This window comes from Acanthochromis polyacanthus, chromosome 8, assembly GCF_021347895.1.
Source record: "Acanthochromis polyacanthus isolate Apoly-LR-REF ecotype Palm Island chromosome 8, KAUST_Apoly_ChrSc, whole genome shotgun sequence".
Lineage (NCBI taxonomy): Eukaryota > Metazoa > Chordata > Actinopteri > Pomacentridae > Acanthochromis > Acanthochromis polyacanthus.
Window position 1 is genome coordinate 24,071,938 of NC_067120.1, and position 256,848 is coordinate 24,328,785.

The following is a 256,848-nucleotide window of genomic DNA, read 5'->3' on the forward strand; positions in this document are numbered from 1 at the left end:
ACTAATAAGATGTATAATGAGACAGAATCCACATTAAATCTGCACCTTTACCCCCCGAAATCCCAAATATAGTTTGTGCAGATTTTAATACATCCGGTGAGTCTTTGGGTAAAGGTGAGATCCTGTTGCTCTACCCAAATGACGCACAGGTGCAAAATATTTCTGACTCTCAAAGCATGACGTATTGTTATTTTACAGCCTTATACAAACCATCAATCAGTTGAACTAATAACTCAGGAATGATGGTTCAGAAAAAAAGGAGCAGAAAAGAAAAAAAAAATTATGCACCGGTTCTCCCAAAGCAGCACCTAAAGGTGATGTGTCCATTTCAATTGGATTATCTATTGCAGTCTTTTTGAAGTCTCTCGGGGAAATCTGTACCTCTGTCACACGGCATTTCCTCCATCTTTGATCTGCTCTGGGTGTATCTGGAGGTCCGGAGACCCTGACCAGATGAGATTAATGGGCAAATTGGATTTTTCTCATGATCCCCGTGGAAGAAACCATAAAACAACAAGGAGATTTAGAGCGCTCTCCCTGCTCTCCTCACTCCATTGAACACGACTTTGTTTTTGCAGCAGCAGTAGTTGTAATATGTCTATAATAGGAATCCAGTTTAATTGGAGTAATATGTTCTCTGCCTTGCCAAATCGCATTAAGGTCACCGTGTTTCACTACATGTATTATGAGAGAGAAGGTAATCTCTGATAATGTAATGTCACCAATGTAAATCAGACCATGGCCTGAAGAGACTGACTCTAATTTACCAGCAAACTGAAGTCAATGTCTGAGCTTAAGTTCACACAACGGTGTTTCTGAGTTTCTATTTTTGATTATTTGAACATTATTTTGACTCCATTCAAACATCTTGGCTGGTGGGTAATTGGCAAATTGACCTTTAAATTAATATCATGTAAAATACCATTGCAGGTCAACACTTTAGCAAATACACTCAGTTTCTTTCACAGAATAAGATGGAAAGATTGGTATCATGACTGGAAAAGTTTGCAGCAAGATTCAGGAGCTTAGCTTAGCATAATGACATCAAGCAGGAGAAACCAGCAGCCCAGGCCATAGTCCATAGTTCAGTTAGAGTTACTCCTCCACCAACCAGCAATGTTCCACTTTACATCTATATGGATCATTCTACTATTAGAGGGCATTTTACATCCCACCCATCAAATGTCAAATAATCCAAGTACTAGAGACTAAATCTAAACAAACTAGGAGAAAAGAGGAGGAAAAGGGATGAAGCCAGAGTACCCAAAGAAAACCCACACATGCAGAGGGAGAACATGCAAACTCCATGCAGAAAGACAACAGGAAGGCCGGGACGTGAACCAGGGATCTTCCTGCTGCACAGCAAAAGTGCTAACCACCAAGCCACTGTGCAGCCCTAACTGCTTCATTATCTAGATGTTTTATTTTGTAAACTAAAAGAAAAAAAAGAGAAAAGAAAATGCTCATTAAAAGAAACTTTAATTATCACTTGACTCTTTAAATGTAAAATAACTTAAAAATGATTAAGAACTTAACTAGATGACAAGTCCAAGCAAACTGGGAAACAAAACACTGCATAAAAAGTAAAACTGTCTTGTCAACCACTTGTAAAACAGAAACAGAAAACCTTTCATAAACCAACTTAATAGCTGCAGTGAGTTAACACAATAATGGTATCATTAATTCGCTAACTCTAAAGCTCACTAACTGATGGACACAACTGTAAGGTTATTAGAATACATTCCCGCACATCTGTAGGTAGACCTTGGCCGGGGCAGCTTTGTAGAGGAGCAGCAGGAAGGTGACACCGAGCGTGCTCAGGGCAACTCTGGTCCAGGACCACATCCTCCAGCTGTCGTGGGAAACAGGTTGAGGAAGCTGACTGCAATCACTGGCTTCATCCATCTGAGGAAGGAGCACAAACTAAGATTCACAAGAGAAACACACTTAATGACCACAACAAAGAGTAAAAGTGATGTGACTGCATGAAGGAAGTAGAAGGGTCACAGGTCATTTTAACTTAATCCAGTCTGGATTATGGCACTTGCATTGGTCAGATAGTTTCAGGCCATTTAAAGCTTGACTGGGTAAGAGATATCTGATCAGTCACTGGTGGGCGGAACTCTAACGGAGACCAACTCATTTTGAGGCTGAGGGCACGTCTGGTCCCATCACACCACCACAGCATGACTTGCAAACCTGAGTCACCAAAACTTCCTGTGCCAAATCCTCCAGGATTCGTCAGCCCCACGGAGAGTCGGATCTCTGGTCACGGTCAAGTCACAGAGGAATTATGCTGTTCCCAAACTCTCAAGTCACAGGGTGACACGGTTTCACACTGAATGCCGGTCATGTGAAAAAGTTGGAAGATACAAGCTGGAATTCTGTTTTCTTCCAGTAAATATGAGAACTTGTGGTTTGAACCCAGATTTCTAATAACTTCCTGAATTCTGACATCATTAAGAAGGAAATGTTTCTGGTCAGTGCCGGGAAGGTGTCATTCCCACAGGACTAAATGTAGCATTGGTGTCAAATGAAAAGATATATTAGTGTTTTTCTCACTATTCCCATCTTAGTTTTTTCCCCTAAATATCCCTCAATAATTCCTTAGATGTATGTACCACCGTTCAAGTTTGGGATCATCCAGGCAATTGTTTTCCAATGAAAACTCACACTTTCACACATGTGCTAACATAATTGCATAAGGGTTTTCTAATCATCAATTAGCCTTTCAACACCATTAGCTCACAAAATGCACCATTAGAACACAGGAGTGATGGTTGCTGGAAATGTGCCTCTGTACTCCTAATTAATGGATTAAAAATCAGCCGTTTCCAGCTAGAATAGTCATTTACCACATTAACAGTGTCTCGACTGCATTTCTGATTAATTTAATATCTTCATTGAAAAAAATGCTTTTCTTTCAAAAATAAGGACATTTCTAAGTGAGCCCAAACTTTTGAACAGTAGTGTTCATTAACGATAGCAGTATGCTAGTTGCAGTTGTAATTACCCCCAACAGAGGTAAATATACTACTTCCATGTCTCCGCATGAAATTTCTGAGAATTGCAAATTCAGTAATTCTGAGTAAGGCAGGGGAGTTTGCATGTCTCTGCTAGTCCATCTTTCTCTTCAGTTCCTTTATGTCTTAGGGTTGTTGTAGTATTTAAAATCATCCTTTTAAAAGATGTCAGTCATATGTTAGAATCAAGCACATTTTTTTTATTTTTACTTGGTGTTGTCCCAGTGCCAGACAAAGAAGAATCAGGATTATATTTCCAAATCAGTCAAGACCACAACTGTGGGACTATTGCTAAACGCTTGTGCACTGTCCTGTTGTGATTGGATGACACCACAACTGAATGCATACAGCTGCCCCACTTCACACACTCCAAAACAAGTGAACACAGAAGACAGAAGAGGAGGCTGTGGCTGTCTAATAGGAGAAAATCTACTGTAATAAGGTTTTGCTTCCTAAATCACAACGACTCATCTGAAAATGTGACCAAAAGAAAACACACAGTCGTATGTAAAATCTGTAATGCAATGCTTACTCAGACGGCTGGGACCACGTCAAATTTTTTGTTAACATAAAATATGTAAGCTTAATGTAAGAGCTGTAAGGACAGCTTGATTAACTACTTTTTTATATTGGGCCCCACTTTCAGCTGAACAATAGTGGCAATGGTTTGCATTTTATCTTAAGTGTGTCATGTAGTGGAGGAGATGCACTGGTCTGGTCCTGGTCTTGACTCAGTCTCACCCTGCCTCGGTCTGGACTTGGTTTCAGCCCCTCCAAGTCTTGGTCTCGTCTTAGTAAACGCCATTCTTGGTCATGACTTGGTTTCAGTTGAAATGGTCTTTGAGAAAACACTCGTATGTCTATCCTGCAATTAAGACAAACTTTTCAAAATTATAAGGAAAAATATTTTCTACTCATCCAATTATAACAAATTAAATGTATCAAATGTGAGTTGTGACTCGCTGAAGAAGATTAAAAAAATATGTAGAGTCCAGCGTCTCTGACAGCATACAAGATCAATAATGTCATGCTTTGATGTAAACTGCCCAGACAAGACCAGGACCATTTAGGTGCGTCTTAACCCACTAAATGACAATAACATCTCTGCCGTTGACACAACAAGTACCTCACAGCACTCTGTAATTTTGTGGAATTGGAGATTGCTGTTTCACATTGTGGGAGGTACAATAGCTCAGGGGTTTACAAACGATGTCAGCCAAGTCATATTGCAGCAGTGGAGTTGTGAACAAAACTCATTTAATCATTGTGGTCTAATAAGGCTCTTGAATGCATTTACTTCCTTATAAAACATTTAAAAAGCGGATTTTTGTAAAACATAAATTTTTCTTCCATTCCATCGCTTGCTGATCAGTGTGGCAAAGTGACACTATTGGATATCTGCCTGCATGAGTCCCTCACACATGTGCATGTCATGAAAAAAAAACTCCATAGGACTTCTAGTTCTTAAAAATCCCACAGGATAAGTTTTATGTCATTTAGTGGAGTTGGTAAAGTGCAGTTACCTGACATTTTTTGGCCTTTGTTGGGTAAGAAATAAAAATTACAACAAGCTACAAAAACATGAACAACACTCAACATTTAGGTCTACACAATAGTTTAATATGTACCTCTTAAGCTGCTAAATTCACACGAGTCACAAATCTTGTCGGTTTGCTGTTGCTGCTGGGTTCGCCAGCTTGTTTGATGAAAACTGTCACCTGCTGCTACCGAAAACAAGCACGATGAGAGTGCCGAGACTGAACCCTACATGGGTGCAGAGTAGATTGGTTCATCGCTTGGAGCCCTTTTACATTACACAAAGTATACTGATGTAGTGTTGTTATATTTACACATATAGGCAGGGTACACCCTGGATGGACAGACAGACAATCAAGCACACAATCTCACCAATGGACAATTCAGAATCACCAATTAACCTTTGCATGTTTTTGGACTGGGGGAGGAAGCCAGAGAACCCGGTGAAAACCCTCGCATGCACAGAGAGAAAATGCAAACTCCATGCAGAAAGACTTCAAGCCAGGAATGAAACCAGGGATCTTTGAGCTTCAAACTAAATTTAGTTCCAGTCACACTTTCCTTCCATCTCTGCGAGTTTCCAACTCCACCTTTCTTTTGGCAATACATTTAAATATTCATCGTTATGGTGTAAATTAATAAAATATGATAAACTTTGTTGACAAACATGGAATAGTCTGTTGATTACTGATAAAGTTTCTTTAAAGTCAATTAACTGTCTGTTTGTTTCTATATGCAGCCCTGTGGTAGACTGGTGACCTGCTCAGGGTGTCCCCTGCCTTCACTCTAAATCAGCTAGGACAGATTCCAGCCCACCTACGACCCTAATGAAGATTAAGTGGTGGATGGATGGATGGATGGATGGATGGATGGATGGATGGAAGGAACTGTCTCACTGCTGCTTTACGATTTGGTTTCATCTTTTCTTAGTAGTAGATCCAATATTAACACTAGATGGCAGTGACAAGTCCGATTCTCATTACTGGTTCAGGTTTCAGTGATTCCCCCCCAAAAAAAACAGCGTGGTTTATTTCCAGAGTAGTACCAAAAATGTGTCACAGCTTGTACACTGAGAGGTCTGGCAGATACAGTGACAGCATCGTTTACAAGAAAAGTTTTTTTATTGACATTTTTTGTGTGCATATTTGTAAGAGCATGTGTGAAAAGCCCCTCCTCCTGAGGGTGGAAGCCAGTGGGTCCAAATGGGCTCCGTTGGATTCCTTATCTGACACTACTGGACCTCCTCATGACTGCTCTTGAAAAACAAGCACCTCTATCTACTACTATTATACCGCCTTTCCTCACAAAATACCCCAACCTCTACCCATCAGCCCTTTTCTACCCTCTTAAACTCCCTCACCCCACCAACCTGAGTCCTCCCCTCGCTTCTCTCTGCCCCTCCCTCGCCTTCCCATCGGCCCCTCATCCCTCCACCTCATCGTCTGTGTGCTGACAGGTCGATGTCACAGCGGTGCTGACTTATGGGCTGTGAGGATTTTGCCCTGTCAGGAATGACTCTCTCTTCTTGGAATACAAATGCAAACACACATGCACATGCACACACACACAAGTCAGGTGCATACATGTAAGCACTCCTGCATGTATCTGTTGGAGCTCGCCAGAATTCATCTAACACACATATGCAGATACTATGTTTTGTTCACAGTCCTTTTAATCCCTCGTAGTAAGAGGAAAACTCTTAGGAGTAACAGTCAGCAGTATATGAAAGGAATCTAAATTGATTTGTATGAAGTGTGAATGTTCTCACTGATATTACGAGCAGGAAAAATACAACAGCTGATACAATCTTATCACACATATCAGTATCAACATCAAAAAACTGTTTAATAGCTTTGAAGCTATTATCTATATTCATATTTTTCCTATTTCAAGATACCGTTTTTGCATTCTTAGTTATTGATAGCTTGTTTCCACTGCTTTATAGTGTTTAATTACTCAGCCAAGGAATGCGGCAGAGTTACGTGATGATCACCGTACGTGTGTCCTTCCGTCTGTTAATCGGACTTTCTGTGCACAACATTACTCAAAAACAAATGGTTTGGATGGCATTTTCAGGGAAGGCCAAAAATGACACAAGGACCAAGTGATTAGATTTTGGCAGTCATGTGGCTTATGGTCTGGAATCTGGATCCACAGATTTGTTGAAGATTTCTGTACCACTGCCAGGCATCACTGTAACTATGACAACAAGTGAACACTACGTCAGCTGAATGTTGATGATCACATGATTGCGATCCTACTACAAATTCACCACTGCTGACTTAAGGGGACTTACCGTCAGAAATGATACAACTGATCAGCTTTGGCACAGTGCTGCGCTCTCTGGGTGCTTTTCTTGTTTTGTATTCGGTGTTGCCGTCATTATTGATGAAAAACATTATTGTTCAGCCTTAAAATACTCTACCTTAGTAGATACAGAGCATTTGTCACAATATTTCTATGAAAGTCACAAACCATGTCTCTGTGCATTAGAGGTCTGCAGTAAAGACTGAGGCATTGAGTGTGATGGGTTGTGTAAAAGTCACCTGTTGAATCTAAAAGGCAAAGAAAGTATGACGAAGTATGAAGAAATGCTGCAGAACCATGAGCTCTACAAAGTGTGTGTGTCGACCTGGCTTAGCAGATTGCGGAGGCAGATGATTTCTTTCTGGAGGTCTTTAGTCTGGAGCACTAGCTGGTTGCAGATAGCACGGGCCTCCTTCTTCGGGTCCAGTGAGAAGACCAACTATTTGGAGCAGCAGAGAGGCAGAGAAAGTTGTGTTTACAAATGAAGCTCAATGGCAGCAGACAGACAAAGCAAGTCAGCTGACAGGAATTCAGACTTACATGTTTTACCATCAGCAACAGTAAAATGACAGTAAAATGTCAAAACTAACACAGTTTAATTAATTTCACCCGTCAATGCCCCCCCAATTACACCTGTTGCCAAAATGTCAGCACATTAGCGTGATCTTGGATCCTGTGTGTTAACACCTAGTAGCCCCTAATCAAGTGCACCACTACAGACGATGTGTACCTGAGAGGGCTGACGGGGCAAACGGCTGATGGTGTCTTGAATCATTTCTGTCAGGTAGCAGCACTGCTGTCTCACACTTATGATGAAGTTTTGCAGCTCCTCACTCCTGCAGAGAAAATACCTAATTAAAACATCAGATAACCAATGAAATATCGTTTTTAAATATACATATTTTTAATAAATAGATTTTTAAATTCACGTTGTATACTTTACACGTGCATGTCAAACATTACTTATTCTGTTGGCTCGCCAACATACAATTAATCAGCCATTTATTACTCAATTACTAATTTTAGGTATTTATTTAAAAACAAAACAAAAAAAATCGGGCTTCTACTTCCAAGTGATCAGGCTTTGCTGAGCTTTAGGTTTTACATCACTGTAAGAGTGTCTCTGGGCTTAATGATGGTTTGGACAAAACAAATACTTCAAAAATGTCACGTTGAGGACAAAATTTTTGATAGGCATTTTTTATATCTAATACTAAACAACTGGTTGATTATTTGATGTTAAACTAGAGATAATCCTCAGATTAACTAATATAGATGCCATTAGTTACAATACAAATTTTATGCAAATACAAATGCATTTCAGTGATTACATTGTAGTGGTTACAATTATAACTGCAAAAAGACAGCTTGTCTTACAAGTCACACTGCGGTTTTGGGCATGTGAATAATGCTGTATAAGTTTTAAACTGAGGTCAGAAAGTTTCCTTCTTGAAAACTAAACCCTAAAGAGATGTCAACAAATACTCCAAAAAAACAAGGCATAGTCTGCTAAGGATGCTCAGCCATGACAGCACAGACAGATTGATAGTTTGGACCAAACTTTGTGTTAACATTCTCCATACATTTTCCTGGACACCACCACCTCAAACTCTACAGAAAACTGAGCAGGTGGCCAAGCCTTCCCCCCACCTCCTCATCATGCTAACCCATGCTGTCATACCTCCCTGAAAACATCCACCTCAAATGATTAGTTATTTATATTCATCAGCCTTTCCATCCCTCTCTTCCCATCCCCTGATCCTGTGGGATATTGATAGCTCTTATCTTAATGGTACATTTCCCTCTGTGAGGGGACTGAGCAGCCAGCCGTCCCGGCCCTCCTCACACTCTGTCAGAGTGGCGAGTAAACACTGTCAGTCAGCCTGTGCTGCACCCACACCTCCCTTCTTCCTGCTGTTAGTTTATCTAGAGAGAGTGATGACGGGCTTCATTGGGAAGCTCGTTGAAGACATAGTAGATGTTCTGTTTGAATGCTGATAGAGAATGCATGTATGCCTCTCAACGTTCGTCATCCAAGACAAATGGTCATACCTGTTTTTTAGTGCCTTGCTCAATGGCAGCAACCGAGGATAGATTAGATATATATATATATATTTAGACCCACTGCGCATTTTCTTTGGCAGATTCAGATCAGTGATAGTTCTGTCACACATCACTTGTCCAAATTCCACTGGAAGTGGTAGTGTGTGCTCAGTTTCCAGCCCTTGGTCAAGCATCTATCTTTTCACCCTAGCTATCCACTGTAGTAGTTTGCATAAACTAAGTTACATTTACACTTGAAGATTCAAAAAAATAACTATTTTGTGTATTGTTGAGGCTTTGTGGGTCCATTTATTTGATACTTATTATCCAGCACTGGGTCACAGCTGCAATGGGCAAAGCAGGATATCATCAAAACCTCCAGCTCTGCCAGGTGGCTCAAAGAGAGTTTCCAAGGCAGGTGTCAGGTAGGATATACACGCAAGAACATAAACAAATTACATGCTCAAAGTCACTATACAATGATGTCAATTAAACTACCGAGACAAAGCAATCTGTTTGGAAGTTTCTTAAAATGTTTTTAAAAAAAAAAAATCAGAGCATCTGTGACAAGGTAATATTTATCCAACTAAAAACACATAATTTAAAGGGTCCATATTGCGGTCCTTAAAATTTCTTTTTAAAGTCTCACATGTCTGCAGGAAGTGCCTTTCAGTTTTGAAGCTAAAAATACTACAAAGATGCGTCATTTTACTATGACTGTGTAACCCCTGGTTTTAGTCTTTTTCTAAATGAGCGGCTGACACAGATGTGAATATGTGTATTAGACCAGGACTTTCTATGGCTTCTAACTTTCTCTCTAAGCGGGTTCTTACTTGTTCTGTCATCTGACATCTGAAACTGAAACGTGAATGAAAAAAGCTTTTGTGGGAATTTAGCTGTATTAAAATGCAGTATATGAGAGTACGGAGAGGATGAGAGAAGCATACATATGTAAACACAGACTGAGTTTATGTTGCACTGCAGCACAGCAGGTGATATGACAACACAGTAACCCACTTATCCTAGTTGATTGGTTTCAAAATGCTCGAAAGTTTCTACCCTCTCTGAATGTCTCTCAGCTTTTACTGACCTGTGCAAATACAATCAAAGTTAATAATAACATTAACTACATAAACCTCAATGTGTAACACTAAGGATTTTGTCACTGTGATGACACTGTCATCAATAATAAACTAATCCACTGAGTCTTCACTTTTGCAACCAAAAGCAGAATGTTTGGTGGCTGTGTTCATCGTTGAGGCATTTTAGAGTTAGCATAAGCTGCTCTAGAAAGTAAATAAACCTGGTGGGCTGTGAGGCAGATGCTCTTTTTGAATGGGTCAGCTGGACGTAGCAGGCAGTAAGGAAGGAAAACTATAAAAGTTTGAGCTAGATGACTATTGGTTCGTGTTGGTACAAAACATTAGTTCAAAGTTGTAAAGCTGCAAGACTATCAAGAGTTGTCTGGGGACTTTAGGAGCAGCAGGTCTTCATATCTTACCAGCTTTGACTTCACACAACCAAGTTTATAACTACCACAAAAAACAATAAAAATGGATTTTCACCATATAGACCCTTTTAGCCCCTCTTAAGTCAGAATCTATCTGACCTGTCAGCTGGGCTATGGAGCATCCCATAACCTGTCTATCAATTCAAAAGTCCCCTTGAATAACCAAGCATGAAGCATAATTTGTCTTCAATTCTAGCTTCACCTGCATGATCTTGAGATTTCGTATTAATAGGAACTGCAAATATTCTTCCAAGCAGCTACCCATGGAAGCAGGCTTTGAACATGTCCCACCATAAAAACAAGTCCCCAACCTGCTCTAGGATTCAGGAGAAATGCAGCAGTCACATGCTAGTCCATTGGGCTGAGCCTGAACAGACTGCAATAGTACAGGGCCACCCATCAGGTGCTCTGCACAGCAGGTAAAATATCTTAAACAGATGCAAAGTAATGTTTAAACTATAAACAGAAAGATGGGCAAAAATAATTGCAGATCATATTTTTTCACATGTACCGTATTGGTCAAGAGAAACAGGAGACTCATTTCTTTATCAGTTCCATTTTATACAGTGTGAAGTAAAGTTCCTCAAGGAGCTCCCAAGATTTCCATCCCAGTCATTAAACCTTCCACTCTATTGGATAGTCTCTCATCCGGCAGGGGAAGCCGGATGGAGCTAACGGGTCCAGTTCGGCAGAGGATTCATGAGGTGATGGGGTGTGGTGCAATGGCTCTGTTTGGCCCTAGCCGTTGGCTCTTCTTTACTCATAGCAACCACCCATCACCTCTCACCTTACAAATCATTACAGCTCCGCTTAAACCATTAAGGCCTGGCTGAGGGCTAGGCTACGGAGATGGGGGGAAGGAGATACAGAGCGAGGACAGTGAGATGCTCATAGGGTTGATGGACGACTTCCAGTGGAGGAGGACAGATGGAGCATTACAAGGAGATAGAGGCGGGCTGGATGTGGGGGAGGGTTTAAGGTGTGTGGCTGACAAGTGTTTAAATTTTTGCTACTACCATCAACTTTGTTTCTGGCTTTGTGCAGAATGTTTGTGGAATACAGCTTATCAGACATTCCTAAAAGACTGAAGATTTTCAAATACTGTAAGCATTCTCAAACACCTTTTGACAAGTTTTTTTGAAACTACAACCTAGAATGATTTTTATGTTTGGACTGTATTGTAGATAGAAAGTGTAATGTCAAGAGAATTAAACATCTGATCAGACTATTTGTCATTCTAATCTTTTAGTAGTGCCTTTCTGAAAAATAAAGTTATGCTCAAATAGATCACAGTCTACACCATTCTCCTGTGCAATCCTTCTCAAGGTTTTTGTATCTTGATGTTCTGTGGAGGACACACGTATTGACAGCCTTCAGGATATTAAGACGTGGGAACCTACCCACTATCTGCAGCTTCCAGCAGGGTGAATGTGTCCACTTTGTCCAGGTGCATCTGCTGCACAGAATTCAACAACTTCTGCTGGTCCACTGGATCTGTGACGCCAATCTTACAAATGCCAGAGAAAAAAATAATCTTTTAAATAAAACTCTGCCTTTGTTGTGTTCTCATAAAAAAATATAATGCATGATTATATGACAAATACATTCATCAATTATTTGCTGAAGGAATTATCTTTATTTCTATCATGCATTTATTGAGTTCATGGTAAAATCCCTTCCCATGTTTCTCTTCTATGGTTGCCTGTAATTCACCATGAAGAATACAAGTCTCATGCCTGAAAACTCTGGTTTTAGAAGGAAAAAGTAGTTATGTACACATCATGTAAGTGCAGGACTATCTAAAAACTAGCTCACAGAAATAAAAAGAGCTTGCCCACACACATACTCCACTTCACAAAAGATTTTCATATGCACTCAGACCTGACGAGGATCCAAGGGGGACTGTCAACAAAAAAAAATTGCAGGATTTGAAACTTTTAAAATTTTCTTCTATTATTTATTACAAATGCAACATGTGTTTGTAATAATACCCATGTGGGTCAGGAAAAGGAAGCAATAATGCTTCATATATTTACCAATTATGGCAGATTTAACTTTTATATAAATATATTTTAAAAGATAGTCTTCTTAATCTCATCTTCATCTCTCCTCAAACTGCGGCATCAGCAGCTACTCCTGTCTTTTTCTGGGTCACCCTCAAACCTGGCAGTGAGCTACCAAGCTGACAGACACCCAGATGTTACAGCCATCCTCTACCTTCTCAAGGTCCTCCTTCTCCATGGTCAACAGGTAATTCCAGCTGATGTCATTTTCCTGTGCATGTGTGTGAGTGAAAAGTCAGACACAGAAAACAAGGCTCTGCATTCACCAAATCAAAACTTCTACAGCTGCTCCTGACTCCATGACCTGAACCAGATGCGCCTGCATAAGGCATTTCCATACAGTAACAACAAGCTACCTGCACCTGTCAAACCAAGTCCTGGTACATCAGATAGGACCTAAAACTTGAACTGACCCTTACTTTAATTCGGGTCCAAGCCAATCCAGCACACTGGATCCTTTATGAAGCACTACGAAAAATATGTAAACCACACATCTCGTGACACTTTCCCAAGCATGTGAATGTCATTTCGTCGATAATACAGCTGTGCATGATTCCACATTTGGGATCACTGTATTTCACCCATTACTCTAATACAGTAATGCACTAAGTGTGCTAGCATGGTATTGCTGCTCACTATATTGGCGTCACTAAGATAAGAGAACTGAAATCTGTCACATTAAGAAAAGGAAATTTTCTGGGAAAAAAATAATTTAAATCCTACTGCAGTGTGCAGTGGGGTACTTACAGTCATGATGTCCACAAGGTAGCCAAGATCGAGGCCATGAAGGAGAAGCTCCAGGTCAGCAAGCCTGGTTACACTGAGGGCAGAGGGTTTTTTTTATTAACTACTGATCTACTCTGAAGTACTAGTACTGCATGTTTGGAAGAATGCAAATTTGTCTGAAAGCTGAACAGCAGAATACTGAAAAGGGAGATCATAAGTGCTTGGTTTAAGGTCTCAGAGAAATATAAACCTTCTCTACCTAAGTTTCCTTGAGCAATGAACTCAAGTTCTTCCAGCTCAATTGTTCCTGAACTGAACCTTTCACCTCACTGTAGAAAGGATGAGGCAAAAGCAAAGACATATATTTTTTCTGCTTTTGGGGATAACTTTGGTTTAAGGAAAGTTTCATTGAGTGCAGATACATCGGCATAACTGCAGTGTACTCACAGTTCCAGTTTGACTGATGGCATGATGGGTTCTACAATGAAGCCTGTCTTCTCACAATGTTTAAAATATGTGAAATGTGTAATATATGAAATGTGGGAGTTTAACATCTTTGTAGCTGCCATGGGAGAAAGACTGCCAAAATGTTTACAGGCAGTAATTCCTAGTGCCAGACATGGTCAAATACAATGTTTTCGGCTGATGATAATTGCCCAGCAGTGCCTGAATGAACTGAACACTCACGCAAGAGGTTTATTATTGTTTATGTCTGGTTGGACAGTGGTTCAACAACACCTGCAGCACAGACACGAGTTCACTGAAAATCCAAAAGGGGGCCGTAAGCAAACAGGCTGCAGGGAAGACTTGAATGTTACTTTGACAATGGAAGAGAAGAGCAAAATTGTACAAACACAGTGATGTGTAACAATTTACACGGAAAATAATCTTCGCTAAACTGCTGACCATCAGTGTGATTTTTCTTTGTACAGTTCTGAGTGCATGCTGTCCTTAGCTGCTTTACACAAATTCAGACTTGAGAGCAGCCCAGTACAAGCCTAACTTCGCAGTGACAAAGTATTAGGTAGTTAATAAGTTATACACTAGATAAAAGAATCACAGCTGAAAAACACAGAGAAGAAGCAATCAAGGTAATAGAAAGAACACTATAATAAGGAGAAGAGGTGGGAATTACTATCCTTTCTTTACTAAATACAATCAGCATTTTAAACACTTGACATTTGCATAGTTTGCTTATGATCTATTGTGAGTGGCAGCCTGTCAAAACGGCAAAATACAGGTCTGTTTCTCTAGCCAAAGCGAAAAAGGGAAGCCAATTCAAATCTAACTCTGTCAAACAGCCCTGAAGACAGTGAATTCAAATTTCAGGTTGTCTTACCTGTCCTTAGAAGGTGGCACTTCAGAGTTAGTCTTGAAGAACTTAGAGAGGGTCTCCTTGGAACTGAAGGTTTCAAAAGTAGAAATGTCGGATGAAGAGGCCAGAATCCTGGCTATCTGTAAACAGACCAATCAAGAACACTATGTGATCTGGCAACATTTTAAAGATTTATAGGAAATACTTTTTCTAGTAAAGCAAAGCACAACACATGCAGCATAATTTCAGGAAACACAGTCTTGATGTTCACTTCTTTTATATGCTATAAGAACTTAACATCAACAACATTAGTCTTTATATTGCATTTCTAAAAATCATTTAACAAACCGTTTAAAAAAAAACAAAACAAAACAAAAAAAAACACGAAGCTGCTGATATATGGCATTTACATGCATCCAAGAAGCCTTTTAGGTACCTGTGTGTGTTTGAACATCTCAGCCAGGTCGGCAGGCCTCTTGCCAGTTTCTGTCTTTATGTTTTTGTCTGCTCCCAGCTGGAGGAGCTTTAGCACTGCCTCCTCTCTGCCATACTGCACAGCTACAGACAAAGCCTGAAAAAATATTTGCCATCAGTTCTACAAAAGTCTGTTTTTGTTTGGTGTAAATGTTACATAGACAAAATGATTCTATATTATATATGCATTGTGCCTTCTGAGCTACAGTGTGACCTGCACATCCCTACTTTGGGAGTCTTTTAAGACAAAAAAAATTGACACACTGTGTATCCTTGGTCATCCTGGGCGTTGATATTTGCTCTGTGGGACACCAGTATGTTGATGACCTTACTGTAGCCATTCCTGGCTGCCAGTGTCAAGCAAGTCATTTGAGACCTGAGAAAAAGAAGCAGAGGACAGAAAAAGTTAGCAGAGAAAAAGGAAAATGTTAAGAAAACAATTCAAAAGATTAGAAAATACTGACCAAAGGACAGGTAAGGATCTGAGTGAAGAGGGTGAAGGAATGACAAGTTGAAAGAGTACAGACATGGTGCCAAAATGAAAGGAGAAAAACAGAGTAACAAAAGGATTAATAATGATGAGATGACAACAGTGGGGGGAGGGGGTTGATCAAATAAAGAGGAGACAAGGAAAGTAGACAACTTAGTAATGAGTAACAAAACCAGCAGGGGGAAGCAGACACCATATTATAGTTTAGCGCTATGGTTGTCACCATGCCACTATTGAGTCAGGACCATTTAAACTGTGACTACAGTGAATTACACATTTAGCACAGGCAGGTTTTCACTCTGGTCCAAACCTACAGCCCTCAAAGCATAGTTAAAAAGTTGACAATGTGTCTTTGGAGTATATTAATGTCACCTAAGTGCTTGACATGTTGTAAAAGTGTTGCAGCTGTTAACATGGCTATTAACCTGGTATGACAAATCACACCAAGTTAACAGCTTTAATAGGTTAATACATTACACTTAAACAGATAATGTTTTGGTAATCCAGAATATTGATTTCTGTTGGTGATGCACAAAAACAATGGCACTTTGACAGTTAAGGTAAGGCAAACAATCATTTCATATTCTGTAACAGTGGAGCCCTTTCATTCTGTCACTCCCCCCAGGCTAGTTTGTGGCCGCCTGGGTCTCATCACCACTGTCCATACCCACAAAATTCCCTTGGTGTAGGCCGAGACCGGTGGGAACTGGTAGCTGCCTTGGCAAGATGGGTTTCACAGTCTAAAAACACCCTTGACCCTGACCCCCCTTCCCCCCTCTCCCCCAATTTAGAAATAACTATTACAACCAAATTAATTTTTCAACTACGCTGTCCACATCTAGTGTCCACTGTCTTCTGCAGAGGAGAAAACTACAACCATATAGAATTACGTGTCAACTCTACAGATAAACAATAACTGGATTTTCATCAGAGTTTTTTAAGGTACTTGCAGGATATATATTCTTCTGCAGTATTTACAGACAGAGGGTATGAAATGGTCACACATAAACACTTTTTTTCGTGCCCCTCAAAAACAAACAATGGGTAAACTGAAGACCTGGTTTTAACTACTTTAACCTTTCTTGCTTATAGTCATTCCTCTACTGGCTCCATGTGTTCAGTTCCACATGAACAAGGACTGTACATAAATAACAACTGTATCTTATCACCTCTGGCTCAAACACAGTGCGTGAGAAAAATGCATTACTCCAAACGGTGGGAAACTTTGGAGGCAATTCATCACTTCACCTCTTTCAGGTGTGTGTGTGTGTGTGTGTGTGTGTGTGTGTGTGTGTGTGTGTGTGTGTGTGTGTGTGTGTGTGTGTGTGTGTGTGTGTGTGTGTGTGTGTGTTACAGGGAAAGGAACTGCAAGAGGAAAAGGAGAGGCATTTACAGTAGATGGACAATCCATATTCCACACATAAATAGGCCAACAAAGCAGAGGATGTGAATCACATACATTGATTCTCAGGTCTGATATTTGGACAAACATCCTCACTAGGGTCACGGGGGGTGCTGGAGCCTATCCCAGCCGACTCGGGCGAAGGCAGGGGACACCCTGGACAGGTCGCCAGTCCATTGCAGGGCTACATATACAGACAAACAATCACATTCACACCTACGGGCAATTTAGAGTAATCAATTAACCTCAGCATATTTTTGGACTGTGGGAGGAAGCCGGAGTGCCCGGAGAAAACCCACGCATGCACAGGGAGAACATGGAAACTCCATGCGGAAAGATCCCGGCAAAGCCGGGACACGAACCAGGGATCTTCTTGCTGCAAGGCAAAAGTGCTAACCACTACCCCACTGTGCAGCCCTTGCTTGTACCAGGATTTCCAAAAAAAAAAAAAAAAAAAAAACACTTAAAAAAAACTTCTGTAACTATTATGATATAGACAATGTCGACTTTGGTAATGTAACTAAAAAAGTACAACTCAATTTGTCCAGAAACAGCAACCATTTCGGTCTATAGCACAAAAAACAAAACAAAAACAAAGCACAAAATTAAGAATGATTTTGTACATTTTTGTTAACCTATTATTGAAAGGTAGAGATACTATTTGCTTTTTTCAGTTTAAAGAGGATAATGTCTGTGGTAATCAAAGGAACTGAAATATGTTTTTATGTTTGGTCCGTTTAAATTGCTGGTACTGCAGCTCAAGGAACAAGTAAGAAAACTGATCAGTTTATTAGTATTCATTACAGAGAACATTCAATCAGAAACATTAGTTTCACTTTGATTTGGCCACAAATTAAAGTGTTTTCCTAGCCTAGCCGCGCTAGACAACCCACAGCAACGAATTTAATTCTCTGCCAGGGTGGGTCTAGTTACCCTCCATAAGGTTCGAGGCTGGATTCTCCTAAAACTGGCCAGACCAATCACCATGAAGTGTAGAGTCAGAAGGCGGGCGTAACTAAGTGACGACAGAGGCGCGACGATTCTGACAGAAACAACCAGCGCACAATAAACAGTTATCTTTCAACTCGGCTTTGGCCACAGCCCTTAAAGATTTGAAGCTAAAATTCAACTTGAAAGATAAACAAAGGACGGCACTGAAGTGTTTCATTGAGAAGAAAGACGTATTTGGACTTATGCTGACGGGATATGGCAAATCCTTAATATACCAGTTGGCTCCGCTGGTTGGGAAGCTAATGGGACTTAGCCACAATCCGCCGGCGCTCTAGGAACTCCGTCAGCCTATTCGTTGCGCTGATTGGTTGTATACCTACCCAATTGCTGCAGAGTAATTTGAAAGACAACCTTTTAGCCTGCCTCCCTCCCTGTCGAGCTTCCCTAGACCCTTGTGCCTTCAGAATTCAGAACATGGGTCTAGCGCGGCTAGGCTAGTGTTTTCCTTCATTATGAGACAATGCCAGACCTACATGCACTTCATTACAATGTCATGTTTGAATATATGAAGTTTTATAGTTTAATTGTGCAGCTGTCTGTTAGAAATATTCAGCTGCATTGATTGGTAAAATAAATACATTACACACATTTACATTTTCTACCAGAATTCCGTTCTTGCATAATTAAAATAATAATTACATAATTTCCTGTCGCAGCTTATAATTTATTAATTATAGCTCTGGGTCTGCATATGATGAAATCTGGTTCCGGAGTTTCACCATGGTCGACCAGTTAGTGATCTGGGGTCTGGATTAGACGAAGCCTCAATTCAGAGAACTTTGCCTCGAGGAATTTTAGTAATCAAATTACTCGAGGAATCGTTGCAGCCCTATTTCCCATCAGATAGCATTTCATTTGTGTAACAGACTGAACACATTCCTGCCAGGTCTGCGCTCTGCTGCATATGCACACAAAGATGTTTTCCACCTTCTTCAGTCAGCTAAACAGATAGAGCCGAGTTTAACAATCACTATTGCTTTTACCCAATTAGATTGTCAAACTCTGATGGTGAAAAATGTTGTTTGTTTAATCATTCGTTCGACTTTTATATTCACTAATATGTTGCTTTTTGAATTCTTTGTACAAGTTGGCAGCCGTATCGGCAAGATGCTTCACAAAGGTCGACACGTTCATACTTCTCGGTCTGCAAAACTTTAAAACATGTTTTACAGAAGGGCTTTGTGGCTTTTTGTGAGGTTTCCCTCCCTGTTGCTTACTTAAGTAAAATAATTCAATGTTTCACTTTGAGCGTTTGCCTTATACATAAGCTGTAGACAGTCGGCACAAGCGCTAGGATTTGCAGTTATTTTGGGGCACAGAAAGCTGTCAAAGAGGAAAGGCATTTGCCACTTTTCCTGCGGGCAAGTAGAGCTGCAAACACTCACTCCCCTGCTTTTACACACTTACAATATTGAACAGAAATGCTACTCTTAGCAAGACTGACGACCAGTTACAGAGTCGGTACTAAAAAAACAGGAATTAGTATATTTTTTATCAGCAAGTTATTGCAGTGCTTTTCTAGTAATGGCATATTATGCAACACTATATGTTGGCAGTATGAGTGGTGAGATTTGAACCAATAACTCATCTTGAACTGAAGGTGTGCCTATAGAGAGGTGATGTTTATCAAATAGGTGTGAATCAGATGTGCTGCGCCAACGAGTTAAATAGTAAACACACACATCTTCCTTTATGCAATTCCAAGTGAAAGTTAATGTTCTATGTAAACTCAAACAAATGCAACAATAGCTATGACGAGTATGACTATCTTTATTCACATGCCATGCCCACAAATCAGTCACTTCCTCTTTGACTCAGGAGAATGATGTAGGCGGGGGCCATTATATTTGTACTTTTATATCCTGTGCTAGAGTATTGTCTGAGGGTGGTTTTGCTATGGGACAGGCACCAAGGTCACTCATGCACTGTTTCTGTGTGTTTTATGTGTGCGCGTCCTTCAGACTCTGAGTTTCAGTCAGTTCCCAGTCACCTGATCGATATGCAGACAGCTCAGTGTAAATATCGTTCCTCCTGTAACAATGAGAAATCTCTGACTCACTGTGCCTCGGCCAACACACTACCTCTCAAAGAGAATGATGATTTTAAAGTTTTATAATGACCACATTTGCATAAAGGCTTGAAAAGATTACATCTTCACTGACAAAATTAGTGAATTATCATGGACAAATCATGCATAAATAGTATGTTATCTAATTTTATGCAAGCCCTAACTAATCTCATTTTTGTCTCGTTCAGCAGCACCTTTTCCACATCTTTCATTACCCAATGAAATCAATCTTTCAGGACTGATACCTAGTAATTAGGCTCCAATTCCTGTTTAAAAGCAGTATTGAAACAAAGGATATGTATAAATGTTGTATAAAGCACAAAATAAACTATCATGTAAATGTCTAACGAGTTCCATGGCCGGAAATGCATGTTTCGGCCTCAAAGTTAAAAATTATTGTACTCTTCTGTTTCTACCACCATTGTTTCAGGGGGATTCCAAGTCTAGTCTTGAAAATCTTTTCAGTGTTTGAATGCATCACTTCAGCCTACATGTAATTCAAGCCAGCCAAAAACCATGAGATAGCATGACTGACAAATTGACTGTTACTTTCACTGACAACTGATGAGGTCATTAGTTGCAATCTACTATAGGATTATTTTTTATATATGACTATTTGTTGCACCTATTGAAAACCACTTATAATTGAAATGCTCCCAGAAGCACTGTGGTCTCAGTACCCGTGAAATGGAGGAAGTTTGTAATCACTCCAACTCCTCATAGATTGGTCCCACCAGCTTTTGGCTTTTGGCAGGGACCTGACCAAAAACCTCCAACAGAGCTCCAGACATCCATCCTGGAATGAAATCCATAGGAAGGATGACCATCATAGCACTCCATCACTTTGGACTTTGTAGTACAGAATTTAGGCAGAAGCTACTCTTGACTAAAAAAAAAAAAAGACATAAAAGCCTGCTTAGAGTTTGCTAAATGGAATTTGAAGAACACACTGGGGCAGAAGGAAAGAGACGGTATAATGAGATGAAACCTGAACACACTAACGACACTGACAGACACTGTTCATTACGTGCTAACACCATCCCTACAGTAAAGTGTGGTGATGGCAGCATCATGCTATGAGGATGCTCTGCAGTGCAGGCACAGAAACCATGGTTAGAACTGAAGGGAAAGTGAATGCACCTAAACACAAAGAAGTCCTTGGAAAAAAAAAAAAAAGAAAGCAGTGAGCCTGGGGTGACGGTTCACTTTTCAGCAATGACCTGAAGCTTACTGCTTAAAAGAAAGCTGTAGTGGCTTCAGGACAAAGGTCTGTCAGCATTTATGTCTCGTTTTATACATATTCACTTATGTTCAGCTTGGAGAAGCAAGTTGCATCCTCAATGGAACCATGCTCAACACAGACCAGTACAGTGAAGGTGAAAAAAGGGAACATATGGAGGCAATGGACCCCACATCGTGCTCCTGCAGGACTTTGAGAGATGACAGAGAATGCTTGCTTACACTACGACAGAGGGACGAGCAGCTGGTGTTAATCATTGGTTTGATATTCAGACGTAAGAGAAGATGAGAAGAAGGAGGGGGTTTATCCTCTGCACCCACATGAACCTCATATTCTTCTTTTCCCCTGGCTGGTGGGGGCTGTTGGCCTCTCGTCTGCATCCTTCTGTCCCTTGTTATCTTGGTTTAAATATTTTGTCTGGGTAGGAACCAATCAATTTCCTAATGCTACACCATATCCATGAGTGCCATCAAGGGGTTTCAGGTGGTGTGTGTCGTGCATGTAATGACATGCTAGTAGTGACAAAGTGGCAGAGGATTAAGGAAAGCTAAACAACAAACCACTGGGGGCTGCATCCACACTTTGACGCAGCAAAATTCCACACATGGTAACAGTAAAAATGCCTCAAGAATGACCTGTCTTCATTCTTTTCCACAACACAAAATTTTTCAAGTTCCTAACTGAGACAGGAAACCAGATTTTGTATCCAATCATTGCAATGGCTGACAGATCCCAAATGCCACCAGTCACTTGTATTAATTTATATCATTTCCTGCATCAGAATATTAAAGACATTTTTAGACAATACTTCGTAGGCTCCAACACTTTCTGCTTCAATGTATTGAGGGGAATTCACACAATCAGTATTCTGGAAGTGTCTATGCAATGTTTTGTGACATTTGTGTCAGTCCACATGAAATATGATTAGAATCTGATGAATGTTTTAATCCACACAGAAAGAAATGTGTGTCAATCGGGGAGTAAAATATAAATATTTTGTGAGATATTTCTAACAACAATTAATCTGATGATGGAGTCACTGTAGACAGCACGTTTATGAGCAAAAAAAAAAAAAAAAAAAAAACTTTTTTTTGCTTAGGGTGAAATACAGCCATGGCCATAAGTTTGGACACAGCATGACTTACTATGTCTGTTTTGATGTCTATTACAGAACATAACTAATATTTTTGACAGCACCAGTTTATTTAGTCAATAAATCAACAAGGGATATAATATTATCAATAAATTCCAACAATTGGAACAACTTTGTTCCCAAAATATAATATTAGAAGAAAATAACAAAAAAATGCAGTACTTTCACAACCGAATTTGGTAAGAATAACAAAATGACACCAAACTCTTTTGATGTTTTTTTTAAATATGGAACTTAATATAGTTCTCAGGAGTTGTGTATTGTATTGTAAGTGACAATTTTGTGGTATTTTCTAAGATTCACAATCGTCATGGTACTTGTGTCCAAACTTATGGCCATGGCTGTAGACCATAGTATCTTGTCATCTTCTGAGAAAATGGGAGATGGTATGCTTTGTCAGGTGCGTACTTTTATTCTGGGTACCGATCGTCCACATCTTTGCATGATGTACTGTTTAAAATGATAGTTATTTATTCTATGCTGGACCTTCATTAAGCCCCTTAGTTCACCCTCCACAAGAGAAAGGCCATCCTAGTGTCCATCTTGTTATTGACCCCGCTCCAGTGACCCCTATCAACTCAGAAGCTGTTGTCTGCAGAACAAACAATAAAAGTGAGTTTTTACTTCTTTTTTTAATCAAGACATCAACTTCCTAAATACATATACAGGGTGTCCTTGGATTTACGACATCCTCGACCTACAGCGTTTCATTGTTTCTGGATATGGGCGGATCCTTGGTTTACGATGTACGGCATTTTTCCGTTACATCGGAAGTGGTTACATGGAACTAGTTGACCAGTGGAGTGGACAAACACTTCATCACAGTGAGCGGAGCGGATGAATACGTTGTCACACAGCGAACAGAGTCGATGAGTAAACCGCCACACGGTGCTATAAGATGGCTTTGTTTACATTCACTGGTTGAACACCACATTGGACTGTGCTACATTCGCTAACTTTTTGCCCTTCACTATGGCTCCTAAGCGGAAATCAGACTCTTCTGATGGCAGGGCTTCGAAGAAAAGTGAAGCCATGTCCATGGAAGTGAAATTGGATACAATAAAATGCTCAAATAGTAAAAACCGTGCAACATATTGTGTTATCTTCTTGTAAAATGAATCATACATGCATGAAAGTCATTGGTATTCATTACTTTTCCAAAGAACGAATTGATATCTTTGCTTTGCTATGTTTACATTTTTGCCATAACATAATGCACGTAACGGCTTTGTTTACATTTTCACCGGAATTCCGATTTACGCTGAAAATCGACTTGCGTCAATCCATAGGATTGGAACTCCAACGTAAGTCAAGGACCCCTGTATACATGTCTGAGCCTGAATCTGATCAAAAATATGCATACAACAATACAACAGCACACTGAACAAATATAGCAACAGCATCAACATGAAAGGCTATGGAACATTTGCTGTTTGTGTGATTGACTTTACATCAGTTTGATACATCCAGGGCAGGCTGGAAAAAAAAAGTTGAAAATTTTCCAGAAGACGATACTGAAACAGGGCAGGCCACGGGAGGTCACAGCTAAAAACATTGGCTGCTGGCAGAGTGCTGTCATGATGCATATGAGTGGAAAGTTGACCAGAAGGTAAAGTGTTGTAGGAAAAGGTGCACAAGCAACAGGGATGAGGACTGAGAGGACTGTCAAGAAAAGTCGATTAAGAAAACTTCAGACGGGCACCCAGATAGCTCAACTGGTTAAGCGGGCGACCTATGAACAGGGGCTATAGTCCCCGACACAGTGGAGAGTTCGATTCCAGCTCACAGCCGTTTATCGCAGGTCTTCCCCACTTTCTTCTCCCCTACTTTCCTGTTTGCTTCTCTACTGAACCTCTCAAATAAAGCTAAAAATAGGCAAAAAAAAAAATAAAATAAAAACTTGGGATATCGTCGCCAAGAGTAAACTGAGGCCGGTGTCAGTGCATGAAGAAGAACCAGGAACACACACGTCTTCAGGAAAGAGGCTATACTTGCTACATATCGAAAAATCTAGCCACTCCTGAACCGGAGATGACATCAGAACTTACTGGTTTTAACCTGGGTTGAGGAGAAAAACTGGACTGCAAACTCTGTATTCAAATGAAAGCAAATTTTGCATTTTCTTTGCAAATCAAGGTCCTCAAGTATGGAGGAAGAGTGGAGAGACACAGAATCTAAGCTGTTTGAAGTCTGGTGTGAAGTTTCTGCAGTGAAGACTTGGAAAGCCGTGTTCTCTGCAGGTGCTGGTCCACTGTGTCTTACTACGTAAGTTCATGATGAACGCAGTCGTCTACCTGGAGATTTCAGAGCACTTTATGCTTCCACCTGCTGACAAGCTTCATAAAGATGTCAATTTTCTTTTCCAGTCAGATTTGGCACCTGCCCACAGTGCCAAATCTACTACCAAATAGTTTTACTAACTATGATAATATTGTGCTTAATTGGCCAGCACAGTATGGTGTATTGACAAAAGGAAGAGGAAGATGAAAAACACCCAAATACAGACGAGCTTAAGGTCACTATCAAAGAAACCATGGCTTCAATAAGACCTCGGCAATGCCACAAAATGATTGCCTCCATACCAGACCGCACTGATGCAGTAATTTGTGGGAAAGGAGCCCCAAGTATTGAGTGCATAAATTACCATATTTTTCATTTCCATATCATAAATTGTTTTTCTGTATTTCAGATACTGAATTTCTGATATTAATGAGCCAAGTCATAATAATAAAAACTAAAACAAAAAAATGCTTGAAATATTTCAGATTCCAGAAATAGAATATATGAAGCTTACCTTTTCGAATTAAATTACAAAACTATAAACTTTTCCACAATATTGCAACTTTTCGGGCTGCACTTCTATGTATGTATAACATAACTTTATGATATCAACACAGTGTACAAATGATGGAGAAAATACAAACATCTTTGGTTTGTCTTTAAAGAATAGAGAAAGGTAACTATCAATCCATAGGTAACAATGGGCAAATGCACCAGAACAAGAGCTTACATGGCTTGGATTGCTAGTGGTTAGGCATAGACTTGCTAACCGACATATCAAGGGTTTGGACCATAAATTAGCAAATCCATGTTTACTGGGCTCAATCCAAATGAGTAAAAAAAAAAAAGTTTCTAAAATCCTCCTGCCCACTCTTTACACTCAGTGTTTGTTTGTCTGTCTGTCTGTCTGTCTGTCTGATACTCGTCTGTACATGCACATGCCATAACAGGACATTCCAAACAAAACACACAAATATACACACACTGTATGGAGCACAGTGGTGCATAATGCTACCACATGGCAGCTAAACATAACGAGAACCATCAAAGGAAATTTGATCCAGCACCTCTTGTTTTCCTCCCCTGTTCTAGTGAAGTCTGAAGTGTTTTTATTTGGCCTACATCAAAAGGGGTGTGACTGTGCGTACTGTGTTGAAAATCTCATAAATATTTTGACCTGAAACACATCTGTACCCCCCTCACCTGTCCACCATGTTGGGATCAGCATTTCTGGACAGCAGAAGCTCCACACAACGTGCAATTTTGTCTTCACTGGCAGACGCGGTGCAGCTGGCCATGAGCACTGTGAAGTGATCTGTGGGCAAGAACAACAACAATTTTATGAGTCAGTTTTATTGAAACAAACATTTAGTTTAGCGCAGATTATTAAAAATTGTAAAAAAAAAAAACAAACAAAAAAAAAACTGGTAACAAGAAACTTTTTAGCTCTTTTGGTTTGCAGTTTACCAGTGGGCAGCTCTTTTCTGTAGCTCACAATATTCCAGAGAAAGCCTCTAGAATAAAACAATGTGGGGTTAGAAGATGAGGTGTTTCTTAGAATGTACCCTGTATTTTACAAATGGCCAACACTGACAAATTTCTGAGTCTTGGACAGCTTCACAGTCAAGTTACTGAGATATCTAGGGCTACTTGGTTGCTTCAATTACAGGATTAGAAATAATCTCGCAATTGAAGTAATATAGACAGGTAGGTATGAGTGATGTTTTTAAGGAAGTTGCCACCTAACTGTATATTTTAAGGTTTGAGGTCAGTCTTGGTTACTTCGAAGTTCTAATAGGCAAAATTAAGCTAAAATTCTTTGTCACTGCATCTGTCAGACCTGGGTGCCGAGCATCCAGTAGATCAGACTGAGTGTGTCTCCAAGAATACAATATTCCTCAGTTTCACCTATGTTAAATTTGACATTAGAACCCCATTTTTAATTTTTTTAAAGTCATTTCTGACCACAAGTTACATGTGTTGCAGTAACACAGTAAGTGGGATTAAAGGCCCCTCTGTCCACTGTCACCTAGTAGCACATTCTCATGCATGTGATGCATTTCAGGGACATCTTTAAATTGTAGCTTTACTAAACAACCATGGTTATTCTTCTCCCCATTTAAACTGTGTAAGTCTCTGCACGCACATCAGTCCCACCGTTCCATGCACCAACACAAGTAAACTCTCAGCCTGGAAAAACTGTTACACATGTATTTTAAGAGTAGAGCTATGACTGTATGGCAATAATAACATCCCAACAACTGTAAAAGATGGATAGGTATAGTGCATTTGATGTTTAGCACTGATATTCTGAACCAACATCTTAAAAAAAACACTTATCCTGCACCATGAAAAGTGCATGGTGAGCAGAGCAGCCCCCGCATTGTTTCAGCGCCAGGTAGCAACAAACCAAAGCAGTGAGGAGTAAGAAATAGCAAAACAATTTAGTTCCGCTTATAACGAAAGCCAATGAAGTGCTACTTTTTACTAACTATAAGCCCCAGATCATCCTTGTGAAAAAGAACTGTATGAATGTGGTCGCCAAAACATTTATCTGCCACTTTATTCTTGTTTATAATCATGTATATAATGTGTTGAGAAACTGCCAATGTGTGTGGGACCTGACTAAAAAGTTATTCTTCTAAATCTATTCTCAGCACCAAAAGCAGTCTTGCTGCTGTGTTTTCATCAACTGTAAACAGACACATTAGGGCAAGTACCAAGATATTCCTTGAATACAGATGATGGTTCATTTGCTTAGATACAGTGATGTGCAAAAATGCAAACTTCCATGAGTCCTTAGAGCTCCAAACCTGTTGTCAAAACAGACAAGTGTTCCCTCTTTTATTTACTGTCAAATCTCATTGTTATATTTGATTAAAAAAATTATGTAGTTTGGTTACTGTAGTTACCTAATGTAAATAAATAGAAGGTATGAAATCCTTGTAATTCACAATTACACTACTATATACACTACTGTGCAAAACTGACGAGAGGAAAAAGAAATATCTTGTTTTTTCATCATAATGAAGTCATACATCATGCTGTAGTAAGGAGAGGAAAAAGGTCTGATGAGATGGATAGCTGTTTATCTGGCATCAGGAAGTGTGGCAGCCTTTATAGGACTGTAACTCCAAAGGAGTTGTGTCCTCATCTTGCCCTGATAAGAGCAGACTGAGACCCATGGCAATGTTCTCAATTCCTGGTTTCTTCTAGCAGTAACCGAGTCCCCAACCTGTGTGCATCTAATGTGTTTGTGTGTTTCCTTGTATGTGAGTGCACAAATACCTGGGTCTCTACATCTGTATGTGGGTTTCTGTGTCTTTGTGGCTGTGCATGTTTGGCTCTATATCAGTGTGTGAATGTGTGCATGTTTATATTATGTGTGTGTGGGTGTAAACCAGACTGCCTGGTTTGCGTCTCCGGAGGAATGGAGTAAATAAATCTGAGGCCTGAGAATTAGTGAGAGGGCATGAGAGCAGCACGGTGACCGTTATCAATCACTCATGCATTCCTCTGCTTAGCCTCGCTGCTTGGACAAACGCCATTGGGACGTGACCACACGTCATCCTCTTGTTTAATTGTTTCCTTCACCTGCCTCCAGCATCAGATGCCAAGAACATGTGAAATCAGTCACACACGCAGTTGAACTTGGCATTGTGGACTGAGAATTAATTGAGATCAGATATCAACAGCATGACTAGTGCTGTGGTTTCAAACTTCAGTGTGGGGACTTCAAGCAGACAAATGAGGGCTTCTAGTGGACACCCAGGAATAGTAAGTATGAAGTGATTTTTTAATATTTTATAGGAACTGCAGGGAAAAAAAACTGTTTTACTTTAACTGGCAATTAGGGCTGCAGCTAATTAAGCCTTGAGTAATCGTCTGAGCATGATACGTCATCAAAAGCGCAAGTGAGCGCGCAATGCAACAGAAATCACCGTCCGACCGGAGTGCGGAACACGGACGGACATCGACGCGGATGTCGGCGTTTAGATACAGCTGTATAGTAAATACTGACATCCGCGCTTACGATGGATCGCGGATGTCCGCGCTGCATCGTGCATACATAATATATGCACAATGCAGCGCCGATGTCCGTCCATGTTCCGCGCTCCGGTCGGACGGTGATTTCTGTTGCAATGCGCGCTCACTTCTGCTTTTGATGACGTATCGTGCTCAGACGATTACTCGAGGCTTTGTTAGCTGCAGCCCTACTGTCAATCAAACCCTCTTACACAATGCTGGTATGGGCTCCAACTAGGGCTGGGCGATTAATCGAATTAATTCGATTAATTCGCATTTTTAAAACCTGACGATTTGAAAATTTGCCAAATCGTAAAATCAAGGCAAGCTTAAATATATAACAATACAGATTCTTTCTGCCTTTCACGACTGGTGCACTGGCATTTGCTTCCGCCTCTCATCTCCTTCCACCAAAACACTCACATCGCCGTCATGGCGGACAAAACAGCAGATGAAGAGTTGGTCACGAGAAAAATGCCTCATGTTACATCGATTATATGGAAGTGGTTCGGCTTTGACAAGACTGGCACAGAGCAAACTACAGTCATGTGCAAAGTTTGCAAAAGTACTGTGAAAACGAAGAGTAGCGGCACAACTAACCTCTTTCAGCACCTCCGGCAGAGGCATGCTAAAGAATGGGAAAAGTGCCCGCAGCTACGGGAGTGCGGCATGGCTAGCACTAGCCATAGCAAACAGACCGCAAAGAAACAACAAAAACTGATTAAAATCGTAATTGTCCAAGATGACTTTCAAAAAAAATAATAAAAATTGAGATTTTATTTTTGGGCCATATTGCCCAGCCCTAGCTCCAACCACCTGAAACCCTCTACAGAATAAAGTGGGTATAGCTAATGCTTGGATTGGTGGATGTTTAACTGTAAGCAGCGTTATTAATAATGAGATTTTTACCCTTAAAGTAGCGGTGATCCAACATCATCAGCAAATAACTCTTAGCCTGTTGTGTGTGCTGTCCCTTGTGAATGTTGGTCATTACGAGAAAATGTGCATTTTTTTTTTAATACACCCTGTACGAAACCAGATCGAATATCAACACTTGAAAGGATACCTTCAAGTCAAAAAACATCACGCCACAATAGGAACATGGGTTAACAACATGACATTTGCTCAAAATTTTCTCATCACAGATTCACTGATGTAACTACTGCAGATGCTTTGCTGCTGCACAGTAGCAATAACTTCAAAAGCAGAAAATGCTTCAATTTATTTGCAATCTGTCAATTTACAGAAGTCAAACATCAGAATAGTCGTCATTCAATGCGATTTAGTGGAAGAAGGCCAAAACAACATTTTGACCAAAAATTTAATGTAATAACTCATCCATGTTCTGACTGAAGTTGGGTCAGCTGCTATACAGTTGACTCCACTCCTGTGCACAACTGAAATGAGTCTTATCTAACAACAAAGTGTTTAATGTTTCTCAACTGTCCTACAATGGCATTTTACAAAAGGACACATGATTTTTACATGTGTAAAACTGCAAACCTCAACATAGAGGAGTTCTGCTCCCATGCTAATTTTACCCAGACTGACCTTGATCCAACAGATGCCTTTAATTTTTCTTGCTTTGAGATGACAGTGCAGTGTCCAAGAACTAAAAACAACACCAAGGATCAGTGGTGTGTTTCCGTAAGAATTCCTCTTTGGCGTCATCACCATTAAGTAGTGGCAGATGAAGCATATTGATGCATAGTTATGATTGGTTCCCTGGTCTTTGGCTACAGCAGGTGAGGAAATTGAAAAAAGGTGCCACAGAAAAAGATAGCTCAACACCAGCTCAACAGGGACCATGAGGAGGATTAGGTATGGCTGTTTAATATTCAAGCCTGGAAGGCAAAACATTATGGTGTTGCCTAATCAGATCATCTACTCTGATTTTTTTTCTCCTGAAGAGTGGCGAGTGACAGAACACAAAGATCAACGAACATTAGAAGAGATCAAAAAACAGTTCAAAGTAGCCTTTTTCTTAGAGGAAGGAGGAGGAACATACTGTAGCACGTTTTCATGCACCGTACAAGCTCTATCATAAAAGACCGAACACGACTTTGTGCCCATTTGAGTTCCGAAAAAACTCTCTACTTCAACATTTTAGATATTAACTTGTTTCATTATGATAGCGTTTTAAAAAATGTAATGATTGGTAGTGTATTTGATCAATGCCTTCTTTTGCTTTCGTTGCAGGGTGATGCTGAACCTTAGACTGCTCCAATCAGGGCATGTTTGCACAGAATTGGACTTAACAAATCAATGAATAACAAACACTATGAAGTGTATTGTTCTGCTCTCAGGTTAGAAATCCTACATATGTGCACTGAATTTACCTTATATGTTGATATATGTGAGCCGAGTGTGTAAGTTTTACATCCAGCTAATAATAAGGCTTTCAGGTATTATTGGAAATCTTGTAATTTCCTAATTTCATTATTATTTTACACAGTTATTGTTCAGGTTTCAAGTGTACAAGTCACCAGTATTACATTTTACCAAGTATATTTATTTTCATTTGGTGATTACAGAACTATGTTATTGTCAGACATGTGACAACTGTGGTCAGAGTGGAAACACACTCACCTGCTCACTCATGCAGAGACACTGAAAAGAGGTCGGATGAAGTTCAAGATTAGGGGTGAGTATTGTTAGAATATTATCAACATCAGTAATACAGAACAGAGAGTACATTTATGTTGTGAGCAGGAAGAGGACTGAGCCAACACAGCCAGCCACATTGTGTTAATAGTTTTTAAGCTTTAACTGGAGTTGTAAGTTTCTAAAATTAATGTTAGTTTTTCATCTTCAGCTGGCACTACACTTGTGTAAATTCAAGAACTCTGAGATTCCATCTGATAATGACTGTTATCTTGACTTAGATCAACCAGTCACATTTATCTCTTGCTACCTCTAGCTTTCGAGAGTGGACTGGCTCCAGAATTGGACAAGCCACTTCACTGAAAATTCAAAACACAGCAAACACAATCCAGACCTTAAGTCTTTGAACCGTTATGTTTTTTGTTGTTCATTCTCTGTGCTTCAGCATATTCAGTTTTTAAAAAAAATATTAAAGGGCCGGCTTTAATGTGAGTAGGTTTATGCCAGTATTGTAAGAAGTGTGTCAGTGATGCAGCCCTTTCATCACAGAGTCCAATAGCAAAGGTTCACAAGTGACTGGACATTTTTTTAACTACACCCAGTGTCCAAGAGAGACCTATGTGTTGTTTCCACATTACTTGACAATAGGGCTGCAGCTATCGATTAATCGAGCAATCGTCTGTCTCTATCTCATGCACGTTATGGCATCAAAAGCGGAAGTGAGTGTGCTGTGCAACAGAAATAACCGTTCCAGTTGTTATTGCCCGGATAGTAATTCTGTTGCATAGCACAAGCCCTGCTTCACACGCAAAAGAGCTCACACATGGCTGACTGAGTGTTTGTGTTAAGACTGATGTGCAATTGTCTGTCAAAATGAAGAGTAATAAAGTGATCAAGGAAGTAATAAGAAAATAAAGCAAAAAATGTGAAAACAGATATCAAGAGCAGTTGTGTACATTATTTTAAAAATGCAGGAGTTCATAGGAAGGTAAACATGGCAAACCACCTTAAACTCAAAATATATTTGCACAAATAAGTTTGGACAACATCTCCTCAAATATATTGTTCTCTGACCTTTGCTGAAATTCGCACTGGCTCCTTTGTCCAGCAGTAGTTTGGCCAAGTCATAGTTAGCCACACTGACAGCAGCCATCAGAGGAGTCCATTCAAACCTAAGCCTGGTCTCCACATCCACACCTGTCCACAACAAAACAAACTGAATCAGTAACAAGAAAGAATGAAGCGTGTATACATGTAAATCAGAGTAAAACAAAAATCCAATGGAAACCTTACTGTCGACTGTTATTTTTTTGTAATACTGCAATATAACTATTATTTAACACTAACTACGAAGTTGTGTCAAACAGCAAATAAAATGAGTACTTGCCATCATCCAGCAGCTGCTCAACAGTTGCAACGTCTCCTTTACTGATGGCTTGTTTCAACTTTGACACATTATCTTCTGCATGTGGTACAGAAGCATCAAGTTCCTAAGAATACGGTAAAATCTTTATAAATGAATGTAAAATATTCTTACCCAAAATAAATGGAACATTTGGGAAATGTACCAAAGAAATGTCTCTGGATGTCATGTTGACATTAATCTCAAGAATTTAAGGGAAAACACTCCTGTGATGGATATATCAGAACATGCAGTGAAATTCAGCACAAGTAATTTCAGGTGTGTGCAGCAATTCTAAATATATTTTTGTCATCGGGTGTCAATGCGAAGATCAGGGTCTGTCATTTGTGCATGTTGAGTATATCACCTATGCCATGTCCCAGTTCCACTCAACAAACTGGTGCTACAGAGTATGGACTGAACACTAACTAGTTTTATAAGACATACACTGCACAAGTACCTAAACTCCTTACTTTAGGAAGCTGTACTCTCAGGAATTTCTAAATGTGGCTGCCAATAAAACATTAAGTCAAGAGTATGACAACAAATACGGAAAATAGGGCGAAAGAATGTGCTTTACCATTGTTTACCTAACCTGATGTAAGTCACTTTAAGAGGCCTGGAAACAAGTTAGGATCGTGAAGGGCTAAAAAGAGGCGCAAGAGCACAATTGTCACTACATTTAGTTCTAAACATCAACTAACAACACTGCTAAACATAACACTTTGCACCAGTTATCTTCTGTGCGCATTATTCCGCAAAGCGAGGTTTAGCTCGCTAACCACCACGATAAGACATCAACAGACTATAGGGCTAACTAAATTAAGTTGTGTCGCAGTAACTGCTAGCTAGTGCTATCAGTCCGTTTTAGTGACATCACCCCAAATAAGATAATAAGAACAATATTTTCTAAAATAACCTGGATGCAAGAAGATTTTTTATCTGGATAATGCCCGATGTCCCACTCCTCGTTGCTGGCGTCGCTTTCGTCTCCAGCTGGGTAGGCGTAGTCCATGAAGTCTGCCATGACTCCGCCGGGACGTTAACGAGCTGAGACACCTGGCTGAATGTGGACGGATACCAGTCTCAAGTGTGTCAAACTGCGCCTCGTTTCGGATCGACGGTGGGCGGAGTTTCACACTTTAAGGACCACACCTGTTGTTATGTAGCTATCTGGGAACATATAAAAAACATGGAGTCTTTTTCAAGCGTGCACTGTTTTGGTAAGTTTAGTTTCACTTGTGGCATAAATGACTTGTTTGCTGTGTTTCTTTTCCTCTCCTTTCCAGCCCTACTGCTACAGGAGGAGCTAAACACTAGCATTAGCTATCTTGTTAGCAAAAGTACGTTAACTTTAGCATGTAGCTAGACGTATCACAAAAACAGTCTATGTAGGAGTGTCAAACATGTGGCCCAGGGGCCAAAACCGGCCCTCAAAGTGTAAAAATTCCAGAGAGGACATTAATTACAGATTGTAAATTAGTTAAGCTGTAAATTTGAAATAATTTCTGGACCATGACAAGTTGTTTTGATCATGAAGTAAAATACTAGATTGTTCACTGATTTGTGTTATTTTGTGTCTCATGTTGTAATATTTTGTCATTTTTGTTGTTTTTTGTCTGTTTTTGTCTGACTTTTGTCATTTTGTTTCCTTTTTGTCTCGCTTGTGTTTTTGTCTTATTTTGTGTCATTTTATGTTTTGCCTGTTGTTTTGTGTATTGTTTTTCCCATTTTGTGTTTTTTTTGTTTCACTTGTCTTTGTCTACTTTCATTTTGTTTCTCGCTTTTGTCATTTTTTGTCTTGTTTGTGTCATTTGTATAATTTTTTTGTATATTTTTTGTTGTTTGTCCATTTTTTTGTTGCTTTGTAACTTTTTTGTTGAATTTGTAGTCTCTTTTTGTTTCAAGTGTTTGTCTCATTTTATGTATTTTTGTCTCTCATTTTTGTCTCTTTTTGTGTTTGGCTATGTTCGCTCTTTTCTGCATTGTTTTTGTCATTTTGTGGGGTTTTTTGTCTTGCTTGTGTCATTTGTTTATTTTTTGTCGCTTTGTAACTTTTTCTAATTTTTTCTCTCTTTTTTGTTTTGTTTTGAGTCGTTTGTCTCATATTTTGTCATTTTTTCCCTTGTTTTTGTCGTTTTGTGTGTCGTTTCTGTAATATTTTGTGTTTTTGGTGAGATTTAATTTTGTTGTTTTAATCACATAGTAAAACACTATATTGTTCAGTTCCAGATATCTGTGATAATTTGGAGTTGTGGTTATTTATAAGTTATTATGCTGTGAATTTACTGGTCATTTAGGAAATGGCAAGATGATAAGGCACTGTAAAGGTGATAAATTTGGACTGATTCTGTTTTACTTAAATTTTGAAAATACAATTTCTACAGCATTTGAAATGTTCCTGGTCTAGAGCAACCATGTAGAACTGATTTACTAGTTTTCTGGTCTGTTACTAGTCAATTGCAAGTCATGGCTATCACCTATCAGCTTAGTAAGAACCTCATGTTGTGCATTGTGACTGTTCACTGGAGGGGGAGAGGCTGTGAAACCATACATCCCTGTTTTCAAGTGCTAGTTGTCAAAGTACACAATCCAAAAGTACAAAAGGTTCCACACTGTGAAAAATCTCCAAGTGTTGGTAGGAAGCCAAACGTGATTGCAAGAATGGTAGTTTGAGAGGCAGAGAACAATGCAAGACAGTCCTAATGAATCTGAGCAATCCTGGTGCCAACATCTCAATCACACATGACAGCAGACACTGAACAAAGCTGGTTTCCATGAACACACACCAAGGAGGACTTCACTTCTACAACACGGCCACACAAGCTCACCTGGACAAAGCAGAGAGTTTTTGGTGAGAGGACACTGGAGCTGTGTGGACACAAACGTGATTTATGTTCGGCACAAGAAAGGAGACTTATTCAACCCCAAAAACCCTATCCCCATGATCAAGCACGGTGGTGTGAATGTAATGCTTTGTTCGTGTTTCTCACCCCATAAACTAGTAAACAACATCATGAGAAAAGAGGACTACATTAAGATTCTGAAGGAAAACATCAGGCAGTCTGCAGAAGAAACTTGTAGTCAGGAAATGAATACCAGAAAATACCATGAATGCGTTGGAACATCACAGCCAGAGTCCAGGCCTGAATCCTACCAAAAATCTGTGAATGAACTGAAGACCAGAGTGATGGCAAGGAGGACTTGGAGATCATAACCAAGAGGATTGGAGGGGGGGGATCCAGTGGAGAAATGCAGAATGACTGTTAGCAATTATAAAATATCACAGATTTTCCAGACATTACTTAAAAAAATGGTAGTAATAATTTTACATCATGACTTTTATACACTTTTTAAATTACAAATAAATAAATAAATAAATAACTCAACCATGTGTGAGATCCTAAATACTTTTGGCCTCAACCTTATACACAGTTGTAAATATAGTTATTGTTAGCCAGCTAATATTAGTGGTCAGCTAACTTACTACAGCCAAGGAATGAAAGCAAGCATTTGCACTTAAAGTGTAAATGTTTCTTTGTCATATTATGGCAGCTAGATTACCAGACATGTTATTTATTTTTTTGTTAACCTTGTCTAGCAGTAATGTTTTTGTTGTTTCTCCAATGGCTACTCTAGAAAGAGAGAAAGAGACCCCAGTGGCTTTATGTTACTTTTAATTTTAGGATTGTTAATATGGCAGGTGAGTGGTTGGGTGCTGCTTATTGTGTACATTTTATTTAGAATTATTTTTCTAGCAAAAATTTAAAAATATGCTACTTCATTTGCTCACTTTCATGCCGACGGAATTGCTTCAAAAATATGTAGTGAGCTGTGCAAGACCTTTTAAAACCTTCTGCACACCTACAAATCACCCACACAGGTATTTTCCGATATTTACTTATGTACACGTTCGTGTCACAGTGGGTATTTGCAAACTGTGCTTGACTGACATCTTGCTGATTTAAAGTTTAGTTTTGTTACACCAAGGTGGGACCTTATATCCTCAAATTATCATAAAATTTCAGAATGACTAAACTTTATTTCCTTCATTCAGGCAGGATTTATTGCAGAACTTTTGTATACCTACTAAACTGGCGACTGGATGTGTAAGTGACAGTCTGCTGAGATGTCTCACTTTGGCATAGTCTTATCCAGCAGGGGACAGTCAGTGTCCAGGAGAGGTCACTCTTTCCTCGAGGCAAGCCTTATAATAACTTTTCTGCATTAAGCAGCAAACAGTCCTTTAGTGTTCTCCTTCAGTTCCATTTAAAAAGTTCAGGTTTACCATTCTCCTTTCTCTCAGACTGAGGTAATTACCAGATCTAAATAACCTTTTAAGAAGCAGTGTATTAAATCAAAGTTATGTACTAAATACATGTACTGTCTCTTTGACACAGCCTCTGGTTAGTTTTGGGAAGGAACATGTCCTATTGAGTACTAGATCAGTTACTTTTCAAAGAGATGGCACCGTTAGGTTTAATTTGGTAACATGCAAACATTTTGTTCTGGTTGTTCCTTTCTAATGCATATTGGCTGCTAGCTGAAACCTGAAAGCTGAAATGAAACCTGTGCCCTTGAACACCACTGTGCCTCTGACTTTGAGCTACTAAAATACAGAAGGATAAAACTTGTGCAATTATAGTTTAACTATATCATACAAAATCGTTACTGGAACATTAGCTTAAGCGTGATTTTAATGTACATTTGTTGCCACAGCCTGTGGTTCACTCTTGTTGTAACTACAGCTGAAGTGCTGACTGAATATTAGACACGGTTTATATGTTAATATACTCAGCAAAGTCTCGCTGCTTTTTTTTTTTTTATCTCTGTTCCTTTTTGGAATTTCTGGAGGTTTTTGATCCTCCCTCTCCTGAAACTGTTTATAACCTGAAACTGATTAAAAAGTTTCAAGTTCACTTAGGTCTCCTGAAACTGCTTCTGCTGTTCTCTGATTTATATGAAGGATGATGAGTGGAGGTCAGCATTCAGAAGTACAGTGGGTACAGAAATTATTCAGACCCCTTGAAATTTTTCACTCTCTGTGTCATTGCAGCCATTTGCCAAAATCAAAAAAAGTTCATTTTATTTCTCATTAATGTACACTCAGCACCCCATCTTGACAGAATAAAACTGAAATGTAGAAATTTTGGCAAATTTATTAAAAAAGAAAAACTGAAATATCACATGGTCATAAGTATTCAGACCCTTTGCAGAGACATTCATATTTAACTCACATGCTGTCCATTTCTTCTGAGCCTCCTTGAGATGGTTCTGCTTCTTTATTGGAGTCCAGCTGTGTTTAATTAAACTGATTGGACTTGATTAGGAAAGACACACGCCTGTCTATATTAAGACCTTACAGCTCACAGTGCATGTCAGAGCAAATGACAATCATGAGGTCGAAGGAACTGCCCATGGAGCTCAGAGACACAATTGTGGCAAGGTACAGATCTGGCCAAGGTTACAAAAGAATTTCTGCAGCACTCAAGGTTCCTAAGAGCACAGTGGAATTCATAATCCTCAAATGGAATAAGTTTGGGATGACCACAACTCTTCCTAGACCTGGCCGTCCAGCCAAACTGAGCAATGGTGGGAGAAGAGCCTTGGTGAGAGAGGTAAAGAAGAACCCAAAGATCACTGTGGCTGAGCTCCAGAGATGCAGTCGGGAGATAGGAGAAAGTTCCACAAAGTCAACTATCACTGCAGCCCTCCACCAGTCGGGGCTTTATGGCAGAGTGGCCCGATGGAAGCCTCTTCTCAGTGCAAGACACAGACACAGAGTTTGCCAAAAAACACATGAAGGACTCCCAGACTATGAGAAATAAGATTCTCTGGTCTGATGAGACCAAGATTAAACTTTTTGGTGTTAATTCTAAGCGGTATGTGTGGAGAAAAGCAGGCACTGCTCATCACCTGCCCAATACAATCCCTACAGTGAAACATGGTGGTGGGAGCATCATGTTGTGGGGGTGTTTTTCAGCTGCAGGGACAGGACGACTGGTTGCAATTGAAGGAAGGATGAATGCGGCCAAGTACAGAGATATCCTGGAGGAAAACCTCTTCCAGAGTGCTCAGGACCTCAGACTGGGCCGAAGGTTCACCTTTCAACAGGACAATGACCCTAAGCACACAGCTAAAATACCAAAGGAGTGGCTTCAGAACAACTCTGTGACCGTTCTTGACTGGCCCAGCCAGAGCCCTGACCTAAACCCAATTGAGCATCTCTGGAGAGACCTCAAAATGGCTGTCCACCAACGTTCACCATCCAACCTGACAGAACTGGAGAGGATCTGCAAGGAAGAATGGCAGAGGATCCCCAAATCCAGTTGTGTAAAACTTGTTACGTCCTTCCCAAGAAGACTCATGGCTGTACTAGCTGAAAAGGGTGCTTCTACTCAATACTGAGCACAGGGTCTGAATACTTATGACCATGTGATATTTCAGTTTTTCTTTTTTAATAAATTTGTCAAGATTTCTACATTTCTGGTTTTTTTTCTGTCAAGATGGGGTGCTGAGTGTACATTAATGAGAAATAAAATGAACTGTTTTTTTTATTTTGGCAAATGACTGCAATGACACAGAGAGTGAAAAATTTCAAGGGGTCTGAATACTTTCTGTACTCACTGTATATCAGTAGACCAGCAGTGGCTGATGAAATAACTGTAACACCTGTAGGCTCTGTAACTTATTCATGTTATTTATGTTTCCAGAATAAGTATAATGCCATTTTCATTTTATGACAAATAAGATTTTTTTTGCTCTTTTTAATGCATATTGATGTTTAACTGTCTTATATTATTGAATTTAGAAAAAAAAATTAAACACTTTTTGCCTGTTTAAAATTTGTTTTGGGTACATGATTTTGATTTGAAGGTGTTGCATGCTTAAGTGTTAATGTAAGACAAATTTTTAAAACCCTTCTTTACACAAATCAGTTAGTCTTGAGCAATTCGTAGGATAGCTCCTGTGTAATTTACATACAAATGAACTTTGGAGGCAGTTGGGAGCATAACAAAAGGGCAAGAAGAAATCGAATGATTTAGTCTGAGTACAAATAAAGTTTAAAAAAAAATTCCAGCTTGATTTGTGGATCTGCCAATCTTTCCTGCATCTGTCTACTGAGGTGGCCTCAGTCCATCAGCTGCTTCTCCAACTTGTTGCCACAATATGCAACCTGAGGCTCGTCGGCGTGGAAATGACGTGTCTCCGCAAGTTTTTTGCGAGCCCATAAAGGATGGCCTGTCCTCTCCCTGTCACACCGAGAGAGAGAGAGAAACAGCGAGAGAGCAGAAGTGGACTGAGTGTGACCAGAGAGAAAGAGCAGGGAGACGCGCAGGGGCAGAGAGGCATTGTCAGCTTTGGGAGAGGAAGAATACTGAACAGTGACATCAGTTCTAACGCAGACACAAAGTGGAGGATAAAACAGTAGAGCATCCCCTCTGGGTCTGTGGGAACGGAGCTATCCGGGGGACACAAATGTAAGCGACGCGCAGGGACACTCAGCTGCAGAGAAACCAAACTGGCTTCGCTCTTAGGATGCAGAAGTCACCAGTGGAAGATGCGAACTTCCTCTCCAAATTTTTCTTCTGGTAAGACATGTTTCGTCTACATCCCGATGGCAAGGTGCACGCGCAGCTCCGCGATGGAGACCACATCATAATGAAAAGATTGCGCAAAAATCACATTTTTTTTGGGGGGGGGGGGGGGTTGAAGAAACTTTAGACAACCATGAGTTTTAGTAATTGAATAGAGCAGTATTGCCGCGGTGATATTTGGAGATGAATATTATGGACATAAATTGTTCAATAAATGCAACAGTTGCTTATTTGTCTGCTGCTACACAGTTCGAGGTTTGATCGTGATGCATGTAAAAAACGTTGAACAAGTAACAAAACGTGGGTGACTTGGGTTACTTTGTTAGAAAAATAAAATTTAAGAAATGAAGAAAATGATGTCCTGAAGCGTAAAACCCGCTAGGAAGTGCAGTCACACTGGCATGGACTATGGTACCTGTGTCACTGAGAGAGAAACTGTCTTTTACATCATGCCTATGTGAATAGTAATTGCAGCAGAAACCTCGCTTAATTCCGTGTGTAAATGCATGTGGCGTTTTAAAACTGCGCAAAATGTGGGTCGTGGTCCGTTGAGGTTTGTTCTGGAAGGTACTCTCAGGTGGAGGTGGACGCTCTTCAAGGTGTTAAGTCATCAGTGTTTGTAAAACCTGCTTAGAGTCATCGACATTAATTAGAGCCTCATTATTAACCTGGATGAGAGGAGTCAAGCGTTGGTCAAGTTAACAATCTTTCAGTTAAGTCATTATTTTACGATGGATATTAAACCTAGTACTATAAATTGCATGGTTAAATGTGTTTGTTTTTTCTTTGTGATATTTGCATATTACCTGCCAAAAAAATGTACATCAGTGTTGCTAATGCACCGATGCAGTGTGTCCCTCCTCCTTTCACCGATGAAGACTCTAAAATAAGATGCCCACTTAAAAAAAAAAAAAAAAAAAACCAGATGATATTATGTCACTTGGCTGGGAGAGCCTTTCTTTAAATGATTCAGTCACAGATCCTAGCAAACATCTGACTTTACTCCTCTGTCATTAGTCTGTCTGAGACCTCAAGGATTGTTAGATTAGCTGACAACTAACACAAGTTTACATTAAGGGTTTTAGACACTCTAACCCTGGCTTTTATGCCAAAGGCTTAGCCTCTTACCAAACACAACCAAGTGCATCTTACTGTCGTCTATCAAATGTCCTCAACAAATTCTAAAATGTTTATTATGTGTTTTTATTTACTATACTATATTTACACAGTGCCACCAAGATGCAAAGAACAAGATCATGTGTTCTTATGTTAAATACTGTCTATTATCTATTTTTCTCTTAGGCATCACAGCTTCAAACAACTGATGTTCAATAATCTTTTTAATGTGTGGTTTTCAAACAGGTGGACATCACCGCTGTTGAGGAAGGGCTTCAGAAAGAAGTTGGAGCTGACAGATGTGTACAAGGCTCCTTCGTTTGATTCAGCAGACAACCTCTCCGAAAGACTTGAAAGGTTTGTGCACCTCAGTACACTAACTCGGGACGGTTAGGCCATGGTCCAGGCTCATAAGGAGATCTGGTTTATGACAAAAGGTCACAATTAGTTTTCCTTTCATTCTGCCACCTGATTCAGTGACCTTTACAGCTTTTCAGAGTAAGCCATGACACACCAGGGATCATTCTGGTGTTGTTCCTCCAGGTCCCCAGTTTGATAAAGTAACAACTGATTAGTTTTCTTTTCACTTGACTGTTCAGTATGCCATAGGACGAAACATAGTTTGTAATAAATTAAAACGTCGTGTAGGCTCATCAAGGGGAAATGCAAGTAAAATGCAGCTATTTAAAGAAGCTTTGTTTTTATGGTTCACATGGGAGTTATCTGGCTTGTGTCAGTATTTAAAACAAAATATCAGCTGAATTGCATAAATGTTGTCTTTTTGTCCTTGAAGTATAAATGGTACATTGCTCAAACTGGGATGTCAAATGCCATCATTATGTAAGAGAGGTTGACACAAACATGAGACTTGCACCTGCTTGGTAGTTTGATCAAAAATCAAAATGAAGAGTTCGATTTAAAAATAAGACTTTCCATATGATGAAAACAAACACTTAGCTTAACCTTAAAGTTATTAATTAAGGTGATTTGCAAAAGGAAAAAAATTCATACTTTGCTATGTCAGCTCCTTCCTCTGTAAACAGCCTATTTTTTATCATCCCTGCAGACTTACCCACTGCACATCCATGCATTCAACTCCTGTTTAGCCATATCCCCGAAGTATTCTCAGATCTGGGAACTTCACTGAACTCACTACCATCATAGTGAAACCGGTTTGCAATAACTTTTGTTTTGTGGCATTGTCCTACAGGAAGTAGCAATTACAAAATGGTCAGCTGTGGCCATAAAGGGATGCGCATGGGCAGCAGCAATACTCATACAGGCTGTGGCATTTAAATCATATTTGATATTAAAGGAATGAAAACATTCCCACGTAATTACACCACTACTATTGACACAAGTTGGATTGGATTTATGCAGCTGAAATCAAATTTGTAGCCTACCACCTACTTGCTAGCTTTCATCTGTCTGGTTTTGATGAGCCTTCGGCCACTGCAGCCTCAAAATTCTGTTCTTTGCTGACAAGAGTAGAACCCGAGGTGGTGTTCTGTTGTTGTTCCCTTTCTATCATAAGTTTCAACAACCTTAGATGCTTTTCTGTTACCACAGTTGTAAAAAAAAATGGTTACCTGACCTACTGTAGCCTGTCAGCTTCAAACAGTTGGTCATCCATTTGACTTCTTCTAAGCAAGGCAAGAAGGGTTTTTTCATACCACTCTGAGTAAACTGTAGACATTGTTCAGTGTCAAAATCAAAGGATAGCAGCAATTTAGAAACCCACCTGCCTCCAACCAATAATGTCACATTCCAAGTCACAGAAATCACATTTGTTTCCCAGCTCTGGTGCTTGATATTAATATTAGCTGAAACTCCATCCCTGGATTCTCTAGATACTTGCCTGAATAATCAGGTATTAAGTAAGAAAGGCAAAAGTAATCCTTTTAGTGGGGCAAAGTAACGCTCGCAAACAAATCATCCATCTAAAATTTCAGCTGAGAACATCTGATTTTATTAGCATTTTTCAGCAAAATTCAGCAAACACAGAGACAGAAAAAACATTAGCAATTCAGCACACATTATTCCTTTATAGCTGCAGACATTTTGGTTTGTCATATTTGGAAAAGCACAGGTGCACCTATGAAAGTGAAAAATTACTCCTCATTTCAGTGGCCCATTAAAGAAGCACATATAAATAAAAATAAACGGAATGTGACTGTCATTACTGACGTTATTTACAGCATGAGCCTACTCTCATGGTTACATGTCTGAATGTTGTAAGCTTTACTCCATTCTAGAGAGCTGGTTGTGAGACATTTAGAGGAAATGCATTAGAATCACTAACTAAAGTGCATTCTCACTTTATACCATGCACAGAAAATGTCCAGATATGTAATCATTACCTATATGCACTATGTCATTCACATAATCTGATAGTATGTGCAGTACTGCTGGAGATCCAATATGTGCGTGTAACGTACATGAGGATTAAGTCCTTTTATTACAGGTAAATTTGTAGACAAGCTTCAACCTAGAAATTTATAGCCTTGATGTTTTTCACGTCACCTTTACACGTGTTTACAGTAGCAGGCCATGAGTCATCCTCTCTTCAGAGTCAACTTAAAATATGGGCCGGCATTTAAACTGAGCTAGACATAAACCAAACCTGTGTGTGCCAACAAACAGCCAGGCAACACATGATGGGCAAGGTTAACTTGTATTTTTCTACTTAAAAATCTGTCTTTCACTTTTAATTTAGTCTATTTTTTGTCTCATTATTTCCCTCTCCAAGCCACTGTTTCTTACTTACTCTCGACCTGCTACTCTATCTTATGTGTCTTTTTCTGTTTTTGCCACTGTAGCCACAAGCTGCCAGATGCTTCTATTCTCTTTTGCTATAATCACTTTACAGACCTGACAATTAATTGAAAATCTCGAAATTAGTTAAGTGATGACTTTAAACTGGTATTACCTGTAATGGTCAGCCATGGCAACACAAGCGCTATGTGAATTCTGCAAATACTGTCCTCCTCTGTTCTTTTTATGTCTTTTTCCTTTCTGACCCTCATCTTTTCTTTTCCTGTTTTTGTAGCAATAAGCAAATGTTGTGTCTTAGGCAAGTAGTATCTTCTTTTAAAGAAAGAAGTTTGATGTTATCCCAGAGATGAAATACTCGTGTTTCTTTCTCCTTTTTATTTTTTGCCTTGCTTAATGATCACAGCTGTGTCCTACATTGGCCTTGCCACTCTGGTCACCCAGGGGCCCACGTCACACTGAACAGTGCCAACAAGCCAGTTAATGTACATTGGTGTTAAAAAGTCAACCTTTAGAAAGGGCCCAGTGTCCACCAGGTGATAAATGAGCAGTGGTTGGCGATTTTGCTTTCATTATTCCGATCAGGCAAACAGTCTGTTCACATTCCCAGCCTTCTGGGAATGTGAACTTTATCTTCCATTAAAGCATGCTGCGTACCGTCAGCCTTTTCATCACCTTCAGTTCACCTTAAGTCACTGAGGTCTGCTGGCATGAAAAGGATAGAAAGAGATAGAATATACTACTTAAAATCTCCATTTTCAGTCAAATTTAAAGCATTGATAGTGCTGTTATCAAAAACCATGGTATATACCCTACAGTTCAAAAGTGTGGGGTCACTCACACTTTTATTCATGTGCAAGCATAATGGCACAAGGCTTTTCTAATCATCAATTAGCCTTTCAACCCCACTAGCTAACACAATGTACCATAAGAACACAGGAGTGATGGTTGCTGGAAATGTTCCTCTGTACCCCTATGTAGATATTCCATTAAAAATCTGTCGTTTTCAGCTAGAATAGTCATTTACCACATTAATAATGTCTAGAATGTATTTCTGATTAATTTAATGTTATCTTCATTGAAAAAATAACTATTCTTTCAAAAATAAGGGCATTTCTAAGTGATCCCAAACTTTTGAACGGTAATATATATTTTTATTTTCTGTGTTTTTTTTGTTTTTTTTGCTAGGTAAAATATCCATGATGTGGTGTTTGCTGGAGTCTAGAAGGCACATCACAAGTCAGTCCCTCCAGGAATTCGTGATGTTGCGATCGCGCGAATTCTCGCGAAATCAACTTATCTCTGCGAATTTTGCGCGTGCTTGCAATTTTGTCCAATCACCGCAACTTTCCCGCAATTTTGGCCCGCCTCCTGTGAGTTCCATTAATCATAGCAGCTCCCAGCGCAAACGTAATGCACGTACGTCACCAAATTCACTTCCTTGTTTATGGTTTGAAGATGCAGACATGTGCGATACTAATGTCTCTCTTTTACCAACAAAAATTACTGCTGAAGACCGTGATGAACAATTAATTCACTGATGTTTTTCACCAAAGCGGAGCTCAACTGTTTTACAACCATGCAATATTGTGGTGGAATACAAAAAAAGAAAAAAAAGTCATCGATTGATACACACTTTTTTTTAAACACAAAACATATTAGAACGGCTGAAATGCGGACAACAGACCAGACAAATCACCATGATGGAAACTGTTGCATCCAGATCCATTAGAGCACTGAAAGAATGAGGTCAATTAGATTAAATTATTCCACCAAAGAACACGGCGGAGTTATGTGATGATCAGCGTGTGTGAATCGTTCCTCTGTTACCAGCATCACTCAAAAACGGACTCGGGATTTAAATGAAGTTTTCAGGGTCGGTCAGAAATGACACCAAATGATTAGACTTCGGCAGTGATATGGCTTAAAGTTTGGATCCACAGATTTGTTAAGGATTCATAGCGGCACAGCGTCTGATAGCGGCACGGTAACCATGGCAACAAGTGAAAGCTACCTCAGCGGCCCGCTGACGACCACATGACTGTGATCCTACTACAAATCTACCTCTGTGGACGTATCGGAAATGACACAAAGAACAACTGATTAAATTGTTGGGATGTTTCTGAGTCCCACCAATTCCTGTCGCCTTCTGCATAGTTAGGTCACGTCATATTAAACCAGTATCTGGCTGCTGCTAATTTCCCACCATGGTGTGCCAGCTTTTGTGGAAATGGGTTGGAACGTTAAATAATTAATTTCGGAATAAATATTGTCAATTACAGTGTTGAAACATGTTCTACAAGCTGGAAAAAATGCAGCTTTTTAGCAATTGTCACTTATCTCCCGCAATTTTATCTCAACAAATAAGCTTAAAACATCGCAACTTTTATTGCAAGTTTTTAGAAAAGCTGACGCGAATTTAGGCATTTTCGGCCGCAACAATCACGAAAAATGCCTGCGAAATCCTGGAGGGACTGACAAGTGAAACAAGCTGTCAAAACCATGGCTGGTAGTTTCTATGTTGAAACTGAAATGTACTGATGATATTCTGAAACACTCAGATTCAGACTTTCAGGGTTCATCTGAAACAAACTCGGGACCAGCCCTTATTGTTGGTGTGCTGGTATGCTTGAGCTGCAGCGAGTGGGAGGGGTTGATGCAAAGAGAGGCAGGGACTTAATAGATGGATTGTCATTTTAGCAGATGGATAGATCATTTAATGGAGAAAACATTTAAATATGAAACTTTGATACATAGAGCTAGGATAGAAACTTAAGTGTCAGTGTAAGTTGTGATGCCTTGATGCAGTAAACAAGAACAGGCTAGCTGAGAAGCTTGCTACACTCTCTCTTTTTGAATTGTTCTGTTAGTGTGATCATCAAATTTTTCCATCTGCCTTGCTCTGTCATATTTTTTTCCCTTTATTTTCTGCTATCACCATAAACTCTGAAAGTCTTACCTCTGTTTGTATCCCCTTAATCGTTGCAAAAAGCAGTCACACAGATGTTCAGAATTTGACCCAGTAGTAATTTATATGTAAGAATCACAGTAATCAATGGCGTCAAAGCATAAAGACAATGCTACAGATGTACCGTTACCTAAATGTTCTCAAAGGGAAGGATACATTCATGTTATACTTACACATACTGTCCAAGGTTGCAGGCTTCACCTTGACTAAACCAGCATGACGTGAGCAAGAAGTGGGTAATTCATAACCAAATCATCAGTTTATTCCTTTTTCACCAAAGACCTTTTTTGAGGTCCCAGGTTTCACCTACAGAAACAGTAACTGTTTTCAATCATATGGGAACATCAGGCAATTCCCTGTAGAGTTTGTAACCTGGAAATGTTATGTCTTTGGGCCATATTTTGCTGCCTGTGCCAGAGATTCATGGATCCATTTTTTCTCCACTGATGCTTTGACTCACTACCTGCTGGCACAGATCACTAATCTAGGTTTGTATACTTCTCTGGCTTGTACTCATTAGAATCATTTACCATTGCAGCCATTTGCCAAAATCAAAAAAGTTCATTTTATTTCTCATTAATGTACACTCAGCACCCCATCTTGACAGAAAAAAACTAAAATGTAGAAATTTTGGCAAATTTATTAAAAAAGAAAAACTGAAATATCACATGGTCATAAGTATTCAGACCCTTTGCAGAGACATTCATATTTAACTCACATGCTGTCCATTTCTTCTGAGCCTCCTTGAGATGGTTCTGCTTCTTTATTGGAGTCCAGCTGTGTTTAATTAAACTGATTGGACTTGATTAGGAAAGGCACATGCCTGTCTATATAAGACCTTACAGCTCACAGTGCATCTCAGAGCAAATGAGAATCATGAGGTTGAAGGAACTGCCCAAGGAGCTCAGAGACACAATTGTGGCAAGGCACAGATCTGGCCAAGGTTACAAAAGAATTTATGCAGCACTCAAGGTTCCTAAGAGCACAGTGGCCTCCCTAATCCTCAAATGGAATAAGTTTGGGACGACCACAACTCTTCCTAGACCTGGCCGTCCAGCCAAACTGAGCAATGGTGGGAGAAGAGCCTTGGTGAGAGCGGTAAAGAAGAACCCAAAGATCACTGTGGCTGAGCTCCAGAGATGCAGTCGGGAGATAGGAGAAAGTTCCACAAAGTCAACTATCACTGCAGCCCTCCACCAGTCGGGGCTTTATGGCAGAGTAGCCCGACGGAAGCCTCTCCTCAGTGCAAGACACAGACACAGAGTTTGCCAAAAAACACATGAAGGACTCCCAGACTATGAGAAATAAGATTCTCTGGTCTGATGAGACCAAGATTAAACTTTTTGGTGTTAATTCTAAGCGGTATGTGTGGAGAAAAGCAGGCACTGCTCATCACCTGCCCAATACAATCCCTACAGTGAAACATGGTGGTGGGAACATCATGTTGTGGGGGTGTTTTTCAGCTGCAGGGACAGGACGACTGGTTGCAATTGAAGGAAGGATGAATGCGGCCAAGTACAGAGATATCCTGGAGGAAAACCTCTTCCAGAGTGCTCAGGACCTCAGACTGGGCCGAAGGTTCACCTTTCAACAGGACAATGACCCTAAGCACACAGCTAAAATAACAAAGGAGTGGCTTCAGAACAACTCTGTGACCGTTCTTGACTGGCCCAGCCAGAGCCCTGACCTAAACCCAATTGAGCATCTCTGGAGAGACCTCAAAATGGCTGTCCACCAACGTTCACCATCCAACCTGACAGAACTGGAGAGGATCTGCAAGGAAGAATGGCAGAGGATCCCCAAATCCAGTTGTGAAAAACTTGTTGCTTCATTCCCAAGAAGACTCATGGCTGTACTAGCTGAAAAGGATGCTTCTACTCAATACTGAGCACAGGGTCTGAATACTTATGACCATGTGATATTTCAGTTTTTCTTTTTTAATAAATTTGCCAAAATTTCTACATTTCTGTTTTATTCTGTCAAGATGGGGTGCTGAGTGTACGTTAATGAAAAATAAAATGAACTTTTTTTTTTTTATTTTGGCAAATGTCTGCAATGATACAGAGAGTGAAAAATTTCAAAGGGTCTGAATACTTTCCATACCCACTGTATGTAAGATAACATGTGGCCAGGGATTACTGCGATGCTAAGAGCTGAATTGGTGCCTTGCCATAACTGACTGAATGTAATTGAAAATGGAAACACTGAATTTTTAATGGCACTAATCACATTTAACATGGATACTGAACTGTCAGATTGGATCAGTGGATTTTCTACCTCTGTTACAGTTGTGTGCAAACTGAGACAAATACTCAGCAAACCTACACAGGTTGCCCACTTATGTTTTTATCACTATTTTCCTCAGTGGCCTTACCTTCTCTTCCTTTTCCTCCTTTACTCATCTTTTCTCTTCTCTACTGCTCCCATGACTCACTGTTGAAGTGCTCATCCAGATCACCCTGGTTATAAATGACTCTCAGAGAACAATGCAGCTACTTATTGCCTCTGTACCTGCTTGCCAAGACAGTTAGTACAGTTCGGTAGAAAAGCAAGAGCAGGCAGTATCCAGCAATATTTATCGATATTTCAATAAAATAAGTAGAAATGCAACAATAAAAATGCACACCATCTAACCTTGTGTTTACCCAAACACAAGCCTGTCAAAAATAATAACACTTGCATATCTTTAAATCTATTTTTTAAAAAGTAAGTTATTTTCATGAAATACATTTGTTTCTTTTCAGGAATTTCTTTACAAAATAAAAATAAATAATTGTGCTACCGCTTCTTGTTCTGTGACTTTATCACCAAAGTTGTGGAGAGGACTCTTAAAGTCTGGACAGCTGGTTCATTGCCAGAGTAGTAGTAGACAAATAGAAGAGCAACAGCCAAACCTTGCTGGCATTTGGCTGTTGTGTGCGTTAGTCCCTCATTGAGCCTACACTGTTGTTTAACTGTGTTGTAACTCTGTCCTCCCTGCAGAGAATGGGACAGGGAGGTGGTGTCAGCCAAGAACAAGCCCAGGCTGATGAGAGCACTGGCTCGCTGCTTCTTTGGCCCTTTCGCCTTCTTTGGTGTCCTCCTCTACTTTGGGGTGAGTGTATCAGTCTGTCCTCTCTGAGGAAAGCACATCTGACATATGTTTAATTGTGGATTATATTCATTCTGCTTTCATGGGGCATGCCACAGCTCATAATTTTTTTTTGTCTCACTTAGGTGGAAATCAGTTTTATTTGTGTAAAGCAGATGTAATAAACTTTTAGTTTGAACCAGGTACTGCAGAATACAGTGAAGTGTTGGTGACATGATCAAGAAGTTTTAAAATCTGCCAATTTCCTCTTTGATGTAACGAAAATGACAAGAAACTGTGATGCATTTGTCAATAAAGCAAACCTATGAAACACATAACATAAACCATCCACCGACCACACCATCCTTCTTCACCGTCTACAGTCAATTGGCATCACTGGCACAGCGCTCCAATGGTTCACCTCCTACCTCTCCGAACGCCATCACTTTGTTTTTGCAAACAACTCAAGATCCTTCACTTCCCCTGTCAGTCACGGAGTTCCCCAAGGTTCGGTGCTTGGACCCCTCCTCTTCACAATTTACATGCTCCCCCTCGGTCAAATCATTCGCCACCATGGACTTAACTTTCACTGCTATGTCGACAATACCCAACTTTACGTTTCCGCTAAATCCATCACCCCCATCATCCTTTCTAACATAATCAACTGCCTATCTGACATGAAAACCTGGATGGACAACAACTTTCTAAAACTTAACACCAACAAAACGGAACTTCTTATCATCGGACCCAAATCTCTTCTCCCCTCTGCTCAGAATTTCAGACTCCTAGTTGATGGTCACCATGTCACCCCCTCCCCTCTGTATGCAACCCCGGCGTCATCATGGACCCCACCTTCTCCTTCCAATCACATATCAAACACGTCACCAAAACGTCTTTCTTTCACCTCCGCAACATTGCACGTCTCCGCCCCTCACTCTCCCTCACCACTGCTGAAATACTCATTCATGCTTTCATCACCTCCAGACTTGACTACTGCAATAGCCTTCTCTTTGGTCTTCCCTCCACTCAACTGCAAAAATTACAGTATGTCCAGAATTCTGCTGCTCGCCTTCTCACTCACACCCGCTCCAGGGAGCACATCACCCCCATCCTCAAACAGCTTCACTGGCTCCCGGTTCAATATCATATCCATTTCAAACTCCTCCTCCTGATGTACAAGTCCCTCCATAACCTGGCCCCTTCTTACCTCTCTGACCTCCTCCAACACCACCGACCCTCTCTTCACCTTCATTCTGCACACTCAAACCTCCTGACGCCCATCATCTGTACTAAGCACTGGACTTTGGGAGACCAAGCCTTCGCAGCTGCTATCCCCCAACTCTGGAATTCACCTCCACCTCCCATCCACAACTTTGACTCACTTTCAACATTCAAAACTCTTCTAAAAACCCACTTGTTCGATCTGGCTTTTGCTTACATTTTTTTTTGTCCCCTGTCTATCTTGTAAAGCGTCTTTGAGTGACCAAAAAAGCGCTATATAAATTTGATGCAATATTATTATTATTATTATTATTATTATAAAATTTTATATTTAGGCATATTTAGACTTTGAAAATACTTGTGGTCAGTAACTAACTTTCATTAGTAGATGTGCATCTTAAGGCACTTTGTTAGCTTCAACAATTCAAGTTCAAATCCAAAAGGATTAGAGTAATACTGTTCTAGAGCAAAACAGTGTAAAAGATAAGTTATTTGCCTTTTATGGGCATCCAACTCTCATATGATGGAGATGATACTGTTTGTCTGACAAATCATGTCTATGTGCCCACCCAACCAACCACCCATGTAATTTCTCTGCTGACCATACAGCATCATGACAAGTTGAGCATATCTCACCTCATGTAACACTGGAGGCATGGAAATTCCATGGACATATCACCAGTCAATCACAAGTTGGTGTGTCGCCAACAGTAGTAATTAGGGCATTACTTATTTCATTAAAGTTATTTTGAAATTTAGTTGTTTAAATATTTTAAGTTACAAAATTTCAGAAAACAGCGGTCAAAAAACTCCCAAAATATTTAATGAACTGTTACATAATACATTAAAAAAATGAAAATAATTGTGTTTTTTGTCTATAAAATGTATGGTATTTTATTTTTACACAGTTTTGTCCCTCAGCTATTATTGATTCATTTAGTATAATATTGTCTAAATCTTGCCTGAAAAACGGATTCATCTCACCAACCATGAAATGATGCTCAATACTGCAACCACAGAATGAAACAGTAAAGTCTTGGCATTGGAAATGCTCAAATTCAGTTACAGTGTCTTTCAGTAAGCAGAGTACAAAGTAAATACAGTATGAGGTCATGGCTATGTTCATTTAAGCATTGTTGTCACTTGTACTACTGCCAGCTCCACCTGTATGTTGTTCTGTGTTGTACCTGTTAACACTGCTGTCCTGCTGCAGACGGCAAATAAATCTGCTGTGCAATGACGTACAAACCTCACCAGCATGTCGCACTATAGTGTCGCAACCCAACTCACTGTCCCGAACTTATGGAAAGGTGCCAACAGCTGCCATTGCGTATGTTAGTACCAGTCGGAGCTGGTTGTCATGATAACAAGAATGCCTGTTAGATGTTTAGGAGGCACTGTGGGACACACAATGTAGCATCAGAACACAGGAGTGATCTTTGCTGGAAATGTTCCTCTGTACCCCTATGTAGATATTCCATTAAAAATCAGCCATTTCAATTCAATTCAATTCAATTCAATTTTATTTATATAGCGTCAATTACAGTCAACTCGTCTCAAGACGCTTTACAGAACCCAAATGCCTGACCCCCAGAGCAAGCCCAAAGGCGACAGTGGCAAGGAAAAACACCCTTTTAACAGGGAAGAAACCTCGAGCAGAACCCGGCTCAATATAGGGGGGACCCATCTGCCTGCTGGCCGGGCGGGTTGAGAAGGACAGAAGAGGGCAAGGGGGAGGGATGGGAGAAGAGGGAGGGGTGGGAAAGCAAGGAAAACACAACACACATTTGGATACATGCATGACAGGATATGTGACACAGACAAAGTATAAGCTAACATTGAAAACTGACTCATAATTTACTCTTATGATGTACGGCTCTGACATTAAACATACTCCATATATAGCTAGCAGTAAAATTCAAACAGTATGTAAGTTAGCATAACAGTATAGTGAAGGCAATGCAGAGTTGACTGGTGGAAAAAGGGAGTTGGAAGCAGAGGGCTGGAGGAAGGTCAGCAACAGCATCCCACAGTGGACATGGTGGAGACTGGACCAGCTGGTGGAACATCAACCGCAGATCTGAAGCATCCAGCTCTGGGACCAGGGACACTCGGAGAAATAGCACAGGGGGAAACAGAGTGAATGTACTTCCAGCTAGAATAGTCATTTACCACATTAACAATGTCTACACTGTATTTCTGATTCATTTAATGTTATCTTCTCTGAAAATTAAAAATAAGGACATTTCCAAGTAACCCTAAACATCTGAACGGTAGTGTATAACAATCCAAATAAGGTTAAATTGCGTGTATTACTGCATCAGAAAGTCACAAAAATTTCTCACAAATTGTGAATCGCAACGATCACATGATTCTGCCAATTTTGCATCCGATTCCAAGTAAAGTACATGAATGCTGTTTTTCCTCGATTCAGTTCTGGTTCTGGGAGCAGATAACTGAAACTACATTCTGAAAGTGATGAAGGTTCCCATACTTTATTGAAGGATATACACACGTGGACAAAATTGTTGGTACCCCTCAGTTAAAGAAGGAAAAACCCACAATTCTCACTGAAATCACTTGAAACTCACAAAAGTAACAATAAATAAAAATTTATTGAAAATTAAATAATCAAAATCAGCCATCACTTTTGAATTGTTGATTAACATAATTATTAAAAAAAACAAACTAATGAAATAGGGCTGGACAAAAATGATGGTACCCATAACTTAATATTTTGTTGCACAACCTTTTGAGGCAATCACTGCAATTAAACGATTTCTGTATTTGTCAATGAGCGTTCTGCAGCTGTCAACAGGTATTTTGGCCCACTCCTCATGAGCAAACAGCTCCAGTTGTCTCAGGTTTGATGGGTGTCTTCTCCAAATGGCATGTTTCAGCTCCTTCCACATATGTTCAATGGGATTCAGATCTGGGCTCATAGAAGGCCACTTTAGAATAGTCCAACGCTTTTCTCTCAGCCATTCTTGGGTGTTTTTGGCTGTGTGTTTTGGATCGTTGTCCTGTTGGAAGACCCATGACCTGCGACTGAGACCAAGCTTTCTGACACTAGGCAGCACATTTCTCTCCAGAATGCCTTGATAGTCTTCAGATTTCATCTTACCTTGCACACTTTCAAGACACCCTGTGCCAGATGCAGCAAATCAGCCCCAAAACATTACTGAGCCTCCTCCATGTGTCACCGTAGGGACAGTGTTCTTTTCTTCGTATGCTTGGTTTTTGAGTCTATGAACATAGAGTTGATGTGCCTTACCAAAAAGCTCCAGTTTGGTCTCATCTGTCCAAAGGACATTCTCCCAGAATCTTTGTGGCTTGTCAACATGCATTTTTGCAAATTCCAGTCTCGCTTTTTTATGAGTTTTTTTCAGCAGTGGTGTCCTCCTTGGTCGTCTCCCATGAAGTCCACTTTGGCTCAAACAACGATGAATGGTGCGATCTGACACTGATGTACCTTGGCCTTGGAGTTCACCTTTAATTTCTTTGGAGGTTGCTCTGGGCTCTTTGGATACAATTCCAACGATCCGTCTCTTCAATTTGTCATCAATTTTCCTCTTGCGGCCACGTCCAGGGAGGTTGGCTACTGTCCCGTGGGTCTTGAACTTCTGAATAATATGAGCCACTGTTGTCACAGGAACTTCAAGCTGTTTAGAGATGGTCTTATAGCCTTTACCTTTAAGATGTTTGTCTATAATTTTTTTTCCGATGTCCTGGGACAATTCTCTCCTTCGCTTTCTGTTGTCCATGTTCAGTGTGGTACACACCTTTTCACCAAACAGCAGGGTGACTACTTGTCTCCCTTTAAATAGGCAGACTGACTGATTATGAGTTTGGAAACACCTGTGATGTCAATTAAATGACACACCCGAGTTAATCATGTCACTCTGGTCAAATAGTTTTCAATCTTTTATAGAGGTACCATCATTTTTGTCCAGGCCTGTTTCATTAGTTTGTTTTTTTAAATAATTATGTTAATCAACAATTCAAAAGTAATGGCTGTTTTTGATTATTTAATTTTCAATAAATTTTTATTTATTGTTACTTTTGTGAGTTTCAAGTGATTTCAGTGAGAATTGTGGGTTTTTCCTTCTTTAACTGAGGGGTACCAACAATTTTGTCCACGTGTGTAGATCTGTTGGATATGACCAAAACAAACCAAGAATAACTTTATAAAAAGGACGAGGCAGACCATCCATTTTGAGTGTATGACAGATTTAAGATTTGTAAATAAGATATAGATCAGATAGAGAGGCCTATCATTTTATGATAATAGAAAATGTAACCTAAACCAGACTGTAGACTTTACCTTATAAATGTGTTACAGCACTAAAGACTAAACTTTGATCACAGAAACCTGTAGAGACATGAATACACTCTTCTTCACTGAAATAAACTGCTTTCCTTTCAAAACTAAAGACATTTCTAAGTGACACCAAACTTTTGAATGGTAGTGTAGATATTTGACAGTTTTGCAGTAAAATGCAAAATGGTGACATTGATGTTTTCTTATGTTGGGCATGTTGATCAGATCCAGATCTAGCTGTGAATCTATGATTTGTTTTTTTGTTTGTTTTGTTTTATTACCTAGCACAGTTTTCTACTTTTATTTCATGTTGAAAAATAAACAGCAAAATAGGATTGTGTACCTATTTTGAAGTTATTTCTGTCACCTAAATGACTCTCTTCTCTCTCTTCTTTTGTCCCATGTCTTAATTTAGGAGGCATCCAAGACAGTGCAACCTCAGCTTCTGGGTCGCATCATTGCTTCCTTTGACCCGTTCCATGCTCCGGAGCGGAGCCAGGGATACTTCTTGGCCCTGGGCCTCAGCCTCCTCTTCACCGCCCGCTTCCTCCTGTTGCAGCCTGCCATCTTTGGCTTGCATCATCTGGGCATGCAGATCCGCATTGCCCTTTTCAGTCTAATATACAAAAAGGTAAGGGGAGGACAGCATACATTAAAAGATCTCAGCTTCTATTATGGCTTACCTGGTGTGAAACCTAAAAGGGTCTTTGAGGATTGAGACAATTTTCTAGCCAAGTTTACACTTTATAAACTCTTTAAATGTATATAAAATGTATTGTCATCATTCAAAATGTGTAATATTGGTGAAACCTTAAAGATAGATTATTACCACTCGACTGATATTAAAATAAACTATTACTATTGGTATATTTTTAAATGTCGTGTGTAGAATAATGTGATTCTAAAGAAATATCAGTTATTTCAATTAAGTTTTCAGCTCCTCACGCATAAGTAGTTGAAGCATCATGTGAAAGGTGAAAAAACAATTTCTAGCTGAAACTCAGCACTGAAAAAAGCGCCATGTTTATTTTATTTTTCACTTAATTTGTTTTTTGATCTGCAGCATAACTAGGGCAAAGCATGTGAAGTTTGCCTGTGAACTGTTGTGAAGTGTATAGTCACCCTCACAGTCAGTGACACTGTGTTGCTGATAGCACATGAATTGTACACTCGCTACTTGTAGTCACTGCTGTGATAGTTGTCAGAACAGAACAAAACAAAACAATCCTGCTGAAAAGATAGTAACACAGTTGCATTTACATTTTTACTTTTTTTTTTTTTTTTTAACTTTTTTTGTAAGATCAGGTGCTTTGGGGCTGCCTCATCAGGTAAATGCTTCCCACTTGCTTAGCACACATGGCCGAACACTCCCAGAGTGCTTCTCACACGTGGAAGGCCAGCAGTGGCACTCTACAGGCGGCTGTTAGGGGCGTGGCAGCCTGGTGTCGAAGCTTCTCCGTGTGTCACTGACTTCCTCTCATCCAGTTCACTTTCTTCCTTTGTGATTTAACTGACCTGTGACCTGTGACCTTTTTAGACCTTGAAGCTGTCCAGCCGAGTCTTGGATAAGATCAGCACAGGTCAGCTGGTTAGTCTGATGTCTGCCCACCTCAACAAGCTGGATGAGGTGAGAAAAAGTCAACTATTTCTCAGGAGAGAGTTGATTATTCAGAATCAATCAGAAAAGTCCCTTTCCATAACCGACATAACTTGTTTCTAGAATAAATATTATGTATTGAGAATTGTATTCACTTTTTGTTTCAGAATCATATATTTTGGCACAATGTTTGGTTTTACTTTTCCATTAACCACTAATCTCTGGTAATTTAGATGCAAGTGTTCCAAAATCCTTGGTTCAATCGTGTATAAGGTATTTGTTGTGCACTGACTGGATAAGTTGGCAGCTACAAGGAACACTGACCTTTTATTTACCTTTTATATTTTATTTTTACATTTAAACATCATCCCCATGAAGTTACTGTGGATTAACTTCCAAAGTAAGTTAAAAAAGTTAATCAGAAATCAGTCAAGCATGAAAATTATGGATTATATATTATAAATTTTAGATTATGTATTATAAATTCTTAGCTCTTAATACGAAAAGGAGAGGAGAAAAACTGCAGTAGTTTTCCATTCATAAGTAGCTGGAAGGTTTGTTTTTTGTTTTTTTGTTTTTTTGGGGGGGTGATTGATGTGGTTTTTTAGGAGGGAAATGAGGCTTGACAGTTCACACCCTCACTGACTTCAATGAATCAGTTTCAGTATTCAACACTGCTCTGGGACAATTAGAGGAGTATAGATGTGAAACAATACATGTGCATATACAGACACATGTAGTAATGTTAGTACGTAAGCAACGTGCTGCATAATTGTGCGTCAGTGTTACAATGCAAATCTGTGATTATGCAAGACAACATAGCTGGAGGGTGTGCATGAGTGTGTGCTGGCTGAACTGTATCTTGCCTTGGGTCTCAGTGAGGTGTTGAATGTGGAAACACTCTGCAATCTGCTTTGGGACAATTATCACCTTGCTTGGATTTGGCTTGCCTAATGCAAGAGAGGCTTACATTGTCTGGTTGTGTGTGCACCCTGGAGGAGAAACAGAAAGGTGAGTGCAGGAGAATAGGGGGGAAAGGACCTTACTGAGGTGAGAACTGGGTGTCGTACCTACGTAGAGCACAACTGAGATTCTTCAGCACAGTGTCAATGAAAGTGGATTCTTCAAAGGAGAAAGCTCTCTTGCTTGTTTGTTGTCCTAATTTTCTTTGTGTTCGCATTCTTTTACACTGTCTTGTATTTTGTAGCCAATCATTGTTGCTACGTGTTCAGTATTCTACACAGCAAATATCTTATGTGCAAAAAGGGCTGCAGGATTTGTTTAAAAAAACAAAACATTAAACAATTCTGAAACTTAATCTGTGACATTGCAACTCAGCAAACAACTTTGTGTAATTCCTCTGTGGTAAAACAATACGCCGGACTCAGGTCAATGAAGTTGTATCTCAGTATGTAGACACAAGTGTCCTACAGTGGTTTAGGTGGCTTTCCTTTATACAAAGGACCAGGCTCACAGTCTTTAAGTGAATCAGTGATATATACATAAAAACATGCAATATTGCTGTCTGCACCTCAGACTGCTTCATAGCATCACCCTAGACCAGTTTTCCACGACAAAAAAGTTGCATTTCCCATAGAGACATCATATTTCTAATTATTATTTAGATAATTATTGAAATGTAAAATGTAGATACAATTCATTTGAACAAATAGAATCGTGCATACTTCCTCTAAAGCACAAATTTATTTCTATAAACAAATTATTGTCAGACTGATTCTTCATAAAACAGCACTGCATAGCATAACCTACTTGCTATATTGTCTGTTTAAATGGCCAGTTAGTTCCAAGCCCTTATGTTTTTACCATAATATATCGTGATACAGAATTTCTGTTTGTTGATAGCGCTCTTGGCTATTTAGCATTGTTGCCCATGACTACTTTTTGTTCACGTTGGTCCGCGCTAACCAGAGCTATTGTTCTCTGGCTAACCTGCCAGGCATCTCTTTAAGTCAGTGAGTGTATGTTACTCAAAACAAAAGCGTTCATTGGAGTATTCCTTGAACCTGGCCTTTGAACTCACTGTGGACAAAGGGTCACATCATTACTCCATTATTAAAAGTCATATTCAAGTTACCTTGTGTACACTAATGTCTTCTCGGTGTACCCTGTGTGTATTGCAGAGTCTGGGTCTGGCCCACTTTGTGTGGATCACCCCTCTGCAGTGTATACTGTGTGGAGGTCTGCTCTGGGAACTGATCGATGTGAACAGCTTCTGTACCCTGGCAGCTCTGACGCTGCTGGGCCTCATCCAGGCCTGGCTCTCCCAGAAGATGGGACCTCACAGGTCTACCATGTGCACTCACAATATAGAACATATATGTTATATATATATACATCACAACTAAACAGCACTTGTAATTGTGCTTTCTGTCTTGCCATGTGTTTTAGCTTTGCTCTCTGAAGATATATAGCATTTAGTAGTAATCTTTTTTCTGATTCCCATTTTGCAATTTCTTGTCTAAGAAACTGTTATATAATGCATGTTATACATGTAGTTTTATGTTCATATACTGCATATTTACAAATATACATACACAGACAGTACACATGTGAAAATAACATGAAGGTGCATTAAGTACAGGTGCATACATAAATGTAGAGTTGATTCAGAAAGTATTCACACCCCGTTTACTTTTTTCACATTTGTTATGTTGCAATTTTATGCTAAAATTATTTAAATACATCGTTTCTCTCATCAGTCTCTTCTCCATAACTCATAATGACAAAACAAAACTGGATTTTAGACATTTTTGCAAATCTGTGAATTGATTTAGATACTCAGACTCTTTCCTAAAATACTTGAAATTTAGCTCAGGTGCCTCCATTTCTGTTGATCATCTCTGAGGTGTCTCTATACCTTGATTGGGGTCCATCTGTGGTAAATTCAGCTGAAACAGATGATTTGGAACGGCACATACCTTTATACGTATGTAGGGTCTCACTTCTTTTAATTCATATCAGAGCAAAAACAAAATCATCAGGAACTACCTACAAAGTTCAAAAGCAGAATTGTGTCAAGGCACAGCTCTGGGATGGGCTACATAAATTGATGCTGCATTTAAGTGTCTCAAGAGCACAATGGCTTCCATAATTCTTAAATGAAAGAGGTTTGGAACCACCACTCTGGCTCCAGGATGAGCAGGCCCCATAGCCAAACTAAGCGACTGACAGTGAGAGGAGATGGGAAAATTTTACAGAAGGACAACTGTAGGCTTAGAGAGGTAGTGAGCCCTGATAGTGAGACTGATCAGGGTTTAAGAAAAGCTGAACAGCACAAAGTAGAGATGTCCTTAATCAGGACCTCAGGCTATGCCAAAGTTTTACATTAGTTGCTGTGGGACAACTCTGAATGTCGCTAAGGTCCAGTCAGAGTCCTGTCTTGAACTGAACTAAATATGTCTGGACAGACCTGAAAACTGCTGTCCATTAATGGTGCTTATCCAGTCTGACACAGCTTAAGAGAATCTGCAAAGAAGAATGGCAAAAAACATATCTACATTTGCAAAGCCAGTCTTGTCATACCCACAAAGAATTAATCCATAGTGGCTGGTGAAGGTGCTTTAAATAAGTACTGAGTAAAGGGTCTGAATTCTTATGTCAGTGTGATATTTCAGATTTTACTTTTTGATTCTACACTATTAATCCTTTTTTTTATAAGTCTGCAACATAGCATAATGATTCAGGGTCCTGAATACTTAAAGGGGAACTTCTTTTTTTTTCAACCTGGGGTCTGTTTTCATATGTCATTTCATACATGTGAGTGATGGAGAAATTAATTTTCGACATAGCTCCAGTATTTAGGCAGGCAGGCAGCTTCGCAGCTCAGCTAGCGAAAAGTATGGGGCAAATTGCCCCCCCGCATCAAAGTCCACCCTAACGTGCTTTTTTTCCCCATACTGACCAGCACAAACCGGTGTTTTGGCCCGAGCTATCACGCAATTTCGCGAGCTATCGCGCAATTTCGGAGCGAGATTTGCTTTCTAGCGTCCTGAGATTTGGATACAGACCACAACAAATGGCAATCACCAAGTAATGTGGAGGTTTTCGTTCACTTCTCATCTCTAGTATGTTATGGGACACTCGTTGAGACTATCCGAGCCGGTCATTGTGGGAAAAAAGCACGTTAGGGCGGCAAGTTGCCCCATACTTTTCGCGAGCTGAGCTGTGAAGCTGCCTGCCTGGCTAAATACTGGAGCTATGTCGAAAATTCATTTCTCCATCACTCACATGTATGAAATGACACATTAAAACACACCCCAGGTTGAAAAAAAAAAAAGAAGTTCCCCTTTAATGAAAGCGCTGTATGTATGCTAATGCTGCTGTGAAAGTGACCTGTGTCCATATAAAACTATTTTGTGTGAACAGGGTCAAGCGAGCAGGGATGATCAGCCGCCGCCTGGCCCTCACTTCAGAAATTGTAGAGAACATTCACTCTGTAAAGGCTTACGGCTGGGAGGAAGTGATGGAGACCATCATCAAAAACATCAGACAGTAAGGCGAATAGTGTGCACACATAGAGAATATACAGAGTTATTACTGTTGTTCATTTTTGACAGAAAACCTTGACAAAATCTCTTCAAATTTGGCTCAAATTATACTCAACAATCAACTGAGTAGATTTTGGCCGTGTAAGGTCAAAGGTCACTGTGACTGACCTCACAAAACATGTTTAACCACAACTCAAGAAGCCATATGTTAGTTATATGATAGGATACCATGATGAAATATTGATTTTCAAAAATCTTTGAAGCATCAAAGACTTTTAAAAGTCAAATATTATGAAGTTTAGACTTTCTATAACAGTACAGATAAAGGAAAGAAACTTGTTTTCATATCATTGACTGCAGTGTGGAGATATAAATATGAGCTGCACTGTGCTGCTGTTTCATTTTATTCATACATGCACATATACACATAAAATGGAATTCTTAGCTCCTCCTTCATTCTTCTCTTTCTCTGTGTATCTCTTTTCTCAGAGATGAGGTGACACTGACCAGGAAGATCGGCTCTCTGCGGTACTTCTACAGTGCCTCGTACTTCTTCTCTGCCATCTTGGTCATTGTGGCAGCCATCGTGCCACATGCGCTAAGTAGAGGCGTTATTCTCCGTCGAATTTTCACAACAGCCTCCTACTGCATGGTGCTACGAATGACAATCACCCGCCAACTCCCAGGTTCCATCCAGATGTGGTACGACACGCTGGCACTGATCAAGAAGATTGAGGTAGGTTGTGAAATGGAGGTGAGATAGGTGCTCATCATTTAGATACCTTTACTATTGCTAGAAAAGTTTAATATATAGAATAAAAGGTAGACAGCAAATGATCATCATTAGTATAATTAATCCAGATTTGCCAGTTTTGCTGCTGGCCCTCACCAGCCCCAAACAGAATAAATAAGCAGTATAAGAAAGTTAAGTGCTGATGATATGCTGCCTATGTTTTATTTCACCAGGAGTTCTTGATGAAGGAAGAACACAGAGTGCTAGAGTACAACCTGACCACCACTGAACTGGAGTTGGTCAACGTGTCTGCATCCTGGGATGAGGTTTGTTTGTGTCTGTACTCCAAACCTAAATGCAACGCTTACCTGAAGTAACTATTATTAAGCATTTGTCTAGTACCTGGGGACACTGCTACTTGTAATCTGGTATGAGCTGAGCAAAGACATAGTGACATGTGACAATGCATATCTCAATGTGTTTTAGAGATTTAACCCTTAAATGTGTACCTCTGATCGATAGTGACCTGACATGTTTTAGCTCCCTTTGTAAATTGACAATGTTCTGGTGTCAAAATATCAAAAAAGAAACACATTTTGTTATTATGTAAAAATCATTATCCCAATGTGACCAAAAACCTTATTTTTCTGAACAACAGAATAAGGGAGGAAAATTGAGAATTATAGTTTTTGTGATAGCTCAAATGTTACAAGAACACTGCATAATGTCAACCGCTATGGACAATTTGTTGCCTGTTCTTCAGCACAAAACTGTCAAATAAAATTGTGTTGAAGATGAGATAAATATTGGGAGCACATTCTTTGACTAGGTTATACAAAGATAAATGTATTCAGTTCAGATGGGGTCCAGCTTGTTTGGTATAGCTAGGATTACCGCAGTGAATGCATAGTCCTGACACTGAGGTGAGACCAAAAGATATAATGGAGATGGCATTTAATTATTAAAGTAACTACCAAAACTACGTTGCTCGTCGGATCTGCATGCCAATCCATTAATGTCACTGCATGCAGTTCATGCTTAGGCTGTGATAAAGTGATTTGTTAATGTTGCTTTGTCAGACCTAGTATGATTGTTGTTGTGACAGTTATGGAAAAGTCACCAAGGTGCTCATAATGGAAAGGAATGAATGCCTTAAAGAGGCTATAGATGGCACTATGAATGCTTGTGGATAAAATACTGTCTGTTACGATGTTTCCCAGTCTGTTAAAGCTTAGTAAAAGAAGAATATTCCGGCATAATAACAATCCAGAGAACACTCCGTGCAAAACTTCTGAAGTAGAAAAGAAGTGTAAACTATGACCTGGACAAGTATAGCACTTGGCTTGAATCCAATAGACCATCTTTAGGTAGAGCAACACAACCACTTCAATAAAAAGCAGCTGAGAAAAATAGCCTGTCATCAAAAATGTAGATGGACATACAAAATATTGAAAAACATGTTGCTTCATTAAGAAAACACTCATACAACCTCTGGGATTTTGTAATAGGGCTGCCTTTTAAGTGTCAGGTTGACTCTGGCTGTTCAGTAGTGTCATAGAACAAAGTTAGAAATCATTTTAGTTATGAATGAAACTGAACTATGTCTTTCCACAAAATTTCAGAATGGCATATGTTGCATTTTTCTTTGTTCTAAAGCCAAACAGAGTTAAAACAATTAAAAAATAAGACAGTGATGTCTCATGCCTTGGTGGCTGACCATAGCATGTTAAGATTATTCTGATGCTGATATTCAGCTCTTTTGCTATGTGATAATATCACTAGGAGGTCAGAGTATATACCGTAAGTAAAATAGCCAGAATGATATGTCAACTGTTATTGGCTTATTCTATTTAATATGTGTATCACCACACAACAGCTGATAAGTAACTGTAATCTGCTGTAATCTGCACAGACAGATCCAAAGATCCATCCATCCATTCTCTATACACTGCTTTATCCTCACTAGGGTCACTGGAGCCTATCTCAGCTGACTCGAGCGAAGGCAGGGGACACCCTGGACAGGTCGCCAGTCTGTCGCAGGGCTACATATATGTGGGAGGGAGCCGGAGTGCCCGGAGAAAACCCACGCATGCACAGAGAGAACATGCAAACTCCATGCAGAAAGATCCCAGGCCCAGGCCGGGGTTGTTGCTGCAAGGCGAAAGTGCTAACCACTACGCCACTGTGCAGCCCGAAATTCCATAGATGTTTAAGATAATTCAGAAAAAGTGTTGAAAGGATATATTGTGGTAATCCAAGAGCATCGACATAAAAGCACTGGTGTATGATTGTCTGACTCATGGTCAACATCAGTACAAGCCCACAAATCCTTCATTCAGGCTATTGAGACACTCTTTTATCTGTGTCAATACCATCACAGAGCAATGGCATGTGTAAAGAAGCTAAGCTCCTACAACCTGTAAATCCACCATGCACTACAGGTATAATAGTTAATTCTTCAGTCTCAGTGAGAGTAGTTTTTTTTTGTCTGCATTTATTCCCATTGTTTTACTCCACAGAAGGGGTGTCAACATTTTATGAGATTAATGCATATTTTAGTCATGCAGCCAAATATTTTATTATTCAGTGCATGCGTGTGACTATCACCAGCCCTCCCTGAAAGCTAAGCTGACATTCTTTATTAGAATTCCCTGTTAAGAGCCAGGGAGGGCAGTCGTATAATCTTATCTATAGGCAGAGGCTGTAAATTTCCTCTAACAGGTCTGATTCATTGACCACCCAATACCGTGAGAAAATGAACAGCCAACTGTGTCTTTTTTTCCCCCTTCACTTTGCATAATTAATTATCCTGAGTCGTCATCAAACTCTGCCTTAGCTGGGAACACTTTGAATCTCTCTTTGAGATTCAGACTTGTGTTCATCACCTAATTCTCAGATTCTCCTCTTGCCTTCTCTTCCTGGAATGTGCCATTCGCAGTTGAATGGGAGGGGTGTTGCCTTTCTTTACTGCTGACAGCATGTACGTCACCTCATTAGAATGAGAATCACAAAGACGAACCTATACAAACCAGAGTCAACCTTGGTGTTAGAGGAATGGTGACCCAGAAAATGTCTCAGAGGTCAATGATTAAGCCAGCGAGTCATGCAGAGTTCCCCTTTTCTAACAGTGAGATGTGTCAGCCATTAATCTTTCTAGAGGCGGTGAAAGATGAGGTGAAATAAGGCTATTGTGAGACTCTGGGAGTCTTCCCCTGTCTTTGGAAAATATCTTGTTTCTCACAGTAGTTTGGCCTGGTGTCACTGTCTGAAAGCACAGCATGACGGGCACACTCACTCTGCCCTGATGCAAGCAGTTATGTAAACAAAATGAAAAACATAAATCATACGTGCCACACAGAAGCATCTTCAATGGTACACTGTAATGAATCAAAAGTGAGGGTTTAATCATATAAATATGAATTCCCTGTGTACAAATGCCAGCAGAACCTAAACATTTAGATAGGTGAACAACATATTATGAATTGAAATTCTATTTAAAAACTGTCATTCTAATAATATTGTATATATAATCTACATGCAATGTCATAAAGTATGTTTTACTATATGTACATGCTTGTATTTACTATCTAAATATTCACTTGGTTTTCATTCAGTCATATAGAAAGTGAAGACTCTGACTTTGAACTCTTCTGCAGGGTATTGGTGAGCTGTTTGAGAAGATCAAGCAGGAGAACAAGGCAAATGGACATTTGAACGGTGACGCCGGACTCTTCTTCACCAATCTGTATGTCACACCTGTCCTCAGAAACATCAGCCTTTACTTAGAGAAAGGCAAGATGCTTGCGGTGGCTGGATCCACTGGCTCAGGAAAGGTAGGCCAAAAAAATGCTCTCATCCAAATAAAAATTTGGGCACAGAATGTTTATAGCGACTACACTGGATCTGTGACTAGTCTACTGTCATATGTTTGGCCAACATGTTTTCGAGCTTTGAAAGCCAACGTGCTAACTCTTTACAGGCTACTCAGTGTGAGAACACCATCTTTAATGAAGAAAAAATTAGTAGAATGAAGTGTGACTTCGCCCCTTCCTGTTCCCTCCAGAGTTCCCTGCTCATGATGATCTTGGGAGAGTTGGTGCCATCAGAGGGTAAAATCAGACATAGCGGTCGCATTTCCTTCTCACCACAGACTTCTTGGATCATGCCAGGAACAATTCGTGACAACATCCTGTTTGGCCTGACATATGATGAGTACCGCTACACCTCCATTATCAAGGCTTGCCAGCTGGAAGAGGTACCTTTACTTTCTTATATGATTTATTCTGCTATACCTTCTTCTTTACATCCTCCACCTGCAGGCAAAGTGGATCAAGAACATAAGAAACAGATTGAAGACATTGAAAACAACTGTTAGCTGCAGCCCTACGAAGCAGGTTCAGTGTTCACAGCATCAACAACCCCCTGCGTGATGATTTGTCAGCCATATTCTGAGAAGATATGGGTTTATGAATTTACTGAAAATATGAACAAACAACAGACGTGGTTAATGCTGAAAGTTTAAAAAGGTTGCTGAATATTTTGATACATTTGTGCTTGAAAAATTATTCACCACTAGTAACTAGCATGAATTAAAGCTCAGAGGGGACAAAACCATAACCGACAGATGACAGTGTCAATAAACAAAGAATGTAGAGTCACTAACAATGTGTCACAAAGTATTAGCGTCACTGCTGTGAAAATGTCCCTTAATGATGCAAAAACCCTCCAGTGTTTGATAACAGCCATTTTCTAAAGTAAAATAATCTTTTCAAGCTTTTCTTTTTCATTGAACCATTGCTCTCTGCTGAGTTGTCTGTTTGGAGCCACTGTGAGGCATCAGGAAGGTTCAGGTTTCCACAGTCCACATTTAAACCAATTATGTCGCGCACACACACACAAATAGACACATACTTGCACGTTCTGTCTCTTACTCTGATACGCATACACACACTCACACTCTCATAAGCCTCGGTGTTGAGTGACGGCCCCTCAGCAGAATAATGTCTCGTCTGTTGCCATGGAAATTTCACGTTATGTCAGTGGGATGCAATATGAGCCTGTTAGTTCACAGTGACAGACATTATCACATCAACGAGCTAGAAGGACTCACCATCAGATCAGGGGGCTGTGAGGCTTGTTATTCAGTGCTGAATTATACTTTCAGATGTGCTGAGCATTGCTGAGCAAAAAAGTGCAACTTCGATATTGCATACATGGCAGTAAAGTTTGTGTTAACTACAGTATTAAAAGCCAGAAATTGAAACATCTTTGTACACACTGAACATAGATATAGACTTATTTTCATATTTATAAAATTACAAAATAAGTAGGCAGACACAAAAATCACTGTTTGCAAACACATAAATGATATAAATGGCAACTGTAATATCTGAGATACCAACAGATGTATAACATCAATCATACACGTATAATATAAGTCACTGATGTAATGTAACTCTCATATATAGTCATGAAAAACACAAATCTTTTTTAAAATGTGCATAAGATATTTTTGGAATAATTTTTGGAACCCATGGAAACAAGTATTATGCTGACAGATCAGTGACATGTAGTTCACAACAAGTTTTTTAAGTACACTATATTAACTGTATTTTTCTTACTGAAATCAATGCAACAGCTCATGTGGAAGGTGACACCATCATATTTATCAACTCCCACATCCCATCTCCTGTGGCACTTAAAGTGCCTCATTGGTTTTGATGAAAACACACCTTGTTGTCACAGCAAACAAAGCCGGCATGCAATAGAGGCGTCTCCATGTTAAACATCAGCCATCATTCTGCTCTTGAGGAGAGGCATCAAATGTGGTGTGAGGTGTCAATAAACCTGAAACAACAATAGCACTATGAAGATGAGTTGCACCATCAGTTCTGCTGTATTTTCTGTGGAAATGACAAGAATGACAGGGTGTCATTGTGTGTGCTTTGGCTGTGAGTGTTGAGACTGACTAAAAGGACAGACAGTCTTTCAAACTGTTAGAATAGCATCTTTCACTGTCCAGCTACAAACAGATGCACTATTTGAAGTCATCAGCTGTGAAAACTAGTTATGTTAGGCTATGTGCTATTAGATTATAGTAGATATATTTTTAAATCTTGATGTTGTACTTTTGTCTAGCAGTGTTTTGAAAAAAAAACTTTAAAAGAATCAAATATCTTACTTTTATAATGCAGTTGATACAGCAAATGTTATCTAATGATCCAGTCTTTATTTCTTACCATAGACATGTAATGTCTAATTTTCTGCTTCCTAAAGTGATCCTTGCTTAATTATTGGCATCTTGAATTGAAATGTTGTGACAGGGCACACATATTTTGTATTCTTTTCACCCGGACAGACAGGGTTGGCATCTAGTTCTGATCTCCCCAGACAGACACAAGTCTTTCAGTGGGTTTGTGATTGTAATTCCTCACTATTGTAGCCTCCTGAAGCACCAGACAGACTGCAGTGGGTGGTCTTCCCACTGTAAACTCATCTTTTGTTTCCAGCCTCTAGCTGCTGGAGCTTTTTGTTCACAGTGAGACAAATGCCTTTTTTTACTATGCTGCTGTATTTTAACAAGCTGTTGAACAACCTGTTAACTTGATCCCCTATGCGCTCCTATCAGGACAGCGGAAGCTGCCATTATAACGGTAGGTAGTCTTAATGATGATAAACTTGTGCTGTCACTACATCCTCATTGGTGTGGGTGTCTACTTTCATCATCAATTGCCACCAAATGCAATATATGTCTCTACTTGTGGTATCCTTCATGTGCCTATTCCATCTGTGGCTTGTGCCTTTTGTGTGGTTAGATCTCTGGCTATACCTCCGTCATCCTATGAGTTTTTGAATATTTAGCTGAAGATAATTCCAAGCCCTTGAAAAATATCTATGAAGATCCTTTAATTTTTATAATTTAGGTGTTTAACTGATATTCCTAACTTTGCATCAAAATGAGAAAAAAACAGTTCTTATTTAATTCCTGAAATAAGAATTGGAAAAATGCAGAATTGTAAAGTTATTTCTTGAAAAGTGTCATTTCTTGCTTACAGTGACTGTTTTCCCAGTCTTCACTATGTGTTTTTGCCATTTTGTGTCCCGTATCTCAAAGTTGATAGCAATATCCATGCATGTATGTGCTCGACCCTCTGACCCCTTGTTTTCCTCTCAAGGACTTTGCGTTGCTGCCTGAAAAAGACGAGACCCTCCTCATTGAAGGAGGGGTGACCCTCAGCGGTGGTCAAAGAGCACGCCTCGGCCTAGCCAGGTACTTTCTGTCACACCTGAGCATCTGTTAGCATGCGTTATTTGCTCCCATATGTCTCAGTGCAGACCACCTCTGTCAGTTAGTTCTAATCATAGTCTTTGTTTTGTCAACCTTTATTTGACTTGATTTTGATTAATTGTTTTGTGAACATCTTATATAGCACGAGTGAAAAGTAGTAGAAAGGTATGAGTCATACTTATACACACGTGGACAAAATTGTTGGTACCCCTCAGTTAAAGAAGGAAAAACCCACAATTCTCACTGAAATCACTTGAAACTCACAAAAGTAACAATAAATAAAAATTTATTGAAAATTAAATAATCAAAAACAGCCATTGCTTTTGAATTGTTGATTAACATAATTATTTAAAAAAACAAACTAATGAAACAGGCCTGGACAAAAATGATGGTACCTCTATAAAAGATTGAAAACTATTTGACCAGAGTGACATGATTAACTCAGGTGTGTCATTTAATTGACATCACAGGTGTTTCCAAACTCATAATCAGTCAGTCTGCCTATTTAAAGGGAGACAAGTAGTCACCCTGCTGTTTGGTGAAAAGGTGTGTACCACACTGAACATGGACAACAGAAAGCGAAGGAGAGAATTGTCCCAGGACATCCGAAAAAAAATTATCGACAAACATCTTAAAGGTAAAGGCTATAAGACTATCTCTAAACAGCTTGAAGTTCCTGTGACAACAGTGGCTCATATTATTCAGAAGTTCAAGACCCACGGGACAGTAGCCAACCTCCCTGGACGTGGCCGCAAGAGGAAAATTGATGACAAATTGAAGAGACGGATCGTTGGAATTGTATCCAAAGAGCCCAGAGCAACCTCCAAAGAAATTAAAGGTGAACTCCAAGGCCAAGGTACATCAGTGTCAGATCGCACCATTCGTCGTTGTTTGAGCCAAAGTGGACTTCATGGGAGACGACCAAGGAGGACACCACTGCTGAAAAAAACTCATAAAAAAGCGAGACTGGAATTTGCAAAAATGCATGTTGACAAGCCACAAAGCTTCTGGGAGAATGTCCTTTGGACAGATGAGACCAAACTGGAGCTTTTTGGTAAGGCACATCAACTCTATGTTCATAGACTCAAAAACCAAGCATACGAAGAAAAGAACACTGTCCCTACGGTGAAACATGGAGGAGGCTCAGTAATGTTTTGGGGCTGCTTTGCTGCATCTGGCACAGGGTGTCTTGAAAGTGTGCAAGGTACGATGAAATCTGAAGACTATCAAGGCATTCTGGAGAGAAATGTGCTGCCTAGTGTCAGAAAGCTTGGTCTCAGTCGCAGGTCATGGGTCTTCCAACAGGACAACGATCCAAAACACACAGCCAAACACACCCAAGAAAGGCTGAGAGAAAAGCGTTGGACTATTCTAAAGTGGCCTTCTATGAGCCCAGATCTGAATCCCATTGAACATATGTGGAAGGAGCTGAAACATGCCATTTGGAGAAGACACCCATCAAACCTGAGACAACTGGAGCTGTTTGCTCATGAGGAGTGGGCCAAAATACCTGTTGACAGCTGCAGAACGCTCATTGATAAATACAGAAATCGTTTAATTGCAGTGATTGCCTCAAAAGGTTGTGCAACAAAATATTAAGTTATGGGTACCATCATTTTTGTCCAGCCCTATTTCATTAGTTTGTTTTTTTAAATAATTATGTTAATCAACAATTCAAAAGTGATGGCTGATTTTAATTATTTAATTTTCAAAAATTTTTTATTTATTGTTACTTTTGTGAGTTTCAAGTGATTTCAGTGAGAATTGTGGGTTTTTCCTTCTTTAACTGAGGGGTACCAACAATTTTGTCCACGTGTGTACTTGATGAAGAGCTCTGAAGAGATAACTACAGCAAACAGTAAGTTTTTGGGGTTTTTTGTATTTACATTGTTTTCTATAGTTCAGTGAGAAATGGCAATTCTTTTGTCAGGTTAAGCGAGTTCAGAGATCCAGAATATCAGCATATCTACAGTCCCTGGATAAAATGGAGCTCCTTACACCCAATATCTGACTGCTCACAACATTCAATAAACTAACTGCATTTTTAACTTCATAAACCAACACGTTCACTTCAGCAATTCTTATCAGAGTAGTTCACAACAAATAAATGCACAAGGTTCATTGCAGATGTTTATTTATTACTGATCTTTGCACATTCTGTCACGTTTACAGTAAGTTACGTCATTGTTTCTCAGCCGTTAACAACATGTACTAAATTCTACTCAGAAGTATTTAGGATTTCATGATTTTGGCAATGCTTCCAGTTAAGGCATTCGTTCCCAACAGTGTAATGGATCAAGTTTCTACTGCACGAAATCATAACCTCTCAAAGCTGCTAAGACGCACCTATTATTGTCCCTGGTGTGCTTATCTGCCTGCACTGTGTTGGCAGTCTCACATTTTAATGACAAGTGCTTTCTACAGCCCTAGAAGTGCTTTATTGGTCTATTAAATCACTGTCTAGATAACAACAGTCAGACATTCTCATATTCCCATGCATTATTTATTGGTAGCCATCAATTTGCAGCCGTTCATTGGTCTCATCATCTACCATCACTGTACAGTTTTGCGAGAAGTGATTTGTTCCCACATAAACCTGACTTCCTCATTGACACCTTTCAGATATGCAGCTTCTCCTGTTTGTATTTTTGTGTCTTTTGCTTTCTTATATGTAACACTTTAATTTTCACTATATATGTCACTGCTTTTCATACATTGTAACTTTTAATTTTTCTGTGACACACTGTGATTCCCATCTCAGGGCTGTGTATAAAGATGCTGACCTCTACCTGCTGGATGCACCTTTCACCCACCTGGACATAGTGACAGAGAAAGAGATCTTTGAGAAGTGAGTATCACAACAGAGTCTTTCATATAGAGAAGGTGGGGGTGGTTAAGCTCAAGTTTAAGGTCAAGGTCAAAGTTATCTCTTGTTGTCTAAGATACTCGTGTTGACTGTGGTGAGTAATTGATTCATCACAGTGTAGCATTCTATGGGAATGGGATTTTTTTTAGTTGAGCTAAAGGAAATTTTGATGAAATGTGGGCGTTGTCTATCTTTCAAAGTAGAAAAGCAGCTGAAGTACTTTACGGACTTGAAATTTAGGTGTTGTCAAATGTCTTACCGTAGTTATGTTACTAAACAGATGAAGTAGCTTTTTACTTGCTACTACTAGTTATTCTTTGAAGATATGAAGCCTCACTGTTTATTTTGTTCATCACTCTTGTCAGACTTTTTATGAAAGTTAATGTGTAAATTTTCTGTATCACTACACAGATGTGTCTGTAAACTCATGGCTGCCAAGACTCGTATTGTGGTCACCAGCAAGTTGGAGCATCTCAAACGAGCAGACAAAATTCTTCTTCTGCACAATGGAGACTGTTACTTCTATGGCACCTTCTCAGAACTACAGGCCCAACGCCCAGATTTCAGTTCCCTGCTGCTCGGCCTGGAAGCTTATGACAACATCAACGCTGAGCGGCGCAGCTCCATTCTGACAGAAACTCTTCGCAGAGTCTCAGTTGATGAAACCGCTGGTTTCCGAGGCCCAGAGTCAGTTCGCCAGTCGTTCCGCCAGGCACCGCCTCCAATAATTGGTTCTCAGTCTCAAACCCATCCTGTGAGTGATGGCTACCCCGAGAAACGCAAACAGTCACTTATTCTCAATCCTTTGACGGCCGCCCGGAAATTCTCCTTTATTGGCAACTCTCAACAGACGGCAAATACGCCCCAGTCCACAACAATAGAAGACGGCGTTCGTGAACTTTCAGAGAGAAAATTCTCTGTCGTACCTGAGGATGATCAAGTAGAGGAAGTGCTCCCGAGGAGTAACCTGTACCATCATGGGTTGCAGCATCTGAATGGGCAGCGGCGCCAGTCTGTCCTGGCGTTCATCACCAATGCTCAAGGACACGAGCGCAGAGAGCAGATGCAGTCATCCTTCAGGAGAAAGCTATCTATCACACCACAATGCGACCTGGCGTCTGAGCTGGACATTTACGCTCGCCGCTTGTCCAAGGACAGTGTTTTTGACATTAGTGAGGAAGTGGACGAAGAAGACATGCAGGTAGGATTTATTAGCATGACATTTAGACTTCCAGAAAAATCTGTATTCTTCACCCGATTTTAAGGCTCTTGTAAATATACACACTATATGCACTTGTTTTGTCACAAAAGACACGTTTGAATTTTGTATTTAAGAGTAATTCTGCTTCTTTACAGCAATGCTTTGCAGATGAGCGTGAGAACGTCTTTGAAACTACCTCATGGAGCACTTACCTTCGCTATGTTACCACCAATAGGAGCTTAGTCTACGTCCTAATTTTCATCCTCCTTGTCTTTGCCATTGAGGTAAAATCACAACCTTTTTTAAGGTGCTTTGTCAATTGTGTGAATTTAACTAACCAAAATGTTTTTTACCCCACCACTAGGTTGCTGGTTCAGTCATCGGTATTTTCCTCATTACTGAGTAAGTGTCATGTTTAATACTCCTTAAGACTTTTACCAAACCAGAGGACGAATCTCAGAAGCAAGCTTTCTCTTGGTGTACAGTTATGAACGAAAGTTGACATATACTTGTAAAGATCATGCATTTCCAGTAGCTACTACAGTTTTTCAATGACAGAATCACTGAAACATATGTGTCTTTGTCACACAAAGCAATCATCCATTTTGATTCTTTTATAAATGAAGGCTTTGGAAGCAGAGTAGTCTAACCCATTTTCTGTAGTTTTTGAGAAAAATGGGTTCAAAATTTTGTGTTTTTAAGAATGGTCTAACGTTCAAAGTGCCACTCTAACGCTATATTTGGGTTGTGGGTTAGACCGCTTTGCCACAAAAATCTAGGCCATAAAAAATTACAGAAATAATATAAAACGAAGTTCAGATTTTTTTTTTTGTGAGTTAGACCACTCTGGTTCTAATTCCCTCAAATTTACTGTAGATCTTCTGCAAATATAACATTTGCTGGGTCAAAAATATACATGAACCAATGCCGCGGTTGCAGATCTTGGTGGTAGAATCAAATATTCCTTTAACTAAATCTCCTATTTAGTTAAAGGAGATTTAACTAAATATTAGTATTGAGTTAAATCTCTTTGGTAATTTTCACCTAAGGCAATTTTGGCAGCAATCCAGAAGTTTCTGTTTGTATTTTTAATCACTCCTGTTGACAGAATTGGTTCACTTCAACTTAATTTTTGGCTGTTTGATGTGGACTTTTTTCTTCATCACAGTCCACATGTTCTGGATGGGGTGTATGTAAGTCAGTCACTTTGGGGAGGCCTGTCTAAAACCCTAATTGTAGCCTGGTTTGCTATTTCTTTACAACTTCTGATATGTGTTTTGGACTATTACAAGAACACCCAACTTCATCCAAGACCCAACCATATGGCTAATGATTTTACATTTTACTGAACAATGTGGAGGCAGTCCTCCTTCTTCATTATTCCACTGTCAACAAAACAACCCCAGAGCATAATGCTACTACCACCATGCCTGATAAGAGGTATGATAGGATTACAAACCTCACCTTCTGTCCTTCAAACATATTTGTAGTCATTGTGGCCAAATAGCTCAATTTTTGTTTCATCTGACCACAGAACTGTCCTCCACTAGGTCTTTTCTTTGTCCATGTTATCAGCAGTGAACTTCAGTCGAGCCTTTAGGTGCCACTTCAGAGAAAGGGCTTCCTTCTTGCATGACAGCCTCTTAGCCAGTAGTGATATAAAACACACTTGTAGTTTGTACAACTAACACCTACACACGTGGACAAAATTGTTGGTACCCCTCAGTTAAAGAAGGAAAAACCCACAATTCTCACTGAAATCACTTGAAACTCACAAAAGTAACAATAAATAAAAATGTATTGAAAATTAAATAATCAAAAACAGCCATTACTTTTGAATTGTTGATTAACATAATTATTTAAAAAAAACAAACTAATGAAACAGGCCTGGACAAAAATGATGGTACCTCTATAAAAGATTGAAAACTATTTGACCAGAGTGACATGATTAACTCAGGTGTGTCATTTAATTGACATCACAGGTGTTTCCAAACTCATAATCAGTCAGTCTGCCTATTTAAAGGGAGACAAGTAGTCACCCTGCTGTTTGGTGAAAAGGTGTGTACCACACTGAACATGGACAACAGAAAGCGAAGGAGAGAATTGTCCCAGGACATCCGAAAAAAAATTATCGACAAACATCTTAAAGGTAAAGGCTATAAGACCATCTCTAAACAGCTTGAAGTTCCTGTGACAACAGTGGCTCATATTATTCAGAAGTTCAAGACCCACGGGACAGTAGCCAACCTCCCTGGACGTGGCCGCAAGAGGAAAATTGATGACAAATTGAAGAGACGGATCGTTCGAATTGTATCCAAAAAGCCCAGAGCAACCTCCAAAGAAATTAAAGGTGAACTCCAAGGCCAAGGTACATCAGTGTCAGATCGCACCATTCGTCGTTGTTTGAGCCAAAGTGGACTTCATGGGAGACGACCAAGGAGGACACCACTGCTGAAAAAAACTCATAAAAAAGCCAGACTGGAATTTGCAAAAATGCATGTTGACAAGCCACAAAGCTTCTGGGAGAATGTCCTTTGGACAGATGAGACCAAACTGGAGCTTTTTGGTAAGGCACGTCAACTCTATGTTCATAGACTCAAAAACTAAGCATACGAAGAAAAGAACACTGTCCCTACGGTGAAACATGGAGGAGGCTCAGTAATGTTTTGGGGCTGCTTTGCTGCATCTGGCACAGGGTGTCTTGAAAGTGTGCAAGGTACGATGAAATCTGAAGACTATCAAGGCATTCTGGAGAGAAATGTGCTGCCTAGTGTCAGAAAGCTTGGTCTCAGTCGCAGGTCATGGGTCTTCCAACAGGACAACGATCCAAAACACACAGCCAAAAACACCCAAGAAAGGCTGAGAGAAAAGCGTTGGACTATTCTAAAGTGGCCTTCTATGAGCCCAGATCTGAATCCCATTGAACATATGTGGAAGGAGCTGAAACATGCCATTTGGAGAAGACACCCATCAAACCTGAGACAACTGGAGCTGTTTGCTCATGAGGAGTGGGCCAAAATACCTGTTGACAGCTGCAGAACGCTCATTGACAAATACAGAAATCGTTTAATTGTAGTGATTGCCTCAAAAGGTTGTGCAACAAAATATTAAGTTATGGGTACCATCATTTTTGTCCAGCCCTATTTCATTAGTTTGTTTTTTTAAATAATTATGTTAATCAACAATTCAAAAGTGATGGCTGATTTTGATTATTTAATTTTCAATAAATTTTTATTTATTGTTACTTTTGTGAGTTTCAAGTGATTTCAGTGAGAATTGTGGGTTTTTCCTTCTTTAACTGAGGGGTACCAACAATTTTGTCCACGTGTGTATGTTCCAGCAGCTTCTAATTCATTGTAGACCTGCTTTTTGGAGATTCTTGGATGAATCTTGACCATCCTGATCAGTTGTCTATCTGCAGCAGTTGATAGCTTGTGTTTTCTTACTGATCATGACAGTTACATGGCTGTACAATGATTTTAATACTTACAAACAAACAGGTGTTTGCACAGATAATTTCAGGATCTGTATCTGCTTTGAAATGACTCCAAGTGACTTTCCTGACTGATTCAAGTCAATGATTTGCTTTTTCACATACTTTCTGAGCTCCTTAGACATTCTCACTGTCTTGTTTGTGGGCAGAATCTAATGACTCTATCAAATGGGCCCTATTTTAAATTGACTGAATGAATCAGCAGCTGTGGTGAATCATGGCACAATTTTCTACATGACCAAAACTGGCAAGTCAAGTTAGTGTACGTAGATTTTTGACGCAGCAGATTTTGTCATATTTCCAGAAGACCTGTTATAAATCTGTCAATGAACCAAAATGCATGATTGTTTTTGTGACAGTTATCAAAATAAGTCATTTTTGTGGTTATACATCTGTTTTCAAACAAAATTCAGTTCACATTTAATCTTATATTCTTTGCCATGTTCTACCAGCAAGATCTGGAGGGACAGCGCCAACCCTGCATCACCCAACTACATTGATGAGCAGCACCCCAATGCCTCATCTCCCCCTGTATTCCTGGCAGTTATTGTCACTCCAACCAGTGCTTATTACATCATCTACATCTTCGTAGCCACATCAGAGAGCGTTTTGGCATTGGGATTCTTCAGGGGTCTTCCTCTAGTGCACACATTACTCACTGTGTCCAAAAGACTGCATGAACAGATGCTTAGTGCTGTGCTACGAGCTCCCATGGCTGTGCTCAACACTATGAAAACAGGTGCTTTGCTCCATTTACTTATTCAGGTTTTTTTTCTGTTCAGTTAAAATGTGTCAAAATGAAGCAACATTGTATGGTGTTCTTCACCTGTTTTGGATTTCTGAATAACTGTAGACAAACACTTGTTTAGCTATAACGAATGCCACACTGAAGAAGTGATTCATTACAAAGCTGAATTTGGGACTATATTTATTGTAATTTTCAGGGTTTATGTTGACCCCTGAGTCTAAATCTTACCTTCAGGCTTTTCTGTTCCTTGCACTGCTGTATGGTCTTTTGAGAGCCACACTGCAGTGCAGGGAACAGGTTCCCATTTTGCAGTCTATCACCAATAACACCAAAAATAGCTGAACAATGCACTCTACTGCATTGTAAAAACTGTTCAGGAATGACTTGAGAAACACAACAAGGAGTCCAAGATGTTAACCTAATCCTCAAACACCTCAAATCATAATCTTATTGAGCAGAATTCAGTGGTATCAACACAGGAAACCTTCTAGAGGTCTTATGTGCAATGAGTCAGAGCCATTTTGGCTGTGTGATGGAAACCTACACAATTTTCTACAGATAGTTTTGACATTGGGGCTGATCACTGTAGAGCTACAAAACATGGAACCATAGGGAACCACCATGTAGAACTTGGAAACATGGGATCCTGGAATTCTTGTTTTCTAACTTGTTTGTCCTCTTTCAGGCCGGATCATGAACAGGTTCACCAAGGACATGGCCACCATAGATGACATGCTGCCTCTGGTGCTGTTTGATCTCATACAGGTATTTAACTAACACTAACAACAACATACCAGAATATAAATGGGTCTTCCAAAACTAGTGATTTGAAGGCTGCAAAGGTGACTCTACTAAATGTTCCTAGAGTTACACTGACAAGTATTGCCTCCACTACAAACGGTCTCACATGGTGCACCACAGACAGTCATTAAAACTATAATTTTTGGATTCTTCATATTCACATTTTCCTCTGAATCTTTCATTTTTGTACAGCTGACAAGTCAACAAGACAAGAAAATGCATACAGCTTAATGTTTGGAAAATGATACTGAATTTGTCAATGATGTGAAGTGGTGTTTGCTGGCAGAAGAATATGTGACCATTGTTAGCTGTGTCATAGGGTACTACTTAGCTGTCCAATAAATATAATGTGTCAATACGCTACATGAGTGATGAAATTAATGACCACCTTTCAAATATAAGAAAACAATGAAGTGTTTTGTATTGAGACTAAATTCTGATAGCCTCTTTAAACTTATATGAGTGTTAGTACACACTCAGAATTCTTTCTGCCATTTAGCTAAGGTCTGATCTCACTTTTTTTCTGTCTCACCAGCTAACATTAATCGTCGTGGGTGCCATCTTCACTGTATCCATCATGCGACCGTACATTTTCATTGCTGCCATCCCATTAGCTGTAATCTTTGTTGTACTCAGGAAGTACTTCCTACGAACTGGACAGCAACTCAAACTGCTGGAGGCTGAAGGTGAGAGTTAGAGAGAGACATTGCACTATTAGTTGTCAAGGTGCTATGACTCCTTGTTGTTATTTCAAAGAAATTGGATGTCACTAGAGCATCTCGGACCAAAACAAACTAAATAAATTGCATTTCATTCACTGCCAGAAAGGTTATGCACAAGACCCAACAAAACAAAAATCTGTGTCAAAAAATATTAGCGCATTTCAAAATACATTCAAGAAGTTCTTGTCAACTTAAGTACGTTTTCTACACTTTGCAAATAAATTAAGCAAATAATATAAATAACATGTTTAGTCTTTTAGTTGCCTTAGGTTTTTTTGAGGCACCTGATGAACACTGGGCTCCACAGTGGCTTGGTGGTTAGCATGTTTGCCTTGCAGCTCGAAGATCCCTGGTTCACATCCCGGCCTTCCTGGGATCTTTCTGCATGAAGTTTGCATGTTCTTCCCGGACGAGCCCCCAATTCATGTTAGGCCCAGCCTAGGGATTGCTGAAATGCGACATAAAATGTCATCCTTTCCAGGTCTCAAGCAGATACACAAAACACTATTTCCTTAGCCTAGCCGCGCTAGACCCATGTCCTGAAGGCACAAGGGTCTAGGGCCGCTCGACAGGGAGGGAGGCGGGCTAAAAGGTTGTCTTTCAAATCACTCTGCAGCAATTGGGTAGGTATACCAATCAGCACAACGAATAGGCTGACGTAGTTCCTAGAGCGCTGGCGGATTGTGGCTAAGTCCCATTAGCTTCCCAACCAGCGGAGCCAACTGGTATATTAAGGATTTGCCATATCCCGTCGGCATAAGTCCAAATACGTCTTTCTTCTCAATGAAACACTTCAGTGCCATCCTTTGTTTATCTTTCAAGTTGAATTTTAGCTTCAAATCTTTAAGGGCTGTGGCCAAAGCTGAGTCGAAAGATAACTGTTTATTGTGCGCCGGTTGTTTCTGTCAGAATCGTCACGCCTCTGTCGTCACTCTGTCGTTACGCCCGCCTTCTGACTTTACACTTCATGGTGATTGGTCCGACCAGTTTTAGGAGAATCCAGCCTCGAGCCTTATGGAGGGTAACTAGACCCACCCTGGCAGAGAATTAAATTTGTTGCCGTGGTTTGTCTAGCGCGGCTAGACTACTATTTCCTCTGAGAAATGAATAATTTGTTTTACAAAAAATGTGATCTGATAACAAAGGTTGTAGTTTAACTATTCAGTGGAAATGTACAAATTAAATTCAGAGTGAGCCCAAAAACCAACATAACAAACAAAAGCCACAGTCAGAAAAAAAGTTGGGAGTCGATCTCACCTACCAAAATAAAAGTGGTTAAAATAATCACAAAGTCTTAGGTCCCTTTCTACATCAAACCAAAAATAGCAGCTCACTCCTACATTGCATTTACCACACTACTTGTGGTAAACTTGTGGTCAATTTGAAATGCATTCTGGAAATAATATGCAAGTAATTTTGATAAAACAGTAGAGTCTTGCTAGTGTGTAGTTCAAGTATGCTTAAGCATCCTACAGATTGTATTTATACCAATATTGTTCTTCAGCGCTAACACATAGAAAATATAAACCTGAAGATGTGTTTTTATTCCTTTTGTAATTTACAGCCTTCTAAGAGTAAAGCTCAACGTGAAAGCCAGAAAGCAAAGAAGAGATCAGGCAGATTATGATGGTAAAATGGCAAATATTCAGAAAGAGTAAAAGTGACAACACAATAGGAAAACTAAAAGAGAGAACAGAGGAAGAGAGATCCAGGGGGCAGACACAGCAGTCATAACTGCCTGTCAGCAGGCAGAGCTGCTGGATGGCCCAGGGTTTAGAGGGCAAATGTTACACTGTAGAATGAAAACATGACAGAGGAAGGGTTTGGAGGAGAGGATGGACGGGCAGCCTCTGAGGGGCGGGAGCAGTTAGAGGAAGCCCGGCTTTTGAAATGAAATGACAATTATCCTGCAGTTATCAGAGACTGCTGTGACTGAGGCAGAGAAGACATTTCTAAAATTGTGTAGACAGTTGTTTTACATGGTTTAGTTCCTCATAACGGCTGAGGTTTCCTGGTAGTATGCGGTCTGTTTGGTATATAAGTAAATCTGTCAGCAGGTGCTTCATTAAAACAGGAAGCAGAGCTGATACTGTGTAATGAATAAGTTCAAAATAGTGAAGATTATCATCTGCTAAATCAACATCAATGTTAGTGCAGGTCCTGTGGGAGACACTCATTCAGGACTCGTGTGAGTTGTGGAGGTCAAATCTACATGTGTAAATTTACAGGATAATCTCCTTAATTACTACTCATTATCTCCAAATGAGAGTCTTGTAATAATTGGGGTGCTGCAGGAATAGCAATTGACAAGAGATTTTGTTTCACTTAAATTCATATAAAGAAATTGGTCAGGACATCCTCAACAAGGTAAGTGCATGTTCTCGCATACGTCTGGTACCAAATATTCAAGTAGATTAAGGAATTTGGGTTTTATTAGGCCAGGTTTTGAGATTTCCTTAAGAGATCTACCCCTACCATATGAATGGAACTTTGTTTGTGGTGGGGAAAACTACAGAAAAATTACACTAGAAAATATTCAAATTCAGCATCCTCCTATTTACACTGGATAATGCAGAGAGCACAATGCCAGCTGTTTGTATAGAGACACATTTTATATTTAAATTAACTATATCCAATGAAAACTGTGCACACACATCCCTTCTGCTGGCACTTATTTTACATTAGAGTTTTTACATTTCAGTTTAGAAGTCAAAGTCATTGGTTGTTGCATCTCCAAAGCTCTGCCATATTCAGTAGAGCAGAGCAGGATTGTGCAGACAGAGGATGAGAAAACAGGTTATTGGACTGCTGACGAAGATGCTCTGTTTGTTGGACTTCCCTGCTCTGGTTTCACTGAGATCCACCACTGAGTGTGTGTTACGGTGATGACGGCAAGGTCTTTCCGGATCAACCAAGAGCACGTTGGGTTCAGAGGAATGAGCTGAGCTGGGATTTCCTTCAGCCCCATCCTGGTGTTGTTCCCTCTGACATACTACAGTGGAAATATTATGTGTTGAATGTGTCCGTCACCACTATTGTGTTAACATTTCTCAAACATACCTATTTTATTTAGGTCGAACTTTTTGACATTTTTTACAGCTTACTTCTAGTTTTCCAGTTTGAGGAATGTATAGTATGCATGACTAGTTTTATTATGATCACACTGCGGAGGACTATCCAACTCTGAATGCTTCCCTTCGTATATTGGAGTTCCTTCCTGAAACGTAACTTTGGACAGAAATATTCTGAGTAATGCTCAAGTAAAGTCAAGGCAAGTGTGTGTCATCCTCCCACAGTCCAAAAACATGCTGAGGCTAACCGGTGATTCTAAATTGTCTGTAGGTGTGAATGTGAGTGTGCTTGTCTCTCTGTGTAGCCCTGTGGTGACCTGTCCAGGGTGTCCCACTGCCTTCTATGAGCCCAGATCTGAATCCCATTGAACATATGTGGAAGGAGCTGAAACATGCCATTTGGAGAAGACACCCATCAAACCTGAGACAACTGGAGCTGTTTGCTCATGAGGAGTGGGCCAAAATACCTGTTGACAGCTGCAGAACGCTCATTGATAAATACAGAAATCGTTTAATTGCAGTGATTGCCTCAAAAGGTTGTGCAACAAAATATTAAGTTATGGGTACCATCATTTTTGTCCAGCCCTATTTCATTAGTTTGTTTTTTTAAATAATTATGTTAATCAACAATTCAAAAGTGATGGCTGATTTTAATTATTTAATTTTCAAAAATTTTTTATTTATTGTTACTTTTGTGAGTTTCAAGTGATTTCAGTGAGAATTGTGGGTTTTTCCTTCTTTAACTGAGGGGTACCAACAATTTTGTCCACGTGTGTAGATAATGGATGGATGGAAATGAGTGTCATACACTGTTAGGACTATGGATAATGGAGTGGATAATCTGTCGCCAATTCAAGAAAATAAAGGAACATACTGTCAGTTTATTGGTTGTTTATCATAAACTGTAAATTTGGAATTAAACCAGAACCACACTGAACTTTGAGATATGTAGTACCATGCACTACAAGAAAAGTGCAGGTACTTTCAAAAATAATGCCATAACTTGTTTACATTTATCTGCTAGCCTTTTACAAAAAGCATAACAGAAAATATTTAGCCAAATCAATATTGGTGTAACCATGCTTTGTCTTTAGAACAGTACCAATTCTAGTAGTGACATTTGCACACAGTTTTTCAAGGTACTTGGCTGGTAGATTGTTCCAGACTTCTCATAGTTCTTCTGTTATTTTAGACCATGTTGGTGTCTTCTGTCTCTTCATATCTCAATATCACTCCTCAGCGATGTTGAGATCAGGACTCTGTGGAGGCCAGAATATCTGTTGTTCTTCTTACCACTGAAGATAGTACTTTATGAAATGGGTTGTTTGCTTGGGCTCATTGTCATAATGCTGAGTGAAATCTGATGACTCCCTGATGGCAGTGAAGGAAGAATGAGAATCTAAATGTCAAAAAGGCAAAAACTTTTGTGTGGTACAGTGCATACACAATTAGATAAAATAATTTTTCCTTTCTTTACTAGTTCATAAACAGCACAGCATGCTTGTGTAATTATTCTCACATTATTAGAATATTTCAGGGCCACAGACATGTCAGTTAAGGACACCTAAACACAAGAGTTCTAATTACCTAGTTAAGTGTCAAACTTAAAACAAATGAAAGCTTAAAATGGTCAGTTTATGCTGACAATATATATATATATATATATATATATATATATGTGTGTGTGTGTGTATCACTTTAAGCAATGTTAGATGAACAGTATAGATCCTTTTCCACCATATTCATATTATATCAGATGCACTTTACACATTTCACCTTAAAATTTAAAAAGATATGTGTCCCTTCTCCTTTCTCACAGCTCGCAGTCCCATCTTCTCCCATCTCATCATCTCACTGAAAGGATTATGGACAATCCGGGCATTTGAGCGTCAGACCTACTTTGAGATGCTCTTCCACAAGGCCTTGAACACTCACACAGCCACCTGGTTTCACTACCTGGCTACACTGCGCTGGTTCCTCTTCCGCTGTGACATGATCTTTGTTCTGTTCTTCATCGCCGCTGCCTTCATCGCTGTGGGAACCAACCGTGAGTAATGACATGCGTGTGCGTGCACAACTAGAGGTTGTATATGGGAATGAAGAATAGATTTCAGTATTCACATTTGATAAATAGACTTTTTTTAATTCATGAAGTGCAGTGTGTGCATTACGCTAATATGACTCACTTGTAATTCAACTTTCCGTGGATGTTCCACTACATGTTCCGACTAAATTTTTCCTGGTCTGATGTGTTGCTTCTGAGTTGACCAAGCAAATGTAATGGAGTTGAATGAATTCCTTAAAGCACAGACACATATTAGCTACTACAGCTTCTCAAGAACCTAAGACGAAAGTGATCTGTGCTGGAGATTAGCTGAAGCTCAGTAAAGTGACTGAGCTGTGGTTGTGGCCAACCTCAGTTAGAAAAGGTACTTTCATTCAGTTGAGCCTTTAAGAAAACGAGCAGCAACAGCAGTTTCTACACTTTAAGTCTGACAGGCCACAACCATCATCAGTACTAACCACTTAACCACTGACAACCCAAAGTTCCTGCACTGCTTGGACCTTTCACTCATGAAAGTCTGGAATGAATTCTGAAGACAAGATGGTGTTAGTTTTAGATAATATTGTTGGTGGTCACATGGTTGCTAATTGATAATATGTGGCTAAACACGAAAGCATAACAAACACTCATTGGTCCCTCATAATGAGGCTGTTCTGAACAGCAAGATGACGAAGATCAGAGCCAATATGTAATGAAGATTTATTACAGAAGATTATCAAATAATATAAACAGTGCTTTGTATTGTTTCATTTGGGTAGACATGGAGGTATGACGTGGTGTTGCAGGAACATCTTGAAATTCCTGTAAGTTAGTTGGTTTGTAAACAGCTTATTATGTCTACTGGACACGCGAGTGAAGAAAGCCCAGTCTTATCTGCGAGTTGCAGAGTGTAGAGTCAGATATCAGGATCAGAACAGAACAGTTTGTCTGTGAAAACTGATCAAAACCGATGGAATGCCACTGGATAAAATGTCATGTACAGAAGGAAGCTTCTGTTTGCTTAATTACATGAATTGGAAAAGCCAGCACACTCACACACGTGGTGTTGCGTCATAGGCTGTATTTCTGTTGGGAGCAGATTAAAGGGTCATTTCACAGCTCGTTAGTTTCCAATGAAGCCAGGAGCAGAGCTGCAATACCTAAGTGCAGCTCTGACATCAGAGAGAGCAGCTTTGATTGGACAGTCTTAATGATGGTGTGTGCGTGTATGTGTGTGTGTATTTGAACTCTACAGAGGACAAACCAGGAGAGATTGGCATCATTGTGGCTCTGGCCATGCTCATCCTTGGGACTTTCCAATGGGCTGTCATCACCAGCATCACTGTAGACGGACTGGTATGTGGTTCACACAGACACACACAAAGCTATCATCTTTTTCACAGTTGTAGAAAGACCTGACTTGCATCTATACACCATACAGCTACTGCCCAGGTAATAGTGTCTCAAGCACAAAAAATAAACACACATTAAAGTTGACTTTGCTGAGCATGTATGGATTTGTTTTTAACACCTGTGTTTGCAAAGCAGATCTCTGCAGCCAATCTAAAATATTCCTTCCCATCTGGTGTTCAACCTTTCCCAACTGCCCCACACCATTCCACTTTGCTTCTGATTACACAGGCTCTCTTTTGAAGGTCGCATGCAGTTCAAAACTCTGATGCTAACCTCCCAAATATGGACAAACTTACCCAGTGGACAGTTGGCTGTTCTGTCACAAAGAGCAAGCTTTGGTCACTGATACTGGTCAATATTTTCCTGTGCAATAACTGAAGTCCCTTCTCATGTTCAGGCACAAGGACTTAAACCCAACTTTTCAGACTCTACGTTCGACACCTTTACTAACTCAACCCTGTGTCTCATTTGCTTGGGAAAGGATACACTTCCACTTGTTGATGGCATGTAGCTATGGTTTGTGAAGAGTTTGAATATACTTATTGTTTGTCCCTGTAGACACAAACATCTACCAAAGACATTTTCGGCTGTAAGTAAAGTGTAAGCGTTAGTGAAACATTGCTTGGAAGCAGAAGAGATTTTAGAAATGTTACATTTGTGGGTTTGAATCCTGCATATTTACAATTTGAGCTTCCAAAATTCAAGTCCGTCCACCCACTGTGCAGACAGTGTGACCATCCACTGGGAGTCACTAATGTATCATCAAGAATCCATGCTAGCTTCTTCAGTTCACGTTCTCTGCATCCACGTATCCACAAGGGTATGCGCAGACCTCTGTGGATGAACACATTTAAAAAAAGTGTGACGACTGCTTGCACCAGGAAAACAAAAAGTGCTTTAAACAAATGCTTGTTATGAAGATGGGCTGTGGGAATCACACACCTATCATAGCATGAACAGAAATGCTTATGGCTATTTAGAGTTGAACCGTTGTCACTTAGAATTTTTAGCACAATTCTTTTCTCTGTTTCTTAGTGGTGCTGAGATGAGTGTGACTCTTCACAAGCATTGTGTGGCTGTAGTTCAAACAGTACAGCTTCTAATGATGTCAGCGTTCTTCTTGTTCTGTGTAGCAACACTTTGTTGGGTTATTATTTCTAACTAGTATCCAAAAGATATTGTAAAGGATAAGTTCAAGGAAGAACAGGCTGAACTGTAGGTATCTGAGCTGCAATCTGTGGATTATGAAGACTGTGTGAGTCAGTTTGCACCCATCCAGTGGTTGTTTTTCCCACATTTTAGTTAGTGAAGCTGACAGAGCTTATCAGAGTGCAGGACATTTTGTTCAATACACAAACACACTCTCACAGTGGTGGTAGTTGTGTGTGTTTGACGAAGCTGACCCTATTCTGCACAGTGTGAATGTGAAAAAGAAAATTACAGAGACTCCCTCTGAATTACATTTTCTGTGATAATAAGAATAAATGCTGAAATGTTGTTCTCAAGCTCATGGCATTCTTTCCACAATGGAAATCAAATATTCTTCAGGAGGTTCTTCCCAACTCTGTTGCAGAAATTCCTATAAATGCGTAGCACTTGTAGGTTGCTTTGCTTCCACTCTTCTGTTGAGTTAATCCCAAACCAGCTCCTTGGGGTTTAAGTCTGGAGACTGTTCTGGACACTACATATTTTCAAGCTTACCATCTTGTTCTTAAGGTAGTTCTGGCATAGCTTGGACTTACGTTTTGTGCACCTGTAGGAGTTGGTAGCACCAACTTTTAAGGCTTGCTCAACCTCCATTGCTGCAGAACAGCTTTAAGTTATTAACCCATTTTTTGTCCCCTGACTTTGTACAATTCTGAAATGTACATTATTTTTCAGTTTTGGAGAACCTTACCTTTTTTAACCTCTGGCAGTTCACCACCTACTTTTGTACCATTTCAAGCTATTCATTGGACTTAGTGTGCATATTTCAAATACTCAAGTAGATTTACACTCTAACCTTGAGTTGTGAAAAGAGTTTCCCAGTAGGATGCAAATCAGCAACTCAGTGCAACAGTGATTTATTTTTCTTCTGAATGTCAGGAGCAGAGCTGTGGATAGTTGCTGGTTTATGTCCTAAACCAACTTGAACATTGGAAATGATTAGCAGCAACAATCTGCATTTACACTGTACGGGTCCCTGTCACTTGTAGATCCCGTCATCCTTCTTTTGTCCTCCTCTTAGATGCGTTCAGTGGATCGCGTGTTCAAATTCATCGACCTGCCATCAGAGGAGCCACTGCCAGGAAAATCTGGTGGTAAAGGAGGCTCAGACCTCGTCATCAACAACCCTCACGCCCACGACTGCTGGCCCAACCGCGGTCAGATGGACGTCCAGGGCCTCACTGTCAAATACACAGAGGCTGGACGTGCTGTCCTCAGCGACATCTCCTTCTCTGTGGACGGTGGCCAGAGCGTAAGTCCTGAGGGATGGGGAAAGGGTGTATCTTATTGGATGTAATGAATCTTGGCAGAATGATACATGGCACTTAGGTTTTAAAACATCAAAAGACTAATTAGCTCGGAGCGGTGTTGCAATTACATAGCACAGCACGGTCATAGAAAGGTTACAGAGAAGTAAAATACTAGTGAGATGGAAGGCTGTGTTACAAGTGGTTATATGTTAAGTAAATGCTCATGTGTTTACAGCTGAGGCAGTGTGTTTTTATATTTCTATGTTAACACTGGATCAAATGACTGTGTATGTGTTTGTTAAAGTGGTTGTCTGTAGTAACAAACCCCAGACTAGAAAAGCACCCAGAGAGCGCAATACTCCACCAAGGCTGTTCATTTCCCCATATAGAATTGTTTATTAGTTACTGATGATCAGAAATCACAGCGATATAGAATGTGGCCATTTAATATTGATGCACCCCCAAACAAAATGATCTAACACTGAGCACAGGCGCGTGTTATGCATGTGTACGTTATGGACGGATACCAAATCACATGACCTAAACATGTAGCGGGCAGCAGGAATTAATGGGACTCGGAAACACCCCCACAATTCAATCAATTGTTCCTTGTTTCATTTCCGACGGATAAGTCCTGATAAATCCGCAGCAGTCAATTTCTCGTGGGATCGCAATCATGTGATCGTCAGCAGGAAGCTTGTTGTCATAGTTACAGTGACGCCGTGCTGCTATCTCGCAATTGTACAGCAATTTTTACGAAATCTGTGGATCCAGACTATCAGCAACATCACTGCCATAATCTAATCACTTGGTCCATGTGTCATTTCTGACCTTCCCTGAAAATTTCATCCAAATCCATTGGTTCGTTTTTGATTAATGTTGCTGACAGATGGACAAACCAATGGTGATTGTCATATAACTCCACCGCATTCCTTGGCAGAGTAATAATCATTACCATTTATTAATGACTCAACATACAAAATGTCATTCTTCTTTTAAACTTACAAAGATATAAACATGACAGTTTCACAGCACAGACAAAATAATCAACAAATGACAAAATTCAAGGCCTGTGGGAGTGAGTGAAATAAAAAACAAGATTGAGATACCTCAGTATATATACACTTCCGTTCAAAAGTTGGGTTCATCCAGACAATTTCATGTTTTCCATGAAAACTCACACTTTCATTCATGTGCTAACATACACACGTGGACAAAATTGTTGGTACCCCTCAGTTAAAGAAGGAAAAACCCACAATTCTCACGGAAATCACTTGAAACTCACAAAAGTAACAATAAATAAAAATGTATTGAAAATTAAATAATCAAAAACAGCCATTACTTTTGAATTGTTGATTAACATAATTATTTAAAAAAACAAACTAATGAAACAGGCCTGGACAAAAATGATGGTACCTCTATAAAAGATTGAAAACTATTTGACCAGAGTGACATGATTAACTCAGGTGTGTCATTTAATTGACATCACAGGTGTTTCCAAACTCATAATCAGTCAGTCTGCCTATTTAAAGGGAGACAAGTAGTCACCCTGCTGTTTGGTGAAAAGGTGTGTACCACACTGAACATGGACAACAGAAAGCGAAGGAGAGAATTGTCCCAGGACATCGGAAAAAAAATTATAGACAAACATCTTAAAGGTAAAGGCTATAAGACCATCTCTAAACAGCTTGAAGTTCCTGTGACAACAGTGGCTCATATTATTCAGAAGTTCAAGACCCACGGGACAGTAGCCAACCTCCCTGGACGTGGCCGCAAGAGGAAAATTGATGACAAATTGAAGAGACGGATCGTTGGAATTGTATCCAAAGAGCCCAGAGCAACCTCCAAAGAAATTAAAGGTGAACTCCAAGGCCAAGGTACATCGGTGTCAGATCGCACCATTCGTCGTTGTTTGAGCCAAAGTGGACTTCATGGGAGACGACCAAGGAGGACACCACTGCTGAAAAAAACTCATAAAAAAGCCAGACTGGAATTTGCAAAAATGCATGTTGACAAGCCACAAAGCTTCTGGGAGAATGTCCTTTGGACAGATGAGACCAAACTGGAGCTTTTTGGTAAGACACATCAACTCTATGTTCATAGGCTCAAAAACCAAGCATACGAAGAAAAGAACACTGTCCCTACGGTGAAACATGGAGGAGGCTCAGTAATGTTTTGGGGCTGCTTTGCTGCATCTGGCACAGGGTGTCTTGAAAGTGTGCAAGGTACGATGAAATCTGAAGACTATCAAGGCATTCTGGAGAGAAAAGTGCTGCCTAGTGTCAGAAAGCTTGGTCTCAGTCGCAGGTCATGGGTCTTCCAACAGGACAACGATCCAAAACACACAGCCAAAAACACCCAAGAATGGCTGAGAGAAAAGCGTTGGACTATTCTAAAGTGGCCTTCTATGAGCCCAGATCTGAATCCCATTGAACATATGTGGAAGGAGCTGAAACATGCCATTTGGAGAAGACACCCATCAAACCTGAGACAACTGGAGCTGTTTGCTCATGAGGAGTGGGCCAAAATACCTGTTGACAGCTGCAGAACGCTCATTGACAAATACAGAAATTGTTTAATTGCAGTGATTGCCTCAAAAGGTTGTGCAACAAAATATTAAGTTATGGGTACCATCATTTTTGTCCAGCCCTACTTCATTAGTTTTTTTTTTTTAAATAATTATGTTGATCAACAATTCAAAAGTGATGGCTGATTTTGATTATTTAATTTTCAATAAAATTTTATTTATTGTTACTTTTGTGAGTTTCAAGTGATTTCAGTGAGAATTGTGGGTTTTTCCTTCTTTAACTGAGGGGTACCAACAATTTTGTCCACGTGTGTACTTGCACATGGGTTTTCAACACCATTAGCTAACACCATGTGGCATTAGAACACAAGAGTGATGGTTGCTGGAAAGGGGCTCTGTACCCCTATGTAGATATTCCATTAAAAATCAGCCGTTTCCAGCTAGAATAGTCATTTAACACATTAACAACGTCTTCTGATTAATTTACTGGTATCTTCATTGAAACAACTGCTCTTCTTTCAAAAATAGACATTTCTAATTGACCCCAATCTTTTGAACAGTATTGTACACAATATTCTATGACAGCATAGCTGAAAACAGCAGCAGTAACATTGTGACAAATGCTTCAGCTCTCTTATCCCTCCATGTGCATTTCCAGTGCTTTATCCTATCAAATTAGGGCAGAGGAACTTAGTCACTAGTGGCCAAATAGCTTTCAGTGGAAAGAGAAAATTCATGCAACATCTAACCACCCCCTTCTCTCTGTGCTTCAAGCAGTAATTATAGTCAGTATGAGCTCCTCATAATGAATCCTGGAGGACAGTGGAGCTCTGTAAGTGTCAGCACTTTAGCTTCGTCCCATTAGCCACTCTCCGGCCTCCTGATAAATGGGCTAATTGTTGCTGCCAGCGTGAGGAAGAAACGACGGAGAGCTTTTAGACTCGCTAACACCTCAAGGCAACTACTCATCTCACAGTGTGGATACTCCACTCCACTGTATCGAAATACATTCACTGTAGCTTGCATAGTATGTTTGTATTCTGTACAACATTTAGAGATTTCTGCAGGCGTGCCTGCCTACTTAGATAGAATGATACCAGATGAAGAGTTTCCAGAACATGTTAAAGGAGTTCATCAAGCTTTTTAATTAACAACAAAGGAAGAAATGAGTGACGATATTTAACAAATGAAAGTGTGTGTGTGTAGGTGGGTCTGCTGGGTCGAACAGGTTCAGGGAAGAGCACCCTGTTGTCCGCCCTGCTGCGTCTCGCCTCCACTGATGGAGAAATCTCTATTGACGGTGTTTCCTGGAGCTCTGTCTCCCTGCACACATGGAGGAGGGCCTTCGGAGTGGTGCCGCAGGTACATCCAGGACTGCAGAGCTTCTGTTCCTCAAGGCACTTGTAGATGAGGCTGGTTCAAATTCCAAGACAATGCAGAAAAATGTAGACTAATATTCTAGTTACGTATTGTTGACTAGACTAAATCTGGAAAAAAAAATCACTCCAATTAATACATTTTGAAAATAATAATAAATATGATTAATTTGGTCTCCAAGAAGCTCAACCAGATCAGGGAGTCTTACAAAAATGCTGAATGAACCACAATTACAATGATAAATTCATATGTCTTCAGAAATATAACTCCTTTCTAATCTGCTCTGTCGAGATTAAATTGTTTTCTCATGTATTTGTTGAACAGAGAGTCTTTATCCTGACTGGAACTTTCCGGATGAACCTGGACCCACATGGACGCTACAGTGATGAGGACCTGTGGAGGGTGGCCGAGGAGGTCAGGCTCTGTTCTCTCTGTTTGTAACTACAGATATGACTGATGAACAAACATGTTTCCTGTTTTACCAGTCAGAGGTCACTGATGCTACATTTCTGGTAATAAGACACAGTTTTTAATGCCTGCATTGCCACTAGAACATGACGGAAATAGAATGTTGAGGAAAATGCTTTATTATATAGGCTGCTATTTTTTGCAGATTCAGCTGCCCTGCTATTTTATCAATTTTTCTTTGATATAAAGTTGTCCATAAAAATAAAAGCACAAACTGTTCAAGTTGTAATATACGGAACAGGTATGATAAAAATAAGGGCTGCGTTCAAATACTCATAATGCAATAAAATACAGAATGTCAGAAAAAGCTGTATGTCCCAAATACAGTATGCCAAAAATACCAAGGGGTCCCACTGCAGACTACAACAGTTATATGAGCAAGACAGATAAAAGTAAAGGTGAAATATTATGTTGAAGTAGTGTGTACTAAATGTATACAGCTATATAGCTATACTGCATGCAATAGTACCTCTTTTATAAGGAGAGCTGTAGTATTTGCTGAAAGTGTGTGAGACTCTTTTAGGGTAGCAGATATCTTGCAGGAACCAAAAAAACATTTACATCTACATTCTTCAGAATTCAACCAAGCAGCAAGTGGATGAATAAACCCGTCACATTTAGTAAAGTTCAGTCTGTCGGGATCATACTTGCTCACGCTTCATGCAGTCAGAATTATTGAAATTTACAGATATAGTGAAATTCCAAACCGCACTAATCATGTAGAAAGCCCAAAAATAACATTTTGCCACAAAATATACAGAAATATTGTTTAGGGATCGAGAAGAGGGATGTGAATTAAGAGGAAAATGCGACTTCAAAATTAACAAAATCCGTACACACAGAAAAAGATTCTGCCTTTCATTCTGTGGGGTAAGACTCTGGAACAGTTTGGGTAAGGAAACAGTGTCCAAACATGCAACTGTTTAAAATAAAATATAAAGACAATGTTTTTACAGGGATGAAGTAGGGGTATGACAGTGACTGTGTGTGCACAGGTTGCTGTTATTAATGATTTATTCCTTTAATGATTTGTTTTCAGTATTTATTCATTCAAAAAAAAAAAAAGTATTTATTCATGCGTATTATTAGTTGAATCTTTTCTTTCTGTTGTGTTTTGCTGTTGTTAGGTCCGTTTGTCTTTGTCCTCTTGTATAAATATAGATGGACATATTGGTGTATATTTATTATAAATTATGTTTACTACTATTATTATTGTTGTTATTATTGTTTATAAATGGTAGTATTTCGAAGAAGCAGGAAGAATAGATTTGCAATCATTTGTGTAAGGAGAAGGGGTGGGATTTGATAAGTTTCGACTTCTCACTCCTTTTTGAGCAAGTTATTCATTGTCATTTGTCGTTATTTTCTTTTTTTTATGTGTTAAAATGTTCAAAATAAACTTTCTAAAAATCTGTCCTGTGGACTGGCAGGTTGGTCTGAAGTCAGTGATAGAGCAGTTTCCAGACAAGTTGGACTTCCAGCTGGAGGACAGCGGCAGCGTGTTGAGCAACGGACACAAACAGCTGCTGTGTCTCGCCCGCTCCATCCTCAGCAAGGCCCGCATCCTGCTGCTGGACGAACCCTCCGCCTACCTCGACCCCATGTCAGTATTAACGTCAAAACGCCGTCTGTGGGGTGTGCCTGTCAGATCAGTACTCTGACTTTTGGTGTGGTGCTGTTTCCAAACTGAACTCAAAGTTTGTCGTTGACAGAAGCATGGCATTATTTTACACGGTATTATATTATACTGTTTTCATTGTTACCTAAAACAATATCAATAATAATGCATCTTTATATTATCAAGAAAATATACTGTATTTAAAATATACACTACTGTTTAAAAGTTTGGGGTCATCCAGGCAATTTCATGTTTTCCATGAAAGACTTTCACTTTTATTCATGTACTAACTTAATTGCACCAGGGTTTTCTAATCCTCAGTTAGCCTTTCAACAACATGAATTAACACAATGTAGCATTGTTGTAGATATTCCATTAAAAATCAGCCGTTTCCAGCTAAAATAGCCATTTACCACGTTAACAATGTCAAGACTGTATTCCTGATTAATTTCATGTTATCTTCATTGAAAAATAAGGACATTTCTATGTGTACAGCAGTCTTCCTCTGCTACTTATCCAAACAGTTTAATCCGACTTTTAATAAAGCATTTACATACATTTTTAGATCATGATTAGATGGAAAGTCATGAACGTAATGGTGTTTACATTCATGTTGTCATCCTGCTCCGTGTGTTCTTGTTTTGAGCTGCAGGATAAGTTTTAATAAATAGTTCTCTCAGTAGAGTTGCATCCTACTGCACACGCAAACACGGAGACCACCTGAAACTCATCAACAGTTTGTGTGTTTTCTTTGTGTTTGCTCGGTGCTGTAAGATGCAGCACAAACCAAGCCGATCCAGCCTGTGTGGTGTTCCTGTCACTGCATGTGGTGACAATCTAGAGTGCTTACAGTAATTTTACCCACTGTATGTGCAAGTGTGTGTAGCCGTATGTGCAGAGGAGGGTCATGGTGGTAAATGAAGCCTGTAATGAGCAATCTAGCTTAGTGTTCTACAGTTTTGGCCTCGGGTTAAACTGATGTGTTTAGTGGAGGGAGACGGCCTTTGATGATGGTGTGTGTGTGTGTGTGTGTGTGTGTGTGTGTGTGTGTGTGTGTGTGTATGAGCAGAACACTGCAGGTCCTGAGGAAGACCCTGAAACAGTCGTTTTCTGGCTGCACCGTCATCCTATCAGAACACAGGGTGGAGCCGCTGCTGGAGTGTCAGTCATTCCTGGTGAGTTTTAGTCTACATTAGGATTTCTGCTGATCCTTTCCTCCAACATTGAGTCTCTAAGTCTGAAATGTTTTTTGTCATCAACAATGTGAAGCTCAGGTATTTGAAACTTGATTAGCACACTTTAAGTTGGCCTGTGATGTGAGACGTATGGTACATGATCAGAAATGAAGCTCCATTCCCTCATGTTTTGTGTGTGGATTCGTGTGCTGAAGTTTTTGCATGTTTCTTAATGGGGCTTTGTGTTGGAACAAAGTAACAAACTAAGTGATCTCAGTGTCACTATAGAGGGAAGCGCAGTTACCAGAACATTTACGCTCACTGGCCACTCAGTAGTAAAAGATTAGACTCCTTTTTGCCTTCAGAATTGCCTTCATTCTTCAGGACATACTTTCAACAAGGTGTTGGAAGCGTTCTTTGGAGATTTTGATCAATATTGACATGATGGCATCGCGTAGTTGCTGCAGATTTGTTGGCTATACATCCATGGTGACAATCTACCATATCCCAAAGGTTCTGTTGCTTTGAGATCTGGTGACTGTGGAGGTCATTGGAGTGCAGTGAACTCATTGTCATGAAACCAGTTTGAGACGATTCCAGCTTTGTGACGTGGTGCATTATCGTGCTGAAAGTAGCCATCAGAGGATGGGTACACTGTGGTCATAAAGGGGTGGACATGGTTAGCAACAATACTCATGTAGGCTGTGACATTTAAATGATGCTCCATTGGTACTAAGTAGCCCAAAGTGTGCCAAGAAAATACCCCCTACACCATTACACCACCGCCACCAGCCTAAACTGTTGATACAATGCAGGATGGATCCATGCTTTCATGCTGTTTACACCAAATTCAGAGTCTAAAATGGAGGCTCATCAAACCAGGCAACGTTTTTCCAATCTTCTATTGTCCAATTTTGGTGAGCCTGTGTGAATTGTAGCCTCAGTTACCTGTTCTTAGCTGACAGGAGTGGCACCCGGTGTGGTCTTCCGTTGCTGTACCCCATCTTCTTCAAGGTTGGACGTGTTCTGCATTCCTTGGTTGTAACGAGTGATTATTTGAGTTACTGTTGCCTTTCTATCACCTCCAACCAGTCTGCCCATTGTTCTCTGACCTTTCACATCACCATGACATTTTTGTGAACACAACTGCTGCTCACTGGATATTTTCTGGTTTTTGTACCATTCTCTGTAAACCCTAGAGATGACTGTGCCTGAAAATCCCTGAAGATCAGCAGTTTCTGAAAAACCAGCCTGACACCAACAACCAGGCCATGTTCAAAGTCACTTATATCCCCTTTCTTTCCCATTCCGATGCTCAGTTTGAACTTCAACAAGTTGTCTTGACCATACAGTGCCTTGTGAAAGTATTCGGCCCACTTGAATTTTTCAACCTTTCGCCACATTTCAGGCTTCAAACATAAAGATATAAAATTTTAATTTTTTGTCAAGAATCAACAACAATTGGGACACAATCGTGAAGTGGAATGAAATTTATTGGATATTTTAAACTTTTTTAACAAATAAAAAACTGAAAAGTCGGGTGTGCAATATTATTCGGCCCCTTTACTTTCAGTGCAGCAAACTCACTCCAGAAGTTCAGTGAGGATCTCTGAATGATCCAATGTTGTCCTAAATGACTGACGATGATAAATAGAATCCACCTGTGTGTAATCAAGTCTCCGTATAAATGCACCTGCTCTGTGATAGTCTCAGGGTTTTGTTTAAAGTGCAGAGAGCATCATGAAGACTAAGGAACACACCAGGCAGGTCCCAGATACTGTTGTGGAGAAGTTTAAAGCCGGATTTGGATACAAAAAGATTTCCCAAGCTTTAAACATCTCAAGGAGCACTGTGCAAGCAATCATATTGAAATGGAAGGAGTATCAGACCACTGCAAATCTACCAAGACCCGGCCGTCCCTCTAAACTTTCACCTCGAACAAGGAGAAGACTGATCAGAGATGCAGCCAAGAGGCCCATGATCACTCTGGATGAACTGCAGAGATCTACAGCTGAGGTGGGAGAGTCTGTCCATAGGACAACAATCAGTCGTACACTGCACAAATCTGGCCTTTATGGAAGAGTGGCAAGAAGAAAGCCATTTCTCAAAGATATCCATAAAAAGTCTCGTTTAAAGTTTGCCACAAGCCACCTGGGAGACACACCAAACATGTGGAAGAAGGTGCTCTGGTCAGATGAAACCAAAATTGAACTTTTTGGCCACAATGCAAAACAATATGTTTGGCGTAAAAGCAACACAGCTCATCACCCTGAACACACCATCCCCACTGTCAAACATGGTGGTGGCAGCCTCATGGTTTGGGCCTGCTTTTCTTCAGCAGGGACAGGGAAGATGGTTAAAATTGATGGGAAGATGAATGGAGCCAAATACAGGACCATTCTGAAAGAAAACCTGTTGGAGTCTGCAAAAGACCTGAGACCGGGACGGAGATTTATCTTCCAACAGGACAATGATCCAAAACATAAAGCCAAATCTACAATGGAATGGTTCACAAATAAACGTATCCAGGTGTTAGAATGGCCAAGTCAAAGTCCAGACCTGAATCCAATCGAGAATCTGTGGGCAGAGCTGAAGACTGCTGTTCACAAACGCTCTCCATCCAACCTCACTGAGCTCGAACTGTTTTGCAAGGAAGAATGGGCAAGAATTTCAGTCTCTCGATGTGCAAAACTGATAGAGACATACCCCAAGCGACTTGCAGCTGTAATTGCAGCAAAAGGTGGCGCTACAAAGTATTAATGCAAGGGGGCCGAATAATATTGCACGCCCCACTTTTCAGGTTTTTATTTGTTAAAAAAGTTTAAAATATCCAATAAATTTCGTTCCACTTCATGATTGTGTCCCACTTGTTGTTGATTCTTGACAAAAAATTAAAATTTTATATCTTTATGTTTGAAGCCTGAAATGTGGTGAAAGGTTGAAAAGTTCAAGGGGGCCGAATACTTTCACAAGGCACTGTATCTACATGTTTAAATATATGGAGTTGCTGCCGTGCAGTTGGCTGATTAGCTATTTGGGTTAACAAATAATCAAACAGGTGTACCTGATAAAGTGGCAAGTGAGTGTATGTATTCACTGTATATGACTGATATGGAGAGATGGATATATTAATCATATAGACCAAGAATAAAAGTGACATTCATGTTTAAATGCAAGAACAAAACTTTTTAAACTTGCAATACATTTTGAATAGGGTGCTTGATGTTCTTCCTGGTGGGTCAAAGGCCCAAACAAATACTACTACACTCTGACAGAACACTGTAGAAACACCTAACAATATGTCTGGTTCCACTCTATAGATCCTTTATCTGTGCCAGAGCCTCTGTCAGCTTTGCTAAGAGCTCATTTTAGACATGCTTCTGTTATTGTAAGTGTAATGACAAATTAGGACAGTGTTTCCTGTACCACACACAGGCTGAGTGTGTTTGTTGTTAGCTGTGGTTCCAGAGTGCACCTAATGTAGCAAATACTGAGTGAGTGTTGGGTTCGTCCTGCACAAAACACGATGTTCAGATTCATCAGCTGCATCACAGCACTAACACTCAAACCTGTGGGTCTGTATAATAACAGTGTACTTAATAGGAGTTTAGTTTGGTTTTGAATTATTAACAAGTTGAGAAAAATATTTTCCAGATATTTCAAAGGAAAACAACTCAGTGTTCATGACAAATTTAATGGGATTTGAATCTGCAAATTGTGTAAAACATAATTTAAAAGCATATTCAAATCTCTGAGGCTGCACAGTGGAATAGTGGTTAGCACTTTCACCTTGCAGCTAGAAGATCCCAGGTTCATGTCCCGGGATCTTTCTACATGGAGTTTGCATGTGTGAGTTTTCTCTGGGTACTCCTCCCACAGTCCAAAAACATGCTGAGGTTAATGGTAACTCTAAGTTGTCCGTAGGTGTGCATGTGAATGATTGTTTGTCTCTATGTGTAGTCCTGTGATAGACTGTAACCTGTCTAGGGGTCCCGTGCCTTCACCCAAAGTCAGCTGGGATAGAATCCAGTCCCTGCACAACCCTAATGAGGATTAAGTGGTGTATAGATAATGGCTGGATGAATTAAAATCACCTCCCTGTCTCCTGTACAGATGATTGAGGGCAGCTCGATGAAAAGCTACGACTCCATTCAGAAGCTCATGAATGAGACGAGTCACCTGAAACAGGCCATGAGTCCCGCTGACAGGCTCCGCCTCTTCCCAACGCTGCACCGCCTCAACTCCAGCAAAAGGGCGCCACCGCAGACTGCCAAGATCTCCTCGCTGCCAGAGGAAGCCGAGGACGACGTGCACGACACTCGACTCTAACTGGACCAACTGTACACGATCACACACACACACACATCTGCATGGACAAAAACAGGGGTTGGATTCAGTGCTTTGATACTGAGGATTGGCCAGAATAAGCAGAGACAGCATCTCAATTATTATGTTTTATTCAATGCTAGAAGAACTTAATTTATACTTAATCAGAATCCTAAATGACTAAAATTAAATGTGCAAAGAAAAAAGTTTTTACCCACATTTTCAATTATATTGACCTGAAATGACACTAACTTGATTTCTAGTAAAACTGCACACTTTGACCAATATATTGGTTTACCCTTATATATATACTACTGTTCAAAAGCTTGGGATCACTTAGAAATGTCCATGTTTGTGGAAGAAAAGCATTTTTTCAATGAAGATAACATTAAATTAATCAGAAATACAGCCAAACATTGTTATTGTGGTAAATGACTATTCTAGCTGGAAACGGCTGATTTTTAAAGGAATATCTACTATACACAAGACAATGGACTGTGGTGCACACCTGGCTTTGATATAACAAGGATTTTTGTCCTACAGCAACCAATCAAAGTGAGTTTACATGGAACTGCCTGGGTGACCCCAAACTTTTGAATACATTATATATGTACTATAGACATGGAACTGAACATCTAAAGGCACAAGCCCACATGACACACACCAAACACACACAATACCAAGAAAAGCACTCAGAGTGCCGCACTCCTTCAAGACTGTTCATTCCCTGACCTTGTGCTGAACACAGGTAGCAGATGGCGGGAATTGATGGGACTGTGAAACACCCCCACAATTTATAATAATTGTTCCTTGTATGATTTCTGATAAGTTGGCAGTGGTGAATTTGTATTAGGATTGCAATCATGTGATCGTCAGCAGGCAGCTGAGTTAGCGTTCACTTGTCGTCATAGTTACAGTGATGCCGTGCTGCTATCTCAATGGGAAATCCTAGACAAATCTGTGCATCCAGACTATAAGCCACATCGCTGCCGAAATCTAATCAGTTGGTCCTCCTGTCATTTCTGACCTTCCGTGAAAATTTCCTTAATATCCGTTGATCCGTAAAGTAGTGTGTGTTTTATGGCTTGGCTACCTTTTGGTTGGCAGGTTGCTTCTGTATCACTGTATATGGAGTCTAGTTTTCAAGAACCAAATTAGTGTCAACTGAATTCCAAATTTCAAAACAAAAGTCCACAAATCAGTTGGTGATGTTGCTTTCTTGATGTCCGTGTTTATGCACGTTTTATGGTTCCTCAACACAGAAATTATTTCATGTCATCAGAGAAATTTGAAGCATCCGATGGGATTCCCCTGATGATTAAATGAGAGAAGATTTCTACTTGTTCACTCAGATGTGTCACTGAAAAACAGTGTGTTATTTTGTCGAGCATAGTAAAAATTTGTTTTTTTATCTAAAGGTCACAAATAACAGGGAAATGCACAGATTTCTGTCAAATAAGGGAACAGATTTGTTGCCTTTACTGTACACAGTCAAGTCTACTTATTGTCGTACATAATCTCCCTCCAGAGGCCATTCTGAGCCGGGATAACACCATAATTTGAATTCTCTTTGATGGGTGTATTGTATTGAAATCTCTTGTGAATATTTGCCTCAGTGTCTTTGGTTAGTCAGTCTGACCCCACACTGCTGTCAACACACACACATCATCAGGAACAGTGACGCTGTCGGCTGATGCTAATAACGAGCGATGACTCAAACACCCTTATTTTTCTATGTGTATGCACTTTAGAGACACCCTGAGGTACTCATCAGCCTTCAACACTCAAGTTATTAAATGCTGCACAACAATTTTCCACCAAATCCTCCATGAAATATGTAAATGACAAATTATAGTTTCAGCTTTCATTTTCTAGCCTCTGTTTTTCAATGAATTCTAGACAATAGCCAGTAATTCATCCAAAAAAAGAGTTTTCTATGTGAAATAAAGTCTATTTTTTCAGAGTGACTGCTGTACAAACGCAAAACAAGCATTTAGCATTTCTGTGTTTATCATTTAATACATTCTATCTGTTCTTGCTTCTGAAACTGGGAACCATAACATTATTATTATTTTCTTCGGCTGAGGGAAGAGCCTGTCGCTCCTTTCAAACTGAATAATAGTTTTGTAATGCAGAGAATGAGGTACCATGGAGAAATGCCTTGATATGTTAACTGTGACAACAGATTTTTTACAGTGTAAATTAAGAACAGAACTGTTTCTTATTCATAGGAAAGGGACTTGGATGTCCACAAAAAAGTGTATAAATGTATTTGTTCAATCAGCTATATTTGAAGTAAAACTTAAGATTTTGACTATTCTGTGTGGTTTTGTCATTTTTGTCTCAAGGAAAATGTCTTTTAGCTATTGATTTGTGGCTTGATCTGGCATGCTGATTCTAATAAACCTTTTCTTTACCAAACTCTATGAGGCCAACAGAGTGCAGTTGTCTGAACATTACATCAATATGTGACTCCTAAACTGTGAGCATCAATCTGCTGCTCTAACAGTCCTCTGCTTTCAGGCTTTCCTTCACATTTTGGAGCCTTTCTGAAAAGATCTGCTTCTATTCAGCCACAAGAGCATCAGTGATGGTGGCTCCAGTGCATCCCAAAGACGACTGATCGGTTCAAGATCAGGGTTCTGTGGTGGCCAGTCAAGCATTTACACACATTATAAAAAAAATTTAAAATTCTGTATGGAGCTTCCCACAAATTTGGAATATTGGCATCGACTAAAACAGAGATGACAAACTTATTTTAGTTCAGGGGCCACAAACAGCCCAATTTGACCAGTAAAATCAGAGCAACTTATAACTTCAAATTTTTTCCCTTTAAGTGCAAAAATTCACATTTAATGAACTATCTTCTCCAAAACATTCTCAACAAACCTGAATGTTCTGAAGAAAAATAAGTGCAATTTTAACAACATTATGCTGCAGTTTCTCATTTACACATCACACATTACTGAGCACAGTGTGTCTACAAAGGCACACAACATTTAGTCACAGGTGTCTGGAACTGAACGATACGATATTTTACTTTATGATCAAAACTACTCATCAAATTATTTTTAAATAAATGTACAATTTTGCAGTTGTCTTCTCTGTAATTTTTGCATTTCACAAAGTCGTCCTATGGGCCGAATAGGATCCTCTGGTGGGCCGGTTTTGGCCTGCAGGCCGCATGTTTCGCACCCCTGGTCCAAGATGTTCTAAGATTTATCTCAGCACACGTTAAGCAGCCCACTGCAGGAAAACTAGACCAATGTCTACAAGAGTGCATCAGTTCGGACATGCTGTAGAGAATGTCAACAAGAGCTAAGAAAGCTATTTTTGCACTCATGAACGACTTTTAATCCATATAAATACTGCAATGGCAATTACCCCATTCACTCGGACAAGTTCCACATTTAAGCCAGAGTGGTACCAGAACACTGCTGCCACCACCTGTAGTTTGTGTTGCTTAGACCTTTCAGCTTTTATTCAGAATGTTTTTTGCATTTTCACCTGCTGAGATTCAATCATATTGTGAGCCTTGTTGCCTAAAAATGTGGTTTGGCTGACTGGACAGCTAAAACCTGAGCATCAGACTGATAATACACTTGAATGCAAAATCTGTGGGTGGGGTATCATCAACTATAAACCCCCTGAAGGCCATAGTTTCCGTGTTTGGGTAAACATAAAAAAAAACAAGAGTAAAAAGCAACAGAAAAGGCCGATGGGGGTTTTTAACAGTGCCATTTTAATGTTTGTGCTTGAAAGACAATTCATTAAACCTCAAACAGCTATCGTACAGATCAAAATCAAAGGTTGACTAAAATCTCTCCTGTACATATGTATAGATATATTTATATATATATAAACAATGTCCGCTGCAAAAAAAAAAATAGTGTCCTTAAGAATTAAAACATACAGTAATAATGGAAAGCATGAAAGAAAAGTGTGAATTACACTGTAGGGCTCAGCTGGGGTTCAATTGAACATGAGTCGGGGGAAATGATGGGCATTTAAAGTATTTATTATGGCTTACAGTGGACAGAGGACATCTGTGTTTATACAGTTCTATTACTTATTGCCACGTCTCCTTCGCTTTGAAACAAGTGAAGGGTTCAGAACAAAACTCGTCTTACAAACACTATGTACAAGATTCTTTTTTTTTCAGCAGTTTTGCTTTAAGGTTTAATCACTGTACAAGCGTCATACCACATACACCAATCTATAGAGCATTTAAACGTACTAATTCTTATTTACAAATATATTTGGTAAAACCCTGATTAATTTCAACAGTATTTAAACCAACCTTGCAACTATTTGAAGATAAAACACTTGAATATCTCAAAATACTTAATAGCAAAAACAACAAATGAACAAAAATAAAAACCTGCTTGTTTCTTTCTTTGATCCAAAAACACTCTTCGGTGGACTTTTACCAGTAGGAGTAGCACAGTACTTCACTTTAAGTACACAAAAACACTGTGCCAGGACTATTTGAGGCAGCTTCCACCAGTTAAATACTTTATATGTCAACTCTTATTTCAGTAAATTCTTACATTGCATCTTGTCCAATGAATACTATCCCATAATATGCAGGTCGATACACTGGAATTAAGGCAACAGTAGAATAACCTGCTGCATTACCTTCTGTTGCTTTTCCCCACATAACCCTCTTTTTACGCCCGAGCAATCACATAATTCAAATACTGTAATAGAATAAAACTATGGTCCCCAAGTACACAACTGCAGTACAGTGTAACGAGTACGGATAACAAGTACAAATACTAAGAGTCAAAGGTCGTCTGGTACCTAGTCTTTACATCATGGAGGGAGGTTCACAGCGGAATCATGGGAAGGAGGAAAAGGGCAAAACATGTCTACTAGTTGTTGTTGTTGTTTTCATGCAGGTCTCTGTGGAGGATCCAGATGTCCTCGAGTGATTGGTTGTTGTCGATGTTGCGGTAGTTGTTGTTGCTGCTGCTGGATGGAGCCTGCTTTGTTCTGCTGCTGCTGCTGCTGCTGCTGCTGTTGGTGTTTCTGCTGCGGTTGGGGGGCGTCTGGATGGGGCTGGGGCTGCTGCTGTTCTTGTTGCTGCTGGTGGCGGCGGGGGAAGCTCGTGTCTGCTGCCCTCTACTGCTGGGGACCGGGAGCTGGGATTTGGCGCGAGGGCCGGAACGTCGATCGCTGCTCTGAACGGCCGCTTGGTTGGAGCTGCGGCTGGACTGACTGACGGCGGTCTGCGGGAAGAGAGACACGGTCGCTAAAATGCGTCCTGTTGAACTGAAAAAGAAAACTCACTCCAACAACATGAGAAGGAAGTAACAGCAGAGGACATTTGAAATCGTCATTGATGTGGAAGTTCAGCGAGGTCAAGAGAACGAGGAAGCAGATTCAGAGAGACACACTGGAGACTCAGATGACTTAGGTTGAGAGTAAGGTTTACTGATGTCAGGAGAAGTGACACCAACAGAGCAGCAGTTCATGTGAGCAACGCAAAGATCAGGATCCTCTCTGATCTCTGGGTATACACAGGGTGTCCCCAAAACATTTGACATCATTTCGCAGGACAATAATTTTGGCAGTTCTCGTTGAAATAACCTCAAATTTTCACAGAATCAATAGAAAAAGATCAAGATTTTATATTTAATGTTTTATTTTTGTTCTGTTTTCAGGTGCAGCCGTGCCGTTCACTCCCAAAGAGAAGTCATTTTGCGTCTTGGAATCCGCTCACACACAGTCACCCAAGACTGTACAGTGTGTCTTTAACGCAAAAGTTGGAAAAACTTCACCAACTGGCAAAGAAATTTGGATGTGGTACCAACAATTTAAAGAGGAAGGCTGTTTATGCAGTTAGCATTGTAACCCTAAAACAAAGTCCACAGGCTTCATTCTCTGAGGACCATAAATGTCTGTACATCGTTTCATGACACCGACTGCAACAGTTGTTTCAGTCTGGAAGAGGTCGCTATCCCTCGAGGCGTGTTGCTAGTGTAACTAAAAACAAATTAGCTCTGGTACCAAATGCTTGAACTATAAACTTTGGTGGTGCTGAGATAATACGCCTCGTATCTTGAAATATTTTCCTGCAGGCTTTTCACTAAATCTACCAAAACAATGATGCCACAGGTTAGTGTGCCACAAGTGCAACCTTACAGTTAAAGCTGCAGTAATCATTTATTGGAAATATTCTACCAACTGAACAATCAATTATGTGAGAAGTAACAGGAAACAGACAGCAGTTTTCCACATACTCTCACATAGATTTCAAATGTGAGTGACCAGTTCATGGTTTAGTATTCATCACTTAAACTCAGCCTTTTCTTTCTGTGTAGGTCACTGTTCTTATAGCTTCTTATGTCACACTGTGTGTTTGCCATCACTACGCTGGATTCTATTCTTGTTTACAGTCTTATCCATTATATCACTTTTGCTGCTCGGACCACAAACGTCTTTCCACACAGATTAACTGTAGTTTATTTAACGCTGAGCTACCGGTTGCTTCTATTTACACTCTTTTTGTCCCCTTTTCTCACCATCTGTGGTCGCTGCTGGACTGTGCTTTCCTGCTCGGCCTTTTGAGGAGGCAGCGCTTCACTTAGAGAGCTGGAGAACAGAATCAAGTCATCTTTGGCCTGAGAAATCTGTGGGAAATAGACCAGAGTAGAAGTTAGGCAGCAGAGAAAACCTGGACAGAAGATCAGTGACAAGCTTAATTCTTATGTCCATCATTAAGGACAAATCAGCAAAACCTCCGAAAAAAACACTCAGTGTTTGTCTTCTCATAACAAAACATAACATTTATTGAATACTTTCATATTAGTCATCAGAGGTCATTGGAGGCTTTGAAAGACTTACCTGACCTTTATTTCCTCTCATTTTCTCAAATACCTGAAGCAGGTTTTCATACTGGCATGTCTTCTTCTACATCATATCAGAAGCTCATTAGAGATAAATGCTAGTAATTCTCATGCCAGTGCAAAGCAGCAGACACACTCAGGGCCTCTATATTTAGGAAGATGACAGTGAGCGATGAATTAAAGAGCCGGGAGTGAGTCAAAACATGCGACCTAAAAGCCGACTGTTTGGAAATGTCAGCGTAATTAAGACCTGAGTGTCTTCTGCTGACGTGTTTTTATGTATTTTGGTGACTGGCAGAGACACAGAGGTAAACAGAGGTCCTTCGTCACTGGTTTCCTTCACTAAAGCGTGTCACTGAATCTGCATGAATGTGCAATATTACTTAATCATGACAGAAGAACTGGTCGTAGCAAACAGCAGCATTACATTATACAGACTAGTGTGTCTCAATGTAAAGCTGGAGAATAATATCAAATCTGCATCCTGATAAATTGTTGGACTGTATGTTTGTAATCCATTTAACTGCTTTCATACATCACACTAAAAAACAATGGAATTGTTGGTTTCCATGGTCAAAGTTCAATTTTTAGTGCTGCAGCACAGTTCTAGGGTAAAGTTTACAGTCAGGTTTAGGTTTGTCTGGAGCATTCTGTTGTGATGGTTTAACAGTGATTTCACCAATTTTCAATGTATTTTCTTTTATCATTGTTAGGTGATTGTGTGCTGTCTTGTTTCTTGAGTCGATTTCTTTTGGGTCTTTGTACAGGGAGATGTCCTGTGTAGGTCCAGCTCTGGCTGGTTTGAGAGCCTCTCCAGAACCTCAGCTGCCAGTCATCTCAGCTGATGAATCTGGAGCTGAAGACCTGCACTCCAGCTTTCATTCTCCCCGCCTCCCAACCTGTCTGATTGGACCACCAACCAGTTCCCTCCACCGTCATCCAACCGGCCGCAGCCATTACTACACCTGGAGAGGATAAATTCTTCAACCAACCTCTCAGTCGGGGCGGCTGGCATTCAGTGTGACTGGTTCACCCCGGTGCTTCTTGTGTCCATTTCTTGTGTTCTGTAACCTTTGAAGGGTGTCTCAGAAGTCAAGCTTCTCTTAGCAGCCCACTAACTAAATGAGAAGCTACTTGTGTGTGTTTCACAGGCACTGAGCGGTGGTGATTCATGTCTTGTGTTTCATTGAAATTGTGTGTCTTGAGGCACCAGTTTTATTTAAGGTAGTTAATTAAGTGAACTTGACACATTTGTATTAGTTTCTGTTGTTTGTGGTGGGTTTTGTTACTGTGCTTCAGTTTGGATTAGGAGTTTAGTTGTTTTGTTTTTGTTTAGCTAGTTTAAAAACTCTGTTAGCCTTTGTTGGTTTTATTTTGTTCTTTGATTTAGCAGCATCCACCAGTCTTGTTTTTCTTTGTTTGATCACTTTAATGTTAAATTTGTCACTGAGCAATAAATTGCTTTCCCTAAGCCAATAAGAACTGGTTGTTTTTGTTACATAACAATTATAAAATAGCAGGTATTTATCTGAAGTATATCTTATTTACAAATCTAGAATCTGTGATTCACCACAGTGTGTTATACGCTCAAAATGGATGGTCTGCCTTGTCCTTTTTATAAAGTTATTTTTGGTTCACTTTGATCATATCCAACAGATCTATATCCTTCTAAAAAGTATGGGAACCTTCATCACTTTCAGAACGTAGTTTCAGTTATATGTTCCCACAGCCAGTACTTAATTGGAGGAAAAACAGCATTCATGTACTTTGCTTGGAATCAGTTGCAAAATTGGCAGAATCATGTGATCGTTGAGATTGACAATTTGTTCCAAATATTTTTTGGGATTTTATGATGCAGTAACACACAGTTTAACCAGATTTAACTTTGGGGTCACTTAGAAATGTCCTTATTTTTACATTTTTCAATGAAGATGACATTAAATTAATCAGAAATACAGTCCAGACATTGTTGACATAGTAAATGACTATTCTACCTGGAAACGACTGAATTTTAATGGAATATCTCCATAAGGATACAGAGGAACATTTCCAGCAACCATCACTCCTGTGTTTTAATGCTACATTGTGTTAGCTAATGGTGTTGAAACGCTAATTGATGATTAGAAAACTCTTATGAAATTATGTTAGCACATGAATAAAAGTGTGAGTTTTCATGGAAAACATGGGATTGCCTGGGTGACCCCAAACTTTTGAACGGTAATGTATGTGGAAAAGCCTGTAACCTGTTTTGTTGCCCTCTCTCTGGGCCGGGACGCTCATGTAAATGACTGTTAATCTCAAAGAGATTTTCCTGGTTGAAAAAAGGTTAAAGAAAATTGACACTACCTTGCTGATGTCTGGCTCTGACTTGCTCGAGCACATGGTCTGCAGTTCTCTGATCAAATCTGTCTCATCGTCAGAGAAAACAGACAGACCAGTAGGCTCCCTGAGAAAAACAGAATTAAATGACAATGTACTTTCAATGCATGTACATCACATGTCATTAATTCAGCTATGGAACATGTTTATCATTACAGCATGCCTGCTAGTGTGTTGTTTGTTGTGTTGTGTTTATTTGACTAACCCAAACGTCATGTCTGCAGTCCTGCAGTACCAGTGCACCACTGTGGAGACATGCTAATGTATGCTAATGCTACTAGCAGTGCAGCATACTATTAATAATAATCAAAAAACAGAACACAAACCTCTGGACTTTGCCGTTGGTGATGAAGCTGACATCAGTGCTAGACAGCGAACCTACAACCACAAACAAGCTCATCAATAAAATGTAAAAGTAAAGCCTCATTTCACTCTCAGTCAAACCACAACAACATGTTTTCATGCTTAGTTCTGGTTTACTTGTAAAGCTTGTGACTTAAAGTGGTTTCTGCATCCTCTCCAGGGGAAGGTGAAGGGAACTTTGTTTACAGCTATGTGTAGTCTCTACTATTCCTCAGGACTACACAGAACTTTGAAAAGTGAAACATTTTCATTGAAACAAATTGCTTTCAAGGCAAAGCTAGTGTAATCTACACTGAGGTGTGTGGATGACCCTGTTGGGACATTGTGTGCTTCCAGCAATAAACAGCTCACATTGAGCCTCTTGAACAGCGCCGCCTTGTGGAGTCTGCTGACACTTGACCTTACTACTTCATTTGTTCATTGTGTAGCAGAGTGTACTGGAGCATTCAGTCCTCACCTTGTAAAGACAAGAATTATCACGTAGTCAAGTCCAGTTGACCATGTACTCATCCATCACTGGTTAATAATTACAGTGGATTAAACTATTCCTGCCTGCAGTCTGGATACATCATTAATTATAGGACATTGCTCAACAGACTGCTTCATAATTAAATAGTTCTACATTTCAAACCCTGCTAAAGTGCAAGTCTAGAAACATTATTATCTAAGTTTACTTACTGTATTTAATCAAAAGTACTCTTTCTGTTTGACTATTGTTTAAGGTTGTTGCTAGAGGTACGGACCCATACCCGTAGCCTGTGGCCTACGGATATGGCACTTTCCATTTGCAAATCAGATACGCAAGATCTGGTCACGTGACTCCTGGTAGACGCTAGCGGTACGGAACCGTAGCATCGGTACTACAGGTACGGACCCTAAACCTGACCCTAACACTAACCCTAACCTTAACCTTTGCTTACCTTTCAACAGTTTGCAGTGGTTAGCAGCTTCTTGACTCGTGAGACTTGCATACGGGTCCATATCTGTCTGGCAAATGGAAAGTGCCGTATCCGTAGCCCACAGGTTACGGGTACGGGTCCGTATCTGTAGACACTACCATTGTTTAAATCTTAAAACAGATGCATCCATGTGTCCAATATTTTGCCACATAAACACAGGGTAAATTTAAAGGTAGCTGATTAAAGAGATAAACAGACAACTAAAATAACCAATTGCTGCTTTTTTTGAAGGATTGAACCATTTTATTTCTTGGTTCATTAAAACATTGTTTAAACATCTCAGTATTTTAAACTGCATGTCTTTTGACACAAGGTCACACAGAGCTACCACAACTATATAGTAGAAAACTACAGCTAAATCTTTCAAATGTCCTTCATTTTAAAAGCTTAATGTATTTTTGCAGTAAAACTGTATGTAAGGAGCGATCACATCTGTCAGATAAACGGAGTGTAGTAAAAAGTACAATATTCCCCTCTGAAATGCAGTAGAGCAGCATTAAAGAAAAATGCTCAAGTAAAGAAACTCAAATTTAAATTGAAGTACAGCACTTAAGTAAAGTACGTAGAATGCAAAAAGCTTTTGTTTCTGTGTGGCTGAGCGATGTCATTGGGGGAAGAGGTGCAGCGGGTTCAGAAGAACACAGCTTATATCAATGCTGGCAGAGCAGCCATCTTACCCTCTCTGAAGGAATTGCCACAGCTCCAGTTTAAGGAGGGGCTTCCCTTCTTTCGGGGGCTGGTGTTGGATCGTCTCAACTTGCCGCTGTCTCGCCCCCTCCGACCTCCTCCGCCACCACTCGCCCTATAAGAGCTGATGGCTGATAGAGGGAAAGTGCCGCCACGGAACTCCAGCAGGTGTCTGTCGATTTCTGAAAATTGAGGGAGAAAATGCACATCAGTGTGTTTCCAGAATCATCTCTTTTTCTTTTCTGTTTCTCAGTAGGTCATTGTGACTGAATTAACAGCTGATGATCATGTGTGACGCCCACACACCGTGTCGAGGCAGGGGGCAGCCCAGGAGAACAGCCTTGTTGACCAGGATGCTGAGGGCGGCTTTCACCACAGCCTGCTGTCCGGCACTGAGCCCACAGTTGCTAGGAGACAGTCGCTGCAGCGAAGGGGGTGAAGAGGGAGAGGTGGAGGAGCGCTTGGCTGTTACCCGGGAGATGATGGCTTCTTCCACTCGGGGGACGACCACAGCGTTCCAGAGACGTGCCAGCCACCTGTGAGCACAGAGAACCAGCCTCACAGTCAGACTCTCCTCTCCATGACTTCTTCTCATACGCTGTGTTCTGTAAACTTTTCTTTACCCATCATTTCTAGAGGTCATGTCAGTTAAAGTAAGCAGCTTCAGAGACAACAAAGGTTGCTGTTAAAATGTGCACATTTAAAAAAAAAACAACCAATGTGCTTGGTGAAGGTCCTGTGAATTACAGAGGAAAAGTGAGAAGACAAACATAAGCTGGTCGTCACATAACTCTGCCACATTCCTTGGCAGAGTAATTAACTGAGAGGTAACTGAAATTAATTTTAAAATAAATTCAAATTAAATAACTTACTGTATAAACATGTTGTCTCAGCAAACTTAATTTGACTGAGAGCTTAACGTAGCCAGTGTTATCCAGGCTGACTTTACTAACTAGTGTCTGCAAAAACTTCATGATAAGCTCAGTATTGGCTTATTAACATGTGTAGTCTGTAATTATTGTATCCACTTAAACTAAGTCATAACCCTCAAACAGCCCATTGAAGTTGTGAGGACCAGAGACCAAAAGCTCTTTGCTTTATAAAAAGGCAGAAAGATATGTTCACACACACACACACACACACACACACACACACACACACACACACACACACACACACACACACACACACACACACACACACACACACACACACACACACACACACACACACACACACACACACACACACACACACACACACACACACACACACACACACACACACACACACACACACACCCTACCTGATGATGGTCTGTGTGTTGTTTGGGACCACAGGGCAGGACAGGAAGAGCTGTGGGCCCAGCAAGGCCTCATGGGTCCCCAGACGGGACAGACAGGCATTGAGCTGCTGCCAGACCTGACTCACCCACAGCACTGAGCGCTCCATGACGCCATCAGGTGACCAAACTCCAGTCCCCATCTGGTGGAAGCACAAAAGAATAAATTACTCTACTTTTTGCTTCAGTTCTGCTGATAAAACAGCACTGAACTGAAAGGAAACAATAAGGGAGGAAATGAGGAAGAACATCACAGATGTACTTGACAGCTGGATTGAGACAGCCTGTTTCACAACATGAGATCAAACAGCTCTTGTTATGTTCTTTAAAGATTTTTCCTCATATTTTGTTTCAATGATCCATTTTACTGTCACGCTGTGCAGATGGAATACCCCTAAAGCAAAACTATTTTCAAGTTTCACTTTCCAATCAGAAACTACTGCACACTTGTCATCTATTTAATATTTTTTTCCTATTTCTATCTTAAGCAGTGAACACCACATCTACTAATAATGATGCAGTCTCTCTCTCTCTCTCTGCCTGACCTTATGAAGCAGCTTCCTGCGGAGGTGTCTTCCCAGCAGGCCGTGCAGCGGCTCCTGGTCCCAGCGGAACGTCACCCAGCGGAAATGCTGCTGGAGGCGGAGCTCTGATCCCTGCAGGCGGGGCTTCGACAACGTTGCAATCAGGAAGTTACCCTCGCGAAAGTGGTGAGGACCTAAGGCAGGAATTAATTAAGTTGTTTTGCCAATCGTGTTTAGGCAGCTACATATTGAGTGGACATCTGGTTGTTTAAGGCAAAGGATAGTACAACTCTACCAACAGCAGTTTCTGGACACAGTTGTGTCACAACATAAACAAGACTCTTTACCAAGGTTTTCAATGCCATTTGTTTGTTTGTCAGTCTGAATATCAGCCAGAATGCACTAAAACTACACAGCCAGATTTAATGACATTTGGGGAAGAAGCTGCACATGTGCAAAGGAAGAGCCGTTAAAATGCTGAAGTAGATCCAGAGCATTTTATTAAACATTCCTAGACAGAGCATTGGCCTTGGTGGAGGACTGTGTTCTCTGAGAACACTTTGGCTTGTTAATTACACAATGAGTAATTCATATCAGACTCTATTCCTGGGCCAAACCTGCCTTAAAACCAAATATCTGAGAGGCAAAGCAGGATGTAATATTGCATTCTATCTTTTGGAGACTGTGCCTACATGAATGGAATTTAAATTTTTTGTATTGTTGATTTGCATGGTATCCGTACTTTGCATTTGTATATTGTCTATTATTTTTATCTCTTTCCTACCAGGTACTGGCCTTTTAATTCTGGCAGGGGGGACAGCCGATGCAAACTAGCCTTTTGGCTAATTCGGGTGCATTTACATTTTTTTCTTTTATTTATATAAAATGTTTATTAATGTGCAGTGTCCCTCCGAAACAAATAAAGAGAAAAGAAAAAGAAAAAAAAAAGAAACTAAATTATATATCACATTTTTATGAATGGATGAGGATTTGGTTTTGTTAAAGCTACATTAAGCAAATTGAGGGGATTTGTGTATCATGTAACATTTTCAACTGTGTTTCTTCATTTCTCTTTCTCCAAAAATAAACCAGCCTGTGATTTTAGCATTATCCTAAAATTAAAAAAAAAAATGGTAGTGCTAATCTGAGACGCTGCTAGAGCTAGAGTTTCTGACTAAGATGCTCCCTGGTGGTAAACGTTGAAAATGAAGGCATGAAATATATCAGATGTCACATAATAATCATGCACAACGTTCATGATTACAGTACATTTGATTACAGTTCCAGTCTCATGGGGCGCTGAATGTGGCTGCAGTCATACCAGTGTTCAGGACCAGTGGTGAAGCAGAGCCCCTGTTGTCCAAACTGTGGCAGAGGTCTCCCAGCAGGCCTGTTAGAGATGAAGCCTTCTCCAGTCCCTCCAGCAGGACGACCACACAGCGGCCGGTGGGACCAGCTGGTAGCCCGACCCCTGACCCCGGTGCTGGCACCAAGAAACCTGAGAGAGGAAGGAGAGAGAGAGGAAATATTTCAGTTAATGGACATATGTAGAACTACTGCACAAATGCAAACGTCTTGTGACAGTTATGTGGACACAGTATACCGCTTCGATATTTACAATTGCTACATTATTTTGTGTGTAAAAAAAGGACATGACCTATTGTCTTTTATATTCCATTTAAAACTAATGCCGCTTTTACACAATGTCAGAAGAAAGGAGAACAAGAAAATGACCAATATGACAACTCCATAGTCTAAATTAGCTCATTTTATTGTGTTGTACATTTGTAGAAGGTGTAGCTATATTAGTGTGAGTCAGAATGTAACTCTTGGTAGTGGTGAATTTTCAGCTATTCTGCCCACAGTTTGATGTCAGTGGTTCTTTTCATTAACGGAAGATAACATCTGTGATATTCCAGAGTTGTCAGGCTCAGAATTCAAAGCTGGAGGCTGACATCACAGATTTTTGCCAGTTGGCTGAACAGAGCATAAGATATCCAGCAAAGAGAAAGGACGCTAGAAGTATTTTAAATATAAATATATATATATATTTATATGGATATATATTATCAGAACAGTTGTTGGTTCATTTTATTTCATTTGCTACTATCAACAACTTGTTTCTGCTCAAAATTAGTGCATAAAAAATGTCGCTGCTGCTGTGCACATGTACCTGTACATGCTGTTCATGCACTAGATATATGTGCAAGCAGCTGTTTTAAATGTGTGTGTGCACGTTTCTTACCACAGGTGATGAAAGTGTCCAGCAGCTGCTCTTTGGTCAGGCTGTCGTCCACCTCCACCCTCACTACGTCACAGTCGAGCCCCCCCGCCTCCTGTTTGGACTGGTGGAGAGAGAAGAAAAGGAGGGGTGGGGCGAGAGATGAGTGAAGAAGCAGAAAGAGGTAAGAAGAGAGTGCGTTGTCATGGAAACAAAGGAAATGTACTACTACTATGTGCCGAGGGAAATGGAGCAGGAGGAGAATTTGAATGAGCAGAAAGGGCTTTTCCAGGCACATTAGTGCTATCAAAGAGAGAACAGCGAGCGGATGCTGAGGACATTTTCCTTCCATCATTCCTTTATTTCTTATATTTTATAGTATATCCCTATTGTACACATGTATGACAAATCTAATGTGAAAAAGACTATAGAGTGATAAAAGCAGCAGAGTATAAAGCCAACAGATACAGGTGCCATACAAACAAAGAGAGAAAATATGCAGGAATTTATGCGGGGCAACAAAACAGCCTCATCAATGATCAGTTTTAGAGAAGGTCACTAAGCTGCCTTCAGAAGAAATCAGAGTAAATAAAGTATGTTTCACCGTATAAATTTACAAATAAAATCTTCATCATGATCTCAAAATGTAATCCAAGAAAAAGGCAGTATTTTCCATTCTGCTCATCTCAGATTTCTGTGCCACTGGAACAAACACCATTTGATGCCTTTGCCATGGTAACACTACAGACTGAGCACCGCAGAGATTCACAGCAGTCATCAGTGTGTTCCAAACTCATAAAACAGATAAAAAAATCTCATCTTTACAGGTTTATCAGTTCCACCTATGAGTTATTCACATGTCAGTCAAATCCCTTACCTGGGGATGTATTGAGATACTGTATTACTGTTTGCAAGACATTTCTGTTTCATTGCATCACCATGTGCAACACAGCCAAAATTCACTTCTTTTTTAGTAATGAGAACTAGTGAGGTTTTCCCAAACTTTTCAATCTCAAAACCCTCCAAGACAGAAAAAAGCAAATAATTTCACTTCAGTCATAAATGAATCCGCTTTGAAGTAGGATTGTGTTCACTCAGTCAGACATCAACATAGACCCTCTTTTCACTTGATTGAACAAACACACCACTGACTGGTCAAGTTTTTAAACTGGAATGTTGCACTGCGCGGAGATCGCAGCTTTCTTGATCGGCATTTGAGCACTCTGTGGATGTACCTTGATGCAACGAGCAACTAGACTGGCGATGTATTCCTGACAGCCTCCCTCCAGCCCGTGAAAGATGAGGTTGCCATACTGTTCCACCTAGACACAGACAGACAAACAGTTGATGAACTCACATGACAGCCTGATACAAAAAGTGTGAACAGTGAGAACTGGAAAAGCACTCAGAGAGTGCAGACCTCCGCCAAGGATAGAGAGGAAAACAGGAAACCCATGCAGTAAAGGATCATGAGCTGGAATCAAACCTGTGTCTCTGACACAGTTCTGTTTACGAATCACCTTCTTAACCAGTTGAGCTATCTGGACATCTTGCTCCAATCTGTTGGACGACATACTAACCTATGATGTTTTGTCATATTTTGGACCACTTACTAAAACATACTCGAAAATTCAAAGTGATCCAGAATCCAGGATCCTTTCCAGATTGCCACCAAAATTAAATCAGCTCTTCCTCTTACCATAGTCTACATCCCCTCAAAATTTCATCTGAATCTGCCCAAGCGTTTTTGAGTTATCTTGCTCACAGACAGACAGAGACAGACAGACACACAAACGCCGGGTGTCACATAACCTCCTTGGCGGAGGTAATCATATGAAGCTCTGCTGTCACATAACCCGTTTTAGCACCTTATTCTAGCAGTTCTCACCTTGAACTTTGAGTTTGTCACTACTATTTATGTATGTAGTTGTCTATGTATATGTAGCTGACATGTTCATGTTCCTTATGAGCAACCAAGAGATACAGAGCAAACATGAATAAATGAACAAATGAATAAATTAATTACACGAATCTGTAAACTATGCAGCTTCGTCTTACACAGTGACGATTATTAGCATCAGAGACTCACTTGCTTTTAAATCACACAAATCGTTCAATTAAAAACGAAATTCATTAAACTGTGCTGATTACAGATTTGTTTTAAAGTCAAAGTAAAGAAATTCAATGTTGTTTTTTTCTTTGTAATGTTTAATGACTTTTAAACATCATCATACTACCCAAAAGACATTTCTGAGTTCTCTACTTCTATCCCTGGTTGCTCTGTTTCCAGCGAGGTGCAGGACTTGATGTTACAGTGAAAAATGAGTCACAGACAGGAAAATTTGACACGCAAATAACGTCCAGTTTGGGGTTCAAAAAGTTGATTTAATTTCTTATCAGTAGCAATAAAATATTTCACGTTTTGGCTTTAAAGTAGACTAATTGTATTTTAAGACATATCCTTAAGCCCTGCTAATTTGTGAAGCCTATTTGTCATTATTTTATAGAGTGGAAATGTACATGATATAAATTGAAAATGTTCATTGTCATTAACACAAGATAAGTGAAGTCGCTGGATGAAATCTCTGCACTTCACGTGCCATTATGTGTTTTATTGCGCCTATAAAATGCACATCTGTGACGAAAAACTCCTGACATCCATAGAGCCAGCAGGGGGCAGTGTAGCTACTAGAAAATAGTGTGCACTGATTCTCTTTCTCCACATTTGCTCTCATCTACCCATCATCTCCTCTTTCGCTCCCATTTTTCCTGATGCAGGATTCTTGCTTCCTCCCTATTTTTCCAACGTCTTACTCACCTAATCCCCCAATCCTTCGTAGCTCTTTTTTGTGTGTTTGCATAAATGTGTGTGCTTACCAGGCGGACACAGTTGTGCAGCAACGGCAGGGGGAAGAGAGATTCCAACGCCAACTCATCGAGACACGACTCAGACAGACCTGTCAAAAACACACACACGCAAATAAATCCTCAAATCCTCTCTGGTTTACATGCTCAGTGTCAGACACTATTTCAACTCTTCAGTTAGATCACACAGAAGAACCCCAAGGTGCCATTAAGCCAAACTGTCCTGGAACTAACAACACCACAGGTTTGATGCCTACAACCATCTACTACTTGTCCTCTGGTGTTTTCCAGCTAAGGGCCTTTCATAAAGTAAATGTAAGCACTGCTGTCAGTTAATCAGAACACATGAGGGTATGGTCAATGTGGTTATTTATTCACGTAATAGCTCTTAATGCTTTAGATCAGCGAGTAGGATGATTTACTGCAGTGAGAGGATTAAATCCGCTTCCTGAGAAAGCACACTTACTCATCTTTACTCAAAGATTTACACTTTAACTCCAACATCCAGATGAACACAAATAATTCTAAACAGAATGAATTTTACAAGGAGAATTAATCATAAATGATTCCTGAAACAAATCAAGTTTTGGTTTTTACAAAAAAAAAAAAGGATTTTTAATAAATAATAAAAGGAAGCACACTCTGACAGTATGACATGCAACAACACAGCCATTGTTTTCTATGAAAAGACGACACACCAACGCATCTATTTCCAGCACTGATGCATGTCGACGCTTTTTCTGTTCAAAAGAAGAGAGTTGAAAATGAAGAGGAAACGTTCAGGGCTGAATACGTTTGGATTTTATGGGTATTAACACTGAGTAGTAATAGCCATTGACCGTTTGTGCATACTGCCTCTTAATCTAATTTCTGTTGTGGCGATTAATATTTGATTAATTTATTACAGCTGCTGTTACACCCCTCAGTAATGGATCTTTTTGCAGCTTCTGCTAATGCTGGATGCTGACGTGCTGGACGATTCCTGGCTCAACCCCAACACAGTGATGGTGGCTGGATGGAGGGGGGAGTCGATACGGACGTCTGAGTCAGGACTTCACACACAGACACAGTAGGTACAAACACACACAAAGCTAAATACAGACACACACCTCCCCCTCACCCCTGAGTAAGACGAAGGCAGAGATGGAGAAAGAGGCTGAAATGGAGAAAATGGATTGATGTACCAGTGAAGGTGGAGAGACACTGAGAGCTTTGCTGCTGCTCACCCTGACTTTCACGGCGCCAGACTATTGTTCAGTCTTTTTATTTCCTGACTCACTGTGACGAGAAATACAGCAGATAAAGCAATTCAAAGAACGGAGGCAGCAAAAAAAGAGGAGCAGACGGTAAGAAAGATTATTCCAATATCTGTGGGGTGAGAAAAGTCTGCTGCTCAGGACTAACTGTGATGTTGGAGGAATAATTCTGATCTATGTCCAACCTTGTTCTTGCACCAGTTCGGTTTTTCAAAAACAAAATGCTCTAAGATGATCATGTAGATGTTTCATCATCAGAAAATACCTCAGTGCCAGTAATGGAAACACACAGCCGTTTTACTTTACAAATATTTCTTAGAGATAAACTTGTGTAGCATAGCTTTTGAATAGTGAATCATTATCATTATCAAGCAGAGAAGCTGGTTGGCCATGTCTCCAGTAAAGTAGTCTGGATTAATAATGGTGTGGTCAAACAGCTAGTAACCTTCATGAAAGATAGCAGCTAGTCAAGCTGTCACAAGCAGACTTCTACAAATTATTTTACATACAGCAGACAAAAGAAGTATCTGTACATTGAATTGTCTAACTTTCATGAAGCAGAATCAGTGAGTATGGGTACAGAGGAGTGACACAGCAGAGAGCTAAAAGAATGACACAGCTAGGATTAAATCCGGAAACCATCATGCACAGTCAGGCAACAGCTTTCAGAAACATGTTATTTTAGGTTCAAATTCAATCTACATGGATTTGATGGTTTAAGACCTGTATGGTAGGAAACCAGGGGAAACATTTTAAACAGGCTGAACTTGAAAGTGTTGCACTGTTTTCATACACTTGTGTCAGTGAACATAATCATACACCCCGAAGTACACAGAGGAATTTTATATGCAAATTTTAAAGAAACCATCCAAAATTTGATTTATGTGACAGAAGTGAATCTCTGAGCAAGATCATGATACAAAGAATAGTAGCAGCCCGTAGAATATTTTGTTCAAATCAAAGCTCAGCCCAGAACTCTGACCTAAACCCCACAAAGCACCTGTGGGATTTTGTGAAGAATAAAATGTCAGCTCATCAATGCTCTTGTGTGGATGAACTTTGCTGGCTGAAAAATAGAGAAAACCTTCACTACAGCTGTTGTAGAAGCTGGTATTCCATGAGCAGATGCTGTCAAGCAGTTCTGCAAGACAGCCTAAACTCTACAACACTGTAACAGAGGAGTTAAGAGAAAACAGTGTCCAGATATTTCCCTTTTCATCTGGACTGTATACAGTGGGTACGGAAAGTATTCAGATCCCTTGAAATTTTTCACTCTGTCATTGCAGCCATTTGCCAAAATCAAAAAAGTTCATTTTATTTCTCATTAATGTACACTCAGCACCCCATCTTGAAAGAAAAAAAAACAGAAATGTAGAATTTTTTGCAAATTTACTAAAAAAGAAAAACTGAAATATCACATGGTCATAAATATTCAGACCCTTTGCAGCAACATTCATATTTAACTCACATGCTGTCCATTTCTTCTGATCCTCCTCGAGATGGTTCTGCTTCTTTATTGGAGTCCAGCTGTGTTTAATTAAACTGATTGGACTTGATTAGGAAAGCCACACACCTGTCTATATAAGACCTTACAGCTCACAGTGCATGTCAGAGCAAATGAGAATCATGAGGTCAAAGGAACTGCCCAAGGAGCTCAGAGACAGAATTGTGGCAAGACACAGATCTGGCCAAGGTTACAAAAGAATTTCTGCAGCACTCAAGGTTCCTAAGAGCACAGTGGCCTCCATAATCCTCAAACGGAAGAAGTGTGGGACGACCACAACTCTTCCTAGACCTGGCCGTCCAGCCAAACTGAGCAATGGTGGGAGAAGAGCCTTGGTCAGGGCGGTAAAGAAGAACCCAAAGATCACTGTGGCTGAGCTCCAGAGATGCAGTCGGGAGATAGGAGAAAGTTCCACAAAGTCAACTATCACTGCAGCCCTCCACCAGTCGGGGCTTTATGGCAGACTGGCCCGATGGAAGCCTCTCCTCAGTGCAAGACACAGACACAGAGTTTGCCAAAAAACACATGAAGGACTCCCAGACTATGAGAAATAAGATTCTCTGGTCTGATGAGACCAAGATTAAACTTTTTGGTGTTAATTCTAAGCGGTATGTGTGGAGAAAAGCAGGCACTGCTCATCACCTGCCCAATGCAATCCCTACAGTGAAACATGGTGGTGGGAGCATCATGTTGTGGGGGTGTTTTTCAGCTGCAGGGACAGGACGACTGGTTGCAATTGAAGGAAGGATGAATGCGGCCAAGTACAGAGATATCCTGGAGGAAAACCTCTTCCAGAGTGCTCAGGACCTCAGACTGGGCCGAAGGTTCACCTTTCAACAATGACCCTAAGCACACAGCTAAAATAACAAAGGAGTGGCTTCAGAACAACTCTGTGACCGTTCTTGACTGGCCCAGCCAGAGCCCTGACCTAAACCCAATTGAGCATCTCTGGAGAGACCTCAAAATGGCTGTCCACCAACGTTCACCATCCAACCTGACAGAACTGGAGAGGATCTGCAAGGAAGAATGGCAGAGGATCCCCAAATCCAGTTGTGAAAAACTTGTTGCATCATTCCCAAGAAGACTCATGGCTGTACTAGCTGAAAAGGGTGCTTCTACTCAATACTGAGCACAGGGTCTGAATACTTATGACCATGTGATATTTCAGTTTTTCTTTTTAATAAATTTGCAAAAAATTCTACATTTCTGTTTTTTTCTGTCAAGATGGGGTGCTGAGTGTACATTAATGAGAAATAAAATGAACTGTTTTGATTTTGGCAAATGTCTGCAATGACACAGAGAGTGAAAAATTTCAAGGGGTCTGAATACTTTCCGTACCCACTGTATCAAACAAACTTGAGGAATATTTTGCTTAACAACCATGCTTGTGCTAACAGAATTCATATACTGTGAAGTACAGCTTAAGTATGTAAATATTTCTTGGGTCCCCTGTGTATATGACTGTTGTGAAAGGTTGATGCTACAGGTACGGACCCGTACCCGTAGCATCTGTACTAGAGGTACGGACCCGTTAAGGTCACTGAAGAGCTGGCGCCAGTTAACTACTATTTGCTGCACATTACAGGCAGTTTATATGAATGACTTTGACGGCGAACATTGTATAATTTAACCAAAAATACACCGTCTCCTCTCACACTTTAGACATTGCAGTTTTTACGCTTTTAGACGCCGTGTATAAATTGTTTGAAGTCCAGTTCCTATTAATTAGTTTACCGCGTTCAGTGGTGGAAGCGGCTGACGAACTCCATTGCAAATGTTCCCATTTAATTTTGGACGCTAATTTACAAGATAAAGTTAAGGATGTCGAATATGAAACAAACACTCGTGAATGGTGAGGAGCAGCTCTTTAATTCGGCATGAATTAAAAAAACCCACAAACTCGATTTACTGTGATATTGTGAAATTTGTTTGTGGTGATGTAACTTAGCCATTCAACAGAGTCCGCTAACATTAAAGTGACTGACGTGCAGTGTCTGTGTTGACAGACGTAGAAAATACGTCAGGGTTTTGTTTAGGTTGTTAATATGTAATAGTCTGTCGCTACTTTTGAAGGTAAAAAAATACTTGTAGTTTGCTGGCTGTTAGTTCTGCCATTTGTTTTGTTTGCTGTTTGTGCTTTATTAGAACAGGGTCACGTGAATAAAAAGTTTTGCTATTTTTAATAGTAGTGCCGATTTCAACCCCCAAATCGCTGTCCGTGAAAAAGTCAGATAATGATATTTATAAGACATTATGCATGATAGAAAAGAGAACAGCAGATGACTGACATGACAGGCTCCGCACGCAGATTCACCTCGAATCACGGAAGCGCCTTCATCACTCGGATTACCAAGACGGCTCATTAATATTTATGTACGTCGGATTACCAGCCAATCACAAAGCGCGTTCATCAGCCGGCTCATTAATATTCATGTACGTCTCATTAATATTTATAGTAAGGGAAAGTGCCGTATCCGTAGGCCACAGGCTACGGGTACGGGTCCGTATCTGTAGACACTACCGTTGTGAAATATGCTTAAGTGCTTCAGGCAACCGCTAGCTATTGTCAAGTGACAGAGGGTATTGTTTTCAAATAATTGGCAGTCACAACTGGAACAAACATCCTTTAAAGTTATATTTTCCTCTCAATCCTATCCAGTTTTCTTTTGCCCTCTGGGTGTGCTACGTGGCGACGAAAAATTTTTCAATATGCCATCACATGCATGTTATTTTCTGCACATATACCAAGCACAGCAAACTGCAATGTGTGCTTCATGGAAATACCAGCTTGTAAATGATCTTACATACAGTACTGTACCAAGGTATTAGACTCTTCAGTTGCTTACATTCTTGTCCGTATCACACTACCATTAGGGAGGCACTGTAGTGGCCCTGAATTTACTCTACAGCAGTACAACACTCCTAAGCATACAGTCAGAGTCCGATAGAATCCTGTTCATCTACAAGAACAACTACGAGTCCTGAGGAGATGATCTGGCCGCCACAGAGTCCCAATCACATCATGATTTGACAGAAGACACTGAGAAAATTAAATCCACAGAAGAACTGTGGGAAGCTCTCAGATGAAGAAAAAACTACTTACCAAATATCTTGACAAACCAATAACAAGTATACTAAGACATGGTGCTGTGTATTCTTTTTACTGTATAGGAAGCATGAAGCTGCTTAAAGTTTGAATTTTAAGCCCAAATATCGTTTTTTATATTTTGTAAAATAAAACTATGTGTCGATTGTGACTTAGATGTAGAGCCTGAGGACAGGTCTGCTATATCAAACGACTCACTTTGATCACTGATTATCATTTGGTTACTCTGATTCAGACTAAATTGTAAGTGGTCATTATCTAATCAAAATACATTTCCTGGAAAAATGTTTTGGCTTGAGGTTTCCTCCATGTGATGTGGCTCAGTAGGTAGAGCGAGGTATAACACTGCCCACACTGCAAAATGCATCCAAACACATTTGTAAGGCTCTTTTATCCACCAAATGGCATTTGCTAGCAGTGATGGCAGCTCTGATTCTGGTGTTGGCTCAGTGCTACTGAACGAGCACGGACTCTGTCTGCCAGGTTTGTACCTTTAAGGCGGATGGTGATGCACTGGCTGAGAGGCTTTCTGATCAGGTCCCAGGGGGATAAAGGCAGCTCTTGGGATGGCAACCATTCAGTTTCTCCTGGAAGACAAAAGCAGAGGCAGAGATGTGTGAGGACAGCAGTAGTCAGTCACATAAACTGTACACACACTTGTACAGAGTATACAAGTTCAAAGATTGCTCATGATGAAGCACAAAAGGATGTTGTTGTCTTATAAAAATATGAAACAAGACACATACAGTAAATGCATAAAAGATGGTATATACATAAATTATAAGCACACTAATGTATAATTTATCTGCCTTTTGCGTATATATGTACAACTTTCGTGAATCATTTCAATGCCTACACACCATTTTTTTTCCTGTATTACTACCCAAAGCACAGAGTTATTGTTTCTGAAGAAACTATACAGTCCACTCGCCACAGTGATACATTCTACTGTTCTTCTTTTGTCTTTCATAAATAAGCAGGAGAAACAAGAAAACTGCTTTTCTCACAGGACTTAATTAGGGTAAATACATATTACATTAAAATATGCATGATGATGTATGATAGCAGGCACTGAGGAATTAAAATGTATTCCCAGGCACAAACTATATACAATTGCAAATTCTGCAATCCCAATTCAAAGAACCAGAATGAACTAGAAAATTTAAAACACCAATTTCCAAAAAATGTGACGTCTTGACAAGGCTTGCACAATACATCATTTCAGCATCAACAACACTGTGATGAGCAAAACTCAAACACAGCATGCTACATCAGCTTTCTTGCTACTTGACACAAAAAAAAACTTGCACAGTACCCCTTCTACAAGAGTAATCTGTAAAAGAAATCTGTCTGATCAAACATCATTTACCCCTATTTAAGGGTTCTTGGGCACATTTGGTGTTTTTTTTCTCAACTTCACTCATTGATTATGCTGGCGTTTAGACTCCGCATGTGCACAGCAAAATAAAGGAGGAACAGTTAACAAGTAGAAGAACAACCTCAAAACAACCTCAGTTGTACAGAAATATTTCACTTAAAGAAAGGATGATGTTGATCAAAAACTGGTGCTCTGTCTGCAGTGTCTTGCGAATGTTGCCACTCCATGAGGCAGCGCAACTAATTTGTTTGACTATTTTAATTCGTGCCACAAAGCTTTGTAAGAAGAGTGCAAAGCCAAATCCGAATGTCATCCAAGGCTAAAAATTATTCTGGGAGTCTTTGCCAGTGCTACACATATGAGAAAGGATCCAAACAGCAGGGAGAAAGCAGCGACATGATAGCTTTTCACCTCACCAAAGACAGGATACTAATTACCACAATTACTGAAGATAGTTTTAAAAACAATTTCTTGACAAATAGTGTGTTACACCATTACACACCTGTATTTCTCAAGTTATCATCCAAGAGCTGTATGAAAAATGCAAAGTTGCCATGTGGAATATCATGCAGCTACAACAGACTTGATTTCCATCTGGACAGCAAAGCCTTACATAAGTCTGACCATCGCCGTCTGCAAACGGCATTTTGCCTGGATGACCAAACAAGTGACAATATTGCAGCAGGAATGAAACATGCATTGGCTGTGTGAGGCCTTGATGTCAGATGTAGGTTTGTGGTTAACAAAATGAAAGCTGCCGCCTGAATGTGTGGACCAGGCAGCACAGCTTTTCACACAAACCGCATCTTTCAGTTAGTAAGTTACACCCATGCTAGATTTACTAAGCAGTTTTTTTCCATATAGAAATATTTAGTGCAAAAAACTGAACATCACAAAAGAAGTTGTTTTCAACATCCCATAGCCAAAGTCTGTCTACCTCATTTCTCCGAATAGATTTATGTTGTTACCATAATGTTTTTATGTATTTTGCATGAAACATTATTTTTACTTGTACAGTTTCTGTACAGATCAAATATTTTCCAACTTTCTACAAATCTGCTGAAAGTAGGGCTGGGCGATATGGCAAAAAAATAAAATCTCGATTTTTTTTTTAGTCATCTTGGACAATTACGATTTCAATCGATTTTTGTTGTTTCTTTGCAGTCTGTTTACTATGACTAGTGCTAGCCATGACTAGGGTTGCCACCTTTCAGAAAAGAAAATAAAGGACGCCCACCACGACTCCTCGGGGCCACAGTTCAGTAAAATTGAAAAGACATTCACGGATTCAGACTTCCAGCAGTGATTCTGGTGACAGGACTGTGTATCAGAGTGAGGTTATTGAATATTTGTGTCTCTCTTCGCTGTTGCAGCAGTTTTGCAATTTGCAGGCGGTCCCTGTTCACAGCCGGCTGCTCATAGACACCAATGTTATTTCTGCAACTTCAAAGACAGCTACTTTTGATAAAACTGGGCTTGCAGCACATCATCTGCCTTACAACGATGGGAAAGAGGCATCGTTTATGTTTTGACAACCTATATCTAATGTGCTATTGATGCTGCAACTCTGAATCTGTGAATATCTTTCCAACTTTACCAAACGTGGGGCCACAACCACCCAAGGAGTGGTATATTTAATTCTGAAAAAAGCATTTAGTCATACTTAAAGCTTTAAGTGCTTTATTAACACAAAACTAAGAGTTTGGTATTGTTTGATGATCACAGGTTCTGTCTAAAAAGATGTGGCATCATTTTAAACAGTGAAACCATACTAATAAAATGTAATGGCCAACCAGTGTGCAATACTGGATTCTGCAAAAACTGAATGCAGAAAGCTGGACAAAGAAATTCTCTACAGATATTTTTCCCATCTAAAGCTCTTCTTAACACGATGAATGTATTAACTTATTTATGTGTGTATGAATGTATTTACTGATTTATTTATTTAGTACCATTAACATATCAGAGTTCTGAGTGAGTTTTTCTTTAGATAGGTAAAGGCCATTTATTGATCACATATAGGCTATTACATAAATGATATTTAAAATACTATTAAACAACTTAGGCATTTATTGAGTCACTACTGTAGAGTCTACGGCCACATTAGTCTGACTATAATCATCCTCTGGTAAATTCACAACCATGTACTGATGTCTCTTACCAAAGGGACTTCAGGAGATGATTAGATGATGATAAACTGTGACCTGCTGGTTGGGTTCTCTCTGTTCTCATGGTTCTTACATGTTGGTCTCCTGATGCTGCCTTACTTCAATTGGTCTATGAGCAACAGAAACCACAGTTTGCCCTGTACCTATTGCCAGGGTCCCAGTCTTCCCACTCACGCCTGTGCTTTTGAAAACGTTTTTGCTTCTTTGGACGTGGTGGAGTTTTGGGTGTAGACATTTTTAAACACGTGGGAGCAGCAGCGTCTGTAACCAGGAAACCCGCAGCAGAACCAGCAAACAGACCTGCTGAACCTCGCATCGGGTCCTCGCTACTTAGGTCTAAGGAAGATGAAACTGGCTGCCCTTAATATTTCCTGTGTTTTACTTTCTTTATTATGCAGTTTTGATGCGTGTGTGACAGATGTGTATGGGACATTTATGAAAATACGGAACAATTAGCGTCTCGCATTGAATCAATACGGGAAAAGTGCCCGCAGCTACGGGAGTGCGGCATAGGGTTGCCACCTGTTCCTTAAAATACGGAATCGTCCTTTATTTGACTATTAATTGTAGCGTCCCGTATTGATCCTAAGCCACACTCCCGTAGCTGCGGGAACTTCTCCCATTCTTTAGGGTGCCTCTGCCGGAGGTGCTGAAAGAGGTTAGCTGTGCCGCTACTCTTCGTTTTCACAGTACTTTTGCAAACCTTGCACATGACTGTAGTTTGCTCTGTGTCAGTCTTGTCAAAGCCGAACCACTTCCATATAATCGATGTAACATGAGGCCCTTTTCTCGCGACCAACTCTTCGTCTGCTGTTCTGTCCGCTATGACGGGGGAGGGGGTGTGAGTGTTTTGGCGGAAGGAGATGAGCGGCTGAAGCAAACCCCAGTTCACAAGTCGTGAAAGGCAGAAGAAGAATCTGTATTGTTATATATTTAAGCTCGCCTCGATTTTACGATTTTGCAAATTTTCAAATCGTCAGGTTTTGAAAATGCGAATTAATCGAATTAATTCGATTAATCGCCCAGCCCTAGCTGAAAGTATGAATTCTAGTAGATAGTCAAAGACTCGCAATGTAAAGTTCGTAGGCTCATACAGTGAGGCTCACTATCAGAGAGTGGGAAAGGTTTAACAATGACCTCAGAGGCCCAGGCCTCATAAGGCTCCTTGATAACAGCGTCTGTGATTGGAATGAGATTGAGCCTACACCTGCGTAACCACTCAGAACTCCAATGCAGACTCCCTGCAGCGTTGTTTTTCTTTTTGCACCAATTGCAAACAGCAAAACTTTACCAAGTGCCTCTTTGACAGACGCCGCCTAGGCTGGTTGCTCATGTGGAGAGCTGAACTTGAGCTAGTCATTGTTGCCGCCTTGAGCTAGGCTTCATTTCACCCACTGCCAATCAGCCTCTGGCTCTTTTCCTTTAATCCTCACTTTTCTTACACGCACAAGCACACTTTATGTTTAAGAGTGAGCCTCACCATTAATACACAGTCTGCTGCTATTCCCACAACACCATAGAAACAAACAAAAACACACACTCCGCTAATATTGTGGTACCATCAAGTACATTTTAGATCAGAACAAGTAACAGTGAAGGGGTTTAAGTTAATTTAATTTCTTTGAATGATGTTTCAACACAAGCTGAGTAAATATAATAAGATGTTTAAGTCTGGTTATCCTGATGAATGTGGAACAGAACCAGACGTAATTTCAATATACCAGCAATGAGACAGCGTGTTCACTTGTATTCAAGTTGTGCGTTTCTGTTACATATTCATGTGTCACAGGTTGTTCTCAATGTTTTGAGGTCTATAGTAAAAATAATTTCAAAATCTGCTCAACTTTTTTGGAGTTGCACTACTGTAATTTCAGGCACTTTTCTGTAGGCAGTAACATTGGGGAAATAAAAAGTCAATTTGGCTGTTAAACCGAGGGGATGACAATTCAGCTAAAGGCTCAATGATGGATGACTCAGACCAGCACTTTAAAGAGGAGCGCAGGTTGAAACTTTACAGTTCAGTAAAGCCTTCGGACTTACAGAAGTTGGGGTTAAAATTCCCTGTGCTGACATACAGCTTTTGTAACTCTTCATTTAAACTGCAAACTTTCTAAACTACTGCTGCATTTTTGCTTCAACCCCAAGAGAAGTTGTTGAGGAAAAGGCTTGAGTCTTACTCACTAATTGGACATCCAATTTTATGAAAAATGAACTTCTAACTTCATACCAAACTTCTTTTGAAAAATGTAGGAGTTTGGACTCCTGCAACAACAGAGCAAAAGCAATAAAGAAGCAGCAAATGTGTTAGGACCGATGTCTCAAATGCACTGTGGGTAAAGTATGGGACTAACGCTGCTGTCAGACCAGCCATATAGTCAGAAGTGCTGCTGTTAGATGTAACTTTCATTCCCTGTTAAACCTATGTCTATTCGGCCATTTTGTGAATTACTTATCTATAAAATGGGAGAAAATAATAACAAATAGCCATAATCACTTCCAAGTCCAAGTCAACATATTCAATTGTTTTAGTCTGAGCAATGATAGAGTTGGAAATGATAGGAAAATGAACAAAGCAGCAGTTATTCATGAAGAAACAAAAATCAGCAGATATCTGGGATTTTGTCTGACAAATTATGTTAAGGATTAATCCATTCACTGTTGTTTCTTAGTAAAATGTCAGAAAGTGGTGAAAAATGCTGCAATCCCAATTTAAATATACACAGTACTGTGTCAAGGCTGCTCAGTCATTGTAAGATTTCCAACGGATAAGTTGGCAGCGGTCGATTTATAGCAGGATCATGTGATCATCAGCAGGCGGCTGACGTAGTGTTCCCTTGAAGCCATAGTTATGCCGCTAAGTTACAATGATACAGAAATCTCTAACGAATCTGTAGATCCAAACTATAAGCTGCATCACTTGGTCCTTGTGTCATTTCTGACCATTCCTGAAAATATTGCCTGTTTTTGAGTAATGTTGGTAACAGACAGACAAACGTACGCCGATTGTCACATAACTCTGCTGCGTTCCTTGGCGGAGTAATTACAATTTTGCCTTAAATCACATCTTGTCATCAAACCAATCAACTGGCTGTCAACTGCATATCAGCCAGGGCAATCCTGTAAAACAGAATCCTTAAGCCTAAGCATACAGTGCAGAGAAACACACATTTTACCCCCACAGACACATGGGGGAAATGAGAAATTTATACGACATGCTGAGGCAAATGAGACACGCATGCAGACTCACAGATACAAAGCCAGAAACCAAAGAGTGTCTGCATGTCTACAGTTTGATTCTGGTTGACACAGACGACAGACATTTTCCCCTAAATTGGCATCTTTCTCCCCTCCCTCTCTCCCTCCCTCCCCCAGCAAAATCCATTATGCATCCCTTCGCTGCCTGTGCTTTCTTTCATCATTCCTCCCCAAAACACATATTAAGCACAACAGTCTCTTTCCTGCATGGTGCAGAAAATACAGGAATAGTGTGAGAGACACTAAACATGCAGCAAAGAGATATAACCAGAGACAACCCGGAGAAAGACTATGGCAAAGAGACCAGCTTTGTTTGCCATCTGAAGCAGAGGACATTGATTTTCTTTTTAATCGGTCTGGGAGTCAGGCAGACCTACACTGCAACACACACACACACACACACACCTCTAACCCCAAGTAAGACTGTAACTGAAGAGACAACAAAACACACAGGTGACATTTGATCAGCAGAAAAACAGAAACACAGGCGCAACCTACACACTCCCCACATGTTCCAATAGATGAATTATTCATCAATTCAAAGAAAAAAACAAAACAACGGTATCATGTGTGAGGCTCTGAAATATCAGCCACACCAATGCCATCTCATTCGACACTGCATCTTGCAGCAGCTAAACATATGTGAAGCTGTAGAAGCTCTGATGTAATGGTCACCGGTTACATTAATTTAGTAGAAACTAGCGATTACAAATGAGAAAATAAAAATCACAATAGCTTGGACTGAAATAATCAAATCAAATCTGGTAACAAAAACAACTCAATAAAATCACAAAATCAATCATAATTTTTTAAACTAAGAAGCAATTCAGATCTGACTCAGCAGGTAAAACATCAGTTGTCTGTAGCTACTGTTGCCTAAAAGCTGACGACATCCAACTGCAGGCTAGCATACACGACCCTAAATAAGCTTCTGTGTGCGATAAAGTATTAACTTGAGGAGAGTTTCTTTACACTACACAGACAGGCCTACGCTGCCAACTTTAACCTGTAGTTAAATGAGAGACATGGACTCCTGCCAACAGGCTACACCTTGTCCTACTCTTTATCACATTTAGGTGCAGTCGTCCTCTGTAATTGAGTAGGTACATGAAACAGCTCAGAGTGAACTAAGAGCAGAAGCTTACACATCAGCAGAATGAAAACAGGGATAAGTCTCACTCTCTGTCCTTTTAGCTTGCCGTGAGAAAATGGAGGGATTAAGGACAGATGGAGAAAAAAAGAAGATAAGCAGAAGAAAGAATTATCAGAAGAGAAGGTAGGAATAAATAAGAATAAAGCAGGAAGGAGAGACAAAAGAAAGTAGAAAGTCAAATGAAAAAAAGAGGATTCATGAGATTTTGCAGGAAGAGGAGGATAAAAGAAGAGGGTAAATGATGGAGAAAGAAGACAAAAGATTAAAGAAGGTATGCAGAGATGAATAAAAACAGGGAGACAGCAGGATAAAAGAAAGTGTTTCCTCACCGATTAGGATGGAGGCGATACTGGTGGGACCAAGGCCTAGTGGGGGGCGCCGCGCCTCCTCTCTGACCATCAGAGATTCTCCACAGAGGATCTGGAGGTGGGAGGTGAAAGCGTGGCTGAGGACAGCACTCAGCTGGGCCCAACGCATCGACCGGTCGACCGACACTCTGCCCAGCACCACCTGGCAGCTGGACACCCCCTTTGCCTCCTCCAGGACCTCCATGGGACACAGGGACCCTGTTTCTCCCCCACCTGAACAGTGGAGATGCACCAGAACCCGGTACAAATCTGGGGGAGGGACAGGAGAGAAGGACAATGAAAGAGGGAACAAAGACAAAGAAAGGAAGGAGAAGGAGAAACATTCATCGTGAAGTAGACACTTGTACTATGCATATTTAAATAGTAAATTAAGGGGGAAAAAAGTTACAGGATTTACCAATCGTCTTTTTGTAACATTTAAACAGCACGTTGAAAAGCAAGTCTTCTTGTGTGCTTGTAATTTAATGTGTCTTTTAATCATCTCTCTTTGAGAAGTAGACCTCTGCGAGCAATTTGGTGTGCCATGTCTTGCTCAAGGACACTTTAACCACCAACATAGCAACAAAGAGATAATGTACTCTTTCACCTTTCTCCACCACCAACTCCATCATGATTGTGTGCAGTCTTCTTATGCAGTGAGAAAATACTGTAGACATTGCAGCTCATTATTTGTTTTACCTTCAGATGAGGTGGTTCTGATTTTCTGGCTAAAACGCTGATGCTAACACTCGTTATGATCGGCTCAGTGCTTGTGTTATTTGCTGGGTTGAAACCAATATAAAACAAAAAAAGCACTCAGAGAGTGCAGCACTCCACCAAGTCTGCTCAGTCCAATGATTTCCGACGGATGAAATCTTTATAAAATTTGTGGTCTGCAGTGGTCAATTTGTAGTAGGATCGCAATCATGTGATTGTCACCAGGCAGCTGATATAGTATTCATGTGTAGTCATAGTTACAGTTACGACATGCTACTATCTTGCAATGATACAGAAATCTTTAACAAATCCATGGATCCAAGCCACATCACTGCCAAAATCTAATCAATTGGTCCTTGTGTCCTTTCTGACCTGCCCTGCAAATTTCATCCAGATCTGTTTGTCCTTCTTGAGTAATGTCGCTAACAGACAAACAGACAAACAGACAGACAAACTAACGGCAATCGTCCCATAAGTTTGCTGCGTTCCTTGGCGGAGTAACAACAAAAGCGGGTCTGAATCTATATTTCTTTAACACACAGGGCTCATTCAAACACACACATTACAGCAGGAGGCAACTCACGGAGGTTTTCAAGTAGATCTTTGCAGTCGTCAGTTGCCACGTCATGAATAGTGCGATTACATTTATCCCTCCTCTCGATGTCCTGCTCCCTGTGGCTGCACAACACCTCGAGACAGTCCTATACACACAAATACACATCACAAAACAATGTATGATGAAAGAGTTTTTCTTCCAATGCACAGGGCATGTTCGTGCTCTCAATAAGAACAGTCTGTATGCTCTGTACAAGGATATCTTGTGCGTTCTGAAAGTAAGTATCAATGAGGTCTTCATTTATATTCCAGTCAGACACTCCAGTCTAGTCTGGTGTCTCCTGCACTCATTTAAGCTGAATGGGATGTTTCCAGCCAGCAAGGTCAGCAATCCCATTAGCCTGAGACGATGGAGACTGGCAGGGCTGGACATTTGTGGAAGATATAGTGGACGAAGTACAAGCCAGCTTGCAGGTATAGAGTCACTGTACTGTACATAAATACAAACAACGATGGAAACCTTACAGTATGGAGTGCTGAACAGCAGCAGATTGTTTTGAAACCCAAGAGACTGAGTTAACTTTGTTGCAGGCTGTCATTTTTAGCCTCACTGAGCAACAATTCAATGATAACATTTCAGAATAATATAATTCAAGTGGTCTGAGAGAAAACAAACTTCTGTGCCTCCTTCTTGCACTGTTTTCAGGCTATATTATACATTGCATTAGCATCTGCACGAACACATCCCAGCAGCTAGATAGAAAGCCTGATTTAGTGACAGAAAGAGTTGCTATTCCAGGACTGGAAAAACTGCCTACACTGGAAAGCAACCCCAAAAATGGAAGATGAACTTATACCACCTGAGATTAAGTCATGGCAAGTGAAGATAACGTTCAGCTGCATGAAAAGCCGGATCACACGACAATTTGCTGAATTGGCTGGGTGAGAGTTGCTTCTAGGTCACTGTAGAGCAACTCATCTAACCCTCTCGGTCCATATAATGGATTTTCATTTTTAAAAACTCACTTAAGTTCACAGGGCCATGGTAAGTCCTAAGCTGTACTCCAAATACTTTGTTAGTTGTGAATTGGCTGCTATAATACAGGTATAGAAAACCTTGAAGTCAACATAGTGCAAATACCTCCCTACGAACTACAAGCAGTTCATATAATATTACAACCAGTGAAAAGTACATTTAAAAATGGTATTTTTAAAGTGTTTAATTACAAAGGGTCCTAAGGATTTTGTGAATGTTGAGAACATTTTTCAACCCCATCCAGGGAAAATACCAGATTGGTTAATATTTGAAGGAATTACAAACATAGTTAAATTTAGTGGGCCCAACCTCAAACATTTTTGACTTAAAAAACATATTCCGCTGGACTTAATTGAAGTTTTCAAATGTTCTTTTCCAATAAAACTGATTACATGAACTGAGACAGTTAGATGAAATGGCATGAATTTACCTAATGCTTACACATACACTATCGTTCAAAAGTTTGGGGTCACCCAGATAATTCCATGTTTTCCATGAAAACTCACACTTTTATTTATGTGGTAACACAATTGCACAAGGGTTTTCTAATCATCAATCAGCCTTTCAACACCATTAGCTAACACAATGTAGCATTAGAACACAGGAGTGGAAATGTTGGAAATGTTCCCCTGTCACCCTACATACACATTCCATTAAAAATCAGACATTTCCAGGTAGAATACTCATTTACCACATTAACAATTTCTATGCTGTATTTATGATTAATTTAATATTATCCTTATTGAAAAAAACTGCTTTTCTTTCCAAAATAAGGATATTTCTAAGTGACCTCAAACTTTTGAACGGTAATGTACATATATATATATATATATATATATATACACATATATATCAGCATGTTTGGTGTGACAAAGGACAGAAAGGAGAGAGCTGCAAGAGAAGGACAGTATTTACAAATTGTGGAGGGGATTTTTTTGTTTATTTGTTTTTTGTATAATTTATGCATAGCCCAACTCTAATACAGGGGGACTGAGATAAAGCTGACTGTCACACATTTCTAATGTATATTATTGAACTATAAAGTTGATCTATTTAATGTGTTGCCTACAAGAGAAAAAATTCAAATCTGAGTCTCTATTCACTTTATTTAAGTCCAATATTTTCATTTGCTGTTCGGTGAATCACCAGATTGATGAATGTTGTAATCGAAAACTATGAACAAGATGAGGTTGAAAAGCTCTGCAAAGCTGCATTATCGACATGTCCTAATAGTGACAACACTGGGAACAGATGAGTCATTCTAATCACTTTTTTGATAGTATTTTCACCTTGAGGCCCAGGGCAGCAGCCATGTGTGCAGCCGTCCAGCCGTCACTGTTGGCCTGATTCAGCAGGGCAGCAGGCAGTGTCAGGGTGGCGAGGGGGTCAGGGGTCACAGTGGAATCACCCTGAATTGGGTGGCAGAGGAGGAGACGTAGCGTGTCCACGTGTCCTGATCGCACGGCTGCATGTAGGGCTGTGCAGCCGTCCTGCAAAGAAGTACAGATGAGTTTGTCTGCATACAGTTACTATTGAATTTAAAAGGACAGAATCCATTAGTGACATTTTATGGCCATGAGTTCTACTGAAGGAGTCCCAGGCTGAATTTTTCAAAATGCAGCATTAGTCATATTTGTTCAAAATATAACTAATGTGATTTTGCCTTTTATTCTCCCTCTTTTAGAAAATGTATAATGCAGAAATTTGTTTTGAAGTCAAGATAAGCCAAGAACTGTCAACTTATGTACCATGTTGGATCATTTTAGGACTGCGACAAAGAATTACTTTCCTTGCTGATTCATCTGTCGATTATTTTCCATATAAAGTATAAATGACCAAATTCTTCACTACTGACTATAGCAGTGAAAAATGACCATAATGGGTGCAGTACAGAGACCAAAATGACATAAGTGTCTTGTTTAGAATGTCATTGAGTGCACAGGAACAGAAACAAAATCAGTGCTGATTAATATTCTATCAATTAATAAAGTAATGAGCCAATTTTTTCAGCTATAATCCATACACATTCAAATTCTCCATAAATCTCTTTGGGCTGATTTTAACAGAGAATCCTTGATGAGAACAAATCATTATAAACCTCCACTCAACAGGCAAGTTGTGTTCTGCGCTTCAAGAGGACACTGATCAATGCAGTTTACAAAGAACAATGTGTTTGGGGGCAAACCGTGGCAGAAAATGTTGTATTTCTGGCATGGTTTGTACGTTATTATATCATGGTATTTTTTCATCAGTTTTTAAACTTTTAATACTCAGGACAAAAAACAAAACATATAGAGACAGGTAAAAATGAGCAATTACTGTACCCCACATTCAGACTGTACTCTTAACCCAGTTTAGAACTCCGCCTTCATGTTAAATCATTACGTTTGACCCCACACACTAGCCAACATCTTCTGTGGGCTAAAATTACCACTGTGCTGAAGAGGTTGGCTATGCTATAGAGACTCTGGCAGCTCTCTGGCTCAGCAGGGAAGCCAGGCTAAATGTAGAACAAAGCAGGTAACTAAAATAGTGGCTAATCACATGCTGCCACGGCAACTAACAGGCACCTATGGTTACCACGGAGACTCATGAAGCCCATTTATCAATGGGCTCACACCAATCACACCCCCAAACCCAGGTGAATCCTTAAATCTTTTCTGTGAAGCAGGCTAAGTGTGAAACAATGAAGTGTTATCAACAGTGACACGATGTGAGAAATCAAAGGGACAATGAGGAAACAAGGTGACTATGCTGGTTTTTTATGAAGGAATTACATTCTGTCAAGCATTTTACTTAATAAATGCTCTGAGCTTTTTCAGTCGAAATTAATATAAAAATATTTTAAAAAGAATGCGTCTCTTCTTTGAAATAATAAACAATGATCTTATAAGTGTGACTGCAAAAAAGATTCATAACACAAATTAATTCAAATCCGTAAATTAAAAAATTATCTAGAAATGTGAAGAAATTTTTTTTTGACAATAGAAAAGCACAAAGCAGACATTCAGGGCTGTCTGTGTAATTTACAAGGTAGGACATGTTTACTTATCGGATCAAGTCAAAAATAAAACACTGTGATTGGTACATTTTATGAGGCACATGTTCAGCCAATGGCCAGTACAGAGGACCTACCGTCGTGATGAGCGAGCGATCGGCTCCAGCGCTCAGCAGGACCTGGGCACAGTCCATCCTTCCTGCCTCGCAGGCCAGGAAGAGGGAGGTCTGCCCCCCCGCCGCCACCGAGTTCACAACAGCTCCTGCAGTCAGCAGCTCCTCCACACAGCTGGAGGGAGAACAGCAATGTTACCAAATCAGGTGCGCCAACAGGCAAATTAAGAAAATATTTCAAACGGAGAAATATAAACCCATCAATGCAGGTGCATAGTGCCAGATGAGGCTCATTATGTTTTTCATATTTGCATTTTAAGGAAGGGTAGGTGTAATAAATCTTCATCTGACAGTAACGCATCATTATATGGCAGCTTAGACAACTCTTTTAACTTCATATTTTGGAATTTCATTTGACTAAAATAAATGGCAAAAATCTGAATTGAGAAGAGATGAAAGATATAAACAACTGTGGACTACCACACAGTTAGGTAAATCAGTTTTCTTTTAGAATTTGTTTTCCTTTCAGCAGTTATTTGCAGTTCTTCTAACTCATAATACAATACCACCTGTTCAGAGACAAGGGAAGACATCATTCAGTCCTCCACCAGTCGTGAAGCAGAATGACATTACAAGCACTGAGTCACAGCTACAGAAAAATCAGTTAGCACCATAAAATAAACTCGCAGTGTATGTGTGCCTCTGTATCAGCATGCCTTTTGGATATCCCACTCTATAAATAACGTGGTGATCAGATATTACAACACTGCACATTCCCCAGCTGGTCCAGGGCATCGTGTTTTTTGGCAAGCACACTCACTCCACTGTGGCTGACACAGTCTGGCTGTAAGCTGGGGATTCATCTTGGCAATATGTCAAGATCAATATGAGTGATCAGAACTGACAGTGTAGCTTATACAGTGTAGGAGCAGATGTTTCCCCCATCTTTAATAATTAATACCTCGTGGTCTGGTAATATTTGAGGAGGACAAACTGAGAGGAAATAACTGGGTTTATTTTAGAAGGCAAATCTTGTCTCAGCTTGACAGTTTATACTATACGGGCTTAAAGCCACCAGCTGAAACTGGTGTGGTGACAGTACTGAGCAGACACGCTGGTACTGCTTTTGGCACCGAAACCCAACATGGTTACCAACATCAGCCTAGAGGTCATATTTCACACACTGGAGCTTCCAGATGCACTTGTTTTCCAGCAAAATATGTGTAACGAATCATCAACTGACGAAACACGGATTCATATTTAGTATGATTTCAGGGACTAGAGAGACATACAAGATTAAAAAAAAGAGATTAAAGCATTGGTATCAGAGTTTTGGATGGGTGGTCAAACTAAACAAGCAATGTGAAGACATGTCTGCTTGGAAACTGAAAATGGCCATTTTCACTGTTTTAACACATGTAGCATTTTATAAATACAGAATACAACAAAAATGAGCACAACCCCTGTGAAATATCATTTGAATGTCAAATAATTTCAAATTGTATAAACTCTCAATAACGGCATTATTCCTAAGTTGAACAGAAACAGTCATCAAGGATCAATAAACAACACAACTGTGATCACTGAAACTAAACTGAGTACACCTGCAATTTCCAATTAACCCAACTGAAACTGAACTGTAAATTCCAGACCATTCACAGTTTTGGACCTTTGGCCTGTGTCTATTTGCATGTTTACATGAGTCCACATGGAAAATAATTACGTGGAGAACTGGAAAAATGGACTATAAAACTATTAAAGATGGAAAACAAAACAAAAGAACAACAACCAACTAACAGTCAAAAAGGTGAACAAGTGCATCAGACTTGCACAAAGGGTCATCAAAGGAAATCAGACTTTCTGTGACAGCTCAGACAGTGTGAAGAACAGTGCATAAGATCAGTCCCTGCTAAATAAAATGAAAAGAAGCCTGTTGAAGATTGGGAGCATGCTCCTTCATCAGATGATGGTCCAAACATATCTGTCTGAACAGGATGGGGTCCAACACGTTTCACATGAATCTGTCTCTAAGGCTGCCAGAGCAAAGTCCCAATAGTGAGGCACAGAGGTGAAGGTTTGATGATACTGGAGCACAGAAAAGTGTTTGGGAGATAACATGTATAGATGGCACTATATGTGTTTGTGGAAATACCAAAATACTGACTCCCAGTTTGCACAAGCTTGGCAAAAGAGAAATATTCCAGCATGGTAATGGTTCAAAGCATAATGTGATATCAAACAAGAGTTTCTAAAGATGAAAAAAAGAGAAATCTATGACCTTGACAACTATGATGCCTAATTTGAATGTGATGGAACACCTTTAGGGTATTTTTAAGACAACCACAAACACAAAGAACACAAGAGCAACACAACCCCTCCAGCAGCTCACAAAATAATCTAAGAAGAATGTGCAAACATCCCTCCAGAAATATTACATCCTGCATGGTGAGGAACATTGACTCTACCATGAAAAATAAAGGTGGACATACAAAACACTGAAAAAATAAAAGACAAGCGCAGATACCCTACTGTTTAAATCATAAGCAATGAAACTGCAGTAAATTGATGCAATGTTCAATAATCTGATATTTAACTGCTATAACACAGCAGTGCACACATCTGTTATATACTAAAATAACTAATAAAAACAAAAACAAAAAAATGACTTAAGCATGGTATCCCTAGCTAGCATGCTTCAATGCCATGTGGGCTTACCTGCTGTGGCTGTGAGCAGCAGCAAAGTGTAAAGGTGTGAATCCATTTTCATCTGAAACATCAGCAGGCGATCCCGAAGACAGCAGCAGCTTCACACAATCTGACAGAAAGAATGACAGAGAGGGAGGGACGATAATGTTGCAGCCTGCTGCTGTACAGCGTGAAACATGAATGAATATCTGTAACAAAAAACAATAAGCACAGCCTAAAACAAACTGAAGAAAACTACAAAAACATCTCATAGTGAGGGACCGCAAACACCTGTACACAGCAGAGCATAGCAACCACTTCATGCTGTTGTCTTGGATACTGAAAGTAGTGTAATAGGCATGATATGTCACCAAAAAACGAGTCAATTTCCGAGAGCACCTTTTATGAATCACTTGGCCGGTATTCAATTTTAATTTTTAAAAAGTTACTTCAGTGATTAATAGATACAGTCCTGCCTTGTTAAGCCAAAGCTCAGAGGGCAGAGCAGCTGTCTTTTGCTGTCCATTAGTCTAAAGTAAACAAGTACCTCCTAATTCCAAAACAACAGTAACTGTCTGGGCATTCCACTGCTACATTTCCCATGAGTCTTAAACACTGGTGGTCTTTAATCTCGGTTAAAATGACAGTTAATTCAAATGTTACTTACCAGTACAATAGTACAGTACTCATTTATCTTAGAATACAGACAGAAAGCCCCATTAAAATGTTCCAGCTTTTGAAAAAGACTGATGAAAGAAACCTTTTATGAGAAATTACACTGAACATTGAGACCAAGTGGAACAAATGCTGAACCAAAAGTGGGGCAGGACTTCGACTCTCTCTAGTGCATGTGTACAAAAATAGCTTCATATATTCCACATATAAATACCAGCAACAGTGTACGCACATCAAGTACTACACTAGAAAAACAAGACGGACAGTCTCAGAAGTCAGAGTCTGGTGTTCTCTTTGTTGATGGAAAGACATTTATCGGTCATTAGTGGAAGGTTTATGATATTTCATGCTAATACATCACATACTGTACCATCTGGTTTAAACATATCAATATGTGTCTCTGTTTTAGAGATGTACCTTTTATGTATAAAAAGAGTGAAGGAGGAGAAGTAAACGGGACTCAGACCTGGACTCTTGGGTGTGTTTGTGTAGTTGTGAGAATTTGTGTCCTCTCTGAGCTGCCCACCTTCAAGCCTTCAGTACAGCTGTCCTTCACCTGCATTAGTCATGTTCATGGATCAATGCTTCTCATCTCACAACAGAGTGTAACTAAACATCTCAGCAGGGAAGCACATCCTGGTAGACCATCGTGTGTGTGTGTGTGTGTGTGTGTGTGTGTGTGTGTGTGTGTGTGTGTGTGTGTGTGTGTGTGTGTGTGTGTGTGTGTGTGTGTGTGTGTGTGTGTGTGTGTGTGTGTGTGTGTGTGTGGACCAAAAGGCGTATGTGTGAAAGCACCCTAAGTCATTAGCTGCATGCTGCAGGTATTTTTCTACTTGTGCATTACCATTTTCAAAATTAATTTCTATGAAATCCACAACTACAACCTCCAGGCAACAACCTGTCACTCTGAAAATTCAAAGTTTTGCTAATGATTTGGGTCATGCAGGAAAGTACACCTGCCAGTTCAGTGTATGATTCATTGTAATCACCTCCCTGCATGCAAACATGCAACAATTGCGGCTGTCACTATTTTACCAGACGATTCTTTTTATCCTTCTCATAGCTTCACCCAAGACAATTGAGACTGGGTTGAAGGAATACAAACAAGTCAGAATGCTTTTTTCCCCCCTTTTTAAGCAAATGATATTGAGGTTCAGCCAGACTATTATGTTCTACAGAATGGACTGCATAATTGAGACTAGCTCGGTACCAACGACAGAAAAGTCATCAAAGAGCTGATGGAAATACCAGTCAGATATCACGCTCAGAAGAGACCCAGGCAGCTAAAACAAGATCGGACAGACCACAGCCAAAACAAATCTTGCATCATGCCTGATGTGCATGAAACTACACGTTTGTAAACAATTCTTCCTTATGACCTTTTGACAGTGAATTTTTTTACAACTTTTGTCTCATCAATCAGAGTGCACAACCCAACAGATGATGTTTCATTTAACAAACTAATCATAGACGGTGTTTCTTTGTGAAAATCACATTCAACAATTCAAACTGCAAATAGGAAGGGAAATCTTGTATTCAGGATGACCAAGAGTATCTCATTTTCTTTTCACATAAGGTCAACAAATGCTTAAAATCATGTTTAATTTAGCTGAAATGACTTTTTCAGACTTTGTTTCTGTAGTGAGTTTTAGTTGCAGGTGGCAAGGAGGTTCTGTGGTTAGAGTCAGCTCTAACCATCTCTGGAGTGATTTTGTCATATTCCCTCCGATGGCTTCATTCACAAGACATTCAATTCTGGATCACTCACTAAACAGGTCCTATCGTCCTGACACAGTCAGGACGATAGGACCATGGTCATGGTTCGAGTCCGACCCATGGCCATTTACTGCATGTCCTTCTCTGCCTCTTCTCCCCACATTTCCTGTCTCTCTCTCTCTCTCTCTCTCCACTCTCTACTATAATAAAGGCTTAAAAAAAAGCCCCAAAAATATCTTTAACAACTGATGTTTTACAAGTCATTTCAAATGCGATAAAAGAAAAAAAATTCCATACACTTAGAGATATAAATATGTAAAATGCAGCAAAGAACAACTATTCAAAGCATTAATTTTATGCACATCTTAACTGTATGTGTGTTCACATGACATGGTATTAATGGTTACAATGGTGTCTCGTGGCCCTGTGTGTCACAGTTTTTAGACATGCTCACTGAATAATTGATCCTGTGTGAACCTTTTGTTGGTATTTTAGTGTATCACCTTCTGTTTAGCAATCAATAGGAATCAATAAGCCTCTGAGCATTCCTTGAACACTACTATTTAAAATCAATCAACCCGCTGACCAAAACCACAGATTCAGTTCACCGTCCCAATGGCCACCTGTTTAATTTATTAAATTTCTGTAGGCCTGAAGTTAGTCAGATATAAAGACAAGAAATCTAAAAAATACCACAATTAGCCAAAGAAAAATATAACTATTGATGGCTTTAAAGACACTAGGGTTGATGGACTGATGAATCCAATTTCACTGACCTGTGTGTCCGTTCTGAGCAGCAGCAAACAAGGCAGAGGTTTGGTTGAAGTTGAGGTGGACGTCTTGGTCAAGATGATCGAGCTTGTTCTCCATGGCGATGGTAGAGGTGATGTTGGTGGTAGAGGTTGTGTTGGTGGATGTGGTGGTGGTGGTGGTAGTAATGGTGGTCGGGTCTGGTTGGTTAAGCAGCATTGACAATAAAGTGACATTTCCCTGGGAAGCAGCTTGGAGGAGCAGGGGGTGCCCGCCGTCCAGGGCAGCAGGCCCACTGCCGCTTAGAGAGGAGGCTACGGAGGGACACCAGCCTGCAGGGGAAGGAGGAGCAGGAGCAGCACAGGTTAAACTAGGAGGAGGAAGAGCAGGAGGGAGAGGAAGCGACTAGAAGTGCTGAACATCGGAAAGCAAAGGAATAAGAAGGTGGAAGGGAAGGAGAGCACATCTGAGTTTCACACATTCAGTAGTACAGACTCTTTTGTCAGAGCAGCTGCTATGAGCAATGTGGGGGAATGAAGTAATACAACAACTCCAAGGTACAAGCTTGTTGAGCAGCCAAACATTGATGAAACCTACTTGTCTTTATTCTTAGAAATACCAACAATCCAAGGGTAAATCTGAAGTAATGTTAATAAAATTAATTTAAGATACACAGTCATCCGTATTGATTCATTTCAATTTGTAATGGAGTCTTGCCTTTGAGTTTTTCAATATAAACATCTGAACAGTCTGATTATCTTTTAAATTCACACTTTGATGTAAAATTGATATTGCAGCTTCTTATACATGTATAACTTCAAATTGCTTACCTTGAAAACTGACTAGACTGAACATCAAAGAGTGCGTGTCAGGAATTGCTTGGTTCGGCAGCAAAGCACCACGGGAATCAAACATTAACCCTTTAAAAGAAGGCATCCATTTGGCCTCTGTTTCTCTAGCTCGAAGCTGTTTCAACAAAACTCCCATGTGGTGGTTTTTATGTTGTGAATCAGCAGGATTATGTGAGGATTAGGAGAGAAACAGGTAAAGTGACATAGTGCAGATTTGGATTGGCTTCAGGAGGAAACTGCGGTTTAAAGGCTGCACTTAACTCGCGCTCAACATGTCAGATTATCTCTGCCTTCAGATCTGCTTCTAGACAAATTTATTTAACCAAAAGTCTAATACCTAAAAAACAGCCCCTGTTACCTTCACATTCAACCTCTTAAAACTCATGACTGGATTAAATGTCTTTTAAATATAGAAACGCATTTTAATTGAAGATTCGGCTGCTTTTAACTCTCAATTAAAAGTTCATACCCATAATGCCATGTTGTTCACTATTAAACCAAAGTATTACATTCACATTCCCCATGTGTATCTTTGGACACTTAAATTCCAAATGAATCTCAGGTTAAATAATGCTTTGCTGCATAACACAAGGTTGTAAAGTACAACCTACTGGGGGATTTCAACAGAGGTAAGGAGGTAAGCAAAAGTAGCAAAGGTTTCTCTGACCGCACACATTCTCTAAATCCCATCTGTAATTTGATCAGCTAGAGAAGCATACTGCAGCCTGGACAAAAGAGCCTGTCATCACATCCGATTAATACAGCAGCAAGGTGATAGATAGCATTCATCTTTGAGTACAACCAGTCACCCACAACATACACATTGAAGACAAGTTTTTTTTAAAAAATGATACAGGATTATTTTAAATAATTAAACACAACAAACAGACAAAGCAAAGAACAGAAAAAAAATCTAATTGCTAAACCCAACAACTGTACTACAACTACTATCTAAAGGTCTGGGCCTATTAAGAGGCAACAATACTTTTAAGCATTTTTTTTTACTGTGAAGGTTAAAAATGAGCTACAGAAGAACAGAGAAGGGAATTCTGTGCTGAAATTTTTCTCATAGACAAGAAGAAAGAAAATGAAAAAGTAAGAAAATAAAGTGGAACAACAACTCTCTCAAGGACAGGATTACGTCAGGTTACAACTTCTGCCTGAGTGGGTGGTTGTGGAGGGGAATAGGTAGAGTAAGTACAAAGACTACAAAAAACACATCTGGCTGCTGACAGGTGAGCTCGTGCCCTAGCTTAAAATTGTGATAAAATCCATCTGTGAGGGAGCAAAATTTCCTACAGACCACTCCACAGTTTTATCAGATTTGCAAGACAAAGATGTTGCAATCAGATGCAAGGGTTTAGGAAAGGCTCGCAACACTGCTGTTAACACTGCATTTTTGTCTCCAGTAACAAAGACATCATTATGTTTGTCTTACATAGACTTACATATGAAATATTAAATTTCAGCAAAGGCATCTTAGAGGGCAACAACTTCTGTCAGCCTTGTGTGACCTATTTTTTTATGGATCAGTCAATCTGATCAGCAGATGCACATTTTCTAGAAGAGCAATAATATGGCTAAAAAAACATGGTCAAGTTTTTCAGCAGATTGCCACATTCTTAGTGTTTTCTTTTGGATGTCATTTTATGTCTTTTGTTTTTGACAAGCATTTGTTAAAACAAATAGACAGAAGCTATATAATTATCAAACAAGATACATCTGCATGCAAAGAAGATGACTTTCAAAAATGCAAACAAAATTTGACACATTTTACTGGTATATTTAAGGACATTTCCAGTGTATTATAACTTGGGTCTAGTTTTTATTGTTTCTGCCACCGTTTCTTTCAGATATGATACCTGGAATCACTATTCATGTTACTAAAAAAGTTTAACAAAGCAACACTCATTAACAAACAGGGTTTAGATATGGAAGTAATGGTCCAAGCTACTAAAAGAACACCCAGGTTGTAATAAACTGGATTCATCAGATTAATCACACTACAGTGCAACCAAACATAGCGCACAAAGCAGATTAGAAGGTGAATATAAATGCTAACATTTATATCAAAAAGAATAAATTACATACAGAGTGCCATCAGTGACGGATGGTCAATGGGATGGAAGCGGAAACAGGACTGAGTGCAGGAAGTGGAAGAGTGGTCATGGCATGCTACTGGAGGATGGAAAAGGGGAAGGGAAGGAGAGAGCAGCCTCTGGCATCAGCTTCAGAGAGGATAGGGGTTACTGATAGGAAGTAATCAATCTGAACGCACAAGAGCACCAGGGGACTCTTGTCTGCCTCAGTTCAACCAAAGTCTGTTCACCCTGAAATTCTCCTTGTGCTAACCTCTAGTCTCTGAACAACAGTCAGGCACATGATAGCGACATGTTGTCAATGTCTGCTGTTGACAATGATACTAACTTAGCCAATGTGAAAACATGGGAGACGAAAGGTGCCCAGAGGGAGGACATATTAAGGGCAGAGAAAGAGAGATGAGTAGAGTGAGAATGCAGTGAGCGAAATCAGATCTTGCAAGGTAATTTAGGGTTGAGGGACAGAGTCAGTGACAAACTGAATTGACCCATGTGCTATTCTGATTTGCATTCCTGTGGTTAGACCAGTTTCCCTGTGACCTAACCACTATGCTACACTAAGCTAGGAAAGACAGTCAAAGAAAAGAGGCAGTGGGGAAAACTGGAGGGAGATGGAGCATGGAGGAGCCCCTTTACCTGATGCTGTTGCCAGCAGGCTGCCTGCTGAGGCACAGGGACTACAGGAGGATGGAGCACTAACGGAGGAGGTGGAGGGGGGGTTTATGGAGGAGGGGCTACTGACAGTGGTGGCAGGTCTGATGACTGGGGGACACTCTGCACATGCTGCTGCTGGTTGCCGCTGAGGGCCCCGGCCAGGCCCTGGGGAGCGAGAGGAGGGGCAGGCACCCACCTGAGAGGGCGTCAGGGCTGGGACCAGGTCCAGGGCGGGTTTGGGCGGCAGCTGGGGTGTGGCTGGTTTGAGCCCAGCCCCAGGGGAGCGGCTGCTGTCCCCCACCACCTTGATGGGTGGATGAGGAGGAGAGGGGGTCTGGGAAAGACCTGGCTTTTTGGGAGGTATAGGGGGAGGGTTTCCCCGGTCGATCCTGGTCACCGTAGGCGACTTGATGCCAATGGGATGGCTCAGACGGCCAGGAAAAGGGCCTCCCTCTGAGGCAGAGTGGGGCAGGCCTGGACGCAGGGGTCCAGCACCTCCAGCAGGAGGGCTGGTGAAGCGTGAGAGGACCTGTGTGACGGTGTGACGGGCTTGCTGCTTGGCAGCAAAGTTGTCACGGTTGGTAGGGGAGAGGTCACGAGCTGGAGGACTCTGGGATGCCGTGCCATTTTGGTCCTGTTCCTGGAACTTGTAGCGGGCCGCCTGGACACGTGGACTGACCCCGCTGGGTAAGCCATGGGGAGCTTGGCCTTCTGAGCCATTTTCTGTCTGTGCCAGTCCTCCTGAGCTGCTGTGGACGATTCCCCGGCCAGCTGTCTTTGGCAGGCTCAAGCCCACATAGTTGGCAGGGGTTGGTTTGACAGGTATAGTAAGGGGGGTCTTCTTGGGACCCTCCATCTCAGTGGGGGGCAGGTCCGTTTGGCAAGAAGCTGTTCGAGAGCTGATGGGCTCTGTAGCTACAGAAACAGACGTCAGAGCTTTAGGTTTGGGTGGTGCACTGGTGGCAGCAACAGGTTCTGCTCCAGTAGCAGCAGGCAGAGCAACTGCAGCACCATCCTTCCCATCGCCCCGTTCAGTCCTGAGCTGCTCCACCTGCTGCCGCAGAGTGTGACTCTCGGTCTCCTCGCGGCCCAGTCTGGCACGCAGCTGTTCACGCTCTGTGTCAAACTCCGACAGCTGCTTTTCCATCTTGGCCTCCATCTGTTGGCCGTGCTGGCGCTCGGTGCTCAGCTGCTCCTGCAGCCGGCCAGAGGTGCGACTCTCCTCATCCAGGCGAGCCTGGAGCTCGTCAAAACGCTGGGACTCCTCTACCACCCGTGTGGCAAGCTGCTTGCACTCGCGCACCAACATCATGACAATGTGCTTGTTCTTCTCGCGCTCATCCTTTAACTGTGCTGTCAGCTTGCGGTGTTCCTGCTCCAGACTCTGGAGCTGCAGCTTCTCCATCTCCAGCTGGAAAAAAAATACATATATTGTCAGTGGAAAGCAGCATACAACGATGTAGTATTTCACACCATACCAAAACATCACAATTGGATTTTAGACATCCAGTGGTTAGCTTTGGTAAATTTACATAGTTTTTGTATAGTACTAAAATGACATTGAACGTTAATGATCCACAATTTTACAACGAATTGATTACCGTACTTTTCAGTCATTTCATCACTACTCTCAAACATTCAATGCTATCAACAATGAAATAAAAATAAATCAACAGTATAAATGATAATAAAAAGTAACTCTTAGCTGCAGCCCGAGCCTCAGCATCACGTGAACAGAGAGCATGTGTGTCATTTAGTACAGAATTACCAAATGACATGTGACAATGACATGAACAGTCCTCTTTTCCTCCCCTTTTTAACACAGATCACCTGCAGTCAATCATACATCAATGATACATGAATTTAGTCTGTAATTGAGTATTCAATAGAAAAGGGAATTGCTTGCATTCAGGGGTAATGTAACCCTCCAAATTTGAAAGCTGAGTCACTTGTTAGTCACAATGTTAAAATGAGCTAAAACAGTTTTCTCAAGCATAGATAAGCCAGATTAATCAAATCAGTCCAACAGAGTATCTCAATTAAATGGACAGCCAAGATAGATGGATAAGTGCATATTTACACAAATAGACACTTTATTAATCCACAGCATAGCTTGGGGAAAGAGTCTAATTTATGTGCTCAGAGAGAGACAGTGTCTTTGCATATGGTTGAATTTCAATGACTTGTCAAAGCCCTGGCCTCTATATCTGGAGCATCGCTGCTATTGTTAGCCCAGAGTCGGCTTCACAGTGAGTAACAGGGCTTAACTGGGGCTCTCCACCCAATTGCCAAGACCCTATCACCCTAACAAGCCTCAGACAATAGAGTTGACACCCCACAACCCCGTCCCCAAACGAGACCCCCTCCCTTTCCCAGTCCACTCCTCCACTTCCCCTGTTCCAAACCATCAGGGAAAACGTATCACCACCAGCTGATGCTGAGGAGGAGCGAGGGGTTTATAAGCAAGGGGGAGCGCCGAGGGAACACCAGTTGTTACTCAAAAGGAGGTGCTACGACTAGCTGCTAATTGGGTGAGGATTATGTCTGTTGTAAGTCAGCCTAATGCCTCGGAAGAACAAATTTAGGGATGTTGTAAAGGTGCTGACACACTGGGCAGTGTAGACTGAAACCAGGCAGGATTAAGTTTATAATACGTATGGTAATTATGTATAGCAAACACCACCAGTGATGACACTATGCACTGCTGGAAATGCTTGTGAAAGTCTTTCGACCACTTTATTTCAAAAGTGGGTCAGCATGCTTCATGCAGCGTGCTTGTTGGATGGTTGAACAGCTTCAGAAAACTTTTTCTCCCGCACCTGCACAACAGTGAAATCTGAAACAGGAATCCTTCCAGCTTTAGATTGCTTTCAATTCAAGGCATCCAGCCAGTGACTCACTGGTACAAGACCATTCTCAATTTTTGCAGCGGGTGTAATCTCTATTCTATTTTGACATTTGAAAACAGTTGACTTTGTACAAGGTTGTACTGTCTGCTACAAGGTATTAGGGCTGGACCCGAATATCTGAATATTCGGTCATTAAGGTGGCATCCGAACACCCCGTTTGAGCATCTAAGCATTGTGATACTGACACTATCATTTTTACTGCTATCCATCCATCCATTCTCTATACACCGCTTTATCCTCACTAGGGTCACGGGGGGTGCTGGAGCCTATCCCAGCTGACTCGGGCGAAGGCAGGGGACACCCTGGACAGGTCGCCAGTCTGTCACAGGGCTACATATACAGACAAACAATCACACTGACATTCACACCTACCGGCAATTTCGAGTGATCAGTTAACCTCAGCATATTTTTGGACTGTGGGAGGAAGCCGGAGTGCCCGGAGAAAATCCACGCATGCACAGGGAGAACATGCAAACTCCATGCAGAAAGATCCCGGGCTCAGGCCGGGACTCGAACTAGGGATATTCTTGCTGCAAGGCGAAAGTGCTAGCCACTACTCCACTGTGCAGCCCATTTTTACTGCTATTCCACTGTTAAATAATAAATAATGAAGTAGTGTTGTTTTGTATGCCAAGCTCCCTGATACCATATGCTAACATTTAAATGATTGAAATCAATTTTCCAAAGCTGTTTTGCTGTAATAAAGCATAACAGTGTGGTAAGCGTATACCAGCCTCCAAGACCTCTTAACTATCTAAATACTGTACACAGGTTCCAAATAACGATTATTGCTGTCCTTGATTACCAATAATCTATACCAGTCCTGAATAAACCATACTGGTTAGTCCCTAGGGTGAGCTCTTTACTCAGACTTAATAAAATCTTTGCTCACTCTTAAAAGCTCATTCTGCTATCACCCACAGAGTGAAATAATAATGACATTAAAATGGAAGTAATTTCTGTACAGATACCTTGAAGGCACCTCAGGTAGAATCAGTGCTCCCTGGACCTGAGATAGCCCACTGTTAAATGAAATATTTAGTAAAGCTTACAAGTGCAATCTTTTCATAAAGCTCTATAGGTATACCCAAGGCATCCACTGACATCGCAGCAGAGTGAAGCAGCCTATTCAGAAGAGATGGGTGAGAGAAGAAGAAAGGAAGAGGCCCAAAGGCTATTTTAAGAAAAAAAGGAATTTCTGCACTGGTGGTTGTGACCTTGCTTCCAAATTCCAACACTTTGGCAGCATGTTTACTCATAAAAACTAACAAATATAGTGTTAGTCCGTCACCATTGAGTCCTGTTGCTGTAGAAGAGAAGTGGGGGGTGAGGGACCATCCTCCAACTTTATCACTGATTCATGGAGAAGATCAGGGGAGTGGGGGTGTCTTAATAAGCCCACAAACCCATTCAGAGTGTGTTACGTACAACTGCCTGCCTGCCTTCAGCTTGCCTAAGACCTCATGGATAATTCAATAGCTTACTCACAGGAGAGCGACAAGAGTGGATAGAGGGGATAAAGATAGCACGGACAAATCGGGTGAAATCTACTCTACCCAGCAACCAAGAGATCCCTCCAAGTACTCTGAGCTTGTTTCTTTTAGCAGTATTGGCTAGCTGTTGTCACTGGACATTTTCAAAGTTGCAGGGAAACTATTTATCCCAGCCTGTTAGGTTCGTACTGCGATGTTGATGGTTCGGGTACAACTGTGCAATCAGTGGTGACACGGTGATTTACTCTGAGCTAAAGCGGGTTGTTTTGTGGTGGCTGCCCCTATATTTATGCATGTTTTTAGAGTCAAATGAAGTAAAACCACTCAAGGTCAATCACATAGCTATGTTTGTGATCGGTGCTGATAGTGGTTGCTCAGCAGGAGTAGTGTTCTTGGAGTTTTTGGGTCAAACTAGGTCTCTGCATTAGGATTACACTAAAAATGGCAAATCTCAGTCAAGTAACAGAAATATTAACTTTCTGACACCTCCAGCTCTCTCTGCGAGTGTCCTAGTGTATTGCTCTTATAGTGTGAACTTACTTAAAAAAATCTGGTGTGAACACATTCTCCCTGACAAACAGTAGGTGGACACTTAAATCAGACCTTAAGGCTCAGTAAATATCACGCCTCCATTCTACCAGAACAAAGGCACAAGATATAATGTATGATTTAATGTGTTTTTAGCTTTTATTTTCCAAATTTGAGTGTTCTAAAATGTTATTCTCGTGTATTTATTCTTCTGCGTCTGTGAGGTGCTAAAGAAATACAAACCTCTACACAACCATTTAGACAGTTTTGTAATTATTGCTCTGCAGGCTCCGAGTTTTAGAACATTTAGTTTGAAATATAAGTTTTCTACAAATTAAATCTGAAGTACGCAGTATTTGTGATTGTTGTTTTTGCATGATTGGGTGAAATTTTGATGCTACCCTTTCACCATACTGAAATTCAAATAGTCTGAGGGGAAACTAAACCTTTGCTTTTCCTCCTGGCTGCTTTCAATAGAGCATCTGATGGGAGATTTTAGCCAATTAGAGAGCAGGTGAAAGAGTATAACCAGCAACATAGTCTGTGATAGCAAAGCATGTGGTGGCTCAACTAGTCAGACAGCGAACTTTTCCTTGAGGGAACACAGTTTGAAGTAACAAATAAATGTTGACGTTTGGCTTGAAATGTGTGTTATTGTGTTGGGAGGGGCTTAGATCAGAATGGGTGAGAGGGAAGAGCTGCAGCAGGAGCCCTGTGTATTTTCAAATTCTGCTAGGTTTTGTTTTATTCTGGCCTTTCCCAGATTTTTGTCTACTGCTGCTTGAATTTGAGTAGCTTAATATCTGTACTGGAAAAACTTTACAGATAAAGCCTGCGCATAGTGCCCCATTGCACAGGTTCAAAAGATACCTCGGGGGTGCAGCGCGGCGCGGCGGCTTGTGACACAGATGGCCCAAAAATTTGGATCCTTTTTCATTTTTAGAAAGTTCTGGCCAACATTTCCTGATGACAGATTGAACCCAGTGTAAACCGACCTTCGTTGCCTTCGTTTTGTCTTCAGCAGAGGTCTTCGGCATCTTGTCTTGTGTTTATGCAACGAAGTGAAGCGTGACGTCAGAGTCGGCAGCCACCCGGCCATTCGGGTGGTGTTTACAAACATGAATGGAGGAGCCAAAATGAGCCGAAGAACACGGCGGGATGAGCTGAAGTGGGCCGAAGGCGCAGGGAAGAGACGAGCTCCGAATATTGTCGTCTGGGGGGAGGAGGGAGTGATCACATAGACATATGTGTATCACATGATGAGATGAGCCGATAAGTGCCGATGTGGGCCGAAGGCGGAGGGAAGACAGTAAAGCAGCATATTCTTTCCGCCCGGTAACGTCCGACGGGGGGGGGGCGAATATTCGGATACCAAATTAATATCCGGATAGTGCCGTAGCGAACGAATATCCAGATATTCGGGATATTCGGGTCCAGCCCTAATCTGTACACACTGCTTCAAAGGGGATCAAACGTTTGCTTGTCCAAATATGTCGAGAAAGTCAGGAATTTCCACACATGGCTGTACATTCACATTTTAGGGACAGAAGAAAACTCACAAACCACAGCCCTAAAATCTGTTTAACCAGCTTTCCTTTCAAAACAGCCAACTCCTACCTCTCCCTTCCTTCCACTCCTTCCTCCATCCATACCTCCCCTCTATCTTTGTATGGGTGTGTGGTTACAAAGGCTCTTTTTGGCTCAAAACTATATCATCTGTTATTATTACAGAGTTCAAGGACAGGACAAACATATTCACCCAGTATTTTCTTTATTACTCACACAGTCATTCTGCTAGCCTTACAACCAAACACTTTCACACATCCATTTCCCTCCACACAGACGAGAAAGCAAAATAGAGGGAGGAGGAGATAAAAATGGGACAGAACCATAGCAGACATCTGGCTGCCCAGTTAATCAGGGCCACAAAATCCTAAAGAGACCTGCGACAAACACACACTCATGTACACACACATATTTAACCATCAAAAACAGGACTGACACACCAGAAAATGGGTATTAAGTTTGCACACCACATACACACACTGTTGTTTCTCTCTTGCACATTCATATAATACCCAAGCATTCACCAAAAACATTAATACACACAGACAGGCATACAATTTTCTCTTCCCCACATCTTCTTCGGGAGGATTACAGTCACAGACATTTGAGCTGTGTGTAAAAAACACACACAAACACACACGCACAGTCTGCAACCAAACAGAAGAATTTTTTTTTCTACATCTGCTGATGCAAATGCTTACTTTTATTTACCTTCATTTAATATGACTACTGACTCATTGCATATTTAAACTAAGGTTATATAAACAGAAGTTCATAAATGATGCATTTTGTAACATGTAACTGTATTTTCCTGCTGCTGTAGCTACGTAGCTCTAAAGAGGGTGATGTTGGTTGTTCTGTCAGACCAACACAGTGAAATGTCTCAGCAGCCATTGAAGGGATTCTCATGAAGCCTAGTACAAACATTGATGGTTCACAGGGGATAAATCCTGATTCATTTGGCAATCACCTGACTTTTCTTCTAGTGCCACCTACCAAACCCTACAGCAACTTCATTTTTAAAATGTGCCAAATTAAACACTTCAGGACATAAAGCTTAAAACTTAATTTTAAATACAATGGAAATACTATTCGGAAAGAATATATTTTTTATGAGTAATCATCTGAAACCCATATTTATGAAACCAATCATTAAGCAAGTGGTAATTAATAATACCTTTGATTGTAAATGAAAAGCTAAGGTCCCTAAACCAATATATCTGATTGAACACAAAAAGATTAATGCCAATGGTTGCATCCATTGTTGGGTGAGCTCAAATGTAAAGTTTTTGGATAGTAGAGTACAAATAATGCAGCAATGGGATTCCAGTATATTTGCTGGTTGAGGAATAGAAGAGACTTCATACAGGGACTGAAACGTTCCCTTTGCCAATTCTGTTTCAATTTCACATTCAGAAGGCAGTCCACAGACTGTATTTGCTCCCAGCTGAAACATCATCCACTAACAGAAGCTCTCCTCCTCCCCCCGGTGTCTTACCCTCTTCTGGCGGCTCTCGGCGGCAGCCAGCTGGGCTGACATGCGTTCCTGCATCTTCCTACAGTGCGCCATGACGGCCTCCAGGACAGAGATGGGGCTGGAGCCCAGGGGCCGCCGTTCCTTGTCCCCTCCAGGGACTCTGCACTCAAAATCCCTCTGAAGTGCCAGAAAAGGGTCGGTCAGGCTGTAGTGGCCGTAGCGCTCTTGGAGAAACACGTCCTTCCTCTGAGCCTGCAGAAAAAACACAGGAGGGGGAATTTACTACTGAACTCAATTTAGATGAAAATTTTATGCAGTTCCTATAGTTTAGAATTTAACAAACAATGTTTTAACTGCAATTACTAATTCGAATACACAGCCATGCTGTCAAAATACCGCAAGTCTTGGGATGGAAGATTTAAGGAATAATGCTTTCTTTTTTTTTAAAATAACTAAAACTTGTCAAAAGTAACACATTTTTAAAAATATACAGGGTTCTTTCATTACTGTCAGTATCACTGAAATGTAACAATCTGAGATGTACCTGTTCACGAATAATAAGCAACAAACCACCTATGCTAAGGAATGAGAAGTACATTCTCTGTGTTTGGTCTGATCCACAGCACTAGATCAATGGTGTATTATAACATACAATTATATTTTCCACACTTTAAACCATTCCCTGGCTTCAGTCTGATATTCTGCCATTCATAGGAAGCAAACTCAGTAAATAACAGATAATAGGAGTGTATACAGACAGTAAGAATACACATTTATGGTGATAATGCCTTTAAATTTTTAACCATTCCTGCCCAGAATCAGCATCAAGCCCTGCCTCGCCCTCAGCTCTGTTTCCTGTCCTGTGGTATAAAAAGTCTGGTCCATAAAGCAACACTGTGGCCCCTGAATCGCCACAACTCGCCCCTGACCGCTGTGAGCCCGACCGCCTGACTCCACAAGCTCTCAACACTGCAGCAGGCATGGCTCCTCTCAGGTTACACCGACAGATGGAGATGGGAGATGGAGTCCTCTGAACTGATCAGAGGTGAAAGCACAAGACCTGTGGTAAAATAACAGCAAAATGCTGACCTGGGTATCACAGTAAAACCAGGTGTCATTATTTTCACTTTCAGCAGATCAGCTGGTAAATGCTAAAAAACAACAACAACAAAACTAACTGATAATGTAAGTAGATGATCCTCGAACCTCCACCAAGGCTGACAAATTCTTCAAGTGCACAGCTGCAACCTCTTGTGTTTATCATTCATCTTCCAGCTTTGACTTCCAAGGGAATGTAAACAGAATGCTTAATGTCTCAGTAGATGAATGAGGGCTCCAGGATGGCAAGCTTTCCAAACAGCATATGAACGCAGTTTAATGGTAACAGCCAAAAAACAAAAACAAAAATAGCAGCAACAGCAAACCTGTCATTTGGCCAGGAGCTCTGTTTTCACCAAATATCAGCTGAATTTACACACATTTTTTTGAAGAAAAAAAAAAACCTGACTTAACCCTACCTTTCTTGTGCATTGATATGCTTTTGGTCATCAGCCACATTGGCCAATAGTCAGAGCAGAAAAAGGCAGTGCCGTTTCAAACACACAAAGACTGGGTCAAACACCTGGCTTGTATCATGTTTGTGTGTACATAATTGTTAAAATAGATCTATGTGCTATTTGCAATGCACCATTTGAAACAACTTTTCTTTTACTTGTTATTTTCTCTTACCTTCACCAAAACACATTATCCAAGACTGACAAGACTGTTTATTTATAAACAAAAACATAACAAATTATATTGAGCTAAATACTGTACTAAAGTTTACTGTTGGTGCCATAATACAGTATGACGGAATCTCTGTAGGTCTGTATTTTTGAAATGGCATATTGTATTGCTTTACTTTTATAATTAAGTTAGAAGCGGAAATTACAAGTTAATTATTTATTTATGTATGATATAGTTGTCCCATGGAAAGGCACTGAGTTCTTTAAGTTTATTTTGGAACCCGGTTTGAAACCACATATAGATGGGAGTTCAGTCTGAGCAGCTTGTTGAGTCAAATCCTCTGCTTGAGAGACAAAAAAAGCAGCTGTAAAGTCAAATGTTGCACACACTGCTGCTTCAAGCAGAAGCTGATATCATTTGGCCAAGTACAGGTCAGTAATGTTAGCCTTCTTGAACCTGTCTTTAATCATTCTGTCCACAACCAAGTGATCACTCACAGTAATCCAATGGTCAAAAAATACCTGACCAAACTACTGGTTGCAGTACAGCAGCTGAACAGAGAGCAAACCCACCCTGAGTGTAAGTGGTGCTGAGACAGGAATGACTAAGAAAAAAAGCATAGCAGAAAGATGCAATAAATCAAAAACCATCGGAGCTGGATGATGGAGGTCTTTAGATATATAAAATCTTTAAGTCATTTATCAAGGCCAAACACTTTGATTTAAGCAGCCAGGTGGTTCTCTCTTTCAGTGTCAACTGCAGGTGTGGGAATAACAGTTTTAGGAGGATTTTATGCCACAGTCATGATTCATATCTATCAGCAGCAGAAGGCCGGTGAGGGAGGAATATTTAATAACCAAGTGAAAGACTGAAATTAAACGCGGAGGCGACAGAAAGACAAAGAGCCAGAGTGTGAGAGACGGGAAGAACAGACAGCACAGACAAAGAGGAATGAACGGCAGGAAGGTGTTGCGAGATGCTTTGCCAAAGAAGGAGATGAAGTTTGGAGAGTTAAACAGTAACACACACACAAAGAGCGCAAGGCGAGGAGACTGATGGTAAACCCTGAGAAGGCCGAGGCAGTCTTTGATACTGATGGCCCAGCGTGAGCAGGCCAATATAAACACACCACAAGGAGAGGTAGGTGTGTGTGAGAGAGAAACACAAAGTATAGAAAGGCTGGTTTGCAAGACTGGAAACAGGATCATTCAATTGAAAGCTGAAATTTCTCTCCAAATATTTCTCTACCTCTAATTACCACTTTCAACCTTAGAAGTTAATGAGGAGTTGTTAACCTTAGAACTGAAAAAAATACACTCAATTAACAGTAAATAAAGAGACAAATAACCTGCAACTGTTGTGTTAATCAATTGCTTTTTTTATATACTTTTCTAAAGCAAATGTAGTGTAAATGCCAAACATCCTCTAGTTCAAACCCAACAAAAATCATTCTTTGATTGCTTTTCAGTCTTACATGTCACTGTAAATTCAATATTTTTGCAGTATTTATTAAAAGAAGACACCCGAGGGTCGAGCAAGTAGCTCAACAGGTTGAGTGAGCGTCCCACAAACTGAGGCATAGTCTCCATGGGTTCGATTCTCGCTTATGGCCCTTTGCTGCAGGTCATTCCCCCATTCTTCTCCCCACTTTCCTGTCTTCCTCTCACTATGGCTGTTAAATAAAGCTGGCAATATATATACAGTATATTAAAATTAGACACCTGAATACATTGGGTTTACAAAGCTGTAATGGCTATATTAAGATATTTTGCGGATTTAACGATTAATTGAAGGGAAAAGGTTGATTAATCGATAATGCAAATAATCCTTCGAAGCAGCGGTAGTTACCCACACTAATTAGAAATTTGCTACCTAGATCTACCCCTCAGTCAATATCAAGAACTCAGCTAAGGTTCCAACTTGCCTTTTTCAATGGATCCATGAATCACTGGATTTATAAAACATCCCAAATTGTGAAGAATCCCTGTATGCATTACTAAAGCACAAGTTCATGTCCTATAATAATTTCATAAATAACTCCATACCCTGAAATGAATGCTTTGCCATCCTACAAACCCCAGAAAAATCCTTACAATTGAGGAGCTGGACTAAGGAAATCTGGTGTGTTGTTGTTTCTTACAATGACTAATATTGAATTTACCTTTTAATCAATACATCAGACATGCCAATATATCATCGGATATCATTTCAATGCAGGTACATTCGCAACGGCAAAACTGTTATCCAGTAAATTACGTAAAATTAGTAGAGACACAGTGTGACCAGTCTAACACGTCTGCACCAGAGACAAGTGACAGGTTCATTTTTCGAATATAAAAATGGGGGAATCTTCACAAAGGAAAAGAGAATATTATCAACAATGTTTATTCTTATGCATTTCTAAGATTTTGCTCAAAAATCTATATTTGTACCAGCCAAGAGAGTATCAAAATGGTTACCACTCAGCTCTGAGCATGACAGTTGCAACTCTGAAGCTGTAATATCTATCTGCAATGAAGGAAACATTAGAACCATGCAAAGGAAATCCTCTAGAATACTCCAGAATAAATAATCAGGAGAGCTGCAGTGTCTTCTTCAAACTGCCCTTTACCTCCCAGGATCTTGGTATAAATATTTACACAGAATCAGAGGCCATTACAGTTCTCAGTCAGCTACAGCTATTCACTGTCACAGTGGGATCATTATTTATCAGACTGAGGATTTTTGGGTTCTTCATGCGTCTCTTCATGGGTGAGCATTCACCTTAAATACTAGTTGCTGTCACATAGATACTGCTTTTGAAAGAAACACACCTTAAGTCGAGCTGGGTTGTTTCCTGTATTGTTGATTTCTATTAAACAACCATTTAAGATACTTTTACAACTAAATGTTTTCTCTCAATTGGCTCTGTGTGTTTCTCTTTCAGTTAGAAGCTTTGGAAAGGTCTGTCAGTATTTCCTGGTTGGGAGACTCGGAGGTCGTAGGTCACCCTATTACTGTGGTAGGACTTGGACGAGTGGAGCCAAACCCTTTGAGATCTCATCAGTTGTCAAACGCTGAGCTCCCCCGAGGCTCTATTGATTCCATAGATCCATTGGTTGTCATTAGAGCGCAGCTACAATATGCAGTAGGCTTTGGTCAGCATAGGCTTTATAAGGCAACACTGATGGTTCTAAAGTGAAGCTTCAGATAGAAAAGACTATGTTGTTTCTGTCAGTATCATTACATTCTAACATTTATTTAAGAAAACTATTTTTAAACATTATTGTTGCCCACAAAACTCAGCACAAAATAATCTTGCTACCTCAAAAACCAAATAAAATAAAGATCCTCTTTGAAACCTGTTTTTGTAATATGTGCTGCCAATAGACTCTTCAACAGCAAAACGTAACACAAAGTTCAGTGGCCTTCACAATGTGTGTACATTTATTTGTGTTTTCATTGTTAAAGGTGATTTTAAAATGGTCAGTATCGACATTGATGAAGCACTTATTGTGATGATTTTTTTCAGCTACACAAACATCCTTCTCATTGACCATTCAACTAAAGAAAAAAGACATTACACTGACCAACTAATATATTTCTGATGTGTAATTAATGAGTAGAGAGATGTGAACTCAAAAGTCACACTTTCACCGCACCAACTTTACCTGAGGCCAAGTAACCTTTAGAAGAGCTCTATTTCTCGACCTTAATTTTCACCTGAGACTCCAGGGAGACTGTCTGGCCCCTTTCTGGGGTTTTTGCTAATTGGTGAAGCATGCTATCAGTTTCCCAGCATTTTCCAACACTTGTTCCTAAAAACTGCAACTGTAGCCACATTCTTGACACAGAGCAACAAGTGAATGTACAAGGTCCACAGGAAGCTTTAGTTACTTGGAAAGTTCTCTTACATTACTCCCTCAACCTAAAAGTTCTGGTTACATTTCCAATGGAAACATGATTAAAACACCCATGTGTAAACCATACCCAGCTGAGGTCTCCAGGAATCCCAGTTTAAAAAGATTAAAATCCGATGTTTACCTACTAGTTTGGGGTAAGGGGGGGGGGGGGGGGGGGGGGGTACATGCTAGTAACTCTATAGTATTTACAAGTGCAGCAGAGGTGGTGGGCTCTGAGTGAGACGTCAGTATTATTAGCATCAACCTTTACAGGCATGCTGCACTCAGTGGGTGAGAGGGTTCAGGGAACACAGACACAGAGCGGTCATAGCAGAGACTGGAAGAGAAGATGGAAGACAGATGAGAGAGGTGGAGAAGTGACAAACACTGGTAGGAGTAACAGCAGCAACAAATAACATCAGAGGGGGACAACAGAGACAGAGAAAGCAGTGGAGCAGAAACGAGTCCAGCAAGTCGAGCAAAGAAAGGCAGAGGGTCCTCCAAACTTTATATAACAGAGAAAGGAGCAGCATGTTTTCAAATATCACTTTTAAGTCTATTCATCACTGTGTGGCCAGCTGCCAGTTCAATCCTGATGCAAAAATCATCAGGACAAACAGAGGAGCTGTTCATGTCCAGAAAAATGCGCAAGCAAACATTACATTCAAAGAGAGGGATGTGCTTGAGGGTCCTTCATTCAAGTGTCTGATTGTCGAGATGATGCTCAGCTCAGTGTCCAAAGGCAGAGGGGTCTGAGAAAGACCTGAAAAAAAAGTAGGTTTTAACCTCGAAACAAGGGGACAGTGAAAACCAGGAGAAGCAGAATAAAAGAAAAAAACTCTTTCAGCAAAGTACCTACGCCTCAGTAATGAGAGGTGTGGAGCCAGGAAAGTGTTCACAATCCGCAGGCTTTGGGTGAACAAATGATAAAATAATAAAGGCAGGAGGCAAGAAAAGAAGCTTTCCTCTAATGTGATATTCAGAGATGTCCCACAGGAAACATTAAGACAGCGGTAATGCAATGTGCAGCCATTCGAATGTGCCTGGATCCTATCGGACACCTTGACATCAGTCTCCTGCTTCTCTCTGTCAGCAGGGTTTTTATTCACTGTGCAGAAAGAAGAAACTTTATCTTGGTGGTACAAGCATCATAAAAGTGCGGATGGTGATGTGTAGGTATGTGTGAAGATTCTCAGCCATCCGAGTCATGGTATCAAGAAGTGTGAAGTCAAAGGCAGTTAACTGACCTCAAGCAGGTCCATTTGCCTTTGACAAAATGTTTACAACAAGTATACAGAGGTAGTAACTCCACATGGCTGAAAGAGTTCACTTAAAAAACTAATGCTGCCAGGACTCACAGATGACAGATTACCAGAAAATTTACATTTTCGACTGACAACTGACTCATTCTTTCAATCATTATTTCAACCAAAAACATGCAGCAGTTCCAGCTTCCAGCCTCTCAAATTTGATGATTTTTTGTTTTCTTTTCCTGTTACTTCATGTAAAATTTTGCTCGAAGAACAAAATTACATTTACCTTTGATTTTCTTGTAGTGGTTTTTCCTTCAGTAGACAGTACAGGGGCCGGAAACAGGTGGAAGAAAGAGGGGAATGACAGCAACAAATCCCTCTGAATGTAATCACACCAGGAGTCTAACGTTTATGTGGTTGGGGCCACAACTATTCATATTAGTATTCCTTAGGGTTTCAACGTTTTTGGGCATTTTATAACTGAAGGATAAGAAACACACTGCTAATAATCAAAGTTATGATTCGTTGAAGGTGTAGTTGAACCTCAAAGCAAAGCAAGTCTAAGTAAGCAACCAAAACTGTAGATTAACTGATGGAAAGAGAGTCTAAGCCAAATTCTGTGAGGCAGAAAAGGAGCTTCTAATCAACACTTCCTGTCCACTGCTGTGCTGCTGGGTTTGTCTGTGCCAAGACTTGCCCTGATGACGGCCACGTCAATATATCGACCTGCCCCTCTCTGGGTTCTTGTTGCAGCCGCACAGGGTCGGGTCACTGTGGCGTTGTTGTCAACTGCATCCCCTTTAGGCCAAACTCCACCTTCAAGCTGAAGCAGCTCCCTCATTTGTCATGTTTTGTGATGTGTTGTGACTGTCGAAAAGCTTGACATTTGAGCATTCACTCGAGTGCTAAGTTCTGTTTTGTTTGTCTGTTTTCCTTGTGCATGTATACAGATTTTAAAAATTGGATTCATAGGAGTGGATTCATGATAAACATATTTTTTACTGGCTCCACAGCTGCATGTTTCTTATCTGCAGTTTTGGAGTTACCAACCTGCCCTGTGTTTTTGCCTGTCTGTTCCTGCCTGTTTTCCTTTTCCCTCTCTTTCAAACTGGTCGATGCAGATAGACGCTCTCACTAAGCCTGGTACTGTCAGAGGCTTCTTTTTGGTATAAGGGAGATTCATCTTTCCACGGTTTACGCAAGAAGCATTTCTAGGTTTCTCTCTATAATACAAGGTCAATCTTACTGTGTGATGTGCCTTAACAAGACTTTTGTTGAGAATCAGCGCTACATTTGGACAATATATCTGAGCTGAGAAAATGTTGGAGGCAGTGGCAGGAGGTTGAGTATGATCCAAGAAGCAATCAGTTGGAATCAAAAGCTTGATAAGTGAGTGAACTGTTTTGTTTTTAATAAAGTAATCAAAGATTAAGGACTGAAACACTAAATGCTGAATGTCCATAGTAACCAATTCAATTCAATTCAATTTTATTTATATAGCGTCAATTACAGTCAAATCGTCTCAAGACGCTTTACAGAACCCATATGCCTGACCCCCAGAGCAAGCCCAAAGGCGACAGTGGCAAGGAAAAACACCCTTTTAACAGGGAAGAAACCTCGAGCAGAACCCGGCTCTAAATAGGGGGGACCCATCTGCCTGCTGGCCGGGCGGGTTGAGAAGGACAGAAGAGGGCAAGGGGGAGGGATGGGAGAAGAGGGAGGGGTGAGAAAGCAAGGAAAACACAACACACATTTGAATACATGCATGACAGGATATGTGACACAGACAAAGTATAAGCTAACATTGAAAACTGACTCATAGTTTACTCTTATGATGTACGGCTCTGACATTAAACATACTCCTTATATAGCTAGCAGTAAAATTCAAACAGTATGTAAGTTAGCATAACAGTATATTGAAGGCGATGCAGAGTTGACTCGTGGAAAAAGGGAATTGGAAGCAGAGGGCTGGTGGAAGGTCAGTAGCAGCATCCCACAGTGGACATGGTGGAGACTGGACCACAAAGCCATGTAGATTAGAAATATGACTGAAGCATCTGAATGATATGGATATACATCTAAATATGGCTAAAAAAAAATGTGAAAAAGCAAACCTAAATCTACTGTGTCAAGTAAAAATGCAAATTGGTTATTTAAAATTTACACCAGAAAAACTGAATTATCATCCAGCACTGGTATGGATTTGAATTACAAAACTTAGAGCAATACTTGGTGAAAAAAACCACCATCTGGACCAGGGATTTTTAGGTGACAGCAAGTAGACTACTAAAGAAAAGTTTGGACATACCTTCACATTCAATGCTTTTTTATTTATTTACATATTTTCTACATCGTAGATTAATACTGAAGATTAACACTTTTTTGTTTACAACACAATTCCATATGTATTCTTTTATAGTTTTGATGTCTTCAGTATTAATCTACAATGTATGAAATAATCAAAATAAAAACCACTGAATGAGAAGGTGTGTCCAAACTTTTGACTGGTGTATGTTCCAAAAACTAAAACTGGAGCTACTTAATAAAAGGTTTGTGGGTGTCTGGACTATTTCTTTTGCTGCAGAAACCAATAAATGTAAAGGATACAGATTCCATTCAGTGCCGCCACTGTTTTCATGCCAAATTTACAGACCTCCCACTCCTCCTACGCCTTCTTTCGCAAACACAAATCTGATCCATCACGATCAATTTTCAAGGAACAAACGTGAGAAATTACAACTCAGAGCACCGACGACTCTGCAGCTCCTTTCCATGATAATCGACCTCATTTATGTTTCTGAGTTGCCTCCTCATTGACTCCCAGTCTCGTTTTGGTTTTCTAGGTCAGAGCGGTGATGAGATGACATACAGCATCGAGCGAGGAGCGAATTAGAAACCGGGATTGGCTGAGTATGTGGGGGGTAGTGAGGGTGATCTTGTTGGATCCATTTCTGGTCGCTAGAGATATGAAAGCCTCCAAAACATTGGAGGAGTCACTCAGTCTGTTTGTGCGTGTGTGTGTGTGTGTGTGTGTGTACTTGTTTCTGCTATTCCGGTGGGGACTTTGACCTGACTATTTGCTATAAAGGTGGGGACTTGTCTTACGGTGGGGACCTAAAATGAGGTCCCCACGGGTGGCAACACCGTTTTCTTGGCCATATTGTTGTTAATAAAAAATGTAAAAGTGCAAAAACGCTTGTTTAGGGTTAGGCATTGATTTGGTGATGGTTAAGGTTAGGGTTAGGGTAAGGGTTAGGAGTTAGATATGAATGGGAGTCAATGGTAAGTCCCCACCGGTATAGAAAAACAAACGCGTGTGTGTGTGTGTGTGTGTGTGTGTGTGTGTGTGTGTGTGTGTGTGTGTGTGTGTGTGTGTGTGTGTGTGTGTCAGCGGGGGGTGAATAGTCCCTCGGGATATACTGACCCGGGGGAAGATGGCAAAAATCCTGAGGCCCATCTGTCATTCAAACACATGCACACACACCAATTAAGCCTACTTCACTTCTCCCAAATCACCCATCAATGAGCTATGATTCGGCTCTGACATTTAAACCAGACGACTGTGGAGCATAAAACAAAGCTCAGGCACTTAATGTGGACAAAGTCTCACCTGCAGCGCTGAAGTTAAAGGTCATCAGCAGCAACCATGCATGTACTTGACAACATTTAACCAACAGCACTAAATTTTCAAAACAGAATTGTCATCTAAAGCCCTCATGACACAACAAACTGTTTTATAGCTACCATTTTGACAAAGTCTCATCCCCATCTCTTGTAATTTTATAATTACAAATAACTATATCTCTCAATTATTGTTCCAATCTTTGACAGTTCTATACAATAAACTATACCCTAACTATTTCCTCTGGAACAAAATTAGAATCGTTGATATACAGTAAATAAGATACATTGATTGACAACATATTTACAACCAATCACATCTCAGAAATGAGCTTGTTTCTAAGCATCAATATTTATTTGTCTTTGAAGTAGGATAGCTAGATGTAGGACTATAATTACCACTAACTGTCACATTTACCTCAGTAACAAGTAAATTAATGACAATTTTTTTCAATACACTTGTCCACAAAATCCATTACAGACTTTTTAAAATCTATTTGGACTGTGTAATAAACAGAACATAGTTAAATTTTTACCCGAAGTAAAATCAATTTAACACAGTTCAATAGTAGGACTTTATTCCTCTGTTGTGTTAAATCCACAAAACTAAGTATCTTCGAGGAACATTTTTATGTCAAATTCACCGATTCACACCTCTACTAGGTATTTCCTGAAATAAACAAGGAACATGATTGTTTTACATCACTTTATACTTCAGGAAATAAGAGGTTAAATGGCTTAAATACTGCTGGTCTTTGCTGTGCAGTGGGGTCAATCGATTATCCGATGTGACATTTAACTTTTGGCCAATTATCAGTATCATTTTTTTTTTAAATCAGATTTATAAATATAAATATAACCTATAAATAAAATATATAGCTTTCAATGAAAAACTGATTTCAATTTGTAAATGAAAAACGCATGAAAAGCATGAACGGATTTTTCAACAAAATGCTCTATTTGAGCTAGTGGTATTGAAAATGTATTACTTTATTTTATTTTTTAAATTTCAAATTTTGCATGTATGTATGTACGTTTATACCTATGTATATACAGCGCCTTCCATAATGATTTGCACCCCTGGTTAAAATGTGTTCTTTAGCTTCTCATAAATTCATTTTTTTTCTAAATAATATAGGGCCACAATGAAAAAAAGAGGAAAATCTAACCTTTAATTCAAGTGCATTTATTCAGTGTGTGTGTGTGTGTGTGTGTGTGTGTGTGTGTGCGCGCGGTGGGGGGGGGGGGGGGTCACAAATTAAGAAATAATTCTTTTACATCAAATCATGTGTGCCACAATTATTAGCACGACTGATGGTAATATTTTGTACAACCCTCTTCTGCCAACAAAACAGCACCTAATCTTCTCCTGCAATACATTTTTCAACAATTTTCAGTGGAAGAGTTTGCTTCTGCAATAAAAATTGAATTTCTTTTAAGGTTCTCAACACATCTTAACCAGGGGTGCCAATAATTATGGAGGGCGATGTATGTGTGTATGTATATTAGTTCCACAGAAATATAAAAAAGGTACACTTGCCTGAGAGTTATGGGGGAATTGGATGATTTCTGAGCAGATTTCTGGATGCGAATTTGTGGTGAACATCAGAAAAATACTATTCTTACTAAGTCTAAGTCACACCAAATCTATAAATGTGTATTATGTCTCTGTGTGCTCAGATTTGCCTCAGTTATGATTCCCAGAAGTGGCACAAATTTGGATGCAAATTGTGGCATTGAGTATGCCTCAAGTGTCTCAATGACTTTTGTGTTACAGGCACCACTGCAGCTTCAGCTTCTGACTATCTCAGTGAAGGGCCACATGAGCTAGAAACTGTATTAGTGAAGGCCTGGTTGTTCCAAGTTGGCTCATTGGCTCACCGGGAGCTTAATTTGGACATGAGTAAAATCACAAATAACTACAGTATGGCAACTCTCACAGAAAGATTATTCCTCAGCCCCATTTTGTACACTGCTCAAAAAAATTAAAGGAACACTTTGAAAACCCATCATATTTCAATGCGGGGAAAAAACAAACTGGATATTTACATTGATATGGACTGGTTAATGTGTTAGGAATGAAAAGATGCCACATTGTTTGATGGAAATGAAAATGATCAACCCCCAGGAGGGCTAAATTCAAGAAAAATCTAAATCAAAGTGAAAAACTGATGTGGCAGACTGGTCCATTTTCTGAAATTCGTTGGTAGCAACTCAAAACAGTACTCAGTAGTTTGTATGACCTCCATATGCTTGTGTGCAGACTGACAATATCGGGACAAGCTCCGAATGAGACGATGGATGGTGTCCTGGGGTATCTCCTCCCAGAACTGGACCAGGGCATCACTGAGCTCCTGGACAGCCTGAGGAGCAACCTGGTGGTGTTGGACAGAACAAAAAATAATGTTCCAAAGGCATTCTATTGGATTTAGGTCAGGTGAGTATTGGGGCCAGTCAATGCTGTCAATTCCTTCATCCTCCAGGAAGTGCCTGCATCCTCTTGCCACATGAGGCCAGGCATTGTCGTGCACCACAAGGAACCCAGGACCATTGCACCAATGTAGGGTCTGACAATGGATTCAAGGATTTAATCCTGATGCCTAATGGCAGTCAGAGTGCCGTTGTCCAGCCTGTAGAGGTCTGTGCGTCCCTCCATGGATAGGCCTCCTCAGACCATCACTGACTCACCACCAAACCGGTCATGCTAAACCATGTTACAGGCAGCATAACATTCTCCATGGCGTCTCCAGACCTTTCCATGTCTGTGACGTGCTCACGATGAATCTGCTCTCATCTGTGAAAAGCAAAAGGCACCATTGGCAGACCTGCCAATTCCTGTGCTAATCAAGCTCCACGGTGTCAGGCAGTGAGCACAGGACCCACTAGAGGATGTCAGGCCCTCAGTCCACTCTCATTACATCTCTTTCTGATTGTTTGGTCAGAGACATTCACACCAGTGGTCTGCTAGAGGTCATTTTGTAGAGCTCTGGCTGTGCTCATCCTGTTCCTCCTTGCACAAAGGAGCAGATGCCTGTCCTGCTGATGGGTTGAGGACCTTCTGCAGCCCTGTCCAGCTCTCCTCGAGTAACTGCCTGTCTCCTGGAACCTCCTCCATGCTCTTCAGACTGTGCTGGGCAACACAGCAAACCTTCTGGTTATGGCATGTGTGCCATTGTGGAGGAGCTGGACTGCCTCTTCAACCTCTGTAGGGTCCATGTATCGCCTCATGCTACCAGTAGTGACAGTGACCCTAGCCAAATGTAAAACTATTGAAAAACAGTCAGAAAACACAAGAAGGGAATAAAATGTCAGTGGCCTTCGTGTGTAAAACCAATCCTGTTTTGAGGGTTGTCTCATTGTTACCCCTCTAGTGCACCTGTTAATTTTATGAACACCAAAGCAGCTGAAACTGACTAAAAACCCCCTCTTTTACTTACTTGACCAGATCAGTATCCCACATGTTTCACTGATTTAATGCAATACTTAGATTAAAAAGTGTTCCTTTAATTTTTTTGAGCAGTGTATATAATTATACTATTTTAGTATTCACAGTAAATAAGCTATTGCCATTTGTTGGGATATTCCTTCATATTTTTTGCAAAGTACAAAACTGTAATTTAACATTGTGTTCATATATGCTAACAATGGCAGGTTGAGCACAACACAAACACATAACCCTGCATCAGTGCACAGAGTAATGATAGCTGGTGGTTAGGGTAACAGTGAATTAAATATCTATCCTCACAGTAAGCGAGAGAGAACATCTGACACTCCATGACCTGCATTCACAAGGGATTTCTCTGCTGGAGAGATCAATATGTGCAAAAAGATTTGATTTGACAAAGTGAACCAGATAGGTGTTAAATGCAGTTATGGACGAGGGGAGGTGGAGGAGGTATAGCATAAATTTGATTGAGATAAAAGTGGAGAATAGATGTTCAGAGGGAGAAAGAGGGCTAAACAGAATAGAAAAACCTGCCATCAGAGTGAGAGAGATGGATGAATCCAGTGAGAGAAAGAAAGGGAGGATAAAAGGGAAAGACGAGAGCGAGGGCGAACCAGCAGAACAGATGATAGCTGCCTCCTCTGCTGTGTTCACACGCAGCTACACAACCCCTCAGTTACACAATGTGTTGACGGTTCACAGTGTCACAGAGCCTGAATGGCATCATCTTTTTTAATTAGCCAAAATGTGACCAAAACAGAGATTAGGTTTCGTTGTAACTTGTGCAAGAGGCGACAGTGTAGCGGTTTAGGTTGGGATGTCCAGACCACAGGTAGTGTGCCTGTGCCTCACCATAATATAAGACTGCAGTTATTTTCCTTGTAGAGTCAGGTGCTCATTATTTTTTCTGGCACGTTAAATATTTGAGGGTCAATGTTTGAGTGAGAGGAGCAAAAAAAAAAAAAAAAAAAAAGCCAACCTGATTTTTAACAGCACATTGTGACATCTCCAGAATAGTTGTCTTTTCACATCAACAGTAACCTAACCTTTTCAACTATCAGTATGCATAAAACAGCATGACGGTGAAGGCGAAAGTCTCCAGCAATACTTGCTTTTGTTTCTCTCCCTAGTTTATTTTAGACAGTTAAAAAAGTTCAAATCCAGCTGAGTATTTTTTCTTATAGGTGCCACACTGGCAGGATAATTTTACTGTGATACACCAAAAACCACAATTTTGGGTGTGTGGTTTAGAAAAAGGTTACTGCACTTAAAATCTGTGCAATTTCAGCTGATAATAAACACAAAGGATCAGACCTATTAAGCATTTGCACCATCACGATTCTGACTTTGGGTTTCTGCAGGTCTATCTCCTCATTTGCCACATTTTGTTTCTCTCTTACTTTATGAGAAATCTATCAATTTTCATAAGAAACCCCAAATACTGAACTTTTGTCACTATCCAATAGTTTCCAACAACCTGTTAGAGTGAGTAAAAGCAAGTCCAAGTTGTGGTGTAATTTAATCATGGACAACTCTGCATACGTCCAGGTGCAGCCTAAAATCTGTGACCGTGATGACTGTACACATTGGCAGCATACAGACTACAATGTGCCAAAACCACAATACTGTTGAACACAAATGCTTGTTACAAGGAGACATTGTCCTTGACAATTTCCTATCATGTACTTCGATCCACTATATTTCATTTTTTTTAAAGAATTGTAACTAAAGTACACGACTGCTACTTTGGAGGTGTTTTGATTTGTGCATGCTTGACAGTGCTCAGTAGTGTCCACAACAGGAAGTCTAAAAGCCTCCAGAAATCCTGTTATGTCCGCCAGCTGTGCTCAGCAGACATCAGGAATATTTACTGGCACGGTGCTACAGCCCAGTCTGTAACCAGCTACTATATCCTGTGAAAAGTGCAACATCACAGTCTTTCAGAAACCTGCAGAAGAAACCTGCATGTCTTCCTGTGTTCACTATGCGGGACAATGTGATCTTCTGCATAGTATACTTACAGGTAATGCTGTCTGCTTTCATGTTCATGCAGAAACCATGAACTGACACAGAACATTCCCCATTCTGACAAAATTTCGAATAATGTGTCCACCAAACTAACCCTGTAACAAAAGCAGTGTATCACAGTATTGACAAATGGACAGTGACAGTGGAAAAGTAGTATCGACACATCCCCAAACATGAGTGTGTCACCCTCTGGGAAATATTTGCAACGGATGTTCAGGTGATAACATGCAGCGCTTGTACTGCAGATATAAGAATGTTCAACAACTGTGTAGTGTATATTCTTGTGTGGGAATCGTAGCCCAAAGCTTTACCTAAAAAAAAGAAAGCAGCACAGTGTAATAATGATTTTCCTTTATAATCGGGATCATGCTAAAAATCAAACTCAACCCACAGTCAAATATATCACCAGACAGTGCATGCCTGTGGTGCCATGACTACAAACTATTTAACTTGACCAGAGTCAGTAGGAGTGATTCCAAAATCCATCACTCATTTATCTTTCTGTGGTGGTGGTGGTGGTAGTGGGGGTGGAGGGGTTGCAGCAGAACGCCCCGGGGCATCAGTGCTGTCAGCAGAGGCACAGAGCTGACATTACACTGACATCAGTTAGGAACCAGGCCATTCTTATATAACCAACCCAGCAGGAGAGAAACACCACCAGTGACAGGGCTGGAAGGACTGGCTCCTGGTTTTTCTACTCGTTTGTATTGTGATTTAGAGGTCGACAATACATGTGACATAGCTCCGTACTGTAATGGTCACGTGAAGCAGAATAAATGCAGCAGTATCACTTTGTAATCATGACGACAGGCTACAGACAGAAGTACAGACACACAAACACTCGTAAGAGGCTACAGTTTCCGTGTTACTATGCAGACTTAAAGCTGAAGGAGGAATAAAGTGGAGATATTTCCCACTCAGCGGCAGCTTTCTTCACTCATGTTTAATGAGCTCAGCTGACAGCCTCAATGAAAGTTTGATGAAGCCCCAAATACTGTATGCACACACATATACATGAGAAATCGCACACAAAAAAGACATCATAATGCAAACACACACAAGGGACTGAAAACACACACACTATACTGACTGACTTATCTGCTGTGTAAATGGAAAAAAGCAGCGTACCAATTAATGATAAGTAATCCTCATGTGAATGAGCACAGAGACCCATTTTGTAAAGTCATGTGATGCTTCATCACGGCACATTAATAAGTCTTCTTCTCTCTCTTTCTCTCTCTCCCCTACACACAGTAACCGATAAAAATCATGATTCAACATTCCTAGGAGTTCCTAACCCTCCTATTCTAGATCTCTATCCATCTCTGAGACACAGAACGTCACAAGCACAAGAGCACACACATAAGAAGCGCTTTAATTTGTAAAGGTTTTAGCCTCCAGTGAGACACTGGGTATCAGCCACTGACTGAAATGGAGCTTCAGAAGAATGTAAAACCTGCAATGAAATTTAATTTTCTGAAAACTTCTTTTCAGGGTTTGGCTCTAGCCTGAAGACAATTTCATTTGTCTGTTAAAAGAGAGTTTGAGTATCCCATGATGGTCTGAGTGGCGTTTCAGGGGCTTTTCCAGCCTCAAGTCGTTTCAGTTTTGGGAGAAGCACAGAGTAATTGTCAGATACTTTGGCGATGCATTTAGTTTTTAGTGTAATTTTCAATGTGACTGTGGCTCTTTAACTAAATGTCAGCTGCTGCTACTACATACAACCCATGACATATTATTGGCATATTACAGATCAATATGAAGCAAAACTTCAGCTGAACCAAACTTCAAATTTAAATAGTCCAAAAATGTTGATAAACATGTTCATAGGATTTCTTTTCAAAAAGGAGGTAACTTGTTTTTTAAAAAGTAGATTTTTTTAAGCACTGTGCAACATGCAGAACTATCTAGATGTCACTAGAGCACCAGTATCTCTGACAAAAATAAAGGTTATCACGGCTTCCAAGCTTTATGCTAAGCTAGGCTAATAGCATCCTCATGTTCGCTCCGCTGTTATGAAAAAGGTACCAATCCTCTCACCTTGCAAACAGAAAGAAGCAGATTCCTCAAAATGTGGCAATACATTGACGTACTGAATGGTTTGGTATACTTTGTTACATAAAAAAAATGGTTGCACTGTTCAGTATAATTTAAACAATGTGGCAACCTCCTGACAGAAAAATTCAAGCAGTTTCATTATTAAAAAGAATGACTGGGAAAAAAAACATGCAACTACTACAAAGATGAATATATAAGAAACAAATAAGGCCTGTAAATCTCGGAATGATCATCAGCTGTTTCAGACCCACAATAACACACCCACACGATCACGAACAGAGACACACAAACACACACTGAGAGCCTGTAAGCTTTTCAATTCCTTATATGCAAATGTTGTTTTTAAAAACATAATACAGGAAAGAAAGCTCCAGACAAAACACACGGAGGCTAATGCTTCAGACCAAGCACGCATATACAGTTTTGTTGACGCACACAAACACACACACACCGACATACACACACACACACAGAGCATGACTTGCAGCTGTGGAGGAGCTCTGCTGCCCAGTAGAGTCAGCTCCTTGCAGCCTATTTTTATCCTTAATGCCACAGTAAACCAACTCAGGCCTGCTGCTTGATTAAACCTCATAGTCCCTGTGGGCAGATGCACAAAAAGCCCCCCAACATCTGATAGGGCTGCAAGTGTGTTTATTACTTACTCTGTGTGTGTGTGTGTGTGTGTGTGTGTGTGTGTGTGTGTGTGTGTGTGTGTGTGTGTGTGTGTGTGTGTGTGTGTGTGTGTGTGTGTGTGTGTAGCGGTCATGCGCATGCATATCTATTTTTCTAATTAAATGTGTCAGCGCTTTACATCCAGCTGATTTAACCCCATGCTGGAAAGAAATCCTCCAAGCACACACAACCTGAAGGTGCAAAAAAATGTAAGCACATCTACCGAAACATGAAGATGACACTCAGAAAATAACCTAAAATTTTACTAGTCAGGAGCTACAAGCACACACACACACACACACACACACACACACACACACATGTAAGTACACAAAACATGCTGAATGTGTGTATTACCACTGGTTTTGGCAAGACAGGGGAGATGAAAAAGGTCCAGGCACAAGCCAAAGGGCTCATATCCAACAGCTCCTCTGGTATCAAACATCAGTTGAAAATCACAGAGCTCAGCAACCCTGGACACCTGACCACACACACCAACACACATGCTGCCTGTGTCACAAATAAAGACAAATATAGACGGAAAAACAACACCACGATGCTCCAGGCAGGAAATAAAATTGTCAAAAGGCCACAGCAGCAGCCTGTAAAAACTGAAGCTTCAGTTTAAAAAAACTGAAATGACATTTAGAAAAAAAAACAGGTTGTTTTGATGGAACATTTTGGTTTTGGCTGGTGGTCAGTTGTCACCCTGGGAAAGACTGCAGTGCGGTTAGAACAACAGTGAGGACTGCGCTTGTTTCACTGTTTAGATTTCCAAGTTAGTGTGAGAGGGCGAGGTAACGCGTTAACTCTGAGCATCGATTCTTAGTACGACACATCTGCACATTACCGCTCTCCCACTGACTGTTAAGTCTAAAATATTTTTGAGTTTTCTTGTCTCAACTGCTGTCAGAGGACTATACTACCGATTTATGAAATATAATAATAGGCTTATTAAGCTTCAGAAAAATGAGCAGTGATGAAAATGTTAACCCTCTGAACCCCAAAACACAACAACTGGTTTATCTTTTTAAAAAGTTGTTGAAAACTGTTGATTCCGTACTAAGCAAAAACAATTGCATTCCATGGCACACTGCACAGAAGATGCTTTTGAGTTCTCTCTACATTCATGTAGCCATGGTGGTGCTGTTTGCATAGAGGTGCAGGTCTTCATAGAACAGTGAAAAATGAGCCCACAATGAGGAAAAATGTGGCAAGAGTCTGTTCTGTGTTAATAACAGTCCAAAGCTCAAAAAAATATACAATACACAAGGACAGAACAGAGAAACGGCAAAAACACTCATTTGAGAAGCTACAACCCAGGAAAGACTGACATTTTGTCTGAAGTAGGGACATAAAAGACTCATCAGTTCTTAAATTATTGTCAAGCCAGATTTCTGTCTGTTTAACATTTATGTTTCCTGATCTGATTTCAATCACTAAATTTCTGCAAAGGCAGTGTAATCAGCAGCAGTAGCAAGAAAACAAATAAAACACAACCTGGACCTAAGAGCACGTCTACAAAAAGGGAGAGAATTTCTTCCAAAGAATTCTTTATAATAAGACAACAGTGAGAATGTTTCTTTTCATATTCATCCTTTGTGTGTTTGTCTACCTGAAGTGCACGATCCAGACACAATTACTGTGACCCTCACAACGGTTTGACTGTAATGGCAGCAACATAGAAACCCAAGATTACTTGGTTTCTGCACGCCAAAAAGACAAAGTGTAATAAAACTTCAAATACAAATGGGATGTAAATGTAGAGCCTGCTGAGGAGAAACCAGTGAAAAAGACCAAATGATTCAGGCTCTCAGTGAAACTATGTGGCGATAGCAAGACAGAAAAAAGAGATGGAAATGGGAGGGAAAACTGGATTTACACTCGCAGCTATCAGCCATGATGAGCAGAGCGACCGATGGGTGTGGATTCCTGCTGAAGTTGCCAGTGACAAAGCGCCCCAAGCAAACACCAACTCTGCAGACTTGTATCGAGCCTGCCTGCCTTCCTGCATGCCGCCTCTCATGTGGACTGACGGGATTATCCACAAGCATTTTACATTTTATCCATTTCTTTTATCCAAAGTGGCACACACACAGAAGAGGCAGGAGTGATTTCGGGGACTTGGCTCAGAGAAGGTTCAGCTTTTATTTCTTGGACATTACTTTGGCAGAAGTGTTTTCATTACATATACAGATATGTTTACAGACATTACCATCACAGGTTTGTTGGCACATATGTCAATTCCACTCAGAAATCATATCAAACATCTAGAGGTAGGTGAGAGAGGACATGGTCTTGCTGCTGTCTCCAAGTCACTGAAGTGCTTGAATGTGGTGGTTGAGTATTTGCAAAGCCCAGGAGGTCCCTGTACTGGATCTAAGTATATCAAATATTCACCCTCTGAACCCCAAAATCCACTGGTGAGTTTGTCAAGAATGTTGTCTTTAGAGAACTGTCAAAATTACACTAAGAGTCAGAAACAGATTTTTTTTTTTTTTCACCTTTCCAACAATCCTTGAATTAATCATGTGTCACATCAAATCTGAGGCTAAAAATCACAATATTTTCTCAAAATCACTTTACAAGTCCCAGTCTAAAATTTGCCAGAAATGAACTATTAGCTCCAACCAGATAATAGTTACAAAAATTCCACACTTGCATGACCAAAATTTGGGGACTATTCAACTGAAATGACTGTTTACACAGAGCAGAGAGGAGACAAGTATGGAAACAGAAAAAAAACGTATGTGGGGTTTTTTTGTTTGTTTTTTTAACTTGCATTGGTAACACCTGTGGGCAATTATGAAACATAATGTACATGGGTTTTTTTTCAAACCTGGAAAATGAAATAATTTTGTAAATATAACCATCCAAGGAATTATACTTTTCTAAAATGTATTTTATAATTCTAATCAGTATAACTGTGTAATACTACACAGAAGACTTTTTTTACTTGTAGTTCTCTCTGCTTCTAGCTATGGTTGTGCTGATTCCATAGTTTCCACAAATGTGTAGGACTTTAAATCGCAGTGGCAAAATGAGCCCACAGGATCAAATATCACCCAGAAACGGCTTCAGTTCAGAGGGTTGAAAATGTACTCTGCTTTAAAGGTTTCAGAGGGTGCTTTTTCATTGAAAACACCACCTAGTAATAGTATGACTAAGGTGGATGTAATAATGTGGTGCTTTGTTTCTGTTTCATCAGCTTTGGCAGGGGTGCAGTTGAGAAGTTTTAGAACAGGTTCATGAACACCAGTGTCACTGACTCATTGTTGTGAAGCTGTTATGCTCTCTAAGATTTTTTGTGAATTTTGCTGCTATCATGATGAAGATGCCACCATCACTTCGACATATTACCACATACACACTGGATCATGATTTCCTTCCCAGCTGCTAAGAAAATGACACGCACACACATGGAATATTCAATCAATGCTATTGATTGGCTTGAAGAAATACATATGGTAGGCTAGGCAAGGAGAGAAGGAACTTCCCAGGCAGATTTAGTCAGTAGTAGATTAGGTGGTAAAGGTCAAACCTTCCAGTTTCATTCACCTCTCTATCACATCAGCAGTTCTTTTAGTTAAGTGACAAATTTTAAATCACAACTCCCAGTGATGAGTGACACGATAGATCAAAACACAGGAATCAGAGTCACAGTGATGCTCCTGTGACAGTCAAATGACCGTGTATGACAAAGAGGTACAAGGGCAAAGAACAAGAGCAAGAGCAGCTGAGGAGAACAGGCAGATAAGAGGTTATCAGAGTCAGAAGAGAGGAAAAGGGGGAGAAAATAGGTCTAGCCAGAGGATTTTTTGTTTTCAGCCCCAAGTAAATCACTCCGTTCCTGGGTGGATGTGGAAAGGCTCCATCTGGGAAGTTAAAAATAAATACCGGTAAATAAAAAATAATAAGTTGGCTTGGTCAGTCAAATCTGCCTGATTATGAAACATTAAACTTTCAAAAGTTTCACAAACACCTCAAACTTGAATTCTCCCCTCAGATTTAGTTTAACTTGGTTCATCACTTGTACTTATGGTAACATGGACACAAACCCTGTCACAAATCTCTGCATCCTGTTTTTGCTCTTATCTGATTCTGACTTCAGAGGGCGCTGTTTTTTGTCTGTCATGCAATATTTTTACAAAATCAATGTATAGGAGGTCCAATTAGCATCGTCCTATTTGTGCAACAAAGAATCATTTTTTGTTTCGATTATGTAAAATGGCCTTTTTTTACACAACACTTTTATTTACTTGTTTAATGGCATTCTCTCTACAATTCCTCTGAAAAGAAGATCATTTACCAAATTTAAATTATCCATGACTTGAAACTGTGGCTAGGCACACCTAGCTAGACTCCACGCACTCCAAGGCAACAGTGCTACAATAAACTATGCCTTCATGAACCTGAAAAATTTGCAGGCTTTAGTCCAACATTGTGCACCAAAATTTTAGAAACATCTCTCAATTTAATGTACTACAACATTACAACAAAACAATGTTAGCTAATTTAACACCTTACCTGCAACAGTTTCGATTACAAGCTGATTTTTTGGATAGCAAATATATATAAAAAAGCTCAGTTCTGCTCTACAAAATTAACCTTTTTCCCATTCAACACATTTACAAGCACAAGAGATAAAGAACCGCTGTTTTATAACGCATTTTGCTAGCAAGTCACTGGTAGCAATATACCAACATGTATACATATGAGCCAAATCGTATGACCACAAAGCAGAAATGAATAATGACCACTAACAAATGTGCATTCAACAATAGGTAAACCATCAGTTGTTGGGGTCTATGGAGTGGAATCAAGAGAAATGGGTACTTGTACAGACCTGGGCTAAGACTACACTGCTGAGGTCAAATCGCTGGGATGGAGCATCTCAGAAATAGTAAGCCTTGCAGGGTACTCTCTGTCAGCAGTAATGAGAACATACTGAACTGGTCTGTGACAGGGTGTTGGGGGATGTACTGGAATCATGGAAGCGCCAACTCCAAACTTCTAGGTCTTAAAGGATCCATTGCAGTCATTTTGATAATAGATTCTACAGTTAACCTTTGGAGGTCTCGCAGACTACTTGCCTTGGTGGCCTTGATCCGTTTTGCCATCAAGCAAATGACCTAAAGCATATTGGTCATAATTTTTGTCTCAGTATATAATCCAGTACATGAAAAATTGTCCTGCAAAAATAAAATCATTCCAGCCTAGTCTGGTTGGAATGACATTTTGTATATTATGTGGAAAAATGGATGCATTTTCACTTTAATAGACAGCTAAAATGCTTTGTTTTTGGAGCTGGATAAATATTTATGTACTAAGTAGGGGTTGATCACCAATCAATCGGTCACATTATTGCTTTACAAAAACAGAGTTCAGATAAAATCAATACATTTTTAAAAGTGCTCCTTTGGCTTTGATGCAGCTTTCTCTGCATATATGTAGTCACCACTCTGCGTTCTCAGTTTAGTTATATGTCAGAAGAAATAGCCGTTTAAAAGGTTAAAAATAAGAAATTTTAATTTAAGCTGAAATGAATCCTTTACTAAAATGGATTCTTAGGCACATTAATGCATACTCTATGAATATGTTCTATGCTGTCACACTCCTCTCCTCATAATCCAAAAACTCATACATGCATCACATGCAACACATCTTTACCGTTTCTAGGCAATCTCTCTGGCGACCTTCATTGACTAATATTCCTCTCTTTGCTGGGTAAAACTCAAATTAGTCCTCACAAAGACAGTAATGCTGTAACACATGCTTGCACACGACAACCCTTGGTGACTCAACATCAGCTCAACATAAGCTCCAAACACCCCTCTATCCCTTTCTAATGCCTCCTCCCTTCACAAAACCTCTAATGTACATACCAGGGCTTCCCATAAAGAGACCGCACTATAATGACGCGGTGCCTCCTGGCACTGTTAAAAACAACATCGCATAGAGCTGAATTAAAACAGCCTGGGAAGGGCAGAATAAAGCCAACCCCAACAATGAAGGCTTGTGGTGTAAATGGAGCACTAAAAGACATTGGCTTGACCAGAAACCAGTTTCAGTCATCTCCAGCATTCAGCTCCATGGAAAACAATTAACTTGGAAAACATTTTTATTGAATCAGGGCTCATGGAATGGTTGATATTGAAATTGCTTGAAATGTACATCTGAAGGGATCTGCTGCAATGCTGCAAGAAACAATTACTTTTCCTATTGTTTGACCTGTCTCTTTTTTAAGTTAAGTGATTCAAATTCGAAACGTCCCTTCTTTCACTCGCTTATCCAAAACAGTAAGCATATGAATGAGCAATAATATTGAAGCAAAGAAAGACAGCAAATTTGTGAGAAAAACGGTCAGCATTTTGAGAAATTACTCAATTATCAACAAAGATTTTTTCAATCAATTTATTTTAAGAAATGAATATTTTTTTTAACTTATTTCACCACTAATTTGTTGCATTTGACTCCCAGTGGTACACAATGTTGTAGAGACACATCCTGCATCACTTCTTGACTACTGATGCCAGCTGTGCCATTAAAAATGATCTTTCAAACATAGACTGTCTAATCTCGACACAGTCTACCAAACATCCTGAGATGTCGTCCGATTCCCAGCCAAATGTGATGTGTAGTTTAAGCCATTTTTATGCCACAATGTCTATTTATCTTTTTCACAATCGTAGAATTACAGCTAAAAAGACATCATATGCTTTATTTTCCATTCTGATCAAAATTCAAGCATTTACAAAGATAAATAATTTGGTTAGAATTATATACTCAATTCTAATTTCTGTTTTCAGCTTGACACACTCAACCTGACTCCATTGCCAGGACTCAGACATCCAAAACAATTCAAGCGTAGTCTGGTGCTGCCACGTGGCCGATTGGCGAGGTGAGAACCAGCCCTGGTGTGAAACAGAGGGTCACTGGCACACCAGCAGGGCCAGAGCAGCAGGTGTGCCCTCTAATCTGTATCTGTTGCACAGAAATGAGCTGGCACTCTCTAAAATAGTTATTCCGAGCCCTATGCCATTAAAGCCCTGGAGTCTGCAGGTTTTCATTCCAACAAACCACCACAGTGGCCGATTCCGCTGAATAGCAAGTCTTCGTCCAGGGAGAAGGAACTAATTAGTGAAATGAGCTGGATGGAAGAAAAGTCTGCATACAATCAGGCCTCAGTGACACCATGATGAGAACCACTGCCTTAAAGAACTGGAGCACCAAGTTTGGAAGTGTTCCTCTGTAAAGAAAAAAAAAGCATGTCACATTTGACCTAAATCAGCTCGAGGGGCAATTTTGATTTGCTTGAGGAAATGTTTGTTTACAAACAGCTGTAATCAATATAATTCAACCCTCTTAACCTGCGATATGCTCTGCTAACATGAATAGGATTTAATGAAAACATCAACTAAGCCTTGGCAACTGAGTCTAACGATGCATATCTGAAGGATTTTTAGGAACTTTATGCTTCACTAAAAAGGTCTAAAACATTTTCTCCAAAAAGGCCCTTCAGCAAAATGATTTAAGTCTCCCCGCTGACTACTTTCTCAGGTAGGCTTTTACAAGCTTCTGATGCCTCTCTTTTGGAAGTTTAGTCAGTCACTCTTGTGCAAAAGCTCCAAGTTTGGGCCTAGGAAAAAAACAACAGTGATATGTACCAACAACAGACACTTATTAAATACCAATAAGAAAACTGTTTGATAGAATGTTCAATAGTTTCATGCATTATCACGACAACGGAGCTCCTTTATTCTAGGGCTTTACCCAAATATTCAGTCGTGACGGTGGTATCCTAATATTTATTTTGAGATCTTAATATTCGTCCCCAAGCCTCCCACCCCCTCAGCTTGACTGTTCAGATGGTCTTCTCCTTCTTGCTATATATGCAGGTGTTAGCCTGGCATTCTGCTGATCCATGAGCCCAAACAGTGTAGGTTCCCCGCTCTATACCACAGACTCACAGAACTTCACAGACCTGTCCAAATCTGGAGTGTGCTTATGGAGTGATGACACGAAACGGTTTGGACTCATGGTTCAGCAGTTTGTCTGGCTTATGCAGAGTAACGGTGACACAACAAGACAGCTTTACTTTTCTCCATGTCATATCATTGTAAAATAGATTTGCATTTAGGATTGCTTGTCAGGAAAAGCAAGAGAGGCATTAAAAAAACAATTAGTTGAAAAACAGTAGATCAGGAAAATTATTAAGCGCAGATAGAGTTGCAGCAACCATACTTCTCAGAGAGAAAATGCTAACCCCTCCCCTTTTTTAAAGTGAAATCTTGAACCTTGAATTCCATTTGTTTGTGATAGTCCAGATGTGAAAAGCACTACTTTCTAAATGCATGTACTTGATCTGAACTTGATTTCTCACCACCATTTCCCTGCCATGGCCATTTGTAATTAATTAACCTGAGTTGGAAAAAGCCATAGCCGTGTATTGATCACTGGATGAGGAAACGCATAAAATGTTCCAAATATAGGAGTTTGGTTCCCACTTAGCCGAACATGTCAATAATATCTGCAACGATTGAATTATAAAAGCACTTTTTGTAATTCCATTGTGTGAAGTGCAGTTCCATGTTTCAGATAGAATATGTCTGGGGATGGGAAGTCACAGACCTAGGAGTCAATTTCCCACACAAAAACCTTGTTTTCTGCTGATTTGACCAGAAATTGCAGTCAAGGGTGAGAACAGAGCTTTCAGTGTTGCACAGGAACTGGACGTCTAGACAAAGAAGCAGCTGTGTTGAAGCAGAACTCACAATCCCCTCGACAGCACTTTCCTCACCCACATCAGTCACGACCTGCAGCCCCTTCTCAGGGCAAAGGACTCTAGTTCACCCTGAACAAAACAACATGAAGATCACACCACAAAGAGCGCAAAAGTGAAGAACATGGTGTTTGTTAGGGCCGTTGCCTTGGAGAGCATTGGTGAATATGCAAGAAAAAAAAGCCAGAGGAGTGCTGTAGTAGCTGCTGAATGCTTGTAAATTTAATTGCTTTTGCTACAATGCATTACTGTGAAGCCAACGGGGAGATGGTAAGTTGTGCTGGAGGGAGGCACAATCGATTAATGGCTGAGAGGGAAAGGCTGGTAGAGGCCCTTATTCCCACACTGACTCAACTGAAACTTCCAGCACTCACCATCACTGTGACTGGCTAATGGCTGAAGCAGCAATGAATATACATGCAAGAAACAGTGCAGTTGTAAAATATTTGTCATCCTTTGACTGATTTTGATTACTTCTTTATACTACCTCCGAGAGGGAACAGAGTTTGGTTTTTAGATTATAACCATTGACAGGTTTTTGTGTCCTAAGTAAGGGAACACTATGACAAACACTGGAAAAATAACAAATAACCTTTTGTCAACAGCAAATTTTGGTCACCACATGTAAGTTTGACATAAATAGCACATATTTTGGAATTGTAACATTTGGGATTAGAGCTGAAATGATTAATCCAATACCTGATTAATTGTGAACTATTGCATTACTTGTCAACAATGTTGATAAATTAATCATTCAGTTTAATAGAATAGAATAGAATAGAATAGAATAGAATAGAATAGAATAGAATAGAATCACTTTATTCATCCCCGAAGGGAAAGGAATTAAGGAACTCCTTAAGGGAAAAAAGTCTAATTCTCTGATTCCAGCTTTCTAAATTTCTTGTTTCCTTATTCCTGTGACAGTGAAATGATTATCTTTGAGTTGTGGATGAAACAAGACATTTGAGGATGCTATCTTGGGCTCTGGGAAACACTGATAATCAACTAATCAATTAACCAAGAAATCACTGACAGATGAATCAACAATAAAAAAAATAATCATGAGTTGCAGCCCTATTTTGGACGGACCTTGACAAACTGAAAGGCAGTCTACAATATGCAGCTGCAACAACCACTAATACGTTTGAAGTATCTACCAAATCTGGGTATTCGTGGATTTCTAAATACTGTATACTGTAATGCATATGTTCAATATTTGCAGTCAAGCTTACAGCTTTATGGGTTCTACTTAAACTTTTATTCCCCACAGCAAAAAATTTCCCCTGAGTCTTTTGAAGAACATAGTTCCTCCACAGGAGGTTTAAAAATGATCAAGCAGGTGCTTACAGAGCTAAATGAAATGGATTTATTTGTCAAGTATAGTAAGATTTTTCCAGCATGTTCCAACTGCTGTGTCTGAAGAACTGAAACCACACTATTGTTTTGTTGTTGTTTCATATGCTTCTACACCATAACCACAATGGACCCACAAAATAAATTCTATGATAGGTTGATGAAGAAGCCCAGCATGCTTTAATGCTCACACTTCAGTCCATAAATATTGTTCAGAGAGATGGCAATATATTTACTGGTGAACGTTATTTGGTCTGTGGACAAGTTCAGCAATGCCATCCATTAGTTTCATGGGCATTTCAGACTGGACTAAAGTGCTCTACTTGACCTGACTCTAAAGCCAGACTGTTTCTGTGGTTAGAAAGTCTTCAGGTAATTGGTTCAGTGTCTCCATCATCCTGTGTACAATTGGCATCAGCCCACAATCCCACACCATCAACATCTTGGCCTGAGCAGCCCTTCATTTCATAATGACTCAGAGGCGTTCTTTGACATTTAGATTAGAGCGCTTCTTCCACTCACAGCCTCTCACACACCTCCTCCATTCATTTCACACATGTTGAGACTCAGCCGCCATCTTTCTATCACCATCTCACACAGTAGCTAGAGGAATCTGCTTCTTGGCAATCCCTCTGTGGCACATAAAGTACATTCACCTGAAGTGTTAGACTGTACCGACAGCAGCTTTGAGTGGACTCTTTCTCTACAGCAGGTGGGTGGTTCAGTGTTTTGCTCAAGGGCACTTCTGCATGTGTAAGTCTGAGCATTTCAACCTTTGAGATAAGAGCTGCAGGCTAAAAGACCCTGAGTATTTTCTGCAGAACTCGCTTCCTTTTGTTGTCTACTTTTAGACTCTACCTGTAGCACTCTGAATATAACTTCCTTATTAAAAGATGAAAGTTTCAGTGCAAGGAGGAGTGAAAAGATTTTAAAAGCTTGTTGTCAAATCGCATTCTTATAAGAATTTTTAATTTTTCTAATAAATAGCGTATCGTAGTGAAAATGTATTGGTTCATCTCTAAAAATAAGGTTGCATTTCCAATAGAGATATCTAGAGCTGATGCAAAAGGTCAGTAAAAGCAGTGATCCAGAAGTCTATGAGTCTCCAGAGCTGAGACTCAAAACCTGGATGAGAGGTGAAACTTCTTCAAGGACCCAAAAAAGCAGTCAATTTGCCATCTACTTAAAAGTCTCTCTTTGGTCATTAATTTAACCGCTGAAAACTCACAGCTTAGCTGTTACTTGTTCTTTAGGTGTGTTGGGCATGAATGCCTTGAAGTCTGAATCTGTGTCTTTGAGACATTTATTGGTAGTGTAGTTTCAAGCTAAAAAAGCTCAGTCTCTCAACACAATATTAACATGCTAGTAAGGTTAAGAAAAAGACAATTACATCAATAATAAGCTAATGTTGGCCAGTTTAACTGTCTACTACGGAAGCCAGTTACTCAAATTCATTACTTAATTACATCTAAATGTATTTTGAGTACAGTTGCAATTACCCCTTCAATTTCACCTGGGAAAGACATTTACTAATGCATTTCTTTGGAAACAGGTGTTAAGCTGCAGAATAGCTGAGAAAAATCACAACATTCAATTACACGCTCACATTTTCGAATCATCTTACTTTGGGTTTAACATGTGCTAATAAGCACACTCAAAAGGCACTTTGGGTACATTAAACCTCCTCGTGTAGTGTCACCACAAACATCTTATAATGTCATGTGAATCTCATTTTGTGATAATATATTAATTGCATCTTTTCTCACTTATACCGATGCCAACAGCAGTAAAGTTTCTTTTTCGCTGTGTTCTTGCTGAACTTCTCATCATGCTGTTACAGCTGGAAAACTCCCACGCTCCTCTCTGCTGCCTCCGGCTACATCAGCAGCAGCAGGAGAGAAGCAGGTTAACAGGCCGGACTAAAAATGACAAATATTGTTTCATATGTAGAGATGAGGCAGAACAGAGGATAGCAGTGAGATGATTTTTTTTTAAATCATATGTAAGTGTAGCTCTCTGTTGGTCTCCGTCTTTCTCTCTCTATGGTAACCCGAAGTCGGCCACTCACAGCTGCTGCTCTCATTCTGCTCCAACTGAACACCCACACTCTACTAAAGTGTGTGTGAGAGACACACACTTGAACAGGCACTGTATGTGTGTGTTTGAATGAAATAGCCAGAGTAAATCAATGTGACAGAGCAGCAGACAGTAGAAGAGAATCTGCATTAACAGTAACTGTAAGACTTACCATGTGTATCAGTTTTATTCCTATAGCACACTTCTGCTGCTGCTGCAGTTACACCTCAGCCACTAAATGTAGCTAAACAAGATGACAGTTAACTGAAATAGCAGGTGCCAGTGCTGAGCAATATGAAGACACTCATCGTGAGACGACAGAGTGCTTAGACTAAAGGAGGGTTCGCTTGTACAACTGCAACTAATGCTTATTTTAATGTATCATTTGTGTTCTAAGCAGTTTGCAGAGTCCATAAAATGCCAGAAAAAGAGGCAAAAACGTTCAGCATAAGTTCCCAAAGTCCACAGTGACAACTTCAGTGGCCTTGCTGTTTCTAATCAGCAGTCTAATTTTTAAAGATATCTAGACTGTAAAGATGGAAAATAGAAAAAAAACTGCAGATCCTCACTTTAGACAACCTGGAGCCAGGGAACAATTTTACATTGAAATGATAATATATCAATTATTACGATTGTGACAGATGAGTTTTAATTTATTTCTGTTTACTACATGAATTGTCCCCTTAAACGGTTGGTTATATTAGATCATCATGGACAGGTCTGTGTCTAAACACTTTTGAGGCAATACTGAATTTAAAAGATTGTTGTATACTGTTCTTTAGTTACAGTGTTGCCAAAATGAGACATTTTGTTGTAAATATTTTATATAATGTGTTCATTGCTATGACAATATGAAATTATATTGAGGCTGCAACTAATGATTGTTTTCAATATTGATTGTCAAGACAATCAGTCCTCACCCAGCAGCCTTTGCAGCAGACAGCACAGATGTAGTGATAATCTACCAAAACGTTGTACGGTGAAGTTGAGCACTACAATTACAATTTTTTTTCTGTTCCAGAAATGCAAGTACTTAGACTACTTAAACAGACCATAAACGGACTATTGTGAAAGTAACTGTTTGGATCACAAGGTGTGCCAAATGAAGAAGTAGCAACAAGAAACAAAATGCCCTGTAGCGAATGTTTCACACTCAATAAATTAGAGCGCGACTGATTTGTCAGCCAATCAATACTGGCCAATTGCACGTACACTGGTATCGATGAGTTGACCAATATGAGCCATATGAACATAAGCAGAACAGCTCTGACTATTGTTTACTCTCCTCTTAGCACTGTGTGCAGCAGATACAGCAGCGCATGGATCATAGTCAAGGGGTGTGTTTATGGCAATTTGCCAACTGCTTTGTAAAATACATTGCTAGAAAGTTCGTGAATAATTGCCCTGTCATTGTCTCTGTTCAATGTAACTAGCAGATATATGAAGAATACAGGACAATATATTAATATCAAGATTTTTACTCCCTAAAAATCTATCTCATCATCTCAAATCTAGTATTAGCCCAACAGAACAGATTTTTAAAAGCTATGCATATCATATCAAACTGCACAATTCAGTCCCATGTATGGGAGGAACTCATTTTCTTGTTTTGTCAGACCAAAAGTCAAAAACCTAATTCTCCACGAGCAAAAATAGAAATTATTTGGTCTTTTATGAAAAATACATGAAATATTTCATCAGTAAAGTTAACTGTCTGTTGACTAATCAATAAAGCAACAAATTGCTCCAGCTCTAAATCCATATTCCCTGATATAAAGCATTCTCTGTAATATCCCCACGCCTTGCTAATTCTTTGGTATTGTCAGGAGGTGCTGTTTATTTTTGTGCTATTAAGAACAAGTGTTAGTAAAATGGTGGAATATTTTACTTCTAGGAACTTGTAACTCTTTCATTTCTGCTTCTCCTGACAGACCAACCGACAGATGCTTGACAGAAAAATGTCAGGTTTCCTCAGCTCACTTCTAAAAAGGGTGTGGATGCTTCTTAAGACTGTCACAACACAACTTTAACTATACAATATCAAGGCAAAAACAATTCATGATGGCACTGCTATCGTGACATATATATACATTTTGAGGATAAGATAATAATGCTATCATTCAGATTTATCTTTAACTTTGTTGTGTGTTCTGTTTCTTTTTTTTTTTGGCAAATGAAATGCAACCAAATACAGGTTTAGGGAGGAGGAGAGCATGTATGTTGTAACCATAACTATGTTGCTCATATGTTGAAGCATCACCAGAACAGTCACTGGCACGGAATACTGTCAATATTTTCATATGTGTATTACTAGGATATCTCATTGGGTATTTCATTTTGTTAATCATTATAGTTACCTTTAATGTCTTCCTCTGTAAAGACAAACATTTTTGTTCTGTTACAGATGGTATTGTATAAGTGTGGAGAGCATTAATACTGCCTTTGTGCAGGGTCAGACACAGCAAGCAGAGGTGGCCATTTTGCTGTTTGTATCACCATCTCTCATTTCCTTCCCCACCTCATCACATGGAGCAGCCGTGTGTGTGAGTTCGTGTTCATGACGCTTTCAGCCCACATCAAACAGCAGCCGTGTCATCAAATCAACTGACCGAGAGACCCTGACAGAGGAAGCAGTAGAGGGGGGGAGAGGGAGGCAAGACAAAGAGTGGAAAAGGGAAATTTTGGACACTGCTGCCTCTTGAACTGGAATATAGGAGAAAATTGTATGTAAAGAAGGAACACGCGGCAAAGGAAGAAGTGCATCATCCACTCAGACATGAGGAGAATATGCAGAACATTAATGAAAACAACAACACAGCGTCTAATTTAGAATTTTGGAATTAATGGGGAGTAGCAACAAACACAAAAGGGAGAGTGTGTTGCTTATGATCACTGGGCAAGGCACTGACACAAGCAGTGGCATGGGTTCAAATCCCTGGGTAAGTGAAAGGACCCAGAAACTGCGCATTTTGTTCTTGCAGGATTTCGAGAGAAGATCGATCAAATACATCACGTTTGGAGCACGCACAAGATGCACTTCACTGTATTACAGTATATTCTATGTTCACACTATTTTGTCAAGCCCTTATATGTGGCAACAACTAAATAAATTATACGGTGACCGAGCTGTTTGTATAGCAGTGGCAGGCTGACACACTGCTACCTTACTGCTGTTTTTGTCCTGATATTAAGGTGAGAAGGCACTGCATCTAATCAGGCTGACTCACAAACTGATGCTGAACCACAGACAAGCATCTCAACTCCAATAAATGAGATGCTGCAGATCTGAGAAACTAACCATCCAGAGAAAAGCTGCCTTGCCAGCATGTGGTATTTTCCCCACAAGTCTTGCTGTTCTTCCTTTATAAGCATTGCAAATCAGCAGAGACAATAAAGCTGCAGGATTTCTGGGTGTCAAATGCATTTCAGCTGTTTACTCTTCCTTGTTCTTGTTGATTTGATGACAGTTTGTTTTTTTTTAAGCAAAAAATGTCAAACATCCACTGATTCCAGCTTGTCAAATGTGAGGATTTGCTGTTGTTCTCTGTTTTACATTTTGGTAAATTTCATATCTTTGGTTGTGGGACAAAGCAAGAACTAAGCTTCAAAGCGTCGGCAAGCACCGGGGTTGGAGGTTTGATTCCCACTGGGGCCACACCTATGCTGTACGCACTCAGAGCCCTGTGAAGCACTCTACATAAAAGTCTCCATCAAACTGCATATGTTCCACTGTATAATTATGTAAAGAATGAAGGGAGAGAGGGAAGACTAAATATAGGCTATATATAAAAGAAGGAGGAGGGGGGTTATAGGCAGGGAGAGAGAGGATTAAGACAGAAAGACAGTGAGAGGGATAGTTGCTATGACCTACTTCCTAAGCACTTCACCAATCGCTTTCATTCACAGTGAAGAATTTTACAAAAGCAAATACAGCAGATACATGCATGCAAACATACAAATATCAGACTGACACAGGAACAAGAGATGGGCTCAGATACCCATGTCTATTTTGGAATCGATTCTAAGTTAGTAAAATACTCAGGTCTAATAAGCTCCGGGGCTGAACTGGGCTACAAAACACTAAAAGTGTCCTCAATTAATTCACAATAAAAGCATTTGTTCTAATTGGGTCAGATCTTATCTGCTGCACTAAAACATCAAGTTACAGCAAAAAAAGTCATTCTGAAGCATAAAAAACCTCTTTTTTATATAAATATCTGTGATTCAGTCCTAACATGAATGTAATGTTACCACTAAAGTTTTACAAAAAAACGTCCAAAACACACTGTGTGTACACTTGTGGTCTAGAAGACATAACTGAACCTCTTTCTTCATCATTTTATTACTGACTTTCCTCCAATCAAAATCAGCAGCAAATTAATAGTTGGGTCTCTGATAACATGTGAAAGTGTAGTCAAGGCCGAGGAAGAACAAGAGGGGATACACTCCAGGAGCCAGTATTAAGCTATTTCAGCACAGCCAGGATATCTTTTTGTTATTGGCAGTCACTAAGCGTTCACACAGAGCGGGTCATTTACCTGTTCAGTGAAGCCAGGGTTTCTGAATCTAGCTCAGAACATGTTCACATAAAACTGTCAGTGTTGATGACCAATCACAAACACGGACAGGTTTCAACATGCGCATTTTCGAAAGGACAAAGTATATTCCTAAGCCAATATGTGGAACGTGAAACTATATACATAAGCTAAAATTAATATCTTAAAAGCAATTTTTAACTCTTATATTCCTGTTCCTTGTTAAAAGAGTCTAAACGGTCTCTAAAAACTCCTACTCTCCTCAAAGATCCTCTCACTGTGTGTGCACTGAGCTCCAAAGGATCTTCAAGACACGGTGATGCCATTCTTACAAGAGAATCGGTCGGTCAGTAAGTAGTGCATTTATACCTGTTGATCTGTTACGTCAAACATAATCTGTTCCAAAGCAAGTTAGGTGTTCAGCAGGAGTTACCATGGTGCAGTATCCCAGTAAGTCAGTACTATTGCTGTAACCCAGAAAACCCAGAGTTAAACCAGAATTTGGCACACTAACCCCAAATCTTGCTTCACAGTACAGACTTGTTACACCTGTCATAATGTGCATTCAAATCTGCAGCAAAGGAATCAAAGCAGTGACAAACAAACATAGCAGGCTAGCTTAAACAGTATGAAATAAACAACTGCAACATGTGATATTTGCAGGAGGGTACTTCAGTCTAAATATCTAAATATTGAATTTCCCTTCGGGGATGAATAAAGTGATTCTATTCTACTCTATTCTATATCTGTTCAACATGTTAAAGCAACACTTAAAAGAAGGATGAGTGCTCTGTGTCAGCCTAGCATCACTGTATTTTGAGTCCCATCAGATTCTATGACCTCCAGCAGTACAACAACAATTTCATGCTTACGCAATTTTAAGTGTAACATTCATGCAAAACATCAGCAATTTATTTAACTGACATTCAGATGATGACAAAGTAGAATTACTATTATTTTCACTGTCCCCCCACCCCACAGTAATCAGGAAAAAGACTCAGGATGTGGTTAATGAATGTTACAGAGCAGTGATCAATGTTGTGAAAGCTCCACAATCCAAAAGTTTGACAGTGAATTACTGTACTTTCCACTCATGTCAGCATCAATAAAAGCAGTATATTATTCAGATAACAAAGTACTTTAATAGATTTTGCAAGGGATGTGAAAGCATTTGGATTCAATTAAATGCTACCAAACTGCATTAGTGGCCCACGAAACTTATTTTTAAAAAATGCATAGCCCAATTTTAAAGAAAGGTACTACTGCGGATGGAAAATGGTCACACAAAAGACAATGTTCATCTTTAAAGAAGGGTCCATGTTTTTCTAAGCCTTTATTAAGATACGCATTACAATGGTTTAAAAGTGCAACACGGGGTCAAGGACACAACTCCATCGCATAGTAAAATGGCCAACAGAGAAAACAAAAAAAAAATGCCCAAACTCACACATTTTAAGAGACCACTCTTATGTCATGAATTTGTTTGCTTTTATACAACTCAAAGACAATCATTAAGCTGTCCAATAGGATGAAAAAAGCAGTAAATCCTTTCATTTGAAAAGCAACAATATGACATTAATTCTAAAGGTTTCGGTCTGTAGTAGAGAAAACTAAGGATTTCTAAAGAACATTTCTTTTTGGGCTGCCTAACACTATCTGAGGAAACATTTTTCTCTGTGAGCATTTAGAATGGAAAGAGCATTGTGTTTCAAAATGCACAGGGCTGTATTTAAGTCCAGTTAAAGTAACTGATTCACAAGTCTGAAGGCTTGGCACACACCAAAACACTGCATGGTGACAGTATATTTGTAGTCCCACTGGGGCAAACAGTCAAAAATTCCACTCAAATGAATGAGGGGGCTGTGACCTTAGTGCTGAAACAACAACACTAACACAGGACATTAAATGCCAAACAAATGTAGGATATATAGTAAAATTACAATTTGTACAGGCACAGCCAAAAACATCGTCTTGTGCTCTCATTTCTCAGAGATTTTAAAGAGCGAAACATTTAACTGATTGATCTGAAAACAAAAGACTGATATATTAATAATTTAAATAATCCTTAGTTGCAGTCCTACATACATTACAGACACACTCAGACATGCCGTTTTAACTCTGAGACAGTCCACCCCCGTGGGAGTGGATCTGTCTTCTGAATTGACTGACAGCACTTCAAAAACCATCCCATGGAATAAAAAGGAAAAAAATAAAGTAATAAGAAACGAGTCTCCAGAGACATCCACTATCGGGTCGTACCACTTTCCCCCAAATGGGGGGTTGGTGGTGGTGACTCTCAGAGTCTTTCTAGCCTCATTCCTAAGTGGCATGTCAGTGGGTGGCAGTGAAACACGAGACTGGGAGCTTGAGAAGGAGGGTCTGGGCTTAAAGAGAGGGGTGAGCTGGTTGCTAGGCAGCCGACTGATCAGAGCAGGATGATGACTGGATTGTATATCTGGAGCTGGACAGAGAGGGTTAACCCAAGAAGTGTAGACCTGATTCTAGACGTACACAAATGTATCACAGGCTGCGTTTCATGCTGAAACTGAATGTACAATCATGAGCATTACAGGCGTATATTCATTATTGCAGGTATTGAGTATGTTCCTGTCATGTTTTCACACTAAATTGATATTCCACAATGCCTAAAAACTGCCCCAATACTTCTGACTGACAATCATGTCAACACACACACACACACACGCACACACACACCAGCAGAATGACAGAAAAAAAATCCCTTGGCTGAACAATTTTCTCATCCTAATTTCATTTCTAATATCTATAAAACCTCTCAAAAAAATAGGTCAGTTGGGGATGCTGATAGTACTGCTGAGAAATTTGTTTGGTTTGAATAAAATGAAAAGATATTTTCCTTGATTTGTAAGGTCAACAATTTTGCACAGCAGACGATTGAACCGACTGGGAAGCTTTCTGAAGCATCGCTCTCTATCAAGGGGGGAAAAAAACTAAATTGCAGCGTGCAGCTCAGAGAGTGCACAGTGATTTTTAATATATTTCGGATTAGCTGCACAGCCCAGAGAGAGGAGGATACAGCAAAGGAAAGAGAGAAATTCAAAGATTCATTTGGAAGGATAAAAACTCCAAGGAAGACAGTAATGATGAGTAATGAGCTGCCACACTGTCTGTCCAAACAGATAAGAACACAGATAGAAACAAAGAAGCAGTAAGCGACAAGCAGCTACACAAAGAGAGGGCAGGATGTCCAAAACACAAAGATTTACAAGAACAAAAAAAGAGATGAAGAGAGATATAGAAGAAGACAAACATTACTGACTGCAGGGAGGGGGGAGAGCTGGAAAAGCCCAGCAACAGGGCATGCCTTAAATAGCTAGATGGCCGGAGATAACGTGACGCTGGAGAAAGCCTGATGGCCCGGGGCATGTGTTGTGTTGCTCTAAACATGTATGAGCCTACTGCTGACAGCAGCTCCATGGGCTTTCTTAGTCATATGGCAGATCACATGACCTCCTGAGAAAGCCTGCCCACATGAGGCCGGATGCTGGTGGGCAGAAATGCCGACCGCCAATCTGGATTTCCGTCTGTGGGGATGTTACCCCAGTCCAAGTTAGGAACAGCACTCAGAGTTTTTGTTGTATTCAAGAAAGGATGTCCATTTCACTCCTCTAAAGGCAAATACAGTGCTGCTGAAACTGCCACAGCTACAGCACCATATATCAAGAATTAATGCAATCAGTAATGCACTGAAGATGCAACAGAAAACCATTCATTATGGATCAGATCTCAAAAAAATGTGCTGCTTAAACAGTGAGGAAGTCAAGAAACATTCACCTAAATGTAATATTGCCCTGATGATTAGGAACAACAATGTGGCGGCATCCACTTACAGTCATTTTGCCTTGGTGAGCAGAAGAACAGTTTTTGACTCCATTCATTAAATCCTTGAGAACATGTGGTTTTGTCACAGTGGTCCAGCAGCATTCCTGCAATATCTATGTCCATTACTATCGGACCAAAACTGCAGAAGACTGCAGAGTATCCCAGTGCCTTAAAATGCTTTACAAGGACCTGAATGAGAAAAACGGTGCTTAGAAACACACCACTTGGGAAATAAACTACTTCACTGTGTGAGGGAATAGATGTAGTGTAAGAAAATAACTGCACAGTTGAAGCGGAGTATGTGTAAATCACGTACTCAGTGCAAACACACCTGCACACTTCAGGCTTGAAAGGACTCCCAGCCTGTCTGAATCTATATGTGTAAGTCTTCAACTAGTTGCAATAGCTGCTCACTAAGATGTTTTGTTTTCTATCATTGGCCTTCAACTGATCACTCCTTGCCAGTAAAATCATCCCATCAAGTCATTTTCACAAAAGCACAGGCATCCAATCAGGAAACCTCCGTCTGTACCATCAATCTCTCCAACTGAGACCAAGAACATAACAGTTATAAAATGTCTGACAAACTGTCCCAACTGTCCAGGCTGGCTCATAATTTAAAGTGAGAGTACAATCTGTACTTCTCTTAAGATTACAAAGCTGCAGGTGCAGGACTTTATATTGCATTGACAAAAGAACCTCCATGTGACAGGAGCAAAAATGCCCAGGAATTGCTTGAAGTCCAGAGGTTAAATGAGGTTTCATTAGATTAGCATTAATGAATTAATCTCTCACATCAAATCCGAAGAAATGAACATCAAATTTTGAAACTTTGCAGTTTGTGTTTTATTAATCTCTAAGCTTTCGCTTGCTTGTTTTTGTTCTGCAACTACAAATCCATAATGCTCATGTTAAGCCTGCATTTCCTAAATGTGCAAGTATGCAGACCATTAGCACTACAAGCCAATAGACTGCATGGCTGGGCTACACTAAGCTCAATGTTAACAATTGTCACCCCTTGGGGTCAAAAAAATGTATGTCTCTCACAGGGGTCTCATAGAACCATCTCCTACAGCTCATCCAGCACTGTTTAGAAGTTGTGGTCAGTTTTGTTCCCAATGCCTTTCAAAACATTCACTTCTTGCCAGTAAATGAATGAGATGAGCTACAAACTGTCAAGGAAATTTAAAAGACTATTAATGATCTTGAGATTTTCTACTTCCATCCTCTCTTCAACACTGAAGAGGCTTTAAAAATGGTGTCTTTGTAAAACTATTTCTTTGTGTTAGTGGGAAAGTAGCACTGGCTGTCAGCCAAAGACTTAATCTTGATTCTGGCTGGCGAGTTTATCCTCTGTGACTCCGGTAGCCATTCAGCTAATCAGCCAAAATCTACCGTTTGTTAAAACACTGAAAGCAGCTACATCATTTTGGAAATGGACCTTAGGCCTGTGGTTTGTCAGCACAAATAAGAACAGTTTGTGTCCTGCTCTGAGAATTGGGTAAGGATGCAGTCTCCAAATGCCCTCTGAAAAACTCTTGGCACAGAAGAATGGGTGACTTGTGTAGCCATCGGCCACGGTAATCATGTGATATCTCTGTCGTTTGGCTAATCTCCTTACAGCCTCCTTTCTTTTTCTCCAGGATGAAGCCTGATACGGCAGCTCAGCCAGCTTTAGCCACACGCTAATTAATCTGCGGCACCAAAGCCTCTTAATAACACACAAACGGCGCAAACAATCGTTGTAGCTGTGCCAAGTCATGGAGGTTTGGTCCAAGCTTCTGGTGAGGGAGCAGAAAAGTTGTACGATGGGGGAATTAACGGCATGTAGAGATCAGACCTGTGCTGAAACTGACAGCACTGAGGGCTGGCTCTTTGTGCAACTGAACTAGTGTAAGGTGCTGTGGAAAAATAGATGGTTAGCTTGATTTATGGTTTGATTTTATTATTTTATTTTATTTTATTTTTTTTGGGGGGGGGACGACAGTCCAGTGACACTGATAGTCCTGCAGCTGGTGGCCAGATGATGCTTTTCTTTTGGTTATTCAGAGAGGTAGGAAAGAGAACTGAAAGCAAAAGGAGAGTGGGGGGAGTTGATTTAATCCACTCTGTCACACTGTCCCGCTTTCTCAGAGACCATATCAGACCTCCATTCCCCCCCCTTCTCGGCATGTCACCAACCCTCCATCATCTTCGCTCTGATTCGAACTGACGATCTGGGCTTCTCACCCAGGATCTATCTTTCTTAACTCTGTCTTTTTCATTATTTCTCTCCCCCTTCTTCAGTCCCTACGCCTCCCTGTCTCTTCTTCTGTCTGCCTCTCTCCCCCTCTTTCGGATGGGGCTTATCTGCGACAGAACAAATAAGCTCATTGTGTTTTGCGAGAGCTGTGAGGGCAGCAGAGAGGAGGCTTATTTCATTGAAACCTGGACAGGATATCCATCCACAAGGGAGAAAGGGCCTGCAGGGACTCTTAAAGCCAGCAGAAAACATGGATGAGTTGGTGGTGAGCGAGGAACAACCAATACCAGAAGCACAAAGAGACAGAGAAAAGGTGGCAGACTGTCCTAAATTTTAAGAAAGGGTGACGGCAGAAATGATAGAAGAACCAGGACAGGCAGAACTGAATGGAAAAATAAGATTCAAATTACCGTCTGATACTGTGATGCCGAATGAGGTAGTGAGTCTGTTCAGTATCAGTAAGGTCGATGACTGTAAAGCTGCACAATAGGCTCAATATGAGGAAAACTGAACAACACGTCTGCAAGATGAACAGCTTGCCAACAGAAGAAAAAAACAATGACAACAGGGAAAATTTTAGAAGGCTTCTGTACAGCCAAAAGGTTATCGGTTCAATCCCTGCAGCATTTGTAGTGTGTGGAGTGAAACACAGCAAAACAACGATGCTGTATCGATGTGTTGTATCACAGCATCCCTTCAAGCTTTAAAGCTGAAAGGGTTGCCTCTGATAAGAACATTTTTCTCCTTTCCTGCCATCCCAGCAATACGTGCGAGTCGCACATTAAGGGCCTATTTAAAAAAGAGCCTGAGAGGACAGCCTTAAAGTAGAGCGTGGACATACTGAGACGACCTAAATACAGAACTGCAGAGAGAGAAGGACCTGCAAGGGTTTGTTCAGAAATAACTCAGCATTCCTGCCCCTGTGGAGAACAAGCGACCTCCAGCATGAGGGCGAGACAGGTTCAGTATTCACTAACCACAGATCAATACATCAACCATTAAAACTCATCATCCTGCCATTATACACATATCAGCACCATTTCAATCACTGAGAACGGTTAATGTTCACGCACCAGAGCCCAAACTGATTTATATCTTAAAAACTTCACACCCTGGTCATAATAACAGAAAGCAATCCCTTATTTCACACATCACACCTGCACAATAGCAGACATACAATTTCTGCAACTTAAACGCATGTTGGCAATTTCACCTTCCTGATTGGATTTCAGTTCTCACTAAGGAACAAAAACAGTCAAAACTAATGACTTCAGTCAGCTCTTTATTACTGCTGGTAAAACAGGTGGTGCTGGGTGGACACAAGGATTTGATCACACTGGCCTTTCTGGCAGGAAACAAAGTGCTAACCAGTCGCTGAGCCAGCTCCCATTCAGTAAAGGCAATTAGAGAGACTGCTTATCAGAGGGTAATTACAAAGGAATGAAAGAAACAGTGGGGCGGAATCTTTCATTGTGGTCACACAAGTGGTTTTCACATCTCTGAGATAAAGCCACTGATTAAGATTTTGTGATATTGCATTCATGTAGCAGCCCTCGTGACCAGTCATCATGAGTGATACCAACACAATTCTGGGCCACATTACAGCACAGCTAATCATCACAAGGCATTTAATGAAGGCAATATGCTGCAAAAAGGCTCACAATTGCCAAGATGGAAGCAGTGTGTGTGTGCGTTTTGTCCAGACTCACCCTCAAGGCCTCTATGACCAGGTCTCGGGCCTCCAGCTCTCCCTCCATGATACTCAGCAGGGTGAGCAGCTCCGGCTTGCTCAAATTATCCATGTTGAACTCACATTTCTGCAACACATGTCAGAAGCAACATGTAAGAATCATACCACACAATCAACACAGCCCTGTAATCAACCAGACTGGGTACTGGACTCTAATGGTTTCATATAAACCCATCACTCTGGTTTAAAGTTTTTTAAATTACTGTTTGTATTGGGCACTTGCTTGAATTCTGCTTTTTGTGTTTAAATAGCTGTGAATAGCTGTGCAACTGGGTGAATATGAACTGAGATGAATGGGTCTTATGGGGGTACTAGGAGAGATGGATATGGGTATTCTCTCAGTCACTCACACTATTAAACTGAAACAATCCCCTGTGGCCCAAACAGCATTTTCCCCATAGATGACAAATATTAAAGCATCAATAGGACTGTTGACGAGACACCTCCAACAGCCTAAAAAGGTCGGTTTTTACTCTAAAATGGATTCATACTCCACAGAGGTTATACCTAGTAGGAACCTGCAGGCATGGCCACTGGGGGAAACGTTAACGCGCATGTGCCATGAGCCATAAAACGCAGAACCAAACCAGGAAGCTAGAAAACTTCATTCCTGCGAGCAGGTGCCATCTTTGAGTTTGATATCCAGTTCTCTTCAGTACATCCATAATGTGTCTGTGTGCACTATGGCTACAACTGATTATCCACCCTGTGATACATGTCTGTTCTGAATTAAATCTGGGCTTTACAATTAGAAACACATAACAATAGCAGCTTAAGATTAATTCCAAATGTTCGACTCAAACAGCACAAACTGCTGGTTATGACTACAGCACAAAGATGTTAGCAGATATGAATAATATATAACATATATTAATTATTAATAAAACATTTTAAGTGATATTCAAGCTGAACAATTTGGATTTATTGGATGTAATTTTTTTTTTTTTTTAAAGTCAAGCTTCAGTTTAGTATCCACTGTGCAATACATTTAAAACATGATAGAGCATTACCTGGAAACACCATCAGAAATGTGACTATCAAGAAGAATAGAATGAATTTGTAAAACCGATATTACAACAATTTACACCCTGGGTCAGATGTGCTGCAAAGTGAACGAGGTGCGAGTGTTAAATATTGAGACTGGGCTTACGTCAGTCGAACCACAGCTTCAGCTTCACCCACGTAGTGTACATTGATTGATGGGCAGCATAAACAACCCCAGAACGTTTCAATCTGCTTAGATTAAATACAATTGAATTACAGTGTTAAGTCTTAATACTTATTATCCACACAGTTCACAATTTAGTATGCTGCACTGTATGATTATAGGTTAGCGATATCGCCAAAGCACCAAGGATGTAAAAAATACAATTTATTAAGTACAATAAAGAAATCGAGTAAGAGGATATAAAGCATAGAGAACCTGGTATACACTATGTGACATTCCTTGCAATTTGCTGATTGCATTGTTTCCAATCGTGATTTCAAGTTGAAATCAATCTACTGTTCAGCTATGGTTGATATGATAAACAGCTGCTTATTTACACATCCAGCTGTGATGTTGTTGTGATTGTGGCCACCTGATCAATGCATGTCCACTATTCACTGTCTTTTCACTCTACTTCTGGTCTTTACTCTTTCCTGGGGGAAATATCTGACACTTCAGCTGCCAAATGCTCCACTGTGTTCACCAGTTAAGTTGTGCTTTTAAAGCATTTGTACTGAAAACAGCAGCCTGCTGGGACCAAAAACAAGACAGCCAAAAAGAGCCAAATAATGAGTTAAAACTTGTAATAAAAATGATGCTTGGATTTTCAAACAGCTTTTCTGCCACCTTTACCTACCACTAATTTAATTTGCATACTAGCATGCTGATGAGATAGTGATCTGATGAAATCCCCCATCGACTCTTCAGCTAACACTAATGCTGATCATGAACACTATAGACACCTTGCCTTGAAGTGGCAAAGCAAGTGTTGCTACCTTCTAGAAGCCTGGACTACTCTACAATACAGCAGGAGGTACTGCTATGAACTACTCTGAGCTTAACGTGGAAATATGTGACCTGTACACTAAAAAATACACACTACAGCTACAGACATCAATGCAGAACACAGGAATGTTTGAATGTTTAATGCAGACAAAAACTATGACAAAAAATGCATATACTTTAAGAATGTTTTTTTAAAAAAACAGATTTATGGAATAAGATCATCTACAAGAAATAACTGAACAATTAAAAACGATGAAAATTCAGGCAGCATGCTGACACTTAAAATAATAAGCTAATAGGACATTATCAGGTGCTGTGGATGCAATATTCATGTTACTTTCAGTCAATATCTACAGCTTCTACATAGTATCTACAGGACATGATAAAGCATGCTAGCGTTTAATCTAGATCAAGCTGACAGGAGTTCATTTATGGATAAATGTGTTGCACAACTGGATGTCTGGCAGTCAGATGACCATCAAAGTTACATATATATATATATATATATATATATATATATATATATATATAGAAGAGAGAGAGAGAGAGAGAGAGAGAGAGAGAGAGAGAGAGAGAGAGAGAGAGAGAGAGAGAGAGAGATCCTGACAACCATTATTGCACCAACTGAAAATCATCAGTGATGAAAAGACCGGTAGTGTATATGGGTATATTACCCTACCAACACTGGAGTCCTTGATTACACTGGTGGTGACAGCATAAATGGACAGAAAAGGTTACATGACACCTACATTACGCAAAAGCCAAAAAAAATCTCTCCTACATGTATGATGGGGGAAAAAAATCTATTCCACATGGTGCCACCTTCACATGAACTTGACCAGCAGGGAAAAGTTGCTGACATGACAAATGTACCACTTAGTCCCAGTCTCCAACTGGTCTCATTAAGTGCAGCCCTCAAATTAGGCTAGATGTCCTGTCCTACCTAGAAGCCATTAAGGTCTAATTACATTTGGCTAGGTCATTAGGCACCTATTTGGTCAGTGGCAACGGCAGGGCCAACGGGTGGAGATGACTGTAATTGGGAGTGACCAGACCACTTCATGCTTCCCCTCCTGTCAATTAAAAGCTTTTTCCAGTCCATTTCCAAAAAAGATAAACTGCCGTGTGTTGCCTTGGTCTGTTTTATTCATGGGAAGAAGACAGGACTTCCATTTCATCTCCAACATTCTTGCTTTTCTTGATAGTGAGCAATGTTGTTTATACTGTAAAAATAGAGAAAATATTTAAGAAAATTGGGAATGACTGTGCTTTGGAGGTTTACTAGAATGCAAATGAAGTGTGTGACTGAAGGATGAAAACATAATCATTGCCTTTGATTTTTGTTTTTGTCTGCCAGCCTCTCAAATTCAGATTTAATTCTAGGTCAATCATTTCTGTTAAAGTAAAATCTGCTTTCACTGACAGGTTTATGTGTGTAATTGTGCTTTGGTAAATTCAAACTTACAAATGAAACATAAAACCCATTTGTAAAAAGGTGTGTTTTACTATCGTTCCACCCCCACAAGTACATAAAGCAGAAAGAATTAGCTCACTGAGCAAGGTTAAGAATAAAAATCATTGTGGCTATTGAGTCATCAGTAAGAAAATTAACAATGTCCTTGTAATTTAATATGTTTGAGTATTTGAAGCGGTGTTTCTAAGTTATAAGAATCTATCCAGCTTCAGTTAGACGTGCACATACAGGAAATCGGGTCACTTCTCTAAGCCTGTCTGTACTGCAGAATTTTTTTTTTTTTTTTTTATCAAAAAGTCATGGTTTTCATTGTTCTATTTCTGCTGAAATAGCCTTAAAAGCTACAAAAGTGCAGGTGGAAAGTTGGATATTATTTGAGACTGCAGGCCTACTCAGAAGCAAATTATGATTTTAAAAGTAGATCACAGAGTGCAAAACACCCTGAAAGAAGAGTAAAATTACAGACTTGAAAAAATACTCATAAAAGTACCTAAAAAAAATTACATTCACAGGAAATTCATTACTTCTGTCTTAAAAGTTTTAGAATCTTTGTCAGACAGCAAGACTTTCGAGAACAGCATTTTAGACTTTGATTAATCAACTCATCAAGAAAAATTAGAAGTAGAATAACCAAAAATGGAAGTATGGTCAACACTCTTGAAGGGGGCATTAATCTTATACTTTCACTGTTGGTAAAATGTTGCTGATGATATTTGTTTTATGTGCTTTTGTTCACAACATCAGGAAACATTTTGTAATCTAGCACTTTCCCATATCAATATTGCTACTTTTACTAGTATTTCCTACAGCTCCTATACTTGGTGTAGGTCTTTCATTGTGAATTCAAAAGGATGAAGGTTTGTACATAAAGTCAAAGAAAATGCACTGAAGGACAAGTCAGCAACTAAGTCTGAAAACATCAAGTATGTGAGAGAAGCTTGGTCTTTCTAGTGTTAGTATGTAACATTCAAAAGAGTTTTTTCTCAAGACATCATGACTTTGGGAGAATACAGTGAGTCCCATTCATCTGCCTGTTTCTCAGACAGAGGCTGCACTTTTACATGAGTTTTCCTGGTCACATCCCTGAACATGACTGCCGCATCTGGTCAGACGACATTCCAAAGCAAAGCGACAAATTGTTGCTTTAAGGAACCTTGAAAGGCATTGTACTCATTCACAGCAATACGCATGTGAGGGAAATGAGTGGAATTCTTGGCTGGACAGTCAAAAATGATGCAACTTCACAGAGAGAGGCCAAAAGATAACAGATCTTGGTGACATAAGAATTTCCAATTACTGTATTAGCCACTACTGCAGCTGTCGGCTGACAAAGTCACATCCAGCTGCAGTCCAAATATCCTGAAGCTCTTCACCAGGCTATTTGTCCAACAAAATTTTAATAAACCAGCAAACGAGAGAGGCAAAAGGAGGAAATTAGATACTTCTCAGCCTCTGCTGCACATCAGGCAGATTGCTACCTGCTCATTCTGAGGGCATTCAGATGTCAGCCAGCCATTTAAACCTGATTTACAATGCTCCATTGAAACCTCAGCCAACATTATTCCATTTCATCAACGTGTCACACACATCTCAAGAGGTCTCTCACATGGAATATGACTTTGAAAAGTCCAGTCTGAGATTTCAAAAAGCAGCTGCTTCTATACGTCCTATACATACTCCTACACTCCTGTGCCTCAACTTATTTTAACAGCAGAAGGAAAGTTCATGCTTATAGAAGTGGAGCAGAGGTAATAAATTCATATGAATAAACAGACCAACACTCTTCCCTTTTAAAGCCTTAAAAAGGTAATGTTTAGCCAGAAAAGCTTTCTTGAGACCGGCTGCTCACATTAATAAGGACCTTTTTCTTTTCAGAACAAGGAGCTGGAAAATGTTGCGTCAATCACATGTTTTAGTTTAGTCAAACCACATTTTTATTCTGATGTGATCACGGCAAGCCTGGAAATAAAAGCAGGATAGATTCCAAGGGATTGATTCATTCGCTTTGAGCCTTCCAATCGATCCCTGAGCCCCCTCTTCCCGGCAGCGCTGTCACCACTCAAGAGAATTGGAGGACTCCGGGAGCTTTGATGGACAGCAATCCTGAGCCACGCTGTCCTGTCACAGGACCTCGGGTGGTGGGTGAGGTGAGGTGAGGTGAGGTGAGGTGAGGTGAGAGTAGTAGGGCTCAGAGTGGGGGGAGCATTTTCTCTCTGGCATTTCTGCACAGTGAGCAGGTGAGGGAAGCGAACACTAATTTGTTCCATGAGCTGTGAGCCGCGTGCCAAGGGCACGAGCAGCCTGGCTGGCATTGAAGGCTCACCGTTAGCCCCGGTCCACTTAATAAGGCCTGTGTCATTTCACTGTGAGCCACAAGGGAACAAAACTGCTCGCTCGGTGAAAGCTCCTCTACCGTGTTCTCCTGGCAAAAACCTGCTTAGGCCTGTGAGTTTCTCACAGACTCATGTCTGACTGACATGACAGCCTGTAAATAGATGTCTGTGACACAGTACCAGAAGTTACAGCAAAAAACACATTGAATTGAGAATAATTATAATCCCTATAAAATATATTTTCTCATTTGACCACGGGGCATCTACAGATAGATAGTTTACATTTAGTTTGTCCAGGCTTAAAGATGATTTAGATCAGTTTCACTCACTTAGAGTGTAAGTTTTTAAAATCTATCAATTTCATAAAAATAAAGACTAATTGGGATCATGAATTTTGTACAAATTTATTGGTAGCTACAGTACAGTAGTCATCAGTATTTGAGATGTTATGTAAATGTATTTGAAAAACTACAAAGGCAACTGCAGCTCCCACTATGGGTCCTACAATGCAAAAACAGCAGTATTTTGTGTGTGTGTGTGGATTAAAACGATTCATTCATTAAGTGAAACATTCCGACGCGTAACATCGACGTTGCTTCTAGACAAAAATATTTCTGTTGATTTTTGAATGCCATTTTTGCTGCTGTGAATGAAGAGGCAACAATGTAACTCTTCAAATACCGATTCCAATACTTCGGGTCAGGGTATTCTCCAAGTCTGAGTGAAAACATGAGGGTACAGATTGCTGTGGCACCAAAAACTGAGTCAACAGCCCCTGGAGACCTTTTTTTTTTTTCTTAAATGACGTTGAGGATCACTGCCATGACGTGACTGATACCCGATACACTGATCGCTGTCGATACGAATGTTTCAACCTGGTGCATCTCCAGCCAATAAAGTCTATTCAAAAATCACTAAAGCGAGGTCACAGTGCTGCTGAATCAATGAACTGATCAACTGCAAAATGATACAAATACAGGGAACTATTAATTGTTAGTCATATTTCAAGCAGAAATTAAAACAATGAATATATTCCAGCTTCTCAAATTCTAGTATTTGTTGCTGCTTGTCATATGTAACAGTAAAGTGACTATTGTAGAGTTTTGGCCTCAGGACGTAGGACATCTGTAGAGGTGAAGGGTCTTTTCACACTATTTTTTTTACATTTTATAGGCCAGACAGATAAACCATGCAATGTTTTTCTTCCTTGTGTACTTTTTACATTTAAGCTACCTTGTTATCATCTGAAAATCACATTGAAACGCTGCTACTTGTATGAAAGATGCTCAACAGATAAAGTTTCATTGACTGATTGAGATAATTCTACGAGATTAGATACCACAGTAAAAACATGAAACGAGATATTTTTTGTAATGTAATTTCAGTGTAGAAGCTCCTTAATAGGTTGTAAAGTTATAATGTTTAAAGGTCTCTGGTGACTTCTCTAACTTGTTTACAGGGTCATCTGAACCACCCGTATCACAGCACAGAAATTTTGTTGTCAGGAAAGAAGCAGCAGCAATGACATTACAGCCACTTATGTGAATGGCACTCCTCCAACATGGCAGCATATCCCACATAACCACCACTGACCAATCGTAGGCTTCCGTTACACAAACCGTTTCTGGCATGCCCCCTCTCAGAAGGTCACACCCCTCCACCCCACAATTGTTAACAATCATTAATAATGATGGAGGAAGTAACTTATGAGAAAATTGATCCAAGCTGCACTTTAGTAAAAAAGGTGAGGATGACATCATCAACAAACTCTTGTTTATTTTCTTTATATAAATCAGATTAATTCAGCTTAGATTCACATCTTAATTTCCCCTGGTCAAACACACCCTCCCCCTGCTGTGGCTCTTTGAACCCCAGTTTGACAAACACTGTGTTACACAGCCGTTCTGGAAGATACTAAAAGCACAATCTAGGTTTATTTCTTTTACCAGTTTAAGCCATCATTTCTGTCTGTCATGGTGATGTTTGACTGTAACTTCATTTCTGACAACAACCAGAGAAGGAGCCTAAGTGGTCAGACAATGACATGAACTGAACTTCTTTGGAAGTAAAAGAGAGGGAAATAATCAAAACTGTTAATTCACTGTTGTTGCACTTTCTCCATTTTGCACACCAACTCCCTTAATGGTGACCAAACATGCTTGTCACATTTGTAAAAGCACAACTCCATTCAAATGAGAGATTTCAGGCAGACTCACTTTACATTTCATGTTGTCTAATCGCTTTGTGCTTTTTGTCAAGTAGTGGTGTCTTGTCCTCAGAGCTGATCGGATAATTTGGTATAGAAAAAGAATTCAACCAAACCTGTTGTCACCACACTAACAAGTATTAAGGTAAATGAGGGGGAGGTGATCCGGGCAGTGCCTTTCATTGATCTCTGACCCTGCTCTGGACCATGGGTGCTTCTCAAACGAGAAACTTCACCCTCCTCAGGCCAACAACAGAGAGGCGGAGAGAGGTAAGCAAAGAGCAAAGTGCTTTATTTAACCACAGCAGGCACGATGGTGGAGGTGGTGGTGGGGAGGGGGAGTGGGAGGCCATGGAGGCAGCGGAAGCCCCCTTTCGTTGGCTGGAATCTGGAGAAGAAAGAGTGCACTGGCAAAGCGATGGTGTGAGCCGAGGAGGCTGCCCATCTCCCATGTCTCCAGAGCACCTGTTCGCCTCAAATGTAAAGTAGCCTCCAGGCAGTTCTTGGGGGGGGGGGGGGGCTGCTGCCTGACACGGTACTCTCAGCTATGCCAGCTGAGTCACTGAAATTAAGACCAATTTAGAAAGGTGTCTGGTGAACGGGGCCTCCACCTCCTCCTCATCCACCACGCTGCTGGCGCTGCCCTCCACTCACCCTCACAGCTCTTCTCCCACCATCTCCTCAGATCGCCACTCAAACCCGCCCCCACCTCACCGCCCACGCTACCACGCATCCACCCACCTCAGGGACTGTGGCTGCTTTCTATTCCAGCGGCTCCACACATTTCCACCAGCCTACCTCTTCAAACTCTCTCCACAGAGGTGCTTTTTTTAGTTATCTTGCTGCGGGTAGGACTAAGGTTGTAGAGCAAACAGAAGCAAAGTGGCACAAGTGTCACTACCTACTCTGCATTAGTCTTCTGCTGGATAAGAGGGCTCTGACAGGTTGCATCAGGGAGCCAGCTAAGAGGAAGGGAAAGGTTGCAGGACCTCCTGCTGTTCGAGGCAACAGATTGATCAGTTTATGCAGAGAGCTGCTGCCATGGCACATACACTGACACCTGTGACAACTCACAACCACCTGCATGTAAAGAGATGAAAGTCAAAACGGGTTGCAATAAAACACTACTACTTTGTCTTGCTGTGCCAGTCAGCGTAAACCTGTGGAAGGTATCCAACTGTGGAGGCCAGTAAGGGTTCATATAGGACTGAGTGGTGGTGGGGCCCCTACAGAAATAAAGTACTTTTTATGTCCCAATTACAGATGCAAAGGGAATATTATTTTCCCCTAAAAAAAAACAAAAAACAAAACAGGAATAAACTGCTTTCACCATTTTTAGAGAGCTAATGAGTCTCGGATAGTAGATAGCTGGAAGTCTACGCATTAAACCGTTTACTGCAACGTCTGTGAGCTCCAACCTGTGCAGCAGCTACACTTCTGTCTCCCATCAGGCGCAGGGCAACATTACAACTGCGGGACGAAGGTTCAAAGCAGCAGCGGAGGCGAACAAAAGAATTCATGGAGAAAAAAAAACAGAAACACGTCTGTGTGTTCGCTAGAGGCCACAGAAGAGAACTGTGTGCTAAAACGGAATCACGACTCGAAGCTTTTCTTGTTTTTCTCCAGACATTGTGGCGAGGCTCGCGCTGGCCACCGCTGTTGCTTCACGAGCCTGTGCGAAATAAGATGCGCACCGCATTTCACCGTGTCTCCCCCCGTGACAGCTGCCCACGCCACGACGACACGAAAAAAAACACCCGAGTGGCTTATTCCGTTGTTGTTTTGTGTAACCCCGCCGTCTTACCGTGTCGACACTTCCCAGCACGGCGGTCGCCAGTGTTTGTACCGGAGGAGGCTGCTCTCCGCTGGCTCCCTCCGACGCCATCTTCGTACTGTAGCGGTCTGCTGGAGTGAGGGCGCATCCGGCACTCATTAACTATTGCGCTGCTGAATGCGAATCACGCCACGGACGGCCATTGAAAAGAAAACAGAGGCGAGATTTGACAAATTGAAACGGAGTGGAGAGGACGACAGGTCTCCGCCGTGAAAAGCCCACTAGCGAGTGCGCGGACTGCTGTGGCTGGGAGGAGGGAGCGGGCAGTCCTGTAGGCGGGGACCGACCGACGCTACAATACAGATGCGAAGCCCCGGTGCGCTCCCAACCGGAGAGGAGGTGCGTCCCGACGGGCTGATTGACAGCAACATTTGTCGGCCTTTGGTTCTACAAAACGAGCCAATGAATGGATCCCAAAACGAGGTGCGGGGACCTCAAAGGGTCGGTCCAGGAGGTAAACCACAAAAAGATGTTTCAAACTGGGTGAAAAAGGTTGCATAAGAAATAATTTCAATTAAAGCTTTTGAAAAAGATGCTTTGAATTTCCCTAAATCCTTCTCAGAACCTGTTTTTTTTTTCTAAATTACCCCCCTCACATTTTTTTTCTGTTTTATTTTATTATGGCCAGCATTTTGGAAACTGCAAGCCCAAAAACTAAAATAAAAATATCCTTTTTAAAATAAGCATTTTTGTTCCTTATTTCCCCCAAATTTAAGCTACTCCACAAATAAATAAATAATACACAGTATAGTGCCAATGACATTATTAGAGTCTGACCTCATTTAAGGCTTCAATAGGGCAAGGTGAAGAAGCATTAATAGTTTTTTCTTATGCAAATGTTGCAGCTCCACAGTGTAAATAAATATTTCAACACAACTAAGCACTGTTCTTAAAATTAAACCCAAGTTGAATTCCATTATTAAATCAGTAATGTTGTTTTCATCGTGTACAACGCTTATTTTCTTACTGTGCGTGTAGTAGTTTATTCCCACCCCAACACCTCCTGATATCCCTTCCCCCTCATCCTCAGTTTCACACAACTGATTGAGGCAGATGGCTGCCTTCCCTGAGCCTGGTTCTGTCATTTTTTTTCTTTCCTCCCTATCCCAGGAATTGTTTCATTCCTGCTCACTATTGCTCATAGGAAATCCAAATTCATCTTTGGATTGTTGGGTCCTGGCCTTCCTGGGATCTTTCTGCATGGAGTTTACATGTTCTCCCTGTGCATGCATGGGTTTTCTCTGGATATTCTGACTTCCTCCTACAGTCCAAAAACATCCATCCATCCATTCTCTATACACCGCTTTATCCTCACTAGGGTTGCGGGGGGGCTGGAGCCTATCCCAGCTGACTCGGGTGAAGGCAGGGGGCACCCTGGACAGATCGCCAGTCTGTCACAGGGCTACATATACAGACACACAATCACACTCGCATTCACACCTACGGGCAATTTAGAGAAACCAATTAACCTCAGAATACTTTTGGACTGTGGGAGGAAGCCGGAGTACCCGGAGAAAACCCACGCATGCGAACATGCAAACTCCATGCAGAAAGATCAAAGGCCCAGGCCGGGATTTGAACTGGGGATCTTCTTGTTGCAAGGCGAAAGTGCTAACTACTACTCCACTGTGCAGCCCTAGTCTAAAAACATGCTCAAGTTAATTGGTAACTCTAAATTGTCTATAGTTGTGATGTGAGTGTGATTTTTTGTCTCTATATGTAGAGACAAACAAACAGATACGATAGAATGGTGACCTGTCCAGAGTGTCCCATGTCTTCACCCTAAGTCAGCTGGGTCAGACTCCAGTACCCCCTCACCCCTGCCAACCCTAACTAATGAGAATTAAGCGGTATAGATGATGGATGGATGGATGGGATGGATGGATGGATGGATGGATGGATGAATCAAATAATAGATTGATGTGGAATTGTATTCAGTACAGTATAGTATGGCTATTATTACTAATGCACCAAGCTGACTGCAACATTTTCAAGCCGTTTAAAGTTTAGTTTGCTTTATTATGCCAACTTCATATGCACTTTTGTTGGCTTAGTCAACAGCATTTGATCCCATTTTACAAGCTGATTGCATTATTTGCAAAATAACTTGCAATGTAAGTGTACAATACTGAGCAAAAAGTGCAATATGGAATATTAAAGGAGATACTTAAAGTCCATCAAAATGACTCCTAAGTACAGTATAAGTCAGTGCAAGTCTTCATTGCATTACAAAATGAATTGGATGAGCATCACTTCCCCTTCTGCACTTTTTACACTATCAAAAACTGTCAAACATTCACCCATTTGCTTCACGTGGATACTGGCACAAGGTCTGCGATATGCTCGTAGTGCATTTGAATGACTGACTACAGATGGGAAAATGTTGTCATAGCCCATTGTAGCTACAAATCTGACCATACAATGACCCTCAACAATCAAGCAATGTTGTTTCAGCAGAATACACAACCATCATCAGAATGAGTCCTCCTCGTTCATTGCAGACCATCTCATTTTATGGCCTCTCAGCCGAAGCTGAAAGCAAAGGATTTCAAACCAAAAGCCCCAATGTTAATCTTACACGAGTCGATGCTCAGAGTTCAAATCTCTCAGTTCTGGGTCTGTTTATCCCAGAAAAGCAGAGAGAGGATAGGGGCCCTCCCAGCTCCCAGATGTGGCATTTAGGATTAAGCGACGCTGATCCAGCCTGGTCATCCAGAATGAGGTTATTAAGTCTCTATGTAGGTCAAATGTTGCCCGATCGACATTCACTGGTTGCATTGAGGGCTTGGCCGTGTGTTGATTTCAGGGATATGTCATTTTTCCCTCTATGTGAGAGGTAACATAAACAGGTTTAAGACTTGGAAATCCACAGTTGTTAAATTACCAGCGACATCTTATTTCCAGACCACTATACAGTACAGCTGCACCTATGCTTATTTCATGTATATATATATATATATATATATATATATATATATATATATATAGCATAGCCTATGTCGGTTTGGAGCATGAAGAACTCACTAATGACTTGGTGATGCTCAAATCTTGACAGCATTTCCCCTCAGAACATTAAAAATGAGATTCTTTTACCCCACAGTGTTTTCAAGAGTATGTTCCTTTGATCCCACATACACACACTCACACACATACACACACTCACACACCCTTCATACCACAACCGCAGAAGGCTGTCACTCAGTTTTCTGTAATACACAGGGGGAATTTCAGCTGTGAATTCCTGTCTTTCCCACAGAGATCTTTTTCTGTTCGTACTGTCTTGTCATGTGTCAAATCCCCAACTCGTGTCTGAATCTGAGGCAGATCAGCAGAGATGGAGATGTCATGTGGAGATAATCTCTCTGAAAGGAAGCTTGTCATTAGCCAGCGATTATGGGGGGATTCCAGAGGCATGGCATGGAAACGACACCCCAGCCCTCACACACACCTCCTCCCATGAAGTTGGCTGTGACCCTGAAAAGAAAGAAAAAGTTACTCTGTTTACATTCAATGAGTTTCAGCTAGTTCTGTTCTGATATTCTCAGAGAACGAGATATGACAGAGATAGTGATGACAGAAGAGGACAGAAAACAGAGAATGTTTTGTGGCTGCACTGCGTTGTGATCCTTTCTCTGATTCAGTGAATGGAGATGTTGGTTTCTGACTGCACCTTCTCTACAGCTGCAGTAGAAGTTTGTAGCTGCAGTCATGGCTGCTGATTACTAGCAAAAAAAAAAACAACAACTAAAAACTAGATTTCTAGAAAGAAATCCTCTGATATCAAAACACCCCCTAAACTCTGCTGTAGTTAGAAGTGTGCAGCTTTTCAGAAACACTGGATGCCCTGAGAGCACCAGCATCTCAGACCAAAACAAGTTGGCATCTTGGCTACACATTCCCACTCCCTTTCCTTTAAATTACAACTAGAAATCTTCTGTACATGACAGACAACAAATAGTAATCCAGCTAAAATCATTAGCACACACGCTGACATGTCAGTACAACTTCATCCTCTGCAGGACAGCATTAGTCCCTTACATTTTTACATAACAAATAGCTATTTGCTGCTAGGTTAATGCTATGCTAATGCTATATTTTTGCACAAAACCTGCACTTTGCCCCTTTTAATAGCAAATATTTTTACATTAATTCATTATCTGACAGTTGTTCGTAGGTTTCTCTGTAGTTCGTTCTAAGCAGTCGCCGCTTTCCATCCCACACAGACTGAAAAACATAAATGAGCTGTTGAACCAGAAACACAACCAGTCATGTCAGATGTCTTTTGTTTGATATCATTGCTAAACATTGCAGACATAACATGAGACATAACTAGCTTATATGGTCTTCACCTATGTTACTTTCTTGGAAGACATTTTGGACTTGGTCACAGTGTAAAATATGTTCTTCGATTTGAAACACTAACTGATTTATTTTAAGTCTAAGAACATACCCGCTTGATGACCATGTTAACGTGGATAGAGGACCTACTGTGTGTTTTCATGGTAACATTCTGTGACACCTCCTGCTAAGAAGAAAGAAAACATAACTCATGATTTGTGGTTTGCTGGTAGATAATACTGTAGGAAAAGCAATAGAGAGGGGAAGAGATTTTAGAGACTGCAGTAACCTCTTGAGATCAACTGTGGTCATATCAATTATTACAGTCTTAATTTTTATTACTGTTTTTTTGAATGTTTCCAGAAAATATATCCTTTTAATTGAAAAGTTCTTCAAGGATGAATAAATTGTCTTTATGCACTGAAGGTATCTAAGCAGTCTGAAGCAGTTATTTGGAAAGCCATGTTCCTATGTTTTAAAACATTTTTAATATACCCAGAATTCATAGCAAATTAGTCCTACTTAGGACAGAGATGAAGCTAAGTGACTTTATTCAACAGATAAATGTGGACTGTTGACTGTTTAGTCCCTTTCAAACATGCATCTGAATGTGTGGATTTATGTTTGGATGAGCATTATTTCCAAAAAGTTTTACTAAAACAGATCTAATACGATTTCTTTATCACTTGCAACACAGCACAAGCCTGAACTGTATGCTGTGACATTAACAGATAAGCATCATCAAATGATGTATTTTTGTTAATTTGGGGCCGTTTTTTCCGCACCAATATTTATCCAAAAACATGACAGATACAAAAAGACACAATTTGCTACAAAAATCCTGAAACCCCTTTTGTCATTTACTTTGCCCTATAATTTCACATCTTTTACAAACTGAATATAAAACATTACTGCAATGAAGACAGTTAACAGGTCAGATTAGTGAGATATATTTTGTAGTGTCTCCGAAGATAGAGTTGTTGCATTTATACACAAAACAATAGAGGCAACATCATTATTTTCTTGTCATTTTAAATTATCCTCGAAATAATCAATCTAACAAAAGCCACACCAAGTGCTTTTCTTCACATCAGTCAGGTGAGCTGTCATAAACAAAGTCACATCTTTTAAACTGCAATTACATCATTTGTTACAAAACTAATTATTACGCATTATGTCACAAGATGTACTGCCCCATTTCACATGTTACAAATATTGCGTACAAAGCATGGCTCTCTCCGTCACTGGGGTGTGTGTGTCTGAATGAAGAACATTAGCATTACTTTAACAGACTGATAAAGCCTGCAATGTTATGTACAGTATCCCAGTGTTGTGAATCTGATAAGGATTTTAGTTCGATTTAAGCCACAGTCAAAGTGTGTCTTTGTGAAACTGGCTCCAGGCCATCCCATAAAACAGTCTGCTGATAGTTTTAGCTGATGTTTCAGTTTCTGGTCCCATCAAGAGGATGCAGCAGTCATATTTCTGTGAAGTTGTGACATTTTTTAAAGGTGGAAACACAGAACTACATTACATCAGCACATTTGGCTGTACAGAATGAGCTCAGCTGAACTAATCCTCACCAGAAGAGGCCAAGAAGACACTTGATTGACATTTCAAGTTTTTCTACCTGCCTGATCCTGTTCTTAAAGCCACTATGCTGGAGCCTCCTTTGACAAACAGGGCATGCTGATAAAATATTATAAACACAGCCAGAGACTTTTCATTCATACCACCTATACTCAGTGGGGAGTGTTTTAGTTTCTCATCCTCTTGACTTGCAAACATAGTGCAAAAAACACAGACTATAAAAGAGTCACGTGTGTGTAGCTGCTCCTATTCTTAGTTTGTCTTCTTCCCTTTCCTTACACAAAAACTACTGATAATTTGTTGTGATATACTGTACCTTCCCTCTTTGTATCATCGAGCTGCACTGCTAGAACCAGTGAAATACACTTTCAGTCCACATTGTTTCACTGGGTGACAGAATCCTTCATTGCCATAAACATACACACTGCAGTTATTTTGAGCTGTAAATATGCACCAAATCACCAAGTCTGTGAGATGAATAGTTCCAGCATATGTTCTATTTGTTCTTGTTGGAGTGACTTTTAGGATGTGTAATAAAGATTTATGAAATTAGAAAAATCCTTTATTTCTTTGCAGATTTATCTCTGCAGTAGATATGAATGGAATTGGGACTAATAATCGTTGTATGGGGAAATCGGAGCGCATCAAGAGTGTGACTAACATACTGCACACAATTTATTCTTTCTGTTCTTCTTTCTTCTTCTTTACGTATTTAGACAAAGTTCATCTTGCATTTTGTTGTACTGGTCATCTTTTAAATTTGATCTGCTTTGATCCACTCCATGAACCCAGCACCTTCCCAAGTCAGTCTTTACTATTTACAAGCAGCTCACTACATCTAACTGAACACTGACTCAAAGCCAAATGTGGTTCATTATGTTGGGTGTAATTGGCCTGAATGGACTACAGAAGGGAAGCCTACGCCCTCACAGGGGAAGCTATTGATGGGACGTCCAGAGTTTATGGATAACCCTGCCTCCAGTTCAGCCTCTATAATGACGTTAGGGTCTGAGGAACATCTGTGACATAAAAAAGCATGTGAATACTAATATAGTGGAAGTCTCATGCACATGATAAACATGCGAATCAGCTCATGGCAATTTATTTGATAAAGGGGACATTTTTACCCAAAGGCAGGAACATTAAGTATTATTTCAAAGCATGCGGACAGAAATGACTAATGTTAGATGGTTCTTCAAGGCGCAAGACTTGACAAAAGACACATCCTTTCACATTAGATAAACCATTTGATAGTTCCAACATTTTTTAAACATTTTAAACAGATTGTAATGAAATATTTAGAGCTTTTGCTTCAGTAAAAAATACAAGATTACAATGTAAAAATACAGTTACAAGTGAAAGTTCTATGCTCAGAAAGTAGATGTTTTAGCTGTTGGTTTACATATCTGATATTGAGCCTGTGGAGATGATTGTAAATATCTGTGGATGTAAAGTCTGAGAAAATCTTCCAAAATTTATTCAAGAAGGAGGCTCCTGATGAAATTATAGTAATGGTAGCATTAAATGTAGGAATAGGGCTGAAACTTGTAAATGAACAATTTATCATAATAAAATGTTTTATTTGAGTTCAAATCAATAATTACTGATAATATTTAATTACCTTTTTTTAAAAGACCAATTGAAGAAATATTTAGTTTGAATTTAACCCCCTGGTGTTGAACCAAGTACTTCAGCAAGGTGCACAAGTAAGAATTTTAATCATACAAGAATGGAAAAAATACAAAAAATAAATACATTTTCATAGATAAATAAAAAAAGAATATGAATAAATAAATCATCTCACCTTAATTCACTTTAAATGAAGAAAGCAAGTAAAACTCAGAGGAGCACAGAGGGCTACCAAGGCAAAGGGAGGACAGAGATAAGATAAGATAAGATAAGATAAGATAAGATAAGATAAGATAAGATAAGATAAGATAAGATAAGATAAGATAAGATAAGATAAGATAAGATAAGATAATCCTTTATTAGTCCCCGTGTCCGGGGAAATTTCCCATGTCACAGCAGCATACATCATACAGTAGAGCAACAATAGCAACAGTAAACAACAATATAATGTTCTGTTATCAAGGTATGATGGGCTGTATGTGAACCAGAGAGGAGGCAGGGTTGGAATGTCTCATGTAACCGAACTTTTTGTTTTGTGCTTTCATTGTGGTTTGCATCCAATTCATTTAGGTGTAGCTTAAGTGCTGTTGGTGAGGTATCTGTTCTCAGTAAATGTCACTATTGTTATGTTGCCCAGCCCTATGTAGGGTCCAGTGTTTTTGGTGCACGACCCGTACTTGGTCTAATAACCTTGGCCACTGTTGTACTGACTGTGACTTCAGCTTCGTGGGAGTACAATACTGATTTGATGGAGTAAATCTTCAAGCTGTAACAGAATGCGCTTTTAAAAAATTGTCATATATTTCTGTAAAACTATAGCTGTCACATGTATTTAATGGGGTAAAACCGTACAATATTTACCTCTATTACATTTAGTCACTGAACAGATTGCTGTTCATTGCTTCCTGCATCAGTTGGATGTGCCAACAGCCTCATGGTTTATGAGTCCATATGACCCATAAAACCATCTCCTCGGGGTCATGACAGGAAGGGCGTTCAGGGATGTGAGGACAGGACGGCAGCCTGGAGCTGAAATGATGACCATTACTGTAGGATGGGGGGAAAGCAGAGCTACCGGACATGATGGGACAGATACTGATGGATGGAGCTGGAGTCAGAGAGCAGCAGCAGCAGGTCTCTTCAGTCAGAGCCCCCCCCCACCTCAGTCCTGTGGGAATACTTGGCTCATATTAACTCGCTCATTGTTGGGACACACAGCAGGCACAATGGCTCCCTTTTTGCTGAAAGGGCATAGTGGACTGAGAGGGCAGCCGGGCTGCCATCACTGGGCCTAGTGTGCTGTGGCTCTGAAGCACAGCTCGGCCAGCAGGCAGACAGGAAAGAAAACAAAAAGAGTGAGGCAACGAGCCCCGGATCCCATATCCTGGCCCCAGCTTCAAATAGGAGGACATGGAAGGTCTAGATACTGACTCTACTGACAGGGAGAAAGGAAATGGAAGGAAGGAGGAGGAGTAGAGCGTGGATCTGGGCCACATCTCCGTCTGATTGTCCCTGAGGGGCTGCCAGTAGCTGAACCAGGGCTCTGTTCTGTGACCATCTCTGCTGATCTGAAGTCAGCGCTTCTCTCTCTGTTTCTGTTCCCTCTCTGAGCTCAAATCTCTCTCCTCACTTCGCCTCGACTTCTTCCCTCCATTTTCTCCCTCACACTGTTCCTCTCTGTTTAACCAGCAGCCCATGACTGAGAAGTGGAAGGAGCAGGTGCTTGTACTAAATAGTGAAAGACTTCAGTCACAGTTTTATTAAACCTTGTTGCAAGGATTCACTCAAAGCTAAAAGTTTAAATGCTGTCCCCAGATTGTGAAAGTTTATGTAACAGTGGTAAAGAGTTTCCTTAAAGTTCCTCTCCTCTCACAAAATGTGATCTGCTTGGCCTTCACATTGCAGAATGATGTACAGTATACAGCATAACAAAACTGAGGGCACTCCTGTGTAATATCAGTGACATGTTAAATAATAGTGAAAATGTGAGAGAGGGCACAAGAGCATCAGTAGCTACTGGACATAAATCAAAAAACATCATAAAGCAGTGTGGAAAAGCCATATTGCCAAAAACACAGGACACAGTCAGCATCCTCACAGAATTGCAGAAGTGCTCTAAAAGCTTGATTGGAAAATGATTTTAAAAGCCAGACAATGATCTGAAACACACTGTGACATCACACAGTTTTCAAAGTAGACAAAAGTGTAGCCTAGCCGAATCTGAATCCAAGAGAGCATCTAAAGAGGTAGATAGAGCAGTAAAGCTGCTTTAGCAAAAAAACATTTGAAAAGAATAATTTGTGGAGAACAGTAGAACATTTCTCCAGTGATTTTGACTAAGTCTTCCATGCTGAGGTGAACTTTGGGACTTGTATTTTGAATACAGTCTGCCTAACCTGTTTGTTTGGTATTTTACACACACATTTCCAATTTTAAATATTATCGTAACATGATGCAAATTTTAACAGTTAAGGAATATAGTCAATATTGTCGTTCACTGCGTGCACATGAGAAAGCTATTTCCACTTTTATCTACTGACCGAGTTTTTCTTCCTTGAAAGAAATCTGAGTGTGCACATGATTTTTGACTAGTTTTTTGCAGGCAGTCACGGTTCAATATGCAGGTGACATGTTGAAACTTGAAGCCTGCATTGCCCACATACAGAACAGATCTTCCATGAAACATGAGACATCCTGAGCCGTATAGCACAGGCAATACACAGTTCATGCTCTGTTAAAATTTGAGATTTCAAGCCCCTTTTCATGCACAACATGCCCTCTTTAAGACTAGTGGGAAGAAAGTATCCAAAAAATGCACTTTTGGATTTTTATTTGACTACTCTTTGTCTATTGGATATGTGTATTGTAGATATACATAAAATTTGATATTTAGGTAGATTATACCTTCCATATTTAAACATAAAATTTCAGAGCCCTTGTAATACAAAGAAAAAACAGTTGTCTATCAACTGGCTTCATGTCTATTACTTAAAATATGTTGCCCTACTTCCCTGTAGTGTCTCCTCTCAAAATTCTATCTTTTACCTTTTCCTTAATGGACAGTGTCTGTTCTATTTTGTGCTACTTTAAACTTTGCTCCACTACACTTCAAAGGGATTGTCTTTAATGCATCTGGACTTGCAACAAAGGTATACAAAAAAATTACTAAACAAAATCTGTTTTTTTCATAACATTTACAGTAACATTACATGTTAAATTCAACTCTAAAATGGTATATACAGATTACAATATAAACATTAGCTTCACTTCATGCACAATCCAATTCCTCTTCGTAATGTTTTAGTACATTATACTGCTATTTTTTTTCAGAAATTTACTCAAGTAAAACTAGAAATGTAGAACTCTCATCCACATTTCACCTCAGTATGTTTTTAAAAACCTCGTTGTACTGCATGTTTAGCTAGCACAGTGCTTGTCCTGATGTCTTAATCTACATCCTTCACTCTACACTAAACCTCTTTGTTCTGAAGGATTTCAAGAATTAGTAGCATATACACATCATAATGCACAGTGTGCTGAGGAATCTGCCTCTTAATGTCCTGCTCTGTTGTGTAAACACTTTGGAAGAATGGTCAGAATGCACACTGATGTAACCAGCTCTTCAAACACTCCCTGAGACGTTTCATTTATTTGATTTAAAAGGATGGCAAACATCTAAGGAATGCAAACATCAATGAGAATAAAAGATATAAAGGGAGAGAGTATGAACCTCATGTAGACAAACAGGTGTCTGACCTCTGAGCTTTAGTGCTTGGTGGTGCTCACTGACCAGTGTCCGATTCACTGTCCCATCCGGTCTGACCAGCGTGGATCTGTGATCACAACCCTGATACTTGGAGCCCAGCTCTGGGAAAATGACAGTCTTGTTCAGAACCTGCCCCGACTTCAGATGCCAAGATGAGTCATCCAGAAACTTGACGACTCTAGCGCTGAATGGAGCTGTCATCCCCTCCAGCACATTTTCCTTCCCAAGCATTGCAGTCTGCAGGTCCTGCCAATGTGTCGCCCTGATTAAACATCAAAGCTGTGGATGAGGTGCCTAAACCGGTTTTGTTTTCAATGCTTTATATCCATACAGAGACTTATGTTGTATTAGATCCAGTTCAGTCCGGAAGAACAGTTTTCTAATTGCTCTTTGTGAATATTGCAAAAAGCACTGGTAAACCAGTACTGCAATTACTGCTTCTATCACCACAATTACTATTATGACTTCTGTTGCTACAACTGCTGGTACCATTGACAATTCTACTACTACTTTAAGAGCTGCTATTGTTTATCCTTTAGCTGCCATAGTTGTTGTGCCAGTTTGTACCTGAAATGTGGCTTCAGATCTACCAAGTTTCGACTGCTTTCCACACCTTTTTGAGCAAATTATTCATTGTCTTTTGTTGGTTTTTCTTTTGTTTTGTTGAAATGCTCCAAATAAAATTTCAAAAATCCAAAAATCTAAATCAAACATAGACCCAGTGTTTACTACAGAGTGCTCTAATTAATTATACAATATTAACTGTTGGTAAATCCTACTGTTTGCATTTTTCTACAATTTTTGTACAGAAATGCAGAAAAACGTTGATAACAACAGCTCCAAGAAATGTATTGTACTGGAGAATTTGTTACAGTGTTTGATACAGAACTATTAGTTGTATAGTTATGACCATGAGTTTTTCTTTTACTTATACAGCTTTCTCTCACAAAATAGTATCTATATACACTAACCAGCCACTGACAGATCAGTGAATAACAATGATCATCTTGTTATAATGCAATGTCCTGCTGTCTAAACCTTGTGTCCTGGCATTCACGTGGATGTTACCTAAACATTGTCACAGTGCTCCATGGCAACAGCACTTCCTGACGACATGTGAGCTCCCACAGAAGGACAATGTGCCCCAGCCACAAACTGCCCAGGAAACAGCTAGAGCAACACAACAAAGAACTAAAGGCGATCTCAAGCTGACTGAGCATCCATGGATTTCCAGTACAACCCCTGCAACCCACCGGACCCAAGAATCTGCTGCCAACATCCTGGTGCACTAGAAGACTATATGTATATTCATGGTCACTAACGTTAAAAGACAGACGCACATCTCCCCTGGCTCACCTGAAAAGACAATGTTGAACATTGTTATTGAAATGTGGGACTAATACAACATGGCCTACATTCAAGTATTACAATTAGGGCTGTCAGTTTAACGCATTAATTAGATTAATTAATTATGCTGCAAATTAACGCGTTAAAAACATTAACTTGGTTAATTATGGGTGGCATGTCAATGCGCAAGCATATTAAATTTGGCCCAGTGAGTGACCGTAGGCTGCAGTGGTACATCACTTCCTCCCTCCGCCACTAGTTCAAAGCAGTGACAACAAACATGGATGGGACACAGGAAAGCGAGGAGAGTCTACTTGGCCCTTTGAACGGCAAGTTTATTTATAGAAAAAACAAAGACGGGACTGTTAACAAGAACGCAGTGATTTGTAGCTTGTGTAAAAAGGAATTTTCGTATCACCGAAGCAGCTCCAGCCTGACTTATCATTTAAACGCTAAACATGTCCGGGCAAGTTCCACTGTTAAAGTTGCTGCTAGTGATGCTAACGCTACCGTGAGCTCACTCCGCCAACCCACGCTTGCTGAGTTAGGAAAACGAGTGAGCAAAGCCACGACAGAAAAACTGACAAACTCAATCGCAAAGTGGGTTGCTGCTGATTGCAGGCCAATTTCAATTGTGGAAGATGAGGGCCTAAAGGAGGCGTTTCAGATAGCGTCATCTGACCCGAATTTCCAGCTACCGTCGAGAACTACGGTGATGAAAAGAATTCACCAATTGTACAGTGATGAGAGGACTGCAAAAGAGAAGTTGTTGGCAGAGGCGTCCCATGTCGCCCTAACAGGCGATCACTGGACATCAATAAGCAATCACAACTACCTGGGAGTCACCGCACACCTAATCGATAGAGGGTGGAAACTAAAGTCTTTTGCATTAACTGTGAGCAAAACTGTGACCCGCCATTATGCCGATGCATGTGTTGACACTTCAGAACAATTTTTAAATATTATTGGTCCCCATATGTTAACATCGACAAAATGATTGATTTTTGCAAAAAGTTGAATCTAAACTTCCACAAGCTGAGGTTGGTTGTATGGATAGTATGAGATGAACTGAAAACAGGTGAGGTGATTTTTGAGACCTTTTTTTCTTTTGAATTTGATTTATGAAGCACACTTAACCAATAAAAATTTGGAATTCAAATCTTCTCTTCTTGGTGTATTCAGTTGATTAGTCATGCACTACAATTTTGTAATGTCCTAGAATTCAAATTCTTTATTTGGGGACCTTTAGCAGATATGAGATTAAAATGCGATTAATTAGATTAATTAATTACAAATCCTGTAATTAATTAGATTAATTTTTTTAGTCGCCTGACAGCACTAATTACAATACTCACAAATTAAACATGTTTAAACTCCTGGAATGACACTTCATTCAGGGAACTGGTAGCTCTGTCAGGGTGATAAACTGCTTCTAATTTCAGACATCCTGTCAATCAGAGGTGCAGTCACTGAGGAATGTTGGAGATCCTGTTTAACATGGTTGACTTCAGATAACTTCCTCTCTCTGACAGAGGAGCAACATTATCCTTAATCTTAAGATAACCTGACTTTTTTTATACTATCCCACAGAGTAACATTCTTACATAGTCTTAGTGCAGTCTTGCGGTCTCAAGACTTTTCCTGAATGAATGCTGAATACAACAGGTATTTCCACTAGAGTCAGTATCGTTGTAAATTTTGGGAACATACTGTAAGGGGACTGTCCAGTGGCAACGTAAGTGTTCATTTATGAGCAGCGTCGGACATTTTTTTTAACCTTTAATTAACTGCGGTGGTTTAACTGAGAAAAGACATCTCCTTTCAACAATGCCCTGCATACATTTCCACCTCAAACCTGCAGTGCAATATTTGTATCTTGTGTCAGGGAGTTGTGAGCAATTCCTGTATATATTGCTTCATTTGCTACATTCACTAAATGATTTGCTTTCCTGGAAGTAGTTAAACTATCCAGAATTTCAAAAACAAAGCAAAGATTGAACAAAAATGATGTAATTATATTTTATTGAACTATCCCCTATCTCCCCGCCTGTAAAATGATCTCATACCGTAAAACGGGGCTATAAGGGACAGCAGGGTAATAAGGGACATTTTTCCAGAAAATGTTTTAAATGTAATTCTGCGGTTTTTACCTAGATTTCTTTAAGAATTTATGGATTGATAAAAACAACACAAAACCGCATCCTGCTCAACATAAAAACCGCAGAATTACATTTAAAACATTTTCCGGAAAAATGTCCCTTATTACCCCGCTGTCCCTTATAGCCCTGTTTTACGGTAACCCCTGAGATTGATTTTCTGACCTATGGAGGAGTCCCAACTTGCAGATCTTAAATAATAGTGAGCCTCATCTACAGATACTGTACAGTAGCTTTGTGATAGATGGGAATTATGTTGGCATTTCATACAGTTGATATTAACCTAGACAGTAGCAGTTCTTTCCAATTAGCTACACAGAAACCTGCACATTTTACAATAAAATACCACTTTGTGTGTGTTGAAGAAGTTCAGCGAAGTCGAGAAAGGATAAGTAAGCAGACTCGGACAGACACACTGGAGACTCAGATGACTTAAATTATGAATAAGTTTTTCTGACGTCAGGACAAGTGACACCAACAGAGCAGCAGTTCATGCAAGCAATGCCAGCATCAGTTCTGAGGACTTTGATCTTCAGGTGTATACTGTAGGTGAGAGAAAGTCAGATTTAGATTACAGGCCAATATGGAGACAACTTGTCTGCTTAGTCATGTCAGAATAAACAATATCTAACCTTCACCATAACAGCGTCTCCCCGTCGGAAGATAATTTAGGATGATGTTAGCTAACAGCTGTAAGGAAATATCTTAGAAAGGGGGAAAGAGTCATTTTTCTTTCACAGTGTGCACATCACTATCAGTTCAGGGTTTTTGTGAGTCTGAATTCCCCAATGTGTTTGTGGAAGGTATTTAGCCATAATGGAAAGCAACTAATTAGAGTTACTCAACTAAAAGTCTGAGGCACTTGAGTGTTTTACTTACAGTGCCTTGTGAAAGTATTCAGCCCCCTTGAACTTTTCAACCTTTCGCCACATTTCAGGCTTCAAACATAAAGATATAAAATTTTAATTTTTTGTCAAGAATCAACAACAACTGGGACACAATCGTGAAGTGGAACAAAATTTATTGGATATTTTATACTTTTTTAACAAATAAAAAACTGAAAAGTGGGGTGTGCAATATTATTCGGCCCCTTTACTTTCAGTGCAGCAAACTCACCCCAGAAGTTCAGTGAGGCTCTCTGAATGATCCAATGTTGTCCTAAATGACTGACGATGATAAATAGAATCCACCTGTGTGTAATCAAGTCTCCGTATACATGCACCTGCTCTGTGATAGTCAAAGGGTTCTGTTTAAAGTGCAGAGAGCATCGTGAAGACCAAGGAACACACCAGGCAGGTCCGAGATACTGTTGTGGAGAAGTTTAAAGCCGGATTTGGATACAAAAAGATTTCCCAAGCTTTAAACATCTCAAGGAGCACTGTGCAAGCAATCATACTGAAATGGAAGGAGTATCAGACCACTGCAAATCTACCAAGACCCGGCCGTCCCTCTAAACTTTCACCTCCAACAAGGAGAAGACTGATCAGGGATGCAGCCAAGAGGCCCATGATCACTCTGGATGAACTGCAGAGATCTACAGCTGAGGTGGGAGAGTCTGTCCATAGGACAACAATCAGTCGTACACTGCACAAATCTGGCCTTTATGGAAGAGTGGCAAGAAGAAAGCCATTTCTCAAAGATATCCAAAAAGTCTCGTTTAAAGTTTGCCACAAGCCACCTGGGAGACACACCAAACATGTGGAAGAAGGTGCTCTGGTCAGATGAAACCAAAATCGAACTTTTTGGCCACAATGCAAAATGATATGTTTGGCGTAAAAGCAACACAGCTCATCACCCTGAACACACCATCCCCACTGTCAAACATGGTGGTGGCAGCCTCATGGTTTGGGCCTGCTTTTCTTCAGCAGGGACAGGGAAGATGGTTAAAATTGATGGGAAGATGAATGGAGCCAAATACAGGACCATTCTGAAAGAAAACCTGTTGGAGTCTGCAAAAGACCTGAGACTGGGACGGAGATTTATCTTCCAACAGGACAATGATCCAAAACATAAAGCCAAATCTACAATGGAATGGTTCACAAATAAACGTATCCAGGTGTTAGAATGGCCAAGTCAAAGTCCAGACCTGAATCCAATCGAGAATCTGTGGGCAGAGCTGAAGACTGCTGTTCACAAACGCTCTCCATCCAACCTCACTGAGCTCGAGCTGTTTTGCAAGGAAGAATGGGCAAGAATTTCAGTCTCTCGATGTGCAAAACTGATAGAGACATACCCCAAGCAACTTGCAGCTGTAATTGCAGCAAAAGGTGGCGCTACAAAGTATTAATGCAAGGGGGCCGAATAATATTGCACGCCCCACTTTTCAGGTTTTTATTTGTTAAAAAAGTTTAAAATATCCAATAAATTTCATTCCACTTCACGATTGTGTCCCACTTCTTGTTGATTCTTGACCAAAAATTAAAATTTTATATCTTTATGTTTGAAGCCTGAAATGTGGCGAAAGGTTGAAAAGTTCAAGGGGGCCGAATACTTTCACAAGGCACTGTATCAGTTAATCAATCTTGTTTATCCTATTTACATGTTGCCTAAACTGAATATCTTTACATAGTAATGTTACTACATAAGCTCTGAGGTAAAAGACTTAATACTTTTTACACCACAGAGTCAAACTGGCTTTCAGAAACCACTTGGTGGAGAAGAAATTCTAGCAGTGAGGTCCTCCATGTCCAGACTGAGTTCTGTGAGCATGTGTCGCCTCCTAGTGGACCAAGAAGGAAGCAGATTTTAGAGACATCAAGTCAAATCGGTTCTATTTCATTCTTCCTGACCGCGAGAGACGGTATGTAATACCTGGATATCATCGCGCTGTGGCGCATGAGGTCGAGACATAATACCAAGAAAGTCACATGTGACCTGGGTGACAAAAGCAACCTGATAAGAAGCCCTGTCACCCAGCAGTCGTCTCCTTTTCATCTTCTCGCCATAACGCGCAGGTCGCTGATATTGATTTAGCCGCCTATGCTAGTAGCCTCGTAACCCATTGGTTGGAGCTACGTTCCGTCTTCCAGAGGCTGCATAGCCGGTGTTCACTGCCGAACCGGGAGTTTTGCCGCACCTTTCAGGTAAGTATTACCCTTTTTTCTCCCGGCTGATATTGCTGTCATAGCCGTTTAGCGTCTCCGCTTGTAGCGGCTAACATTCTGTGTGTTGACTTGCTATTTTCGGGTGTTTCCAACTTGGCAAACACATTTTACTGTGCCAGTCTCGCTGGGGTGCTCCTGCCTGATAGCGACGACGGTGTATGTGGTCTGTGGACAGTAGCAGAGAGTGCTCTCGCTCCATAGCTACTGTCCCACGGTCGGACCTTTTACGACGTTGTGGTTGAGTGTGACTCGCTCTCGCTGCTTCGTTAGCCCTGAAGCGCTAGCCAGTTTGTTCCGGGTGGGTGTGTAGCAGAGTGTCCCCGCTCTTCCCACACATTGCCCCGATATTTTAGCTTCTTCTTGCGAACTAACAGCGTGCCTTGCTCCCGACAGTAACTGAACGTTTGCAGTCTTTCCCCTGGGTTGAAATGGCTGTGAGGCATTGGGGTGTAGGCGCGGCAGTGTTGCCAGGTGGGAAATGTAGGATTATCATATCAGAGACATAAAATTATCGTATTTTGAGGGAAATTATCGTATACCCGTCATAATCAAACTAAACAAGTCTATTGATGCGCTATAGTCAATCTAATGTTGAATAGCGTCTAACAGGCACTCATGGCTTTGCGTCAGTACGGAATGGATCAAAGAACGTCTCTGAATGGATTCATCCAGAGCCCTAGAGATAGTAAGAGTTGCGACACTCCCTTAGGGTGCCGTTGTACGCTTTCTTTCGGTCTACTTCCGGGTTGTGGAGGCTTGTTTAGGTCCAAGCACCGCTTCAACAGTGATAGCCACCGTTCATTTGTACTGCAGGTTGTTGAGTATATGTTGAGGTAAGTTGATGAAATGCCTACCTCTTTTGAATTGTCAACTGCCTATATTTTATCAGAGGCTCTTTATGATGCATATGCTGAGCTTTATTTGTATTTGCGCAGCGTAATTATATATATTTTTTATCTTGGTAGACGACCGAATTTCTGCTACTTTTTTTTAGCTCAACTCTGCTGTTAGCTGTGAAGTTATCTCCAGGGATATATTGACGGATTAATTGTTGATGAGTCGCTACCTCTTTTTAATTGTCAAGACTACGTCCTTTATATGAGACCCTTTATAATGCATAAACTTATACTTGTAAGTATTTAACAAATATATTTATTAATATCTATCATATCTATCTATCCACCAGTATCCTGAGAGCCCTCACTGAAGACATGAAGACCCTCATTGTTTCTCCCATTGTCAATAAAACATACTATTTCATTCATCAAAGCATAATGAGTTGTTATTCTTGAATATATATATTTTGTGTATGTCTTAAAATGGTTATAGTGAGTCAACTCCTGCCTTATCAGAAGTGACTGGACACTATCTGCTGAATGGACTGTTCTTACTCTGCTTTTCAATAACTCCCAGACTACGGGTAAGTGAATCAGAGAAATATAGACATTGTCTGGAAATACAATAATCCAGCTGGGCAAAAATTAACATCTTCAATCATCTTACATTTCTGTGTAAAAGTCGATTTTCCATGCTAACACGAATGTGAAACATTCCCTCCAAAACCCCAAAAGTGTCTTTAATATGTCACCTTACGGCTCAAAATTTAAAACTGACATTTACATACATACTCCAATGAATTAATAATCAAACAAGCACTTGGAGGTGTGATTTTATTCCTTTTTTACTGTGAAATCGCCGCTCTCAGTCCCATAGAAGGAAATGATAGCGCTGCCTGTTTGGAACTATTCAGGCTTACATAAACCACGTGACCGCCCCGCTGCGAGAGCATGGCTGAATCCCAAACCGCCCCCTACACACTATCCCTACACACTACCCCTCCGTTTGCGCGTTCCCGCGGAGGGTCCTCCATATTAAGGGCCGTCCCAAACCGCGTAGTGCGGAGGGGGAGTGGACTGTTCAGCCCTTAAATAGCGAGTCTGCATCGATGCTCACTCTGGACAACTTTTTCAGGAAGTGCAACGTCGAAATGGAGGAGGAAACAACATATCGATGCAAGTTCCACATGCGTCCATTATTTCTCCCACGCCTTTTTCACACTGACAGAACACCACAAAAAGAGTGGTGTAAAAAAATAAATCAAAGGAAACAAATCTTCTCTGCTGATGTTTGATTTAATTGTGCACCCCCTGACACATTAAAATTTGAACACAACTGACAGAATTCATTTATTCATTCATTCATTTGTTGGATTCATTTGAAATACCAGATAATAGGATTGGAAAACATGTGAGTGAAAAAAAAGTGGGACGCTTTCGTCTTCTGGAAGCAGCAGCGATCCTTGTTAGTTGCAACCTGTGCCACAGCGCTACAGCCATGACAGTAGGCGTCTTTGTGTTACCATGGCGATGATGTCTTCCGTTTTCCGGTGAGGCAACAGGGCATCCCATTCCTAACGATCGTATTTATACCCTCCCCCTTCAATAATAGGTGCCCTCCACAGCTGTGAGTGTGACTTCTTTTGGAGTGACACTCGGTAGTGTAGGGGGAGTGTGTATGGGGCGGTTTGGGATTCAGCCCATGAGTGTCGCAACTCTTACTATCTCTAGGGCTCTGGATTCATCAGCAGCCCCACAGTTGCGTTAGGCTAATGTGTCCCCCATAAACAATGACGGTGGGAACTAATGAGCCAAATCATGAGCCCTGGAGGCCACCCAATGTTAGGAAATAGACATAGCACCTTAAGCTGCAGTCAATTCCAGCCATTTTCAGTACAAAAAAATCACTAATATTCTATTTGTAAATAAAAAATATGACGAGAAATACAGGAAATATTGGACGCGCATCGCGAGGTGCATTTCCTTGAAAACGACCGATTCGTGGATTATATACCGACTTCAGGACATGTTTTGGACAAAGTATTTTACTGGCTTGTGTCGTCTGGATGTCCAAGGTTGGATTATGGCCGTTTTTTGTGGAATATTTTCATCTGTGTGTAATAATGAACCCCGAAATGTGAGTCGCGCTGTGTACGTTGAAGCCGTGTATAGAGAACGGATGGATGGATATTCGTTGTTTGTCGGACAAATGTGTTTATATTGCCCGCCGTGGTGATCACATCTGAAAGTGGTTTATACTGGCGGATTCGTGAGAATCTAAGCTTTCCATCGGCGTATAGTGTTTGTATAATCGCGTTTGCAGCCTTCAGACATTCTTTAAATTCCTATGCAAATTAGTAGGTGTACCGCTGGTGGTACACTGAAGTTTAACGGGGTAAATAGTATTCATGATAACTGACAAGGAAATAGAAAATGTTTTTTGGATTTGCTGTGGTTTTTTAACACAGTTATTTCGGCCACCAGCTCTGTCTTGCAGCACCGGCAAAAAGCTTTGCTTTCCAAGCCTGCAACAGGTCTCAACTACCCGGCAAACTGGCTCTCCCACTCTTTTCTATAAGTTTGTAGGCGATGCTGCTTACTTCAACTCTGTCCCGCCCCCGCCATTTTCTTAGCCTCTCCTTCTCCTCCTTCTCCTCCAGGTTCTCTCGTTTTCTTTTTCGCGCTTCACTTCTTCCAGGCCAGGTCGGCTCTGTTTCTTCTTCTTTTCTTTTTTTCCATTTCCTCACTCATGGGGCCAGCGGAGCGGACTATTCAGCCAATCATTACCGTTGTTCTGAGGCAAGCTCACATTTAGAAAAGCACGATTGGCTTGAAACTTGTCACATGGAAAGAGATGCCTTCACGGTTCACAAAAAAAATCTGACAGACAGTTGCGACAGGCTGATTACAACCGATGACAACCACACTTTCACGGAATGGTCAAATTATCGTATATTTGGCCTTTTTTGGGATTATTGATCGTACATCGTACAGAGGGCAAAATTATCGTACAAATACGATAATTATCGTACACCTGGCAACACTGAGGCGCGGTTTGTCCTGGGCAGATGGGGGTGGGGGGGGTTGCGCGGTTTGTCCCGGGCAGACGAGCGGCGGCAGGTATTAGCCGACCAGCTAGTGGGGGAGACCGGGGGAGAGCAGCCAGCGGACCGCAGAGTTAAACATGACAGCTCCGGTGGCTTGGTGCTTTCCGTTTTTTTTTTTTGGGGGGGGGGGGGGGACCAGTGAGGCGGCAATTTCAGCAAAATTGTAGTGAGGCGGTGGCCTATACCAGCAAGGCAGCCCGCCTCGTCGGTCATATAGGAAGGGAAACACTGCGTTTGTGTCGACAGAGGCAGGCCAGCTCGGGCCTGATAACAGCGATATTCCTGGTTTGCAACGCATGTTTGACCCCTCTCAGTGCAGCGGATGGACATGACACTTGTCCAACGTGCCTCGGGGTTGAACATCTCAGGCAAGCGATGACAGACCAGGCTTGCACTAATTGTAGTTGCATGCCGTTGTCAGAGAGGGCCTAGGCTAGCCAGATATGAAAGTGGCCTCAATGGGACCCCTTCTTTGGGCTCCAAACACAAAGAGAAACTGAGCTCCACTGTTCCAAAAAAGAAACGGAGACGTGAGGACCCTCTGGCTCTCAAGGTGGAAAAGCTGGCGTCCGAATTTGCCCAGATTAAGAGCCTTCTCTTAAATTTACAACCCCAAGCCCCCCCTCCAGCGGCTACAGTCACTACTTCTGTTCCTCCAACACCACCTCCCCTGATCGGTGAGGGTGATAGCTTGCCTTCCCTATCCCCTATTGCTATTCTGCAGGAGAAGGAGGTCCTTTCTATTACAGCTTCGGGGAACTACTTTAGTGATAAAGAAGAGGGAGAGCAGGAGGATTTGATGGGGGCGCCCTCATGCTCCTCAGGAATGGACTCTCTTGGGTCAGAGCCCATTAAAGATGCAGAAACTGGGCTGTCAGCAGTTAAGACGGCCATTCAGCTTGCCATCTCTCGGCTTGGTCTCGACATTGCCTCTGTCGAGACGGCTCCAGTCAATGCCTTCTTTAAAAATAGGCCACAACCATCTGTCTTTCAGGTGCCTCATTCAGTGCCATACATTGATGAGCTTAAAAGATGCTGGCCTGACCCTAAGGCGTTCAGTCATCTGCTGAGTGACTGCAGGGTGTTGGCTGCTAAGAAGGATCCTGCTCATTGTGGACTAGATCGAATGCCTGCCATTGATGCATCTATTGCTTATTTGATAGTCTCCCCAGGTGAGGCTTTCTGACCTGATGCTCGCTGCCCACACCCACAATGCAGAATCACTGATGACCTCCTCATTAAGTACTATGACATAGCAGCTAGGATGGGACGCATTGGTAACTCCCTATCCCACCTTGTTCTGGCTCTGTCACAGACCCTTCAGACCACTGGTGTTGATGCCTCCACACAAGGTCTAAGTGATGCCTCACTTCAGGCCTTTGCTTTCATGACAAGACAATTTGGCAGACTTATGTCCACTCTAACTTTGGCCCGACGGCAAGTTTGGCTGGCCCAGTCCCCATTATCAGAGAACTGCAGGAAGACCTTATGCACGCTGCCGGTTGTTCCGGGACAGATGTTTGGGTCCGCAGCCCAGGAGGCCTTGGAGCGCAGTGCCCAAGTTAACAAGGTTAAACAGCAGTTTGCTGATCTATGCCGAACACCCCTGTCTAAACCAAGACACGTCAGCAGTCATCGCCTGAGACCAAAGACTCAGAGTCCCTTGAGGGCTGGATGCTCCTCTCCTCAACAGGGCCATGCTCATCGGCCCCCTTCACAGCCTGCCTTTTGGGCACCAAGGGACAGGGGCCCCAAGCACGGGGCCTCTTTTGTCCGTCCACCTAAACGGACAAAAGGCTATGGGAGTCAAACCTGACTCCCACGCCATGGGCGCCAGCCGCTTCTCCCCACAGCATCTCAGTCGCTGGGAGGCTTCTGTTTCAGACCCTTGGGTGTTATTGACTCTAACCAGGGGATACAGTGTCCAGTCCAAAGTTCAATGGCGTCAAGGTTGCTGTTGTCAAAGACCCTTTGAAAGCTCTGGCTCTAAGAACAGAGATTGCGGCACTATTAGAGAAGGGCGCCATCGAAACTGTACAAAGTTCTTGTCAAATGAGGGGCTTTTATTCGGCTTATTTTCTTGTTCCAAAGAAGGACGGAGGTTTTTGCCCCATTCTCGATCTCAGAAAGTTGAACGAGTATATAAAGGTGTTACGTTTCCACATGCTCCGCACAGCAGACGTTCTCCAGCCAGTGTCAGAGGGAGACTGGTTCACAAGTGTGGATTTGAAGGATGCCTATTTCCATGTGCCAATAACACCCAGGCACAGAGAGTTTCTCCGCTTCGCATTCAAGGGGACAGTTGATCAGTTTCGGGTGCTCCCATTTGGGCTTTCGCTTGCTCCTCGGATCTTCACCAGAATCATTGCAGCAGTACTTGCTCCACTGCAAGCCAAGGGCATGCGAATTCTTCCCTATTTGGATGATTGGCTGGTATGTGCTCCAACACGCGAGCAGGCATTCTGCAACACAGAAACCCTTCTGTCTCATGTGTCGGAACTGGGGCTCATGGTGAACTTTGCGAAAAGCTCTTTGGTTCCCAGTCAGCACATCATGTTTATCGGAGTTGTTCTCAACTCCGTGTCAATAAGGGCGTTGCCCTCCCTTCAGAGGGTGGACGATATTCTCAGCCTTGTATCTCACTTTCAGAGGGGCAAGGGTGTGACGTACAGGTTACTTCTCCAGCTACTTGGGAAAATTACTGCAGTGACAGCGGTCATCCCCCTGGGCCTCCTCCCTAACCCTTTTAAATATGGATCAACGGGTTGGGACTAAACCCCAAGAGACACCAATACAGGACAGTACGGATATCAGACCAGTGCCTTCGGGCCCTGGAACCTTGGAGAGACAGGGCCTATCTGTGCTGCGGAGTTCCTCTGGGTTCGCTCCCCTCCCACATGGAGATTGTAGTGACGGATGCTTCCCTCTCTGGTTGGGGGGCTGTGTGGCAGCACAGAACAGTCAGGGGGACTTAGAGCTGCCGTCAGAGGCTCTGGCACATAAATGTGTTAGAACTGCGTGGAGTCCATCTACCGCTCAGGCATTTTCTCCCCTTCTTGAAAGGCAAACATGTTCTAGTGCGCTCAGACAACACGTCTACAGTTTACCATGTGAACCACCAAGTGGGAACCAGATCCTTCCAGTCCCTGCAAGAGACAAAGAGGCTACTACGGTGGGCATTGCCCCACCTGGCAAGCCTCAGAACTGTACACCTGCCAGGGGTGCAGAATGAGGCAGCCGACATGCTTTCCCGCCAGAAACCTCCACCGGGGGAGTGGAGGCTGAATCCTTCAGTCGTCCAGATGATCTGGGAAAGATACGGAAGAGCGGAGGTCGATCTATTTGCGTCGGAGGCCTCGACACATTGCCCACTGTGGTTTTCCCTCTTGGAACAGACCAGTCCACTGGGGCAGGATGTGTTGACACATCTCTGGCCAGACTGCCTCCTGTATGCCTTTCCCCCTCTCCCCTTGCTAATGCTGACCCTTCACAGGATAGAAACAAGCAACCATTCTGTGCTGCTGGTAGCCCCGTACTGGCCAGGCCGGATCTGGTTCCCTGTGGTTTGTCGGCTTCTCAGCGGAGTGCCCTGGCCTCTCCCACGGAGGCAGGATCTCCTGTCCCAGTTGGGGTGTCGCATTTGGCACCCTCAGCCGAGACGTCTTCAGCTGCATGTCTGGCCGCTGAAGGACTTGGCTCCCTGCTGAGCTCCTGTGAGCAGGCTGTAATCCAGACTGTACTCAACTCGAGAGCTCCCTCCACTAGGGTACTGTATTCCAACAGATGGAAACTTTTTTCCAGTTGGTGTGCAGATCAGCAGGAGGATCAAGTGTGTTGCTCTGTTCCTGTGTTACTCAGGTACATGCAGTTGTTGTTGGATAGAGGTCTTTCGGTCTCAACTATCAAGGTATATGCTGCTGCTGTCTCAGCCCGACATGTATTTGTAGATGGTCGCATCCTCTGGTGGGTCGTTTCTTGAAAAGCGCTCTCCGGTTGCAGCCTCCATTTGCTGTGCGGGTACCTTCATGGGACTTGCCTGTCGTCTTAGAGTCCCTTTGCTCCTCACCATTTGAGCCACTGGATCAGGCTGAACTCAGATGGTTATCCGGTAAGACTGCTTTTTTACTCGCTATGGCCTCTGCTAAGCATGTTGGTGACCTTCATGCTCTTTCTATTTCTAGTGAGTGTTTACGTTGGAATCCTGACGGCTCTGGGGTTACCATGTGGCCCAACCCCTCTTTCCTTCCTAAGAGGCTCTCTGCCTTTCATGTCAACCAGCCTGTCAATTTGGCAGCTTTCGCTCCACAGTCTAGGATGGGAGAATTGTCCCACAGTGCTGGTCTCCTCTGTCCAGTCCGAGCCCTGAGGCAGTACATTCAGATCTCTGCAGAGTTTCGTAAAACTGATGCACTGTTTGTTTGTCATGGTGTTTCCAGGAAGGGACAAGCCTTGTCGAAACAGAGGCTCTCTAACTGGATCGTGGATACTATCTCTATGGCATACAGTCTGGGAGGCCTCCAGGTTCCTTCTGTGAAATGTCATTCCACCAGGAGCGTGTCTACATCCTGGGATGCTTTGAGGGGGGTATCGCTCAGTGATATATGTGCTGCAGCTGCTTGGGCTTCATCCTGCACTTTCGCTCGGTTCTATCGGGTTAACGTGGCAGCCCCTCATTACAGCTACAGCTGTAACTAAGGTTCTATGAATTCTGGATGACCGCCAGAGTTCTTTGTCACTTGGAATCCTGTCGAGAAGATTCTGTAGGGGATGATTGCTGGGTGACAGGGCTTCTTATCAGGTTGCTTTCGTCACCCAGGTCACATGTGACTTTGTTGGTATTATGTCTCGACCTCATGTGCCACAGCGCGATGATATCCAGGTATTACATACAGTCTCTGGCGGTCATCCAGAATTAATAGAACCTTAGTTACAGCTGTAACTCTCGTTTTTCAAAGTGAAGGCAAAGTTGTTTACTTGTCTCCCATGGGAGAAATCTGACTCAGATTAAGAGGGATACTGTTGCAGAAACAACAAAAACATTCAGGGCATAAAATCAAAAAAACGACAAGATAGGCACAGAATGAAAATAAACAGACAATAAAAACCAATCAAGACAGTAAAAACAGAGAAAACGCATTTAATATGCAAAAAGCCAACATTCAAAGAGAAATATTAGCTTATAACGTCATCATAAAATGCCAAGAAGCAATTGCCACCAATTTTTCATGTTTGCACATTGATGAGCTTAACAAACAGAGGTACAAATGATTGTACATATTATTTTTACAGAGAGGGACCTGACACCTCCTAACTGAGTTCAGCAGTGTGTATTCCGTATGTAGAATATGGGAGCTGTCTGTTGAAATAGTTTTCACCTGTGAAATGACAGCCTGGTTTAAAAGCTCCTCAGGGATCAGAGGAATGTAACCCATAATCTTACCTTAGATTCCCAAACCAGCTGGTGATACCATACCGAATAATGAATTCAACTATTCTGTTTTTGCAAACCTTCAGTAAATAGAGTCTACACATGAAGTGAAGGTGCTGATAGATCTTGACAGAAACGGTGGCAACCTGTGTCCGCCAGGTCAGGTCACTGTCAATATGAACTCCTAGGTACTTGAATGAGGTCATCTGTTTCATTGTATAGTTTTGTATAGATACAGGGATCACGTGTGTTTTATTTTTCTTTTATTCTGAGTCTTTCCCTTCTTTTTCTAAGGTTTTGCTGATTGGGCATTTGTAGTCTTACCCGTATTTTCACGACCAAAAGGCGCACTGTACCAAAAGGCGCAGTCTCAGTTATGTGTGCCATTACTGTATTTAAAACACACATAAGGCGCACCTGATTATGTGGCGAGGGTTTTATATACAATCCACGCCCACACTTCCCCCTTTAACGTTCTCATGGTGTCCTCTACTACGTCGGCCTTACAACAACAACACACACACAAGCATACAAGTGTGCGTATTTAAAAATAGAGCGGGAGCAAAACTGAGTTTGGTATTCACTTTTTTTTTTACCGGTAATCGTCATCAATCAAACCCATGGAAGTCCTCATCCTCTGTTTCTGAATTGAACAGCTGCGCTAAACCTCCATCAAACATGCCAGGTTCACTTTCTTCACTGTCAGAGTCACTTTCCGTGCCGTGCGGCTCCTCGGAAATGATGCCGGCTTTTGCGAAAGCTCGAACAACAGTGCCAGCAGACACGTTAGCCCAAGCATTTACAATCCATTCGCAAATTGTGGCGTAACTCGCCCGGCGCTGCCTTCCACTCTTAGTGAAACTGTGGTCTCCATCGGTCATCCATCGCTCCCACGCCGCTCGCAGCCTTACTTTGAACGGCCGGTTCACACCGATGTCCAGCGGTTGGAGTTCCTTTGTCAGGCCTCCCGGAATGACAGCAAGCTCAGAGTTCATTTGCTTCACTTGTTTTTTCACATCGGCTGTGAGATGGGCACGCATAGAGTCACAGATCAACAGCGATGGTGATGCATGGAAAAAACCACCTGGTCTACGTCTGCCTTACAACAACAACAGCACACACAGGACGCACTGCACCATCGGGCGCGCCGCACAATTTGAAGAAAATCTAAGACTTTTATGTGCGCCTTATAGTCGTGAAAATACGGTACAAATAGCATCAAACTGGAAAAACTTCATGTGCTGTGAGTTTACTGGTGCTTCCCTTCATGATCTTCTGTCCCTAAATGAATGAGAGTCACCTCAAAGGCACATAGCATTGTTTTTGACCCTTAACAACCTTTAAGTGTTGAATTCCAGATGCTTCCACCAGGATGACTCCATCCTGGTTGTCTCCCCTGAGCTAGCACTGATGCTGTAGATACAGATGAAATTTTTTTTTTTTTTAAATTGTTTCTGTATCTCTCTTTTTCTATAATTCATGTTGACAGTGGGATCCTGTTAGTGTTTGATGTATTGTATGCACCGGTGTTTGACTACTGTATGGAAAGCAACCGCTACACAGAGGCATTCAAGTTTTCTTCTACTGTGCTATACTCTGTTTTATTATTCAGTATAGATTTAAAATGGCAATTTGTTCTTCAAGAATAGTGAAAAGTCCTGCTTTAATACCTAATGTTAAGGCATTTATTGTCTTTTAGATATGGCTCGTGTCACAATTAAACTTTAAGTTTAGTGTCATTATCCTGCACATGTTTCTAAATAAAATATTAACCAAATTAATAATTAAACTGACACAGAAAACGTGTAGGCATACTGTGATAGCTGAAATGATTGTTTCTGGGTGAGAGGAAAAATAATGAAGTGCTACCTTGCCATGTGCTGTTCTTGTATGGAGCTTAATGTGACTGCATGTGCTGCATGTTAAGAAAAGATTCATCTGTAAATTATACATCTGACAGAAATGGAGCAAAGTGGACACTCAGCCCACATCTATGGTCCAATTTATGATATCAGCAAAAGCATGAGGCTTTCCTGCTGGAGCCCTTTTGAAGAAGCTGTGCTGCTTTAGGATGTGGTAGCATTTCTCCACCACCTGAGGGTGCAGCAGGACAAGCAGAGCAAACACAAGAGCAATGTAGAAGTTGGAGATGGAGCTCAGGGAGAAGAGATGATTGTCTGATTTGTTCTCGTAGTTCAGTGTAAAACAACAGATCAGTGACCTTTTCATTGATCTGCTTTCTTAGTGTCTGATGAACCAAAGCCCCTATTCACAGAAGACATTTGACTCATCATAGTGCAGAAAATTTGACAAATCACATGATTCAGCTTTCCCTTGACTCTATGGTTAATAATGAATCAACACCGACCCAGGCGTTTATTGCCCAAACAGAGTGTTTCTGTTGAAGGATATGCTACATTAAAGTCAGATTCTATTGTACAATTGTTTATCCTTCAAAGTCAGTCTGAGTTTAGCGATATTTCAAAATCTATCAAACTTAAACTCAAGTGGCTGGCAAGGGATGTCTCATGATTGTACTTGATCTGATGTCATAAATGAATAAAGTTAAACCTCTGTATTAGGTTTAATCAGCATGCTGGCTGAGTCGGATTGATCTGACTAATATTAACAGTAATTTATTATGACTGAGTAAAGCAAGCGCACACAATCTCGATCTTTTCTTTTTGATTAAAAAAAAGTTTAGACAAAAAGCTAAAACAATAATAAGCTGTCATTTTTCATATGATTAATGTGTTTTTAATTGTAAAATTGTAGATGGCATATTAAATATGAACACATCAGAGGAGCAAACTTTAAAATATATTTATAACTGAAACCTGTCTGTTTCATGGTTCAGCAATGATGACGTACTGTCGTCATGATTACTGAGGTCAAAGCAGGAAGTGCAACAATGAAGAGCAATTTCATCCAATCTCCCATCTTAAATCTTATAATATCACGGTCAAACATGCAAAAATGTTTCATTTTCAGAATCTAATTACTAACCATAAAATTAAACCGAAATTCCTCTTCTCTACGATTGACCTTTTAACTAATAAAGATTTTAATGACACCCTATGTGAGGACTTTGCAGACCACTTCAGAAGTAAAATCAATGACATCAGGTTGAATCTTTTACCCCAACAGATTTTAACTGTTGACTCACCTATGGCGTTGATTTTATCCGAGGAAACACTGGAGAGTTTTTCTCTGGTTGATCCAAGGACGCTTGGTCAAGTATTCTCCCAGGTTAAGCCCACAACCTGCCTTCTAGACCCAATTCCTGCACCATTTTTAAGACATTTTATGGCTTCTTTGAGGAACAGTTGCTGTACATTGTGAATTGCTCTCTTCAGACAGGTGTCTTTCCTACTTCCTTTAAAACGGCAGTGGTGAGGCCCCTTCTGAAGAAGAGCAACTTAGACCCCAATGTCTTAAATAACTATCGGTCTGTATCCAACTTACCATTTTTAAGTAAAGTTTTAGAAAAACTTGTTTTTAACCAGGAGTTTGCATGTTCTCCCTGTGCATGCATGGGTTTTCTCCGGGCACTCCGGCTTCCTCCCACAGTTCAAAAATATGCTGAGGTTAATTGATAACTCTAAATTGCCCGTAGATGTGAATGTGAGTGTGATTGTTTGTCTGTATATGTAGCCCTGCGACAGACTGGCGACCTGTCCAGGGTGTCCCCTGCCTTCGCCCGAGTCAGCTGGGATAGGCTCCAGCACCCCCCGCGACCCTAGTGAGGATAAAGCGGTGTATAGAGAATGGATGGATGGATGTTTTTAACCAAGTAAATCATTTTTTAAATTAGAACAACATTTTAGAGAAGCATCAGTCTGGTTTTAGGATGAATCACAGTACAGAGAAAGCCCTTTTAAAGATTTTAAATGATATCAGGTGCAACTTAGATAATCATAAAATCACAGTCTTGGTGCTGCTAGATCTGACCGCCGCCTTCGATACAGCAGACCATCACATTTTATTAAACAGACTAAAGCACCTGGTTGGCCTCTCTGGTACTGTTTTGAAATGTCCATTCCCCTGACAGTCCAAAAACATGCTGAGGTTAATTGGTAATTCTAAATTGTCCATAGATGTGAATGCAAGTGTGATTGTTTATCTGTATATGCAGAGCTGTGATAGACTGGCAACCTGTCCAGGGTGTCCTCTGCCTTCACCCGAAGTCATCTGGGATAGACTCCAGACCACCATGACCCTAATGAGGATTAATATAGAAAATAGATGGATGGATGTTTTTTAATGACAGATGTCTCCATTTTTAAGAGTAGTTTTTTCTTTAATTCAAAAGAAGAAAAGGTTGTAAATTAGGGTTAAAAATAGTTCAAATGAACACTTATTATTGTGACAATACCACATAAATTCAGTATATTACTGGTTTTAAATAGTAAACCTCACATTACACTGCTGAGTTCTGTAATCTATCATGAAGTAATTAACTGTTTAAATAAATTACAATAGTAACACTGTAAAAAATACTATCAAATACTAGTTGCCACAGCTGCCTGTATTCTAGCATAAACTTCAGATTCGACAGTAAAATTCTGTTATACAGTTATCAGCTGTTAAATTAACTAAAATAGTAACATTTTAAAATTTATTGAAGTAGTGATGACCACAGCGGCCAGTATTTTATTGTAATTTTAAAGTGAAATTTGTTTGAATGGAACAGGACTTTTTTGTTTGCCATATTTAAGGAATCTTGATCTGAATAAGACATGAAGCCACGGGAGCAACAAAGCTGTGGCTTTTATTATCAACTATAATACAGTGGGTACGGAAAGTATTCAGACCCCTTGAAATTTTTCACTCTGTGTCATTGCGGCCATTTGCCAAAATCAAAAAAGTTAATTTTATTTCTCATTAATGCACACTCAGCACCCCATCTTGACAGAAAAAAACAAATGTAGAAATTTTTTGCAAATTTATTAAAAAAGAAAAACTGAAATATCACATGGTCATAAGTATTCAGACCCTGTGCTCAGTATTGAGTAGAAGCATCCTTTTCAGCTAATACAGCCATGAGTCTTCTTGGGAATGACGCAACAAGTTTTTCACACCTGGATTTGGGGATCCTCTGCCATTCTTCCTTGCAGATCCTCTCCAGTTCTGTCAGGTTGGATGGTGAACGTTGGTGGACAGCCATTTTGAGGTCTCTCCAGAGATGCTCAATTGGGTTCTAAAAACCCCCCAGCACAATTCTTTGAGAACTAACCAGTGATGTAATTTCATATTCTAAGTTTCTATAACTTAATTCAAAACATACGCTGGAGTATGTTTATGCACAAATACCGAATGCTTAATTCTGAAGCAATATTTGAAATCATGTTTTAAGAAAATAATCAAGTTTTAGCTTTATCAGCATGAATCTGATTTTTTTTCTCCTTATTTTTTTAATGGAGGCTAAGTCAGACCAGCTGAACATCTCTTCACATGTGCTCTTATACTGAACTTAAAAGCGTCAAACAAGTGCTGAATATTTAAACTTATTTTATCATTTTCTAAGACTAGTTTCCTTTTCTCCACCTCAGAGATGACAGTTGTTAAAATGAAATGTGTGAATCACAAAACAAATTGAACAGAATGAAGACAATAAAGGGAAATCAAAGAATCAAAGAATCACAGATCGTGTTACTGTGTCATATATTAATAATTTTGTAAAAAATAATTTGAACTTTTTTGTTGCGTAATGACTGAAATTCACACAAAGACTAATAATTTGCTTTCCTGTATGCATTTCCACTAAATATTTCACGAGTAGTTAAGGTTGATTATTTTGATAAGACAGTTTCTTTTAAATTGTCCAATTTTAAACTGCAGTGTAGTTTGACATATTTGAGATGAAACTGTGTGATTATTCTCGCTGTGCTGATTTACATGACAGCTTTCATAAAGGAACTGAAACAAAGTCTGGGCTTCCCCTCAGACTGGAGAGCAGGAACCCCAGGGTGCTGCAGGAGGATGGCCTCTGCAGCTGGAGCAGCACCCTGAGGCTCCCTGCAGCTCTGTGAGCTGTGAGGCCACCCAAGGTTCCCAGATTCTAGTCTCAGAGACACTGAGGAGAGACCAGTGTTCCCAGTTCTGACTCACTCACTGGGACTCTCAGACTGGTCTCACTGAGTCTGCACTACGTAAAACTGTCTGTCCGTTTGTGTATGATTTTCTTTTTCTCTCTCTGAAGGAAAGTTTGTTTTACAAATGAGCACAGTCTATAGGAGACCATAGACCGTATAGAATTTGATCATCGTCGAATGTACAGTACAGCAGCTTTTCCATTTGGATTTTATCATATAACTTATACGTGAAAATGAAAATACCAATTGGATTATTGCATTTTCAAGTTTATCTTCACTTAAAAAAACGTGTAAAATATAATGCTACTGTTAAATGAAATTTGCAAGTTTACATTTGAACATATATTGTCTTCTAATGGTTCCCATAATTAAGCTATGTGTTGGTCCATTTCAAGGCCAGGACCAGAAACTTCTTGGACCCATTTGATCCAGGTTAAATATGTCCCACAGTTTGATGGTGTCAATCTCTTCTAATCTATCTAATGCCTTTATCCTTGAAAAATCAGCATTATTATTGTAGGGTTTATTAATAATTAATAAAGTGACAAAAAAACAAATTGCAACAAAAACACATTTCATTCTTTCAGTCTTGCATTGTTTTATTTTAACAGAACAAAACATCTAAACCTCAGCAAGAAGCAAAACATTGTTTCATTTAAGTTGTAAAAGGCACGTCTTTTGTTCTTTATCTGTTAGAAAGCTGAAAGCAGTAAACAAAATACTTGGATAAGCATGCGGCAGAAGCGTGGTAAAAGTCTGTTTAATGATGAAATTAATAGGCAATTTTAATGTTACTGATTGTTCCACTTGCCTGTTTTTGTGTACTATTCATTATGTTTTCAGTCAGAGGAAGTAGTTAGCTGCCTACCGACACAGCTGCCTGAAGTGCCTAAAAATAGATAACTAACCAACAAGATACCATAAAATTAAAAAAACGGAAAATGTGAGTTGAACATGATAAGGAGAAACATTGGTGAGTGCTTTGCACCAAATATTAGCTGCTTTTACAGGATTGTTCAGTACAGATAGGTCGTTAGATTTAAGATATTGAATTTTGAATGTGCGAATGGTGGAGTTCAGCCCTCAGGAAATATGCATATTTACCGAGAGACTGTTAACTCATAAAAGACAAGCCCACAGGTCATTCATAAAAAGCAGCTTAGTGGGCCTAGTGCAGCTGGAGCAAAGGAGACAATGATGAGATGTAGTTATAGAGCCATTACGTCCCCATCTGTCATGGAACAAATGGAATGAACCCAAGCAGCAGGCAGACAGATCGGCAGGTTGATAAATAAACGGGAGTAGCTGCGGTCAATTTTCGCCTGAAATTTCTACTGAAGATGTACAGAAAGTAAATTGAATGCTGTTCTTGAACTGTTTGGAGTACAGGCATGGTTGGGGTCCCCTTTGAAAGCTGATAACCTGAATTTTCACCCAGTGCAGTCAGAATTACTCTAGGTGCTACTGGCACAGAGTTATTTATGTTGGAACACACTGAATTAGGATGAATTTTATTCTCGCCTAAATTTTTTCCCTAATAAAACACCTGAAAATTAGTGTGGCAGCACTGTGACAGCTTGAAACACAACAAGGCAACAGCCTGGGGTCTTACATAGTTCAGGACAAAATTTCAGAGCAATACTACAAGAAATGAGTGTTTCACACATGTTTTTGTACTAATATGCCCAATTATGTCAATTTTGGACACCCGATGTACACCCTGGGCAAAAATTTTATATGTTCGTTTATCAGCCCTTTTTCACATTATTTTCACTCCAAAAACTCATAAAGAACTCAAAAAAAATCACTTCAGATAAGCTTCAGTGTGGACCTTGATCTGAATCAGAGGCACAGACGGAGACAGAGAAATGCTGCAGCTCCTGGCTGCAGCAGGAGAGCAGGGAGGTGTCAAAAAAAAAAAAAAAATCACACAGGGCCGCTAAAAACGGCCTCTTGGCTATTCAGCAAGCTCATTGGCTATCAGCCCTGTCAGTCAAACGTTTCCTCCGACGTGATTTGCTCAGGATTTACTGATGATATCAGGAACGTCCAGATCCATCGGTCTCGGCAACGGTTGGCTGTTTAGGCTTCAGAGGCAGCGATGAGTCACTTGATTGGTTGAAATGCGGTTGGAATCGAAAGCAGAAGCTTCAGTCGCCATTTTCAGACCGAGACCGTGTGGATTTCTGAATGCTTCATAAAATTATGGACAAAAATGCAGTGAATTATGGAACGCACAACGCCACCATGCGCCGCGTGGACACGCACGGAGCCGAGCTATTTGTGGATTATTTACTTATTTCTAGACATGTTTTGGACAAAATATTATACTTGCTAGTATTGTCTGGATGACTACTCTTGGATTATGGCCGGTTTTTGTGGATTATTTTCATCGTTGACCGGTAAAAGACCGTCCAAAGGGGAGCTATGCCCTTTATGTGTCCCTTTAAATTTTTGTTGTTTGTTGGAGAAATGTGTTTATATTACCGGCTGTGGTAATCACATCTGAAAGTGGTTTATACCGGCGGATTCATGAGACTCTAAGCTTTCCATGGATGTATAGTGTTTGTACAATCGCGTTTGCAGCCTTCGGACATTCTTGAAATTCCTATGCAAATTAGTAAGTGTACACTGAAGCTTAACGGTTAATAAAGAAACTGAACACAAAAACTCTCCATATGGGAGACACAAGAACTAACAGATGGGGGCAAACTAAACAATCGGGGAGAGGAGACTTACAAATGTCCAGGGGTACGAGAGACGGGGCTGTTACAAAGCTGAGAATCCGGTGAGGGCGAGGTGGTGAGGACAGCGGTGTAGGGAGACCAGGGGCCGACCCCGCGGGGGTTCTGAGCCGAGGAAGGGAGATGAGCAGTTGAGGGCTCCGGGGGGAGTAGAGGAAGACGGAGTGGGCAAAGAATGTCCAACAGAGTCCAGACAGAGATGTGAGTGTGACAGAGAGCAGCATGTAATGTCCCAGCGTCGGTGCTGTGTGGAGAGCCGGGCTTTATCAGACGCTGATTGTGAATTTGCGCCAGCTGTGTCTTCAGCACAGCCGCTTGTCATTAACTTGACGAGCCAGCGCTCAGGAGCAGGAGGGGGTGTGACACCATCAGCAGTAGGTTAAGGTGGTTCGTTTTCCCATTCCAAACTGGAAAAACACTCAGAGATTGCAATACTTCACCAAGGCTGTTCATTCTTTGTATGATTTCCTTTGGCTGAAATCTTAAAAAAAAAAAAAAAAAAAGTAGATCCAGACTACAATCTGCCAAAAATCTAATCACTTGGTCTTTGTGTCATTTCTGACTTCCCCTAAAAATTTCATCTAAATCTGTTAATGCGTTTTTGAGTAATACTGCTAACAGACAAATGCCGATCACCACATATCTCTGCTGCGGCTTTGCCTCCTTGGCAGAATAATCGGTAGGCAGCATTTCTTATAACCACGGTCCTGTTGTTGCACTAAATTATGAAGTCTCTCTTCTTTTAGCTTCAAACCTCCATTTTTACTCCACCAAGGAACGTACCAGAGTTATGTGATGATTGTTGTACATTTATCTCTCTCTGTCTGTCTGTCTGTTAACAACATTACTCAAAAACGGAATAACAAATTTGGATGAAATTTTCAGGGAAGGTCAAAAATGATACATGGAACACCTCATTAGATCCGGGCAGTGATGTAGCTTACAGTCTGGATCCATGGATTTGTTAAAGATTTCTGTGTCGCTGTGAGATAGCAACACTGTGTCACTGTAAGTATAACAGCAAGTGAATGCTAGGTCAGTTGCCTGCTGATTATGACATGATTGCGATCCTACTACAAATCCACTGCTGCAGACTTATCAAGACTTATCGTCGGAAAGGATACAACTGAGCAGCCTTGGTGGTGTACAACGCTCTCTGAGTGCTTTTCTTGTTTCTGTTTGTGCACTCAGACCTAAGCAAAGATACACCAAAAAGACTTTTATTTTAATTTCCAATGGCATCTGCCATTGGTGCTGCTGATGCTAATTCAGGAGGCATTTCTCTGGGTTGCATTCAGAAAGAAGAGACAAGCTACCTGTGTGATCATTCAGGGTGGAGGACTGGCATTTGATTGGCACAAAGGCTGAAAACAAGTTTGGGTCTGTCCAAACACAACAGATTCTCCACATTGCCACCTCTAAAGTTAATTTATTGCAACCTCTTTGTTATGCTTTTTTTTTTTTTTTTTTAGAAATGAGAACGTACGGTAGTTTGATTTTCTCTCTTCTGATCAGTTTAGAATCTCAACAGAGAAAGGCAGCAGCGGTCTATGGGATATATTCTTTACAATAGATAGTCCTTTACCACTTATCCATCCTCCAGATCACATGAGGGGTTTGGAAGCAGAGGGGTCTAACCCACTTTCTGTAGTTTTGGAGAAAAATGGATTCAAAGTTTTGTTCGGTAATGGTCACACATTCGAAGCGCTACTGTAGGCGCTATACTTGGGTTGTGGGTTAGACCACTTTGTCACTAAAATCCAGACCATTAAATATTACAGAAATTGTATACAACTCAATTTGGAGTTTTTTGCGTTTTAGACCACTCTGTTTCTATATAATCACATCATATAAAGTGGTCCATAACGTACATAGAAAAGGACCAAAAGCACACATGTATACTTAACCAAGATGTAGTAGGCAGAGAGTGCAATGCATGAGAAGTTCAAACATGAACATACCACTCAATTCACAATGAAAAATAAGATAAGGAGGAAAAATTATATTAAATATAGAGAACAGTTACTCTGCAAAGCTAATAACAAACCCCGGCCCATGTGTCGTCCTGATGTGTGCAGTGGTTTTCAGTTTTTTAGCTACAGTCAGTCTGGTTATCCACAACTGCTTTGTGAAACTGTCCAATCCACCAAGGAGATAATGTTTTCACTGACTTGCTTTATGTCTATGAAAAAATTAGCCAGTTGAATGTCATAGAACTTGGTGGGTGTGTCGAACATGGGCAGAAGAGGAGACTGTCAAATTCTGGTGCTGATCTAGATCACCTTCAACAAAAATGCCAGATAGAGCCTTGGTGGTTCTGCACTGTCCATGTGCCCTTCTAGTTAGTTCTGTTATTTAACGATAGTACTTAAGCACCAAACAAAATTGGATATGAAGTGGGAATGAGTGCAAAATTCTCTCGGCAGTAATTTATTGAAATCTCTGTTGGCCACCTGGAGACTGGTCCTGCTCCATGACCTACTAGCTATACAGACAAGGGTACATGTTTAAACACCTCCTGAACAGATAAACAAACTCAGATTAAGTGTATGCTTAAAATGAATTTTATTGAAGGAAAGCACAGCATTTTACATTTACTGTTGACCGAATTACGTTGATGATTCTCTTCATGAGCTGTATTCCACATACCATCCCGGTCACCTGTTAAATAAGGGAATTTTAAGGCTAATTGTATGTCATTTTTAAAAATGCAGAGACAGAAATATATATGTGGTGATGGGGAATGTTTAGATTTTAAATGGCTGCTCAAAAAAATCTTTAACAAAACTGCCATGCAAATCAAGATAATTTTTTTTTTTTTTTTTTAAAGATTCTTGTGGTTCAAAAAGAAATTTCGGACATTACCCTGTTAGCATTTGTACAGCCTGTTGAGCCTGGTGATGTCATTCTGGCTCATCTCAGTGGCCATGCCAAACTGAACGTTAGCATTAGGGATAGCTACCATGGTGGGCTGATTGTTCTTGGAGAAGGCGTACCTGAAACCACAAACAGTGTGTTCAGTGATGGAGCAGATTGAGACAGGGTTAAATAAGAAGATTGATGTCAATGTTATGTTTGCAATGTGTGAGACCAAAGCAAGAAGTATGTTAGCTTAGCTTAACACAGTGCTTGAAAGAGGGGGAAACATCTGCCTTGGCTCTGCCAAAAGGTAGCAAAACCCACACTAAGACTTCTAAAGCTTATCATTGTGTAGTGTGTGTGCAAAACGTGTACACGAGCGCTAACGTTAGCTACAAGCATCCAAGTACCAGCAAACAGTGCAGCCATCCCATAATAGACCACTTTTCAAGACGCTGAAAGTGCCTGAGTTTACAAAAAGTCTTAAAATGTTGAATATCATTGCTACAATTACATTTTGAGTTTGCAGTACTTTGTGAATGTAGCAGATAGATGAAAAACGTACAAATAAATATAAATGAAACATAATTTTTTTGTTGTTTAAGCTCATGTATAAGTCTATTCATCAATTCAGTCATCAACCAAAATTTATTTGAATTGAAAAACTTTGCTTATTTTGTCAAATATTGCTATTTGATAAAAAATATGATTTCACATGATTAATTACAAATCTTCTAATTAATTAGGTATTTTTTAATTGTGTCCCACCACTATAATATATCTAAACGCTTAGCATTTTGTCAAACTAAAGGTCTGACAAAACAAAAACATAATAAAGGCAGTCCTCTGTTAGCTTTAAATGTTTGAATACAGTCTAATTATATTGGTTTGATGTCAAGAACTGTCAAGCAAAACAATCACAAATCAGCCCACTCTTCTAAGTAACAGTAGATGGAAGAGAATGGCTATCTTTGTCTTGTAGCTCCAATGGCTTCATATGCTTAGTTTGCACTTGTGACATGTTCTCCACCATGATGATGGCAGCCACAGAGCTGGTGCCATTTTACCTACTTGCTGTAATGCATAACAGAGCCGTAGTCATAGGTGGTGCCCTGGTTCAGAGTGGCAACTTTTTCAAAGTTGTGCTCCATTCCTGAAGATTTGAAAAGAAAACAGAAATGTCATGAGCTCCATCTGTTACTATATTCATTGTTCGTGTATTGTGTGGTTGTCAAGGCCCAATTCCTGCCACTCTACATGCACTGCTTGATAAACAGTTTGATATCATGGTAAATATTCAAATTTGCCTTCTTGTAGAGAGATTTGCTGGGTTATTTCATGGACAGGAGTAGCAAACTGTCATTTTTACACTGTTTTTTGCACAAAATAAATAAATTAGATAATTTGTTCATTGTGAGCTGTAGGGATGTTGGTAAAATAATGCCCTGTGTTTTCAGTCTAAGCTAAGGTAACTTGCTGAAATACAAATTTGAAAGTGGTATCTGCTGTATTTTCTCATCTCACTCTCACATAAAATGTTGAACTACACCTTTAGGTTGCACAGTTGTATCCCTAAATTCCTTCATCCAACAACATAAAATAAATAAGATGCAAGTTAAAATTTTGTGCCTGTTCAGTCAACTTATTAGTGTTGTAGATGATGACAGTCAAAAAAGACGAACCAGAAACGACGTTCTCCAGCACAACGCGAATGTACTGGTCCCGGTCCGAACGGTTCTGCTCATGGTGGAAGCCCAAGGCGTGGAGCAGCTCATGCTGGACAGTGTCGTGGTAAACACAGCCTGATTTCTGCAGAGACAGGTCCTGCCCATAACCAGTACGGCCAATATAGGAGTAGCACCTGTGACAATTCAGAGTAAAACCTTTAGTCTATTTGCTGACAACATGGAAATACCTTAAGACATGTAGAGTGTCATGCAAAAGTACTTGCAGAATACAGAAATCTTCCATATTTACATATTTGTCACACTTAAATGTTTCAGATCATCAAACTAATTTTAATTTAAGATAGCCAATAAAAAATAGAAAATGCAGTTTTTACATGACAGTTTCATTTATTGAAGGAAAATGCTGTCCAATATTGCCTTATGTGAAAAAGTAATTGCCCCCTTAGCTATCAGCATACCACATGACCAAATTCATTTGGCAATTAATTTCAATCTTACCAGCCATACCCGAATATGATTACTGCCAGACTTGTTGAATCTAAACATCACTAAATAGAACCTGTCTGGTATTGTGAAGTAGCTAAAGGGTCTCAAATAGCAGCCCAGCTCAACAATAATGGATTATGCAGCATGACAATAATCCAAAACACAGAAGCAAGTCCACCTGTGGGTTGCTCAAAAGGAACAAAATTAAGATTTTGGAGTGGCCGAGTCAAAGTTCGGACATCAGTCTAACTGAGAGGCTCTGGCAAGACCTGAAAAGGGCAGTTTAAGATTGAAAACCATCTAATGTGATGGAATTACAACATTGTTGCAGAGAAGAGTGGGCCAAAATTCAAGAGTGATCACAAGCTGGAACAAACATTTAACTGCAGTTGTTGGAGTCAAGGGACCAACCAGTTATTAGGTTCAGGGAGGTGATTACTTTTTCATTTGGGTGATATAGATTTTCAATAATCCTTCAATAAACCCTAATTTAAAAATGGCATTTTGTGTTTTGTGGGTTTTCTCTGTATAATATTCAATAAATATCAATATTAGTTTAATGATCTATAACAGTTAAGTGAGAGAAAAATGCAAAAATAGAGGATTTCTTTTGATACTTTCTCATGGTACTGTAAGCTTGTAATGAAAACAACCTACTCTACTCTAAAGGCTGCCCTGTCTCTTAGATCTGAAAGTGTCTGACAAGTTGTAAAAACAGTTGCTGCTAAATATAAACTGTTCCCTGAAAACATTTTTGATTTATTTCCCACCAAAATGTCAGAAGAGGCTAAGCCCTGTTTCCTAGAATAAACATTTCTGTACATTCATTGCCCATCAGTAAATATACGTGAAAGAAACATAATTGCACCTGTATTGGATTTTACACTATTTTAACGATGAAATGTTGTTAATTAATGCGATTATTCAGTATGTTGATACATACCACATCACTCATGTGTTCTTTACATACATGTGTTTTTTCCCATCTGGTTGTGTTTGTTAGAGTTACATCTTATCTTGACTTCAGCTAATGTGCCTTTGCTGGCCAAAGTTGAGCAAAAACTGTGGTCTTCAGTGTAGGCATTGTGTGTTTTGTATGCCCACCATCCACCCCAGACACCTCCTGCCAATTTCAAATTGCTTCTGCAAGTCATCCATTAAGCAGGGCAACAGAGTAGAACTACATATGGGGTGGCATGCCTCAGTGGGTAGAGTGGCTTTCTTGCAACCAGAGGGTTGCTGGTTCAATCCTTTTAAAGAATATATCCAAGCAACAAAAATCAGGATAATATACAAAATATTTACCCATTCAGGGACTGGATTTTCAGGTAGTCTCTCTGGCTGGTGCGTCTGACAAAACGGATGCAAGAGAAACCGTGGAAGGACTGCAGACCACGCTCAATGACTGACACCTCACGAGAAGCTGGAAAAACAGAAAATATCAATAACTTTATACTGTCAGAGCACCAACACAATACTGTAGTAATAATGCAAAAATATCAACGCTACAAGATCCTGTCATATCATGCTGACAATTCTTAGAGGACATGTTAAGTGGAGAAAGCTGTATTTAGAGATTGTACATTTAAAAGTCAAGTTTACTACTCACTGAAAGCACTGGAAAGGGTGTAGGGTACATAGACCATTCCATCAGAGGACTTAGGCCACATGCAGCCGCGAGACGTGCAGGGATCAGCATTTCTCTCGACCTCAGACTGATAGGCAATGTCATCTTCCACGTAGGGCTCACCAGGAGAACGGACTACAGCAAAGAGTGTCATCAGAATAAAGACAGTTGTCTCCCAGAGTTTATTCATCACCCTCCACCAATGATATATGACTTGTGTGTAGGTACATAGTACATTTATATGTATATATATATATATATATATATATATATATATATATATATATATATATATATATATATATATATGTATATATATATATATGTATATATTTTTTTCTGGGAAAGGACAGGCAATCTAAAGCTAGACTACATTTTATGGTGGCTATAGACATTCTTACCAACACCCCGATTTGCTCTCTCAATCCGCTCTGAAGTTGTCAAAGCCTTCGTAACCTATACCAGAGAGATTATGAAGGTTTAAAGACTGCTCCCTTCTACAGAAACACAAACACATGGCACTGCGACAAAGGCTCTTGAATTTTTTTTGATTATATGTTTGTAATAATAGTACATAAATATTCCAGTTTGTGTTATTATACAGGTGCCTATGTGAAGACTGAGACAGTAATCATTACTCCTGTTCATTCTGGACCCTAAGACATCTCTGAAGCCCATTACCTGCAGATGGGTTGGGAGGGCATGCTATCTTATAAAATAAATAAATACACTATTTATCAGAGACAGGTGATATATAAAAAAACTGAACATTGGATTTTAAACTTTCCAACGGTTCTCAAATAAACCAAATCTACATTGTGATGTTTTGACAAGTGACTATATTTTACATTGAGTATTTAAAATTTTGACAGAAGTAAGCCCTTTGCACCAGATTCTGTAAAAAAGTAAAATAAAATAAATAAAAAAACCTCTGCAATTCTCAGCACAACTGAAAAAAAACATGACTGACAGAGCTGTGATGCGTCAGTCATGTGGAAAAAATTTTTAGTTTTCAAGTGAACTTCAGGCTGTGCTTACACAGGACAGAGAGGAGACAAATATGGAAATGAATTAGAGAATGAAAGTAAATAGGAAATATACTTCATCAATATCAGTCGAAACCACACTCACAACAAATGTCTCCCAATGTACACTATCGTTCAAAAGTTTGGGGTCACTTAGAAATGTCCTCATTTTTGAAAGAAAAGCTGCTTTTTTCAATGAAAATAGCATTAAATTAATCAGAAATACAGTCTAAACATTGTTCGTGTGATAAATGACTATTCTAGCTGGAAACGGCTGATTTTTAATGGAATATCTACATAGAGGCACAGAGGTCCATTTCCAACAACCATCACTCCTGTGTTCTAATGGTGCTTTGTGTTAGCTAATGAGGGTTAGAAAATTCTTGTGCAATTATCTTAGCACATGAATAAAAGTGTGAGTTTTCATAGAAAACATGAAATTGCCTGGCTGACCCCAGACTTTGGAACGATAGTGTAAAGTCTTTTTGGGCCATAGCAGTGCATTAGATGGACAGAACCATTTTGAGGGATCTCTAAAGCTCATATAAACAGAAGGAACGGCTGACCCTTTTTTTAAGATAGGCTGTAAAATTGTGACATTAGACTTTTACTAGTGTTTCTAATGTATTAGTTCATATTTTAACACTCAGGGTATTGTATTGAGAACAAAATAAAAGTCAACTTACGGAATCCAGGGTTTTCCGGAAATTGAGTTTAAAGATTAAGGGGAAATAGAAAAACAAATTTAGAATGAGTTTTCCACAAAACAGTCAAGATGTGATGAAACAGAAGCATATCTTACCTCCTCCTCAGCCCAAACTGAGATGCCCAACAGAACCACAAGGACAACAATGTGCTTCAGCGCAACCATGTCGACAATAACCTGCAGCAAGATATTATTTGTCACATTTATTAGTCAAAACCAGCATTTAAAACAACATATGGGAATTATGAATGGTACTCACTGTATCCCTGAATAGAGAGAAGCAGAATGTGAGTGACACAACCTCATGTTATAAACATAATCTGCACCGGAAAACTATCCTTTTAAGGATATTTAGGATAGTGACAGAGGGAGTAGAATGAAAACAGGTTGGTCACTGATAAGAATATCTCACCTTGATGCCATATTGCATATTCCCAGAACAAGTGTATTTCTAATCTTGTTTAATCTTTGTACCAGATGGTGAACTTCAAATATTTTGTGTCAGCAGTGAGCATGTTTTCTACACTTCACGGGAGCAGGATATTTATAACAGAATTGATCATTTTCATTAATTAAATGTGCAGTTTATTGACTGTTGTGACTTCGTGTTTGGCAGGTGCCGTTTTCTTTTGTGAAAGTCTTTATTTTGAAATCATTCTTGAAACTTTAGATTTTTGTTTCTGTATGCCAATATGCTAAACAAATGATTCATATGAAGACAATCCAGTTTCGGGCTTCAAAATAAAAATTATGTTGAAAAACATGGTCTCAAAGTTTCTATTGACTGTCAGTGTATATTTGGGATATTAATCTCCCTTTTTTGAAATTTTAAATCTGACTCCAACATTACTATCAGGCCGTCACATTACTTGGCATTACAAGTTCTCAGGCATTTATCTTCTACCACCTTTGCAGCTACCACATTTTATATATCGTGACAGACCAGCACACTTAATAGTATTCCAAAAAAATACATCTTGGACCCTTGTTTTATTACTAATAAATGTTCCTCACACTCCCTTATTTTTCAGTCATAGTTAACCTGAAAGCTCTCCCTTACAGACCACTGTCCCTATATAAATCAACAAATGAAAATATGAAAAATAGAACAGAGGACATAGCTTTGCTCTGCCCATTCTTTTGGAAAACTGTTTGATGATGTTAATTCCAACACATTATGCCATTTACTGTTTTCTTCTTCTTCTACCAACTAAAAAGATTACACCAACAGAGCTTCATGCGTGTTGTGGGACACACCTCCTGTGCAAAATAATTGCTTAAAATATAATGTTGATTTTTAAAAATTCCTACAATTACAAGACACATCAGTGACAAAAATAACACCAAAAAACAAGGTTTAGGTTTCATTTTAACTGTTTTGGTTTTTTTTAGATTCAATGTGGTCATCAGGGGGGTGGGACAAGAGAAAAAATATATTTTATGGGGAACCCCTGACTTATTTGGTACTTTTAAAAACATTTTAAAATTTTCTTTTCTCCTATATTTTTTTTTAGATTTGGTCTCAGGATACGTAAATTTATACAAAAACTGTATGTTTTAGTATTTTTTACATGGATTATTTGAAATTTGATTGGTGGGACGTAAAATGTCCGCCTCCTTAAATAGCTGATTGTCCTGTGGTAGCTTGTTGTCCAATAAGAACACCTGGCAAGGATCCATCCAAACCTACTAGTTACAGACCAATATCACTGACATCAACTGTCTGCAAGGTAATGGAAAGGATGATAACGGAAAGGTTGTCATATCAACCTGAAAAGAGGGAACATTTGGCAGGGTGTCAGAGTGGTTTCAGGAAAGGCAGGAGCACTATTGATTCAGTGGTTAGATTAGAGTCGGAAATAAGGATGGCCCAGGTAAATAAAGAATCAGTCATAGCAGTGTTTTTTGACATTGAGAAAGCTTATGACATGATGTGGAAGGAGGGGTTGCTGATAAAGATACACAACATGGGGATTGGTGGGAGAGTTTTCAATTGGGTGAAGGATTTTCTGTTTGGACGGAAAATACAGGTACGCATAGGGTCAGATTTGTCAAACCAGTACACAGTGGGAAATGGTACACCACAAGGGAGTGTGATAAGCCCACTGCTCTTTATTATCATGATAAATGATGTATTCTCAAAAGTTCCAGTAGATATAGGGAGATCGCTCTTTGCGGATGATGGGGCATTATGGAAAAGAGGAAAGAACATGGAGCACACAATAAAGAAAGTCCAAGGTGCAATTGACAAAGTGGTAGAGTGGGGGAATGAATGGGGGTGCAGGTTCTCAGTAGAGAAAACACAAACACTATTTTTCACTAGGAAAAGGATTGAGGAAGGGATGAAGTTGAGGATGTATGGGCACATGTTAGAAAGAGTTAAATCATTTAAACTTCTGGGTGTTTTGTTTGAGGCACGGCTGACATGGGCAGAGCACATCAGGAGAGTTGAAGGAAAGTGTAAACAGGTAATTAATGTAATGAGGTGTTTGACTGGTAGGGAATGGGGAGCAAGCTGTTCAACATTGAAACGGTTATATGTAGCGCTGATAAGATCAGTGATTGATTATGGCAGTGTGGCATATGGTTCTGCATCTAAGTCCCTATTATGCAAACTGGATGTGATTCAAGCGCAAGCTCTGAGAGTTTGTAGTGGGACAGTCAAAACATCACTGGTTCCTGCTCTACAGGTGGAAGTGGGAGAGATGCCTCTAGAAATTAGGAGAAGGCAGATAATTGCTAACTACTGGGCTAACTTGCAAGGGCACAGTCAGTCTCATCTGACAAAGGGAGTTTTGCAGGGGTTCTAGGAGGGTGGAAGGAGCCGGAGGCAAAACTTTGCAAAAGAAGCAAATAATATCGCAAAAGAATTTGGAATACTTAACCTCAAAGTTAGTCCTACAGTAGTCTATCCAGGTGTGGCCCCGTGGATGCTAGTGTGGCCTGAGGTTGGTTGGGGTCTATTAGAGGCTAAGAGGAGGGGAAAAGGCATGGTTGATTTGGTTGGTGAATTTAAGTGTCACATATTAACAAAGTACAGCAATTTTACTTGCATATACACAGATGGTGCAAAGCAACCTGAGACAGGGGTGACAGGATTCGGGGTAACAGCACCGGAAAGAGGAATTGGGATCAAAAGAAGAACATCTAATAATCTTGCAGTATACACAGTGGAAATGGTGGCGGTTTTGGTTGCACTACAGTGGGTGGAGAAGACTGGTCTAGGAAAGGCATTAGTGTGTTCAGACTCATCATCAGTGCTAGCAAGTCTCAGGTCTTTTCATTCAAACAGCCATCAGGACATCCTATATTCAGCCCTTGAGTCACTAACAAGAATTGTTCACCAGGGGGGTCAGGTAAAGTTTCTGTGGGTACCAGCACATGTAGGGGTGAGGGGGAATGAGAGGGCTGATGATCTGGTCAAGAGAGCTTTAATGAAAAGGGAAGTAGAAATGCAGCTGAGGATCAGCAAGAAAGAAATCAAAAGTATTATCTGGGAAAAAGCAACTCAGTGTGGCAAGAAAGGTGGGATGGAGAGAAGAAAGGGAGGCACCTGTATCAGGTACAAAAGAGTGTCAGAGGTGGGAGGGTGAGTAGTGGACACAGGAGGGAGGAGAGTGTGATGACCAGGTTAAGGTTGGGGCATAGTGCACTAAATAAAACACTGAAACTGATTGGGAACAGGTTTATGTGAGGGTTGTCAGGAGGAGGAGGAGTCAGTGGAACATGTAGTTCTGAGGTGTAGAAAATATGAGGTGCAGAGATGGGAGCTGATGGATAGGATAAAGGAGTTAGGGGTGCAGGAATTTACACTAAAAGAGTTGCTAAGTATGGAAGAGAGGGC

At 40.4% G+C, this 256,848-nt stretch overlaps 4 protein-coding genes and 1 long non-coding RNA gene across 5 annotated transcripts; 1 reads left to right on the forward strand and 4 right to left on the reverse strand.

Annotated features, from left to right (window-relative positions):
- Positions 1–7,170: 7,170 nt before the first annotated feature.
- Positions 7,171–33,700, reverse strand: asz1 (ankyrin repeat, SAM and basic leucine zipper domain containing 1). The gene is made up of 12 exons (XM_022208469.2): positions 33,593–33,700; positions 32,659–32,761; positions 32,346–32,468; positions 25,845–25,956; positions 15,262–15,373; positions 14,960–15,094; positions 14,548–14,663; positions 13,230–13,302; positions 12,637–12,693; positions 11,820–11,926; positions 7,597–7,702; positions 7,171–7,305 (listed from the first exon to the last, which is right to left on the reverse strand). The coding sequence occupies exons 1-12, from the start codon at positions 33,698–33,700 to the stop codon at positions 7,171–7,173; spliced, it is 1,287 nt and encodes a 428-aa protein (XP_022064161.2).
- Positions 33,701–40,180: 6,480 nt separating this feature from the next.
- cftr (CF transmembrane conductance regulator) lies at positions 40,181–102,488 on the forward strand. The gene is made up of 27 exons (XM_022208476.2): positions 40,181–40,265; positions 41,634–41,744; positions 50,110–50,221; positions 56,155–56,370; positions 57,277–57,366; positions 59,478–59,641; positions 61,723–61,848; positions 62,334–62,580; positions 62,811–62,903; positions 66,234–66,410; positions 66,641–66,832; positions 69,753–69,847; positions 72,627–72,713; positions 73,143–73,932; positions 74,088–74,216; positions 74,297–74,334; positions 77,878–78,164; positions 78,859–78,938; positions 79,510–79,660; positions 84,587–84,814; positions 86,067–86,167; positions 88,452–88,682; positions 92,414–92,569; positions 92,909–92,998; positions 94,483–94,655; positions 95,740–95,845; positions 99,959–102,488. The coding sequence occupies exons 1-27, from the start codon at positions 40,213–40,215 to the stop codon at positions 100,172–100,174; spliced, it is 4,539 nt and encodes a 1,512-aa protein (XP_022064168.2). The 5' UTR covers positions 40,181–40,212; the 3' UTR covers positions 100,175–102,488.
- LOC127535201 (uncharacterized) lies at positions 88,272–100,137 on the reverse strand. The gene is made up of 2 exons (XR_007943869.1): positions 100,025–100,137; positions 88,272–88,689 (listed from the first exon to the last, which is right to left on the reverse strand). It is a non-coding gene; the product is annotated as an uncharacterized LOC127535201 (long non-coding RNA).
- A 1,402-nt stretch (positions 102,489–103,890) lies between the features above and the next one.
- cttnbp2 (cortactin binding protein 2) lies at positions 103,891–208,809 on the reverse strand. The gene is made up of 23 exons (XM_022208474.2): positions 208,444–208,809; positions 198,593–198,700; positions 155,373–155,603; positions 147,361–148,789; positions 143,801–144,106; positions 140,664–140,763; positions 137,973–138,123; positions 136,127–136,327; positions 133,830–133,947; positions 132,512–132,799; positions 124,720–124,815; positions 118,375–118,454; positions 116,733–116,819; positions 115,522–115,621; positions 114,598–114,774; positions 113,298–113,470; positions 112,717–112,895; positions 111,717–111,946; positions 111,401–111,592; positions 109,728–109,779; positions 109,369–109,468; positions 106,699–106,806; positions 103,891–105,402 (listed from the first exon to the last, which is right to left on the reverse strand). The coding sequence occupies exons 1-23, from the start codon at positions 208,570–208,572 to the stop codon at positions 105,046–105,048; spliced, it is 4,992 nt and encodes a 1,663-aa protein (XP_022064166.2). The 5' UTR covers positions 208,573–208,809; the 3' UTR covers positions 103,891–105,045.
- Positions 208,810–247,161: 38,352 nt separating this feature from the next.
- Positions 247,162–253,282, reverse strand: LOC110972188 (hatching enzyme 1.2-like). Its single transcript, XM_022222582.2, has 9 exons — positions 253,264–253,282; positions 253,101–253,181; positions 251,675–251,720; positions 251,256–251,408; positions 250,952–251,069; positions 249,155–249,333; positions 248,544–248,625; positions 247,479–247,609; positions 247,162–247,274 (listed from the first exon to the last, which is right to left on the reverse strand). Exons 2-8 carry the CDS (start codon positions 253,167–253,169, stop codon positions 247,483–247,485), a joined length of 774 nt encoding a protein of 257 aa, XP_022078274.1. The 5' UTR covers positions 253,170–253,181; positions 253,264–253,282; the 3' UTR covers positions 247,162–247,274; positions 247,479–247,482.
- Between the last annotated feature and the right edge of the window lie 3,566 nt (positions 253,283–256,848).

What these genes read in the sequence shown, in the direction of transcription:
- asz1 (XM_022208469.2), bottom strand. Translation starts at nt 33,700, where the DNA reads ATGGCAGACTTCATGGACTACGCCTACCCAGCTGGAGACGAAAGCGAC. An exon ending in GATCCCAACATGGTGGACAG is followed by an intron (nt 15,374 to 25,844) that starts GTGAGGGGGGTA and finishes TCTTTTTCTCAG; the next exon opens with GTCTCAAATGACTTGCTTGA. An exon ending in CTGGAAGCTGCAGATAGTGG is followed by an intron (nt 7,703 to 11,819) that starts GTAGGTTCCCAC and finishes TTTTCTCTGCAG; the next exon opens with GAGTGAGGAGCTGCAAAACT.
- cftr (XM_022208476.2), top strand. Translation starts at nt 40,213, where the DNA reads ATGCAGAAGTCACCAGTGGAAGATGCGAACTTCCTCTCCAAATTTTTC. An exon ending in CCTTCGGAGTGGTGCCGCAG is followed by an intron (nt 92,570 to 92,908) that starts GTACATCCAGGA and finishes TTTGTTGAACAG; the next exon opens with AGAGTCTTTATCCTGACTGG. An exon ending in TCCGCCTACCTCGACCCCAT is followed by an intron (nt 94,656 to 95,739) that starts GTCAGTATTAAC and finishes GTGTATGAGCAG; the next exon opens with AACACTGCAGGTCCTGAGGA.
- cttnbp2 (XM_022208474.2), bottom strand. Translation starts at nt 208,572, where the DNA reads ATGAGTGCCGGATGCGCCCTCACTCCAGCAGACCGCTACAGTACGAAG. An exon ending in GCTGCTCACAGCCACAGCAG is followed by an intron (nt 138,124 to 140,663) that starts GTAAGCCCACAT and finishes TTCTCCCTCCAG; the next exon opens with CTGTGTGGAGGAGCTGCTGA. An exon ending in TGCACAACTGTGTCCGCCTG is followed by an intron (nt 116,820 to 118,374) that starts GTAAGCACACAC and finishes GTCTGTGTCTAG; the next exon opens with GTGGAACAGTATGGCAACCT.
- LOC110972188 (XM_022222582.2), bottom strand. Translation starts at nt 253,169, where the DNA reads ATGGTTGCGCTGAAGCACATTGTTGTCCTTGTGGTTCTGTTGGGCATC. An exon ending in CAGTTTGGGCTGAGGAGGAG is followed by an intron (nt 251,721 to 253,100) that starts GTAAGATATGCT and finishes TAGGTTACGAAG; the next exon opens with GCTTTGACAACTTCAGAGCG. An exon ending in GCTGGAGAACGTCGTTTCTG is followed by an intron (nt 248,626 to 249,154) that starts GTTCGTCTTTTT and finishes TCAAATCTTCAG; the next exon opens with GAATGGAGCACAACTTTGAA.